General features: G+C 50.6%; 4 protein-coding genes across 17 annotated transcripts; 3 read left to right on the top strand and 1 right to left on the bottom strand.

The window, feature by feature from the left end:
* The first annotated feature begins 1,112 nt into the window (after positions 1-1,112).
* AGRN (agrin) lies at positions 1,113-106,744 on the top strand. Of its 5 annotated transcripts, XM_062620103.1 has the most exons (38): positions 1,113-1,650; positions 8,431-8,692; positions 41,176-41,196; positions 52,010-52,057; positions 66,049-66,264; positions 67,794-68,018; positions 70,544-70,768; positions 70,869-71,075; positions 76,803-77,024; positions 78,520-78,714; positions 80,607-80,807; positions 82,186-82,331; positions 82,496-82,601; positions 82,892-83,005; positions 85,085-85,249; positions 85,595-85,738; positions 86,063-86,187; positions 86,512-86,617; positions 86,749-87,132; positions 87,281-87,415; positions 88,649-88,776; positions 90,419-90,533; positions 90,680-90,799; positions 90,970-91,326; positions 92,630-92,822; positions 93,620-93,835; positions 94,199-94,428; positions 95,135-95,269; positions 95,411-95,507; positions 95,902-96,066; positions 96,363-96,474; positions 97,360-97,371; positions 98,373-98,489; positions 98,798-98,987; positions 99,350-99,437; positions 102,497-102,721; positions 103,309-103,412; positions 103,862-106,744. In XM_062620103.1, exons 1-38 carry the CDS (start codon positions 1,162-1,164, stop codon positions 104,017-104,019), a joined length of 6,498 nt encoding a protein of 2,165 aa, XP_062476087.1. In that variant the 5' UTR covers positions 1,113-1,161; the 3' UTR covers positions 104,020-106,744. The 5 variants fall into 5 exon arrangements, with proteins under 5 accessions (XP_062476087.1, XP_062476089.1, XP_062476088.1 ...); XM_062620105.1 differs by lacking the exon at positions 41,176-41,196 and having other exon boundaries at positions 1,114-1,650; XM_062620104.1 differs by lacking the exon at positions 97,360-97,371 and having other exon boundaries at positions 1,114-1,650.
* A 3,661-nt stretch (positions 106,745-110,405) lies between these two features.
* LOC134164404 (tyrosine-protein phosphatase non-receptor type 11-like) lies at positions 110,406-150,805 on the top strand. The gene is made up of 16 exons (XM_062620092.1): positions 110,406-110,550; positions 133,340-133,462; positions 139,743-139,937; positions 142,652-142,844; positions 142,934-143,053; positions 143,328-143,441; positions 143,670-143,766; positions 144,278-144,357; positions 144,790-144,945; positions 145,856-145,987; positions 146,172-146,326; positions 146,533-146,600; positions 147,442-147,593; positions 147,795-147,895; positions 148,947-149,065; positions 149,406-150,805. Exons 1-15 carry the CDS (start codon positions 110,537-110,539, stop codon positions 149,029-149,031), a joined length of 1,785 nt encoding a protein of 594 aa, XP_062476076.1. The 5' UTR covers positions 110,406-110,536; the 3' UTR covers positions 149,032-149,065; positions 149,406-150,805.
* Positions 150,806-152,090: 1,285 nt separating this feature from the next.
* Positions 152,091-174,149, bottom strand: RNF223 (ring finger protein 223). Of its 8 annotated transcripts, none has more exons than XM_062620101.1 (3): positions 156,378-156,943; positions 153,983-154,114; positions 152,091-153,482 (listed from the first exon to the last, which is right to left on the bottom strand). In XM_062620101.1, exons 2-3 carry the CDS (start codon positions 154,032-154,034, stop codon positions 152,791-152,793), a joined length of 744 nt encoding a protein of 247 aa, XP_062476085.1. In that variant the 5' UTR covers positions 154,035-154,114; positions 156,378-156,943; the 3' UTR covers positions 152,091-152,790. The 8 variants fall into 8 exon arrangements, with proteins under 8 accessions (XP_062476085.1, XP_062476077.1, XP_062476078.1 ...); XM_062620093.1 differs by having other exon boundaries at positions 152,091-153,638; positions 156,378-156,937; XM_062620094.1 differs by having other exon boundaries at positions 152,091-153,638; positions 156,613-156,937.
* A 2,990-nt stretch (positions 174,150-177,139) lies between these two features.
* On the top strand, positions 177,140-195,448 carry CUNH1orf159 (chromosome unknown C1orf159 homolog). 3 transcript variants are annotated; one of them, XM_062620091.1, is made up of 10 exons: positions 177,140-177,407; positions 178,902-179,018; positions 183,356-183,446; positions 184,838-184,913; positions 186,841-186,945; positions 187,798-187,863; positions 189,174-189,308; positions 191,388-191,413; positions 191,727-191,757; positions 192,759-195,448. In XM_062620091.1, the coding sequence occupies exons 3-10, from the start codon at positions 183,375-183,377 to the stop codon at positions 192,854-192,856; spliced, it is 609 nt and encodes a 202-aa protein (XP_062476075.1). In that variant the 5' UTR covers positions 177,140-177,407; positions 178,902-179,018; positions 183,356-183,374; the 3' UTR covers positions 192,857-195,448. The 3 variants fall into 3 exon arrangements, with proteins under 3 accessions (XP_062476075.1, XP_062476074.1, XP_062476072.1); XM_062620088.1 differs by lacking the exons at positions 177,140-177,407; positions 178,902-179,018 and adding an exon at positions 182,800-183,204; XM_062620090.1 differs by lacking the exons at positions 177,140-177,407; positions 178,902-179,018; positions 191,388-191,413 and adding an exon at positions 182,794-183,204.
* The last annotated feature ends 29,389 nt before the right edge of the window (positions 195,449-224,837 follow it).

Below are 224,837 nucleotides of genomic sequence, written 5' to 3'. Positions count from 1 at the left end.
GGGTCGCATATGATGGGGGTCACACATGACAGGATCACATATGATGGGGCCACACATGATGGGATCACATATGATGGGGTTGCATGTGATGGGGGTCACACATGACGGGATCACATATGCTGGGGTGACACATAATGGGGATCACACATGATGGGTCACATATGATGGGATCACATATGATGGGGGTCACACATGACGGGATCACATATGCTGTGGTGACACATAATGGGGATCACACATGATGGGTTGACACTTAATGGGGATCACATATGATGGGGTCACACATAATGGGGATCACACATGGTGGGATCACACATGATGGGGTCACACATGATAGGGTCACACATGATGGGGTCACACATGATGGGATCACACATGATGGGGTCACACATGATGGGATCACACATGATGGGATCACACATGATAGGGTCACACATGATGGGGTCACACATGATGGGATCACACATCACACATGATGGGATCACACATGAGGGGGTCACACATGATGGGGTCACACATGATGGGATCACATATGGTGGGGTCACACATGATGGGATCACACATGATGGGTGGGGTCACACATGATGGGGATCACATATGATGGGGTCACACATAATGGGGATCACACATGGTGGGGTCACACATGATGGGGTCACACATGATGGGGGTCACACGTGATGGGATCACACATAATGGGGTCACACATGATGGGGTCACACATGATGGGGGTCACACATGATGGGGTCACACATGATGGGGTCACACATGATGGGGGTCACACATGATGGGGTCACACATGGTGGGATCACACATGGTGGGGTCACACATTATGGGGTCACACATTATGGGGTCATCCCCCCCCCCTTCGCTGGGTGCGGTGCCCAAGGGGACCCCTTTGCAGAGCCGAGACGGGGTGAGATCCGCAGCGGGTGCAGGGGGTGGCGGAGCCAGCAGCCGCTCCTACACCTTTAAAAGTCTCCTCACGTTGCGGCGCTGATTATCCATTAACCTGATGCGAGCTCCCTTTCCTGGGGGTGGCGTCCGCGGCAGCGCCGCAAGAGGAGCCGGCAGCAGGGCCGGCTGCTTCCCTTTCTCCCTCCCTCCCTCCATTCCCCCCTCCGCCCTCTACCCCTCTCCTTCCTTATCAGCAATTCAGATTGCATGCAAATCTGCGCGCTTTCTTACAGGGGCAAAGCGGAGGACCCAGCGCTTGGCCGCGGCTTCAGGGGAGCGATATCTCCTCCTCCTCCTCCTCCTCCTCTTGGGATTTTCTTCCTTCTCCCCTCCCCTGCTCTCCCCTCCCCTCCTTCCCTCCCTCTCTTTCTTTCCTCCTTTTCACCTCCCCGAACAAAAGTAGCCCTTCTCTCCGCTCCAGCCCTGCTTGCGAGCGGCTTCGCTTTGTCTCCCCGCTCCGTCGGGGGGCCGGGGGCCGGGAGCGGGGCCCCGCGGGCCATGGCGGGGCGGGCAGCGGCGGCTTCCCGGCTGCTCCCGGTATTCCCGGTGCTCCTGGTGCTGCTGGGTGGCGGCGGATGGGCGACGTGCCCCGAACGGGAGCTGGAGCGGCGGGAGGAAGAAGCCAACGTGGTGTTGACGGGTACGGTGGAGGAGATCATGAACGTGGATCCCGTCCATCACACCTATTCCTGCAAGGTAACCATTTGGGAATGGGAATGCTGGGTGGATAGTGGGGGGCTGAAGGGAAACTTTCGGCCCCGGGCAGGCGCTTGCTCGGGCGGCCGCATGTGGTTCTTATTGTACGCTTTGGTGTGTAATTAGGTATTTTTAGCCGGCGGAGGCTCTTCCCCGCCGGGGCTCCCGCCGCTGTGCCCAGGGGAATCTCTCAAGGTTGCTTTTTATGGGCATTTTCCCCCTCCGTGCCCGGGATGAGGAGCGGGATCCCAACTTTTCTCCCCCGGCGGGGCGGTGGGAGCCGCTCCTGGCTCTGTCCCTGTTGACTTTAGCAGCATCTTGAGTTCCTCCAGCTCAAGCTATTGTTTAACTACGAATCTGGCCTCTGGCGATGGTTTTTTTCTCCCCTCTCCCCCCCCCCCCCCCCACCTCCTCCTCTAAGCCGAAAGACTCTTAAAGTACTGAGCAACCTGAAATACCATCCGCCTGGTTGTCAGAAAACGTGCTCTATGGCTTAACCCTTCCCGGGGCAGGAATCTCACTTGTGAGGACTTGCTGCTCCATTGCCTTTCGCTCTTCTTCTTCTCCCCCCCCTCCCAATCCCCTTTTCTGCTCATCCCTAAAAAGTGCTGCGGTTCCTGCCTGTGGTTAGTGCTAAGCAGGGCCTGGGGGTGATGCACAGCAGTGGTGCAGAGGTGGATTAACTTTATACCACGGCTTTACCCTCTTGCTCTGGAGCATCTCGCCTTAGTAAAGTAGCTGAACAGCTTCTGCCTGTCCAGCTGGTGCCCGCTGCTTCACGCTTTGCTCCCATTGCTCTTCCTGTCGTGATACAACACGGCACAATCTGTCCCCTTGTCAACGAGATCCCAGACCCTCCAGGCTAGAGCAGGGACCGTATGTTTGCAAAGTGTCTGGCACATCCTGGGTGCTATGTGGAAAACTAATAAGCTGCTGCGAGCAGCCGGTGTCCTGCAGCAGCTTGGGGCGCATATGGCCGCATGGATGCGGGCCACCTGATGCCAGGGCAGGGGTTGCCATGCAGGAGGTGGTCCAGCGAGGTTAGTGATGGGTTAGAAAGGCTTAGCTAAGAAATAGGGCTCTTTCCTCCCACTGCGGGCAAGCAGCGTGGTGCCTGGCTTCATCTTGCTGCATCAGAGCAAGGCTTTAGGTCAGGAAAAGCGGTTTCCTTGTGATGGAGAGCCTGCTTGCTCAGCAGCTCTGCGTTAGGAAGGGTGCAATCAAGTCTAAGAGCAATGGGGAGGAACCTGGCTTGATTTGAAACACAGTTTGTATCGCTCAGGTTGGGAGCAGAGTCTTTTGCCCACTGCTCCCTGAGCCATTCCCAAGGAATGCGGTGGAGAAGGTTTGTGCTACTGACTCCAAGGATCATGGAATGATTTGCGTTGGAAAGGACCTTAAGGTCATCCAGTCCTAACCCCCTGCCATGGGCAGGGACACAAAGAGACAAGATGCAACAGACACAGGACTCCAGAGTTAGTAACTGCTGCCATAACTACACTGGAAGGCCAGAACATGCTCCCAAGATACCTTTGTGGTCCTGTGAAGGGAGGAAAAGCTTCCACCTTGGATGGAAGTGCCTGTCCCTTCTCACTGTGGCAGTGCTGCTGGCTCTCCTGCTCGTGCTGTGACACTCAGTTTCTTAGCCCAGTGGCTTTTCAGTGCTTCGCCTCCACATCGAGTCCTTTCTGTGTGGTCCTTAATGGTATATTCCTAGGGTCTTCGCAGGGAAAAGGCTTTGAAATGGGGCTTGGGGGTGTTTTTAGGACCTGGGATCAGATAAATCTCTCCTCGCTGTGATTTAGAGTGTAAGTCACAGTGCCAATGGCTTGTTTCACCCCAAGATCTCACCTTTGAAGGTCCCCTTCTAGCCCCAGCTGTTCTATGATTGTATGATTCTACCTCGAAGTATTGCTACTGCTGTGATTCTGCTGGTGCAGGGATGGACCTGCCTGCATTTTGGGTTGGTTTGGGTGTGTTTTACCAAACACCTCCATCCCAAAAGGGCAGGTTGGCCATTAAACCTGACCCCTGGTGCTCTGTGGAGCTGGAATAAACCCGGGTGCAGAAAGGATGTTGCTGGTGGGAAGCTACACGTCCACTTCCTCACTGTCCTAACTGTTCTTAGCCCCTGGGGTTGCCTCCAAATACCACAGTTATCTCTTGTCAGCTCTTTATCTGAAGGGCAAAGGCAAGGGCCAAGTGTGTGGTGGGAGTTCCCTAGAGCCTACACCCAAAACAGTGTTATTGGGTGGTCTGGGAGGGAGCACTGCTGTCTTCTTGGCCCCAGTTAAGCCCTAAGCCCTCCCAGCTGTAGCCTTTGATAGGTGCAGATAAGCACATTGCAGCTGAGAAGCAATGTGAAGTTCATGTTAGATGAATGCCTGTAAAGAGCCACCAGCCATTCCTTTGCTGTTAGAGGAGATGGATAATAAGGAAGAAGAGGCTGATGGATCTCTTCACATGGCTTATGTCTCACTGAGGGATGTGACGTGGGGACCTGGGCTCTGTGCTGGCTCCTGCCTTGCTCTCCCCAAGCTTTTGGTTCTGCTGCTCATCCCATTTGCAGCCTATGTGCTAGCATTGCCCCTGCTTTGAGCCCTCTGAGGGGCCTTATTCTGCTCTGACCTGGTATTTATGAAGGGAGCTCCTATTTATAGGACAAATACAGGTTCTATAGGAAGTGTTGCCAAGGATGTGGATCCTGTTCCAAACAATAGAGCCCGTATTTTGGGGGGTAGCAGCGGCTGTCTCCAGCCAGGGTTGGATGTGGAAGTTGCTGGGGGAGGTGGGTTTGATTTCCCCTTGCTCCTAAGGGAAGGGCTGCTGGCTTCTGACAGGGAAAGGCACAGGAGAGGGACAAGCAAGGGGAGAGGGATGACAAAGGGAGGGTTTGACAGAGCTGAGTGTGAAGCTGTAAGTGATGCTGATACTAATGAACTGATGCTAATAGTAGCGATGACCCTACCTCTGCTCAGAGTGACAGCTCTCTTTCTATGAGACTATGCTCCAACTCCTCACCTTTCTTTACAAGCATCTTCCTGGCAGGAATCCTTTAGCCCTACACGTGCCTGTACAGGTGGTCCCATTCTCCCCTATGGAATGGGACCCACACCACATTGGAAAGCCCTTTGGCTCGCTGGTTTTGTGTAGCGCTTGAAATACACCCTTGCAAGGAAGGCTCTGCTTAAATAAAGTTCTCACTCTGCCTCCCTGTCGCTGCCAGGAGCCTTGTAAACCAGCCTTAATTCAGTGTTTTATGTGCTCGCTGGCAAGGAGTGAGTTAGTCTGCTCTAGGGAAGGCACCTCTTGGAACTAGGTTCCAGCCCAATTCTTTCTCTCTGCCTTTTCTTCCCCCATCCTCAATGTAGCCGGTGAGTCACCCCTGACAGCGTCTTAATTGCCTGTGATGATGAATGGGATGCCCTACAGGTAATTGCTCGGTCTTTGGTGCCTTCCCATCCATTCATTATAAGGCGAATAAGGGTGGGGAGAAAGCTGGTGGACTCTGCAGTTGCTGTGGCCTGGCTCTGAGGTGCATGCCTACAAGAGCCATGCCAATTAAATCGCATCACCATCTGCTCCAGAGCGAGGGGGAGGCATTCCCCTTCCTTAGCCCTACCTGTGAAATGCCCCGCTGCCGCTGCCTCCCATCGGGAGCCTCAGGCTGCGCTCTCTGTGTGTATCCCCCCCCCTCCACCCTTCTCCCTTTTGTCTCCTTTGTGTTGCTGGGTTCTTGCCCTGGTTGCTTTGTGCACCTCAGTGCTCGCAGCCAGCGCCTGCCCTGCGGCTGCGGCTCCTGCTGCTGCTGGAGGAAGAGGAGGTGGAGCTGGTGGGGCTGCAGGAAGGTGCCTGGACTTGACTGTGGGCAGAGCACGACCGCAGGGCGCTGCGCTGCCGATGGGGAAGCAGGAGGACGGTGCTAGCGCTGAAGCTGCGCTCCTTAAACACCGTCGGAGGTGCTGCGCTCGCTGGTGTGGCTCTCTGAAGGGGGCTGCCTCCCGTGGCATCGCCTGCATGTGGTGGAGCAGATGGCTGTGTGGATGCTGGGATTCCTTGGGTGATCAGAAGGGAGGGAAGCTGCCTGTCACAGCTACCCTGCCTTGCCATCTGAAGCTCCCTCTGCTTGCTGGTTGATTGCCATCGCTCTCAAGAAGAGAGCTCACTCTGACAGGGCTGGGTACCACCCAGCAGCTCCTCAAGAGGGCTTTTGGGGCTGAAAGCAGCTGTACAAAAAGCATTGCTTCAGCCCCTCTTTTCTCCCCTGCCCAGCAGCTTGGGAGGGCTGGTACCCTGCATGTGAGTTACTGCTTGCCCTCTGGTTGCTGGGGCATCGCTTAGCCCTGGCCCAAGGGGAGCTGAGTCCCTGCTGGAAGCCAGCTGAATGTGGAAGCACATGGGTACGGTGTCTCCAGCTAACCTGGGAGCAGCTACGGCATGCACAGCTGTCACAGGGGTCTTGATGCCTGGGATGGGTTTTGCTCTCTGGTATGCAGGAGAACAAGGCTCGCACCATTGGTACACACAGGGCCTGCTGGGCTGGGTGGGAACTGAGACCCATCAAGCCCAGATTCCTTTTTCAAGGTGGGCAAATATCACCCCTTAAGGAGAAGGTGGGAGAAGCAGGAGGATGGGAGGATAAAATACACTCTTAAGCTTTGTTCTCAACCTTCAGATGCACCCAAAGAGCACAAGCAGCACTCAATTTGTTCCCTTTTTATGCTTGACAGAAGGACCTTGTGCTGAGCAGGATGCTGTCACCCCAGCCTGCTGGCTCCTAGGGGAATAGCCCTGTTTGCTTACCCCAGCACCTATAGCTGCCTGCTCCTTGTTGTGTCAGGGACAATGCATTGGAGCTGGGCTCAAAAGCATTGTGGACCTTGAAGCAATGGATCTTGACCATTAATACTCAGCTTGCACCCCTGAAGTCCTGTATTTAGGGCTTCAAACGAGGGCAAGATCAGTTAAAGGCCATGAGAGCTGCATGGTTTTAGCCTCTTACTTGAACTTTGCACATCAGGTCACTGTGTGTGTCTTGTGTAGTCACTGAGTAATGGGATGGAGGTGTTAGGTACAGAGTAAGAGTCTGTCTGAACAGTCTCGGGCCCACACAATGCGCTTGAAGGGATGTGCAGGGCAGCTGACAGTGAATTGCACTTACACATAACTGAACATGGTTTGCTCTGCTCTGTGCTCTCCTCCTCACCTGTGTAACAAGTCCCCTCACCTAAACCCCAATACCAAGCATGGAAGTTGTCCTGTTGCTACCTGCCCCTGTCAAAAGCCCTTCTCCAGGCTTCTGGTCAGCCCCTTTAGACACTGGGAGCTGCTCTAAGGTCTCCCTGGAGCCTTTTCCGTGCTGAACGTGCCCAACTCTCAGCCTCAACACATGAGCATCCTTTCTCTACCCCTCTCATTCCCCTTGGAACTGCACTCCTCAAGTACGTGTGTGCCTGCTTCAGAGAGGGGATCAAGAGCCCCTTGTCTCTGAGCTGCCACCTCCTTGGCTGCCTTGGTGCTTGGCACAGAGTGCTCAAGTGCTCTTTGGGCTGTGTAGACAGCCAGAGAATGCAGGTGAATGGGCTCTCAGGCTTTTCTAGGAGGGGAGATGCAGGCAGGGAGTGTGATAAACAGGGCCAGGGATGCCTGTGGTCACAGTCATACCCATGCACTGCAGCAGCCACCCTTGCTCCAAGCTGAAACCTCGGGCTGCTCTCTGATGAGATGCTATTACGTGCAACTCACCGACTCAGCTTTGTGTTGTCCCTGCTATAGAGCTGCAACAGGAGGGTTTCTGACCTCTCTGGTGTGGATGGGGATGTGCCTTGGGTGCCCCACATGGACTAAAGATTCATTTTAGTTTGCCACAGGGAAGCTGCTTTGCTGTTGTGTCCAGATCTTGCTCTTTTGGGCAGGGGGATGAGCCAGTGATGCAGTCCAAGGAGACTGTTCTAGAGCTGCTGGCAGCTCCAGTGGCCAGGACTTATTTTAGTTCCTGAAGTTTGGATGAGTAAAGAGAACAGGCTCCTTCTGCCAAATCCTCTCTGTTTTAGCAGATCCAGCCTGCTAAGGCAAAGGTTTTCTTTCCTTGTTTGTAAGTTGAACAAGAAACTTGAGCATAAGTTGCTTTTGACATTTCTACATGGCATGTTATCTGCTCTGCCTTTTGTCTCCCTTGTCAGAGCCAGAAGACCCCTCCTTTCATTCATTCACCCGCCCCATCTGCCTCCTCCTGCCCCTGTTTTAAGGCTCAAAGCCTCCCCCCTGGTTGGGAGCTTCCAGCCATTGAATGCTCCTACCAAAGCTGTTTTCTTATGCAGGAGTGTGTTTTTCTCCCTCGATATATATCACCACTGAGATTTTGGTGTGAATCAGGGTGAACTGTACAGGCTGGAGACTGTCACCTCCAATGATGCTGCCGACACCAGCATCCTGCCCTTGGTAGGGCTTGAACCATGTCCCTGTGCTCTGTGAATGACGGATCACAGCATCCTTACATGGAAAGGGTCTGGTAGGCGAGTTGGATCTCACTTTTAATCCCAGAGTGGATCTCCTGCTATCCATTTGGATTCTTTATTAGCAATAGGCAGAGCGTTGGGCACAGCTTTGGCAGAAAAGCCTTAGCCTTTGTTGGCCATGTTTTGTGCTTTTAAAGGGATTTCCATGAAGCCCAAACCACCCCTATGCCCCCTGTGACAGCGTGGTAGGAATGAACCAGGGCCAGCGGGTGCTAACCGTGCGTGGAACGGTCTCACGTGCTCCTTCTCCCTCTCATTCCAGGTGAGAGTGTGGCGCTACCTGAAAGGCAAAGACATCGTCACCCACGAGATCCTCTTGGATGGAGGGAACAAGGTGGTTATCGGTGGCTTTGGGGACCCTTTGATCTGCGACAACCAGGTCTCCACTGGCGACACGAGGATATTCTTCGTCAACCCTGCCCCGCAGTACATGTGGCCGGCGCACCGCAACGAGCTGATGCTCAACTCCAGCCTCATGCGCATCACCCTGCGCAACCTGGAGGAGGTGGAGCACTGTGTGGAAGGTGAGGCTGGAAGGCGGCTGCAGTGGTCCCATGGGGAATCCTGTGCTCTTGGCTGGTAAATGCTGCGGCAGGGGGTTGGAATTGGGCGATCCTAAGGTCCTTTCCAACCCAAACCGGTCTGTGGTTGGCGAATGGTCTCGCTGTGGATGAGATGGAGAAGTTCTATGTGTGACCAGGGTCATGCTGCTCTATGTACTCTGCTGTCACAGGCATTGACCTTCTTGTTAGAGGCAGTGATTGCAACCAAGGCACAGCCAAACAAGGTTGCTTTATGTTGTTTTTACCCCAGATTTGGTGTAAGTTCTCTCTGCTGTGACCCCTATGTGGTTGGGAGCATCCCCGCTGCAAGTCCTAACACAAGTGTGTTGCAGGCACTTAGAAGGGGATTTAGGTTTCTCACACCTGAGTTAGATTTTCCTATAGGTTTAGAGATAAGAAGTCAATGGGTTCATCTTGTGGTGAAGGCTTGTCCTTCATGGTGGTTACTCCTTGCTTTCCAAGTCAGCCCTGTGGACTCCTGCCAGGGATCCAAGAAGCCAGCTAAGTTCTGCTTATGGGTAAAGTTGCTTATGGGTAAAGCAACTAAGTTCTGCTTATGGGTAAAGGTGTGCTTCTGTGTTGTGGTGAAGCCCTTTACCCCTTACACATTAATCTCTGGATCCTTTGCTCCCAAAAGCTCTCTGATGAGGCAGGTTGGAATGTTGTGTGCTGCTCATGGAGTACATGTGCATCATGTTGACGTGAGGGTGGCTGAGTTACTAGTGCTGCTGTGGGTGTAACAGCATAGCTGTTGGGAAGAGCTGAGGGGGAGACAGCCCATATGTGCTCTTTAATAGTGCCTTAGACATTCAGGTGTGGAGATGTGCCTCTATGGAGAGCAGATCTGGATGCCCAACCACCTTAACCATACTCCCATTCATAATAGTATATTACAATATAATATAATATACTCCCATTCATCCCATAACCCGTTCACCCGGCTTCTCTCTTCCCCCTTTATGTGTTCCAGCAAGAGCTCCAAGCACATGGGGGAATGTGGTGTCCCCAAAGCCCTTTGCTAGGGTCTGAGCATGTCCTGGGAGCAGATAAGTAAATAAGGGAAGGAATGCAGGAATTCTGCACAGACAACAAATAAACATGCAGATTGGCTCCCTCTTCCCCTTGGATGTGCAAAGGAGAGGCCATAACCCCTTTTTTCCAGCTGGGAATGCTGACAGAGGTAAATGACCGAACTCATGGCCTGGGAGGCTGGGAAAGGGCTGGTTCAGCAAAGTGGCTCTCAAGAGGCACTGTCTTGAGTGGTGGTTGCAAGTGAGAGGGATATGAGATAGATATATGTAGATATATTCCATGTATTGAAAGGTATCAGTTCTGCTCCATCCTTGCACCTACTAGAGGGATGGAAGGGAAAGAAGAGCGTGGATTTGTTAACCCTGAGCAAGCACTTGGAAGAATTCTGGCTTCACTGCTTTGCCGTGTCCTTTGTCATGCTTCTTTTGCACTCACTGGAGGTGAGCTGGAGTGGCTGAGCCAGTTGGGTCCTGTTTGTGGTGAAGGACGTTGTCCCTTAAGGCCCCTGGGATATAAGGAGGGATAGAGTTTCCCTCCTGATAGAATAGATTCCATGTAGAATGGGACCCATTCCTGCCACGGGCAGGGACATCCTCCACTGGGCAAGGTTGCTCCAAGTCCCTGTGTCCAACCTGGCCTTGAACACTGCCAGGGATGGGGCAGCCACAGCTTCTCTGGGCACCAGCCTGGCTGGTGGCTCAGCACCATGGGCTTTCTATGTGCTAACAGGTTTGCTATAGAGCATGGAACAAACTGACCACCAAAACCATGGTTTCCCTCAAGCCCTACTTAAGGGTCAGGCCTCTCCTGAGGTCTCTGCAGAAGTCCCTTTTGGCTCACCCATGCAAACCATGGAAACCCATGCAAAACTGGGCCTGAGAACCTGCTCCTGCCACCCTGGGAACCATTTCTGAGCTCTTGAGTGTGAGAATTTAGCTCCAGGACTTGTTTCCCATCAGCTCTTCAAAGCAAAGCTGCCCAGAGCCTTGCTCCGTGCTGCGTTTTGAGCTGGAAAACAAACTTTGGAGTGCTTCTGCAGAAAGAATGGGAAGAATGGTGGCAGCTGAGTGGAAAAACATGGATGTTTTGAGTGTCTTCACCTCCTGTCGCTTGGAAAAACCCCAGTCATCACAATCTTGCCTGAGAGGAGAGTTCAGATGAGGGCATCCCTGTGAAACAGCTCAGGTTAGAGTGGAACCGGTGCGTTTGGGTTACACTTAGTTGTGGTCATAATGTTTCGAGCAGCTGTAGTCCAAATGCTTCAGCTAAGCTCTGCAACTGCCTGTAGCACTGAGGGTGCCTGGAGGGAAGGTTTTGGTGCTGAGCAACACGGGGATGGGTGTGGGATGCTGGGACACGTGCTTGGACTGGGTCCATGGATGAAGGAGGATGTTCTGGTGGCTCCATGGGGGAAGGCACGGAAAGGGAGATGGCCCCAAGCAGCATGCAGTGATGTGTAGCATCAGGAGTGGATTTCCTCTTGTTTGGGATATCTGGATGAGGCTTCCAGGGAAAGAAACAGGGAAGGTCAGGTTGGATATAAGGAGGAAGCTCCTTACTGCGAGGGTGGTGAGGCACTGGCACAGGGTGCCCAGAGAAGCGGTAAATGCCCTATTAATGGCAGGGATCAAGGCCAGGTTGGACGGGGCTTGGAGCAACCTGCTCTAGTGTGATGTGTCCCTGTCCATAGCAAGGGGTTGGAACTGGATGAATTTAAGGTCCTTTCCAACCCAAACCATTCCATGATCCCATGATAAGTGCAGGGCTTGCTCTATTTGTGCCTTGAATGGTGACCCCTGCATGAAGAAGAGAGCTGGGCTCACCGTGCAGGTCTAAGAGCATCCCAAGGCGCAGCAGGAGCAGGCTCCATGGTAGGTGCAGGGCTCTCCTCGCCTTGCTCTGCCCTGACAGAGCCATCAAGCACGCTCCTGTGGAGCCCAACAGCTGACTAATCCCCTGGGTGTGTGGGGCTCACATTTCCCTTTGATCCCAGCTGCACTTGAGGAAAACGAGGGCTTTTTGTGTGCGGTGCGGGAGGGGAGACGTTGGCTTTGCACTGAGCTGGCTGGGTGGAAGGAAGTGCGCATTAAACCTGTGTTAGAGCCTTGGTTAATGAGAACCCCGGGCTCCTCTTTAATAGCACCTTGCTTGTGGCATGATTTGCGTTAACACCGGGGCGACTGCCCTGCTTGAGGCAGCTTGGCTGGCTTTGGAGGTGTGTTTGGTGCCTGGTGGTTGTGCTTCTATGGCATTCAATGGCTTCTCTGCTGCTGCCTCTTCCAGCTTTGGGGCTGCTCCCCTCTGCGTGGGCAGCAAAGTGGGGGCACGTTGGGTGCTGCATCACCCAGCCTAGGATATAGAGGGGGCAAAAGGGGTGTTGCTGTGAGGATAGAGCCTTTGGAACTCCTTCCCATATTGATGCCCATGATAAAGCGAGCTGCTGTGGCTGGTGTTCAGCATGCAGCGCGCTGCAGATGCTCCATATGTTTCAAATGTCACTTGGCTCCCATTGGAATTCTCATTCAGCCAGTCCAGAACTCTCCTCCGACTCTTTATCTCTGTGGCAACACTATTAATTACACCCAGGGAAGAGCTGCATCCGGTCCTACAGCCTCAGTTCTGCTTGTGACTACTTGAGAGCAGGGCTGCTTTGCAAGCATCTCCCTTTAAGTTACACCATCCATCCTGTTTTGTCTGTTCCCCGTTCGCTTCTATTCTGTCCTCTCTTTCTCTTTTAGGTCTGTGCCTCCACAGAACTGAGGCGTTTTGTTCTTGTAAACCAGCCCATGCAAAATCATCCTTTCAGGCTCCTTACACAGGCACTAAGGCACACACAGTAGGCTCCTCTCAGCAAGGAAATGGCTGGCATGGGGCTGTATTAGGTGATTCGGGCTGTGGTCACTTCCCATGCTCTGGTCTCTTTGTAGTCCTTCTCCACCCCTGCAACTATCCCTTTTGAATCGATCATTGTCCTTTGGAACAGGCGAGGGAGGGGGCTGGAAGAGGGTTAGTGTGTGGGTTTCTTCTTAAAGGAGGTTTTTTTCTTCCCTTCCCTCCTCTTCTTGGCTCTGTTTTGCACTGGAGATAATGAGAACAGCATCAACACGTCGGGAGGGTGGCTGAGTTAGCCAGCAGCTGCGAAATGTAGTGAGAGGAGAGAATCCAGCACTGAACACTCCTGGGGCCCTTCCTGCTTCCCCATCCGCAGCACGTAGCTTGGGATGCAGCGGTGGCTGGACCAGGGTTCCTCTGCCGCTGTATCCGAGTGGCACTGGGGAGAGCAGGGACTGCTTATGGATGGATGGAGCCAGATCCCATCCCTAACCCTAACCAGACCCCATCCCATTCTGATGCTGCAGAAGCCTGCCCCATGCACAGCCCTGGCCCTGTGCACCCAAGGGATGTTCTCGATGTTATCATGGGAGGCTCTGTGCATGCTCCAGGCTGAAGGGTCTGTTTCCTTCCCTCCGTTGCATGGTAGTAACACAAAACATCCCACGGGTTTATGGCAGTAGCTGAGAGTCGATTTGTTTAGCAAATTCCGATGGAATTTTAATCTGGTGTGGGAGGCTACTGGTCTGGGAAGGCTCCTTTGGCCTCGCTTTCCACTCTGGCACATCCTGCTGCATTTCTGTGTGGGATCAGCTTTGTGGTCTGCAGCACAGACGGCGTATCCCTTGGCTCTAGCAGCCCTGACCATGTGCTCTTGGGTCTGTTTTCCCTCTGTTTGCTCCCCTAATAACTTGGGGACACACACACTGTGTGCTACAGAGGCTCTGTGCATCCTTCTGTCATGTGTGTGATGCTATTGAACTGCCGGGTGCTGGCTGGGGCTGGTACCTCACATCCTGACGGTGGGAATGCGCAAGGAAGCAGCATCTTCCCTTTTCCATCCTTTTTGTAAAGACATGGGATAGAAGAGAAGGGAAGGGATGTGGAGTGGGGAAGGTTCTACGAGTTCTCATAGGTGACCTGTCTAGAACATTCCCACTTGCCACCCTTAATCCCCGCAGCCTCCTTTTGCTGCTTCCCACTGCAGGATGCTTGCACAGCATCAGCCTTGCTCAGGGGACTTGTCAAGAGACGGGGAGCTCTCCATGGGCATGTGAAGCCTTTGGTGACGGTGGTGGCTTTGTGTAGGAGAAGAAATCCCTCTGCGAGGGTGGCTGATCCCATGGGATGGCCGGGAGTGGGTGCGAGTGGAGGAACGCTTCCAACTGGCAGCATCACAAGGCTGGCTCCGAATCTCTCCCTCTGAGCATCCCCCATGCTGCCTGCCTGAGCGTTTGGGACTCTGGCATGGCCTTCATCCTCTTTGCACCCCCTGCTTTGCTGAACTTGGGCTCCTTGATAACCAGGGCAGGGCTCAGGTGCAGCTTTTCTTGTCTCATTGCCTCTCCTTGACACCTCCTTGTCCCTATCCTGCAGCCACCGTGTGAAACGGGGAGCTGCATCCCTCCCTTCTCCAGCTGGATGAGACCCACTCTGCTTTAACACATGTGCTAGGGGTCAGCCCTACTGATGCTTTGCAGACAGCCTGTGTGTGTGAGCATTTAACAGGCAGGTTTTTGGTCATGGTGTCAGAATGTGTCGCTTTAAAGGTGTTGCCACGCTATAACTGCTTCTATCCAAATCTCCTGCCTGCTCCCTAGCTCCTTTGCACAGGGTCAGACACACGTGGGAGCAGTCAGCCCTGTCACACCGCATCTACCACAGGTATAAATGAAGCGTGCAGGCGTGGCTGCTTGCAGAATGCACCAGGCACTCACATGCATGAATCTAAATGCTGCAACCCATTTGCAGCTACCAATAGCACCCTTCTGGCACGGGGAGAGCTCAGTTCTGTTTCTCTCTGGTGCCGATTGCTGGCTCCTGATGCTTGAGGTGGGCAAAGCTGTGCCTTTGGTGCTGCTTCCTTTGGACTCTCTCTGGCCAAGAGCTGGGGTACAGGATGCGCAGCTCATCCCAGGTATCCATAGAAGCTGTGCTTGCAGAAGGGATGCGAGGGAAATGGCTCATCTGGTTTCCAAATGAAGCCTGGGAGCTGGGTTCTGCTGATGGAGAGGACAGAGCTGACCTGTCTGAGTTTCAGGCAGTGGGCAGCTCCAGTCCAGCCTTTATCCATCAGGAGTTGCTCGGGCTTGCTCCATGCTAATCCTTACCCAGGAGTGGGACCTCGGTCTGTTTATCTTATGAAACACTCTGCAAAGAGCCTGCATTCCTTTGGGATGACTTCCAGGAGCAGGAAGAGAGTGCTTTGATGTGCTGTGTGGCCAAGGGGAGGACAGATCTCCTCCTCTGTGTTGGGCTGCGGGTTGGAGGAGGTGAATGATGCTCTGCAAGCTGCCCCCTCCTTACAAAAGCCATTCTAGCTGTGCCTTGTTCTTTCTTTCCTTGCAAAGCTGCTGCTCTTCCTGCCTTTCTCAGCTCCCTGGAATCCTTTGATTAGCAAAGGAAATGGGACTCTAGTGCTTTCAATAATTCATACCCAATTTGGCTAATTCCAGTCTGGCTGCAGCGCAGGCTACAAAGCGAATGAGAAAGTGTGAGCTTTCAAACCACTCTTGCTTGTTTGCTTCCCATGTTGACTCCCCCGGCCCTCCCTGTGTCCACGTTGATCCCTGTTCATCTTCCTGCCAAACCACGGCAAGCTGAGCAGTGTGAATTGCTGGTCTTGGCCACTTCCTTTTCTTGCCTGGTTGCTTTATGAACGATCTCCATCACTCTTACATCCGAGCCTCGAGCTGACCCGTATCCCTGGGTAAGTGCTTGAGGACTGGCACCTCTGACTGCTGCTTCTTATCCTATTTCTTTCCCTGCATAGTAGTGGCTGTTGGAAAAGAGCTGCAGGCTCCCAGAGGATGTTGTGTCATCTTGATGGGCTGTAAGTGCATCTTCTGTCTAATATTAGACCACTGTGCGCGCTCTGTCTTGCAGGGATGCTAAGTAGCTTAAGTGAGCTGGAGGACTGGCTGTGCCTTCAGATACACAGGAGTGCTTTGGGGTTGGAATTGGTCTCATCCAAACTGGGAAGAGAGGGAAGTGCAGAACCTTCAGAATCGGTTGGAGAACAGTGTGAAGCAGTTCTCATTCTTTAAAGGGCTTTAAAGCCATTTGCCTGCATTAACAAGCCATCTATTTCCCCTGGGTATGGTAAGTAAAGCAGCAGTATGGTCCCAGTTTGCAGAGCGAGTCTGTAATGAAGCAGGGAATGGGACCCAGGAGTCCTAACTGCAAGCTGCTCATGGCAATAGAAGGGAAAAGCTTGGGATAACTGTGATCTTGACTCTGAATGGATGGGGACCAGCATCACTTGATGCTGCAGACAGAGTACCATGGCAGGGGGTTGGAACTGGATGAGCCTTAAGGTCCCTTCCCACCCAACCCATTCCATGATTAGTGGATTCCTTGGGACTCCCCTGGATGCACTGGCAATGTCCATGTATTATGAGTTTCTTCCTGCCAGCTTTTCCTTAAGGCCTTATCAGCCTGTTCCTGACCCCATCTACAGCAACAAGGAGCACAGGGATGCTCAGGGTTTATGCGCATCCACTTGCCACTGTTGCGTGTTGAACTAAAGCCCTCCTCAGAGGCTACATTCATGTTGTCCCTACTAGTCTTTAACCTTCTCCCCAGCCTCTTGTGCTGTGTCAGTGCCTGTTGCAGGAGGAGGGTTTTAACCAAAGCCTTTAGTCTGGTTGGGTGCAGGTTAGCTCCTACCGAAACAGAAACTGCTGCGTGCTCAGCTTTGGTAACCAAAGGGTTGAGCAAGCTGTGGCACTTGCAGTGCTTCTGAACCCCCAAACTGCAGGAGAGAAGTCACTTGAGGGTGGTGGTGGTGGAATCAACCAATACCTCGCTTGCCAGCCCGAATTCAGCTGCCAAACTGTGATTGTCTTGGCTCTGAAGCTGTTCTCCTTGTCCAAGAAGCGCCCTATCTCTGATTCTGGGGGAAGAAAACAACGCTCCAGGGCTTTAGGTTGGTTCAGGCCTTCCAGTACTGTAAAATCAAGGAACACAAGGAAGTATCAGCCTCAAAGAAGTGATGGGGAGGGTGCTGAAGTGATCTGAATGAATCCTCTGATTGCGTAAGGAATGCTTCCCACCTCAGACAGAGCAACCACAGCTTTCCTGGTTTGCCTGGTATGGGAAGCAGATGGCAGCGATGGGCATGGACATGGAAAACCGAATTGGCCGGTTGGAGCTGTGTGTTCTGTGTTAATGTGGTGGGATGCCTGGTTCTTGTTCAAGGCAGAAATCAAGGGAACTTGGGAAGAAAGGCATGGAGAAGAGGTTAGAGCATCTTCTGGGTGCTGTGCGTGGTACCTGGAGCTCCCTTTATCAGCACTGTGGGTTCCTCTGGTGCCTTTTCAGCAGTGCCAAGACCCCCAGGGCTCTGCTTGGGGTCTGCAACAGCCTCCTGAGGACCAGGGCAGGATAGGGCTCACCTTGGGCAATGTGTCCCTTAGGCAATGTTTACCATCAGAAACTGAATGGGAAAGCACTTAGGAGTGAGCAAAGTGCCTGTGTATGGTGGGAGGTCTGCGTCTCGCACCCTGATGGTTTGGGGACCCCTTCCTTGGGTTTCTCTGTGCTGGAGGCCATTCCCTGTGTCTCCATGCAGGGATCCCTGCAGAAAGGAGCTTCCTTGTGCTGGGCTGGGCGATGCCTCAATACAACACAGGGCTCCCCCCCTCTGCCTTGCACCTCTCTGCTGATAAACCTTAATCCCCTCCTGTGCTAACGGGCAGCGGCCGGGCGGGCAGCCAAGGGCGGCATTCCAGTCATAGCTCAGCCAGGTAGGCTGGCAGGAGAGGCTCGGCTCCAGCGGGATCCATGGAGCGAGGTGTGGGAGGCACAGCCCAAGGGAAAGGGGTGCTGTGGGGTGCAGGGTGTGATGGCCCATAGCGGCGTGGCACTGAGCACGCAGGGTGGCATCATTCTCTGGCATCTTGCTGATGGCTGTATCCCCTCTGTGTCCTTGTGAGTGTATATGGACCAGTTGTGTTTCTCTTGGCTGTTACAGGGTCACGGAATGGTTTGGGTTGAAGGGACCTTAGGGATAATCCAGTTCCAACCCATTGCCATAAACAGGGACCCCTTCCACTAGAGCAGCTTGCTCCAACCTGGCCTTGAGCACTGCCAGGGATGGGGCAGCCACAGCTTCTCTGGGCACCCTGTGCCAGCGCCTCAGCACCCTCCCAGGGAAGAGCTTCTGCCTAAGAGCTCATCTCAGTCTCCCCTTTGTCAGTTTAAAGCATTCCCCCTCGTCCTGTCCCTACAGCCCCTTTTAACTGGGCTGCAGGAGCCATTTGTGTGCCTTGGGACTGGCGAGAGCTTGGCTTGGGCTAGGCTGCAGCTTCATTTGCCGTAGCTGTGCTCATGGGCAGCCAGCCGTTGAGTATACAGGTTCTTTGTCAGCTTTATTTGTCCATGTCCTGCTTGCAGCCAGTTTCTCTCCCAGCTTTCCTGGTTACAGTGGGCTGCCTGTTTATGTAGTGATCGAATCCCTGAGCAAATTGCTTTAACTGATGCTGTTTATCTAAGAGATAAACCGGGATCAGTGGAAACTCCTGGCAGAGCATGGGGAAACGCTGTCACGAGGAGCCATCTGAGCTCTGTTAGCTGAGATCTTCGACTTCTTTCAGGACAGTTGTTGCCTTTAACTTGTCCCGGATGAAGCACAGACACCAAAACTTGCTGAAATCCCCTATTTCTCGCTGCTTTTGTCTTGTGGTTGGGATATGAGCGCAGCAGAGGCGCGCTGATGGATGCTGATGGATGCGTGGGTCCATGCCTTGGCCTGGAGGTGCAGTGACTGCATCTCAAGTGGTCTGTACCCCTAGAGCTTCCCTTACCCTCTCCCTTACCCTGCTTCTCCGCAGGGAACAACCTGCTCTTCAGTTTTAATGCATCAGGAAAGCCTGGGGGCTGCTTTCCTTAGCAGGAAGCCATAAAGCTCAGGCAGTTCTTATAGACCCATCTCTGTAGAAAGCAGAGCATCAGCGTAGTCTTTGGGAGTCTACAACCAAGTGGATTGGATAAAAGGTGGGTTAAGGCATGGGGAGCTTCAGGCCCAGGCTGTGTGCAGATGTGGCTCCTGCATCCGTGCATGCTCTACATGACCCAGTGCTGTGACTGTGGGCTCCTGGAGCCGCTGTTGTGGGGTTCCCTCACATAAGGAGCCAGGTTGCTTGCGGCTCTGTTGAATGGAGGTGCTGAGGAGCGAGCCCTTGTGTGCAGGAAGCATTTCCCACCCCCGTGGTGTCTCCCTGCCCCCATGGCTGCTGCATTCCTGGGCAGTGAGGTTGCCTGCAAACAATGGTGCCGGGATGCAGTTCCCTGTGTGTGACTGGTGACTAACCCTGGGGAGGGATGGACCCTTCTCCATGGGCTGCCCTTTGTCCCTGCAGTTAAATCCCCATCTTCCTGCATCCCCACAAGCTTAGGAAATGGGGCTTGGAGCAAGCTGCTCTAGGGGAAGGTGCCCCTTGCCCATGGCAAGTGGTTGGAGCTGGATGAGCTTTAAGCTCCCTTCCAACCCCTTCCATGGCTCTGTGAAGCCAGCAGTGGGGTAGCGTGTCCCATCCGCAGGCACAGGGAAGGGGATGCAAAGGCCAGGCTCTCCCATGGGAGCTGCCAAGGCTTCAGTCCTGCCGTGGTCCCTCCTGGGTGCCCCAGCCTGTGCGGAGCAGCCTGTGTGTGCATGTTTGGGTGCTCTGTTTGCAGGGCGGGCGTGTGGCTTCCTTGGGCAGGTCCTTGTGCTGCAGAGACTTGCCTGAGACGCTGCCTCCGTCTCCAGTCCCCTCCTGGCCTGGTTTCCCTCTGGTTCTGCCTGTCCCCTCGTGTTACTGGTCCAGAAGGGTGTGGATTTGGGGGTGAATGATTGCCCCATGGGCAGCGCTCCATCCTCAGTGTACCTTCCCTTGGGAGGAAGGAAGGGGATGCAGCAACGGGATGCTGCTCTTAGGGCTTAGATCTAAGCTCTTAGAGCTGTTCCTCTCCCTCCATGGAACATGTGGGGTGGGGAGCTGGAGCTGCAGAGTGCCTGGGGGGCTCCAGCTAGGAAAGGCTGGGAAAAATCAGGGCAATCCCATTGGGGATGAGTTGGGCTCTGCTTTGCAAGGGCTAAGCAGCTCGTGCTCAAAGAGTAGGAGCGTGATGTCCTGTGTGCACATGCATTTGACCCTGTGTCCTAGCTTGCAATGTGGCAATGTTGGCAGGGCAGCCCTGCTCCATTGCTGCCCATGGGGGGAGTGGGGCAAGGCAATGAGATGGGGTTGGATCTCTTCTTTCTCCCTCTGTTGTGCACAGAAAGGGGAGATCTGTTTCATCCTGGCTTGCTGATGATGAGCTGGAATGGTCAATGTGCTCTGCTGGAAGGATTTGGCTTGAGGACCCTTAAATGTAGGGATGATACAGCTCCTTCTCCACTCTTTTCCCTCTTTCCCTGCCCACAACAGCTCTCCTTCAGCATGTGTGTGCTCTGTTTGCATAACCTGTTCTGGCATGTGCCCTGGTCAGGTGGATTATGTGTGGAGAAGCTCTGCCAGCCTGGAATGCCAGCTATGCATCCCCTGAGCGCCCCTGGATGCAGAGGCAGGCATCCCTTCTAACGCTTCCAATAGCTTTCCTGTAGGATCAGTGCCTCTTGGAGAGCAATGCCAGAGCTTGTCCAAGGATGCAATGGGAACGCTGGGGAATGTGCCCGCCTGGTGCAAAGCTGGGTCTGGTGATTGGAAAAGCAGTTGGATCCCTGCCTCGCTGGGGGCTTCTTGTGTGAACTTGCCCAGTGCTGGGAGCTATTCCAGCTCTTAGAGCTATTCCTCTGCCTCCATGGAGCATGTGGGATGGGGAGCTGGAGCTGCTGAGTGCCTGTGGAGCTCCAGCTAGGAAAGGCTGGGAAAAATCAGGGCAGTCCCATTGGGGAAGAGCTGGGCTCTGCCTTGCGAGGGCTTAGCAGCTCGTGCTTAAAGAGTAGGAGCGCGATGTCCCGTGTGCACGTGCATCCCACAGCATCCCCCTTCCCTCCCTCAGCACTTGTTGTTCATGTGGAAAAGGGGTTTAATCTCTTTATGGCAAGAACTGCTGGTTATTTTCCACCGCCACCCAGGCGGGACCGCGCCAGGCACAGCGCTGCTCTGTTCCCTGCAGGAAGCTGAGCCTGAAACTTCTAATCCCATAGGAAAAAAGGAGCAGTTTTCCATTTGAGGCAATGCAGAACTGGGCTGTAAATCCCATGTCCTGCCCCAGAGCTGCGGGTTCCTGGCTCCTGCGTGGTACCATGGGTGCTGTGAGCAGGAGGGAGCTCATTCCTGTGATGCTCTCCTAGGCAGTGCAGTTATTCTTAGAGGGCTGGGTAAATCCCATGTTGTTATCAGGGTTCCTGCATTGCCTGGATTTGTCAGGAAACCCGAGGGACTCAGGTATATATTTAGCTCTTGGAATAGTATCATAGAACCATGGAATGGGTTGGGTTGGAAGGGACCTTAAAGCTCATTTAGTTCCACACTGGAGCAGCTTGCTCCAAGCCCCTGTGTCCAACCTGGACTTGAACACTGCCAGGGATGGGGCAGCCACAGCTTCTCTGTCACCCTCATAGTGACAAATGAGTTCACAATGAGGCAGCATGGCTGGAGGTAGGTTCCTTGGAGGATGCCCAAGGATTATTCTGTGCCCCTTCTTATGGAAAGCTGAATTCTGCTCCGCTTGGTGATGCCTGCTCACTGGCTGGGGCTGAGCTCCACTGCTTGGACCAGTTCCTTTGGGTTAGGTGGTTCCAATGGAGGTCCTGCTCCTCCTTCTGCTAGCAGGGAGAGAACATAGGACCCCCTTCCTTGTGCTGAGCAGGCTCTGCGATGCTGAGACGTGGTGCACCTACCATGGTGCCATACCAGGGGACGTGGTGCTCCTTGGATCAGGGTTGTGTAACACTGACATCCAGGCTGTGTGCAGCCTTCTCTTTACAGGTGACCTAGAGCAGTGACCAGCACACACATGGGATGAAGGGATGGGCAAGCCCTGATGCTCATAGTGATGTGCTGTGGTGCCTCTCTTGTTTCAGCCCACCATGGCAAGGCCCACAGCTCCTCTGTGGAGCCTCCCCATATGCCAGCTCCTCATTCAGCTTGGTCAAAACCTCCTTTTCTGCCAGTTTTAGGTGTTTCTTGCATAGCTGTGGTGGCCAAGAGCTCTGCTTACAGCTTAGATAGTGGAGGTGGCTCTGCCAGGCTGCAAATGAGCCTTGTCACTCATGATTCCATTCTCCTGCTGCCCTGAGCTGGGCTTTGCAGCAGCAAAGCCCCATGTGCTGGGCTCATCTGTGTCACTATTGAGCTCTGGGGCTCTTTTCAGGGGGCAGAGGATGGGGAGAGGAAGCAGGAGGGGGTGGCTGTGGGCCTGATGGAGCTTGGGAAGAAAAAGCAGCTTTGTGAGGCTGCTCCATCAACCCAGAAAGAGCCTGGCTGGAGCATAGTGTTGATGCAGGCACCTTCCCCTTCGCTGTGCTGCTTGGGGGGGTGCCATGGACTGGGCTGCTGGAAGATGGAGCCAAACCTGTAAAGCTTTTTAATGGCTACAAAGAGCATTAAAGGTGGGGAAATGGCTTCAGGGGTATGATGGGGACTTGTGTTATGGGATGGTCTGAGTCAACGGTAGCATCAATGAATCAGTGCTCTTGTACAGAACATCTTAACCCTGATGCAGAGGCCAGTCTGCTTGCTTCGCTGCTTATGTACTCCAAGCAGTTGCTCAGCTCTCCCCTCAGATTCCATTCTCTAGGATGGGCAGCCACAGTCTCACTTGGTTTGTTCTATTCTGATTCCCAGGACCAAAATCCATAGCAATGGGTTGATTCTGTTACCCACATGGTGCTTCCATCCCGCTTGCTTGTGTCGGGTGGCCATGGGAATGAGAAGCTGGAATCCATCCAGTTGCAGGTACCTGGGAAAGGCTCTTGCTCCCTGTGCAGGCTGAGATAAGGCTGTGGGAAGCTGCTGCCTTGCCCAGAGCTACCTGCTGAGCGTGCGTGCAGGGAGTGGTTCTGTTGGGATAGCTTTTCCTATGCTCCAGCATAGGCTTGGAGCAATCTCTACCACCCAGCGCTCTGCCGGTGTGATGCTGTGATTCCATGATGCCTGTAGCAAGCAGCGGGTGCTGGGAGTGGAAAACACGGACCACGTGCTGCCTGCCTTCCATGGAGATGGAATTCTTTCCCACTTTATCTGCCGGATGTATCCTGGTGTGCAGTTTGTTTGGTGTGCTTTATCTCCCATAGTCCATCGTTGTTTTGGAGCCATGCTAGGGAACATCAAAGGCTGGGTTTTCCCACCCAGCTTCTTGGGGAAGTACACGGCTGGCTGAGCCCAGGGGCAGTGCTGCTTGGTGGTAGAACCATCGATAGGATCAATGGGGTTGGAAAAGCCCTTTAAGCTCATCAAGTCCACTATTTACCTTGGATTAACTGTCCTCTGGAGAAAGGCAAGGGCTGGGAACAGCCAAGAAGCAAGAATCATGGAATGGTTTGGGTTGGAAGGGACCTTAAAGCTCCTCCAGTTCCAACCCCTGCCACAGGCAGGGACCCCTTCCACTAGAGCAGCTTGCTCCAAGCCCCATCCAACCTGGCCTTAGGTGGCAGCTTGGTTTCCAGGGGCTGTCCTGCGTCAGAAGTGGGCAGCAAACCACAAGGCTTTCTGACTGATACTGCCCTGGTTATGAGCCTTCACCTCCAGTTAAAACCCAACCACTCCGCTACTCCTGGCTTGCTCACAGGATGCTCTATAGGAGCTGTCTGATGTGGTGCATGTATTACCCAGCCCTGGGTTTTCTTTCCAGATGAACTTTGCTTTTCTTTCTCTCCTCAAGTACGCCTGGTTCTCATCCCATGGGAAAGCACTTGCTTCCTCCTCCTTCCCTGCAGCATCCTGCCTCAAGTTCTGCTCTCACTGGCGCTTTCACAGCTCTCTGGTTTGCAGTGTGCTGCTCTCCTTTGGCAGGGCAATTCCAGCCTTTCTTTGCTAACAAACTACAAGAGGGATCTCTGAGCTGCCCCAGTGGGATGAAGGGAATCACTGCACGTCTTGAGCTAAGCTGTTGTTTTAAAGCTCCCATTCCCTTTGCCAGTCTCATCGCCACTCAAAGTGCGCTGCAGACAGGCCCAGGTACCTGCTCTGCCTCCCCAAGGTAACACCTTGTTTGCTAAGGGCAAAGAAACAGCAGCTTCTTTGGGGCTTGGTTCTGCTGCTATGCTCACTGTAGAACAGTGGATGTGCAGACCTCGAGCGCTCTTTGGAGTCAGGCACCAGGAGCCTGCCTGTTGCCAGCAGGGTTTCATAGCAGCATCAGCAAACTGGTTTGGACACAACATGACCCTTCCCTTTGCGGGTGAAAGTGAAGCTGGTGATGGTTAGAAATAGCTCCGGGGTGTGTTAGTGGGTGAAACTTTGGTTGCCTGGGAGAAATCTCTGCTTTGGATTCAAGCTTGGAGCAGGGGGGGGCTGTCCTAAACCCTGCCTTCATCCCAGGCTTCCTACTGACACCAGCTGATTCCCTTCATGCTCTTCTGGCTCATGAGAACCCTTGCCTGCTGAGCTCAGAGCCGCTGGCTGGGACCCAGTTCCCAGGCACTGAAGCAGGAGGGGAATCTAAAGAAACCCAGCCTGGAATTGTTTTCCTAGGCTGGTAATTTCTCCCAGACAGCTCAGTTCCACCCCTCCCCAGCTGGACTTGCACTCTCTTTGCCCAAGGGAGTCTTCCCTTGACTCCCTGTGGAAGTGCAGCCTTGCCTCCGTTAGGGCTGTGAGTGATGCTCTGCTTGTGGCATCTGCATTGAAATGCCATGGAGCCAGAAGGGAGCAGGGCAGGACTGGGGGAAGAAGCTGGCTGTGCATGGATGGTGATGGACAGACAGCCTTCCAAAAGCTGGAAGCATCCTCTGCTCAGGGATACGGGTCTGGGAACAGCCTTGCTAGTGGTACTGTAGGGTGTGCAGTGTTGCTTTCTGCATTAAGTGTAGCTCTGAACTCAACTTAGTGCCCATCCTTCTGCTACTGTCATGCACAGTCTAATGCAGGAGCTACAGGTCCATTGGATTTAGCCTGTGTTCTCCATATACTTGTTTTCCATGGGGCGTTGCTTCAGGCTGGGCTTTTACATACAACAGGAGAGCAACCAGAAGAGTGAAGGAAATGAAAGAGATGCTCTAAGATCGCAACTGGAGCACTGTCTATATCCCCATCCTGCCTGCCTGTTTATGGCTGTGCTGCTTATCCTCCCACCCAGAGGGGCAATGGCCATGGTGGGTGTCACCTTGATGTTCTCTCACTCCTCATCCTGCCTTCTGGGAGCATCACACTTGGCAAGGATGCATTGGGCTCCTGTGTACCCAAAGGCAGCTGCCTGCAGGCACTGTGCGTGCTGTGCTCTATCTCCTCTGCAGGAAGAGGAGTGTGATAAGTGCTTTCTCCTTCCCCAGAGGAGGATGCTGGACATCCCAGCCGAAGTGTGGGAACCCGTTGGTGAAGCCCTGCCCCGGATGTCAGCCCCTTGGAGCTGGTTGGTGTCTTTCTGCTGCAGGGAGAAGGGAAGCAGCAGTGTGGGTTGGAGCCCCTGGGAACCCAGCCAGTGAGCCCCTGGGGACCCTCTGGTCATTGCATCTCTCATGATAACAGCACACAGCGCTCCAGGGCTTGTGTTTCCTTAACTCCAGTGGCTGGCTGGCTCCTCCGCACATATTCCATGTCTTTTGCTCTGCTTTCCATCGGGGGCTCTTCCTCCCCAGCACAGAGGTCTGTGTCCTGACCCTGTGCACGCAGCTTTGTAAAGGCTTGGATACAGAGCTCTGCTTCCCATCACTTTTCCTAGGCTCCAGGGGTGCGGATCCGGCCACCTCTGCCTGGTGAGGCAGTGGCAGATGTCACAGGGATGGAGGGGTTTGGGAGCTTGCTGCTGGGAGAAGAGGAAGGATGCTGGAGCAGCAATAGAAGGGCACTGGGATGTACAGAGCATTAGTGGGACCTGTGTTGTTTCTGCCTGAACAGGAGGGGTGCATGAGGGCATCCTGCAAAAGGGCCTTGGATGCTACCCAGCATGGTCAGAACCCTGCATAGGGGATGTTGGTTTGTCAGGAGGGGTTTCTCTTCCCTGTGGCTTCTGTGCCACGTTATATGGGGCATAATGGGACTTCATGTTGGGATTGCTCAGCCTGGAGAAGAGAAGGCTCCTGAAGGGGAGACCTTAGAGCAGCTCCAGTTCCTAAAGGGGCTGCAGGAAACCTGGAGAGGGGTTTTGGATGAGGGATGTAGGGCCAGGCCAAGGGGAATGGCTTTAACCTGCCCGAGGGGAGACTGAGATGAGCTCTTAGCATATATACTTGTACCTTTCTGGCTCCAGCTTGATGCTTGGCAGCCCCACAGCAGTTAGTGGGGCTGGGAATCTGTGCTACTGTGTCCCATTGCTCCTGACGGATAGCCGCTCCTCCACCAGCGTGGCAGCGTGTATGTGAGGACAGGGCTGAAAGGAGCTGGCACTTGCTTGAAGCCTGCCTCAGATTAAAGGCTTTCCTTTCACAGCAAACCTTGCATGTCTTACATCTTAATGGGTTGTGTTCTTTGCCCTGGAGCAGGGCTGGAAACCGGCCACTGTAACACTGACCTGTTACAGGAACCACAACGTGGGAGATCCGGGTGTCCTGCTGGATGCTGCTCCCGATGGGCTGGGAACCCTTTGGCTTTGCTATGTGGGTGTCTTGGTCAGTGCAATGGGCAAAATCACAGCTCGGGCTGTGGGGTCTGAGCTTAATACCCATAGAGGACAGATAACTGGCTCTGCTGATCGATTTTAACTGCATCTTAAGTTGTTATGTGCGCACGGAGGGGTTGGTGGTTGTTTCCAACTAAGCCTAGTGGCATCTGCAGTTGAGCACCAGTTAACAGCCTCCCCGTTCAGACAGATGGTCTTGGCTGTGCTATGGGGGTGTCAAAATACAGGAATAATTGTTTACAGGCGGAAAACTGCCTACGTGGGAATCAACACCCAAAACGGGGTGGAATTTGTTCAGGAGGAGCGCATGGCCGCGGTCAATACAGGGTTTGTGCAGCTCAAGGGGGAGAGGGGCGAATCATAGAATCATGGGATGGGTTGGGTTGGAAGGGACCTTAAAGCTCATTTAGATCCACAGGCAGCTCCTCTGGGCACCCTGTGCCAGCGCCTCATAGGAAGAACTTCTCCCTTATATCCAACCTAAATCTCCCCATGTCAGTTTAAAGCCATTCCCCCTTGTCTATCACGCGGCTGGGAGGGGAGATGTGTCCCCTGGTGCTATGGGGCAAGCAGGGTGACCTGGCCCTGTCTCCGGCTCCCAACAGGACAAGATGCTCTATGGCTGCTCCTGCTGCATCTCCCTGCCCTAAGGCACGGCGTAGACCCTGCTCCTGCCTATGGTGGGGACGGTCCCACGCTGGGCAGAGCAGCCGCTCATGGTGTGCCTGGGGGAGCAGCGGGGCACATTCCTCTGCCCTGACTTCAAAGGTTGTTGCTGCATATACAGAGCCCAGCAGCCTTGGCAACCCTCGCTGCTAGAGCCTTGGCAGCAGCTGTTTGCTGCTGCTGCTCCGCGGTGCCCTTTTGGCATTCCTGCTTTGGGAGAGATGCCCGCTGCGGAGCCAGGGTATGTGCTGTGGGTATGCGGCTGCCTTCCCTTGGCCTGCTTGCTCCCAAACCCCTTCGTGTTGGTGGTGTTTCTACCTGCTTTCCCTACTGCCCACCATGCAGATCTGAAGGGGGTTTTGGAGCACCCCTAACTCGTGTTTCGTCTTGGAGGGTATCTCCTTGTTAGCTGAGGAGGGAAGCTGCGAGAGTGACACCATCACCTTAGAACCTTATGGTAACATAGATTGACCCACAGGCATGCTAGGATGGCATTCTGCTCCTCATCTAGAGCATCTTCATGCCACACCATGGCCCAGAGGGCCCGGCTGGGTGATGGGTGGCTGGGATGGTACCCAAGGGCTCATAAGGGAGCACCTACTTGTGTCTTGTGCTCAAGGCCAGGTTGGACACAGGGGCTTGGAGCAAGCTGCTCTAGTGGAAGGGGTCCCTGCCTGGGGCAGGGGGCTGGAAATGGATGAGCTTTAAGGTCCCTTCCAATCCAAACCATTCCATGATTCTTGCTTCTTGGCTTATTCCCAGTTCTTGCCCTTCTCCAGAGGACAGTTCATTCATGTTCTGCTCCTGGATGAGGGGAGGATGAGCTTCCTGGAAGCCGGCTAGCAAGGGGCCTTATCAAGGCTCATAACCGTGTTATCAGGGCTGGGGCAGGATCAGTGAGTGCAGGTCCTCCTCCATTGTCACTCCTCTGCACACAGGAGCTGTGTTTGTTCCTGTCCCTTTGTGTGCCAGCACTGGGTGGGGAGGGGGGAATTGTTTAATTGTAGTGACAAGATAAGGAGGAACAGCTTTAAACTGAGAGAGGCTGCATTGAGATTGGATATCGGGAAGTCCTTCCCTGTGAGGGTGCTGAGGCGCTGGCACACGGTGCCCAGAGAAGCTGTGGCTGCCCCATCCCTGGGGCCAGGTTGGACACAGGGGCTTGGAGCAAGCTGCTCTAGTGGAAGGGGTCCCTGCCCATGGCAGGGGGTTGGAGCTGGTTGAGCTTTAAGGTCCCTTCCATCCCAAACCATTCCATGGTCAACAGGCTGCTCTCTTCACTCAGGAGCAAACCTTTCTCATGCCTACCATTTACATCCTTAGATCCCCTCAGGTGAACCCCTTTTTTCCCATGGTTTCTCCATGGGGTTTAAGCAGAGCAATACCTCTCTATCTGCAGGGGAGGTTTGGGTTGTCCGCAGTGCTGGTGGAGGGGCTGGGGCTTTTCCAGCCCTGGCTTTTGGCCCAGCTTTGAGCCATTCAGGTGATCTCAGCTACATAAGGCAGTCCCTGTGCTGGGAGCATCACTGCAGCTCAATTAGCAGATTAAAACCTGCTGTTAGGAGATGATGCTGGTGCAGTGTGGGCCAGCAGTTGGTCCTTGCTTTCAGCTTCTCCAGCTGAATGTGGTTCACTGGCTCCCTCAATCCTCCTGATGTTTGTCCAGCTAATGCCAGGTTAAGGGAGGGGACTGCAGAACAGGAGATGTAATAGTTGTGTGTTCCCCCCATGGAGCATTCCAGGTATATCCTTTGTGCCAGAGGAGAAAAGGGGGCTGTGTTGTATAGAACAGACATTGTAGGGATGCTGTATTGGAAGAGGTCACAACGGAACTGCCAGCAACAGCCTTTTGGAGGTGCTGCTAGCCTTTGCTGTATGAGCTACGTGTCTGTGGTGGCACGAAATAGATGGACCTGGGTTTTAGTGGGCATCTTTCTCCTTGTCTGGGTGGCTCCAGCACTGCTTGGGCATCTCCCCTTTGTGGGGAAAGGCAAGCGCTCTTCTGCCGTGCAATGTGATGCTTTCCTCTGTATTGGGTTGGGTTTTGCTGTAGCACACAGAAGGGATGTGGGCTACCCCAGGACTGAGGATGCTGCCTGAGTCAGCAGGGTCAGACCCATTCCCTAAGCTACTTGTCAACAGAGTGACAGGAACCAGGGACTCCACTGTCCCCTGTGCCACTGATAAGGCTTATCTGCCTTCTGCTGGAGCCTCTTGCTTTGGTTGCTCCCTTGCTTTGATCCAGGCTGTTCTTCCCGGGGCTTTGATCCGCACTATTTCAAGGGCTTGGAGTCAGGATGGGTGCGGGATGATGCTCTGCATATCCATTGGGGTGACCAAGAGGGATGGGGACCCCCTTGTGTAGGGGGTGAGGAGCCAGATCCAGGGTGACCAAGCACAGTAAAGCATCCCTTGTCCCTGCCCCAGGAAGCTTTTCCCTATGGACAGCAGACCCAGCCTGTGCTGCTCATGGAGGAGTGGAGCAGAGCTGCATGGCAAGCATGACGTTACTGTGGTCTAACCAAGTGGTTTTGCTCTGTTTTCTTTGCATGTGCTGTCCTCTCTCCCCCGTGGCTTCTGGATTATTCATTACTAGGTAAGAACAGCATTTATCTGCTTTCTCGGCTGGAAAGTGGGACGGGGAGGCTGGGATGCGTTTGGAATTGACACACAAGGATACCTCGTGATGGGAACTTTGCAGCTTCCAGGGAGCAGAGCGTGTTGTGTATTGCCTGGATAGAACTCCCATGTTGCAGGAGTGGGATGGGCTGTGCCTGAGCATCAGTTGCTTCATCAGGGAGCATCGCATGCTTGATCGATGCATCAGTGGCTGGGGAGGGATCACGAGGATGGAGATAAGGATACCTGGAATGCTTTAAACTGGGGCTGTCTTTCTGCTGTGTCTGTACACCAGCCAGAGTGGATAGTGATGCTCTCCATCCCAGGAAAGGTGGCAGAGTTGGCTTCTCTTGATGCTCCCACTGCATGACCGGGACCCACACCAGCCATCCCTGTCGATGAATTGAATCTTCATTTGGTTTTAAATCTCCTGTTATAAGTGAAAATGTCAATCCTGGCTTTCCCAGCTTCCATTAATTCTGTGTTACCATAGAAAAGCCCCCAGTTTGTCTCCTTGGCCCTCCTGCAGGCAGGAATGCTGCAGAGCCTTTCCACTTCTTCAGAAGAGCATCTTAGGGGCAGGCAGGAGGAAAGGCCAAGAGATGCAGGACTCCGCAGCAGAAGGGAGCTGATGCATTTGGATAGTGTCAGGCTTTTGCTTTGTGCCACCAGCTATGTTGGCTGAGAGAAGTAGGGCAGGAGGCAGTTTTGAATGAGGTTTATTTCGGGTTTATCTTGGTTTACCCCTATGGCTCTGGAGCAGGCAGCAACAAGTCCTTTAGGGACCTCGCTGCCAGCTCTGCTGGCCCAAAACTGGTTTGCTTGGAGTGACTGGCTGCTGCCTCTCCAATCCTGCTTTACCTGGCTGTGAGCTTTAGTGCCATGCTGTATCCCAGCCTGTTTCCTTTTGAGCTAATGACCCTTTATAATTGCCCTGTTTGCTTGCAGTGTTTTGCTCTGCATCCTGGCATCTCTCTCTTGGAGTGTACTGTACCCTCAAGTACATGATGTACCTGGAGAGGGCTGTAAATCTCTCATGCCTTGCCACTGCTGGTCCAGAAGATGTTGTGGCAGTGAGAGATGTCCTGCTGGTGTTCTCCTCTCAGCTGCTTGCGTGCTGGCCCTGACCTGTATTGGTGGATCAGGGAGGGAATGCTGCATCCTATCATAGAGCCACAGCCTGGTTTGGGTTGAAGGGACCTTAAAGCTCATCCAGCTCCAACCCATTGCCATAAACAGGGACCCCTTCCACTAGAGCAGCTTGCTCCAAGCCCCTGTGTCCAACCTGGCCTTCAACACTGCCAGGGATGGGGCAGCCACAGCTTCTCTAGGCACCCTGTGCCTCATCACCCTCAGTGTCTTTGCCTTGTGTTCCGCCTCTTGCCTGGTCTCCTGATGCTGTAGTCCTTGGTTCTAACTTCTGGGCACAATGCTTGTAGTCTGTTCCTTGTTACCTCCCTTTGGAAGAGGGAATGTACCAGCCCTGGTGCTACGAGAGAGCGCTGGGAGCAAAGACAGCCCTGCCTCTTTGCAGCTGGAGAGGCACCAATGTTCCCTATAAGGGTTACCCAAGAAGAAGTGTGTGGAGAAATGAACCCTCTGTGCTCATATTGGTGCTGGGAGCTTAGTGGGGTGTGCATCTGCTCTGAAGTGCCAGCTTACTCCTTTAAGGGAAGGGTCAGTGCCTACTTACAAGCAAAGTATGAGGTTAATGGTCAGTGAAAGTGCAGCATTCCCGCTCCTTGAGAACTTCCCTTCTGGAAACAAAACCCGCATGGGTCTGACGTGGTTAAAGATCAATAGGATTTATAGAGGCTCTCCAGGGTCAGTTGGTCAAGTGGGGCAAATTGGGAGAGCTTTGCCAAAGGTTATAACGCTTAATTGGTAACAGTGCCTCGAGTCTGGTGCTGTGATTTAATGGGGAACCTGACCCTCTCTGTGTTATTAGAGCAGGGGCCTGGGAACTTCAGCTGCTGAGGGTGCTGGTAAACAGAATAAGCCCAATAGGGCTGGATACCTGGGCATCATTTGAAGAGTACTAACCCTAGCTCTATTTTGCCTGGTCTCTGCTGTTTTCCTTGTGGGCATCGGGTAATCTGATGGCCCAAGCATTGCAGATGCTCCAGGGAAGCCCATTTTGGCCTTTTAGGGACAACTGGGGAGTGCTGCCATTTAAAAACATGAATTTCTATAAAAATCAGTGCCACCTGTCTCAAGTTTCCTGGTCTAGGGCTGCCTTCTTCATGAGAAACTGAATTGGATTGTTAGGAAGGAGCTGGTGTTAGCAGCCGTACCCTGCTCTGGGAATGGGGTGCTTGTGGGTACAGAACCCCCTTTGTAATGCCCCACAAATCCTCTTCTCCCCTTACTGCTGCTCTGCATCTGACATTGCTCCTGTGCTCCCGTAGTGCCATGTATTCCCACCGGAGCCATGGCTTGGAGCACAGTGCATTCAAAAGGACCATGGATGGCCACCAGCATCCTGAAGCGACCATGGTGGGGATGCATGGAGCTTAAATGGGTTGAAGGAGGTAGGGTAGAAGCAGGAATCAGGTGGGAGTGGGATTAGGCTGGTGATGGGGAACAGTGAAGGGTGTTATTCCAGGGTCTCTATTAAACAATTAAAAGGGAATGTTCTTTAGGTAGAGAGAATGGAGTTGGATGCTGGGAAGGGAGGCAGCTGCTTGTGCTGGCTGCCCTACCCGGGATTCTGGCAATGACAGTTCTCCAAAGGGAAAGAGAATGAATTTTAATGAAATCTTGAAAGTCTTTAAATTTTCATGTTAACGTCAATTATTCAGGGCAGGCAAAAATCAGCTTTAAAGCCCTGTAAAAAGAAAGGGAAAGAAGGGACCAGTTTGATTTGGCTTGATTTCATTAGAGCAATTGATTTACATTTTGTTCCGCTGCAGGAGGGCTCAGATCTCAAACGAAGGGACAGGGATGCCCAGGGAAGCAGTGGCTGCCCCATCCCGGGCAGTGTTCAAGGCCAGGTGGGACACAGGGGCTTGGAGCAAGCTGCTCCAGTGGAAGGGGTCCTAGTGTGGAACTAAATGAGCTTTAAGGTCCCTTCTAACACAAGCCGTTCTATGACACGATGCTACGCTTGCTGCTTAACCCATATAAGTACCTTCCTCCATAGGGAGCCAAGGGTACCTCTTGTTATCCAGCCCATGTTGCAGGCATTCAGTGCTGTGATGTGGAGGAGCTGATGCCCTGGGACTATGTGCTCAGGCTAGGCAGCAGGTCATAGAATCATAGAATAGTTTGGGTTGGAAAGGACCTTAAGATCATCCAGTTCCAACCCCCTGCCATGGGCAGGGACACCTCACACTAAACCATGGCACCCAAGGCCTCGTCCAACCTGGCCTTGAACACTGCCAGGGATGGAGCATTCACAACCTCCCTGGGCAACCCATTCCAGTGCCTCACCACCCTAACAGGAAAGAATTTCCTCCTCATATCCAACCTAAACTTCCCCTGTTTCAGTTTGAACCCGTTCCCCCTTGTCCTGTCACTACAGTCCCTAATGAAGAGTCCCTCCCCAGCATCCCTATAGGCCCCCTTCAGATCCTGGAAGGCTGCTCTGAGGTCTGGCAAGACACAGGGCTCTGAGCCCGCTCCGCTGCAGTGGGGATCCCTGTGGTTCATGCTTAGACAGACACTGCTGACGTGCATCTTGCTCTTGGTGGGACTACGCTCCAATACATCACTGTAAGGGAGATGCTGAGGTGCTGGAGTGGGGCCAGAGAAGGGCAATGGAGCTGGTGCAGGGCCTGGAGCACAAGTGTGATGGGGAACGGCTGAAGGACCTGGGAGGGTTTAGCCTGGAGGCTCAGGGGGGACCTGATCGCTGCCTACAACTGCCTGAGAGGAGGATGGAGCCAGGAGGGGCTGGGCTCTGCTCCCAAGGGATGGGACAAGAGGAAACGGCCTCAAGCTGCCCCAGGGCAGGTTTAGATGGGGCTGAGGAACAATTCCTGCCCCAGAGGGTGCTCAGGCATTGGAACAGGCTGCCCAGGGCAGGGCTGCAGGCACCTGCCCTGCAAGTGTTCACACAGCCTCAGTGCCATGGGGCAGTGGTGGCCTTGGCAGTGCTGGGAATGGTTGGACTGGATGAGCTTAAAGGGCTTTTCCACCCTAATTGATTGTATGACTGTGACCGTGCCCCTGCCCCTGTTTCAAGTGATTCCAGTGCTCAGAGCATCCTCGGAGCATCCTCAGATCCCACCAGCCTGATGCGCTGCAGCCTTGGCTCACTTAGCTCTCTCAGATAGGGGATGCTGTATGTCTGCCTGTGCCCAAGAGCCTGGCTCGCTGCTGGTTGCCTCAATGAACAAGGCACTTGCTTCTTCTCAGTCCTGTGGCCTTTCTCACTCCCCTCTCACCAAGCCCGGGGCATCTGTCTGCATCTCTGTTCCGCATCCCCAGCAGGCTGATGCCTTGCCTCCCTTTGAGGGTGCCCCACTGGTGCAGAGGGGCTCCGTAGCACAAACACATCCTTTATTCCCTGCTGCTGAGAGCTGCCAGCCCTGGCTCTCTTCCCAGAAAGCAGTGCTAGTTTAGAACATAAGCAGCTATTGTCTTAGCCCTGGAGACTGTGATCTGAGCTCTGCTGGTATTGAGGAGGGGGGGAGAGAAGGGGATGCCGCATGCTAAAGGGACTTGAGAAAGGAGCCTAAGGAAGAGGGGAGATTTGCAGGCTCTCCATTGTGCTTGTCTCACCAAAAGCAATGCGGGTGCCCACTCCTCCTTTGACACTCGAATCGCTCTTCCACCCTGTCCCTGGGGTGGCTGTTACAGTAGTTTGTGTCTAGCAAAAGACTGGGGCTTTTGTCTTGTAGGGATGGAGAAGGAAATGGGGGAAGAGTGGTCCTGCAGTAAGGGCGTCTTATAGGACTGTATCCCAGTGGGATGCGCTACCCTGGTTGTAGTGGTACTGAGGACAGGCAAATTGCTTAAGGGATGGATGCCCATCTATAGCAAGGTGACAAAGTACCCGGTGAGCATCTTGTTGTGTGTGGCACAACACATTCTCCCATTCAGCTTTATCCTTACGGCTTGTTCCCACCACTTAGGGATGCAGGGTGGGGGCTTAGAGCACAGGGTGCTGCTTACCAGGGGTTTCTGCCTTGGATAATAAACCACAAGTGGGGTGCAGTCACAGCCTGTGGTGTGTGGCAGAACTATGATGATAACATGCTCTGCATTGGAGATTCTGCCTGTGCTTTTACTTGAAGAAGTTGAAATTCAGCACAAGAACAAAGGGATGAGGTAGTAAAATGAATGGGTGGGAAGCTGTTATCATATGTGGGGAACTTGCTCAGCATGAATATAGTGGCTCATAGGGGCAGAAAGGGTCTCATCCAGTCCCTGAGGTGGCTCGTGCCTCTCCTGCCTTGTTTTAGGTCTCCCTATTGAGGGCAACAAAAACAGCTCTGCAGTTCTTTGCTAGGACCTGCTTGACCTGTTCTTGTTTGCGCCTGGCTTTAATTTGGTCTGGGTTCAGCCCTGTCATCCAAAGGGAAATCACTCCACAGGTAAAGTGACAAGCAGGGATGGCTGGGTAAGGAAGCCCGGACTCCCTGCCAGCAACCCTAATCAGCCTGGAGTTGTGGGGAAGGAGCTCCTGGAGTGTCTTGTGCCTGTTTTCCCCCTTTGGGAAAGGAAGGGAGCTGCTCCTGAGGCCATTTCACGACTCATTTGGCCCTGATGAGCCGCGCTCAAGGCAGAGGGGTCGAGATGCTGAGTTTTCTCAGCTTAATCTGCTGCGGTGATGATCCTCTGCCACTCAGCAGGCTGATGCCTGCAGCCAGCCTGCTCTGAATCAACGCTCCCTGGCTTCAATCAAAGCCTTACTGTAGCGGAGGCTCTGCCTTGTGGGCTCCTTCCTCCCCTCCGCCAGCGCATCCTGGTACCCAACCCGCAGCAGCAGCTTAAAAGGGTGTTTGGTGGTGGCACAGAGGGGAAACCTCAAATCCTCGCAAGGCAATTACAGCTAATGAGACACTTCCGACACATCTGGTTTCAATCGGGGCTGTGTTTGGAGCCCTGCGCTGCAGAGCTGGGGAGGGGAGGAAGGTGAGAAAACCTCTTCAGCATCACCCTCCTCCCCAAGGTGGCTGCTCCCATCTCTTGCCAAGCCTAAACAATTAACACATGGAATCACACCTCCCCGGGGAGGTGGAATTGCAGCAGCAGCAATTATTGGATGCTGATGGCACGCCGATTGATATGGGGTTGAGAGGGAGTGTAATGTGTTTAATGAGTGTGTGATTTACAAGGCGAGGGATGTGTGGATGCCCCAGACTGAAGCAAATCTCTGAATCAGATGCCAACTGCAAGGGAAATTGAGAGATTTTCTTTATTTAGTGTGTGTTTGCTCGTTTTCTGTATGGATTCAGTATTAAATTGATGGAATCTGGCTATCCCAGACCTTCTCCTGCCCTTCTTCACTGCCACTTTGGGGACTGCATCCCACTGTGGATGGGAAGCGGGTGCCTGGATGCCTCCGGCTTTCAACAGCATCTTGGTACCCAGGCCCTGAGCTCTTCCAGACAACCCCACACTGCATTAGGTAAGCATTAGCCACAGGGCTCATCTCCAGTTTGGGACCATTGAGACGAGGTCTTTGTTTGAATGCGGATTTGTGTGGATCCCGGGCCCCTCTGGCTGCTGGTTTTGGCAGCAAGTGCTTTGTTATCTCAGTACGGAGGGTGGCCTTGGAGCAGGATGCAGGGAAGCAGTAGGGAGGGTCACGGAGAGAGGGATTTCAGGAAGTCTGTGTTGCCTTTGTGCCCTGAGCAGCGGGAAGGTGGCGTGGGAACCCTTGGCTTGTTTCCTTGGGAAGGAGGATGAACAACCTGGATCGCGCTGCCAGGCTTATCGGGGGCACTGGTGTGAGGGCAAAGAAAACACGGCGCTGTCGGGGTCCTGGGATCCATCAGGACCCGGCTTCGTCCCTTGGTGCATGAGCTCTGACTGGCAGGGTGCAGGTGAGCAGTCCCCACTCCTTGTCCCTTCACTGGCATGCATCCCTGCAAGCCAATCCTGATTAGGGGATCTGGCAGGGACGCCGTGCTTCCCTTATCCAGCCCCATCCCTGCTAGTAGTTATACCCATGGAGTGATTTTAACTTGCATTAAAGGGCTGATCCCAGGACAAAAGGCTTTGGAGGTAGACTTGCAGAGGAACCCCCCCCAGCCCTGCCTGGACCCCAAGGGTTGAGCCTGTGTTTGGTCCTTCCGCAAAGCCAACTTCCAGGGTCTCCTCTTCAGATTGGGATCTCCAAGCAGGGTTTTCCCAGAGGATAACTTGCCTTGGAGAGCTCTTCTGACCCCAGGAGCAGGGAAATGCTCTGGGAAAGAGGGGAGATTTAGGCTGGAGATAAGGAAGAGGTTCTTTACTGTGAGGATGCTGAGGTGCTGGCACAGGGTGCCCAGAGAAGCTGTGGCTGCCCCATCCCTGGCAGTGTTCAAGGCCAGGTTGGACACAGGGGCTTGGAGCAAGCTGCTCTAGTGGAAGGGGTCCCTGCCCGTGGAACTGGATGAGCTTTAAGGTCCCTTTAACCCAAACCATCCCATGCTCCATGTTGGTCGAGCATCTCACTTCTCCAAGCCTGACACAGGAAAGGAAGCCAAAGGCACATCCTGGGTGCTCCAATGGGTCTGTATGTTGTGTCCCAACCACGGCTCCATGCCTGGCCTGTGCTCCCCAGGCATCGCATGAGCTCCAGCTTCCTGCTCTGCTTTGCTTCTCTGCAGAGCTCGGGTGTATTCCCTTGCTCCGAGTAGGTTTCTATCCAGGGAAACGTTCCATAGTCAAGTGCCTGACCTTGGAACGGAGCCTCCCGCTCGCCTTTCTCTTCTGTTGTATTTAATTTAGAGTAAAATAAACTGCTTTTGCCGTCCTCGCTGTTAACAGCTGCTTCGGTTACGCCGCAGCACGAGGAAGGGAAAATCAAAGCCTGCTGGGGTTGAAAGGCAGGTCAGGCTCTGGGGTTACTCATCTCAATTGCACTTTTGTTCTCAAAATGAGAAGGAGAACACGTGCATCCCGCCAGGCTTTGGGCTTTGGGAAGAAGGAGCTGCGGGGTGGGAAGGTGCTGGACCAGGACCCCATCCAGCACTGATGCGGGGTGGTTGTTGCTAAGCAGAGGAGTGGTCCAGGCTGCTTTTGGCTCTGTGATGTCCATGAGTCACAAGTGACTTCTGGCTCCACAGAGTCAAGTGTTGAGTCTTGCTGCGGCTACACCAGCCTGAGTGGGTGTCTGGAGTCCTTTAACCCTTCTGGGATGCTCTTCTTCATCCATAAACTGAAGCCAGCAGCACTCACAGGGAACACAGACCCTGTTCTCCATCCAACCCTCATCCCTAGTGCTCTGCATCCCAGGTGGGATTTTGGAGCAACGCTCACATCTCATCCTGGTGCTGCAATTCCCACTCTTGGGGGCTGCAGCACTGATGACAGCAGCTTTGGGGGGGGGTCTTGGCAACTTCATCTTCTCTCTGTTGCCATCTCCCGGTGTTCTTTAGCTGTTACAGACCCAATGAACACCGGGTTTTGCTGTGCGCGCATGGAAGCTCTGCTTGATGTGAGCAGGCGGTGGGGGACACTTCGTTACTGTCTCCTTTGGACGCCCCATGTGGGGTTCCTTAAAGGTGCTGCTTTGGGAATGCCGTGCTGTGGCACATGGGGAATGAGCTCTTTATCCCTTTGCTGCGTGTGCTGGGTGCCTCTGCTGCTGTTTGTCACTCGGTGGCAACGGGCACGTCTCCATGCTGGCATTCGCATCCTTTCACTTGGCAAGGGATAGGGATCCAGGTGAAGCCCTGAAAGAACAGTGGCCAACAGGTTTGTAGAAACCCCAGCCAAGTATATTAGTCCCCAGGCCTGCACACTGGCTCTATGCTGTTCTATTGATGGAGTATTGATGTTGATCTTGATCTACTGATCTCAACTGTATCATAGCATCCCAGACTGGTTTGGGTTGGAATGGACCTTAAAGCTCATCCAGCTCCAACCCCCTGCCACGGGCAGGGACCCCTTCCATTCGAGCAGCTTGCTCCAAGCCCCTGTGTCCAGCGTGGCCTTGAGCACTGCCAGGGATGGGGCAGCCACAGCTTATATCTAATCTAAATCTCCCCTGTTTAAGTTTAAACCCATCAGCCCTTGTCATCAAGTTTATTCTGCTGCTTCAAATGTGTTGCTGCTGCTCTTGCGCCTTCCTTTCACCTTGGCAAGAGGCTCTTCAGAGGTGCTGCCTTGGCATGAAGGGGCTCCCCTGCTGCTCCGCAGCAGTAGCGGAGGAGGAGGAGTGGAGGAAGAGCCATCTCTTCTGACAGGTGACAAAAGGATGTGATGGAGATGGCACAATCCGCACCACCTGAATTTGGAGGCGTCAGAGCAAATGGAAGGAGGGCTGCAGTGCTGCAGCCAGACACTCATACATCATCTGCACCAAAGCTGGCCATGGGGTCTTGGCTTTCATTTCTGGTTTTCTGCCTCTTTTTATACGTGAAAATCCCCAAATAAGCACGCTGCTCTGGGATGTTTTCAAGCTGTTTTTATCCCATCTTCCTTTCTTCCCTCCATTTCCCAACAGGTTACAGCAGAGAGGGGCTCCCTGTTGCCAGCGGAGAAGGCTGCACGTCACTTCCTTGGCATGGGGCCGTCTCCAGTCCTCAATGCTCACTTTGTTTTGTATCCCTCACAGTCTCGGTGAGCTGTCAGGCCTCTTCACAGTGTCACATTAGCCATGTCCCATTGTGGGAGCTGCTGCTGCTGTGGCACACAGAGCACAGGGGAGGCCTCAGCATCCCTCAGCCTGGGTACCGATGAGCGCGCAGTGCTCTGTTCCAGCTGCATCCTCGCCTTCCTCCTCCTGCTTCCTCTTGCTCTTTGGCCCAGCATGATCCTTTTCCTTGGGAAGTCACCCACCTCCATCCCTTGCATCCCACCAGGCTTCCCCTGGGGCTCCATGTCCCGAGCCCAGCGTGAGGAAAGCACGTGAGCATCGCCACGTACTCCAAGCTCCATCCTGCTCTCAACTATGTAGCAGCAAATTGTGTGGCTCTGTGAGGAGGCAGAGCAGTCTGGGTGGAACAGAACAGGTTGAGTTGCATTTCACCCTGGGAGATACCCTTGTCCTGGTGGTGTGGGACAAGGACCTGAGCTCCTATTTCCATAGGCATCTATGATGAATGCTCTAATGGTTACAGGACTTCCATGCTGCCATAGATGACTTTGGAGGTAAATAAGCTGTGCTGAAGAACAGCTATTAAAATGCTCAGCTGTTTAACTGTGAACCTCCTCTTTCAGCATGGGTGTTGGGTTCTTTCATCCTCTGCTCTGGTTTCCTAGGCTTCGAAAGTAGCTCCGGCCCAGGTGATGCATTTGGGTAGGAGGTATCAAGCTGTGACGACAAAGGATGGGTCCCTTTGGGCTGAATGGGAAACGTATGATCCTTGGGAGCCTGTATTGGGAAGCTGGCGTGGCTATGGGTAGCTCCAGGCTGTTACAGGCAGTGAGTTTGCTTTCAAGAAGTCACCTATTGACAAGGCAAAGTTTAGCAGTTAATACACGTTCTCTTCTGAGCCTTTGGCTGCACTTCTTATGCTCTCCAGGACTTCCTTTAGCTCTCCTTGTAAGGAAAGAGGGCATGCTTCTCCATGGATCAAATCACTGCGGTATCTGCTCCAGCGTGCTTGTGTTGTGTGGCTGATAGCAGCCACTGCTGGGATGTTCTGGATGGGGTTTGTGCTGTTATTTGCACGTATTTCTGGTCCTGGGGCTCTCTGTCTATCCCTTGTGCTGTTGTTCAGGGTTTAGGCTGTTGCACTGCGTCAGGATCCTGCTGTTTTCTGCCTATCTGTAGATTCGGGGGCCTGTTGTGTCATGAAAACATGTTTAAATCAATGGGCATGGAGACAAACCCAAAGGGGACAAGTGATGCTCCTGAAATGAGGGTAGATGCTGGGGGTACCAATAGCATGTTGCTGTGTTGCAAGTGAAGGTGCCAGTTGTGCTGTCCCCTTTGTCCAGCCCTGGACCACATGTGGGTGTCCAGAGGCACAGCTTGGTGCTGCACATGAGCTGCTGTCCTCCTGCCTCCTCAGTGTGAGATGTAGGATTGCTGGACCAAGGATAAGGAATACTGACAACCCAACCATCACCTCCTGGGGTGATTTGGGAGCTGGTGCCCAATGGAAAGGGCTGGAAGAGATGGATGGAAGCTGCCCCATGTGGTGCTGATGGCAAAGCATTGGAGAGGGGGGCTTGGGAGGGTAGGAAAGCTTTGGGTTAGCTGCCTGTTTCCTTGTTTCTAACTGTTTTGTTCTCTCCTTTTTCTCCTCCCCTGCTTTCTAAAGAACATAGGAAGCTTCTTGCTGGTAAGTGGTGGTGTGTCATGCAAAGCAATACCATTTATTCCATCCACCATCAGGTTCGTTGGGTAGTCCCTGTCATTCTTCCATCTAGGATGTGCTGGAGCAATAGAAACCTTCTGGAGGTGGCTACGGGCACATCCATCCCCGTGGCTTCTTGGCTGCAGAGCGTGCCCTCACCTCAAAGGGAGCTATTGCTCTTAGATCACAGTTTGAAGAGCTGCTTTCCCCTCTGCCTCCACCTAGCCCAGCCTGACTTTGGTACCTGGGCTCCATTGGATTGCTCCTGACCTTGCACAAAACGAGTGCTGGTGCTGCAGCACCAAGGCTCTGGAGTGCTGTGGGCATGAAACTGTGATCTAAGGATGCCTCTCACCTAGTGTGTGTCTCATCTCCAACTCCATCCTTAGCCTTCACCTTCACTAGTTTCCTGGGGAGAGGGAGGGGGGGGGGAATAGCATCTTTCCAGCTTATAATGGAGCTAAAAGTGATGGGTTAAACCTGTCCTTGGGGGGTCTGTGGCATGTGTTGTACCTGATGTAGCTCATGAAAGAGGCAGAACTGGCTTGGAGCAAGCTGCTCTAGTGGAAGGTGTCCTTGCCCATGGCAGGGGGTTGGAACTGGGTGAGCTTTAAGGTCCCTTTCAACCCAAAGCAGTCTGGGATTGTATTAAACAGTGAATCCCAGTCATTAAAGCAAGCCATGTGTGTGCTGTGCCTGATGAGAGCAGCCCGTAGCAGGCGAGGGCAGCGTGTGTGATATCCATGGCTGCAGCCTGGCTGGGTGCCCACTTCCCCGTGATCCCCGGTGCTGGGAATCCCAGCATCCCTGGAGCCTCGTGGCCAGCTCCTTTGTTTGGTGGCTGCGGATGCAGGGTGTGTGTAGGGAAGGCGTTTGGCACGTGCTTGGGCTGGATGCTCATCTCACACCCTTCCCCTTGCGTGCACAAACCTTTGTGCTCATCCACTCGGGATGGAGAATGGGGCAGAGCAGAGCCACTGGAGCAGCTTGCTCCAAGCCCCTGTGTCCAACCTGCCCTTGAACACTGCCAGGGATGGGGCAGTCACAGTGCCAGTGCCTCAGCACCCTCACAGGGAAGAGCTTCTGCCTGAGAGCTCATCTCAGTCTCCCCTCGGGCAGGTTAAAGCCATTCCCCTTGTCCTGTCCCTACATCCCTTGTCCCAAGCCCCTCTCCAGGTTTCCTGCAGCCCCTTCAGGCACTGGAGCTGCTCTCAGGTCTCCCCTTCAGGAGCCTTCTCTTCTCCAGAGCTGCTCCAGCCCTCGCAGCATCTCCATGGCCTCCTCTGGCCTCGCTCCAACAGCTCCACATCCCTCTTGTGCCCCTTACGTACAAAGTGTTGCCTCTAGCACAAGGGCACACTATGTACATACACATACATAGAGATGGATAAGCAGCTGGTGTGACACAGGGTGGGATGGAGCTGTGGCAGCTCAGCTGGCCTTGGTCTGGGCATGTTCACCAGCACCGGGCCAGCTGTGGCTGCTGAGCTGTTTAGAGCTATTGCTGCTGTATTTCCTGCCTGGTCTGTGCCTTTATGTACAGTATAGAGACTGCTGTGCAGAACGGGAGGGGAAGGCTAAGGGTCTGCTTGGAAATGTGCCCTTGCTGGACAGAGGGACGTAGAGGTTTATGGACCTCTCCGAGCGCAGGAGGAGGATGGAGAGAAGCTGTCCAAGCCGACAGCATCCTCTGCTGGCTGAATATCCCTGTGCATCAGCCCTGAGATGCATAAACTGAGTCCCTTGCATTTCCAAGCAGGAGAGCATCCTGCTCTGCTCCTGGTGGGGGCTGTTCGCTGGCACAAAGTGCTTTACTCTGAGCTGTGTGTGGTTGGCAGCGTGGTGGCTGCTTTTTACCTCCTCCCTTTGGTATCCAACCTGCAAGCCCCGCTGCTGTGCCTATGAGGAAGCTCCAAGCAGGACCACAGTTGGTTACAGAGGCTCTCCCTGCCTTCCCAATCCAATTGGAGGGGCTGCATCCTCCCCTGCAGGCATATCCAAGCACATGGCTGCTGGCTGTGCTTCCTTTCTCCTTTCTAGTGATGGGCTTGAGCCCTCCTCACCTCCCTGAGGGGGGTTTGCTCTCCCTATGGATGCAGCCTGGGTTTGAGCACCATCGCTGTGGGGCTGGGTGACGGGCAATAGGCTGTGTGTGTCCTCCCCTACTGCTATAGGAGAGGGCAATGCTGCCTCCTCTCATCCTGCTGCTCAGCCTGGCTCTGTGCATTCCCAGGAGCCCAGTCTTGCACCACTCCATGGCCCCTGCGCTTTGTTTGCTTGGTGGGAAGCGGTTAACAAAGCTCTGCTGCACCAGAGAGCCTGGACCACAGCGTGGAGCTCGTGCTTTGTCTATGGTGGGTGCTGGACATTGCCACAACCAAGGAGCTGCTCCGAGGGAGCTTGGTGACAGGGGAGGGTGACTGATACAGAGCTGCATCACTCGAGGGTGCACATCCCTGCCCATGGCAGGGGGTCGGAACTGGATGATCTTAAGGCCATTTCCAACCCAAACCATTCTGTGACTCGATGATTATGGGCTCTCTTATGGCTGTCCTGAGTGGGGCAACCAGGGGCAAACCCGTTGCTCTCGTGCAGAGCCCTGCCTGGGATGAGATGGCAGAGGGCTATGGGGCTGCCCTGTGCATGGGGTTCAGGTTCTGCACCCCAGGGCAGCCCTGGCTCAAGGTGGCCGGTCCTTCCTGAATACTGCTGCCAGTATTCCCTCCGCCTGCAGCACTTTGTACAGCTCCCATGGCAGGTGATGCTTCTCCTGTTGGGATGCGGCACCTCCGCTCGGGATATGTGCTGGCCACTCCTGCATCCCCCACTGCTGCTACTGAGCTCCTTGAGGGCTGATGGATAGGAATTGTCATAGAATCGTGGAATGGTTTGGGCTGGAAGGGACCTTAAAGCTCCTCCAGTTCCAACCCATTGCCATGAACAGAGACCCCTTCCACTGTAGCAGCTTGCTCCAGGCCCCTGTGTCCAACCTGGCCTTGAGCACTGCCAGGGATGGGGCAGCCACAGTTCAGGGCAGACTGGCCTGTGAAGCATTTGACAGGTCTGTTGTCCCCCAGCAAGGAGCAGCTTCCCATCCTCATCACCCTCCTGTTGCTCCACCATCATCCCCGCCCCATGCATGGGGATGCTGGGGGCAGCCTGCTCTCGGCTGGAGCCTCCTGCGGCACGATCCGTGCTGTGCGGAGCAGCAGAGGGCAGTGTGAGCCTGCCAGAGAGGAGCCAGGGCTGCAGAGCCGCGGCTCCAGCCCGAGCAGCCGCAGGGTTGGGGCTGTGAAGTGCGTGCATCCCGCTCCGGATACCCTTGGAACACCGGGAGAAGGCAGCGGGACAGGTCCTTAGTGCCATGGGTCAGTGGTGGCCTTGGCAGTGCTGGGGAATGGTTGGATTTGATGAGGTTAAAGCTCTTTCCCGACCCAACTGTATTCCATGATCCCTGAACACAGGAGCGTGGTTCTCCTGGGAATCCTTGTGAAGGCAGAGGGTGACAGTGCTTGTCTGGAGCTGTGTGTCCTAGCGCTGGGCTGCATCATCCCCTTCCCTTGGGTTGCTTTCGCTTCGCTCTGTGCCTGCTTTTGATCTGTGCTGTATCTGGGGAGCTCTTTAGACGTGGACACCAAGTTCCATGTGCACACCTTGTTTTAACCTTTCCCTGTTTAAATCGGGGAGGCAGAGACATCACAAACCCACTCACTCTTGGGTGGTTGGGTGGAACTGCTATGGGCTTTGTGCTGCGAGTGTGAGGAACATCTGGGGCTGTCTGGCACTTCCAATGCAGCACAGGCTGTGATGTGCAGACAGTGATGCATGAGAGACGGTGACCTGTATCCCCTGTGGCACATGCGCGTGGACCACTCCATCCTACAGCACATCTGGAAAACAGCTGCACGGTCCCGAGCTGCATGGTAAGAAGGGTTTGCTTCAGGACAAAGTCACTAAGAGGGAAATTAAGAGGCACCCCTTGTCCAGCGCTGCCTGGCATAGCTCTTCATTGGGAATGGTGCGGATGGAACCCCTTTTCCGCTCCCCGCACGCCCGCATCCCTGTCTCCCGTCGATAGGGAATCAGAGCTCTTCCCTCCCAAGCGCTGCTCAGCAGGAGTCAAGCTGGGTCCTGCCAAGTGTTAAATGAAATAATTAAAGCCCCCACTTTCTCCCCCTCCTCTGCAATGTTGGTAATGAGCCTATGGAGCTACAGGAGGGGATGGGGATGTGCAAATGCCTTCTGCAGGCTCCCTCCTCCTCTTCACCCTCCCTGGAGGAAGCACAAAATGGCTCTCCAGGCATTGGGTGCTGACAGATAAATCCCAATTAGCTCCCTGCCAAACAGGATTAGGGAGAATGGAGCCAGGTGGGGAATCAGCTTGGAAACAGCAGGAGCTGGGGGCTCCTGTGAGGTCTGTAGCTCAGTGAGGTGGGAGAGACTGACAGCTACCAGCCACTTCCTAAAGCAGCACTGGGTTTTGATGTCGCAGGCTGGTGCCTGGAAGAGGCAGAAATGAAGGCGAAGGAAATGAACCTGGTGTTATCTCATTGTGGCCAGTAAATGGGCCACAATGCGTGTCTGTGCTCCCGCAGCAAGAGGATAACCCCAGCATCCTGCCACGCTGCTCGGACATCCTCCCTGTGAAAGGCCACAGATAACCCCATTAATGGCACCAGGCTTTTAGCTGGCTGGTGATCACATGGAGGCCTTAATGCAGGGAGCACTGGTTTAGAAACTGGCCTGGGCAATATGGGTGAGCTCAAGGTTTATGTTTTGTTGTAGGAGAAGAATAGCTGTGTCTGAAGGTGTTATAATGGGGGCTATCCCTGTCCCTCCCTCTTCTTCCCTGGTAGATACAGTGACTTTCTGCCTCTTGCCGTTTGCTGGGGCTGGTCCCCTTCTGAAAGCCTGCAGCTATAGCCAGGATGCTTCCAGTTCCAAGGAGGAGGAAAGGGAGGAATGCTGCATGGATGATGAGCAGTGGATGCTCTGGAGCCTGGCTGGTGGGACTGGGATTTCCCATTGCAATTGAGCCATATGTAAAGGTATCAGGGTGGTCCAACTTGTCCTGATGTCTCAGGTGCCTTTGGCTTGTGCACAGCCATTGCATGGCCCACTGGCCACCTCTTCCATCTTCCAGGCTGCTCACTTCTGAGCCAAAGGTGGCTTTTACGTGCTCCTTCACCTTGCTGGGGTCTTGCTGTGCTTTCTTACCTGGTCCTTCATGTCTTGGTGTAGTGTAAAGGGATGAGTGTGGTGGGCAAGGTTGGCAAAGGGATCGTATGGGAGACTGGCTGTCCCTGTGTGCTGTAGCTGGTGCAGAAGGATGCAGGCATGAGATGTAGCTGTGCAGCATCCAGCTCTGGGGAGGTGATAACAGCCATAACCCACATGGATGGACCAGGCAACGTCTCCCGTGCACGTGGCTCCTCTGATAACCAAGTCTCATCTGAGAGACTTGCATGAGGCAAATGTAAGTGTCTGACCTGCCCGTGCTGCATTTGAACCTGCCTCCTCCAGGACACACAGTTGTTCATACATGAGGCACTCCTGCCCCTAAAAGCGGCCCCTAAAGGGCTGGAGGGGACAGAGTCCTCACAGACCTGGGAAGAAAGGGAGGACTGTGCAGCGGTGATTTGCATGTGAAAACACGCAGGCAGGAGGATGCAAATGGCCTGGATTCCCTTTGGGATTTGTTCCTTTCTTTACTGGAAGCCTTTGGCCTTAGCCTGCGTGTGCTGGGATTGCTGGGGAAGCATGGCTCTGAGCATAGCTCAGGGAGAGGTGTGTGGAGTACAGGAGGGAAGAGGGATGCTGCTGGGTCAGCGTCAGCATGGGGAAGGCGTTGGGCAGTATCCCAGGGCAGAGCAGAAGGATGCAGGACCATGCGGTGACCGAGCAGAGGAGAGGACCAGGGCACTTTGCTCTATGGGAAGGTCTTGGCTTCTTGTGTGATGCTCCAGAAATTCCCAGGGGCTGCAATCACTGGGAAGGGTTCTATAAATGCAGCAGGGACTTGAGCTTAACCTTTGGCGGGGGGAAACACTGGGTTGGAGAGGTTGTGGGGGGCTCTGTGTGTGGTGAGATTTGGAGTCTCCATCCAGTTGCTGTGTGCTTCGACTTGCTCAGTGAGTGCTCCTTCCTCATCCCTGGTGATGGAGGGGTGTTGTGCCATGTCCTGTGGCCTCTGGAGAGGGATGAGGAGCACTTCCCCTTCTGGCAAAGGGCTTTGCTTGTGAGGGGGACCCTGAGATGGGTTTTTAGTAGGGATATGCTTGGGAGAGATGGATTCAGGAAGCAGTTGGGCTCTCAGGGGCTCTGTTTGGAGGAGAACAGCTCCTGGGGTGCACATCAATCTTCCTGCCTGCTTGGACGTGACATGGTTTTGTGGTGGGTAAAGGTTGGGCTTGATGATCTTAAAGGTCTTTTCCAACCCAGCTGATTCTGTGCTCAGGCACCCTGCTTGTGTGGGCTCCCCTGGTTAGGATGCAGCCCATGCCTTGCAGCAAGCTGGGATCATATTCTGTGAGTCCCCAGGGAGTGATGCAGGTTTAAAGGGGAGCAATACCTGGGACGTAATTGGAATTCTTTCCTCCTTTCCCTGTTTTCCTCCTTCCCTGCACTTGGCACGTTGTACCCACAGTGCTGGGACACCCAGGATGCTCCCAGCCCACATCTCCATCAGAGACGAGCAGCTCTGTGGTGTACCTTATGCCAATCCCATCCTGATGCCTGCAGTGCCCTGCTAAGGGACCACCCAACCTCCTCCACATCTCCCCACCGGAGGGGAGAGGAGAGGAGGTGGATTCAGCTCCAGTGTTTGTGTCCCTCAGGCTCCAGGCTAATTGCCAAGGTGAGGGAGGAGCGAGGCTGGGGTTGGGAGGGATGCATGCTGCCCGCAGGGTTGTTCTCCCACCTCAGGTTGGTGTTGTCTGTTGGAATGGGAATTTCCATGCAGTGAGCATCTCCCCAGGCTGTGCTTCCCGTCCTGGCTGCCTGCTGGGGGCCGAGCATGGGGCGATGGGAGGAACTTAGAGCAGCTTCTCTGCAATGAGCTTCCCAGTTTGCCCACAGCGGGGTTCCCCGCTGCCACATCCCCACAGTGCTCATCTTCCCCGAGGAGAATGGGAGGGGGGGTTGAGGATGTGGTACAGCAAGGGCAGCCCCTCCGCAGCGCTGCGGGACAGGGGACGTGCAGAAGCCCTCGTGTCCCATGGCTTGGGTGATGAACCAGCCCCTGGAAGCGCAGGGCTGTGTGTATTCAGGTGCCTCTGTAACCAGAGAGCCCTCCTCTTGCAGGGTTTTGTTGTGAGCCTCCAGCGCTGCTTTGTTCCTCCATGGTAGGAAAGAGCTCAGCCTGTTCCGAGACCTTCACTCGAGGAATCTTTTCTCTCCCCATACTCTCTGTTCCCCCATCCAGCTGGTGTGCTGGTGGTGCATGGACCCAAGAGCACCCACTCTGCGCCTGCTCCCTCCGGGTGTTCGTGTGGGGCTGCTGTGGGTTGGAAAAGAGCTTCCAGCTCATCCAGTCCAACCATTCCCAGCACTGCCAAGGCCACCACTGCCCCATGGCACTGAGGCCTCGTCTCCACAGCGGGTGGATGCTTCCATGGACGGTGCCTGCAGCCCTGCCCTGGGCAGCCTGTTCCGATGCCTGAGCACCCTTTGGGGCAGGAATCGTTCCTCAGCTCCATCTAAACCTGCCCTGGTGCAGCTTGAGGCCGGTTCCTCTTGTCCCATGGGGGAGCGATGAGGCCCCCCCTGAGCCTTCTCCTCTCCAGACTGAGCCCTCCCTTTAGCACCAACACCCAGACAATGGTCACGGCGGGGCCGCTCCTTGCGGGGCTCCGCTGCCCCCCGGGGGTCTCGTCCCTAACGCTGGGGAGGGTCCGATGCTGCTCCCGGCCGCTCCGCCCCAACGTGGGCGATCGGGCGGGCGGGGCGATGGGTCCCGGCCGGGCTGGCCCCGGGGGAACGGGGCAGCGCTCCCCGCTCTTTGTCTGCGCCGCGCCCGCTCCTTTGTTGTCTATTGGGGGGGGGGTCTCGCTCCCTGCGCTCACCGGGGCTCGACCCACGGCGGGCGGGGAAGGAAGGAGGGGAACGGGGATAGAAGGAAGGGGGGGACACGGCGGGCGCCGGGGGCAGCGGAGCGGGCGGGGAAACTTCAGGGCGTGGGGCGGGCGGGTGCTCCGTTGTCTGATGCTGCGCGGCCCTTCCACGCGTGAATCCCGGGATTAGGGAGCCGGGATTGGGGAGCGGGGCTCCGGCAGCGCCGCTCTGTCCCTCTATCCCGCCCGTGCCGCTTCCCCCCATGCCGGGCTCGGCGGGCAGCCGGGATCGCTCCGGGAAGGACTGGCATGTCCTTGCGTGAGGAAGCGCTGCCGCTCTGCCCCGCTTGCTCTCCGCCGCCGAGGTGTGCGGGGCGGCAGCGAGCCCGACGGGAGGACCGGGGCGGCGGAACCGGTTTGTTCACCGGAGGCTGAGGAAGCGGCGGGGGAAGCGACGTGAGGCTGCGGGGCGGAGGAGCGGTGGATGTGAGCGGAGCCGCGCTGCGCGGCTGCTGAAGCATCCTCCGGTGCGAGGATATTCCTGGAGGTTCGGAAGCTGGGAGCGTGGGATACCTGCTCCGGAGCATCCGCAGCTGAAGGAGACACAGGCAGCGGAGGAAGCTCGGTGTTCCTGGAGCGAGAGGCTGCTACACACCGCCGGGGTGGTGAGATTTCACCTCCCATCCCCACCAAGAGGATACTGAGGGAACACGGATGTTTCCGAGGCTGTAAGCCCAAGAAGGGTCCCATGCTGGTCCCCCTCGCATCACCTCTGTCCCAGCCCTGCTCTTGGGAGGCAGCGTGCATCGGGGCTGTGGCAGCCTCCATCATTCCCACACCAGTAGCAGCTTGTCCCCATCCCGGTGGTCTTGGCTGCAGAACTTGAGCTCTCAGCACTTTTGCCTGGGGTTGTTTAGTTTGCAAGGTGCGGATTGACACGGATTCTGTTGTTCCATGACACCTGCCGGGCTGGAAGAGGGATTGCTGAGCACAGGACTGTGTGTGTCCTTTCAGAGCGAGCTCGGACCTGCCCCTTAGGCAAACCCCTGCTTTGAGATGGCAGCTGTGGGGACAAACTCGTGCTCCTGGAGGTGCCACCTTGCCCTGCTGTGAGCAGAGAATGGGAACCTCTGGGAAAACTTAGGTCTTGCTGCTGCTGAACACAACCAGGGAGGGGGAAAAGAGGGATTCATGTGAGCTTTGTGGCTGCTCTGCCTTGGATGGGTCGTCGGTGGGTCGAGCTTTGGCCTGCAGCATGACAGCTTGCCAGTACCCCATGGCGCCGGGGGCTTTGGAGCGGGACCGGCTGTACCAGCACAAGGTCTCCTTGGTGGTGCGGTACTTCATGATCCCATGCAACATCTGCCTCATCCTCCTGGCCACCTCCACGCTGGGATTTGCCGTTCTGCTCTTCCTCAACAACTGTAGGTGTCTCTGGGCGTGTGGGAAGAGCAGGGGAGGGAAAAGCAGGGGTCAGGTCAGTGTGGGAGCAGCATCCCAGTGCTGCCATCGCTTGTCTGCTGCTGTCTGGGGAGGTGACAGCTCGCTATGTAGCTCTACCCTCCTTTTCCCTTACGTGATGCTGTGAATGTGGGTGTGTGTGAGCCAGCTCCAGCTCCCTACTGTGTGCTCATGCTTTTGGCTGCACCAGCACCCTCTGTGTCCCGTGTCCCCAAAATACTCCGTGTCCTGATCTGCTGCTGGAGGTCTGAGTGTGGGTGATGCTCCGGGGGGGATGCATTGGTCTGTTTGTGAGGTGGGGATCTCAGCAGGGCTCTGTGGGAGGTGAGGGGCAAGTGATGTGAGTCCTGCTCTGGCCAAGGGCTTTTGCTACTCCCTTGTGATAAGGAAACTCAACCTGTGACTATATGTGATGGATGTGAGATATCTTCTAGGCTGCTTCCTGCTCTCTATACATTCTCTTGCTCTGAAGAATCAGCAGGTCGGGGCAACAAGACAGAGTTCTCCTTGAGGTCAGGCGGCCCTGGTGTGACTGAGTAGATCACACAGTTGGTTCCAAGCGGATGTGGGTACATCCATGAACTGCCGGCTGCTGTAGGCACTGTGCTCTGTTCACACATCCTTGCATGGGTGCTCCCCACCCCAGAGCCTGTGAGGAAGACTCCATCATGAGAGGTGTCTTTTACCTCCTTGATGCTGGCAAGTGCCCAACGCCTGCTGTGAGGAAAGCCTTTAGAGGGCAGGCGAAGCCTTCAGCCTGGCTTTGGGCTCACCTCCTTGGCTCATCAGGGGATATCCAGATGTAAGGGCTGGCAGTGGCAGGGCAAGGTCCCACTTTGCCCTGGGATCTGTGGTCCTGTCTATGGGAGCTTTCACCTTCTGCTGCCCCAGGTTACCCCATTCTCCCACCTGTGGTTGGAGGTGCAGCATCCCTACTGCTGTCCTGCTCAACCCAGGTGACTTGGTGAGTTGGTACCCAGGTACACGTGTGAGAGGTGATGCACAGCGTGATTTACATCACAGCCCTGGTGAGATGCACCTGATCCTGCCAGGCTGCCAGATCCCAACCCAGAGATGCTCCCTTGATGCAAATGGGAGAGCTGGAGCTCCTGTTCCCTTCTTGCTCCCGTGCGTTCCCTGGGGATCAGTGCCTGCTTGTGTGCTGAAGGAAGGAAATGCTGGTCCAGCAGCTGCTGGGGAGCGGTGGGCAGGGGTATGGGGGCTGCAGAGGAGAACGTGTACCAAAGGGGAGTGCTGACAGCCCCTTGTTTTGTGTTTCTTTGCAGACAAGCCCAATAGTTACTTTACTCAGACGCCGCCAACGCCGCGCGATGGTAAGTACCCATTGCTCTGCTCCTATGCTCAGGATGCGCTTGAGCCTCTCGTGCTCCTCCTGACCCAGTGATCTATTTCCCTGTGCTGCATGTCCTCATCCCTGCCCTGGGGATGCAGGAGTTGGATGCTGGGCAGAGCAACTGCTCCTCCTGGCTCCCTTTCCCTGCAGAAGGTTTTCCTGGGTGGAAACGGGAAGGGGCTGGAAAGGGAGATGGGATCATCCCGTGGTTTGCAGAGCTTTACTGGTTCATGGGGCTGTGCAAAAAAAGTATAAGGGACCTTAGACTTAATTCCATGGCTATTCTGTGTTTATTCCCTGTGGGTCTTCCTGGATGTTGGCAAAAGGAAAGGGGAAGCAGAAGGGAGCAAAACCAAGGTTGAAGAAGCAAATGGCATCTATGGCCGCGGTATGTGATGGGAGGGAAAGGCTGTGAGAAGGTGATGGACTGTTGTTAGCATGATGAAATAGCCAGAAACAGTGTTCTGCCTCCCTTGGTTCCTCTGTGGTTTCGGTGTGGTGTCAGAGGGGAGCACAGGGAGTGATGTGGACACAGCATCTCCTGCTTTAGCAGGTCTTGGTCTCGCTGGCAAAGGACTGGAGTGGGTTGTGCTGGCCCACCGCAGGAGGAGGTTAAATGGGCATGAAGAAAGGAGGAATCTCTGCAGCCCAAGTGTGTGGGATGTGGAATAAGCAGGGGTTTTGAGGCTACCAGAGGTTGCTGAGATGCTGTTGCCCGTTCATTAAATCACTGCTTCTGCTGCACAGCCAAAGTTGAATCATCGCATCCCGGCCCATCCAGCCTTGGATCAGTCAGCTCCTAACACTGCCTAAACGCTACCACCAAATCTGTTGGGCTCCTGTTCCAGCTGGCAAAAGGTTTCAGCTCTACCAGCACCCAGAGCCAAATGGAAGCTGGTGTTCAGCTTAGGTTGCTTAGGTCCCACAGGCTTCTGCTTCTGGGCTCGCTTAGCAATTCCCTCTCCATCTCCCATCATCTGTGTGTCCTTCACAGGCAAGGACAGCGCCTTTGTTTCCAATGGACTTGCATTTTCCCTGGACCACTTATGGATTGTCTTTCACCTATGGGTTCCCTGGTGTCTGATGAGCACCTCGCACCTTTCCTCTGAGCTTCCTAAAGCCTTCTGGTCTCTCAGACCTGCAGGGACTTTGCTTTTTGAGGCCATGCTGTTACCAGTCAATGCTTTAAAAGCTGTTGGATGCAGGCAGGCACACGCTCAGATAATGTCATTGCAGGAGCTTTGTTTTCACTGAGCATCATTTGAGCACGCTGCTTTTTTGCTGGCAGGATCTCCAGTCCCCTTCCCCATGTCCCACACGCCCGGAGAAGGAGCCAGGAGAAAACAGCAGTCAATTAATAGCATGTTTGTTTCTTCCCTTCTTGCTTTCTCTTCTGGAGGTGGGAAAGGAGGCGGGGGAGAAACGGATGCTAGATAAAATGTGATTAGTCTATAATTGGAGCAGAGGAGACATCTAAGGCAAAAATAAAAGCAGACGTAGGTGTAGCTCCTTAGCTTAGGGCTCCAAAATATTAGCAGCCCAGCCCATCCAGATGACATACTCCAAAAGATCTCTGGTCCCCACAAGAGATGGAGAACTACTACCCATGGGGGTGGGTAGCCGAATGAGGCCCCTCCTTTGGCAGGCTTCATAGTTCCAACCTGCTCTAGTGGAAGGTGTCCCTGCCCATGGCAGGGGGTTGGAACTGGGTGAGCTTTCAGGTCCCTTCCAACCCAAAACAGGCTGGGGTTGTGTGATTTAGGCAGGGCTGTGCTTGTACTTGCAACTGCGGGGGCTGTGTCCCAGCACAACAGTGTGATAGTGGCAGCATTAAGCACAGCACGGGCCCTCAGTTGCTGCTTCTCCATTGAGCTCCTCGAGGTTCATCACCTCTTCATCTCCTGGGGCCGATCCTGCCCTTCTCCAAGCGCTATGGTGAGCAGTGTTGTGAGTGTTGTGCTGTGAGCCAATGGATCTCTGCCCATCGGTACCCGCTGAGGATGCGCACCTTGGGATTTCCATGTGGGGACCCTGCTGCTGGGAGGTTTATAGTGGTCCTTTCCCCTTCCAAACTGGTGCAGAACAGGGCAGGAATCATTGTCAGCCCAGGCAATGTCAGACCTCAGTTTTCCCTATGAAGGAAGTGGCTTCATGCACCTTGGGCATCATCTCTTCTGCAATGACCCTGTCTTGCACACATAAAAGGTGCTGCAGCCACGGCTGCTCCCTGGTGCTTGGTGATGCTGGAGGTGGAAGACACTGCAGGGAGGGGTCTGTAATTAACACTTGTGTGCTATTTATCTCTTCCTTTTCTTCCTCATACCCATTTCTACCCTAGAAAGCTCTCCAGCCACACACTGATTTATAGAGTGGTCCCCGTTGCATCCCGAATCAAGGCCGTTAATGCTGTTAACTCACTGCTTTCTCCCACGCCGCTGGCATTCCCGCAGCTGGGAAGGGGATTGTTAGGCTTTATAGAGTCTTAAGGCCTGGTTGCCTTAAATGCAGTGCTCTGTGAAGGCTGTTGCCTTCTCTTCAACTGAAGGACTGGCCTGGGGCATCCAAACGGGTTAATTCTCCTCCTCAATAGGGGAGCGTCTGCATAGGGAGCTGGGTTGAGGGTGGATGTTGGCTCAGGTGCATCCCCCTAGGGCAGGATTGCAGGTGTGGTGCAGGGGATAGGCAGGCTGGGCTGTGCCTTCCTGCATCCCCTGGGGTGCAATAAGTGGTGGGAGGGTACCTCCTCCCCTCTGCTTGTTCTTACAGCATCCGTGAGGAGAGGCTTGGTTCCTGTTTGTTTTCAGCATCCCTTGGTGGAGTTGCGTGCGGGAGGCAAAATTGCTTTTGCTGTTTGCTCTGTGGAGGGCAGGGAGAACAATGAACCCTCTCAGAGCCCTGAAGCCAGGTTGCTTAGGTGAATCAATAGGATAAAGCACTGGTTTCTCAGCGTTAGCTCCCCATCATCCCTCTTTCCCTTCCACCTGCCTCCCTTGGTGCTCTGCAGGGGTACCCTCGCAAGCCAGCATCCCTGATGGATGCCCTTTCGCTGGCATCCACCTTTGCAGATGTGTTAATGGCACCAACCAGTCTCTGCTGGGTTTGGAACCACCCGAGGAGGCCGAGGGGGCTGGACACCCATTTCCATTTGGCGAGCATGGATAGAGAGATGCTGGCCTGACCCGTCGCCCTGGGCCGAGGGAGCAGCACTAAGCACCTATTTATGGATGCATAAAAGCAGCAGTGGCATGTGGGATGAGGACATCTGAGAAATTAAACATTGGGAAAATGCTTTCTTGTGCCCGGCAGCCCCATAAATACAGGGTTTACAGCACTGGGGTTAGGCAGAGAAATAGCTGGTGCAGGTGGCTCTTGAAGTGTGCATAGGAAATCAGTGGATTAATCCTACAGCGCTCTCAGTCCTGGGGGTTGGGTTTCTCCTGGTTATTGGATGTTCTCTTTGGCACCCTGTTATGGCTTTGCCTTGCCAGATCCAGCTCCGTTTCTCCTCCAGTGGCTCCCAGTCCATCTGGTGTCCATGAAGAATGGGGCAGCCGCGTGCAGCAGTGTGAGCACTGGTTGCTCCTGTCCCTGCTTGTGGCCATCTTTGCCTTCATGGGGTTTAAATGGTGCTGTGTGTTATGGAGCATCAGCTCTGTGCCATGGGGCTGTTAGGGAATGCTCCCCACTTGTGTATGATGAGACTAGTGAGTGTGGTCCTCCTCCTTTCTGATAGTGCCAGCAAGCTGCTCTAGTGGAAGGTGTCCCTGCCCATGGCAGGGGGTTGGACCTGGATGAGCTTTAAGCTCCCTTCAACCCAAACCATTCCATGATGCTTCATCAGAAAAAGATGTTCCTTTCTTTTACGTGGTCTTTTTTAATCAACATCCCCTAGTTCTGATGAGCTTCCTTTGGTCAGTAACCCATTGCCTTGGGGTTAGAAGTCATGTGTGGTGCTTGCCTCCCCTTGCCTGCTCTGCATCGTGGCTCTCTGGGCAGCTCTGTGCTTGCCCAAGGGGGTATTTGGCTGCCCTGGAAAGAGAGCCATGAAAATGTGACTTAACCCACAAGCTCTTCAATGCCGTTGCCTCTGTGTGGTACAGGAACACCCTGCTGGCTTTGGCTGCTAATCCCAGCCTGCTCCTCTTTTGACAAAAGCCAATTTAAGACTTGGATGCTTCAAAATGAATTCATTCTGCAGGCTTCGTGAGGGTGCTTGTCTCAGGAAGGTGCTGCAGACCTGGGTGGTTTTGTCTGCCCATAGATGCGTGGGGGAGCCCCTGGTCTTTCCTGACCATCCCACTCTCTCCTTTCATACTGATTCATTTCCCAGTCCTTCCCTACGTGCGTGGTTTGAAATGGAGCTGAGTTGTATCAGCAGGAGTGGAGAAAGTGCATCTTTCTAGGAGCAATCCATCTCTTTACAGCCTTGGAGCCATGGTACCCACATGTGCCAGCTCCCTACCTGACAAACTCAGGCAGCAGGGATGATGTCAAGCCTTGAGGATGCTCTCTGCAGACCCACAGTCAGATGCTGTGACCTCTCCTCTGTGTGCCAAGAAGGGATGCTCCATGGCTTCCTCCCTGGGTCCCAGTGGCTCGAATGGAGATGCTCTCCTGCTCGCTTGTGCTGTCAGTATTCCCCTCACAAGGAGGAATGATTCCTTTCCTCTAGGGAGCAGGGAGAGCTTTGCACCCCCTGAATGCCTCATCCCTGCTGCATGGCACCGGGGTACCCTCTCCCCAGGCAGTGTGAGCAGCGCTGGTGTTTCTGCACTGTTCCAGCCCCCGAGGAGGGACTTGGAGCATGGGAGCGTGGTGGGAAGTCTTGTCACACACCATGGAACAGGAGAGAAATCTCTCTCTCTGCGCCAGGTGAATTCCTGTACCAGGCTGATGAGCTCAGTTTTAATTACACACTGCCTACTCCTCCTCGTCAGAGTTTGCTGCAGCGCGCACTGAAGCGCCGACCTCCTGCACTGTTGATGTGATGCTCACCCCCCACTGCCTCGGGTAGAGGGTGACCTGGGATGCCCTTCTGTTTACCCCAGCATCCTGGCCTTCAGGGTGAAGCCATCCACCTCCTAACTGGCCATGGCGGTCCCCAGATCACCCAGGCTGTATCAGTGTCTTCTCCATCCTTTTTTACTGCTATGGCAGTGAGGCAAAACCTCTCGGGTCTACCTGTGGATCCTCATCCCCCTACCCCATCCTGGCTTATCCTGCCTATTGCTGCAGTAGGAGTGACTGTTCCCCTGGCTGGGTTTTGCACCCTGAGCAGCAGCAAAGTGTGTTTCAGCTCAACCAGCTCAGGGCTGCTCTGGAGGGAGGAGAGATGCTAAACATAGCTCTTCAGAAGTCGCGCAGTAGATAAGGTAGTAGCAGTTATTAGGCACCACTTTTGATCTCTGGAGAGCATTTTCTTCTCCATTTACAGCGAGGTTTGAGCCTTCTCTTGGGGATCAATCTGTGCACTTTCATGATACGTGGCTTAAGCGTTAGAGGAGGAGTGGATGGGGGGAACTGCCAAGGGTGTTCCTGGTTTTCCCTGTATCCTTGCTAAGGCTGTGGCTTCCCAGGCTTGCCTCATTCCCTGACGTCTGGCTTTTAGTCTCAGAGTGTTGTGATAAAGAAGCAGCCCTTGTCTTGCCTTGTCTTCTTCCCTCTTCTTCCCTTGGCCGTGCCATGCTGAAGTCAGTGTGTGGTACCTAGAGCATCACTACCAGCTCTAGTATTAGCCCAGTGAAGATACTGCCTGGCACTGTGCTGTGGCAGAGGATGTCTTGCCAAGTGGACATTGGCTTTGTAGGAACATGCCCGAGGTCACAGGGACACAAGGTTCAGTGGTAGGTGTTTGCTGACAACAAGAGAGGCTGCAGTTACGTGGTTCAGTGGCTTAGGGATGCGGTTGCTGTTTAATGCTTCATGTGAAGTGCAGATGGAGAGGAAAGACCAGCAGGAGGTGTGAAGCTGGCTGGGACCTGCAGGGTATGAGCAAGCTCCTTGCAAAGAGCATGAGCAGCGTGAACACAAAGACCTGGTAGCGTGCCCAAGAGGCTGAGAAGGGTTGGCAAAGGGCAGTGTGCTGGCTTTGGCAGGAGCTGGCATCCAGGGGCTGCTCGGCCTCCTTCCCTTCCCTTGAACATCCCTGGTTTGAAAGCTGGTTTGCTTCCCTCTGTGGAAGCAGGTTAAAACAATCCCTTGTGTACAGGCTGCCATCCACCTGGGTGCACGCTGAGCTCCTTGCTCGCAGCCCTGGTGCATGCAGTTTCCAAACTCCATTTGATGGAGGCTGAGGAATTCTTCCCATCATGAGGAGCTGTGACAGAGCCGCTCTCACAGGGGGCTTGTGGCAGATTAATGAGAGTCATTTACGATGGTGTTTGATCTGCAAGAGGGATGCTTTGATGTTTGAGACCCAAGAACACGATGCTTCCAACTCCACCCTGCCCTACCTGCCTCTGGCATCGCCTTCATCTTGCTCGCTACCATCCCTCTGCCTCCAGCACTGGAGTTTGCTTTTAGACCTTCCAATGGTCCAGCTTTTTCCCTTGCTGCCCACCCCTCCTGACCCATAGTTATAGACTCTGTGGTCGTGTTCTCATCCTGCTCCTCTGCCTGCTGTGGCTCATGCTGCTGGCATCACCAGTGCCAGCTCTGTGAGGTGCTGGGCTGCCCTTTCCCAAGTGGGGGCAGGCTTTTAGTAGTGAAGTGGTGGTGGGTTTTAGTAGTGAAGAGATAAGTGACTTTATCACCATATGCCAGTATTTAAAGGGTGGCTATGAAAGAGATGGGTACTCCCTTTTCACAAGGAGCGATGTCTTTATGAGGGATGATGGGCACAAGTTACTCCTGGGGAGATACAACTCAGCACAAGAAGATGTATCACGATGGGAACAGCCATTGGAATCATCTCTGCAGGGAAGTGGTGACTCCCCAGTGCTGGGCACTGTTAGGACTGGGCTGAGGAGGGTGTTGGGACATCGAGTCCAGGTCATGCTTTGCTAGAACGGTTGGATCAGATGATCCTTGAGTTCCCTTCGGATGCGATATTCCATGAACTGACAGCTCTGTGCCGGTGTCGGCGTGGCCTGGGATGCGCTGGGCTGTGGGGCTGACACATCCTTGTCTCTCACCCAGTAAGCCCTGCCTGATGTAATTACTGTTGATGGTGGGAGGCAGGTCCCGGGGACAGGAGTAGATGTACACACAGGAGTAGACGTGCACAGAGGAGATGGGGCTGGAGCAGCCTCCCTGGTCTCCATGGCAACGGGTACCTCATGCAGAATTAATGCCGGCCTTGGCTGGCCTGACCCGGCTCCATCCCTGGGGCCTTGCCATTCCCTTTACCCTTTCGGGAGCAGGGAAGCCCCTGCAGCAGCTCAGCCCTGCTCTTTGCTCGTGTCCTTTGCCTTGTGGCACAGGGTGCCCAGAGAAGCTGTGGCTGCCCCATCCCTGGCAGTGTTCAAGGCCAGGTTGGACACAGGGGCTTGGAGCAAGCTGCTCCAGTGGAAGGGGTCCCTGTTTATGGCAGGGGTTGGAGCTGGATGAGCTTTAAGGTCCCTTCCAACACAAACAATTCCATGATTATATATATATATATATATGTGTACACACACCCTGTGTGGCCTATATCCTATATATATCCTAGTGTGGCCCATGAGTGATGTCCCCATCCTTAGGACATCCCTTGCTGCAGGGATTCAGGGCTATGGTTGCCTTGTGTTGTTAGCCTTTCCTTTCCTACCCCTTCCCCATCACTGCTCCATCCCACCCTCCCGTCTCACCCGTGAGCTGTAATCAAGTCTCATGCTGTGCTTCTCTGATTGCTTTTCTCAGCCCGTTCGGAGAAGGGATGCGCTCCCCTGAGATCTGGAGCAGGTCCAGGCCGGCAAACGCCAGCTCTGCCTTCAGCAGGCAGGTCTGGCTGGGAGCAGGGAGCTGCCAGGAATCGCCTGTGCATTTCCCACATTGAAAGCCCTCCTCCCTTGGCAAGATTCCTATGGAAGGGAAAGCTTTGGTCCAGATGGAAGGAAGCCACCAGAGCCCCTTTTAGCCAGGCTCTTGGGCCAGGCCATGCAGGCAGGATGCAATAAGCAGTCAGCAAGCTGCTCCTATCACACTTTCTTCTTTCCAGTGCAGTGGAAAAGAGCAATTTTGACATTACATTTGTGATTATTGTGATTAAGCCAGAGCAACATTTTAATGTGAATGCTCGGGGCTTATTAGACAGAGCTCTTCACCTCAAGATCTCAAAGCACTCGATGAAGGCAGCTTGTTATTAATCCCTACTAGTTCTATTGAGCTGCTTACCTGCTGACACTGGAGGGTTGGTGATTATTGTTATTTGCATGTTTTGTAAATGGGAGAGCCAAGGTGCAGAAATGGATGGGGAGAAGCTGGCAGCAGAAGCTGCTCTCCATCCATCCTCCCTGCCTGCATCCAGCTGCCATCTCCCTCCTGCTTGTCCTTGCTCTGGTCCAGGAGGCTCGGAAGAAACGGCCTCAAGCTGCACCAGGGCAGGTTTAGATGGAGCTGAGGAACAATTCCTGCCCCAAAGGGTGCTCAGGCATCGGAACAGGCTGCCCAGGGCAGGGCTGCAGGCACCGTCCCTGCAAGTGTTCACACAGCCTCAGTGCCATGGGTCAGTGGTGGCCTTGGCAGTGCTGGGAATGGTTGGATTTGATCATCTTAAAGCTCTTTTCCAACCTCATTGATTCCATGGTTCATTTTGCCCCAGCTCAGTCTTCCTTTCGCCATCCTCCATCATGCTTGCAGGGAGCAAGCATCCTTCTCCCTGCTGTCCTGCAGGCTCCATGTGTGGCTCGCAGCCATTCGAGCTGTTCTGCTCTCCTCTGTCCTTCCAGCCACTTTGGGCATCTGCAGGCACTGTTGGACATGAGGAGGTGGAGCTGGTGCCATCTGTGCCCGCACAGCCCGCTCGGGGAGATGCGGACTGAACCTTGGCAGGGGCATCCCATCCTGCTCCATCCCTGCTGCTCAGTAGGGGCTGCTCGAGGAAGTGTCATGGATGGGGTGGGATGCTCAGAGCTGAACCCGTGTTGTTGCCCTTGGTGCAGTGGGTAGGTTCTCTGTGTGCAGGAGCAGCTTGGCTCGGATCAATGCCAGCAGCTCTTGGCCTGGACCACAGTAAGAAGCACTCTGCTACCCTGACTCTCACTCTTCACACCCCAGTCTGAGCTGTCAGCATAGATAGGATCCCAAAGGCTCCTCTCTTCCTTACCCCTTTTCTTTGCTCATGGTTTTCAATGCAGGCATCCCACTCTGTGTCAGTCCAGGCTGGGAAAGGCATTTCTATAGGCGGCTTCCATCCCTTGGTTGCTGTCCCTGTCTGATGCCTCTGCCTTTTGGAGTATCCAGCCCCTCTCTCCCAGTGTTTCCCCACACTGCAGCCCCCCAGGGCCAGGCAGGGTCTACCCTGCAGATGGCTGTGTGGTAAATGGATACCATGGTCCATTCACCATCACCATAACCCCGAGCTCCCTCCCCGTCTGCTCATCCCTGGCTGGCCGCAGGCACACAGCTGTGGCTCCAGCTGTTGTGGGATGGATACTGCCCAGCATGTTCTCTTTGCCTGTTGGAGAATGGCCTGTGCTCCGCTCTGGACTGTTGGGAGGAGAGGTCGGAGCACTTCTGTGCACCACTCACCTTCCCCAATTAGCCAGAGGGCAAGAAACCCTCCTTAGCATCCCTCTGCCCTGACCAGGAGTCACTGCAGGCCACAAGGCAGAGCTCCAGAGCCCAGCTTATGTGAGCTGGAGCCAAGGCTCTGAACACAGCCAGCCCTTTCCCTAGCCTTGATCTCTTCTAAAAGCCTTCCTTGCTTTTGCAGGCTCAGCCTGGGGCTGCTGAGGGAGAGGAGGCTGCTGTGTCCCCCTGATGCTGACTCAGGTGTGAAGCGTCGATAGCAACCCCTTCTCCTCTCCCCTCCTCTCCAGGAAGAGCACTTCTTCACTGTTATTATTGCTGCTGTTAGAAATAATTGTTATTTATTAGCCTGTTTCTGCTCCAGTGCTGCTAAGAGACACAGCGCGGCTTGGCCGCTATTCAGCGTGCTTACAATAAGCCCAAGCCCTCCCTTTTGTTCCGTGCAGCTTGCTGAGTGTTGTATAAATACCTCACTTGAGCTGTTTCTCTCCCTCCTCTTCGGCAGCTCAGGAGGTTTGGGAAAGGTCAGCTCCTTGCTGTAGCTTTTTGCTGCTCCAGACAAGCGCTGCTCTCACCGCGTGCCAAATGCCTCGCTGAGCCTTATCCGTGCGGCTCTAGGATGGCTCAACCAGACCCAGCCTGCTCCCTGAGCTCACTGCACAGCATTGCCCTGTGCTTTGTAAGCAGTTTAGACCCAGTCTTGAGCGAGCACTGAGAGATCCCTTCTGCCCCCAGGACCAGGCACAGTAGGCTGCGACCTCCAGCATCCCAAGCAGGGGCTCTGTTGCAAGCTCGCTGCCTTCCAGAGTGTGCCCATCGTAGCTGCAGTGTTGCTGTGGGGAAGGCAGGCTTTGGGCTTGCTTTCAACCAGTGTATGTTTGTAGGGTAATGTAGGAGCCACCCTAGTAGGGAAATGTATGGCCGCTATCCTGGTGATGCTGTACACGTGTCCCTAGAGGGGCAGGAGGCAGAGCCCTGGTCCCTCTGTGCATCCCTGGTGCTTGTTCCAGTTGGGTAGGCAGGTAGATGGTTTCCTTGTGGGGTGTTTTGGGTAGCAGGGTCTTCACTAGCTCTGGTGGGAGTCAAATTTAAGAGGTCTTTGTGCTTCTAAACACTTTGCTGCCCGGGGTTTATTGGGGCTGCCCCATACAAGCATCAGTGCAAGAGCAATTTGTGCCTCACTTACTGCTGCTTCTGCCCGCACCTGTCTGGGGTGGCTCTGAACGGGAATGGGATGTGAAGGCTTGGTTGGTGCTGAGTACCCTGGAAGTGGGCTGAAGCTCTCCCCTTGGATATGTGAGGCTCCTTTCCCATGCTCTAGGAGGCAAAAGACAGGAGCACAAGGGCTCAAGAAAGGAGACATCCTTGTCTGACACCCTGGATATGCTTCCCACCCTGGTTTCCCTATCTCTGAACCTGGGCTGGTGTGTCCTGCAGACAAGTGCCTTCACACACGCACCTCTTCCCCCTTGCCTTCAAGCAGGCACCTGACTGAGCTCCCCTCCAAGCTGGGTCTGCATCCAGCATCCGCTGTGCTCACCAGTCCCCTTCCCATGGCTGGCTCTGATCTGACAGCTCCATCCTGCCTCCCCTACAACTGGCAGGGGATAAGGCACTGCACAGTTCCACTAACGCCCCACAGGCCTGTGCCTCAGGGCTGGGGGACAACGGGATGAATCCCTGCCTGTCCTGCCCAGTGCATCCCTCACTTGCAAACCTCCCCTCGAATATCAGAGCTCAACGTGTTCATCTGCATTAAGGGGGGGTGGAAAGAGAAGGAGCAGCAACGGGAAGAGCAGGAGAGACTATCCAAGCGCTTCATAAAGATGATGAATTGCCTTTAGATATTGGGTAGGAGAGGGAGAGAGTTCTTTCATTTGATGATATTAGTCTCTTAGTGGTGCCTTGTTGCTGTTCATATGAGCTCAAAATCTTCAGGCAGTCAAAGGCAAACGCCCGGGAATTGAAGTGTAAATGAGCCGCTGTCGAGCGGTTTATTCTGCCTGTTATGAGCTCTTGTTCTCTCCTTATGTGGGTCAGTCTGCAGGGGTGGAGGAGCTGCTGCTGCTGCCTGGGGGTGCAGCGGGTGCTGGGGCTGCGCTTGGTGTAGTGGGTGGGCAGGCAGGGTGGTGTGCAGGCAGGGTGATGCAGGGGGTGATGTGCCTATAGGGTGATGCACAGGCAGGGTGATGGAGGGTGATGTATAGGCAGTGATGTGGCTATAGGATGATGTGTAGGCAGGGTGATGCAGGGGGTGATATGCCTATAGGGTGATGTGCAGGCAGGGTGATGCAGGGTGATGTATAGGCAGAGTGATGTGGCTATAGGGTGATGTGCAGGCAGGTTGATGCAGGGTGGTGTATATTCAGGGTGATGTGCAGGCAGGGTGATGTGCAGGCAGGTTGATGCAGGGGGTGATGTGCTTATAGGGTGATGTGCAGGCAGGGTGATGCAGGGGGTGATGTGCATATAGGGTGATGCGCAGGCAGGGTGATGCAGGGTGATGTATGTGCCAGGTGATGTGCAGGCAGGGTGAGGCAGGGTGATCTATATGCAGGGTGATGTGCAGGCAGTGGGTGATGTGCATGCAGGGTGATGCAGGGAGTGATACACATGCAGAGTAATGCAGGGGGTGATGTGCAAGTAGGGTGATGCAGGGGGTGATGTGCCTATAGGGTGATGCGCAGGCAGGGTGATGCAGGGGGTGATGTGCCTATAGGGTGATGCGCAGGCAGGGTGATGCAGGGGGTGATGTGCCTATAGGGTGATGCGCAGGCAGGGTGATGCAGGGGGTGAAGTGCCTATAGGGTGATGCGCAGGCAGGGTGATGCAGGGGGTGATGTGCCTATAGGGTGATGCGCAGGCAGGGTGATGCGCAGGCAGGGTGATGCAGGGGGTGAAGTGCCTATAGGGTGATGCGCAGGCAGGGTGATGCAGGGGGTGATGTGCCTATAGGGTGATGCGCAGGCAGGGTGATGCAGGGGGTGATGTGCCTATAGGGTGATGCGCAGGCAGGGTGATGCAGGGGGTGATGTGCATGCAGGGTGGTACAGGGGGTGTGCAGTGCCTGCCTGCATATGCATGTGTGTGTTGGGAGCGCAGGGCTGTGGCCATGGCAGTAACCACCAGGTAGAAACCACTCTGGTATCTCTTGCCCTCACTGTGCCTGGAGACCCCTGTCCTCTCCCTTCCTCCTCCCAGCTGAAGAATGCTCTTTCCCCCCACATTAGCAATTCAGATGCTGAACTGGTCCACGCCGGCTGCTCTGATTAGTGCATGTGATAAGAAGATGTTGTGCATCTCCTTCAGAGAGACACCAGCCACGTGGTTTGGCTGCTTTGCATAAACAGTGATGCATAAAGCAGTGTGTGTGAGGGGCAAATCTGTCCCACACTGGGATAGGTGAGGAGGTTTTCTTCTCCGTTCCTTGCCTTTCCTTTCTCTTGCTGCCTGGGGAGCACTCACAAAGGCTTGAGCAGAGGGGTTGTAGGGAGAGCAAGTGCTTTCTGGAGCCCTAGAGATGCTCCTCCATGTCTGGAGAGGTTTGGAGGCATCTCCCTGCTCACAAGCTGGTTCTTGGCCTCCTTGCTGTGGTGCAGAGCTGGTGACAGACCTCCAGTTCACACTGGCAATGAGTACAGCAGGCAGTCTGGAGCGAGAAGGGACACTGAAGAGGCAAGACCATGGGTTTGGTAGCTCATTTTGGACCATGTACCCCAGCCTTTCCCCTTCTTATCCTTGAGTGGGGTGAAGGTGCTTAGCACATATCCTGCCTTACCCGGCCACTCTCAAAGGGCAGCAGGGCTCGGTCACTCAGGAGAAGCTGTGATGGAGCCAATGTGGTTGTGTGGTGCCTGAAGGCAAAGCGAGTGCTGCTTCCAGGACAACCTCCCTTCAGAGGCAGCTTTCTCTGTGTCACAGCCTTTACCAACCCCACTGTCCACTCTGCCCTTCCCCATGCTGTGTGCTCTGCGTGGTACCAGCACAATGGAGCAGGTTATCTCTGTACCCTGTGCTCCAGGTACAGGCAAGAGATGGAGCCTTAGGATACATCAGCCCTGGCAGGGCAGACCCTTGTCCTCAGGCATGGGATGAGCAGCTCAAATGCACCCTTGGTGTCCCTGAAGGACAAAGCTTAACCTTCATGTGGCTCCTGGATGTGTTGGGATGCCGACATCCCTGCCTTAAGCCAGGAAAGGACCTTGCTGTGCCTTGAGCATCCTCTTGCTGCCACGCATCCTTGAAGTCCTGGCTGCATCCTCGTGTTCAGAGGGCTCATCCATCTGTGTGTGTGTGTGCCCGCAGCGTGCCGAGGGATGCTGTGCGGGTTCGGGGCGGTGTGCGAGAGGAGCCCCACCGACCCCTCTCAAGCCTCCTGTGTGTGCAAGAAGACCGCTTGTCCCGTGGTGGTGGCTCCCGTCTGCGGCTCTGACTATTCCACCTACAGCAACGAGTGTGAGCTGGAGAAGGCCCAGTGCAACCAACAGAGGCGGATCAAAGTCATCAGCAAGGGACCGTGTGGTGAGTGCGAGCTCTCGGGAGGTGACCGTGATGTCCTGAGCTCATGGCACCACTGCGATGTACTGGTGGATGGGGATGCATCTGGTCTAGTGCGAGGCATCCCTGGCCGTGGATCATTGGAACTGGATCATCTGAAGGTCCTTTCCAACCCAAACCATTCTATGATGGGGACAGTGAGGGGATCACCAGCAGCTCCTTGTTGATCATAGGAGTGTAACAAGAGGCGCAATGATGGCCAAAGCCATTCAAGAGGTGTAGAGCAACCCGGTGACCACAATACCTCCCCAGTATGGGTCCCATTTACCACAGCCAGAAGCTGGAGAGACCATCCTATAAGCAGGCTGGGTGGGCTGATGAAAGGCAGCTGTGCTCCCAGCTGTGAGCAAGGAGCTGTGTAAATGAGACCCCAGTCTCCTCATCTCAGAGTAAATTAACTTGACCTTTCTCTCCTGCAGCGCTCTGTCGTGCAGTAAATCTGCACCCAGCGCTCCCGCTGAGCTCTTGGCAGAGGGGGGGGAGCGCCGAGTGATTTATTCCACATCAGAATCAGAAAGAAGTGACAAAAAAAGAGGGGGAAAAGGCCAAAAAATAGAACTGGCAAATACGGTTTGGCCCTTCCCTGCCAAGTGGGGGAATTGTTCCTTGAGCTCTGCCTCTAAGTGTGGTTTGCAGGAGGTGCTCTAAAGGCCCTTTTCTGCTCATCTGATGGAGAGCTCGTGCAGGGAAGGGAGCTTGCAGGGAGGCTGAAGGGGTTGGAAAGGAAGGGAGTGAGGAGTGAGCTCCTTTCCCCGTGTGCCATGGGTTTGGGGTTGATCCCACAGCCCCATGGTCCTGCCTGCCTCTGTGGACATCCTGGTTGCTCAGGACCACGTAGAACCATGGACTCAATGAGGTCGGAAAGGAGCATCAAGATGATCCAATCCAACCATTCCCAGCGTTGCCGAGGTCACTATTAACCCATGGCACTGAGGGCTTGGTCTATACGGTGTGTGAACGCTTCCATGGACGGTGCCTGCAGCCCTGCCCTGGGCAGCCTGTTCCAATGCCTGAGCACCCTTTGGGGCAGGAATTGCTCCTCAGCTCCATCTAAACCTGCCCTGGTGCAGCTTGAGGCCGGTTCCTCTTGTCCTAAGGTACATGGGTTCAGCATCCGCTGAAGCTGATGGAAGAACATCCCTTGTCATCATGTATGATTCTGGGTACTCAGAGGGACTGGGGATCATAGAATGGTTTGGGTTGGAAAGGACCTGAAGCTCCCCCAGTTCCAACCCCCTGCCATGGGCAGGGACACCTCCCACTCGACCATGTTGCCCAAAGCTCTGTCCAACCTGGCCTTGAACACCGCCAGGGATGGAGCATTCATCACTTCTTCGAGCACCCTGTGCCAGCACCTCAGCACCCTCACAGGGAAGAACTTCTTCCTTATACCCAACCTGCCCTTCCCCTGTTAGCTAGCATCGTGTGTCCGGCTCATTTACCCCATGGGAGCAGCTCACCCCTGTGCCACGCTCTCCTGTTCCCTCTTACAGGCTCCAAGGACCCCTGCGCAGAGGTGACCTGCAGCTTCGGCAGCACGTGCGTGCGCTCCACCGACGGCCAGGCAGCCAAGTGCGTGTGCCCGTCGTCCTGCAGCGGCGTGCCCGAGAGCCCCGTGTGCGGCAGCGACGGCCGGGACTACCGCAGCGAGTGCCAGCTCAACAAGCACGCCTGCGACAAGCAGGAGAACGTCTTCAAGAGGTTCGACGGCGCCTGCGGTGAGTCCTCTCCTTGCCTCAAGAGCCTTTCCCTTTGGATCGAGAGCAGCAGGGAAGGGCAAAGCCATGGAATGGGGTGGGTTGGAAGGGAGCTTAAAGCTCATCTGCTTCCAACCCCTTGCCACGGGCAGGGATACCTTCCACTAGAGCAGCTTGCTCCAAGCCCCATCCAACCTGCCAGGGATGGAGCGGTTACCGCTTCTTTGGGCAACGTGTTCCACTCCTCAGCACCCTCACAGTAAAGAGCTTCCTTATATCTAACCTGAACTTCCCCTGTTTAAGCTTAAACCCATCACCCCTTGTCCTATCACTACAGTCCCTAATGAAGAGTCCATCTCCAGCATCCTTGTAGCCCCCTTTAGGTACTGGGGTCTTCACGCAGCCGCTGTCTGTGTCTGTCTTCATCAGCTCAAACCCAAGCTGGGCAGAGGAAGGTCACTTTGTGGGTGATGGCTTCTGAAACTCAGACCAAAGCAGCGCTTCTCCTGCAGCGTTTGGCTGTGGTTGTTTCTCCTTGGGACCCACTGACCTACAAAGCAGTGGGAACATCTGTGCTCCCTCCTTTTCCTTCTGCTGTTTCCCTGGGCTGGGATGCCCTGGCTGCTGGCTTTGGCAAGGAGTCCTTTTGGAGGTGACATCCCAGGGCTCAGGGGCAAGCAGCTCCCTCTAGTTAAAGGAGCCCAATAGGGCTCAGATCCTCCATGGCTGTGGATCCTGGTAATTAAAAGGCACTGAGGTCATTAGGAAAACCATGAGATCAGGCAGGACACGTGCCCAGGGGAAGGCCTGTGGGAGTGTGTTTGGGAAGGCTGCAAACCCTGAGGAGCTTCAATGGGGTTTTCCCTGCTTGCTCCCAGGTAGGGTGAGATGGGAGGTGCAGAAGGGGTGCTGTCACCCCAGGTTTCTAGGGCAGAGAAGAGGCTTTTGAGCCTCGCCGCTCCTTTGAGGTCCTCCTGGTTTTAGCTGGGCATCAGCAGGAACTCGGCAGAGGGGTTATAGAACCTGAAAATAGCTGAAGGTCTTTGCACTCTGTTGGTGTCAGTGTAAGGCTTGAGGATGTGCTGCAAGGCAGAGGAGGAAGCAGGGATGAACAGTTACACATACAGTCACACATACAGTCACACATAGTCACACATACAGTCACACATACAGTCACACATACAGTCACACATAGTCACACATACAGTCACACATAGTCACACATACAGTCACACATACAGTCACACATACAGTCACACATACAGTCACACATACAGTCACACATACAGTCACACATACAGTCACACATACAGTCACACATACAGTCACACATACAGTCACACATACAGTCACACATAGTCACACATACAGTCACACATACAGTCACACATACAGTCACACATCACACACAGTACACAGTCACCTGAGATAAATCTCTGCACACATCCACACATAGCACTAATCACACATCCACACAACCACACTCTAAGGTCACACATACAGGTCACACATACAGGTCACACATACACACACATACTCATCTGTTCACACATACAGTCACACATCCACACATGCACCCACACACATGCAGCACACATACAGCCTCATCTACCCACAGCCCCTTGAGTCCACACAAGATGTTCTTGCTTTATTTGGGTTGCAGAAGCCTCCAAGGGGGTAACACATCCCCGGCTGTCTGCTGGTGGGGCAGTAGCAAGCACAGGCAGCTCTTGCCAGAGGGGGAATAAGAGATGGATTGGGCAGGTCCTGTGGGAGCTCCTCCGTCTGCTTCGTTTCCGTGATCACTGCATATGCTAAAGTGGTTAAAGCAAAAGACTTCAGCTGTGACCCTGTCCTAGGCCAGCCTTCTCCAAGGGATGTAGGGTAGATGGGAAGCCCCTTTCCAGCTTGTGAGAGGCTGGGGGAATGGGTTATTGCGTTGTTTTCCCCCCTTGTCGGCCTGGGACTGGTGGATGCAGGGATTTCAGACAAGTAGGATGAAAGGGGGGGAGAGATTCGATCGTGTTTCTGCAATTGCAGACAATGAATCAGCACTCTGCAGGTTCACTGCTTGGCAAGGAAGAGGAAAACCTGGAGTAGGGATTAGTGAGGCAGCCAACACCTGGTTTACCCTTGTCTTTGGTATGCTAATGTGAGCTCAGCTTAGAGCAGTGGGGCAAGGCAGCGTGTGGCCCTGGCTGCCTTTGGAAAGACAAGGGGGGGAGAGTGGGATGGGAGTACTGAGCATCTTGTAACGCATTTGGACCTGGGAGGTTCACCTGGATCAGGGTGTCCTTAGAGAGGGCTGAATGCAGCTCAGGATGGGAAAAGAGGCAGAGCTCATCCCATCCAGCCATCGCTTTGGAATGGGGGAGTGTGTGCAGAGTCCTCCTGTGTGCGGATATGGGGACGAGGAGGACTGAGTCCCACTGGGGAAGGATTGGAGCCTCTTGCTGCCGGCCAAAGGGAAGGAGGGCGGAGGAGCAAGCACTGCTGTGGTCAGGATGTGATGGTACCTGACTGCGTGCCCTGCCTCTGTGCAACAGACCCATGTAAAGGCGTCCTCAACGACATGAACCGCGTGTGCCGGGTGAACCCCCGCACCCGGCGGGTCGAGCTGCTCTCCCGCCCGGAGACCTGTCCCCCGAAGAAGGAGCTTGTGTGCGGTGACGACGGGGTGACTTACGACAACGAGTGCGTGATGGGGCGCTCGGGGGCCATCCGGGGCCTGGAGATCCAGAAGGTGCGTTCAGGGCAGTGCCAGCATCAGGGTAAGTACATCCCTGCGTCCTTGGGAGTGATGGGAGCGTTCGGGTTCCCGCTCCCTGTCCCCGCGGTGGGATTGAGCAGTGCTGTCCCTTCTCCCCACAGACAAATGCAAGGATGAGTGCAAGTTCAACGCCGTGTGCTTGAACCGCCGCGGCACCGCTCGCTGCTCCTGCGACCGCATCACCTGCGATGGTACCTACCGGCCCGTGTGCGCCCGCGACAGCCGCACCTATAGCAACGACTGCGAGCGCCGCAAGGCAGAGTGCCACCAGAAGGCTGCCATCCCAGTAAAGCACAGTGGACCCTGTGGTAAGCACTGGTGCCACCAGGCTGGTCACCCACAGGAGCACTGGTATCCCCCCCCATCACTTCCCAGCCCCAGCAGCCGCTTTAAGCCCAGCCTGTGTCAGTCCCTTCCGTGCGGGTGATGCTGGGAAGCTGCAGGTAAGTTGTGAGTGGGTGCTCATCCTAAGCAAGGCACAGGTTTTCTTCGGTGTTGCGGCCAACAAGCCCTGAATATCCATTGCTCCCTGTTGGTTTTCCTCTCACAGTCTGTGTGTGCGTGTTCCTCCTTGGTCTTGTCTCTGGTGTGCTCAATGGGAAGAGTCATTTGTGTTTGAACAGCACCAAGTGTCTGTGATGTCCAGCTGGATCCTCTCATTCACCACCATGCAGCTCCTGTGCAGCCCATGCCATTCATTTCTCCTCCCAGGGTAGTGCCAGTCCCAAGCTCCTTCCATGCTTTCCCCTCCATGCCTGCCATGCTGGCTTCTCTCAGCTCCAGGTATCTCCATAAGGAACTCTAAAGACTCTTTGGACGTCTCACCGTGTCTTTGTCTTGTCTCTGGGAGCAGCTTTTGACCTTTTCCAATGGATGCTTTATCAGGAGGATGCGATAGGATGGGCCTTGGTGTCCTTAGGATGTGGGGAATGTCCAATTTTAACATCATTGCACAGAGACTGAAGGAAGTGGAACACAGCCACTGGGTTGATTTGTATGAGTTGGACTGTTTCATTTCAGCTCAAATTGGGTTTTGCTACATCTGGAACTGTGTCCTATTACTCTAAGCTGCTGTTTCACAAGGTATCAGCTGTATCAAACCTTCTGAAACACTCAGGATGGAGGCCCCATGTTGTGGACCTGTTTTGTTGGCTTTGTGCTCCTGCGGTGGGTTTTGAATGCTGCCCAGCCCCAGCTGCTTGAAACCCCTTTTGTCAGGCTCCCAAAACCACGCTCAATACAACCACAAGCTGTGAGTTTTAATCATCCCTTTCACTGGGTTTCTGATGGGTGAATGATGAGGAATCGCTTCCCCACGTTCTCCCTATAGGGAGATCAACACAGGCACCTTCCAGTCCTCTCTGCTGCAGGGAGCTTGGTGCTGGATGGCAACCAGGAGCCTTGCCAAAGCCTGGAACTCATTTTCCTGCCCTGTTGTGCCACTGTGGAGGTGTGAATGGCCACTGGGGCTGGCATGGGGCTGCTCATGGCAAGGCAGGCTGCCTTGGTGCAGGGGATGAAGCAAGGTGCCTGTAGCTCCTGAGATGCACTGGGGCCAGGAGATGGTGTTTGCAGCTGGGTCTTTAGGTGCTGGTGCCTTGGGCTCTCTACAAACCCTTCCTTTATCTCCTTTAGCATCAGGACCTTGCTGAGGCTTCCCAAATTCCTAGGGTAAGCAGAGGGCTCACGGCACACACACATCATTCCCAGCCCGTTCAGTGCAGTGAGGCCCGTGGGCAGTGGAATCTGGCCCTATACATCTCTTTCATTTTAGCCTCTCTTCCTGCAGGCGAGGGCAGCAGATGTGCACATCTGCTTTCTGGAGCTGCGTCCTTATGGGGTGGGAGCAAACAGAGCCTGGAATCCAGGGGAGCAGATCAAAGCTGAGGCTTTCACCTCCAGACGACGGCTCCAGGCAGCCCTGTAGCGAACCACCATGAGGCGTGGGCAAGCCTTTGGTCTCCCCATCAGCTTAGGAAAGCATGTTCTGTCTGAGCCTGTTGGAAAGAGAGCACGTCCTCCTCCGTGGCACCAGTTCTCAATGTGAGATGGGAAATGGGTTTAGAAATGGAGATTTGGGGTGGTGATGCTGCCTTCCAGCTGGTGTGATAACACTGATCGCTGCTGGTGGTGCCAGCTTCTCTCCTGGATGGATGCTTCTGCTGGATGCAGGGTACAGTCCTCACGGGACACTCAGCAGTGGGTGAGAACAGGGGATGAGGGAGCCGCAGGCTCTGCTTGCATCCAGCACTCCTAGTGGGGAGCATGGGGACTTCATCCATGTGCCGTGAGGATGCAGGAGATTCATGGAGCTGGGGAAGGAAAGGGAGAAAGAAAGGAAAGGGAAAAGGAAAAAGATAAAGAAAAGCTAAAAGAAAGGAAAGGGAAAGGGAAAAGGAAAAAGAAAGGGAAAGGGAAAAGGAAAAAGAAAAGGAAAAATAATAGGGAAAGGAAAGGAAAGGAAAGGAAAGGAAAGGAAAGGAAAGGAAAGGAAAGGAAAGGAAAGGAAAGGAAAGGAAAGGAAAGGAAAGGAAAGGAAAGGAAAGGAAAGGAAAGGAAAGGAAAGGAAAGGAAAGGAAAGGAAAGGAAAGGAAAGGAAAGGAAAGGAAAGGAAAGGAAAGGAAAGGAAAGGAAAGGGAAAAGGAAAGGGAAAAGGAAAGATGGGCCATTAGTCTGGTCACAGCATTATAATCTCTCACATATACATGTCTAAGGAGCTCTAAGCTCTGCTGCTCTTTTCCTGCAGCAAGGCAAAGGATGCAAAGCCAAACAAAACAGTCCAGGCCTTGTTTTAATCCTTCTCTCCTCTGAGACCGTGATGGTGCAGCTGAGAACGAAGGGATGGGATGAGACCGATGCGGACAGGAGGTGGAGGGAAGGTGTCTGTAGTTGCATCTGTCTTCTCCTCCCTGCCTCTCTCTGCTCTTCCTTCCCTGTCTTTCTCCCTCTGCTTTCTCTCTCTTTCCTTTCTCGTCTGTGTCTTGTGTTTTACAGTGTTGCCTGTTTGGAGGAAGGAATTGTGTCCTCGCAGCACCCTCCTGCTCCCTACCCGGACATCTCTGCTAGGAGGTCGGCTCTCTCCCCTTCTCCATAGCCAGGGACAGTCCTGGCCTCTTCTCACTGCTCCCCACCTCTCTAGTTTCGCTTGAGAGCCCCAGGGATGGAGACATTGCCCTGGGTTTGCTCCCATCCCTCATCCCAAACCCTTCCTGCTGGAATGGAAATGCCTCGCAGTGCCGTGGGGTCTTGTCCGGTGCTTGCTGTGGCTTGACCCTCCGAGGCACATGAGAGTGGGAGCAGAGGTGGGTGCTGTGAGCTCCCTGCTCCTTAGCAAGCCCCTCTTTGGCTGGTCCATCAGTCTGGACTGCTCCTGGTTGATCTTACCTCTCCTTGTGCCCCCAACTAACCCTCCTTTCTTCCCCACCTCCTCCTTCCCAGAGACTTCTGCCTGCCTGGGTCCGTGCTGCTTGTCCCTCTGCTCTCCATAGTGTGTGTCACGCTTGGCTGTGCAAGTCCAGTGGGAAGGGGACCCACAGGGATTGCAGATCCCCCAGTTCCCAGCAGAGCACCACGTGCCTTTTGGAAGCACTGAGGAACTGGGCTGGAGATGTGGTTCTTCCCTTGGGATGCTCCCTGTGGAGCTGGTGATGGAGCCCGCTGGGTGTCACGGGCACAGATTGATGGGGTGTGATGGGTTACAAAGCAGCTTCAGAGCCTCTTCTCCATAGCCACCATCAAGCAGGGCTTGTAGGAGACCTCAGTGTCCCCAGGGCTTGCTTGGCCCTTGGCAAAGCTTGGTAGCAGGTGGGGATCGTGCCTTTGAACCCATTAGGGTGCAGGGTGAGCATTTTCCTTGCTCCGTGCCTCAGTTTCCCTGCCTACAGAAGGGCCAGGAATCAAAGGAGGTCTTGATTATAGCACAGCTTGAGGTCCTTGCTCAGTAGGCCCTCATTATACCCACTCACATCAAACCTGGTGCCAGAACCTCCGTTGACATCTGCTGGTACCCAAGGCTGAGTGTGGTAATTCACAGGCTGAGATTCAGGCTGTGAAGCAGCTTCACGTGCCCCATCTCTGCAGGTTTGCTTGCTCCATAAGAGCAAGGGATGTCAGGGCAGTGCTCTCCATCAGGCCTGGCACCTCCCTGCACTCTCACCCTTGCTCCCTTGCTCCCCAGTAGAGTGAATTTGGACTTCAAATGAGTTTGCTTTATGCTTAGCTCATTGCATCCTTACTGCCTGCGTCCAGCAGAGGAGCTTTCCCCATGTGTCTCTGTGTTTGAGGGGCATCGTTATGGTATGGATGTTGCTTCAGAAAGGGGAAACACAAGCAGGAGATGGGAGCAGCATCACAGGGCTCAGCACAGCAGGGAGCTGGTCCTTGGGAACTGCTCACAGGCAATTCCTCTGCAGGAGAGCTGGGGTGCAGTTGAAAGGGCTGGGATGAAGTAGTGCCCATGTGCCTGAGCTGTCCCCCTCTTCCCTGTTCCTATGCACACCTTTGGCTCTAAGTTTCGGCTTGGTAGGTCCTTCCCAAAGAGCCAGATCCCATTGGCTGTGCCCATGGGCCATTTCTGACTGGTTGAGAGCATGCAGCCAGGCTCCTGAGGGCTCGAGCCTTGCTCTTGGTCCTAGCATGGGAGGAAAACAGACCTGATGCCCTATGCCATCAGGCTCTGGAGGGCTTTGCCTTTCCCACCACGCTCTGTGCCCACCTCGCTCTTTGCTGTTGGTGGGGCTGTGTCTGCCCGTTGCATCCATCTCCTCTTGGCTGCATTGTCTGTTCCCCACATGTGTTTTGTCCTGTGTCCTTGTCGCTGTTCCACACAGATTAAATCTGTGTCCTTTCCTTGCCCCATGTCCTCAGGGCTCTTGTCTTGAGGCACAAGAAGGGGTTGTTGGCAGTGCTGGGGTTCCCCCCAGCAGCATGGTCAGTGCTTCTGGATGGTAGAGAGCATTCCTGATGGGAAATGCAAGCAGGCTGGGAAGTGGGGGGGAACCATAGGTAGAGGTCCATAGGGAGTTGGAGGCAGCCTTTTCTCTTTGCTATCACCATCAGTGGTGATGGGCATCCTGAAGGGAAGGTGCCATGAGCTTGGCTGACTTAGATAAAGCAGCTCCAGTGTGTGAGCACAGGGGACTGCTGCTGCCTCTCAGCCTGCAATACATGCTATGGGGCATCACCCATCCCTAGGGAGCTCGATGCCCAAGGACTGGGCTGAAGCAAGGACACCAGCTCTCTTCCTCCCGCTGCCCAGCAGCTCCATGGCCTTTCCAGCATCAGCTTCCAAGAGGAGGGCACGGGAGCTGACATGGGGAGAGGAGAAACAGGCCTTGTGGTGCATTCCAATGTCCTCTCCAGCCAGGTCTTCCTGGGAATTGCCACAGAGGGTATTAAATGAGCTGTTCAGGAGGATGCGGACCTCAGTGAAGGGGATGAGCCCTCTGTGAGCTTTGTGGCTCCCGGTGCCAGGAACAATGTGAGGATGTGCTGAGGGTCCTGGAGCACCAAGAACCACACTGAGAAGGGCTTTCTGCTGCCTCTTGCCCTGCCCTCTGCTATAGAGCTGGTCATTCAGGTCTGACTTTACAGGGTTGTGGCACCACTGCTGCTTCCAAAGCGCCCGCAATGAGGAGCATCAGTCGGTGTTGCCCTCCCTCAACACATGATGTGAGCTGCTGGGGACACCCAGACAATGGGGTTTGGTGCAGGAGCCCAAAGATGATCCCACTTTTAGCCAGCCCTTTAAGGCAGAGCGTAGCAGGGATGGGAATGGGATGGAGTCAGGAATCCCCATCACAGCGTGCAGGGAGAAGACCTTGTGCCTGCTTCCCATCCCTAACCTCTGCCACGCATGGGGACGATGCTGAGGGTGGCATGGAGGGTGCAGGGTGCCACGGCCAGGACCAATGTGCATTTGCCACGGCTTGGGGGAGGCAGGCGCGATGCTGGGGACGCTGGCATGCCTCGCTGCCGCGATGCTGTGGGGAGCCACGGCTTCAAACCAGGGCCTTTCTCTCTGTGCCCCTCTGCAGACCTGGGCACGCCGAGCCCGTGCCTGAGCGTGGAGTGCACCTTCGGGGCCACGTGCGTGGTGAAGAACCAGGAGGCTGTGTGCGAGTGCCAGCAAGTGTGCCAGGGCCGCTACGACCCGGTGTGCGGCACCGACAACCGCACCTACGGCAACCCCTGCGAGCTCGACTCCATGGCCTGTGTGCTCAAGAGGGAGATCAAAGTGAAGCACAAGGGGCCCTGCGGTAAGAGCTGAGCCCGTTGGAACCCATTGCCATGGACAGGGACCCCTTCCACTAGAGCAGGGTGCTCCAAGCCCCTGTGTCCAACCTGGCCTTGAGCACTGCCAGGGATGGGGCAGCCACAGCTTCTCTGGGCACCCTGTGCCAGCGCCTCAGCACCCTCATAGTAAAGGATTTCTCCCTAATATCACATCTAACTCTCCCCTTTGTCAGGTTAAAGCCGTTCCCCTTCTCCTGTCCCCACATCCCTTGTCCAAAGCCCCTCTCCAGGTTTCTTGTAGCCCTTTTAGGCACTGGAAGGCTGCTTTAGGCAGTGCCATTCCCAACCTGCACTGCTGCAGACTTTGTGCTGTAGATAGAAACCTCCTGTCCAACAGTCTGCACAGCCCAAGCAGGGGGCTGTAGCATCTTCCCTCCCCCGTGCAAAGGCAGCAGCTGCTGTGTGAAAGAGAAATAAGAAACCCCATCTTGGAGCCAAATTCCTTGTGCACTGAATGGCAGGGAGGGAAGAGGGTGTTTGAAGGGGAAAATGAAGCCGTGAATCAGTAAATACCCAGGAGCCAGGGGATGCGCTGGCTGGAGTCTGGTCCCTCCTGCGATGGGTGATGGCTCATTGAGTTATTAGGAAGATAAACGTCTTCCCTGACCCAGACTGCACATGATGTGTGTGTTTGCAGCAGGCATGTGAGAGTCCCTCTATGGGATGCATCAGTGATGTGGATGCTGCTGTGTTATCCATGTGCCCAGCACTGCTGTGCCCTGGTGAACTAATGGAAGACAGTACCCACCTTCCCAACTGATTGCATCCCACCCTAGTGTGTGAATCCCGCTGCCTCTCTCCCCTTGGACACAGGCTGCTGGGATGCTGCTCCCTCCTCCCAGGGCTGGGACTGATTTATCACTCCTCATATTCCCCCTCCACTCCATGCTCTCTCCCACCTTCTATTTAGCCGCACCAGCACCGGTGACACTTCATCACTGTTAGTCCTGGTCCTGATGGCTTTTATGAGTAGTTACTGCCTCGGAGCCTGACTCTTCCTCCTCCTGCAGCCCTCACCTCTGCTCCTTCCCTTGCACTGCTTCCAACAAGGCTGCCTCCAACGGCATCTGCAGCTTGAGGAGGAGGAGGTTGCAGTGGGGCTTTATTTCATAGAACAATGGAATGGTTTGGGTTGACGGGAGCTTGAAGCTCAGCCAGTTCCAACCCACAGGGACCCCTTCCACTGGAGCAGCTTGCTCCAAGCCCCTGTGTCCAACCTGGCCTTGAACACTGCCAGGGATGGGGCAGCCACAGCTTCTCTGGGCACCCTGTGCCAGCGCCTCAGCACCCTCATAGTAAAGGATTTCTTCCTAATATCACACCTAACTCTCCCCTTTGTCAGCTTAAAGCCGTTCCCCCTTGTCCTAGCACTACATGCCCATACCGACAGCTCCTCGCCATCCCACACCGATGCCGTGTGCTGCCCTAACCTGCTGCTCTTGTCCCTTGTGTGCACAGAGCGCTGCGGCAAGTGCCAGTTTGGAGCCATCTGCGAGGCGGAGACGGGGCGCTGCGTGTGCCCCACCGAGTGCGTGCCCTCCTCGCAGCCCGTCTGCGGCACCGACGGCAACACGTACGGCAGCGAGTGCGAGCTCCACGTGCGCGCCTGCACCCAGCAGACCAACATCCTGGTGGCGGCACAGGGAGACTGCAGTGAGTCCGGCACCGTCCCCTCCTTCCCTCCTCTCGTTCCAGTGGTGGGGCACAGAGGATGCTCTGCCCCGTTGGCCACCTGGGTCCTGCTGAGGTGCTTGGATGAGCCCATCCAAGGCTCCCCTTCTTCCCTCATCTCATTCCAATAGCATGTTAGAGAGGATGCTCTGCCCCGTTGGCCACCCAGGCCGTGCTGAGGTGCTTGGGTGAGCCCATCCAAGGCTCCCCTTCTTCCCTCCTCTCATTCCAATAGCATGTTAGAGAGGATGCTCTGCCCCGTTGGCCACCCAGGTTCTGCTGAGATGCTTGGATGATCCCATCCAAGGCTCCCCTTCTTCCCTCCTCTCATTCCCATGGCATATTAGAGTGGATGCTCTGCCCCGTTGGCCACCTGGGTCCTGCTGAGGTGCTTGGATGTGCCCATCCAAGGCTCCCCTTCTTCCCTCATCTCATTCCAATAGCATGTTAGAGAGCAGATGCTCAACCCCATTGGCCACCCAGCCCTGCTGAGATGCTTGAATGTGCCCATCCTGTAGCCCGTGGGTTTGCCTAACCCTAACCTTAACCCCAGGGTTGGGATGTGGAGGGGGTCTCCCTAGTGTTCCTCCTGATGCCTTTAATGGTTGCTTTGAGGACTTCCCAGCAGGATCAGCTCCAGGATAACAGGGAGTCATGGTTTAGACCCAGAAGCAGGGATACAGGGATGCCCAAGGGCCTGGCCCTGAGCTGGCCACTTGGACACCCTCCCTGAGGCTTTTCACCTTGTCTGGTGGGATTTTTCCCTTTTGGCTTCACAAGAATTAGGCATTTTGGGTCTTTCCAGCAGTTTCTCCTTTTTAACCCCAGCAGTTATGCTTTTCCCGTCATAGATGGTATCTGCCCTCTGAGCCAAGCAAAGAAACCGGGTTAATAGCCACTGAGCCAAACAAATCGGGTTAAAGCCATGTTAATAGCTACCATCAGGACTGAAAGCATCGGGGGTCTGTTTGATCACACAGTGTGTCTCAGTAGCTTTCCCTTCCCTCCATCCCCTGGGGTTAATTCCTCTTTGCTCATGTGCTTCCTCCCCACTCCCCAGCACAGGGAACTGTCTGTGCTAATTTCTTAATGAATTAAAAGCCCTGCCTAGGTTCTTCATTAGGGTAAATGCTCCTTTGGTTAAAGCAATGCCCTGAGCCTCATAAAACCTGTCCAGCTGGGGCTGGTGTTCCAGGGATGAACTGTGCATGGAGATGCTCTCTACATTTGGGAGAGAACAACTGAGTGTGATAGATCACTCTTGGTGCTGAGAACAGGAAGAGGCTGAAACCAGGATACACCATGAGAGTAAATGGGATCTATTACTGGTGCCCTAGAAACGGTGTTGGACACAACAGCTATGGGTGTTGATGGGAATCAGGAATGCTCAGGACTGACACAAGGAGGATGGAGAGAGGAAGGGGCTGCTCCCTTTTCCAAAGTGGCAAGGGATAGAAGAGGAAACAGCCTCAGGGCAGGTTTAGATGGAGCTGAGGAACAATTCCTTCCCCAAAGGGTGCTCAGGCATTGGAACAGGCTGCCAGGGCAGGGCTGCAGGCACCGTCCATGGAAGTATTCACACACCATATAGACCAAGCCCTCAGTGCCATGGGTTAATGGTGGCCTTGGCAGTGCTGGGGGACGGTTGGACTTGATCCTCTTAAAGCTCTTTTCCGATCCCATTGATTCCATGATTCCATAACTCCACTGCAGTCTCTTTGCATGCTTCAACCAACCGATACCAACCCGCCCTGGCCAAGGAGAACTTCTTGCTTTGGAGGGCGCGTTCTCCGTGGTCCCCACCTCTCTGACATGGGGTAGCTGACCACAAAGACCCTCTCAGTGCGTGACCATGGTTCCTCCCTCTGTCCCAGAGTCCTGCGGCAGCTCGGTGTGCTCCTTCGGCAGCCGCTGTGTGGGTGGGCAGTGCGTGTGCCCGCGCTGCGAGAGGCAGCCCCTCGCCCCCGTGTGCGGCACTGACGGCATCACCTACCCCAACCAGTGCGAGCTGCGCGTGGCCTCCTGCCAGCACAAGAAGAGCATCGAGGTCGCCCGCATGGGGCCGTGTGAGGACGGTAGGTGGGAATAATGGGGAGGGAAAGGGTGAGGATGGGCACAGTGCGCTGCCCTGTGACACCCTGACATCCCCATCGGGTCCCAGTGATGCTCTCCTTCCCTCCCGGCACCCTGCGCGCTGCATCCCTTTCCCCTTGTCTTCCTGTATCCAGCGGTAATGAGAGGTGACACCTCCTAATGAGCAGGGCAAGGAGCTGATGGCTGCTTGAATTTCACACTTCAGCAAGTCACAGGAAACAGAGGTGTTCCTGCAATAGGGAGCTTGGCTGCTGCTTGGCTTCCCTCTGCCCCAGAGCTGCTCCCGTGGCCAGGATTGACTCGGCACTGAGCACCGAGGTCCTGGGGTTGGCTGTACCATGCTTGGTCAGGCTAAGAGCTAAGAACCTGCTGTTTTCCACTGCAGGGGAATAGCTCTGGGTTAACAACGGCTGAGTCCAAGTTATAGGGTGCTGACCTGTTGAGCTGATATTCTCTGGCTCATTGCACATGTAGTCTTCGCTGGAAAGGACTTCAGTGCCATGGCAGAGCTTAGGCAGAGGAGAAGACATAACATGGTGTTTGATCACAACCCTCCTTGGGGGATTTCAGGCTGATGTCCCTCTGGGAAAAGATCTTAAATAATTCCCTGTGTAATGCCAGATCCCAGCCTTTGATCACTCAATAAAAAGGGCCAGGTTTTCCTTTCTCCGCCCCTCTTCCCCTTTAAGGAGCCTTTGAAATCAGGAACACCTCTCTCTTGCTGCTGGAGCTCTGAGCATCTAATGGGGAGGCAGCCAGGCTAGGGACAAGGTTTATATGTTGTTGTGAAGTTCAGTTATGCAGATATTCATATTAACCCCAACCCCATCCCCATCTGCTTCCTATGTCTGTATTATCGGCAGCAATCTCCCTGCTGCACTATGTATCTGGGAGGGCAGAATGGGAAGGAATCAGATCAAAGCATGGAGTTAAGCTGTCACTAAGTCAAGTGACATCCCTTCCTCCTGTGTGTGGCTATTAGATATCTGATCTCCAGGTAGGCTACAGGGTGCTGGTAGCTGCAGGATCCTTGTGTTAGGTGCTGCAGTGATGCTGTGGAGAGGGAGATCTCAGGCCAAGTGCTAAGGAATCAGTTTGCAGTTTTCATCACGTAGGTTTAGCACTGTTGTGACAGCAATGGGAGAATCTGTGTTCTCCAAGGGAGGACACAGATTGAGGTCCACAGAGGTCCAGCGTAAGCATCCTAATATATATGGGCCCAGGATCCAGAGGTTGCAGAGGTTTGATCTGCTGTGACTTGGATGGGTCTGTGGCCTGCAAGGGCACAGCCTCATGTCAGGGCTTTGGCCCCATCCCCTCTGCTCTCCCCTTTCTCACCATCATCCTCCTTCACTGCAGAGTGTGGCTCGGGGGGCTCGGGCTCCGGCGATGGGTCTGAGTGTGACCAGGACCGGTGCCGGCAGTATGGGGGCTGGTGGGATGAGGATGCAGAGGATGACCGCTGTGTGTGTGACTTCACCTGCCTGGCAGTGCCACGCAACCCGGTAAGCACGCTCAGCACCTCCGGGCTGCACGCTGCTCCCCTCCTCTCTTCTCCCTGGTGCCTTTCCCGCATGCTTCCTGCGCAGGAGAGAGCATCCCGTGGATAAGGAACCTGCCTTCCTGTGCCATGGGCTGCCCTCAGCGGCTTCCATCCATGTCCTGGCAGGTTTGTGGCTCTGATGGTGTGACCTACACCAACGAGTGTGAGCTGAAGAAGACACGGTGCGAGAAGCGCCAGGATCTCTATGTCACTAGCCAAGGAGCCTGTCGTGGTGAGTGCCCAAAGGCAGCCAGCCTGGTGTCCTACAGGGACCTGTCCCCTGTCCCTGGGGCTAAGCAAGGAAGTGCTCACTAAGGATACAGCAATGTCTGTGTTGGTTTAGCTGATCCCTGCTGCATCATTCCTGTTTCACGCCCTTTGCTTTCCCTTACCAAGGGTAGGACCTCATCTCATCGCTTGTTCCCAGCGTCTCTGCAAGGACCATGTGGTTTTGAGGGATGGTTCATTGGGAATGCTGCCCTGTGCCGAGGATAACCTCTGCCTCTCTGCCTTCCTCTGCAGCCACTGCCACAACCCCACCACCTCTCCTGGTTGTGCACTGCAGCCAGACCGTCTACGGATGCTGCCCAGACAACATGACCTTGGCGCTTGGAGTGGGTGCTGCTGGATGCCCCAGTGAGTGAATATTGTGTTCCTATCTTGGTGTGCATGAAGGACCTTCAGGGATGGCTGGAAGGCAGGAGAGATGGGTGGAGCAGGGATTTGGGGTCCCATCCCATGGGAAACATCCCATTCTTCTGCTAACTGGTGACTCTCGGGCTCCGTTTACCCCCATCTCCAGGCTCCCAGCGTGCACACATGGAGATGTGCACACGTGCTTCACCTTCTGTATCTACTAGTGATGCTCTTGCCCTTGCAACAGCCCCAAGTCAACTGCCAGGTCTAAATCCTTCTCCAATGCAGGAGGACAGGATGGTGGCATCCCTGGCAGTGCTCAAGGCCAGGTTGGATGGGGCTCTAGTGGAAGGTGTCCCTGTTCATGGCAATGGGTTGGAACTGGATGACCTTTAAGGTCCCTTCTGACCCAAGCCATCCTGTGATTCAGCTGCATCCATGCTGGATGCTCCAGAAGGTGCCTTAGGGCCAGAATGTGCCTTCAACCCATTGCTAGAGGCTGAAGGCTTTTCACTGGTCTGAGTGACACAAGTATTGCTCATATCCTTGCAGTGCAGGCTGAGGTGGAAGAGAGCTTTCATGTTCACCTTCTGCGGGCCACCCATGGCTGGTGACTGCAGTGTGCAGGAAGCTGAGCTGGCAAATGCTTCATTAATATTTATTAAATGATTATCAGAGCCTGCGCTTAAGCAGGAGCAGCACTTTGAAAGGCATTAGCAAGCTCTTACCAGCTGGGGCTGTGACCGCCCATTAGGGAAACCCATTACCCTGTGGAGACATGGTTCACACCATGCTTGGGCCTGGCTGATGCCCTCCTGATGAGACTGTAGTGCTCTTTAATGCACTGTATCATTTAACAAGCAGTGTTCAGAGAGGGTCCAGGGATGGCCTGGCAGGAGGTGCATGGAATGGGCTGGATGGATGCTGGAAGAGCAGGGAGCAGAGCCATGAGGAGATGGCCAGGGGGATGTAAGGGAGGACACAAGCATTCTGCTTCCAGCATCACCCTGCCAATGGTACCAGTATTCCTGTGTCTCTGATGGAACTCCTGTCCGCCACCCTCCAATCCATGGACACAGCTTCCCAACTGACTGGGATTCATTATCCCACCAGTTTCTGTCCCACCTATGTTGGCAGCAAGCATACGTCAGTGCGATGCCAGATGGCACAGGCTCCTCTCATGAGGTGAAGAGAAGACCCTTTATTGAGATACAGCTCAAGTTTTATAGCCCCGGCCCCACAGGGTGTTACACTGCAGTTTTCAGTTGCCTTATTTCTATATAGAGTATTAATCACAAGATTATGACATTATTGCTATTCCTTTGCACAGCCTTATCTATGTTCATCTTATGACCACACTATTGCTAACGCAGCATCTTATAATCACATCATTGCACACGCAGCGTCTACACGTTCCATTCTTGTGCAGAGCCAGTTCCTTGTTCTTTCTCCTAGTTCCTTTTCTCTTCTTTATTTTTATCTCTCCCAAGGCCTGCGTCCAACCATCTGTATGAAGTCCCAGCCGCTGCCCCCATCCTCCATGCATCAGGATGTAATTACCACTTAGCTTGTAGCCCCTTGCTGCCTGTTCTGGACATGCCATTTCCCTGCCTCTGGAAGGCTGGGGTTGTGCACATGCACCCACCTTGCTGCTCCTGCGTTCTCCCTTTCTCTCCATCTCTGCCCCACGTCCCCTTCCCACTGCTCCCTGGGGATTAAGGCAGTGTCTCTCTGTCTATCTTTGGATCGCTTCCCTCCATCAAGTTCCTAATTAATGAATTAATAATAAACTTCTAATAGCTTCCTTCCCCTTTGATGTTAATGAGAGAGGAGTTCTTGATGACAGCAAAGCAGGCAGGTTCATCCCTGGAGGTTTAGTTCCCCCCTTGTAGATGGAGCAGAGGAGAAGTGTTGAGAGCAGATGGTGAAACCTCCTTTTGCCCACCGTGGTCCAGCCCTGGCTGAGCATCTCAGTGGTCCCTCCACCACGATGCAGATGCCATGGCAGGGGGTTGGATCTAGATGATCCTAAGGTCCTTTCCAACCCAAACCATTCCATGATTCTCTGTTTGCTCACAGGTACCTGTCAATGCAACCCCTATGGCTCCTATGGAGGAGCCTGTGACCCCACCACGGGGCAGTGCTCCTGCAAGCCCGGCGTGGGGGGCCTCAAGTGCGACCGCTGCGAGCCCGGCTTCTGGAACTTCCGTGGCATCGTCACCGACAGCAAGAGCGGCTGCACCCGTGAGTGTGGCCACCACCCCATCCCATAGGGGTGCTCCAGAGCATCCCTCCTACGAGGAGAGGCTGCGGGAGCGTGTTCTGTCTAAAGAGAATGGGATCTCATTGAGGGGCTCTTCATCAGGGACTGTAGCGATAGGACAAGGGGTGATGGGTTCAAAGTGAAACGGGAAGTTCAGGTTGGATGTAAGGAAGTTCTTCCCTGTGAGGGTGCTGAGGCGCTGGCACAGGGTGCCCAGAGAAGCTGTGGCTGCCCCATCCCTGGCAGTGTTCAAGGATGATCTTAAGGTCTTTGGATCTGCTTGGATCACCAGCAAACGAGTGTCTTCTTTCCCCTTTCTTGCCCAGCCTGTAACTGCGACCCGGTGGGTTCAGTGCGTGATGACTGCGAGCAGATGACTGGCCTGTGCTCCTGCAAGACTGGTATCACTGGCATGAAGTGCAACCAGTGTCCCAATGGCAGCAAGCTGGGCATGACTGGCTGTGAGAAAGGTGAGGTGCCAGAGGGATTGTGTGGGGCACCAAGAGAGGGTGCTTGGATAATGCTGATCCTGGAAGAAAAGCATCCCTTCCACCCTGGATGCTTGTGCTTTGGGATGAAGGGGCCTCCATTCCTGGCTGGCTTCCTGTTATCTGTGCATAAGGGACTCTGTCTTTTTGGGGAAAGACTGTCTTGTCCATCAGTCTGAACTGGGAGAGCCAAGACCTACTGGGAGGAGAGAGGGATTTCATTATATAGCCTGTTTTTCTTCATGCTTGGTATGTGCTTTGTTGATCATCTCTTCCCATCTCTTCCCCCTTCTCTCCCTCCCCCAGACCCATCAGCCCCCAAATCCTGTGAGGAGATGAACTGTGAGTTTGGGGCCTCTTGTGTGGAAGTCAATGGCTTTGCCCATTGCGAGTGCCCGTCCCCGCTCTGCTTGGAGGCCAACATGACCAAGGTTTGTGGGCCTGAACAGCGTGCTGGGGATGGGTGGCCCATTGGGATAGTGTGGGCAGCATGACTGTGATGGCTCTTTTCCACCCCAAGAAGCAGGAGGGGACGTTTGGTCACTCTTTGAAGAGTTGTAGATGTCTCCCAGCAGAGGTGGATGCTCTGAGCATCATTGCATCATTGCTCCTGGGCTTCAGCAGTGGTCCCTCTGTGCTCACCTCTTTGCTTCTAAAGGACCCTGCAAAGCTTCCAGCACTTAGAGATGGGTTCATTTTGCCCAGTGCTTGGAGGAGGACAGAGGCACAGCTCACATTTCCCCTCTGTATCCCAGGTGTGTGGCTCTGATGGTGTCACCTATGGGGACCAGTGCCAGCTGAAGACCATCGCCTGCCGGCAGGGACAAGTCATCACAGTGAAACACATGGGGCAGTGCCATGGTGAGTGTCCACTGCTCTCAGTCCTGTGCCACACACTGGACGTGGGCTTGGCTGTGGTTCCTTGCTGTGCCATGACTCTTCATGGCAGGGAAGATGCATCCTTACCCGCCCTGTCCTCCTTCTCCTTTCAGAGTCCATCACTCACACCAGCCACATCCCACCACCAACACCACTGCCAACAGCGCCCTTGGACAAGTTGATGCTCCCTCCACCACTGCGGCTCACCACCCAGGCTCCGGAGCCCACCGAGCTGCCCACCAGCTCCCTGTTGTTGGAAGCCAAGCCTACTGAAAGAGGTCACCCTACAACGAGGCGCATCACCACTGCCAGACCCGCCACCACCCCATGGATGACCCATGGGGTGTATAAGACCACTGTCCGCCCTCTTTCCACTGCACCAGTGGTCCTGGCCACCACGCAGCCTGCCTATGTTGAATCAGGCAGTGCAGAAGGCAGTGGAGACCAGGAGATGGGTATCAGTGGAGACCAGGAATCGAGTGGGGCAGGCTCTGCCGGTGAGTGTGCCCTGCTTAGGCTTGGCTTGGCAGGTTGGTTGTGGGCTAAACCATACCCTGTGCCACTGACAACGTGAAGCTGCGAAGCTCTGACACGGAGGTGAGGTCTTACCTCCTGCTGGTGAATGCTCCTCTTGATGCCCTGCAGGGGAAGAGGAGGTGGAGGAAAGCCAAGTAACTTCCACCCCAGCCATCGAGAGGGCGACGTGCTACAACACCCCGCTGGGATGCTGCTCGGATGGCAAGACTGCGGCTGCGGATGCTGAAGGCAGCAACTGCCCGGGTGAGTTTGTCCCTAGGGATGGGCTCTGGGGTCCCATTCAGTGATCAGGGGTCAGACTGAGCTCTTGTAGGGTGCGGGAAGGGATTGATGCAAGAGGATGCTCAGGAGGAGATGCTGAGCCATGGATGTTGTGCCCATAGCAGCCAGCAGCCACCCTGCTGCTGAACTGAGAGCCAGGGAACTCTCTTTCTTCCCATAGGTGACCACTTTCTTCCTTAACAACTTGCCCAGTGCTCTACCCAGGCTTCTGCAGAGCTCCTGACTGGCACTAGGGACGATGAGGCAATTCCTTGGATTCCCATTATCTATGTTGATATCTATAAAGGCAGCTGGGCTGACCAGGACCAGTTTAGCCCCATGGGAGAGCAGCCGAGCCCCAGTGTCTCTGCTGGGCATCCTGGGGAGCTTCTTGACTCCTGATTCCCATGGCCTAGGTGGGATCTGTCTTGTCCTTTCACAGTGTTCACATTGAGGAAACACAGAGCTACCCATGCTGGGTCACAGTATAGGCTGTCCTGAATATACATCCTTGTTACCCTAAAGCTTGTTCCTCTGGGGCCATCTCTCAGATGCTTCCTCACTGTGGTCCTTCTCAGCTGTCCCTCTGCCAGCAGAACATCCCCTTTTCCTATGGACACCACATTTGAACCCACAAAAGCATGACTTCAGGGAACCTCCCGTGTGGCTACCCGCAGCGGGGATCTTCTCTAGGTGCCTCTGCACTCCCACAGCACCAGTGGGAAGGGAACCATCCTTTGGGTTCCTCTTGCACTTTGAGGCTGGTTTCCAAGGCTGACCACAGCCTGTTAGCTGGGCACTTCCCTCTCCCAGCACAGCTCTTCTGCTTGTCCAGAGCCCACTTTTCGCCCTCCTCTCTGCCCCTGTTTGCATGCACATGTGTGATCCTGCCGTGTTGACTATGTGCTGCTCTGGCTAATGTCTTTCTCTTGTTACTCAGCCGGTGCAGGGGGGCTGCTACCCGGGCCGGAGCTCAGAGGAACCCGTATGGTAAAAGCTGCCATCTCCAGCCTGGTCTTTGCCATCTGCTCCAGCACCCCTTGATACTAATCCTCCATGGTGCAGACCCATCCAGACTAACCCCAACACTGGCACTACCCGCACACTGCCATCACCCTTTCCCCCCAGGGACTCGAATGCTGTCAGCCAGACACCTGTCCCCTTGCCCACAAGCTGACTAAAGGCGTTTGTCTTGTCTGCCCTTCCATTCCATAGCTACCAAAGTCTTCCAAGGAGTCCTCATCTTGGAAGAGGTGGAAGGCCAGGAGCTGTTCTACACACCCGAGATGGCTGATCCCAAATCAGAGCTCTTTGGGGAGACAGCAAGGAGCATTGAGAGCGCGGTGAGTCCTTTGCACTTGATCATGGATGCATAGGGCTTTGGCATGGATAGGGCTTTGGCAGAAGAAGACAAGACCCTGCCCACCTCTATCTGCGCTATGGTGGTCAGACAACTGAACTGTGGGTCTCCTGCTTTGCCTCCCTCCTTGTTTGTGATGGCTTCTGGAGAGGTCTCTTGTTGCTGCCTGTCAATGGGAGCACAGCGACCTCGCTGCAAAATGTGTTGAGCATCTTGAAGGAGCATTGCTCCGTGTTGTTGGTTTTGGGGTTTATTTGAGATGGGCTTAACCTACAGAAGCTGGGGGGGACACAACTTATCACTAAGTGTTATGGGCACTTGGGAGTGTAAAGCGATGATGGGGCAGTTCTAAGAGATACCCTGTTTGAATTGTGTGATCTCTTTGTAGCGTGTTATTAGCCTCTACCACTTGGTGTGTCAGTTGGGTCCATCCTCTGCTATGTGATGGGTCAAAAACCAGCCTTTTTCAGCTTGATTTTGGTGGTAGGGATGTTCTAGGAGTAGTGGACTTTGCATGGCACTGTGTACATCCAGGTTTGGGAGCAACATTATAGTGTGGCATAGCAAACACAGAGCATCTTTGTGAGGAGATTCATGTATTTAGAGCTGGTTCCAAGCTGCATTTAGAAGTTGGCAAGCCCTCAGTACAGTCATATAAGCAGATTTGTGCCTGGCATATGGACCATATGGTTCGTGCAGTTCCGTATCACAAGAGCAGTGTTTCCCAATACAACAGCGGCTTCTATCTGAGGATGCAAACAGGCACACAAAAGCTTCATCCATGGATCATCCATTCTTCCCCCCAGGAAGGCTGTTTTCCCAGGCTGGAGGATAGGAAGGCATGGCACAGGACCCCTGTCAATGCTCCTGCCATGGCCCAATGCTGCAGAGCCTGTTGTCCCTGTGCAAGTCGCATTCAAACGCCCATGGATGTGATGTGCTCCTTCATCCCTCTGAGATCCCTATTCCCAAATATAACGCTATTCCATGGGACCATTAACCAGTTATTACTTTCTTCTGTGTTTTCCTTGAGGGAAGGACATGGTGGCCTCTGGCTGTGATGACTTCTGGGGCTCCATGAGGCTGGATAGGTAGCCTGCAGGGGTATTAAAGCCTGACTGTAAGCCTTGGACTGCCACTGTCTCCTTCCTCTGACTTCAGACAAATCCTGCAGTGTCTGAGAGCCAAGTATTAAAAGGCAATCAGGTACTTAAAGATGCAGAATGGCCTCTTATGGGATTTTCCCAAGGTTTACACAGCTTTAGAAGAGATCAGAAAGACTTAGATGCTACACAGTAGAAAATCCCTGTATGAACTGCAAGGTGTCTCTAGTCTGCCTCTGTTCTGCTCTTCTTCACCATGGGAATAGCTCACTTCCCTGCTCTATTTCTGGAGCCTGTTCTTACCTCTGACTGCAGGCCGTAAAGAGTAGGGACCAGATGAAGTTATCATCATAGGCAATGGGGCTTGTTCTCTGCTTGTGTCACTTGGATGCTCGCAAAGGTTTGGATGTGAAACCAAGGAGACTCGCTGGGATTCAAGCTCTCCTACTGAAAGGCCCCATCTCCTTGGCTCTCCCCATTAACCAGTTGGTTTCTCTTCTCCCCTTCACTTCTGACCAAAAGCTGGATGAGCTTTTCCGCAATTCCGATGTTAAGAAGGACTTCAAGAGCATCCGTGTCCGAGACCTGGGGCAGAGCAGCGCTGTCCGTGTCATTGTGGAGGCCCACTTTGACCCAGGTAAGTGCTGATTCATCGTGGAATGCAGGCAGAAGCATTCCCTGGGGATAGGAATGATTCAGATCCATTGTGAGAGGTCATGAGAGGGAAGCTACCAGGTAGACACGCATCTTCACTCTTCCCTTTCTCCTCCTGGTTATGGTCAGCCACTTCCTACACAGCAGCGGATGTCCAAGGGGCCTTGCTGAAGCAGATCAAAGCTTCCAAGAAGACAACCATCCTGGTGAAGAAACCCCAACAGGAACATATCAAATTCATGGACTTTGGTGAGCCCCGCTCTATCTGTGGCTACTTCATGCTAGGGTGGGAGGAATAGAAGGGCTCAGCGCAGGCAACTCAGTGCATGACCTTAAGGTCCCTTCCAACCCAAACCATTCTATGACTCTATGCAAAGGGTTCCAAAGCACCAGCATCAATCTGCATTATCCTGTTTCAGACTGGATCCCCCGGCTCTTCACCACCACGGTCACCACCACCACGGCCACCACCATGGCGCCCGCCACCACCCGCAGGTACACCACGGCCGCCCCTGCCACCACAGTCCATTTCCTGCGCCAGGACACCATGGGCAGACCCAGCACCAAGATGTCAGGAGCTCTGAGCACCAGGAGACCTGCATCCACCCTCCCGGCCACCACGCGTCGGAAGCCCACACGCCAGCCCCCTACCACGAAGAAGCCCTCACGTCCCTGTGACTCTCATCCCTGCTTGCATGGTGGCACATGTGAGGATGATGGGAAGGAGTTCACCTGTAGCTGCCCGGCTGGCAAAGGGGGAGCTGTGTGTGAGAAAGGTACGTGCTTCTGACCAGTGTTGGTCCATACATACAATGGACTTGACGGTGGTGATGGAGAGATGCTGGGAACAGACCCAGCCCCATAACATCACCAGGCAGGGGTCAATTCAACTGGCATTGTTAAATCAGCCAGAACACTGTGCGTGTTAAAAGGCAAGCACAGCAAGGCTGCAGGGGAAGAATGGGTTGCCCAAGGAAGTTGTGGATGCTCCATCCCTGGCAGTGTTCAAGGCCGGGTTGGATGGAGTCTTGGGTGACATGGTCTAGGATAAGGTGTCCCTGCCCATGGTATTGGCTTGGAACTGGGTGATCTTAAGGTCCTTTCCAACCCAAATCATTCTATGATGCTAAGAAGGTGCCTGGAGCAATTTCTTCCTGGCTTCACTTGTGCTACATCAGTGCCTCAAAGCATTGGAGATTGAGCTTGTCCTTTTAATCTCAGCTCATGGCATTGTTGCTCTCCTGAAGCTATTGACTGGTTGTGAACGTGCCAGAGGCAGGTAGTAACTGTCCTCTCCTGCACTAGATATGTGCTGATAGTAGCTGCTAAGCAAACAGCTCCATCCTGACAGCACGTTTAACCAGAGCTGCTGTTGGTGACTGTGAGCTCCCACAGTCACACTAGGGGCTTCTCAGTGCTTATTCCTGACCAGCTTTGTCCATAAAGCTCTAAGCTGGAGCATTCAGAGCTGCTGCTGGATGTGGGTATCCAGCAATAGGGTTTGGTTAATAAGGTTAATAGGGTTTGGTCTTCCAGATCCCTTGGAAAATCTCAGCTGCACTAAATAGAAGCCTGAAGTGATGAATGTAAATCATGTGGGATTCTGGGATATTTATCCCAGGGGTTTTATCTCCTGATAAAATCTATCTGAGGAGCAGGGGAGTTGAGTTACGAGGAACTAACTGTGTGTGCAGCAGGCGATGTGATAGCTGAGCATGGAGAGGACCAGCAGCATCGGTCCTTAACTGGGAGGAGGTGGTTGGGGCATCACTGAAGCTGAGTGCTGAGTGAGCAATACCACAGATCTCTAAAGCCTGGGAGTAATACTTAGGGTCATGCCATCATGAGAGGAGTTGGTTCATAGCCAATATGAGTGTCTGGGAGGGGGTAACTACATAGAAGCATGGGTCCAGAGGAGAGTGTGAGCTTCTTTGTGCTACTTCATAAGAGCTCTCTCTGTTGTGCAGGTAGGAAAGAGTTCACAGGCTCATGTAACGCATTTATTTCCTCTCCATCCTTCTGTGTCCCTTCCTCTGCTTCATCCCCCCTTCCTTTCCCTACCCACCCTGGCTCTTGCAGCTATCAGGTACTTCATCCCCAGCTTCGGTGGCAAGTCCTACCTGGCCTTCAAGATGATGAAGGCGTACCACACCGTGCGCATCGCCATGGAGTTCAGGACCGTGGAGCTCAGCGGGCTCCTGCTCTACAATGGCCAGAACCGTGGCAAAGACTTCATCTCCCTGGCGTTGGTCGGCGGCTTCGTGGAGCTCAGGTGGGTGCCCTCAGCCTTGTGTGGTGAGGAGGAAGCAGGGAAGCTGTGAATGGTCCTTGCAGAGCATCAGGAGGACGCTGGGCTTGAACGTGGAAGCTAGGAAACAGCAGCATCAATGGACAAGAAGAGTGGTTTTCCCAATGTAATAGGAATGCGAATGGGACTTAATTCCCTTATTTCAGTTTGAAGTTTGGAAAGCTGTGGGAGGTTGGGTTTTTTTGAGCAAGGGAAAGGTCTGGTTTTGGTGCTGTTTTTGTACTGGAAAAAGAAATGCAGGGGGAGAAAGAAAGGAAGAAAGGCCCCGTAAGTGTGAGCATGAAGTTACTTTTCCCATCCTAAAAGCCAAAGGTGCAGACTCCACCTTTTGGTGAAGAGAAGGCTTCTAAAGGGGAGTCCTTAGAGCAGCTCCAGTGCCTAAAGGGGCTACAGGAAACCTGGAGAGGAGCTTTAGACAAGGGCCAAGGGGAATGGCTTTAACCTGCCAGAGGGGAGACTGGGACGAGCTCTCAGGCAGAAGCTCTTCCCTGTGAGGGTGCTGAGGCGCTGGCACAGGGTGCCCAGAGAAGCTGTGGCTGCCCCATCCCTGGCAGTGTTCAAGGCCAGGTTGGACACAGGGGCTTGGAGCAACCTGCTCCAGTGGAAGGGGTCCCTGCCCGTGGGGAACTGGATGAGCTTTAAGGTCCCTTCCAACCCAACCCAGCCTGTGGAAGGGGGACACAGCAGCCCCCGTGCCATGGCACAGATGCCCCTTGTCTGCAGGGTGGCACAGCCCCAGGCCTCCTCCTCTTCTGCTCCAGGTTTAACACTGGCTCTGGCACGGGCATCATCACCAGCAAGGTCCGTGTGGAGCCCGGCAAGTGGCACCAGTTGGTGGTGAACCGGAACCGGCGCAGTGGGATGCTCTCAGTGGATGGGGAGCCCCACGTCAGTGGCGAGAGCCCCACAGGCACCGATGGGCTCAACCTCGACACGGACCTCTTCATCGGGGGAGCACCCGAGGACCAAATGGCTGTGTGAGTGAGGGTGCGGGTGCTGGATCACTGCCCTGGGCATCGGCCCATCCCTGGCAGTGTTCAAGGCCAGGTTGGACGGGGCTTGGAGCAACCTGGTCCACTGGAAGGTGTCCCTGTTCATGGCAATGGGTTGGAGCTGGATGAGCTTTAAGGTCCTTTCCAACCCAAACCATCCTCTGCTGCTGCGGGCAGAGCATCCCTAGGGGCTGAGCCCTCCGTATCCAGGCTCCGGGTGGTGGTTGGAGCGTGTTTGTGCAACGGAGCATCACTGGGTACCGCAGCCTGACCCCATTGCTTGGGATTCCCCTGCAGTTTTGTCCTTGGGGACAAACCCCCACTGACTGTGTCCTCTTGTGCCCTCAGGGTGGCAGATCGGACCACGGCCACCACCGGCCTGAAGGGCTGCATCCGCCTGCTGGATGTGAACAACCAGATGTACGACCTGCGGGAGAAAGGCAGTGATGTGCTGTATGGCAGCGGGGTGGGCGAGTGTGGCAACGACCCCTGCCACCCCAACCCCTGCCACCACAGCGGCATCTGCCACGTCAAGGAGGCTGAGATGTTCCACTGCGAGTGTCTCCACACCTACACTGGTACGTGCGGATTGTGCTGGGGGGTCCTCATCCCACTGCCGGGTCCTGAGGGATCCCAGAGGCGAGCTGATAAAGGAGATGGGTTTGGATGGGGGTCAGATGGGTTATAGCACTAAAAAGGTGGGGGTTTTAAGCCAAAAGCTGTGAGACCTTGTCCCTGGAGACGTTCAAGGCTGGATGTGGCTATGGGCAACCTGATCTAGTTGGAGATAACCCTGCTCATTGCAAGGGGTCGGACTGGATGAGCTTCAAGGTCCTTTCCAACCCAAACCATTCCATGGTGTTATGGGCTACAGCAGAAAGGGATGTGGTGTGGAGCATCAGCAGTGGGTTAGAGGGAGAAGAGTGGGATGAAATCACATCCATTGAAGTCAATAAATGTAGAATCCTGTTGATATTCACATAATACTCTCTGCCCGTGGCAGGAGGTTGGTCCTTTCCAAGCCTAACTATTCTAGGATAACACAAGGGCCTGGATCTGTTTGTTCTCATGCACAAAAAAAGTTTCCTCTTGCATTTTAGGCGTGTAATTTTGCACAGGTATCGTTTGCCATTTGTGGGGCTCGCTGTGGGGTGCTTCTGCATCATGGGAGCCCAATCTGAGAAGGGATTAAAAGGCCGGCAGTGCATCAGGAGACATCAGAGACGTGTCCATCCCCTGTCGGCTTGGGATGCTGGTGTGACAAAGCTTCCCCTTCTGCTGCAGGTCCAACCTGTGCCGACGAGAGGAACCCCTGTGACCCTACCCCCTGCCACGTCTCTGCCACCTGCCTGGTGCTGCCGGAGGGAGGTGCCCTGTGTGCCTGCCCCATGGGCCGGGAAGGAGACTTCTGCGAGCGAGGTGGGATGGGAGCGGGTTTGGGAACGGGGTGGAACTGAAGGTGCTCATTGGCCCAGCCTGGGGGGGTGACCAGAAGGCTGTGGGGCACCGTGCGGAGCTGCTTTGCCTCCTCTTCCTCACCCTTCCCCTGTCTGTGCCCAGTGACAGAGCAGGACCACAGCATGCCTTTCCTCCCGGAGTTCAATGGCTTCTCCTACCTGGAGCTGAATGGGCTGCAGAGCTTCGTTCCTGACCTGCAGTAAGTGCCTGGGAATGCGAGAGGGGCAGGCGAGTGCAGTGATGTGGAGACAGAGCTTGTGCCTGCTTCTCCCTAGAGGTCTTCCCTTTGCCTGCTGCAGGTTTAGTCCAGAGGGAATGGTTGGGTTTGGTCTTAAAGGTCTTTTCCAACCCCGTTGATTCTATGAATGGCATTGCCAGAATCCCTGCAGGCAGCCCCGTGCCCTGGGTGCTTGGTGTTGCAGCAGGCAGGGTAAATAGGCAGCACGGAGCAGCATCCTGAGCATGGCACATGCATCTTTTACCTAGCAAAGGTGCCTTACAGGGCTGGCATCTCTGCTGTACCAGGCAGGCAGAGGTATTCCAAGGGCTTGGGATGTTGGATGGGAGGGTATCCATCATACTTCTCTCCTCAGGGACAAAATGTCCATGGAAGTTGTGTTCCTGGCCAAGAACCCCAGTGGTATGATCTTCTACAACGGCCAGAAGACTGATGGCAAAGGGGACTTTGTGTCTCTGGCTCTACACAATGGTTACCTGGAGTACAGATACGACCTGGGCAAAGGGGCAGCTGTGCTCAGGTAGGGCTTGGGACCTGCTCCTCAGGGTGATGGTGATGGCAGGGGCACGAGGGACACGGTGGCTGTGGCATCCAGCACTGGCTTGGAGCTCCCCTCCATGCAAACCATAAGGAATGGGGGGAAGCAGGCTTCATGCTTGGCTGCTTGGTTGGATGTCCCTTTGTGGGACAAGGCAGAGCTGGTTCCACCCCTGCTTTGTCCCTCTTTCCCCACCTAAAGCTGGGCTCTGTGTGCCCCCGCAAGCTGGTCAAGGGAGCTTTACACCCATGTGTCTTCTCCTCCCTTCCCACCACCAGGAGCAAAGAGCCCGTTCCCCTCAACACTTGGATGAGCGTCTTGTTGGAGAGGAATGGGCGCAAAGGGGTCATGAGGATCAACAACGGCGAGAGGGTGATGGGGGAGTCCCCGGTAAGTGATGGGCCAGGGAGAGCTTCCAGCCTTGTTCCTCCCATGTGTGAGATGACCTGAGAAGTCCCAGGTGCTTTTACATGGCTTTAGGGGTGGAGGAAGAGTGGGGAAGACCTTGGGAGGCAAAGGATGCTGTGGGGCAGAGCTTACCTCCCTCACGGCTACTCTGCAGCCTGGCCCTGGTGCTGTAGGACCAGCTCTTCCAGCTCTTCCTTTCTCCTTGTCCCCATCACACAAAGCCTCACCTGGGGGCTTTGGTTGCAGGGCTGTGTTGGACTGAGCCCCCCTACCCACATGGACACCCCTGCCCTTTGTTGCAGGTCCTTGCTTGTTCCTTTGGACCCTTTTTGGTCCAGGCTGTGCCCGTGATGCTGGGCTCAGTAAAAGCCCATTGCAGTGTTGCTGCTCAATCCATTAGTGCCTTCTCTCCTCTGTTCCCAAGCTGGCAGCTTACCTCTGACTTTTCCCTATTCACTTTGTCTCTGCACAAAGAGCAGCTCCTGGGGTCCCATAGCAGGGCTATTTGCCTTTCTTTCATCTAGTTTTTCAATGGGGAAGCTGGTAATGCAAGGAAAACCCCAATTGCTGCTGAACTCATCCCTAATATCCACCTATAAGTGCAGCCCCAAGGGTAAGCAGCATTCCTACAGAAGAAGGGCTCTTTTCCTCCCCTAATTCATCTCTCCAAGCTTCAAGCTTACCCTGGTTGTCAGCCACCCCTCCTGTTGCCTTCTGCAGCATCCCCTGCCCTTCCCTATCTCCCCGGGGCACTGGTGCTCTTGCAGCCCTGCATGGTACGATGTTACCCACTGATGTCCCTTTTCTCTCTTTCTCTCCCTTTGATTTTCACTGTATTTTTCCCTTCCCCTGCTGTCTGGATCCCAGAAATCCCGTAAGGTAAAGATAAGTATGACCCACTGCAACCTCCATCCCATCTGCCATCGGCACGTGTTCCTTGTTTTCCATCCAGACCTCAGTGTTCCATCTGACCAAGCAGTTTTAGGATCTCTGTAGATTTAGAGACACTCCTTTCCTTTTCCATCATTAGTTTTCCAGCCAGTCCTTGCATTTTGTTTCGGAAGCATTTCAATCCATCCGGTCATGTTTCTCGTGTTAACTCCACAAGGCATTAGCTAGTCACTCATCCGACTGCATCCCTGCCTCGCTGCTCTGCCTCTGGGTCCATCCCAGGAGCTCAGGAAGGGATGTTGCTCCTGTTACGTGCCCAGTGATCCATGGGGCTGAAGACCCACCTAGTTTGGGCTGCAGGGTGACAGCAAGGAGTCTTTCTCCTCCAGACACACGTGAGATGCAAGAGAACCTCCTCTAGCTATTTACTATAGGGAACCCAAGCTGAATAGGAATGCTTTGGGATGTAGGGAACCCAAGCTGAATATGGAATGCTTTGGGATGTAGGGAACCCAAGCTGAATATGGAATGCTTTGGGATGTAGGGAACCCAAGCTGATTATGGAATGCTTTGGGATGTAGGGAACCCAAGCTGAATATGGAATGCTTTGGGATGTAGGGAACCCAAGCTGAATATGGAATGCTTTGGGATGTAGGGAACCCAAGCTGAATATGGAATGCTTTTGGGTTTAAACATTACCCCTGGGGAGGCTGAAGCAATATTTATGCACTTGGTTTTGGGTACCACACAAAGCCAGAGGCTTCTGCAGCTGAGAGCATCAGAACAGCATCTCTGCCAACTTAAACCCATGGGGAATCTTCTCCTTGTGTGCCTGCTGCAGGCAAGACTCTGGGGTTTCACTGGACTCCCATAAGGAAGGAAGGCAGGGAATGGGGATGAGCAGAGGACAACCGGTTGTGGTTGTGCCGCACTGCCCTGCTCCCAACCCCATAACATCTCCATCCCACCTTCTCCCATCTCCATCCCAGGTCCCTCACACCTTCCTGAACCTGAAGGAGCCGTTTTATGTGGGGGGAGCCCCTGATTTCAGCAAGCTCGCTCGAGCAGCTGCCATCTCCACCAGCTTCGATGGAGCAGTGCAGAAGGTAAGGCCATAACAGGCAGCACTGGGCAGGAGTCTTGTTGGGAGAGGTGCCATCAGCACTGGTATCACTGGAGGAGAGCAAGGATTAGCCTGGGAATGGGCTGTCCATGGGATATGGATCCACGTGCACTGGGGGGGACACAAGTGGTTGAAGAGTGGTGGCACTTGGGGTACGTCACAGGAGAACACAGGCTTGGGGCTGATGCCCCTCTTCCCCATGAGGATACTGGTCTCTGTGCCTCCACCAGCCCCATAGAGAGATGGGCTGGGGAAGGCTGACTTGTGCTTCCTCTTGCCTCTACCTGCCAGATCACCATCAAGGGGGTTCCCGTGCTGAAGGAGGAGAACATCCGCAGCGCCATTGAGATCTCCCCCTTCCGAGGCCACCCCTGCACCCAAAAACCCAATCCATGCCAGAACGGGGGCACCTGCAGCCCTCGGATGGAGACCTATGAGTGCTCCTGCCAGAGGGGCTTCTCTGGGGCTCACTGTGAGAGAGGTGAGATGGCAGGGTAGGGATGGGCATGGACCTTCGTTAGCCGCACACGGCAATGGAGCTGCTTCCATGGCTAGCTGGTGGCAGCAGGACAGTGAATGGCTTTTGCCAAGCCTGAGGTCTTCTCCTTGTGGCTGCTGGGGGGGGGGGGAATGACACCACAAGCACAAAGGCTCTAAATCCACTATAAAGCTTTCCAGGGGCTTGCTTAGGGTGACACCGTGCTGATGTGCCCCAAGGGATGGCATGTTTGTGCATGCCTTCATCCTGCTATGGATGCTCAGTGTAAAGGGGGTATTCCTTGTCTCCAAGGATGGACAGGCCACGCTCCATTGCCTGACAGCTCTTCTTTTTCCCACCTCCAGTGATCATTGAGAAGGCTGCTGGAGATGCAGAAGCCATTGCTTTTGATGGTAGGACATACATGGAGTACCACAATGCCGTGACAAAGAGGTAACTTGAATCAAAGTCAAAACAAGGGCTGTTGGCAAGAAGAAGAGGTTGGGTTGGAGAAGTCCAAGTCAAAGAAGGCCAAGCTAAATAGGAGCTGTGAGCAGTCACTTCCAGCCTTAGCCATTAAAGCTGCCTTGTTGGCTTTCCCCCCATGGCCAGGGATATGTGTTTGGAGCCTGTGGTCTCTGTAGCTTCTGTATTAAAGCAGAGCCCAGTCCACAGCTACTGAAGTCCTCTGGGCTGGGTATTTCTCCTACAGGAGACTCTCGGTCCATCATGGTCTGGCTCAGCATCCTTCCTCAGCACCATGCTCCTATAGGCCCTGTGATTAATTCCCAGCTCCACAGCACTGGGACAGGATACTGGATTAGGCTCCATCCATCTGCCTCTATATCCTCAGTGTGTCTGTGTTAAGCTGTTGTTTGTCGGTCTCTGTCTCTTCTCAATGTCCTTGTTTCTTTGTTTTCAAGCCACCTCACCAATGAGATCCCTGCGTAAGTACTGTCCTCCCTGCAGCCATCTGCCCTCCATGTATCCCATTGCCACCATGAGCACCCACAGGGGAGCACAGGGCACGTTGGGAGGAGGAGCACTGAGCTTAGTTTAAGCCTCACCACCCTCACAGGGAAGAACTTCTCCCTAAGGTCTCACTGCAAAAGCCCCTCTCCAGGTTTCTTGTAGCCCCTTTAGGCCCTGGGAGCTGCTCTAAGGTCTCCCTGGAGCCTCCTCCTCTCCTGCTGTTATTTGCTGTCTGCCTGTCTTGCTGACTGTCAGCGATAGAATAGCAGCACTGATTCACGCAGCTTCATTCCCCACACTCTGTGGGACAGTTTAAGTGATCCTTGCCTGTCCCATCCCCATTTCACATCATTCTCCACAATCTGGGGTCAGGCAGAGGCTTGGGAGGCTGAGTTGCTGCATGCATGCCAATACCAGGAGCCCATAGAGCCCGTCGCCTGCATGTTCACATCGGGAGATGCTCTGGTGGTTCGGAAAGGGTTTATTTAGGAGCCAAGCATCCTCCTAAGCCAGGCAGTGCCCTACAGCAGCGAGGGGCATGTAGTGACCTGCACGGCAGCCCTGCCACGTGGCAGTGCCCAGCTGTCCCCTTGCATAGACACGGACACATCCCTGCAATGAACCCGCTACCTTTGTGTCCTGCCTCTCCCAGTGCTCCCAAAGGGAAGGTCATCATTCCCAGCCTTCTCCCTGCCCCAGCCAGCCAATTTTGGCTGTGCGTGCCCCATCCTGCAAGGGAGCTTAGCACTTCTCCTCGCATCCCTTAGCTGCGGTTTGGCCGCAGCACCCGTGAGCCTCGCCAAGGCTGAAGGACCCATTGGGATGCCCATAAAAAGTAGTTTGGGCAGGATGGGCACTCCAGTTGCTCCTCTGGGATCTGCTGGCCATGACATGCCCATACTTCTGCTCTGAACATGCACTTTAATAGGTTTTTATAGGGACAGCTTCCACTGACCAGCTTGCTCCAAGCCCCTGTGTCCAAGCTGGCCTTGAACACTGCCAGGGATGGGGCAGCCACAGCTTCTCTGGACTTCTCTTTCTGTAGTCCTCGTTTTCCTCATCTCCATGTGTGTCCTGCTGCCCAAGTGTGCCCCAAGGCTGATTTAGAGTCCTTAGGTGACAATTCAGCTATTTGGCTCCATGGAATCCCATTCTGCATCCCAAAGGACCAGCCTGAGACCTGCCTGCCAGTCTGCCTAGGCAAGGGTCCTCCTGATGCAGGTCCAAGCTCCCTTCCCCAGCCGTGCTGCTCTCTGTCCTCTCTTGGGATACACATCCCAGCAGGACAGCAAAGGGAACTGATAGTTCCATGAGCAGGAACACTGGTTGTTCTGGCCCATGAGAGTCCCAGCATCACTGGGTATTCACTTGTTGGCATTCTTCTGCTCGCCCTGGCTAAGCAGCTACTCACAGGCTCGGCTTCCTGGATTGAGGAAACTCATCCCAAAGGACAGTGGCTTGTTCCGGATGGTTTTCTCAGCTTGGGCACTGTGTAGGGTGCAGAGCTGTTGCTGTGTCCCCTGTTGGAGCAGGGGTGGGAGGGAAGGGTCTCCTGCTGTCCTGCGCTTATGGCATGCTCCCCTTTCTTCCTGCGTCTAAGTCCCGAAGCACTGGACTACCCCATGGAGCCCAGGTGAGTCTGTGCCAGGCTTTCAGCTCTTGTGTCTCGTGCTCTGCTGTTGCTGCCTCAGCATGTCTCTGTCTGTGTCCTGTGTGTCTGTATCCTTGGCTTTTTATCTAGAAGGGATACAGCTCTGCTGGTGACGAGATTAAACACGAAGGAAGCCCTGTCCCTCCAGCATAGGAACAGCAGCTCCAGCTCTGGCCCTTTGCTCCTGGGGACCTACATAGCTAATAGTGTGAGGGGAGAGGTTGAGTTACCTTGCAGGGCAGCCGGCTTCATGCAGAGCCCTTGTCCCTTTGGATGCAGTGTCCCTTGGGAATAAAAAGCTGTCTGTGTTGTGCCCATGTTGTCTGGTCTATGTGTGAACATGCATCGGTGTGTCTCGGAGCATCCCAGGAGTGGATGGTGACTCCATATGGCATCTCGCCTTTTGCCAAGAGCCTTTCCCCTGTAACAAAAGGAACTGAGCAAAGATGGGGATGCCAATGTGGGGGAAATCCTGTCCTTCCTTCATTCCTCCCTTGGGAAAAGACAATGCATCTAGGGGAAAGAAGGTTTTGCTGCGTCGGTGGGCAGCCTCCATCACCTTCATGGTGCTCACTTCTTATAGCATTGGGTTCCCATTGGGAACCAAAGGCAGCTCTGAGAGGAAAACCCTTCTGCTGTTCACCACCCCACCTAATAGACCCCTTCCTTCAGTGCCTGCATATGAGGAGACAATACCAAGACTTGTTGCAGGGATGGATGTGTGTGAACTTGATGCCATGGGTCAGTTGAAGGTTATCCTTGGCTGGCGAGCTACTTGGCTGGGAACAGAGAAGGTTGCTCCGAGGAGCTGACTGCTCCCCGTTGCTTCTGTAGCCATGATGTTAACTCTTGTCTCTCTTCCCCCCCCTGCTCCCATCTCCCCGTGCAGCGAGAAGGCCTTGCAATCAAACCACTTTGAACTCAGCATCAGGACAGAGGCCACCCAGGGGCTGATCCTGTGGAGCGGGAAGGGGCTGGAGCGATCAGACTACATCGCCCTCGCCATAGTGGATGGCTTCGTACAAATGACCTACGACCTGGGCTCCAAACCAGTCATCCTACGATCCACAGTCCCGGTCAACACCAACCAGTGGATCCATATCAAGGCATCCAGGTGTGAAGGCAGCGGGATGGGGGATTGCTGTCTATGGGCAATAAGAACTGGAGGAGCCTGAGTCATGGCCGTGGCTTCATGCCCTATGGGTCACTCCTGTTCTTGGATGATAATAATAGAGGAGAGGCATGTGGGCAGTGCTGCGTCGGAGGGGCGCGTGTTGCGACACGCCTGGAAATGTCACAGGGGGGCAAGGAGGGACGGAAGGTTCTTCGTGCCTTTGGCGGAGCCGGCCGAGGGTTTGGCATTCTGCTCGTGTTGAGCTCAAGATGTCCCCTTTTATTTTTACCGGTGCCGGGGAGTGGTGAGCGGATCATGCGCCTGGAATGCCGGGGATTTCTGCTCCTGGGTATGGAGGGCACGGGGGGAAGCTGCGGGATGCCCACGGGACGCTGGAAGGAAGCGCTTGGTGCTGGCTTCCGACAGGGATGTCGCACCGAGGACCACTCTGGGCTGTATGGGTTGAGGGAGAGCTCCGCTCCTCTCCAGGTTGATAAGGGCTGATGGTGCCCGGTGTAAAGCAGCGAGCGGCTCCTTGTTTTATCTGTCATCAACTTCTCTTTCTTCTTCCTTCCCTCTGGGAGCAGGGTGCAGAGAGAAGGCTCCCTTCAAGTCGGCAACGAAGCCCCCATTGCTGGCTCTTCTCCACTTGGTGCAACACAGCTGGACACAGATGGGGCCCTATGGCTGGGTGAGTCTTCCGCCTAAGAGCTCACCTCAGTCTCCCCTCTGGCAGGTTAAAGCCATTCCCCCTTGTCCTGTCCCTGCAAAGCCTTGTATAAAGTCCTTCTCCAGGCTTCTTGTAGGCGAGAAGCTCCTCTGTGCCCCTTTTTGAGAAGCTCAGAGCTGGGACATTGATGCTCCCATTGTTCAATGCAACACTGGTGCCTCCCAGATGCCTTGACCTAAGAAGTCCCCTACTTGTTCTCTGCCTACTATGGCTGATGACAGCTGAGTGACAAAGGGTTGGCTTTACCAAATGCCAGCCCTTTCCATGTCCCCTGGCAAGAGCCATTCATTGGCCTATGGCTCTGGATGCCCTGATGCCGATGGCACGGAGCGCCCTCTCCCTCTTCAAGCTCAGTGCTTCACCTTCATCCCCCTTGTCCTCCTCACCAACCTTCTCACCGTCTCTTGCAGGGGGAATGGAGAAGCTGAGCCTGGCTCACAAGCTGCCCAAGGCCTACAGCACCGGCTTCATTGGCTGCATAAGGGACGTGCTTGTGGACCGCCAAGAACTGCATCTGGTGGAGGACGCTTTAAACAACCCCAGGATATTACACTGCTCAGCCAAATAGCCCCCCAGGGACCTTCCCTTCTCCTTCCCTCCCTCCTGCCTATTGCTGTAATTATTTTCTATTTTTGTAAACTTATTGCTTTTTATATTTTTTGGGGTGGGAGGGGGGAAAGGGAGGGGAGGAAACACCTTTTCTTTTGGGTTATCCATTCGGTTGCAGTCTACCCAGGTCAGTCAGACTCTCAATCACAACAGCAGCAACAAAGAACAAACCTTGAACCAAGTCTCCCAAGAAGTGACAGAAGAACTTCCCCGTCGCATTGGAAATCTTCTTCATACTTGAAGCTTCTTTTCGGGTGGTTTTTACCCCCCTCCCTCCCCTCCTCACTCGTGTTCTTGGGTTGGCGTTCACTCCTGTGGGGGAAAGGATGCTGGTGCTGGCGCGACGCGTGGCCTTCGTGGATTCACTGCCTTCCCACCTCAGTGCCGGCTGAGCGGGGATGCGCCCATCGGAGAAGCAGGACTTGCCACCCTGCTTTGGTGCCTGGCCCTATGTTCACCCTATCTCCCTCCTCCCTCCCTTCCTCTCACTATAATTTATGTGTGTAAGAATCTCAAGTGCTTTTCTCCTTTATGCTCTGTTAAAATCAGGGATGCCATGCACTGGAAGAGAGACCGAGGTCTGCTCTGAGCAGGCAGAAAAGCATTGCTCTTTGGTTGTCTTTATGACTGTTTGCTGGACTGAGAGGGGCTGTGGGGGAAACGTGGATTCCTCTTGTTGGCTCTCCTCCTCCTCCTCCTCTTGGACACGTGCAGAAGCAGCTGTGAAACCTCATTTCCACGCTTTGTGTTTATCCAGACGTGTCCTAACCACCCGCTTGCCCTGGCTGCTCTTCCCAAGGGCTTCTATGTACCGAGCACTGCCCTCCCGTGCACCACTGAGAACCTGCAGCATCTTCAAGAGCTGGAAGTGCTCTCCCTCTTCCAGCCATGCCAAACAGGCTGCGAGGGCTCCACGTCCCTTTTCACTTGTTGGATGTGTCCTTCCATCACCCATGCCCATTTTTCCAGCCTCCGGGCATGACTTTCCCTGTGTCTACCCTGAGGATGCTTCCAGCTGGCCAGCATGTGAATGTACAGAGCTGGTATTTAAGAGCCTCTCCCATGAAGAGCAACTGGAGTTCTACCTTTGACTTCAAGGCTTTGCAATGCAGGGTCTTCCATGCCATGATCAAAGCTCCTCGGGATGCTGCCAGCCCAGCAGCAATAGCCTCAATGGAAACGGGAATGGGGCACGAGTCGGCTGTTGCATTTGGGAGGAGGGTTTTAAAGGGATTTCTTCCTCTCTAAAGACCTTAAAAGCAAATACTGTGGTGCCAGTTACAAAGCCAGTATGTGTGTGTCTGAATGAACGTGCCTGTGAGTGTCTGTCAGCCAGCACATTGGAATCTCCTGGAAGCAGGAGAAGAACAAACGCATTGAAATGATCCCATTCCAGTCAGGTTCCTTCTCCATGGGAAGAATTTACTGATGCTGTGTAGCATCTATGGCCCTTTCCACCACGGGGTCGCAAAACTGGGTCCCTTTCCCACCCTGAGATGGCATTGCTTTGGGTGAAACCACCTTTCTGGAGCGTACGGAATTCAGCTGAAGGATCCCACCAGGTATCAAGGGTTTATTAACATCATTTTGCAGTTTCACCTTGAATACTAGCACACCTTTTTAGTGCACCTTTACAATAGTGCAGCCTTTAAAAGTGCTGTTTCTTAGCACTGGATTTTGAGCCATGAAAAGTCAACCTCCTTTCCTCAGGGTGAGCTCCGAACACAGATGTAACAAAGGGGAAGAACATAGTGAAAACCCACTTTTTCCTTCTATTTTATCACTAAAAGACATCTACCACCACCCCAATCCCTGCCTAATCCATTGGCGTGCCTCTCAACTTGCAGTGACTGAGTATTTCACGGGGGGCTGTGCCCTCTGTGGGATGGAGACCCCACTCTCTGTGTGCTTGTGTGCTTGTGTGCGTGGCAATACCACATTTTAAGTGGATTCTGTACATAACTTGTGGTTCCTGGTGGGAAGTATTGTGACTGTGTCGTGCAAGGGATGGGCTGCTTTACTTTGATCACGAGGGGTAGATAGATGGGGGCTAACTATGCAGGGTGGGACGGGAGGGGAGTGGGAGACCCTTTTGAGGACACAGGTTCTAGCTGGGCAATGCCTTGGCTGAGATTTGAGGGCTGGGTGCTCCAGCTCCAAAGGGAGAGGGGCATGCACAGGGGAAGCTGCTCATTTTCTGGAATGCCACTGACATGAAGCCAGGGTCACTGCAAAAAACAAATACCCCACAACCCCAACAACTGAACAAAATCTCTGTCTGCTTTTGCTGGGGCTTGGAAATGCCTTAAAACAGGACCTTGCGTCCTCGTTGTCAAGCATCTTGAACCAAGGTCCGATTCTGCAGTGCTCCCTAGGGGCTGTGCACTTAACTTCAGCTTTATTTTTAATAGCATTTATACCATGTATGTACAAAAAAACCAACCAAACAAAGGACATTGAGGTTTGGGTTTGGTTTCCTTGGGGTGTTTTGGGGTTTTTTTTGCCTTTTGTTTTATAAAGACAAGACGTCCACGTGGCTTCATTTCTAGGGTAACGTAATGACCGTTGTGAACTGCTGTATGAATTCTGAAGGGCAATGCACAGTAGAGGAGCAGCATGATATAACCATTACTAACTTGTGTCTTTCGTCAATCACCATGAAATAAAGTTTGAGAACTATTCAATACGTTTGGAAGGGGCCTGGTTCATTCCTTTTGTGTGCCCTGTTTGCTTCTAGAACCATCTCCTGGGCAGATATGGTGTGAAGTCAAACCAGCATCTCCCTCTATGGCAGATATGGTGTGAAGTCAAACCAGCATCTCCCTCTATGGCAGATGTGGTGTGAAGTCAAACCAGCATCTCCCTCTGTGGCAGATATGAAGTCAAACCAGCATCTCTCTCTATGGCAGATATGGTGTGAAGTCAAACCAGCATCTCTCTCTATGGCAGATATGGTGTGAAGTCAAACCAGCATCTCCCTCTATGGCAGATGTGGTGTGAAGTCAAACCAGCATCTCCCTCTATGGCAGATATGGTGTGAAGTCAAACCAGCATCTCTCTCTGTGGCAGATGTGGTGTGAAGTCAAACCAGCATCTCCCTCTATGGCAGATATGGTGTGAAGTCAAACCAGCATCTCCCTCTATTTCCCTTAGAAAGCAGGGTTCATGCAGGTATCTTGCTGGATCTTATAAAGGGAGCCTCTAGGAATGCAAGCCTCAATCCTACATGGTTTCACCTTCTTCGCCATACATACTTTCATCACCTCTTCTTAGGCAGCATATTCAAAAGAGGCTCTGTATCCCACTGACACCATGTCAGTGAGGCTGAAGTGATGCTTCCGTGGCCTCCTCCTCACTGATGGCAGCAGCTTCCCCCTGGGTTTTACCCTCTGTAAGCTGAGGAGCCATGAAAAGCCAGTCACAAGCATGCAAGCAGGATGTGGTTTGAGATGTACCAGCATCTAAGCTCCTGCTTTAAATAGCTCTTCCTAACGGGGCCTTTCCAGCTGGCCAGAGCCCCATCTCTGATCTCTGCAGCTTCATCTCGGCAAGAAAAGGTGGGAGGTGGAGAATTTCGTTCACTGTTCATCCAAGTGATGTGAAGCAAGAGACGAACGTGGGTTTGGGAGGCAGCTCATTCAGACAGAGTCATTCTGATACCCAGCGAGGATGCAGAGCCAACTGGTGTCTGCATCAGCTCAGCAGGAACCGGCTTTTCCATGGACAACGAGACGCCCGAGACTCACAATGGGAAACAATGAGGCCAGTGTCTGCGCAGCCACAGGGGCTGCACAGCTCACAACCAGGGCCATGTTTTGCTCCAGATCAGCCTCCTGGTGCAGCGTCTTCTTGACAATGACCTTATTATGCCACAACAGGCATGGACTTGCAAAGCCAGTGCCTCTTGCCAGCTTGCTGCAAAGCAGCAGGGAGAAAAAGCCATCGTTGTCTTGGCCAGGAGGAAAAAGCCCTGGCAGCTGCATGGGGATTTCACTGCAGGCTTGAAACAGCCATTGGGAAAGGAAAGAGGAAGGAAAGGAGCGCAGGAGCCACACGGAGGGCACGCTGGGGCAGGCAGCAAGTGTGACTCAGGGGAACAGCCTGGCCATGCTGTCAGCGGCCCCTCTTCTGCTCAGCGCCATCAGGAACACGCTGTGTGTGCACCGAGCGTGGTGGTCCCATCTGGGCTTGCTGGGAGCAAAGAGAGGAGGTGTCTTCAAGGAGAAGGCAGTTGGGGTTGGATGGTTGCGCCTCCTCAGCTTGCTCTCTATCCCTTGTCTTTGGGAGCAGCGAACCCCAGCTCCGTGCCAAGGAGCTTCAGTGTGGGGGTAAGCTCCATTCTGAAACCACTCTACTGAGCTGAGCCTTCAGCAGGATCATAGGATCATGGAATGGTTTGGGTTGGAAGGGACCTTAAAGCTCATCCAGCTCCAACCCATTACCATGAACAGGGACCCCTTCCACTAGAGCAGCTTGCTCCAAGCCCCTGTGTCCAACCTGGCCTTGAACACTGCCAGGGATGGGGCAGCCACAGCTTCTCTGGGCAGCCCCATCCCCTATGGAACTAAATGAGCTTTAAGGTCCCTTCCAACACAACCCATTCCATGACCATTTTCACCCATTGCACAGCCTCGAAACCAGTAACTTACAGGAAGTGGGGAGCTCTATTCCAGAGGTTTCCTTTTGACCTGTCTTTAACCATGAGGCTGAACAGCATCCACTGCCCTGAGAAAGGGTCTTGTTCCCCCCCAGCCAAATGAGACAAGCACATAGAGAAACCCCAGTCTGGGCTCTCACAATGGAGCCTCAGTGCAGAAAGACACTGGGAGCCTCAGTGGCAGGGGAAAGGAGGAAGGAGAGGACAGGGGTCATTGTTATCAGGGTTGCTATTTGGCCTCTGTGGTCCTCGTTGCCCTGTGAGCAATCCGGTGGCACGCAGGACAGCTATGCAGAGATCTGAGCTGGCTCCTGCTGCCAGCTCGCTGGGTATTCCCCGAATAGACATGGAATTTGCTGAGTCTTATTATAGTTATATACATGCTATTTTTGCCCCTATGGGTAGACTGGAGCAGGGGGGGGCTCTCTGGCTGCATCCTGGTTTTCTCTCTGGACAGCTGGCTTGGTTTTCTCACCCAGCATTCATGAAAGGTGCCAGATTCAGGGCATTTCTTTGGGTTAATTTCTGGCTTTTCTGGGAAGCAGCATGGATTTGACATGAGTTTGTTGGAGGCCCCTGAATTTACACCTCACGTGGGCAAATGTGCCCTAGGTGTATAAAGGGTATAGCACGCCTATAGCATACCTGATCCCTGTATTGCCATGGACACTGGGATGAGAGCAATGCCCTGGGGACACTGTTCCTTCCCGACTCCATCGGGTGCCCTGAGCTGAGGGTATCCAGGGATAAGAGCAAATGTGGCTTAGCCTCACCAGGCTCAGGAGCTCAGTGTCTGCTGGCTGCTCCATTCTCTTGGCAGCATGGCCCTCAAGGCCTTGTGAACCCAGCACTAAAAGCCAACACTGAGTTGGAAGGGACCTCAAGGATCGTTTGGTCCAACCTTGGGTTAGATGTCCCAGCACCCTGTCCAGCCCAGTTTAACAGTGCCCAACGCTGGGGAGTCACCACTTCCATCAGGAGGTGATTCCAATGGTTGCTTTCATTGGGAAATGTCTTCCTCTTGTGTCTGGAATCTCCCCAGCAGTAACTTGTGCCCATCAGGCCTTGCCTTTTCCATGTCCTTGTAAAAAGGGAGTCTCAATCTTCTTTATGGCCACGCTTTAAACACTGGAACATGGAGACAAGGTCTCCCCTGAGCCTTCTTTTCCCCAGGCTGAACAGACAACAGCTCCCTCAGCCTTTCACAGCATCATCAGAGCATCCCAGACTGGTTTGGGTTGAAGGGACCTTAAAGCTCATCCAATTCCTGCCACAAGCAGGGACCCCTTCCACTAGAGCAGCTTGCTCCAAGCCCCTGTGTCCAGCCTGGCCTTGAACACTGCCAGGGATGGGGCAACCGCAGCTTCTGTGGGCACCCTGTGCCAGCGCCTCAGCACCCTCACAGGGAAGAGCTTCTGCCTAAGAGCTCATCTCAGTCTCCCCTCGGGCAGGTTAAAGCCATTCCCCTTGGCCTGTCCCTACATCCCTTGTCCCAAGCCCCTCTCCACGTCTCCTGTCGCCCTCCCACAGTTCGATAGCGTTTGGGTACCGAGCGCCGCCTGAAGCCATCACCACCGGTATCACCCCGGGGCGCTGTGGGGCACGGGATGAGGGCGGGAGGGGGATGAAGAGGAAAGGACCCGGCCCCACGGAGGGCAGCGGGGCCGCGCCCGGGTCCCGACGGGGCGGAGCGGAGCGGAGCGGAGGGCGGGGATTCCCTCGCGTCACTGGGAGGGGTTTCCCCGGCGGCCGGGGCCCAGCGCCCCGCGGGGTGCGGTGCTGCGGGCAGTCGGTGCGGGGCCGGGAGCGGAGCGGAGCCATGACCTCCCGCAGGTAAGGGCTGAGAGCCGGGCCCGGCCCGCGGCCACCGCACACCGCGTCCTCCGGTACCGGCTGCGGCTCCGACCTGCCCCGGACCCAGCAGGTTCGGGGCTCCGTGACCCAGCGCCTTGGGATGCAGCTGAGCCCGTGCCCTGCCGGAGCCGGTCCCTGCTTGGTGCTGCCTTAAAGCGTCTGGTCTTAGGGTCACAGATGGGTTTGGGTTGGAAGGGTCCCTGCCCCGGGCAGGGACACCTCCTGCTAGAGCAGCTTGCTCCAAGCCTCTGTGTCCAACCTGGCCTCGAACACTGCCAGGGATGGGGCAGCCGCAGCTTCTCTGGGCTTCTCTTAGTAGTTAAAGGTGGTAAGAGGGGATGTGAGAACGGGACCGAGCTTTAAAACTTGCTTGAAATGCGTTTTGTGGGCTGCGAGCTGATAAAAGGACACTTCAGCACATGCGGTGTGTTGTTGGTTACAAAGCTTCAGCCTCGATAGCGGCAGGAGCATGTGTGACTTGGGGACATAGAGTGGTGAGGCTTGGAAAGGACATGGTCCTTCCTGGGTTCCTCTTTCTCTGTGATGGCTTCCAAAGGGGTAAATAGCTGGTGGATGGGTTCTTCCCATCCCTGTTTGCTCAGGATGCACAGCTCCCCGTGCCATGCTGCAGAAGGGCTTCCTAAGAGCTGCTTTGGGGGTTCTGTGGTTTGTGTTTTGGTGCCTTAAGGTGACCTGGAAAGGCTTTTGTTGCTGTTGGGTGTCAAGTGTGTTCTGAAGAGCCGCAGGAGGGTGGTGGCTGGGAGCAGCCATCCAGCTGCCAACCGCTTCAGCGGGGACACAGGATTGCTTACGGCACTGGGAGGGCTTGTTTGGTGTCGGTGCAGCACCCAACAGGGCAGGTTGTGAGCGCTGTTCCCACAGCCACCTCCTCAACACGCTCCGTGCTCTCCTCGTGCCTATTCCCTCAGGTGATGGTGGTTTGGGTCTCTCTTTGCCCTCTAGCACTGGCTGCGTGTCCCTGTGCGAGAGCTGAACTGTGTTTTGTGGCTGTCTGGCTCGAAGCATGCGGAAGAGGTTTAGGAAGAGGCAACGGTGATGCCTTGTGATTGCGAAACACTCACTGATGGGTGATGGAGTAGAAAGCAGAAGGCTGGGATGTGGGGCCCATGGCTTCCGTTCTCAGCTCTGGCACTGCTCTCTGTGCCTGCAGGCAAGTCAATATTTGTCCACGCTGCCCATACCTTGCTAACTGCTCCCTGTTGGGCCTGCTGGAGGCAGCCAAAGGGTTGCTGATTGCTCCCATCCTTTCCATCTGTGCACTGGATTTGCTGCTCCTGGTCCTTTAATGTGGCTCAGGTCTTTTTCCTCACGTTGGGGCAGGACTGGCTTGGCTCCAGCCTTTCTTCTCTTGCCTAGCTACGTGTAGGATGCTACCAGGTCTGTATGGCATCCTTCTCCTTTGCCTGCTCTCCCTCTGGCTCAAAGCATGTTCAGATGGATCTACTGAGACCATGACTTGTGCTGATGGAGAGTTGGGAGGTTCAAGGGATCCCTCACAAGGGATGGACCCTGCAAGGCCCAAAACCCTTGTTTCTTTTCCTAGACAGGAGCTGCACGGTGCCTGCAGCATTGACTTGTGCATTGCCCTTTGCAGGGCAGGTTTGTTCTTTGCAGTTTCCTGGGATGCTGTGATTGGGAGGAAGGGAAAGCGTGGAGGAAATGGGTAAATTCCAGCTTCCAGAGCCTGGTTGTGCCTCCGAATTCAGCAGGATTGAGTGCTGAGGGGTATGGTCACAGTGGTCCCCCATCAAAGTGGGCTGGAGAGATGCTGCCCTGCATCCCTCCTGTCCAGGAGAGTGAAACACAAGGTGGCCTCTTACAGCACTGAAAAGGTGAAACTGCCTAAGGAAGGGAGCACAGAGACCAAGTTTGCAGCTTTCAGGACAATGAATAAGCAGGATAATGGTGAAGATACTGTGGTGAGATGCTTGTGTAGCAGACCTGACAAAGAGCTGCTGAGTGATGCCCCACATACAGAGCTGAGCGGGTTGGTTTGACAACATTCCCCTTGCATTCAGCTCATCCCCTCTAACATCTCCTTCGCTGCTCAGCTGAGCCACTTTGTCAGCACTGAGTTTATGGCACATTGTGGGTGGTTCCCTCTGCAGCTGTGGGTCTGTTGTAATCACAAGCATAAGCAGGGCTGGAGCAGCCACCACTTCCCAGCCCTGTGGCTGCTCCAGCATCATTTCCAAGTTGGAGATGCCCAAAGTCCTGCATGTGCTTTCTTCACGATGCTTGTGCAGGCTGCATTGTGTGCATCCAAGGCATCGAATACACCCAGCTGTATCCTTGAACCTCTCTTGATGTCCCACCTTGCGCATCAGCTGCAGTGACACCTTTCCCACTCTTTCCCAGTGGGAAAACACACGCTTCCTGTGCTGAATCCCAGTGTAAATATTAACCTGGAGTGTTTGCAGTAGCTGCTTGCTTTGGCAGCTTGGGTGGCGGCGGGGAGGTGCTAATTTCTGGTCCAGGAAGCAAAACCAGGTCAGGGTTTTGGCATCTTGGATATTCCTCAGGGCCAGAGCTTCGGACTGGGACCAGGATGATCATGGACCAAGCCTGTGGCTGCTGTGTCTCTGAAGCACAGATCCCAAGGTATAAGCTCCCAGCAGCAGCTTGGATTCCCACCCTGGCCCTCTGCAGTGATTTGCTCATGGAATGAGAGCTTCCCAGCAAGGGAAGCTGGTGCCTTTTGCTTCCAACTTTTGCCATTGCTGCCCCTGAATCTCACCTCAGGTGCTCCCTGCTTTTTCTCTCTGGTACCTGTATGAAGATGCCTTTGGGCACAGGCTGTGTTAGTAGCAGGGTGGGGGATTCAGAGCTCAAATGCTTGCAAAAGGACAAGTGGGGGGCGAAGAGATGGGAAATGCAGTGGAATGAGCTCCTGGTGCTGCTTCGTTAGGCTTTACTACGATAAATGAGGATGAGGACATTAGCAGCTTAAATTACACTTCAATTCCAAGCCCCAGCCTACTGTTTATTCCCGGCTAGGGCTTGTTCCTTACTGCAGGTCATGGAATCCATGAATTCAGTGAGGGAATAAGAATGGTTAATGCCCTAGCTCAAAGAGGGAAATTGCCTTGCCTAAGGAGAGGCGTTCGGCTGAGGCCCTCAGTGATTTTCCAGCATCCTCTGGCTTCCCAAGGCAGTGTGAGCCGCTCCCATTATAGTGCCGAGGCAACTGAATCACTCTCAGCCCTGGAACCCATTTCTGGGATGCAGCTGTATCTCTTCTGCGGGCTGCCAAGGAGAATTCCTCCCTGTCTGGGTAAGGGAAGCACGCAGAAGGGAAGCCAGCCTCCCCGCTCCTCCGGAGCTATATCCAGGGTGAGTTTCCTTTGTGGCTGGGTGCTACCGGAGCTGCTTCCAGCAGGGTTCCAGTTCCCTGGGTTTCTAGGAGATGATGCTCCTCGGAGGCACCCGATGGATGAACTGGGGCTTTGTGCTGCAGTGAAGCAGCAGTATCCGGATGGATGCTCCCACTTATCCGGGTCTCGCTCGGCACGGAGCTGAGCAGCCTTCCACATGCTGGATCCCAGTGCATGAGCTGCATCCCCAGGGATGGCTCCCTGGCTATGGCATGTGGTGGGGTCCCAGCAGAAGTGTGCCTGGAGCCACGCTGCTCCTTGGAAAGGGGTACAGAATCACCATGGGAAACCTGGCTTCTGTGTCATCCGGGTGGAGATGCTTCTGGGTATGCAAAAAGGTGGGCACTGGAGCTTCCTCTGCTCTCATGGAGCTTTTCCCATGCTCCCAAGGCTTTTCCAGGCTTTTCACATTGACCTCTCTTTACTGGAGCTCTCATTGAGGCCACTCAAGGCAGTTAGAGGGAAAGTTTGTGTTCTGTAATAGGGGCTTTGGCTTATTCCTTGGCTTTCACGAGCCAAAGGGTTCCTTTATCCCTGGTGCCCATCACCTTCATCACTCCATGAGCAAACCAGGTCCCTCTTCAAAGGGTACTATGAGTGGAGAACCCAGAGCTGGGAGCTTTTCTTCCCCAACTGGATCGCTGTTTTAGCACCTACCATCTTTCATTACCTATCCCCATAGCATCCTTGTGGTGTCTGCCCTCCCACCATTGCACTGTAGTGAGCCATTTGGGAATCAGGGCATCTAAAAGCTTACTTCCCAAATGCTGGTGTTTGGGTTTCCATCCCAAAATGATGACTCAAGTTAACACCTATTTCCAAGCTAAACCCAGGCCCATACCCTCTGGGGTGCATGTTAGGGAGAAACACTCCAAAGGCTTCACTTCTTCAAGCATTAATCCTTCTCCTGCGGTAGGAATGGGTTTATTCTATGGCTTTTCCCTGCCTTGACCTAAAGCAGTGGCTTGGGCAGAGCTGCACTTGCTGCCTCATGACGTGAGTGGTGGGGAGGGATGGAAAGCAGCTCCCACAGCCCAATTGCATGGTCCAGGAAGCGTGCGTGGGATGGGGTCTAATCAGGTGCTGGGGCCGGTTTGTTTGCAGGCTTCCTGCATGGGTCTGAAGGGAAGGAGGAAATTCTTCACATTAAACCAAGCTGGAAATCCGGAACTGTGTGCTTCCTGTATATGCAGTGCTTGCTGCAAATAGCTCCTGCTGCTGCTTGTGTCAGTAATGGTCTCCAAAGAGCTCTGCCTGCTCGCAGGGATTGAGGGGGACGCTTGGGGATGTGCCCTTCAGCATCTCCTGAGCTGCTGCTCTCCTGTAGCAGATGCTGTCACGGGCAGGTCCATGTGGAAAGGGTGTTGCTGTGATCCAGCTGCAGTGAAAGCATCTCAGTTGTTCTGGGAGTCACAGAATCCCAGCCTGGTTTGGGTTGGAAGGGACCTTAAAGCTCATCCAGTTCCAGCCCCCTGCCTTGTTCTTTGAAGTGGCCTCATGGTTGTTAATGATGAGCGTTTCAAAGTGTCAGTGTCTCCATCCTGCAGCCGCAGCCCTTCTGCTCTGTCTGTCCCCTCAAGCTGTGCTCTGGGGCATCCATGGACCCTGTCTGTGAGACAAATGAGCTCTGCTCTGCCCCCATCACCAGGGGCAGCGAGCAGGTTCCCTAATAAGTGCCTTAAAGAGGAGGTCACCCAGTCCAGACGTGGCTGTGGGCGCACATCCCATGCCATGGGTGCTGCCGTGGGATATGCAGGGGAATCACAGCATTCCCTACAGTGCCCCTTGTGAGGGCTCAGGGCTGGGGAAGCCTCTCCCAACAAGGAGTGATGCAGTTTATCTTGCTCCTTGCAGGGCTTTGGTGTCAAAAGCAGCACTGGGGGAGCTGGGCTGCAGCCCTCCTGATTGTGTTATCAGGAGAGGAGCCTGCCTGTGAACAAGGTGTCCTGTGCTGGGGGTGGTTCCCAGCCTGTGCTCGCTGTGGCTGGTGTCCCTTGGCCTTCCCAAGGGAAACATGAGCATGGATGTGTGCTCGCTGACCTGGGGTAAAGGCACCTGCAGTCTCAGGGTCCCCCTCCATGTGGTCCCTTCTCGTGCATGGAGATGGATGGGGCTGCTGTGCGGGTTTATAGCATCTTCGGCAGCGTCCCCCACTGCCAGGCTGGGGCAGGCTGAGCTCTCAGTTCCCCCTTATGGTCCAGGCAATCTTCATGCCTTGGTGTCTCTGTGGAGAAGGCATCTGTGCTGCTGATGCACAAGGGTCTTTTGTGCAACCCCATCCCTCCCTTTTTCCTACCCATCAGAGCAAGAACCTTAGGGATAATAAGGTCTGGAAATCCCTCCTGTTCCCAGGATACAGTCATGAGATGTATCTGGATGGTACCATGATTTTTTGCTGTCTGCTCATCTCCTGTGGGTGCTACGAAAGAGATGATTTAATTTCTCACTTACATTTCAGGCTCCATCCAGGGTGGCACATCCTCCAGGCCCCCTTCCCATCCCACGTTGCAATTCCCATCTCCTCCTTCCTCACCTTCTGGGGTGCAGTTTGCTCCTGTCAGGGCACGAGATACCAAGGGTTGAGCAGCTTGGGCTCTCTGCCTTGACACGGAGGTGGGTTTGAGGAGCACTGTGGGCACCAAAAGGGTATTTAAAGGCAGTGGCTGAGCTCACAAAACAACCTGCCTTCAAAAGGGACACAAGCAGGAGGTGGCAATGTACAACTTCCCCCCCTTTTCCGGTGAGCTTTTGAAGTCGTTTTAGAGTGATTCCCATTGGAGAAACTATGGGAAAGACCTGGTTGCAATGACAGGGGTATGAGCAATTGGCACTATCACCAGCCCTTGTGCTGGGGCTCATTGCTAGATGCTACCCCCAGGGTAGCCATGAGGTTACTCATAGGCCAGGACTCAGCTCCTCACCCTGTCACACTGGGCACATGTGACACAGGGATCCAGATGCTTGGCCAGGCTCAGGGTTGGGGTAACCGTGAATACCTGCCATGGGCAGAGGAGAACCCATCCCTTGGGATGTGTTCTTTGGCCTTGGGGATGTGCAGAGGGTGGGAAGGCGACAAGGATTTCGTTTCAGACCAACTAAAACCCCCCCTTCACACCCATGAGCAGCATCCCTGCCATGAAAGGGAGCCCCCAGGGCTATGTTTGTCCTTGGGCTGGGTTTTGGGGGGTAGCTCAGTTGGTTGGTTCGTTGTTCCCTTTCTTCCTCCCACCCTCCTGAAGCATTTCCACCCGTCTCCTCTCGAAGAAGCGCGACGAGCCCTAACACTGATTAAACCCTAAATATAACCGTGGTATTTCTTCCCCTCTCCCATTCTTCGTGATGTATCTAGGTAAAAAATAGCCTTGGCGACTCTTCAAAGGGGACATGGGCCTGCTCTGGGCTATATTCTTGTCTTGTCACCCTGCCCAGGTCCGAAATAGCCCCCCTCGGTTTTATTTAGCTCCCCAGGTTAGATAATCCCGAAAGCTGAGAGTTTCTGGATGCACGTGATGCTGTGGGCTCGGGATGCTGCTGTGGCAGGGGCGATGCACAAGGAATCTCCTCTTCTCCTCCTGGCCCTAGTGCCAAGTGGGAGGGAAGCCGAGGTGCTGTCCACCAGGCTCTGCTCTTGCCTTGCTTCCTCATGGCCCGATCGATTTCAGTGTGGGACTTGGAGAGGAACCTGCGCAATGAGGAAGGACCCTGGGGGCTGGGTTTGGTTTTCCTCTGTGCCCACGAGAATGGGTCAGGGTTTGTCTGCCCTTGGCACATCCTCATGCCGAGTTGTTCTGCTCCGGGCTGAGTGGAGCACCTTTGTTTTGCCATAGACCAGCTCTGAATGCTCAAGCGTTATCCTTCCAGGGATGGAGAGGCTGTGGCTACCCCATCCCTGGCAGTGCTCAAGGCCAGGTTGGATGGGGCTTGGAGCAAGCTGCTCTAGTGGAAGGTGTCCCTGCCCATCAGTAGATGAGCATGGGAGCACCACATGCATCCTCCATGCAGCTTTCAAAGCTTTCTAACCAGCAGATGGAACAAAGGAGCTTACATCAACCCTTTGTGACACTGGGGTCAGGGGCTGCTGGGGGGCACTGAGGTGTCACCACTGCCCTATGGGCCATTGCTGCGCCTGCACATTGGCTGGCATTGAGCTGAGCTCCTCCTCTCCAGCCTTCCCTTGGCAAGACAGCAGATACACAACGTGCACTGCAAGCCTGTCCCTTGCCCTTTGGTCATAACCTGCCCTAGGGGCTGCAGCTCCCACTGCCAGGCGCATCCTTAGGGCTCATTCCAGCCTATGCAAGGGAAGGATGTGCTGCAGCAGCAATGCTCTGTGTTGAACCAACCCCACTGCCTGCTGCCATCTGCGCCTCGGACCAGTTTCAGTCCCGCTCTGGGGGTGTCTGCAGTTATTTCTGCTGTGGCTTTGAAGCAATGGAAACTTTCGGTGTTCTCATCTCTGTGGTCAAAGCACGAGGACCTGGTGTACTCCAACGCGCGCTGTTTAGTGAGGGGGCATGGTTCTGAAGGTTCATCTGGGTTGGAACTGCCTGGGTTGGTGTTACTCATGACCTGTTGAAGCAGAGGGATGCGGTGCATCTCCTCTCGGTGGTGGTTAGCAAAGCTGGACATAAGCCACAGGGTTCAGGGTCTTCAGACGAGCAGAAACAGGCTGGAATTCCCCCTAGTTGTGTTTTTCAGATGAAAGCAGCCAGCTGTGATGCTGGGACAAGCAGAAGCTCTTTGCATACGGTCCCTCGTATGTGATGAGCCTCCCACAAGCGGTCAGCGGGCACTGCGGCATCCAGCCCTTGTCACTTGTGCATGGGTGTTTGGGTGGTGACTCCAATGTAAAGGCACATAGGTATTTGTGCTCGCTCCTTGGTGCACTGAACACCTTCCTGCGTGAAGGGATGGATGAAGGTGCCCAGAGAAGCTGCCCCATCCCTGGCAGTGCTCAAGGCCAGGTTGGACACAGGGGCTTGGAGCAAGCTGCTCCAGTGGAAGGGGTCCCTGCCCGTGGCAGGGGTTGGAGCTGGATTATCCTTAAGGTCCCTTCAATCCAAACCATTCCATGAAGATGCAGGCTTTCAACACACAGGCTTTGCTATTGCATACCCCGTTCACAAAGGAAGGGAGTGAGAGCCTGGTCTGTGTCTATGGGACTGACACAGTTTAGACATGACTGAGAGTGCTTCTAGTGCAGATCTCCAAGGCCACGGTGACAGCAGAGCTCTGTGGGCCGTGTATCCGAAGGCATGAGGCCATACGTGTTGTGACAAGACATGGTGTAACCGACTTCTTTCCCTCCCCTTTCTGCTGTATCATCGCAGCTGTTATCTCTGGCATCTCCAGTGTCTGACCATTGGCGGGTAGTGCTGTCTGCCTGCATGAGCGGAGGGAAAATGAGTATCCAGAAGGAAACTGGTACTTTAAAGCCCAGGGAAGTGCTGGCAGTAAACAAAGGAAAGCCCTGGTTTGGTTGTGAAATCGCTGATGCTCTTGATTGCCAGTTCAGCTCTTCCTTGACGGATCACGGCTTGTTTTCCAGTGTTGCTTTCAGCCCTGGAATGATGACACACACACACACACACAGATAGGATGCGGTTATATTCCTTGGATATTTTGCTGAGTGTCTTCAGAAGAGTTTGCTTTGTGAGGGTGATCACAGTAGAAAACCCGTGCTGCACTCAGGGCAAGCTTGGCGCTGCTGGAGGGCTCCATTAGCAGGAATTACACCGCTGAGTTGCTCCCAGTCTCCCTTTGGAGCTGTGAGCTTTTCCTGCTTGGAGAAGTGAGCATCCTTCTTGAGAACAAGGGCATTTCTGCCTCCTTTAGCTCCTGGGAACAGCCCCTAAGAGCACACAGAGCTCTGTTCCCATTGGGTCCCAGTCCTTCCCGGCATTCCCGAGCTCCCTGCAGTGAGCCCAGGCTCTGCTCTGTGGCTGAGCCTGTTGCTGATCTCTAATCTCCTCTGTGGCTCAGCTGCTCTGTTGGCACATTAAAGGCTAGCCGCAAAGCAACCGTAATTGTCCTAAGTGTCTGTGGGATAATGGACTCAATACTCAGGATTGCAGAGGCAGCCGCATTCCCAGCTATTTAATACCTTGATTGATGGATGGCGAGCTGTTTGCCAGACCACAGGAGGACAGCCTTCCGAGCTCTTGTTTCCATCAAGCTGGTGAGGCAAGGATGTGAAAGAACGAGGCAGGAGTGAGCTATTTGGCCAGTCATGCGGTGGCTGGGATGTCGTGATCAGGGCTGGGTGCTGTGGTCTTAGAGTCAGGGAATGGTTTGGGTTGGAAGGGATCTTAAAGCTCATCCAGTCCCAACCCCCTGCCATGGGCACCTTCCACTCGAGCAGGTTTCTCCAACACTGCCAGGAGCATTCCTCCTGCCTTGCTTGCAAAGCCAAGATAGGGAGATCAATGGTGGGTTTGGGCTCTATTTGCAGTAGTGGAGTTGTCCTTTGTCACAGCAGCTTTTGGCTTCTTTCAGGCCTGGGAACCCAAGTTCTTCCTGCCCAGGGGTGGCCTGGTGCAAGGTCTGTGTGCCTGAAAGCTTGTCTGTGTTCTCCAGTTATATCATCCTGTGTGCCTGAAAGCTTGTCTGTGTTCTCCAGTTATATCATCCTGCGTAAGAAGAGGTTCTCTCTCCCTGTAACCTTGCTATCACTGTATGTTAAACCCCGAATCTGGACGTGCTGAGGTGCTTGGGCTGTTTAACTGCAGGCACCTGCAGTGGGTGACTGAGTGTCCCTGTCTAGCGAGGGGAGAGAGCTGGCTTCTGTTCTGCATCACCCTCAGGAAGTGACTGTTTCTCTCCCTGCCTGCAGAAGGGGACTGGACTCTGACTTGGGTGCCTTATAGCGATGTGGTTTATGCACTCCTGTCGACTGTCCAGAGGGAGGGATCAAAAGGGCTGTGTAGAAACGCTTCTCCTTGAGGTACAGTTGGCTGTGGGGCTCACCAGTACGTGCTGTTTCACATGCAGAGCAGAGTGTGCTTCCCCAAAGAGCTCATAGCACACAGAGATAAGGTGCACGTCTGAAGGAAGGGGTATGAACGCTGCCTTGGAGGGCAGAGGAAGCGAGTCGGAGCCAAAGGGGCTGCTTTTAAAGCTGAAATTGGGAACCCCCAAAAAGCAACAGGGATGCAGCGATGTTTTGGGGCCTGGCCCAAAGCATCCCATGATGGTGCTGTCGCCAAGAGGAGCAGAGCAGGGACCTACGAGCTGATGCTCTCCACAAGCTGCGCTGATGGCTGCTCCATTGCAGGCCTGGAGCACGAACCTCTCTTGCTGCTTGGCACGGAGGAGGAAGCTTGTGTAGGGAGCACTATTCAGAACCAGGAGCCCCATGGAATACCCCACTTTGCCCGTTAGCCCTTCGCTTTCCTTTCTCTTTAGCCTTGGGCTGCCAGATGGATGTCGTCACGTACCATGCGCGTGTGGTGGTGGTGGTGGTGGTGGTGGTGGTGGTTACCCTCCCCGGTCCCCTTCTCAACACTCAGTTCACAGCTGCTGGCTTCGCACTGATAACAGAACGAGAGGACTTCCTCTTCGTCTCTCCACCCCTGCTCCCTTCCACGTTAGAGCTGCTTTGGGGTAAATAACCCAAAGCTGTCACTTCTTCGCTTGAAACTTCCCAGGCTCCACCACCTTGGCCAATCCTCCTGACGGCTGCTGCAGGCTGGAATGTTGCTGTCGAGCAGCAAACTGCCTTCTACATCCTAGAGCAAGCTTTCCCCACCTCCCATATCCTACGAGCCTCGCTGCCTTTTGAGCTGCCCTGTGATTTCTGGGGACTAACGCATCTCTTCACCTACTCTACCGGGTCCGGAGCCTTGACCAGTTATGGTGAGGTAGGATGTGTGCTCTCTGTGTGTCTAGCTTCTATTTTTAACAAAGCTGATATTTCAGAGTGGGAACACGGCAAAGGGGAGAAGGCCTGGATGTCACCTTTGTCATTGAGGTGGCACAGCAAGCTTCCACTTGTGCGATAGGAGGATGGGAGCTCCTAAGGGTCGGAGAGCACCCGTGAAGGCGTGGGTGCTGTTAGGGTGGGAGTAGTGATTAATAGTGCTCATGAACCAGATCCTGTGCAGAAGAGCAAGATTCTCCAGTGGAAAACACCCTTCTGCAGCGCAGGGCTGATGGTAACCTTCTCCTTGTGCTGGCTTCAGCACTGCAGAATGGTGCGTTAGCAGTTTCGTTCGTGTGATTACTATGATTACTGTTAATGTGATTACTGGGGAGGCTTTCGGTGCTGACTGCAGCCTGGGAGAGGTTCTCCCTGCTGCGAGCAGTGTGTGATTTTTGTGCCGGCATTAGATTTTTATCTGGGGTTGCTGTTAACATTGCATTGCTAACGAGGGCACTCGCTTATCTCCTCGCTCGCCTTGCCGCGTCTCTAGCCGAGCATGCTTCCCTGCGCTGATAACTAGCTGTGCCTGTGTTGGAGGGCTGTAATTTGAAGGTGTTGGACTTGTGTAGCTCCTTACACACTGCCTGAAACGACAATATTGAGTCAGAAGTGTTTGTGAAGCAATGAGGGTTATATATAGGGTATGAACTGTACAGGGAGCTGTATGGGAAAGGGTCTATTAGAGTAGGGGAGGGATGCGTTCACCAGGCCAGGAGGCAAAACAGCAAAACAGCAAGTGCATGTGTGAAGAAAGCAATCCTGTCTGCTGGAAACACAGGGAATGGATCCAGGGCAGGAACTGGGCTGTCTGAGGCTGTGTTTGAGGTTGTTAAATGCGTTGGGATCGTTGTGCAAGTGGCTATGGCTCTTTGCCATGGAGCGTAATGTGGAGCATGCCTTGGGTTTTCCTTCCTTCCTTCCCTCCTTCCTTCCATGGGTGTGCAGAGGGTGTGGGCTGGTCTGCAGCTCTCTGCAGGGATTCGGATGGTGGAAGCTGCAGCAGCCTGTTGGTGGTTCACGTTCCCTTGTATCTCTAGAGCATCCCAAGGCTTTGGCGCAAGCCTCATCGCAAAGCTGTTCTCTCGTGTTGCCTTTTCCCTTTCTGGTCTCTTCTTTGGGTGTGTTCTGCTTCACTGGATCATAGCAAAGCAGCTAAACAGATCCTGTTCTGCTCCAGGAGGAAGCCTGTCCATCAGGCAGCAGCTGGGCTGGTCTCGGTGCTGGCTGGTGATAGGTATTTGTAACGCTCCAACTGTCTGGCTGGTGGGTTTGCAATTTAACTTGCTTTATTTGTGCCATTTAGGCCAGTGAACCGCCATAGGATCATAGAATAGTTAGGGTTGGAAAGGACCTTAACATCATCTATGAATGGAGGGAGTCCAGAAGAGATTTCTCCCACAATTAGACCTTTTGGAGCTACTTGGTAAGGCCTTCTTTTGGTGAGGCTAAAGTGTAACTCGGTGTTTGTAGGGGCACGAATGGTGCAATAGCCCTTAGACAGCAAAGAATGATTCAAATACAAGTTTGATTTGGAGAAATAAATCAGTAATATGAACACTGCAGCTGGAAATAACACCCTCACGCTCCTTTGTGGCTTCTGTGCTCAAAACAGCCCCAGGGACTTCGCTACACCTTGTTTTAATTGAGAGAACATGGGTGTAAATCCTTCCAGGCAACCTGGAAGAGCCCCAGCTCCCTGTTTCCTGCTGGTGCAGGTGAGTGGAGCTGGGTGTTGAAAGCACATTGGCCTGATAAAGCTAGCTCTGCCTCTCCCATTCCATGGAAACTGAGAGCTGCGAGGCAAAACCCGTGTCTTTTTATCCCTGGTTTTGGTCTTGTGCTGTGCTTCCCGTCCTCTCCCTTGGTGCAGCATGTGGAAAAGCCATGTGCTGAGGTAGCAGCTGGGTTTGCAGCAGTGTCTTTGGGATTTGACTGGACTTGGTCTGGAAATGGCCCATCTACTTCAGCCATGATGAAGCCCAGTTGATTCTATGATCGATAACTGCGATGCTCTAAAGAAGGAGCTCTCGCACCCAACCAAGAGCATGTAATGTCTTATTTTGGAAGCAAAGATGCAAGTTTGCATTTGTGGTGGGAGGCCAAGCTCTCGGGCAACTCCTCCTTCCTTCCTGCCTTCAGGTCTTAGTTTGCAGCATCCCATCCTGTGGCTAGAAAGGACCGCTTGAGTTTGACAGCGTCCTATAGCCTTTTGTGGCTACGGTAAGTCATGCTCCATGTGATAGCCACAAGGCAATGTAGGTGTGAGAATACCCAAGCATAAAGGCAAATAGACACTCCACTTTGCACTGATCTGTGGCAGAGTGTCATGGTCAGTTAGACTTCCTGATGGTGTATGGGAAATGCCCCCTGTACCAGCACTAATGCTCACTCTGCACCCTTTGGATACACTCTCCTGGCTGCACGAGCCAAAGACAAACCAGGTGGTTGGAATGGAAGCACGCTGGGTGTTAGGATGTTGTTTCAGGAAGTCTTTTTGGCAAGGGGAGAGCTCGAGCAATGAAAGTGCTTGAGTTTTCACAAGCTGATGCTCCAAGGACCAGAGCTCTAGGCCAAAATGATGGGCCGTGAGTGATGGTCGACCTTCATAATCCCTCTCATCTCTTGTACACGTGCACAAGCCCCTTGCAGTGGCAGGGTGAAGTGGTGGGTACTGCAGCACGGGCAGTGGATGCTCTATGAGATGAGGAGGGGACAGCAGGCAGCTGCCAGTCTCTTTCACATCCTTTATGTGCACCCATGTAACGCAGCTCATCTTCACGCTGTGGCTGAAGGTCACACACTCGTGCTCTGGTGCCTTGCTGTTTGCCCCAGTCCCATGGGGCATGCCCTCCTGTTTGCCTGCAGATGATGTCTGCCTGTGTCCTGGATCTTAATTTGGTCCATGGCTTCCTTTCCTTGTCACTACAGAGGCTTTATCTGTAGGGTGCAAGACATGATGGGGAAAGAGGTTTTCCATAGGGGCAGTGTGGAATGGGCTGTGAGGAAGTCAATGTGATAGGAAGAGCTTTCAGATGCTCTGGCTTAATGGGTGTGCAGGAGGAGATCAGGCTCTGCAGCCAGTTGGGTATAGCCTGCACTAACCTTGGCTGCTGGAAGCTGTGAAATCAGCATCTCCCATGAGCTGTCCACCCCTTCAGACCTGCTCATCGTCTTCTTCCCTGAAACTAGAGCTGAAATACCCCATCAGAAATGCCGTTGAAGCAGATGTGTCCCTAAGCAAGTGCCAGGAATGGGGCAGCTTGTGTGCCAAAGGCCCTTGCTGAGCAGGGTTTCCCGCAAGGAGCTGCATGTGGATGCAGGAGAGACGTGCTGACAGCCTGTTCTGCAGCAGCTGTGTCCTTGTCCGTGGCTGCTGTGTGTGGCTGGGACAAAGAGCATCCGCAGAGCATAGTCTATAGGTGGGTACTCAGCTGAGGTGCTTTGTGTCGCAGCCTCCTCCTTGGCAAGTGCTTGTTTGGGTCAAAAGGGAATATATGAATGAGTCTTTTAGCTCTTCTTATTCCTTTCTCCTTCTGTAGGAACGTGAGCTTTTGTCTGTAAAGTTCTTCCTTAACACAGAGTGAAAAGCATCCACAGTGCACCCATCCCATTCCTGGTCTCCCTTTGCCAAGCCATGCTCCTCCTGACCTCTCCCATGTTCTTCTCCCCACACTTCACATTGCGAGGTCCCATTGAGGGGCCACTCTTTGAGGGCTTTCTGCAGCCTCTGTCACAGTGGGGCTTTGCTCCTCATCGTGACCGTGCTATGAAGGGAGTTAAGGTGTAGAAACACGTTTGAATGAGGGGTCACTTGTCTCTGCAGGCTTTGAACCTGAAGGCAGCTCAGAGGAGGGCTTGGCTACACCTTCATCAGTGCAGACTGTGTCTTGGCTATATGGTAGTGAAGGAGAATGTTGCTCCTGCACGTAGCTGGAGCAGTGCTGCCTTGGATAGAGAAGCTGCTGCATCTCTGTGGTTAAGCGGCCAGTCGCTGGCTCCAGAGATGGAGGAGGATGTGCTGTAGCTGTGTGCTTTGCTTTGTATTAGCAAGAGATGAGAAAAGGCTGGGGTCTGTTTCCTGAAGTGGAAAGAGCATCAGTCAAAAAGCTGATTTTAGCAGTTTTACCTTAAAGCAGAGTGAACCCTTGCAAAGCAGAGACCCCGGGTCCTCTGGATGATGTGTTTGCCTGTGCATCCATCCCAGGCAGCAGCCTTACTATCTATGTGACAGCACTTCTTCATGGCGTTTGTCCTGTTTCTCTCTTTCTGTTCTGGTTTCTCTGTTCTGAGAAACAAGCTGCCTGATTTCATAGGCAAAATCATTGCGTTAGGCACCCGCCTGGAAACTCTTTGCTAAGAGGCTGTGACAGATCATGAATGCGGTACTGCTTTCAGCAGGGAGATGGGGAGAAGGTGAATGAGCGGGGCACACGTGAAGAGGGGAAGATGGGCCGACGGCAAGCATGGACTGGAGTAACTGGAATCGAGGGCCTGAATCCTAGGGAGTGAATGAGTGTGGAACCTGGCATCAGGGAGACAGGCCAGATGTGAGGTGATCTTCATTAACAGTTAATGCCAGCTGAGGCTCCAGAGCCGGTAAATGCTGCACCAGCTGCCTGCCAGCAGGGTGTTGTCTGCCTCTGTTATTGTAGGGCCTGCCTGAAGGAGCTCCTGGAGTGCTTTTACTGCTGTCCCTGGGGTTTCTATGTGTACTGTCAGCATCCCATTGCAGCAAAAGCCACCCTCTCCCCCAGGATGTGTGGGTCTGCGCAGCCTCCTTCCTCCAGGTCTCCAGGGATGGGAATGGAAGTGGGGTTAAACGACAGTGATAAAGCTGATCTCAGCCACCAAACCCACTGTCTTGCAAGTGCCACCTATGGACAAGCTCTTGCGAAGAGCTGCACGTGGAGCCGTTGTGACTGTATGTAGCATGAGTTTCGAGCCAGATGTGGGTGGTGAATTCACCCCTCTCTCTGAATGTGGTACAGGGGAGCGCTGGGTACGTGCTGCTCTGCAGATCAAAGCAGCCCTGCTTTGCTGTTCATGGAGGTCATCACCTAATAGGCAGAGGTGTGGGCTGAAGTTTCCATTGCAGCCAAGGCTGTTTCACACTGGTATTGCGGAAGCAGTAGTGGTACAGCCTGCAGAAGGGCGGTGGGACTGGCTAAATCATAGCTGTACGTTCTCTACTATGAGGGTATAAAATAGTCCCCATTTCTTATGCTGTCCCTTAAGCATTGGAGGAAACAGGCCATAATTGCTGCATAAACACCTTGTTTGCTTTGAGCTGGCTGCTTGTGCTGGTGCTGGGAACTTAGTTGGACTCTTCAAATGAGCACATTAGACACCTGGATTTGACCTTGGATGGTCTTAAGGTCCTTTCCAACCCTAACTGTTGCACGATTCTACTGGAATTCAGTGCAAATCAGATGTGTACTTTCTCAGAGACATTATTAACCATTCCCATTGGAGTGTGAGATCCATTAGGAAAATGCTCTGTAAAGCATAGAATGGAGAGAAGCTGGTTTCTGTCCATGTTGGACCCCAGAGGACTGGTGTACCTGCTATGGAAATGGGGCTGCTGAGTTAGGAATGGGTTTGTTTGTGTTCAGGTTGCTTGCAGGAGTCTTGGGGGATGTTAGATGATGTGCACTGGCACAGTTGGCTGTCATGATGCTAATTGCTTTAGGAAAAGGGAAACATTTACCTGTGTGTAGAACCACATGGATCTGCAGGGTGTATTGGTTTAATGCACTCCCTTGGGGCTATGCTTGATCTAATGAGCCTTCTGATGGGATTTGAATGGAACCAGACCAGAACCAGCAAAGGAGGTTGTTGCAGCTGTGTCAGGCTTGAGAAATGATTTCTATGCAGCCAGGCCTGTGTAGAACAGCTTTTAATGAAGATGTGAACTCTAATAGTTCAGTATGGAAGCATCGTGAAGCCAACCGCAGCCTTGCTCTATGGCACGTGCACAGTTTGCTGAGTGAGGTGTTGCAGGACAAGAAGGATTTCTCCTCAACCAACATGGAATTGCTTATTTCCATCTCTCTAGGAAAGCCTATCCTCTGGTTTACCTTCTTTTCCCCCCAGGAGGTGTGGGGAATGCCATGCCATGCTGCGCAAGCACCTTGCTGTGGGTTTGTGCTGCTATAACCCAGTGTTACAGCATCAGCCTCACTTCAGCTATGTAGGGAGAGCTTAGTGGGATTCATTTGCTGTATAGCACTGAAAGGAGTGTTTCTGAGTGCAAACACAACCAATTGATGCATCTTTATAAAGGGATAAGAAGGTCTGGGATACTTTAAGCAGCTCTGAAGGTTTCTTTCTATGTGCCGAATAGGAAACTCATCCTTGCCAAGCACTGCATTGCCCCAGGTTACTCCTGCTCGCACAAGTCACCCTCCTCCTTTCTGTGCTGGAAGAATCCTCAGTGCTTTACTGCTTGGCTGCATCCCACATCCTGCCCTTCATCACTGTGGTGGGACGCAGCGTGACTCTGATTGGGGAACCAGGGGTCCATCACCCCTGTACCAACAGCATCTTTAACACTGCCCCTTGCTCCTGGCTGGTGTTGTGGGGCTGTAGCATAGCAGAAAGGAGGCCTGGGGGTTGTTGGTCCCCTCCTCCTCCTTTTCCAGTTGGAAACCACCTCAGCTTGCTGGGCTGGAGCTGCGTGGCACCAGACCAAACCACACCACACACACAGCTGTAGGCGTTGTGTCTCTTGAGCCACGTTTGCTTTGATCCTCTCCAAGCCTAACAAAAGCAAGTTTTACCATTGCAAACACTCCATGTTTTCTTGCTGAGGTTGGGCTGAATTGGGCTTCAGACCCAGGGACCAGGGGATGCAGTGGGTGGGCACTTGGCAGGATGCTCATTGTGCCTTCCGTGAGCTGTGGGAGAAGGGGAAAAGAAAAGGTGATGTGGAATAACTTGCTTCCATCCCCATTGGGACCTCACTTAGGAGCTTTATCCTTTGCCTATAGATTGAAGGATCCTATTGCCCCAGCATCCGAATCATTTCTTAAGTATCATTTCAGGTACAGTGCCTTTTATCCATGGGATGTTTGCTGGAGCTGTTTGGAATACAGGGATTCCCAGCTAGGCTTTAAAACTGCTTTGGTTTATAGGTTGCTGAGGGTGTTGCTCAACTATTTGTTCTGTTTTATCCCAAGACAGGGTGCACGAGGATGCATTCCAACAGAAGAAAGCATTCCTGCTCTTGTTCGGGAGGAAATGAGTAATCCCCTATGGAAGCGATGACTCTTTAGTAATTAAAGAGAAATTATTGAATAGTGTGATACATAGGGAAAGGTTTCCTTTTCCAGAGCTCCTGCTGGAATGTTGCTCCCACCCAAGGGCCTGTTTTGAAGCTGGAGATCCCTATATGTGATTTACCTGGGTTTGGGGAGCTATGCCACCACCATTGCTTGATACCCACAGGGTTGCGAAGGGTCTGTGGCCATTGCATCAGTCAGATGCATGGACGGAGGATGGATGGCATCTGCCTTTGGTGTAAGTGGGTAGATCCTATATGGAGAAACCAATCTGCCTTTGCCTGACCTGTGCCCAGATCTGCTTGTGCTGGCCCCTGAGTGCTTGAATAGGGCTGTGCCTTGATGGGCAGGAGGCTTTGGTGCCAATGGGGAGCATAGGGATGTGAGAGCTGGTGATGAGCTGCTGCAGCGTGAGGAGTTCAGAGCTGGGGCTGGTGTTTTGAGGGGCTGTCTGCAAGGAAAGGGCTGTTGAGGGCTCACCAGGTTGGTGACTGCCACCCCTATGGCTCCTTTATGGGTTACAGGTGTCTTACAATGGGCTTTCTGGTGCTCTCATGCCTACCAGACCTTTCTGCTTCTGAGGTCCCTACCAGCACTATCCTCCTTTAGCTGAGCTGGGCACTTAGCACTGCAGCACCGGTCTCTCCATCCTCTCTCTGTTTAAACCAGTTCCTCTGTGTAGCCTTGGCTCCTGTAGGGCACTTGCAGGTGGCTCTTTACTCTCAGTTTGGTTTCAGGTGGCAGGGAAACGCGTTGCTCTGCGTTGCCTGAAGCACACGGAGTGGATTCACTTGGAGAGATGAGAAGTTGTTCAATCCCCACTCTTATTGAAAGCAGCTCTTTAGGTGTGAGTCAGTTCTGCAACGAGCACCAGCAGTTGAGTGGTTGCCTCAGAGACCAAGCACAACGATGCTTGGTGTGATATTAATGATGCACTTGTCTTTCCCCTGTGCTGGAGATACAGTTTCATAGACTCATGGAATAGTTTGGGTTGGAAGAGACCTTAAAAGCTCATCCAGTTCCAACCCCTACCACGGGCAGGGACACCTTCCACTAGAGCAGCTTGCTCCAAGCCCCATCCAACCTGGCCTTGAACTGTTCCTCTTCCTTGGAATACTGCAGATCTTCCTATATAACCCAGTGCTCCTGCAAGCAAGTGATGCTTGCTCCCCTGATGCAGCCCGTGGGGCTGTTGGGAGGTTTTAGCATCGCCATTTAGTGCGAGATGTGTGGGTTGGTGCTTTCTGCTTCCCTGCCCTGTTGTGGGTTGGTTTTGCTTCCCAACAAATGCACTCCAGTAAAGACCATAATGAAGAGCACCTCTAGGAGAGGCTTTCTGCAAGCACAGCAGGGCTGGGGTGATAAAAGCACTTTGGACTATGCAGTGGTCACAGCAGTTGTGCCTTCAACCCACAGGATGGAGTGGCAGAGAGCTTTAGAGCAGGCGGCTCATGGTGAATGCCGAGCAGGATGGGGTGACCATCACACATCAAAGATTAACCATTAAACATCAAACAGTTCCGGCTGGTTTTGCCGTTGGTCTTTTTGCCCCATTGGAATGGGGAGGGAGGTGGGAGCTGGGAATGCGGGAGAGGTGGGTTTGAGTCTACACAAGGGCTTGAGGATGTGCCCTGCAAAACCTCATGGGGTTTGTGAAACCCTTTGTAATCCAGGTACAGAAGCCTCTGGGAAGCAAGTTCCAGGACCAGAATTCCCACGTGGATGTGACCTTGCATTTGAAAACACCCTTTTTGTGCCACAGACCTGTAGCATCCTTGGCTCAAGAGGGCAGCCGCTGCGTGATAGTGCCAAGCAACACGTTCCCGTCCATATGCATCCATCCAAAGAGGAGCTTTCCTTTGCTCTGGAAACACATGGCAGAGGAGCCCACGCTTGCAGAGGGCCTTTTCCCTGCTTTCCTTGCTTCCTCTTTTTGCTGCTGCAGTCCGGTATTGCCTTTCCTCCCCCTTCTGTTTGTGAAGGTTTTCTCCTCGGCGCGTTGCTTGTGCTCCTTGCAAGCTGAAGACCGAGCTGTCTGTGTGTACGTGTGCAGTCTGGTTCCTGCCCGAGCACTGGCAGCACTGTCCTAAAGGAAAGGGCATTGAGCATTTGGGTTTTGGTGACACCAAAGGCAGCCTCAAAGTGAACAGAGCCCCAGATTGACCCCCGATAGGCTCCTTCCCTGTCTCTTGCTGCAGAGCTGTCCTGCTCTTGGGTGTTGTGGGGTTTAAGCCTGAAGGGGCTGCAGGAAACCTGGAGAGGGCGTTTGGGACAAGGGATGTAGGGACAGGCCAAGGGGAATGGCTTTAACCTGCCCAAGGGCAGACTGAGATGAGCTCTTAGGCAGAAGCTCTTCCCTGTGAGGGTGCTGAGGCGCTGGCACAGGGTGCCCAGAGAAGCTGTGGCTGCCCCATCCCTGGCAGTGTTCAAGGCCAGGTTGGACACAGGGGCTTGGAGCAAGCTGCTCTAGTGGAAGGGGTCCCTGTTCATGGCAATGGGTTGGAACTGGATGAGCTTTAAGGTCCCTTCCAACCCAGCCCAGTCTGGGATCCTCAGAACCCATGTGTGTTCACAGCTATGGGTACAGGCTGCAGAAGCTCCCATCCCACTGTTACACCAGAGATAACCTTAGGTTCCCTACTGCTGCTGGCTAGGATGATTGTGCTGCCTTTATTGCCATGATGCATTCAGTGGAAGCATTACAAGTGGCCTTTGGCAGCTTCGTGGTGTCCCTGAGCTCCATTAAGCTCCATTAGGAGCATCCATCCCGATGCTGGTAGCACAGAGAAGTGCTGGCCCTGCAGAGTGCGTTTATGAAAGGGTGTCACTCTGGTGATGTCAGGAATGCAAGGGTTGGAGACGCTGGGATTCCTGTTTACCATCTGTTTCCATGGCTCTTCCCTAATAGCCCTCTCCTCCTCCAGAATTCAAGGCTCTTCAGTCAAAGCTGTTTGGCTTGTGGTGGGAGGGAGGAAATCCCAAACTGTGGAGGGGATGGTGACATTTCTTGCCCTTTTCTATGTGTATCTCGGAGACAAACACCGTAGTGAGTGTGTGTGTGTGTGCCTGTGTTTGTGGGTTGTCTTTGGGTGCATTTCCTAATGCGAGGTGGTGCATTCCTCTGCAGCCATTGAACTTGCAACCCCTTTGGGGGGACTTTGGGTTTGCTCATTCGATCCACAGACAGCAGTGCCCCAGCTCCCTAAATGCATCCAGAGATGCTTCTTTGAGGGCCTGTTTGGCTTAGAAAGCTGCAGTGTTGAGTGCAGGGGCTCCTACACCATCGCCCTTTGCTCATAAGGGACATTTGAGCGTGCAGCCTGTTCTCTGTTCATTGTGGCTCATCTTCTCCTCTTTCCTCATGGAAAGTATTACAGCATCCCGTGCAGGAACGTCAACGGGAGCATGATCTAAGACTGAGCAATGCTTTCAGTGCTGAGTGACTCTCACTTTGGGTGACTGGAGATTACTCAAAAGAGCCTGGCCTTTAGAAAGGGGGTTTTCAGTGGCTTCTATAAAATGAAGCCATAAAGCTGGTGCCACATGGGAAATCATTGGTCTGGTATGCACTGAGTGTGCGGTAAAGCCTGGGGAAGCACCAGTTCTTGTGATTCCATCATAAAAGCTTGATCAAGACTGATAGCATCAGCAATGGCACTTAAAATACAAAGATTGCATTAAAGCAGCACACAGTGTGATAAAACACTTTTCCCCTTAGGGTGAGCTGTCTCTTTTTCCCTTCTCTGCTGTGTCCCGTTCGCCATCCAGCAGCATCCAAAGCAGCGTTTCCTTTGCTTCGGGGCCATTGCTGGTCCTGTGAGGAGAATCCTGGAATGGTTTGGGTTGGAAGGGACCTTAAAGCTCATCCAGCTCCACCCCCTGCCACAGGCAGGGCCACCTTCCACTAGAGCAGGTTGTTGTTACCAAATGGGAGAGACCAAAGACCTGAGCCTTGGGTTCTTGCTGGGGAGAACAGGAGGTTTTAGTGCCATCCAGACCCTTAAAGAAAGGCCTTAAGTGCCCCCAGGGATGCAGGTCTTGGACCCAGGTCATTTGCCAGTGGATATGAGCATGGGGGGTTGGCACTGGATGATCTTCATGTCCTTTCCAAGCCAACCCGTTCCATGATCCTATCTAAACCCCCTTTCACGTGTCCCATTTGCACTTTGCAGGTGGTTTCATCCCAACATCAGCGGAATTGAGGCCGAGAAGCTGCTCCTGACCAGGGGTGTCCATGGCAGCTTTCTGGCTCGACCTAGTAAGAGCAACCCAGGAGACTTCACTCTCTCTGTCAGGTAAGCACAGGGGAAGGGGCTGTCCCGAGTGCTCCAGCACAGCCTGCTCTGAGGGACGATGTGCAGTGGGAGTGGAGCTGCACAGAGATGTGGTACCACTCGATGTAAAAGGGTGTTGGAACAATCCCCCTTGCAGAGGATGTGCTAAAAGCCAAGCGCTGCTTCCTCCTGCTTCCTTCATCCCTGTGCTGCCAGGGTCAGTTCTGTGCTTATGGATGTGTTGCCAGAGGGAGGAAGATAGCAAACCCGCTTCTACTTTGTGGAGATGCGTTCAATCCCAGCAGGAATGAATCATCTCACTCCAATTTCAAAGGAACTTAATGCAGCTGCCTTGTTTGCTGTGTCTGTAAGGGAGCTCAGGAGCATCTCCATAAGAGGTTGAACTTGCCGACCAGCCTCAGGGTAGCTGTGTCAGCCAGCATCATGTGCATCGCCTTTAAAGTGCTCCTGTGTCCTTTGGGATCAAGGGTGGTTGTGGAAAGGAAAATTATCCATGGTTATTGTAGCCCCTTCTGATGCTATGGGGTAGAACCACTCAGAAGGTGAACTGGAGAGGCAAAAGGTTGCATTGACCCCATGTGGCTTCGACAGGAACCTTCCACGCAGGGAAAGAGCAAAGGTTTCTCCAGGTGCTGGTAGCACAGACCCTGGTTTTGGGGTGGCTTCTGCTGAATTTAAACAACCCTCATTTTGTTGAGGAAACTCCAGGGAGTTTGTAAACCCTTTGACCAAGGCCGTGCTTAGAGAAAGGATGTACAAAGGATGGAGTGGACCCAGCGTTTCCTCCTGGCAGGGCTTTGAATCTAACAGGACATAAGCAATTCCAGCGTGGTTTGAGCCTCAAGCCCTCCCCATGCACCTCTCACTGCTGGTCAGAGCAGTGTGGGGATGCCAACCGGCTCTGGTGAGGTTTTGCCCTCTTCTTGTTGCCTTAACCGTATAATGGCCAAACTATATAATGATATATATATATATAAACTGTATGATAATACAGTTGTGTTATAGCAAGAGGAAGGGTTTACAGCTCCCTTATCTCTCTCAATGCTTCTTTTTGTCTTGGGGAATACATCCTTTGCCTCTCTTTGGCTCTGACCGACCACAGCTTCTCACCCTATGGAGCAACACAACAGAAGGGAAAACTCCATCTTTTCCCATGCATTGGCTGGGTGGGAGCGTTTGGGGCTGACCTCACCAGCTCCCCAGTGATGTTGCCATCAGAAACAGCCGTGAGTTAATGAGAGAGGCAGGAAGTGCTTCTAATTGGGATGGAAAATAAGCTCACAGAGAGCTGCCTTGAGCAAGGCAATACGTGTAACATGGGGGTTATCTTCATGTGAGCTCAGTGTAGCTTTGTGAGTCAGGCTGTTGTCTGATGGTAAAGGGAAGCACTGACAGCACCAGCTTGTGCAAGCAGGTGCAGCAGTGCCCTGATGTGGAAAGACACCCAGCAAGCAGCACGGTGACCCTGCAATAGCAGGGTGAATGGCTTTGATGGAGAAGCCAGATCCCAGCCCTGCATTGCTGCAGTGATGCTTTGTGCTGTGTGGTCCATGTTCTTCCCTTCACTCTGTCCTTGTTCCTCAGCCAAAGGCGATGTGTGTTTCTGCTGTTGTCATCTTCCACCTTTCCTGGTCCATTCCCAACTGGGCATCCCACGGAACAGCTCCATTCTTTTGGCCATAAGCTCAAGCTAATTCATGCCCTGAATGCATCTGTGATGCCCTGCAGTGTTGAGCTGCCAGTTAAGAGCAGAGCCTTGCTATCATAGTACTGAACAACACCCACCACAACCCACTGGGCTGGTTGTAACCCAGTGGAAAGTCTGACCAAGTTGTGATTAACCCAAAGCTCTGACACATCCCATGCTTCCAGGAAAGCACATTAAACACGACCCAGAGCAGCGTGTTGAGCTTTGAGGCCTCCTGAGTTGAAGACAAGGAAAGAATTCTTCCATTCACTACTTTGACCTGCAAGTCCTTGCTCCTTCCTGGCGCATCCCATCTCTATCCCATGGTTTGGAAGGTTTGGCTATGGAAAACTTGCCTGGACATGGCCACTATCCAGCAGAGCAGTTTTGCTTATATCTCATCTAAGTGATATGCTCTTCTCCCACTGATGATGGCAAAAAGCATGTGCATAAATGCTGTTGGGAATTAGAGCTGCAACACTTAATGGAGTAGAGAATGAGTAGCTTTGTGCTGTGAAAGCTTGGGCTGCTGTCTTTCCCCTGTGTCCTTTCTCCTGCTACATTACACATATAGATGGAACAATGTGTTATTATCCTCACCTAGGATTATATCCTGAAAGAGCTTTATTTTACCTCTGAACTGGACAGGTCTCTGTATTTTTCCCCTTTCTGAGAAATAAAAGGTTTTCAAAGGAAACATCACGGATGTCTTTGAAAAAGTACCTAAAATAAAGGGGTCAGGAGGAGAAAGCACCTTGAGGAAAACAACCAAAACCTTTTCCTCCTCCTTTCAACCCCCTTTTAGCTTCTTCAAGGCTCTTTGAACAGCAGTGAGGGGAAATGCAGCTCCTTTTAATTACAGAGAGGATGTGGGCTGGGCAGAAAGCAGGCGATGGGGTTCGGGCTGACCAGACCACACAGCGAGTGGCCGTGTGCTGGTGTGAATCCAGATACGTGTCCCTAAAGAGAGGCAAGGAAATAACAGGGAAGTTATGATGTTGCCATGCAACTCTGAGCCTGTTTTCCCTTCATTCCTTTCTTTCCCTCTGTGCACTCCTCAGCCTTTACCATTACAGCAACAAGTCTTCATAGGGCTTTGTTTTCTCCCTCTTAAGAGGCAAACCCACGTGGAGGGGATAGGATATGGTTAATGAATGGATGATGCTTGTCCTGGTCTTCCAATCAACCTCAGCTCTGCATCCAAGCTGCTGTCATGAGCTAAACCTGGCTCCTTCCTCTTCTAAACTCCTCCTTGGGATGTCTTATTTCCGTGCTGAGTGGCTTGAATTCGTTTGGAAGCAGATAGTTCATTGAGAGATGTAATGCAAACGGATGGACGCCTTTGGCTTGCTTGTGCTCGTGTTTGGCAAAGCGGAGGAGTCTGAAAGCATCCTTTTGATGGCAGATGGTTGGCAAGTGGTCTGTGCTTTCCATCCCTTCCCGGGGCAAAAGGCTGGGTGTCTATGGAGCAGGGAGCACCTTTGGGAATGCAAGAAGCACAAGGAAGCAGTGCCAAAGTGTGAGGTCACTGTGTAGTTGGATGCCCTCGGTCCATAAGCACCTTGTGGAGCTTCTAACACTGTAAGTGAGCAGTAGGGCTGCAGAAGGCAGCTTCATCCTAGGGATTGGGAATGAGGAATTCAAACCCTATACCTAATCTCCAGAATTCCCATATCAGTGTCTCTGGAAGTGCAGGCAAATGTCTGCTCTGTTGTGCTGTATTGAACAGGGAGTTTTCTCTGAGCCCAGACTCCTGTGTAATTGAAAGCAAACAGCCACGTTTCTAAACCCTGCGGGAGAATCACCTTGGTTTATCCAGAGAGAGTCTTTGGGGTGGTTTTGGGTTGCTTTTTGCAGCTTGTCAATGAGCTCCCATCTGTGAGGCTCCAGGCACAGGCAGGGAACACACACACACACACGACCAAGAAAGGCTTCTGGGGGTGCATCAGGGCAAGGTAGTTCTGCCATTTAAAGGGGTTCTGTTGCTTTCAGTGACAAAAAAAGGGTCTGTTTGGGTGTTTTGTGAGTCCTCTTCTTACTGGCTGTGCTTGAGAAGAAGAGCAGACTGGTCTGTGCTGGTGGTCAATGCATAGGGACACAGATTCACAAGCTGGAACACTTGGGATCAAGAAACCCTCTTGGGTATCTGGAGGGTTTAACTAATATCTATATATTATAGATAGATCTATATATTATAGATTATCTATATTATATATGTAGATATTAGTTATCTATAGATATCTAATTAGTTATCTAATAGATATAGATATTAGTTATCTAATAATAATATCTATATAACTAATAACTAGTATCTATTAGTTGTACTAATAGCTCAAAGAAGCTTGACTTGGAATAGAGCAACCCTCACTTGTCTAACTGCTGACCCTGCCAAAACAGCCTGATTCTGCTATTAAATAGTGCTGCAGCCCTATGAGAGAGCCGTGTGTCTGATGGAAGTAGCCATGCCCTGCAGCTGAGTGCTTTGGGCATCTCCTTTGTGCTTTCTTTCACTAGCCAGCATGGGGGGGACACACTCCAATGGATGCTGCTGCTGTGCACGCCAGTTGTGCTGCCCAGATTGGAGCTGCAGAGCTGACGCAAGCTTTGAGAGGAGAAAATGGGAAGGGAATGGGGGTTCATCAATGCCCTTTGTGTTTAGCATGACCTGGAGGGCTCATGGGATAAATGACCCTGATTCTCCCTCTGCTTTTCATCCCTCAAAGGCCTTGGGCTGGGGGTGGGTCTGTGAACTGAGCCTTTGTAGGTCCCTAATGGGGTTGGGGTGTGGGAATGGAGCTGTGGAAAGAAGGGAGCTTTTGAGCCTTGGGCCAAGTGGCCAAACCACAGCTTCATCTGCTGCCTTCTGTGGTGTACAAAGGCCCTTCAGGTCCTGCTGCTGGCGTGGAAGGCAGAAGCCACGGGCCAGCTCCTTTGGGGTAAGAGGCATTGTCATTGAATGGGATGGGAATTGAGCAGCCAGTTCTCGTTTCCACCCAGTGAGATGTGCTCGAACCCTTGATGCAAACACTGCCAGGCTCTGAAGCCTCTAAATAGCATGGGGTGCTGCTCATCGGTTCCCTGTAATGCACATGGATGGTTCTACCTCCAAGACCTCGTTGTGAGGATGTAGCAGGACCCTGATGCAGTTATAGCCTGTTTGTTGGTCTTCTGTTGCCTTTGTTTTGCTGTTAGTGTGGGATGATGGCAGTGCTGTGGATGCTGCCTCTGTTGTTGTTGCCACTGATTCGACTCTAACTGGGAATCACCTCAGTGCCAGACAGAGCATAAACTGCATTGACAAATTCCTCCTTAGCAGCTGGGATGAAGGAGATGGGAATGTGGCCATCTATCAGGGCAGTGTTTTAGGGAGAACACATGCCATGAGGTCACTGTGGCTGGGAGCGTTGCTGTCTAATCATAAGCAGTGCTAATAAGGGTAGGTCTGGAGGAGGAGCACACAGTGCTCTGCTAGCCCAGTGCTGTTAATGTTTCTAGGGGCTCTTCAAGGCTTAAAACAGAGATCTCGTTGCCAGGTCATCTTGTTCATAGAACCAGCCCGTGTGCGCAAGCAGGTTCAGCTCTGGCTGGTCAATGGGCTGTGCTAGAGTACACAGCAGCAGCATTGGAACTCAATCTTTAAGGTCCCTTCTAACCCCAAGCATTCCATGATCCTATGGTCTTGTGGAGCTGGGGCTGGATACCCAATACCATCCTGATGCCTCATCTTTCACTGCTATGGGAGCTGCAGAAAGGCAGCAGGAATGGGGGATAATAACACTACAGAAACCCCCTGTGTGGTCCAGCTCTTCCTTCCATTTACCCCCATGCTCAGACCACTGTAGCATTTCCAATTCCCTGCTCCATGAAAGGGCTTTTCTTACCTGGAGCGCTGCTTACGGCACCTCAGGTCTCCTGCATCTCACTGTCACCGTTGCTTTGGCAACAAACCGAGAGATGCTGGCGTTAAAGCATGAGAGATGTGTCCAGGTTTCCAGATCTCTCTGATAAAGCTCATCCACCCAGCACAGGAACTGCTTCTGAGTGTGGTTAAGATGCAGTTAATCTGCCTGTCACAGGTCACTGTGGCCTTCTGAGGAAGCAGAAGGGGCTTTGGTTGAGGAGGCTCTTGGAGCAGGCTAATAAAGGCATCCAGATTCCCTTGAGCCCTGAGGGCACCACTGGAGAGGGGAAAGCATTGACCCTTCCAGAACAGTTCATAGGGTTTGTAAATAGGCAGTATATTGGTTTGGGTGATGGTTTTCCTCTTTTTAAGTGATTACATGATAGGGAGAACCCTTCTGCATAGAAAACTGCTCCCTGTAAAGCAGAGGGAGGTCAGAGCCTCATCCAACGGAGAGGGTAAGGAACATAGGAAGTGGAAGGGATGGCAAAGGTGGAGTTCTTCATCTCTTTTGCATGAGGTTATCTGGGAAGCAGAGCGAGCTGGGTGCTTGTGAGGATCAGAGTCAGTCCTTGGCCAAGCAGCATCCATCCCTTCCCTGCTGTGGAAGTGAAGGACAGGCGGCATCCGAGCACCAGCGCTGCGTTTCCATTCCCGCATCCTTTACAGTCTCTCCTCCTTTCCCTCCCCAGGAGGAACGATGAGGTGACACACATCAAGATCCAGAACACGGGGGATTACTACGACCTGTACGGAGGGGAGAAGTTCGCCACCCTCGCGGAGCTGGTGCAGTACTACACGGAGCAGCACGGGCTGCTGCGGGAGAAGAACAGCAACGTCATCGAGCTGAGGTACCCCCTCAACTGCCAGGACCCCACCTCGGAGAGGTACAGCACCTTCTAACAGCCTCTCCGTACCTGGCTTGGGCTTGGGCTTGGGCAGGAGCCTAAAGGGTGTCTTGGGGTGTGATGCTGCTTTTGCGACCCAAAAGATGCGCATCGCTGGGATGTGGGTCCTGAGCTGTGCTGATGGCAGGCACGACCAGAAGCTGGCTGGATAACAGCGAGGCCCAGGAGCTCATGTTAATATCAGCATGTGCCAATGAGCCTTCTCTAGCTCTTAACCAAATGGGAATGTAGAACCATAGAATCGTTAGACTGATCTTCAAAGCTCATCTAGTCCAACCTTCCCTATTAGGTGATCTTAAGGTTCTTTCCAACCCTAACTGTTCATAGCAGCCTTCCAGTATCTGAAGGGGGCCTATAGGGATGCTGGGGAGGGACTCTTCATTAGGGACTGTAGTGACAGGACAAGGGGGAACGGGTTCAAACTGAAACAGGGGAAGTTTAGATTGGATATAAGGAGGAAATTCTTTCCTGTGAGGGTGGTGAGGCACTGGAATGGGTTGCCCAGGGAGGTTGTGAATGCTCCATCCCTGGCAGTGTTCAAGGCCAGGTTGGATGAGGCTTTGGGTGAGATGGTTTAGTGTGAGGTGTTCCTGCCCATGGCAGGGGGTTTGGAACTGGGTGATCTTAAGGTCCTTTCCAACCCAAACCATTCTATGATTCTATGAGCAGGGACATCTTCAACTCAATCAGGTTGCTCAGAGCCCTGTGTGGAAGGGGTTTTACCGGTGTATCCTTCAGGATAGCTTTGGTTTTAAAAGAGAGACCTTGCGAGTGACTTGTCTGCCGCAGATCCCTAACCCTAACCCTAAGCCTTCCCCATCCCATCTCACTCTGTAGCCACTGTTCATCCCGTAGCACCACACTGTTGCTTTGCAGGGATGGGAATGGATGATGGGGGATGTTCCCACCAGCCTCCCCTTGCTCCGGGACACTCCAGTGACCCCTCTTTTCCTTCCCCCCCTCATTTCCCCCAGTGTCCCATGCACTGACACAGCGGTTGAAGAGGGGAATCCCTCGTGATGCTAAAGCAGGCTCCCAGCTGTTGGTGCAGGCTGGTCTCAGTGCTCCCCTCCACACCATCATGTGAGGCAATGGGAAGTCCCTCCAGCTCCCGTGCTCCCAAGGGAGGTTTCTTTGCTCATTCCCAGCCCCTGGTGCTGGGAGCACGTTACAGAACCTCTGGAAAAGTGGAAACCCCCTTTAGCTGGGTTTCCCCCTCTTCTCCTGCCAAGGGAAGTCTGCCTTGGCATGGAAGCTCCAGAAGGATTCCTGCTCCACACCACACATCTGGTGCCATCAAGAGGAAGGGAAGGGAAAGGGGCCAAGTCCTCTAAATATATGGAATGACAATGGTGTCGGAATATAGCAGGACACGTCAGGGTGGCCTCTTTCCAGCCCTGGGTGTGAATGGCAGCAGTGCTGTAAGCAGGCACTGATGTACTTCAGCGGAGGTGAAGTATAACTGCACAACTCATGCAGCACCATGATCCCAGTGCCTTCCCCAGCCTGCAAGAAGGAATCTTGCTCTTTAGAGGTGGTCCCAGCCAGCTTGGTACCGCCTGCCTATGCAGAGTGCTGAGTCGGGACTCGAAGGCATCAAAGCATCACTGGCTGCTGCTCCATAAGCTTCATCCCCTGGGACAAGGCTGCCCAGACGTGACGTGATCCCATCACATGGACCTGGGAAGCTTATTTTGAGCCTCTCTCAATTCCTGGCAGCTTGGCTGCTGGGCCAGGAGCCAGCCCCTTCAGAATGGGACCTGTGGCATCTGCCAGAGCCACTGCTGAGCGCTGGGGATTGAAGCTCTGCTTCGCTCCAAGCTGTTCTTTGTGTCTATGGTGGTCCCTGAGCCATGGATGGCTGCTGTGTAGGTGAGATGTGCTGCTGTGCACTGAAGGCAGCTCGCCTGCCACAGCCAGAGCATAGAGCTGGCACAACATCTATATCTATATGTATTATAGAATCATAGAATGGTTTGGGTTGGAAAGGAGCTTAAGATCATCCAGTTCCAACCCCCTGCCATGGGCAGGGACACCTCACACTAAACCATCTCACCCAAGGCTTCATCCAACCTGGCCTTGAACGCTGCCAGGGATGGAGCATTCACAACCTCCCTGGACAACCCATTCCAGTGCCTCAGCACCCTCACAGGAAAGAATTTCCTCCTTAGATCCAATCTAAACTTCCCCAGTTTAAGTTTTAACCCGTTCCCCCTTGTCCTGTCACTACAGTCCCTAATGAAGAGTCCCTCCCCAGCATCCCTACTCCCATCAGGAGTATGGCCAGCCGGTGGAAGGAGGGGTTCTCCTCCTCTGCTTCACTCTGGGGATACCTCCCCTCCAGTCCCGTGTCCAGCACCACAATAAGAACTTGGGTATAAGGCAGAAGCTCTTCCCTGTGAGGGTGCTGAGGCGCTGGCACAGGGTGCCCAGAGAAGCTGTGGCTGCCCCATCCCTGGCAGTGTTCAAGGCCAGGTTGGACACAGGGGCTTGGAGCAAGCTGCTCCAGTGGAAGGGGTCCCTGTTCATGGCAATGGGTTGGAACTGGATGAGCTCTAAGGTCCCTTCAACCCAACCCAGGCTGGGATTCATGGCAGTGGGTTGAGCAGTCAAACTGGGAGCCTAACGTGGGTTTGCCGTGGCAGTGATTTGTGCGCTTCCGAGCTGACCCTGCTCTCCATCACTCTCCATAGGTGGTACCATGGGCACCTCACTGGCAAGGAGGCAGAGAAGCTCCTGACGGAGAAGGGGAAACCAGGGAGCTTCCTGGTGCGGGAGAGCCAGAGCAAACCAGGAGACTTTGTCCTGTCAGTGCTGACAAATGAGGATAAGATGGAGACTGGGGACCGGAAACCACACGTGACCCACGTCATGATCCACTACCAGGTTGGGAATGTGCTCTCCCTGTCCCTGCCACAGACAGATGGGGTCTGAGTGCTCCCATCTCACTGTGGCTTTACCCCCCTCTCCTGCAGCCAGATGGGAAGTATGATGTAGGCGGAGGAGAGAGGTTCGACACGCTCACAGACCTGGTGGAGCACTACAAGAAGAACCCCATGGTGGAGAAATCAGGAGCTGTGGTTCATCTGAAGCAGGTAATAGCTGCTCCAGCACATGTCTGTGGGTTCTTGCTTGCCCATGCTCCTGGGGATCTGCACTCCCTGCTCCCAGAACATCCCATGGGCTGCTTGCTGTGCTTGTCCAGCCTCACATTGGCTAGAGACATCCTGGCCCTGCATCAAGAATGGACCCAATTCCTGCCTATGGGAATCCTTGGAGGCATTGGCAGGAATTGGGTCCATTCAAGGGGAAATTTACCTGTCTTTGTGTCACTGAAAGTGGTTTCTGTTCTGTCTCCATCTCTTTCAGCCGTTCAACGCCACGCGCATCAACGCAGCTAACATTGAGAACAGAGTGAAGGAGCTGAACAAGATGGCAGACCACAGTGAGAAGGCCAAGCAAGGGTTCTGGGAGGAGTTTGAGGTACCAGATGCTCCTGTGCTCTGTCCCTTTTGTGTCTGTGGGTGAAGAGCATCACAGTTGCATGGGAACGTCATGGTTTCCCAGCACTGGAGTCCTCTTCCTGCCACCACTTCCTCTGCTCATCTCTGCATTAGGAAGCCAAGCAGCTCATCCAAAGAGCCCTTTCTTTGCCTCTGACTCCCCTTGTCTGCCCAAAACCACCTTGTTCTGTTGTGTTCTGCCCCACAGATGCTGCAGCAGCAAGAGTGCAAGCTCCTCTACCCCAGGAAGGAGGGACAGCGCCTGGAGAACAAGGCTAAGAACCGCTACAAGAACATCCTTCCCTGTAAGGAGGCACTGAGTAGTGGTTTGGGGGTTTTACCACAGTTTCTAATGGCAAAACCTGGTCTTTTGGGGGTTAGTTAACCCTGCAGAGCTTGCTGATTGAGCTGGGAAGAGATGCACACTTTCCTAGTGGAGTGGTCCAGTTCACAGTGTTCTCCATCCCCTTTCTAACCCCGTCCTTTCCTTCTGCATGGGAAACTGGTGGGTTGCTCTCCTCTCTTTGTACTGTGAGCCCAAACATGCTTGAGAGCAGCCCAGAAGACACAGAGCCAGAGCTTCTAAAGGCAACAGTGGAAAACTTGGGCTCAGGTTGGTTGCAACACTGCAGATCATTGATGCCCACCCAAGTGACTGGATTGGCAGCAGCACTGGGAACCAGTGTTGAAGTGCCACTAAGTGTTATCAGAGAGCATCTTACCCCCTCTCCTGCAGTGGTTACCCATGTGGCTGCATGGGCAGCAGTGAGTGCCCTGTGTGTGTGACCCTCCTGTGTCCATTGGGCCTCTCTGCAGTTGATACCACACGGGTGGCGCTCCGAGACGTGGATGAGAGTGTGCCAGGGTCGGACTACATCAATGCCAACTACATCAAGGTACTTGGGAAAGGGAAGACAACATTTGGGGTTGTCCTGGTGGTTTAAGTCCTGAGGGGATGGCCCATCAGGACCAGTGGCTTTCACTGGGTCCAGACTGTGGTTTTTGACTGCATCCCAAGGGATCGCATCATTCTATCATGTCCTCTTTGCCCCTATCTATGAGTTTATCTCCTTTCCTACACGTCTTAAGGAGGTCCTGACCCAGACTTTCTGTTATTGAACATTATCTCTGAGGTCAAATTATAACTGTCATCTGCAAGCTAAGAGCTGCCTGAAGCTGTGTTTCCAGCAGCTCTGCTCTGGCACTTAACCACCAACCTTTGGGAAACCTTATTCCAGCCGCATCCGCCTGCGAGCGCATTAAAGCAGTTCTCATTCCTCACTCCAGCATCACTGGCTTCATTGTGCCTCCTCTCCTTTGCTCCTCAGAGCATCCCTGAAGACGGAAGGAACCCGGAGCACTGCAAGATCTATATAGCCACCCAGGGCTGCCTGCAGACAACAGTGAACGACTTCTGGACCATGGTGTATCAAGAGAACAGTCACGTCATTGTAATGACAACCAAGGAGGTGGAGCGGGGCAGGGTGAGCGCTGGTAGGGTGCTGTCACCAAGTTACCTGGCACTAACAGTGTTGAGTTGTCCCTGGTTAGCTTGCGTTTAATTTATCCTCTCTCTTGTGATGTTGCTTTAGCTCTTCTTCATGAAGGAAATGTACCACAGCCCCATAAGTACTAATGGGGTGTCCCTCGTGACTTGCTTCAAGTGGGTAGGGGTTTATTCCTATGTCTTCAGAGCAACTGCAGGTTGCAGAGAGAGAAGGCTTCATGCTTGTTACAGCAAGCTGGAGAGCAAGGAGCGGGGCTGTAAGCTGTGTGAAGCATGAAAGTGATTATACAAGCTGTGTACCACCTGTATGCATTTCACCAGGAGTGGGTTGATAGAGGCCAAGGAATACAGTGAAATTCCATGCAGAGCCATTTACAAGCACTGCCTTCTGTAGTTCGTTATGGTTGGCACTAGTGGCTTTGCTTTGGAGTGAGAGGGAGGCTGTGATTGCAGCAGCCCGGTGCCGAGATGAGAGATGGCTCCGCTCACAAACCACCTCTTGTCTTGGCAGAGTCGTGGCAAAGAGGGATGTGCTGGAGGACAGGAGGGGTATAGGCAGACCTGCAGCCCCTTGGGACGGAGGTTTGGCTCAGGAGTTAGGCAATGACCAGACCAACGGCTCAGAGCTGTGTGTTAAGTCTTTACCCTTGCCAAAGCAATACCTGAGGCTGGGGCTAACTAAGGAGGGAGATTCCCCTCGGGATCATGTTCTTCCTATAGGAATAGCCCTTTCTGGTGCATAGGAAATCAGTGTATGTGTGATCTCCCTTAAACCACTGCGCTGGGGCTCCCTGCCATTGGAATGCAGCAGCATCCCTGAGCAAGGTGCTTGGGGCTGCCTCCTCCATCTCCCCATCCACTAATGGTGTGACCTGGTGCTGGTGCAGAACAAGTGCTTCCGTTACTGGCCAGACAAGGGCTGCACCAAGGAGTACGGGTGCATCTGCGTGCGGAACGTGAGCGAGAGGGAGGCCCAGGGCTATTACCTGCGGGAGCTGGAGATCCTCAGGACCGACAGGGTGAGTCCTGCTGCTGCCTGCCCACCGGGCATCCATGGGGAGGGAGATGGGGCTCTGCTGTTTGCTTGCTGGGTGTTTGTAATGGTCCCATTGCCGGGCCACACTGCCCAGCTTTGGTAAAGGGAAAGGATGGAGAGACGTCATAAGAGGGTTTATGGACATGGTGGATGCCTGTTCCCTGCAGGATGAGCGCCCGAGGCTGGTGAAGCACTATCAGTACTTCAGCTGGCCAGACCATGGGGTGCCCAATGAGCCTGGAGGGGTGCTGAGCTTTCTGGACCAAGTGAATCGGGCACAGCGAAGCATTCCGGACACGGGGCCCATCATAGTGCACTGCAGGTATGGAGCAGGGGGCTGGCAGTGGGGCACTGCAGTGGGGATGGGTGATAAACACCTGCCTCCTCTTGTAAGGGTCAGCCTTTTGCTGGGCCTGTCATAGAATCATGGAATGGTTTGGGTTGGAAGGGACCTTAAACTCATGCAGTTCTACCCTTCTCCCAAAGGCAGGGATACCTTCCATTGATTTTATTCTTCTCCCTCTCCAGTGCTGGAATAGGACGCACAGGCACCATCATAGTGATAGATATTCTGGTGGATATTATTCACAGGCAAGGTATGTCTTCCTTATGGCTATCTCGTGGCTTTCACTGTTTGCCTTGCTCTGGCTGGTCATGGGTTAACCCTGTTCTTGTGGATACAGGATCTCCAAGCAGTGGGTTTGACTTGTCTGGGAGACAGTGGCCATAGGCTTAGCCTGAATGCAGGGTGAGAAGGGCTTTTGTGTGATGCCCAGCTCCCTGTTTCTCTATAGGAGAGGAAATGGAGCTCTATCTTAATGAAACAGCAACCCTCTCCAAATGGGTGTGCACATGGAGAGCTCTGTAGCGAGGGTAGCTTTCAGCAACACACACAGGAGAGTCTTCCCATTGGCATCAATGGGAATTTCAGGGTCTCTTGAACCACCCCCTTTGTTGAGGGCAGAGGGAAAGAGGTTCAGTGAGGCTGTAACTCCAGTAGCCCATTTAGAAATGAGGCCCCTGGACTCTTCTGTGTAGAAGGGCTGTCACCTTCTCCTGAAAGCCTAGAGATGTTATGGAGCTCTCTGTGGTAGCTCTGTACATGGTCCAGGAGCCTTGAGGCAGGTGGATGCTCTTCAGCAATGGTACCTTCAGCACTGGTTGTATCTAGTTCATAAACCAGGCGAGGGTGCCAAGTCTGCATCCGTAGGAAGCTGCTGTGGAACAGACCTAATTCCTTCCCTTCCCCTTGCTCCAAGCAAGTCTTCCCTGCCTTATGCCTCAGCCACCACAGTCCAAGGCTGAAAAGCATCTCCAAGGCCCTGAGATGCACCAAGTCCTTTTGACTGTTTGGAAAGCTTTTCCAAGTTACCCTAAGGAAACAGTTTTGCAGCCGAATTCCCACTCCCTCCATGTGCCCTTCTCGTTCCCGAGCAGGGCTGGACTGCGACATCGACATCCCCAAAACCATCCAGATGGTGCGGAGGCAGCGCTCGGGGATGGTGCAGACCGAGGCCCAGTACAAGTTTGTTTACATGGCTGTGCAGCAGTACATCGAGGCTGAGCAGAAGAGGTTGGAGGAAGAACAGGTAAGTCCCATTCAGCTGGATTGGGAAAGCCAGGGCAGACCTTGGCTTGCACCGAGCATCGCTTCTGCCTTCTCTCTGGAGCCCAAATCCTGCCCTAAAGACACGGGGATAAGCCCATAGCCCTGCTTCCTGCTGGCACATGGGATATTGTAAGGCTTTCTCCTAGGAATGGGATGCTATGGTCTTTGCTTTCTCTTTCAGAGGAATAAAAGGAAAGAGCGGGACTACTTGAATATTGGCTACTCTCCCATGGACAAGGGCAGAGCCAAGGGACAGCCCCCTTCCCCACGGACCCACACTGTGTAAGCTGAACGTCTCTCTGCCGAGGATAAGAACTTGATCAGTGGAAAGAACAGCTTGAGTGAAGTGTTTTATCCTTTGCCAGCCTGTCTCTCCCATACCTGACACTTAACCACTTGCTGGCATCCTATGGGAATGGTTTAAACCAACCAGATGATCCCAGCACAGTGGTGGTAGCATCTTCCTTGTGTGCTATGCTTTGGGAAGGGAGAGGAGGAAACGGGTCCAAGCCTTTAGTGAGCAGAGCCCCATATCCTTGGCTCTGGAGAATGAGCTGAAAGCTGTGCTACTGCCACTGAGCATCTCTTACAGCAGAATGTGAAGGAAGATGAGAGCAGAGGGAGGTGGTTCGCACCCATGTGCTAAGTAGCATCAGTTCCTTATATAAGCAGAGAGAAAATACCCCAGATTATGTGTTTTCCTCTTGCCCCAAGTGATGGGACAGCAGTAAGTGATGGAGAGGGGTCATAAGATGAAGGAGAGTGGGCAGGGACATGTGTCAGCTATATAAAATCAGAGCTCTTGGGCACTTTGAGTTGCAGGGTTGGTTTTGAAAGGAGCAGGGGTGGGTGTTAAAGTGGAGGCAGCAAAGCTGTTGCTGAGCTCATGCAGAATGAAAGATCCAACTGAGAAGACGACAAAAGAGATGTCACGTATTCTGTCCTATGTGTCCAGCTCTGGGCATCAAACCTCCTTTAGAGGCACTTGGATGTGGCCTTTAAAGCAGCCCTCTCCTTCCCTTAGATCCAGACAAGCTGGATATGTAGAGAAAGTAAGAGTAGGAAATACCAGGGTCTGTATCCACTGATCCAACAGAAACTGCATCCACAAAAGGCTGATGCAGAGGAAGGTGCAAAGCTCCATCCCCAGGCTGTATTTGAACCTAAGGGGGGAGGTCCTAGCTGGAGGGAGAGGAAAACAGGGATTGAAAACAGCAGGAGGCTTGATGTCATCCTACCCACAAGGTTGGGGAGGGCCAAAGGGAGCTTGGCTGGGCCATTACCTGCCTCGGAGCAGGGAGGCTCTTGATGTTAAGGCTTTGTTTCTTGACAGGGTTGATGATGAGTCAGCTTCCGTCTATGAGAACCTGAACATCAAAAGCCCGAAGGTTTCGGGGATGAGCAACACGGGGCGATAGAGGAGCCGGCCGGAGCTGCGTGGAGGCTGTACAGGTGGGAATGCTTGCCCTGCTTAACCGAGTGTCACCACTGCCTGTTCACATCGTGCAGCTCCCCCGTGGCTCTGCCTGCACGGAGCAAGGCGGCTGAGCTGGATGGAGCCTAAAGATGTGGCTGTGGCCAGGTGGGAGAACAGGGGGAATGGGGTAATGAGATCTCAGCAGGGAAGCACATTGACATCACCAGGGAGGGGGGAGAGCTGCTGCTGGGCTGTTATGTTAGGCCATGCAGAACAGGAGGGTGCTAGCAGGAGAGACCTGGCTCCGTCGCCTGTCCCTGCGCTCTTCTCCCACTTGCAGCCCATCCCAGCCTTCTCCCTTCCTTTGGAACGCAGGTTTTACAGCGGTTACGTCCACCCTTTCCAAGTCCTGCAACATCAGATGGTTTCTTTTGCCTTCCCGAGCACCTTGGGTTCAGCGAGGAAGCAAGAAGCCGAGTAAAGAAGCAAGCAGAGTCTGCACCTACAAACATGCCTTGACTTGACTCACTCATGAGAAGGACCTTGTCCCGTTCTCCCCTGGAGCGGGAGGCTGAGGTTTATATGGAAGTGCCTCTGGACATTCATTAGGCATCAAGGCTCAGTTTTAATTACTTGGGGTTTAATTTAAGATCCTTGGTTTTTACACACAGATTGTTCGAAGGAATGGAAAGGGCTGTTTGCTTCGGAGCCTCCCCAGGGTTGCCCACTTAGGGCATTAGTAAAACGTTAGTACACTGTAATGTTTTCATTAGGTCAATCATTTCTAAGCTTAGAAGTGTTCTTAGACTAAATCCTGGGGTAACTTTGCTGCCTGTGAGAAAGGGAGAGAAACAGAGAGCACTGCATAGACCTGAGTATTTGCACCTCTGTGGATTCTCCTTCTCACACTTCCTTTTGGCTGTACCACTTGTAGATGTCTATGCAACCCTGCCAAAGCACACCGGGCAGTCCCTGCTGCTGTCCTAGCACAGCAGTTGCACGTGTGTGTGTGCCTGAGAGCCCACAAACTGCTCTGCCCCTGGGTTTTATGGCAGAGCTGAGAGGCAGAGGTGAGCATCCCCATCCTTAGGGGGGTCTGAATGTGAAACCCCACCTGGCTGAAGGGTGCTGAAGCAGCTTTGGCTGCGGGCTGTGCTGTTAGCCACCCCTAGGGAGTAACAGCCTAGGGTGCTAATCTGAGCTGAACCTGTTGAGCTGGGCCCCTCTAAGCTTGATGCAGCTCTGCATTACCTTGCTGCATGACCTCTTCCCCCCCCTCCTTCAGCTATATGACAAGGCAAGCGTTGTGTCTGCTGAGTAGGGGTGTTGTAGGAGTGTTTGTGACTTGACCAGTGCCATGAAGATGAGTGTGTTACTGAGTGGAGTATTCCAGCTCTTGCTGATAAGCCTTGACTTGCGACTGCCAGTGCTTCCTGCTGTTCCAGCCCTAAAGGCCAGCAAATAGTCCTGCCAAAGAACCCCTTCCCGCAGGATTCATCGGTGTCCGACCCTGTGGGGAGCTTTGGGGCTGAGTGCTGGGGCCTGAACCTCCAGAGCTTGCATGGGGCTGGTGTTGATGTCCTCCTGATCTGGTTCTGGGTGGACTTGCTGCATGGTTGGGGTGTTTAGTGCCTGGAGTGCCGGCTCCAAGTGTTGAAGCAAAGCACAATGACATACCTTGGCTGTGTTTCCTGGCTGGTCTTTCTGCTCCCTTGTCACAGGGACAGGAGAACTGTTTCTTCTTATTGCACTTTGAATAAATGTTGAATATTCTCGAGGCTTTTTTCTCTCTGGGATTTGACTGATGGTTGGTGTGGGCAGCGGGGCATTCTGCTACTGTTGAGGGCCCTGGTTTCACTTCACAGCTGTTGACTCTTCCTTTGGACTATGCACGAGTGACAGATTCCAGCTGCCTGTGAGCTAAACCTTCAACCTTGGTTTCCAAGGACATGGGGAGAAGGGGAAGTGCAAGGGGGCATCCATAAGGATGCCGTGACAAAGTACTAGGAACACTGTACTGTGAGAACATCTCTCTGGCCCATTCACCATCACAGCAATAGATTTGAGGAGGCTGGAGGTGTTATTTCCCTCTCCCCTGCCTGGGAGTTGAATGGTACAAAGATGCAGTGACAAAGCATTTCAGCTTAGTGTCTGTTGGCTGGGCTTGGTATCAAATGCACCTGGGGAAACTGGAAGTGCCTTCTCTGCCTTAAGCCTTGAGCCAAGAACATGCATAAATTGGTGCTGGGAAGCATCCTTCCAGTGGCAATGGACAGCAGGATCAAAGTGAGAATCCCTGTCAAGGCTAATAATGCCTTTGGCAGACGCTGTGACGGTGCCTGGAGTGGTTCCTGCAGACACAGATCGAACCAGCCTGGAGCTGAACAAGAAAGGTGGTGCAGATCCAGCATCCCAGAGGGTTTGCATAGCAACAGACTTGAGCTGCTTCAGCCTTTTCTGCTCCAAATTAGGTTTCCAGGGAAGGGAGACTGGAAGCATCCTTCCCCCAGCTGGGAGGAAGCAGAACATGAGCAGTCTTTGAGCTTCTCCTCTTCCAGGTCGCATCAGGTAAGCCCAGAGGGATGTGGAACCTGGGATAACACCATGGGGATGGTAAGTGTGGATTTATAGGGTAAAGCTGGGTTGTACAACACTGGCACAGGCATGCTGTGTAGCTCCATGATCTGGGAATGCTGCTGGACTCACGACTACTACGTGCCCATCTCCAACTGCAAGTGAGAAGGGAAATGTGGAGTAATTGCCACAAATGGACACCTTGCATTGTATAAAACATAATTTAATACATACATGTATGGTACTTGCATACAATACTGTCTTACATCCATGTGCTGGAATAGAAAACACATAATTGGAAGTTGCCTTCATCATGAAGACTTTAATCACTGTCAGATCACTGCATTAAATACAAATAGAGTGTAAGCAACTGGCCTGTGTCTTAATACTGACACATTTGATGATTAGGAGGGTAAAGCTGCTGTCATTTTGGCAGCAGTTTGCCTGTGAGAAGCGTGAATGAAGTTTGCTGATGAATTAACTGCCATGTATAGTGCCTAAAAACTTCCCCCCTTATGTTCAGAGTTGCTTTCCAGGTAGGAATGAGGGATTTTTAAGCATCTTCTTAAGGGAAAAGCGAGTAGAATGGGCTCTCTGCTCCGTTCCCAAGCTCATCGGGGTGGTAACACAACCGAGGTGATGGGTACCGGTGGCACATCCATGTTTGGTCAGCAGGAGGCAGCATTTACACCTCCAACATGGAATAACACGAGGGAAATGTTCCAAGCGTGTGGCATGAAGGTGATTTTCATCTGTTTCTATGCCTTTGACATGTCTTTACCCTCCCAATCCCAGCTCCTCTTAGGAATAATCATGTAGATCCTTCAGTTTGCAGAAATAGCCCTTTATTCCCTGAGGGAGTTAGAGGAATTGCACCCACTGGCAGCTGGTACCCAGTCAGGATGGCACACAGGGCAAACGGTTCCAGAAGCCTTCGGAGCTCTGTTTTCCGTGGGGATTTTGGCAGCAGGATGCTGCAGCAGCTCCTTGGGGCATTCCTGGGCTGGAGACGGCTTGGCAGGGATGTACTTCAGTAGAGCTCCTGAAGGTGAATGCATGCGTTCAAGGTAGGAGCGTGGGGAGTGGGCCATGAGGTCTTCCAGGACCATGGAATGCTGCTGGAGCAGCGGCCCTGTTCCCACCTCCACGATGTGCTGCTAGATGGGAGCGAGGAGCTGCTTTGCTGCTACTGGAAAGGGAGTTGTGTCACTGGTGTGGCTGCCGTGGTGTGTTTAGGGGGAAGATACTCGGGTCTGCTCATGGCAACAGTCCTTGTGAAGCACCGGAGGTTCCCTGTCTTCAGGGCACACTGGACTGGCCACAGAATGATGCAGAAGAGGATGATGATCAAGGCAGAGAGGAGGACTATGCGCTTCCAGTCATCACACATGTCACAGCGGGACAGCCTCCCAGCTAGCCCTGTCGGGGGGGCCTCTGAGCTTTCTGGCTTGCTCATGGCAACATCGATGGAGATACAGGAGTCTGGATCCTCGGGGTCGTCGGATGACTGACGGCAGCACAGCTTGGTCCCTTCCATCCACAGCACCTTCTCCTGCTGGAGCTCGGGAGGCAGCGTGGCAAGGAGCTCCTTACTGGTTTCCAATGCTGGGGCACCTTCCAGAGGGATGCTGGTCAACTGCCTGCAGAAGGGGCAGGGGAGCTGGTCCTCTGGTTGGTTCGGGGGCAGCCCCGTGCTCAGACGGGCCACGCATTCCAGGCAGAAAACATGGGAGCATTGGAGCAGTTTGGGTGTCTTGAAGGTGTTGTCGTAGGTGTTGAAGCAAATGGAACACTCGACAGGAGAGGCTGGCTTTGGAGAGGCTGGGTTCGGAGAGCCAGGTTTGTCAGTTGGGGATCTCGCCTTCCTCTTGCCATCTCCTGGGGAGGTGACAACAATGGGGCTGATGGGGATGGGGATTTCAGTTGGAGAGGCAGGGACCGGGCTGGTGGGAGACTCCGCCGTGGTGGAATGCCATAGGTGTGTGAAGCAGGACATGATGGTGCCCGGGGAAATAAAGAGAGCCCTGGGAGACTCTAGGAGAGAAGAAAACCACAGCCTCCATTTTAACCAGTGTGAAGACACCCATCACCGCACCTGCGTTTAACCCCTTAAAAGAAACCAAGAGCAAGTTTGTGACTTCCAATGCATCCTGAGCCTGGAATAGATCCCTTCTAGAGGTGAGAACGACACAGGTAGCCTGGTCGAAGCTGATACCGAAGGTGAAGTTACACATCCTGCACAGAAGCAAGCAACCAGCAGAGCTCCACCATCCAGCCAAAGCCTCTCCACCAGAACCACCATGGCACAAGAGAGATGGGCGCAGTCTTTCCCCATCCATGCCTCCCTCTGGGCAGATAAAAACACAAGCAGCACCTACCCCGGCTGGTGCTCCCCGATACCTGCGCAGGGAGGAGAGCAGAAGACTCCATGAGGTCAAGTAGGGACCTCGTTATGGCAGCCTATTAGGCTGGGAGGCACTCAGATATTATGGTGGCAGCATGGGCAAAGCCTAAGAGACAGATAACACTATTCAGTTGTGGAGGTAGCGAGGCGGGGGGGGCGAACCTCTTCTCTCTGGTGTGCTCATAGAGGTTGTGCCTTGGAGCATGGTCCTAGGAGGTGAGGCACCACTGTGATGCTGCTTGGCTTTGTGGATCCAGAGTGGGATTGAGCTCCCTCATCTCACAGGAGAACCCAAGGGAAGGGAGGACACAGTTTAGTGCATCCTCGGCCACAAGCAGCTCAAAGAGCATCGATACTTCCCACCGTGACACAGCAAGAAAAGCAATGGCCCTGGTGCGGGAATAAGGGGAATTCTCCACTATTTCCTTGTTGCTCGGGTTTCCCTCAGGAAGCACAGCTCTCCCCTGCGCTCAGCCCCTGGGCAGTGCCAGCACAGCCCTTGAGAGCTGCCACGTGCACTCTGCGTCGTCATGGCACGCAAGCAGGAGGCCCTGGGTAGCTGATAACAGCAGTTCAAGTCATCCTAAGCTAGACATGCAGCTCTGCAGGCATTCTGGGGCTCGCATACGCCACTTCTCTGCTATTGAGCACTGCTGTCGGATCAGTGTTTGGCTGGAGGAAACTCCCAGCCCGATGCTGTGCGCCTGGGGAACATTCCTGTAGGCTGCATCACTGAACTGGCTGCGCTTGATTCTTCCTGTTGGGAGATTTAAGCCATGACAAGCCAAGAAGGTTCCGATGGCTGCTGTAATTATAGGGCTCCATTATCCGGCAGTGGCTCACCAGTATGGGCTGGAGACTCCACATCCCTGCATTAAAGGCTAATTTAAGGTATCAGAAAGACTGGGTATTCCTTATATTGCCCCAAAATAGTCTCCATTATTTAGGAATGAAGTATTCTCCCATCACAGCTCGCACTGCCAGAGCTGAAACCACCTCTAAGAACCTTCCTTCTTCTCTTATTCTAAATGCAGCCATTCTTAGGAAGCCTCCAGTTAAATTCCCACTCACAGATGCACCCTTTAGCTTGTGGTAATGTTTCTTTAATGCAGTTTCTCTCTGACTAAAGATCACTGTGCATGTTTTAGCACTATCTGGCAGATGCTGATGAATTCCAAATCCAGTTGGCACAGAAATAAGGGAAACCCCTGAGTTTTGTGGGTGGTTTTTTTCCCCCACTAAATCTTCCGGTTTGCAGAACTCCATCCCCTACACCCAGCCCTTTGCAGTGCCTCGGCTTGGAGTGCTTGTGCAAAATAAGCAGCACCACCAGTGGCAGAAGGTAACCTCAGACGGAGCCTTTGCTTATGAAACTGTCATTTCATAGCCTATCTGATAAAGCTGCTCTGTTGGGGGGTTTACTGGCTTGTAATCTGACAGCTGTAGCAACAGCCTTATCGTGACAGTAAAGCTTGAGGAAGTTTACTCGCAATATTTGCTTTGAAATGAAGATACCGGCTTTTGTTCACAGTTTCCTCCTGTTAAAGGTGATCGTGACACTGGAGATGCTTTTTAGGTCTAATCATTTTAGAGTCGACTTAATTTTGCCACTATCTTGGTGCTATGGGGCTCTTTGATCAGAGATGATGCAGGGAGACTTAAAATGGGAAGATATGAAGAGTATAGGGCCAAGGCTCGCTAAAACTGGAGGGTCCCAAGCACAGACAGGTTTGGGTAGGAAAAGGACCTTAAAGCTCCTCTACTTCCAACCCCTTTCCACTAGAGCAGGTTGCTCCAAGCCCCATCCAACCCGGCCTTGAACACTGCCAGGGATGGGAAATCCACATTATTATGTGTTTATTATTAGGAAATAAACCACTGAAGACATCCAGTGTGGAATCTCAATGGAATTAGTTAGGATTTGGGGGGTTGGTTGTTTTCCTGTTGGTTTGGGGTTTTTTGCACTACAAAATCATATTATTTATGTATTTTTTACATACAGAATAGTATCTTCAGTTGCTCAGACCTCCCTGCTCACACTGCACCTATTCCCCTCGCTTTCCCAGCTTTTCCCTGGGCTTTCCAAAACCCTTGGGAACATCAGTAAATAACTAAACCATCCAGGTGAGAGCCATAAACCCAGATTTAAAACTAAGTGTGATTCTTAAATGATTCTATGAACTTCTACGATTCCTTTTTACTTCCCCACAACTTCTAGGAAACTTCTTTCCACCCCATAAAGCCCGACAGAGGAGAACACGCAGTTACGGTAGTGGCCATGTAATATGATTCTCTAATGGTATCTTATAACTCAGAACCACCGACTACACAGCGAGTTAAGAGGTGTATAGATTAAAGTCTATAAATACCTGTTCAAAGTGCTGCTTAGGAGGAGAAAAGCATGTTCCAGGCTCTTGATTTCTACCCCTGAAGAGTCTTCTCTCCAGAGGATAGGCTTAGTGTCTTGTGTTATAAGTTGCTTTCCGGTTTCCCAGCTCCCTGGTTGCTTCCTGACTTGTTTCCAGCACGGTAGGTCTGTGTACAAGTGGCCCTGCCGCTGTAATTCAGGTATCTTTTATACCTTCCTGTCCAGAGGTGACTTACCTGCTCCACCTGCCTTTCCCCATCACCACTGAATCACTCCACCAGCTGCGAGCGTGCTCCCGCTCCGGCCGGTTCCTGTGACAAACAGGGCAGGCTGGAATGCTCCTGATAAGGGGCAGTGCTTGCGAGGAAGAGATGTGGGAAATGTTTACTTCTTCATCTTCTCCGGTTGGGGAAGGCCTTTTGCTTTCAAATCCTTGCAATTCCTCAACCAGCTTTGAGGTTGCTTAATCGCTCTTTGTAATCTGGTCTGGTTTGGGCAGGCGTTTTCACAGGGCTGCAAGTTTCAGGACCACCTAAAAGCAGCGATGGCTGTTCTCTTGTTTCTTCATTAGGGACAAACTGTCTGACAGTGCCTTAGATTAACAGGACTCTGACACTCAAATTCCTTGTCCTTGGTTGAGGAGGACGATATTGTTGCAGTAGAATCATAGGATCAGAATGGTTTGTGTTAGAAGGGACCTTAAGGCTCATCCAGTTCCAACCCCCTGCCACAGGCAGGGACACCTTCCACTAGAGCAGTATAAAATCCAGTATAAATCTGAAAGCCAGGAGGCTGAAACAGTCTACACTGCTTCAAGCTCCTATAGGGTATATGGAGGGGAAGGAATGTCATTCTTTCCAGCTTTTGGTAGTAACTGACATAGAGAAATATTATTTGAGCTGCAAATCTTTTGCGGTTCAAAGGACATCAGTCCATGAGCCAGGAAAAAGAACCAACAGATTCACACTCAAGTGCAGATAAGGAAACAAGAGTGTGTGTTTTGAGGGGGAAATAATGAACAATCAGAATTTAGCCTAGTTCATATATTTGCAAATATGACTTTGGACAAAGAAGTGTCTAAATCCCATGGACTTTAGTGGCAGTTGGATACAACTCACTTTGGCTCCCCCATTCCTCTGCTTCAGGTGCCACTGTTCAGTTCTAGTGAGCTGAAAGCCAGAAGGAGGTTTTTAAGGGCGTTGAAATCACCAGAGTTTTAAATCACTTTTAAGGTTAAAAGTGAAGTTCCATGACCCATCCACAGCTAGAAGGACCCGATCTAAAGCATTGCTGCTCCACACTCAGCTCCGTGGGTGACTCTAGAAGACAAACACCTCAATGGATAATTCCAGTTAAATCCAAACTTTCCCAGATCTGCATCCCAACGGTACAGTTCCCTCATCAGAGTGCACATACAGCATAGGAATAACAACCCACACACCAGACGGAGCACCCAGTGCCAGCACGGTGTACTCCCAATCTATTTATGTTGCTGTTGAAGGATGAGTGAGGCTGGGAAGCAAACACTGCCTAGAGCTGACAGAGCAGGATGTCTGATGAATGGATGTAAATCGGTTTTAGAAGGCTTGCTCACTTAGTCACCTGCATAAGCACTTGGGTAAACTGAGCTCAAAATTAGCAGCATTTCAGTAACATATCAGGGGGTTGGACTAAATGACCTTTGAAGGTCCTTTCCAGCCCAAGCTAATCTATGATCCATGGCAAGGGGAGGTTGGAACTGGATGATCTTAAGGTCTTTTCCAACCCTGACTATCCTATGATTCTATGTTACATTGGGTAACACAGTGAGGAACAAAAGCCCTTGTTTTGGGTCTAGCTGAGACCCTCTGCCCTGGTAGTGAAGAACAGTGATTCACTTTATGGTCATGCTCTAAAGACAGACATAGGCACATTTTAAGCCCTTTACCCACTGACAAGACCGGGGCTATCAGCAGACCACTGCTATTTCAGCATTTCAGAGGGGGGTTCCCATCAGCTTCACCATGGAATGGGTTGAGTCCAACCCCGAAGGTGAGAGCCTGGGGCAAACCGGGCCGCCCCATACATACCCGCACATTCCTCCCTTTGCAAGGACACAGTGGGTGTGCAAGGCACCGAGCGTGCCGAGACCAGCTCCTTACTGGGATGACGAGGAGGGTTTGGCTTCCAAAAGTGAGTGGGAGGCTTGCTGTTATTTTTATCTTCTGCTTGGAAGAATAGACTGAGCATGGCCGGAGCTGCAGCTGGTCCTGGGTGGATCCAGAGGATTGGGAGCCATCAGTTGTGGGAGCACATACCTTCCTGTTTGTACTTAAAGGGACAGTGGTACTAAGTAGAAACAGTTCATTAATTTCCTTGCATTACACATCTCAGGTGCTTCTCAAAGGTATTCTCTGGGTACAGGCACAGGGGTATGCAAACAGCAGGCTGAAAACGCTTGTTTAAATTCATTCTTGCTAAGCTATGCAGGAGCCAAGAGGATGTGACTGGAACACTGGGATGAGATGTAGGAGATGCAGATCTCTGGTATAAGCACCGTGACCTGGAGCAAAACCATTTCCCTGGGGTTTTGTGGCTTATTTCCCAAATAGAAAAAAGAATTTGATAAAGAAAATTAAAAAAAAATAATCATAAACCTTCCTTTTTGGACATAGTCTTTGTCTGGATGGTGTATTTAAATGGGAAACTGGAATATTTAGGGCTGGTTACAGTGGCTCCAGCCAGAGATCCAATGGAGGATCCCACCTGCAGTGAATAACTGTGATTGAAACCTTGACTTTTAACTGTCAAACCCTTCCCATCATCCTCTCTCCTTGTTTCACCACCCTCAGCAACCACTGCCATCTCATCCAGGACTGCTGCAGAAGTGATGTGGTCTCCTCAAGGGTATGTATTCTTTTCAGGGGGCATTTAGGAAGGTTTATAGTGAACAAGATCATTTCCTAACAGCAACTACCAACTTCAAGTGTAACAAGAAGCAACGTATATTGCAGGGTAATACAAACAGACTGCTGATTAAAGCTTCAGGCTGTTCCTTTGCTTGTGTTTACCTCCACCACTGCCCAAGTGCATAACCCTTTTCACTCTCTGTGTACTTCATCTCAGTAGATAAAGTCACCAAATAAAGGTGGGTGGAAAGAAAGAACACCAAGCAATGAGCATCAAGCTTCCCCTGATGCTTTCTCCATCCAAGGCTAGCTAGTTTCTCATTCCTATGTACTGTTTAGCACATCTGGGAGTGCTTACCTTTTTGACCATGTTTTGGGTGTTGTTTGCAGCTCTGATTTGTTGGGACACATCCTGAGGCCATGTATAAAGCTTGGAAGGGCTTTTGTGCTGGGAGAAACCCAAGGGAGCAGTTGCTATAGAAGCATGAAAGTGTCAAGGGTCACACTGCTTTGGACTCAGCCTTTGTAGGACAAAGCTCCAACCTATTTTAGTGTTATTCCTGCCTATAAAAGACACATCTACTTGGTCCTTGGAGCTGCATTTTCAAAAGAAAAAGATAAGGGTATTGCTTAGGACTGATGTGCTGGTTTTGACTGGGTGAGAACAAGCCTGTCTAAAGCAAACACCCTTGTGCAACACGGAACAGAAGTGTCTGTAGGGTTAAATGCTTACAGCAGGAGGATACTGCTCAGACTACGTTGTCTGTTAGCCCTCACATCCACGCTCCCAGCTGAAATACACACGCACCAAGAAATCCCCAGCTCCTGTGACTTCTGACATGGATGCAGCTCAGTAGCTGAGCTTGCCACCTTCCACTGTTATCATCTGTTAATCAGATGCGGGATTAGTGGTGAGATCCAAGCACTGCCTGAGTTTTCCTGCCAAAAAGTCCTCTGGCCTCAACCTTAGCATCGCTTTGGGATCCCACAGTGCTCCTGAGAGTCAGAAGGCCTGATGCTCTACACGATTAATGCTCTGGGGTGATAAACAGGGCCATTAAGTGATGTTTCCCATGCTAACTCATGGAGCTCTTTTGTTTGGCTGGGCTTCACGTGCAGCTAGCTGCCTAACCGGGTGCTGGATGTGAAGCCTTATTAGCCTTGCAGTAGTTTGCACCTACGGCTAGAGCTGGCTATTGAAATTCCAATGCATGTATTCTGCTCTGTCAGGAAAGAGCCTGGTGAGTCACCAGATAAGGCAGATGGGAGCTCACCGTGGCGTAATTTTGGTATAATTATGTTTTATCCTTCTCTAACTGTTTCTAGCAGACAAGCTCGAGACACTTCCCAGACACAGAGAGCTGCGCCTTCCAGTAACTATGTTGATTGAGGATGTTATCTCATTTTACAGCCAGGGAAGTTGTGTGGGGCATGGGAAGGCCAGATAGCATTGAGAAATGCTGCTGTGACCTCTGTGCAAGCAGCAGTGATGGGACAAGTTGTGCCCCTTCGCACAGCAGAGTGCCTTGCTGTAGCAGTGGAGTAAGTCTTTAAATAGGAGGTGGAGTGGGAAACACCATCAGGGTTGTGCACTGCTCATAAATGTCTACTAAGGTAGCTTGATATAGGTACAGATAAAACTATTCCTGTTAAATAGAGCCACAGATTGTGGCCCTCAGGTATCTCCCATCCTCTAAGGGATGCCCATCTTTACCAACCAGGCCAAACCCAACTTCTGGAACCATCTGCCTCTGTAGTTTAATCTTATTCAAACACTAGATCCACCTGGCACCTAACTTTGCACTGTTCTTTGTTTCCTGTAGTCACCAGGAAAGCACCATGATTAGATAATCATTACAAAGTACAGCAGCAACATAGCAATTTTCCTGATACTCCATCACTCATGTGACTATTACTCTTCAGTGGCTTGAGGCTGTGTGATTCAGGCACTCGCGGCTAGCTTCTCAAATAGCAGGAATAGCATCCATTCCCTCAACATAAGGTCAGGTTTCTTTTTCTAGCCCTTTATTTCTGATGGAATGACTCATACCAATGGCTGAGCTGTGGTCTAGAAATCGCTGGTGATCCATGAAACCATCTGTTGCCTTTCCAGATGTTTATGGTGCTTCTATAGTGGCTTGCAAGGAAAGTTTGAGACCAACACTCATAAACAGCAGTTCAAAGGAAGAGTAAATCCCACCAGAAATAAAGTCATTGGAAGCATTCTGTGAGTGTGGCAGTTCTTCAAGATGATGCCCACAATGGGGCCTGTAAAAGGGATGGGCTTGGTCGAAGGGGCATTAGAGCTGCAACACCAGCTCCTTTTGATGCTGTGGGTGGCTCAAGTGCAGCCGGAATTGAGATGTAGTTCCATGCAAAGTGCATGGGAACCAAAGTAATTGCTCTCCTGAAACACAAACGGGATGCTCTCCCCATGGATCACAGGTAGCTTGCTGCCAGCACTAGAAGACGTTTTCCAGAGGCAGCTGCAGTCATAGCACGTTGCTGATGGGGAAGACTATCAGCAGGGCTAGAGGAGATGGCAACAGCAGCAAGGCAAAGGGCAGTGTTAAGAAGCTCTCCCCAGCACATTGCTCATTGCTGTCATGACTGCCCCACGCAGGTCATGTTCCGGCAGTGTTACTCACTTCCCGGCCTGCCCTGGTGACATGATGAGCTGGGGAAACAGCCTGTGATGTCAGAGCTGAGGAGTGAACGGCTGCGGGGACATCTTGCATCTCCTCTGCCGAGACTCTTCCTTACGCAACAAGCCACCACCCGCCCTCTCCTGGCCAAGTTCTCCACCAGCTTGAGAAGGATCAGATGACTGACACACCTCAGTGATCCCGAAGGACAAGCGTGACCATGAGCTCTCTACTTCTCTGTCGCGTTCATCGCGTTCTCCCCATCCCCAAGGATGAACAGTCTTCCTTCTCTTACGCCCACAGATGGAATCCCATGGCCCCTATGAAATCTGGGCTGTGGGACTGGGAAACCAGTAAAGACACGTCTCCATAAAGCTCAGCAACGCAAGCGGAGTGGTGGACATGGGAACCTCTGTAAGTCCCAGCTGCAGGAAGGACACCAGCACACTTTGGGCTTAGTGGCACTGTGTTCCTCCTGCACTGAGCAAGCACAGGACTCCACCTACTGCCTCCTTCCCTTTCCCATTCTGGAAGCTTAATTATCCCTGAGCCATATCATAGTCCTAAAACTGTGCAGCGATCAAGTGTTTCTTACCCTTTTCCTTTCTTTTCTCTCTTTCTTTAAAGCCCCAGAGAGAAACTGTTCCTTCTTTACCCTCTACCTACTCAATATAGAAATAATGGATGTGCCGTCCATTAGGACATGCCATCATAGCTTGTCTTTTTAAAACCCTGATCACTTTCCATCCCTCTTTTATATATGGTGTCTATATTTGCTTTGCATTCCTCGAGTTTCTGAAGTATTGATAGAGCTGCTCTCCTCCACGCAGTGCTCGAATGCTTTCTCAAGTGTGACACTTCAGTTACAGCCATAATAGGTTCAGTTCTTGTAATTATAGCTGCAGTTGGACATTAGTTTGTGTTATTAGTATACACAGTTAATCATTCAGCTCCTTAAGGCATATAGGATAATATCCCAGATGTGAGCCTGGCTAGAAGTACAGTGAGAAAGATATCTTAGTGAGTGGTCTATACTGAAGAGAGCAATTTATACTTCAATCCTAAAGAATGTGGTGAGGCAAGAATGGAAAGCATATCCTCATATGAACGTGCAAATACATTAGTAGATGCAGAGATGGAAACTGAGTTCCAGTGAGATAAGGCAAAGTGAAAAGCAGCCAGTGTTGGCGCAAGGGTAAAACGTCCTTCTAGTGCCTCAGATAATTTATCACCATTACCCTTATATGGGGATATAAAAAGAACATAAGGATGTTCTTTGTGCCTTCATAAAAGCTTAATTTATAACTTCATCCGTGGGTCTGGTTCTGTCCCCAAACGCTGACATCTGGATCTGAGCTGGAGAGACACTCTCCTGCTCGGCGTTCCAGCAAGAGACATCATTCCAGTTAATGATTCAAAGGGAAAGAGCAATCATGAGTGATGTCCTTTTAATACATTTCTATTTCCCATATACATATTTATCATGCTATTTTAGCAAAGTAGGCCACTAGAGCCCTTTGCAGCTCTTGCCCCAGGCTCCAAGTCACTTCTGTTCACTCTGGGGACTGGTAGAGTCACAGAAGCTGGTATTTCCTAAGTGTGTGACTAGAGAGAACAAAACAAGGAGAAAACTCACCAGCTCCTCAGTGGATACAAGTGGGTTTTACACTGGGCTATTCTTGAGCTCCCCAATGGGGATTGCTGAGGATCCAGGGGTCAGAGGAGTAAGAAGACTTGAGCTACCTTGGTGTCTCCCGTGGCAAGTCCCTCGCCTTCTCTCTGCACATGCACACATGCATGCACACAGTTGCACAGATAAATGCTGCTCTCCTTCCAGTTACATCATCCTGACACGGTCTTTCCACACCGCATGCTCTCAGTTTTGTGCTCTGTAGCCTTTGCTCAGCGCTTTACACCACACAGAGCATTGGCACCTTTCAGTTCTAGAGTAACAATGATATTGCAGTGCAATTACTGGACAGACATGGGCTGTCTGTCCCAGCAGAGCAGAAGGAGGAACTTGGAAGTGGGCTGAGGAACATCACGGTATTTGTGTTCACATTTTCCACCTGTTAATCCGGATCCTGACTCCAGTTTACACACAAAATGCAAATGGTTGTGGTTTTTCCACACTCACTTCCTTCAAGCCTAATCCTGTGTTAAATAACAACTTACAGTGAGTTCAGTGCAGAACGAGGATGCTCAGCAGCGTCCAGGAACAGAGCTTTGGCTCTCACAAACCCAGCGCCATGCCCTGTCACTCACTCTGAGTAATAAACTCAGTCAATGAAATCTTAAAGCTGAAATGCAATTGCTGCATATTCTCCATAGAAATCCTCCCTCTAGTAAGCAGAATGAAAGAGTAAGACCTAGATGGTGGATCTGAGGTAGCAACCCCCCCAGGACTTGATTCTGAATTCAGTTTTCCAGGATGTCATAGGGATGTACATGCCTTGAGATACTACATGAACTAGAGATTCTTCCTACCACCACTCCATCTCTGTGTAATACATCAGTGATGATATTTAAGCTCTCCTGTTTAGCTGTGGACCTTGTGTGAAAGGGAAATATCAGAGCAGATAGGCTGATTGAAGTTAAGCCAGGGATAAGTTAAACCCACAATTAATGTTCCAAGCTTCCCATCCCACTGTCTGGACCTTCTCCCAGCATTACCCAGGTGACATCCCCTTGGAAGGTCAACACTTGGAATTGGTTAGTCCCCCAGTAAATAGTTCTCACTGATCAGAACATGAAACAAAAGGAGAGCTCCTCAGGAGGGACTCTGATGTATTTTTAATGTACCTAATGCACAGAGCCAGTGTTTTAGCAATGGGTGTGATAGAAACAGCTAAACTAATTGTGTCCCAATTTGCTTTGCCTAAGTGCAATCTTAAATGTTTGTACAATCAACATGGAATAAATAATTAAGTTGCTCTAATCCTTCTTGCCGTTCTTGCTCATGATCAATATTCATGATATGAAGTGATTCTGGTTGAAGAGCATCAAGCTGCCCTTGGTCTCCTGCGAGCCTTTCTTTTCCACCTCCTGTGCTTCCTGACCTGAAGTTAGTCTTTACGCAGTTGTCACTAGGGAAATAAATGATGCAGGTGGCAAGAGGGGACAGGGCTCTGTGTTATAAAAGGGTCTTTGATCAAAACTGACATCAGGAAGACAGAGATGAGGAAAAAGCCAAGGGAAGTGGCAGTGAGCTGTGACAATGGTGACAAAATGGAGAAGAAACCAAATACAGCAGATTTGTGAGGTGCACTGAAATCCACTGGATCTGGATTTCTTCAGACCTGTGGCATAAGAAACGTGTCTTTGTCCTGATGTAAAACAGCTCTTGAAAGTGTGGCTCCACTGCAAACATGGCTGGTTCATGGCTCCTCTACTGGTCCAGGAATGGACATACTGGCCAGGTTAACCACTGCTCTGTTAGCACTGCGCAGGCCATCATGCACCACACAGAAAAGGAGACACAAAAACTAACCCAGCTCTAGTACCACTTGCTGTTCTTTTTCTTCCCTGATCTGCAAATGACTGGGATAATATTCAATGGCATCTTTAACTGTAATTTAGCATAAACTGACCATTTCAAATTAATACCCAAATGCAAACTGATACATCAATGATTATCACTATCAACCTCACTGCACTCCCTTTCAAGAAGGAAAGATTAATACTGGCAGGTCTGGCATCTCCAAAGGGAAGTGAGAATGTTGGGGCTTCAGTTTCTCAACCATAAGGAAGATTTCTCTTCCCCTTTCTTGCTTTTTTTGCTCTTTCCTGTAACCAAGATTTCTACAGCAAAATATGTTGTAACATTTTTATACATATACTTTTTATTTCGTGCATCACTCAACTTTAAATGCTCCTGAGATAGTTTGGATGACATATGGCTGCCTTCCTCACCCAACAATACCTACCGCTTTCCTGTTCCAAACGTACTGCAATCACAACGTTGAGTTGATGGCAGAATTATAGTCCTGGAAACCACCTGCAATGTCATAAAAATAAGATCTTGTTGCCTGAGCAGGGGGATAGATGATGCTGCACCACTTAGAGTCACTGCAGAAAAGACAGGTGAAGCATTTAGAGAAGAGATAGGTCATCTCCATGGCTTTTCTTTAAACTAGGGAACATCCTACTTACTCTTATATTAGTAACCAAGAGACAGTGAGGTAGTCTTTATATTTGTGATGATGGCGAGCTATAAGACCCACAGGAAGCTGTTGAACTTGTGCTGAGGCAGTTTGAACTTCTACTGCCCTGAAGATACTGTTTGGAGCATGGTAGCCTCCAGCAAGCAGGAGATCACAAGTGCCATGTTCCACTATCGTGCAGTGTGGATTTTAAAGCCATGAGTGGGTGTCTGGAAAATTGCTGGTTCCTCTGCTCACGTCCTGTGTCTGCAGGGATGCACAATTACCTCCTGGCTTTCCAGACCTGGATGAACGTGAGCTGCCTCACCTCTCCTGTGCCCCCAGGTGATGGGGAAGGAATAACATGGTGGGAAAGGAGGAGCAGACTGGTTCAGGGATCCGTGAGGATCATGAGGGCTGCACTGGTGCACCAGGATGGGAAGAAGCAGCTTGCAGAACCTCCTCAATGTGCCAGAGCCCACCAGACCCTGTGCAGCCCCTGTGGAGCTGTGGCCTTGGGCAAAGAGGAGCTTGTGAGAGCCATGATTAGAACATGGTTTCTCCATTGCTCATCCCACCCCATTTCTTGAGACAAAAATGTTATAATTTACACTAGGGTGACCATTTGGTTTCATAGAATCATGGAATTCCAGAGTGGTTTGGGTTGAAGGGACCTTAAAGCTCATCCAGTTCCACCCCCCTGCCATGGGCAGGGACACCTTCCACTAGAGCAGCTTGTTCCAAGCCCCTGTGTCCAACCTGGCTTCCTTCATCCTCTGACGGGTTGAACACATGAGCTGGCAGATGAATTCCTGAACTTTTTACTGCATTATAGCGATTTGCCATATCCTTATGTCTGGTTTTCCCTGGAAAATCTAGTCCTAGTTATTTACATTTCCTTGTAGGATCTGTATCCACATAGATACCCATAGAACATATTTTTCTGTTTATTTTACTTATTTACTTGGATTTACTGTGAACAAAGTAGTATCTAAATACTGCTGCAAGTGGTGATGGCATGTTGATTCTGGAACCAGAAAAGTGGAGCTGTGGAATGAGAGATTTCAGAGCTGTTGAATAAAAGGGAGGAAAAGAGAGAAATCATTTTGTCTTTCACTCAATATAAGGCAAGCATAGAGTTAAAAGGGTTTCAGATCAGAGGTCTGATCAGCAAGCTGCAGGTGTGCCCATTGAGTAGGTGTTGATTTGGGAGGGCTGGAGTACAAATAGGAAAGCTCACGGGTAGGAAGGGTTTTGTCTTCTTTCCTTCGTGTTTCTGGGCTGAAGACAGGATGGTGCTAATGAGGTGCTGGAAGATGAGCTTGAAGAAAGTGAGTTGCAATTGCAATTTTGATGTCCAGTTTGATGTCCCTGCAGGGTGGAACTGGGGGTGAGTTGTAGTTTATGGAAGCTGTGTCACTGCAAAGCCTTATGGAAGATAACACAAGGTTGGCATGATTGGCTCTTCAAAGGGGATTTCCTTTCTAGTAAGTGTATTGAGTAGCGAAACCGAGTGAAGAGGTGATTTTCTATAAGCCTCTCTGGCCATAAGCTGAACTGATTAAAATCAAAATATAGGTTTTCAAGCTAGCGATGGATTTCTCCTATTATTCAAGCCAACAGCTTAAAGCTGTATTTGTGGCAGTCTGCGAATGTAAAAGGGAGGATTTGTAGGGCAAGGTAATAGCTTTTTCTAGCCAAACTGTTATGCTTTCAGCTGTGAGAACAGCTGAAAGAAAATTGCCCTGATTTTTAGTGGAGAACTCTGTAGATATAGATCTGAGGCCAGGCTTTGTGTGCTGCTGCTCTCAAAAACTAAGGGAATTACTTACTTTTCATAAAAGCAATCACAAAGGTGCCAAGACTCCTTCCTCCTTGTGCAGCTCCAGGCGTGCCTTTTGAAGTATGCTGTGAATTTCCTGGCGATGAGAAAGGTATTTACAAAGCATCAACAGCTTGCTCAGGAACGGAAAAGGTAACCCCCCTCCAGGGACAGCTTAATAAATGGCAGCAACCTCTTACTCTGTGCTCCCCTAAGGAGGAGAAGCATCAAATTGCCCGGTCTCAGTGGCTGTGACAGAAGCCTCCCGGCAGGAAATCCTGTTGCATAAATCTGTTTCCTCGTTGCTTCCCATGCTGTAAATTTGATCAGAAACAATCCATCTCTTGAATGCTGTGGACTGAGGAAAGGGAGGTTTTGCTATGGCTTGATTTATTCTGTGCTTGGCTGTTCTCTAAGGACCCTGAAGCCAAGCTTGTTCTCTCCGAGCTGCTCTGGTGCTCCTTGTGTTCGCTCTGGGAAACTTGTTGAGTGCTGTATTTCTGTGCCTCAGCAATTGAGGCTTCTGTGAGCAGAGCCGATGTGACAGAGGTGCTGATAAAGGAGGAATGCATTGAGTTGGGACAATGCAACAGGCGGGGAGTTCACATCAGCCCAGATAAAGAAGTTCTTCAGGGGAATAGAGCAGGTTTTCCTCAGCTTTTGAAGTGCTGCTCTCGGAATTGCTCACATGTGCCTGGGATGCCCGAAACTCCTTTCTTTGAGAGTGCAGAAGGAAAGATGAGTTGATTCTGTATATGTGACCATAGCCTTCACTGGAAAAGGGGAGATTGAGATGAGCTCTTAGGCAGAAGCTCTTCCCTGTGAGGGTGCTGAGGTGCTGGCACAGGGTGCCCAGAGAAGCCATGGCTGCCCCATCCCCGGTAGTGTTCAAGGCCAGGTAGGATGGGGCTTGGAGCAAGCTGCTCTAGTGGAAGGGGTCCCTGCACTGATCATATTTAACAATACTTTTGGATGCTTTAAATTTAAACACAAGTTACCATGTTGTGAATGCACAATGAATCCAGCCAGGCCTTTAGGAATGGCCGTGGAATGAGTCGTTTCCCTAGATTTCTACAGGGTCTGCTCCAAAAGCTCATCCATAATGTCTCACTGAGAATGGCTGGTGAATTGTAAATGCAGGTCTTCTGTCTGAAGACCACCACAGTTTATCTTTTAAAGCAGCACTATTTCATGGAGCAGTTCCCTAGTAAATCAGTCACCAAGGAAAAAACAAACCCCCCAAGCCCAGAAAGCCTCCAGGAGCTGCACAAATTACATTATTATACTTTTGAAATGCAGTAGAAGTATTCCTGATTGCTTGAGAACATTATGCCCGCACCTTAGGATAACCCACTGCTATCTGCCTTGCATCTGCTAGATACTGCTCAAGCCAGTTAATTTTACAGCACAGGATACATGCTGGCACGTATTCCATTCTGGGACACCTATGTAATATACTGATTTCTTCAGACTGCTAAAATCCACGTTCACCGCCATCAGTTTTGGTGCTTATCAAGCCAAATGAGAAATCCTCCCCATGCAGAACTCAATTTACTCCTTAATAAAACTTAAATGGAAGTCCATATATCACTGAAAATCTTTCTTCAATGGGACCATAAGCAAAGCTATATATTACTGGCATCATTAAAACTTTAATGCACTTTCACATGTGTTTATAAAGCTTATATATATAATCTTTGTGCTCACAGCAAGGGCCTCGAGAGAGATTTCCCATCCTCCCCTTCAGCCTGTGTGAAAGGTACAGCTAATGTTTGCAAAGGCATGGAAAGACTTAAACCTTAGTAGCTGTAATTCATATAATTATCATATTTGATAAATTTACCTGCGACTAAACATGCAGAACTAAATGTTCCATTAAGAATGATGAATATTTATGGTTTCCCACATCCTACGCTTGCGTGCTTTACAAATATTTGCATGTGAAGATGGTGTTTTGTTTCCTAACAAAGAATTAACACCTAAAGGGGGGGCGGGGGATAAACCCCAAATATACAGTAACAGTCGTGCAATTTGCAGAGTATAACTTCTAGTGTGAGGAAAGTAGGTAACAGACATCATAAGTTGCTGTCTTTTCCATGTCCAAATAGAAAGAGTTTATATGGAAACCTAGATTCTCCTCATGTTACACATCACCATATAGTTGGTGGAGGAAGGAAATCTGTTTAAATACAGTGAAACCTACAGACTTTTCAATCAGTATTAGATTAATCTATACAAATTGCTTGGTTCTATAGGCTAGTTCTGTACCTGGGTAATTCTTTTCGATACTTTCATCCATATACTATTTTGGATGGGACAATATGCTTGGGTGATGGTCATTTGCTTACTCATAGGTGTTTAGACTGATTAAACTAGGTAATATTTATGGTCTTAAGTTTCTAAGCAGAAATTACTGTTTCTTACCAAAGGAAATACAATAGTGGTTACCTGTTACGTTTTGACCTTCAACTATTAAGGGGGTTTTATGCTTTTAAAGCTGCATTTTACCCTTGTCACTTATAGAGTGTCAGAATGTCAAGATACGGTCAAAAAGCACATGGGATCATTGTATTACAATATGGGAGAAAGCTTTACATAAAATTCCTATGACTACATGCCAAGGGTCTATCACAAATCCAGATCAAAGCTAACAAATGACATTTGGTTGCAGGAATGAATGATCCAAATCATGAGGTAACAACATGCAGCCTGGCTCTTGTTGCCAAGGTCATATACACTGAGCAGTACATTACAGCATGATAGTTGTGCTCAGAATGAGGGACGAGGCATGGAATAGCAGTGAAAAATGTGAAACAGAAGCTCTTGGGTCTTATTAGCATGTGCAGCTATAGGGCAGAGGCAAGATCAAGGTGCTGAGCAATTCCTGGCATGCCTAACTTCCACATGAAGCCTAAAAGGTTTTTATTTGCATGCCACAACTCTGTTGTCAACCTGCAACCGTTGCCTAATGGCAAAATACCTGAGGCAAATGATGGTTGACTGAGAAATGCCAAGTTTAAATACGTATGTGCTGCAAAGCGGTAGGAAAGCTCTAGAATTGGGGAAGTTGCTCCTCCTTATATACATGCAAAACAGCAACTGATTAAATAGAGGGGGGAAATAAACCACACAAAAAAAGCAATCCATAATAATGACAGCCCCTTGCAGAATAAACTTGTGCCTGTGGTACCTAATCTGTGGCTTGCAGATACCTGAGAACGTGTAGATTACTTCTAAGGGATTTATGTATCAGTATTTAGCTAAGAAAAACAAAGGTATTTTCTCCTGTAGAGGAAGTCCTTCACAAAGGACTCTACACCTCCATTAGAGACTAGAAAATAAGAAAAGGTTTGAAAGCACTGCACAAAAGCAGAGGTTTCCAAGCTTCTATTCTTGTACAGTACAATAAGAGTAGTGTGATTACACAGGCAAAGCCATTTAGCTGCATGATAAGCAGTGCACTTGCAACTCCTCGCTTTACACTGGTGACAGTAAAACCACAGCAGAGCAATAGGTTACCACTGAGAGTGTGGCAATGCTTTTACACTAAACACAGAGCATTGGTTTCCATATTTTGAACAGAAAGAAGGTTTACCATCAACAGGGACAATATTTAAACTTGTTTTGGAGGTTTTTAAGATTTTGGGAGGGGTTAAGCAGGAACAAGATCAGATTTGATGCAATATTCTTATTAAAATGCGATTGTAATTTCTTGAACTGCTTTTTGTTCTCCTCTTTTATCTTTAGTTCTTTCTAGTTTAGTTCTTTCTCAGTATAAAACTTGCATTTCAGCTGGTACACCTTAAACACAGCCTCAGAAAATAGTTTCAATGGAAAGGTACTTCTAAGTTTGCCCTGTGAAATTAAGAGGTAGGAAAGTAATATAGCGTAATTCCAGCTTGGGGAAAAGGACTTTATTTCTTCTGTTGTCAATTAAAGCAACCTGGGGTATAAGAATAACTTCTGGTTGTTTTTTGAGTGCCTTTTGTTCATTATCAGACTCCACGTAGCCTGTGAATTGTTTATCTCGTATCCCACTGTAACCCAGACAGAGATTATGTGCATCTGTTCTTTGCTTTTTGAAGTGTGGAAATATCCCCTGTGTGCATCAAGTCTGTGCCTGCTCTTCATTTCTCTTCTGCTTTCAAACTTCCAGGGTTTACCATTAAAAAGCAGCTGTGATTTCATTTTCTTTGCCTTAAGGGGAAAAAAAGGGAAAACATAGCTGGTAAGTCAAGTGAGGTGCATATTCATCTTGGTAGTATTAAGAATCCCAGCTTAATGATAACAGTAGAGTAAGTTACTTTGGTGGCACTATATTAAGTTTCAAACTGTCCATGAAAATTGGGTTGGAGTTGCCTACTCCCTTAAGAAGTTAGCAAAGGAAAGATGTAAAGGGTGTACAGCGAGCAGAAGATCTCAAGCTAAAGGCTTCTGCTTGATAGGAACATCCTACACAGCAGTAGATAGACCCATGTGTTTTAGTTTAATTTGAAATATCCTTTGGCTTGACTGAAAGGTGTTCCTCAAGGTCTTGCATTCCCACATAATACAATGAGAAGTCAGAGAATCCTCTGCATACTTCTCAACAAACAGTTAAGCAATCTCAGAATGACAACTGTTAAACTGCCCCAGTCTGCCCAGTCACACTGGAAATGCAGTTCTCCTGAAGGGCTGCTCTGCATGTCAGGATTACATCAAGATGCTTCCCTGGTTAACAGAAACATTGCCACTGGATTAGCAGACCATAAAATCATGTCAGTACCAGCAGTTGCCTTCTCTTGACAAGGCAACCAATGTTTTTACTTGTGTTATGTAGGTCAGATCTGCTCAAGAGCAATAACTTTCTGCTTGACCGCCTCACTGTGTGTCACCCAGGTAGTCCTCCAGGAACACCATGGGATGAGCAAATGTATGTGAAGGACAGCATCGTCTGCCATCTGTATGCATTATTTGAGTCCTATCGCACGTTTTACAAATACCTTTTCTATTCTTCTTAAAAACAAAGATTTTGAGCTTTTCCTTAATATTAATGCAAATCTATTAATAGGTTTTTACTAGTTAAAGCTGATTTGAAAGAGGCTTAAGCTTTCCTGTTCCTGCTGTGATCCAAAGCAGGCCTTTGAAACTGTCAGGATGAAATCAGTGCTTGTGTAGTGAAGAGAAACCCTGGATATATTTGAGTTGATGCCATTTGAAGGCACTGTCAGGGCAAGCAGCCTAATAGACAGAATTCCAGAGTAAAGGATTAAAGAACATGGCTCACTTGGAGCAGTTTGAATGGGAATGAGGACATATAAGAACTAATGCTTTAATTTACTAGAAGCATAGTAGGTCAGATCTAGGAAAACTTGTCAGCATTGGTGCAGATGGTGTTATGCTCCACATGAGGCAATATTCCAAGGTTTTTCCTTAAGGAGATGGTATTCACTGAAAAATGTCACTGGTCAAAGAAATTCTTATTTCTTCGCTCAGAGGCATCCAGCTTTCTCCAAAAACCTGTATTCCCATTCCTCAAATCATAGAATCCCAGACTGGTTTGGACTGGAAGGGCCCTTAAAGCTCATCCAGTTCTCCACAGGTAGGGGCACCTTCCACCAGAGCAGCTTGTTCCAAGCCCCTGTGTCCAACCTGGCCTTCAACACTGCCAGGGATGGGGCAGCCACAGCTTCTCTGGGCACCCTGTGCCAGCACCTCAGCACCCTCACAGGGAAGAGCTTCTGCCTAAGAGCTCATCTCAGTCTCCCCTCTGTCAAAACTACCAGAGCATCCTTTCAGATGGCAGTATCAGAAAGCAGTTGGCTGTTGGCTGTGCTGTGGATGAAAGGAATCTGGTTACCTGCTAGGGTGCCTTTAGCAACTTCACAGAGCATCTCCCTGTAACAGCAGCTGTTGCACAGAACAAATCTCTCCAAAGAAAAGCATCACCTCTGTAACTGTGCCCTGTGCTTCCTGCTTCGTTTCAGAGCTGCTCTGTAACATGCAAAGTGAGAGTGCTTTTGCTTTGTCTCTAAGGGGAAATCCTGGTAACTGCCTCAACCAATTGCTAAAAGCCACAAGTCAGGAAGTTACAATGCCAGAACGCTTTAGTGGCCTCTGTGTGCAGAAAGAGGTGAGTCAGGAGCCTGAGTACAGAAACCTAATATAACCACAGCAAAAGCAAGGCTTGACTTACACTTGCAGGATGAAGAACCTCCTCAACACAGCAGAAGCAGTGTGTTTTCTTCCCAGCATTACCATCTCCATTTGCACAGACATACTGGAAATACCCTTCAGAGAAAACAGATAATGTGATCTAAGAGTATTTTTGCTCCTGTCTCACAGCTTGACAATAGAGTTGATAGATGAGATCTTTCTGTCAAGTAACCTACAATAAAAGCTGTTTATTTTGAGGCAATTTGTAATTCCCTGCCTCCTAAAGGAATGTTAATTTTGACACCTTTCCTGCCAAGCACTCCAAACAACGTGCAGCAGTTAAAACCACTGCAGAGTTACATCTGCCAGCTTCACTCTGAAGAGATGTCTGGACATGTTGTTGTGTGAGAAAAGCCTTAAACAGAGCTGGATGGAAAACTTCAGTGCAGTAAGAAGTATTTTGAAAGCACTATTGAGGTAGAGTAGACACATTTTGAAAAGGATTAATAAATCCCATAATATATAAATAAAACCTAATAGATTGATAAAACCTAACCTATATCGATTAATAAACCCTGTGATATACATATTATTAACCTATCTATATGGCTGTGGTTAATCATGATAGTAGCTTGCACTTTTGCTTCCAATGCAACTTTTCATATCCCGTTTTCCCCCACCCTCAGATTGGAAAGGTCACTGCAAAAAGTTGCTTGGACCATATGTCCTGTTGATTTATTCTTTTGTTCTGGTTTGAATATGTGCTTGTGAGCAGCAACCTAGTTTTGAGGGACTGCAGTTTTTGTGCTGCAGTGGCAATAGCTGTGGGACCAGAAAGACAGATATTTAGCATCATAATTTGTTTTGCCAGCATCTACAACTCTTTTCCAGCCATTTTATGCCATAGAAGTGCTGTCCTCTGAATTATGGGGTAAAACAACCAACAAAGCCCCTATCTATGCCTGTCCATGTGCAGAACTGTTTTCTGCCTTGTAAATTAAGACATTTGGCTCTAAATTCAAGCCTCACAGTTTCTACCTTTCCTTCCTGCATCTATACACTTGAAAGCAGCACATCTAGTCCTGCACAGGCATGCTGCAGAGAAAGATACGAGCTTTACAGCATGATTATGGAGAAATGTAATAACTTTGGGTGTCAACGACTAAACTATTCATAGGATTGAAATCACAGCCTCTTGCATGCATCGAATCTGGGAGGCAAGAAGATTCCCAGCCTGTCACACTCTGCATTGAGCCAAGTGTCCTATTTAGTGGAATGCTGGTAGCAGGAAGGGCTCACACAAACTTACCAAGCTGCAGAACAAGAACCCCAATACACAGCTATGAAAAGAAGGGGGGAGAAGTGTTCTTCCTGGCTATGAAGTAAGCTACCGAACAGAAGGCTCAGTCTTTGGTAAGGATGAATTTGATGTCAGGAAGTAGTGCTTTATAGTCAAAACACCTCGTTATAGTATAACTCCATGTGGTTTTACATGCAGTGAATACCCAGATCCAGAGGTATTTATGAACTGATTTAACTGTTCTGCTAATGTGCAGATGATGCATCTCTAAGTTCAGCGTAACCGCAAACGAAACCAATGATGACAATTCACTTGCAGTTTCAGCACTTTATAGTAACTCTATGTGTTCATCAGCAGCTGCACTCGGTGTATTTCTCTCGTGAGGCCTCACCTGGAGCATTGTGTGCAGTTCTGGTGTCCTCAGCATAGAAAGGACATGGAACTGTTGGAGCGAGGCCATGAGGTTGATCAGGGACTGGAGCACCTCCCGTATGAAGACAGGCTGAGAAAGTTGGGGCTGTTCAGCCTGGAGAAGAGAAGTCACATGGAGACCTCAGAGCAGCCTTCCAGTATCTGAAGGGGCCTATAGGGATGCTGGGGACTTCATTAGGGACTGTAGTGACAGGACAAGGCATGATGTGCTCAAACTGAAACAGGGGAAGTTTAGATTGGATCTAAGGAGGAAATTCTTTCCTGTGAGGGTGGGGAGGCACTGGAATGGGTTGCCCAGGGAAGTTCTGAATGCTCCATCCCTGGCAGTGCTCAAGGCCAGGTTGGACAAAGCCTTGGGGTGAGATGGTTTAGTGTGAGGTGTCCCTGCCCATGGCAGGGGGTTGGAACTGGATGAGCTTAAGGTGCTTTCCAACCCAAACCATTCTGTGAGTCTATCACTGGGTGCTGCACCCAGGGAGCAGAAAGCAGCACATTGAACCATCCACTTTCAGCTCTTCAGCAAAACGAACTGAATCATTCCACACTTCGGGAGCAGCTCTAGGACTGGTGCATTCCAACTCCTCCTGGTTTCTTCAGTCTTTCTTTGGGATCCTAGGTTCTGCTTGGAGCATTGCGCCTACTTTGAAAGGGTTAAATCGCACTTGCTCTGAGGTATCCAGATTAGGAATTCTTGGAAAGCTGCATTTAGTTTTTATCTGTAGAGTTATAAATATTCAGCAAAGCTGAATTTGGGGTTTCTTGGTCAATATTTTTATCCTTATTACACTCAGTTTTTCTTGGAGAAAATGTGCTCCAGGAGAGAGCAATTGTCAAAGAATTTATTCACTCCCACCTAAAAAGCATTTTATAGGATTGATATCTTCACCCAAATGATGCTGGGCATTGTCTATAATCTTGGTATTTTAATGGAACAAATCCCAGTTCTCCTTTTCAAGAGCTAGGAAACTTCTGTGGTGTGAAGGTGACTTGTTTTTACCCTGCCTCCTGTTTCAGTCTTGGCTTTGCCACAAGATCCTGCCCTTTACTGCGTTTCAGTTGTTCATTGGGGTGAGATGTGATGGAGGCTGCTGTCAGGCGGTACCGAGGGACTTGTGTAATGTGCAAAGGCTTGGAAGGAGTCCACACGTCCTGTAGCCCCGTGTCCCCTATCCTGACACTTCTTTAATGAAGTGTTTAATTCTTTAATGAAGTATTTAATCCTTTGATCGCAATATCGCCGCTTGTCGAGAGAGGGATGGACAGGCCCTCCCTGCGCGTCCGCGTTGCCAAGCAACGCCTAAAATGGCGGCCGCCGCGCTAGGCACGCTGGGAGTCGTAGTGCAGAATCCGCCAGTCCCAGCTCCCGCTGGGGGACGCGGGACTCCCCTTCCCAGCATCCCTCGCGCGCAGGCCGGCGGTGCTCGTCGGGGCAGGGCTGAGGGAGGGCACTCACCTGTCGGAGGGGGGCGCAGGTAGGGCGTGGCGCTGGGGCTGCTGGGACTTGTAGTTCCGAGCCGCCGGTCCATTCAGCGAACACGGGCTGTTGTCCGGCAGGAGCGAACTACAACTCCCAGGTCACCGCGGGAAGCAGCGGGCAGGGCACCGCCTGAGGGCGGGGGGTACGAACGGGAGCCTGCCGCCGGTGCTGCCGGAGGTTGTTTCCTCAGGTGAGGGAGCGGCGGGGCCGGGCGGACGGGGACTCTCTGGTGGCGGCAGCGGTCGCGGTTCGGCGGCGGGGAAGGAGGGCTGCGAGCCCCCGGGTGTTGTCCGGTCCCCGGGCGTTGCCCCATTGTTCGGGGGGCGGGGGCGGCGGTGCGGTGGAGGGTGTTGGGGCCGGCCCCCGAGCGGCGTCCCAAGGGGCGGGTGAAGGGTGTGGGCCCAGCGGAGCAGGCGGAGGGAGAGCCCCCGAGCCCCTCTCCGGGCTGGGCGGGCTGAGGGAGCGGCGGTGGGGGTTTGCTGTGAGGGGTGAGGCTGGCGAAGAGTCGCCCCTCGGTCCGCCGTCTTGCCCCGCTGTACGAAGGGCGCTTGTTCGTGATGGGATTCACCTTGAGGGGCGGCGTTCTCGCGGCGGCGAACCCTCTCCGTATCATAGAACCCCAGACTGGTTTGGGTTGGAAGGGACCCTAAAGCTCACCCAGTTCCAACCCCTGCCATGGGCAGGGACCCCTTCCACTAGAGCAGCTTGCTCCAAGCCCCTGTGTCCAACCTGGCCTTGAACACTGCCAGGGATGGGGCAGCCACAGCTTCTCTGGGCACCCTGTGCCAGTGCCTCAGCACCCTCACAGGGAAGAGCTTCTGCCTAAGAGCTCATCTCAGTCTCCCCTCGGGCAGGTTCAAGCCATTCCCCTTGGCCTGTCCCTATATCCTATGTCCAAAGCCCCTCTCCAGGTTTCCTGTAGCCCCTTTAGGCACTGGAGCTGCTCCGAGTTCTCCCCTTAAGGAGCCTTCTCGTCTCCAGGCTGAACCAGCCCAGCTCTCTCAGCCTGACTCCACAGGAGATAATAAAACTTTATAATAAATAATAAAACTTTTTAAATAAAACTTTTGGTCCAATAAAACATTAGATACTTTTTTCCTAATAAACTAACTCAGTTTGCCATTTTTTTGTCAATCGGAGTGTTTTTAGGGTTGTGGGGTTTTGGCTTTATTTTTCTGGATACACAAGCAAATATGTACTTCTATAACACAGAGTTTTATTGCACTATTCAGGCCATCCATCTCTTCAGCTTCCAAGGCATCTTTCCCTGTAGCGTATAGTTATGCTATTGGCAACCAGATTGCACTTGTATTCAGTTCTGCTCTCGGTTTTTAGAGGCTGCCACTACTGTTGTAACAGCAGAATGCGTTACTGCCAGATTTATTGTTGACAGAACAACAAGGAATTTGTTGTTGGTGTTAATTGGTGTTTGCTCTAAGCATATAACTGCTTTTGAAGCAAAGCCCCAGCTTAAAGTAGATATCCTCATTGTCTGAAACAGAAGGTGCGTGTGGTTTTAATTGCTGGTTGCTGGCCTGTTACCCAGTTGTTTTGATGTAAGGGGAGGGATAGTCTTTCTTTGCATGGGTGCATGCTAAGAAAGCTGGAAAAACAAGTCCTTCTTCAGCTCTAATTTATAAAAGATTGTTCTAAGCACAACCTTATCTGTTCTTCTTCCTTGCAGGTTTATTGTGAAACACTTGCAGCGTCAATGAGAAATTAGCAGCAAACCGCATACCGCAAGTGTTGGGTGTTATCCGGGGAAGATGCAGTGTTGTGGTGCATGCCTCTGAAGGAGCTGGTGAGTGAGAGTTCAGGCCTTTACAAGTCTGTTGCTTGTGAGGCTGCATTTTGACTTTCCTGGTGTTGCTGTTTCATCGTGACTAATTCAAGGTCACATCAGAATTAAGGAGCCTTTGGCAGTGGAATGAGTGTGATAGAGTTTCATTCTTTGGTTTGTTGAGTGAATTATAAAACCACCTGAAATTTAGGTAGTGTTTCCTTTTCCACCTACCTGAAAAAATTACTTTACTCAAGCAGTCCTCCAGCAGCACTTTAAGCAAGAAAGACACTGATGATACAACAGGAATAATAGACACACAGCTCTAGTATGGAAAATGTAGGTTGAAAGATGAATTAAAGATCACTTGCTTCCAGGAGTGGGAGGAAAATGCCTTCTAGCGCTTAGCGTTCATGAATTGAGTTCCTTTTAAAAGCAATGAGAGGAAGAATTCCCTTAGTGAATCTTGATCTGTTTAGCTTGTGTGTGGTGGCACTTGAGATCCAAGTTGACAGTGATTTGAAATTTGTTTCAAATGTGGAACTCTGGTGTGAAATACTCGTTTTAATTACAAAGTCAGTGTTCCCAAAACTGTGTTGGCATCTCGAGCATAAATACTTTCTAATCTGGGCTCCTGTTTGTGCATGCCTTTATCTTTTTTTTTTTTTTTTTCCAGAATCCAAAGAGAAAATGCTGCCAAACATGAAACATATTCTAGCGGTCATACATTGTTCTGCCGTGGGTGTGCAAAACAATTTGTGTGGGTTTTGCTGTGTCTGATCCTGATCACATTCACATAGTTAATGTAAAAACTAAAGCTTCAGATACCTCATTCAGAGGCATACTTAGTATTGGTGTATACTGAATGTCTTGGAGGCTTTAGGGCTTTTTCCTTTCTGAAGTTAAAATTACAGCCTAAAATATCATCGGTAGAACATCTATGATTGACTTGGGGCTGAAAAGCAGTAAAATGGGTTGTGTTAATTCCATGGGTTTAGGGAGGCTCATTAACAGTACAAATCCCTACTTAAGGTCGCTGTCTTGGAAGTTCTGCACTTGATTTAGGCTCTGACTTACAACTTACAAGCTCTTTTCAACCTTGCTGAGGTGTGGCACAACCAGACTTTAGGAACACTATGTATGTTTTCCAGATGGTTACATATAAAAACAATATGGATGCCTAAGTTTGTCTGATATCGTTCATGGGTATTAGCCTAAAAAAAGAGCTTGAATTTCTGTCTCATACAGGCCAATGCTATTTATATATTATTACATATTAATATTATATATTATGTTAATAGGCTTCTAATTTTTACTGGCAGAGAGCAAATCCAGCAGGATGTGAAGAAGTGGCTTTGGGACCTGGAGTAAAATGTAAATTGAGGAACTATGACATACATCTCCTATGCTTGGAAGCTTTAAAGCAGCTTGTTCATCTCTGCTTTCATTTTCCTGTGATTAAAATTGGTTCAAACAGAAAAGCAAGCAACCAACCACATACGCATATATATATGTGTGTGTTTATATACATAAGCTTATATATATAGAGAGAGAGATTTATACATATAAGCTTAGATACTGTCTCTCTCTCACTGAAATAAAAAATATTGGCTGATGAATCGAGGGCAGATAGATCTTGTGTCCTATTTCTACTTGGAACAGCTGCAGGGCACATGTTCTAGTTTGTTAGAATCACTAGTGGCTGTGAACAAGTATCTGCCCATAAATGCAGCAGTACTGTTGATTAGTATCTTGATTTATTTCAGGGATGGAAATAAAACCATTATTGAGCTTTTGCTATACAGCTATTTGCATTCACAAAGAGGAGGTTCAGGCACTTAGAAGGGGTTAGCTTTACAAATGTTTTCTTGTTTAGTATGAGTTGTTCCTGCAAATAAGTCTTTTGCTACATAACAAGAATATACTTGTTTAAACAAATCCCTTTTTCTTCTGCCTTTTCTGAGTATTTACAGCTATTATAATAATCAGGTATTGACAAAAATCCCTGCCTAGCATCCAAAACAATGAAGAATGTATCAGCAAATGTCTTTACCGACTCTGTTTTCACCAGAGGAACTCTTTCTCAGCCAAGCAGCAGTATCTCATTTCTGAAGATAGATTGTAGAAAACTGATAGGTAATAAGGCAAACTCTGTGTATTTGTTTAAAATACATCCATTTAACATTAGACTCCCCTGGACTGCCTTGAAGAATCTTACAGTCGTGCTATTCAACTTGTACTTCACAAGAAAAGCATGAAAAGAAAACCCCTGTTTTTAAGAGGTTAAATGTGTAAATTAATTTATACCCAATGTAATCTAAACCAGAATTATTCATAGCATTTATATAAGTACACTTAGACACAAGTGGAAAGCTCTCTGGCGAACTAGATAAGTGCAATGCCTGCTTCAGCAATCATTTACTGAGTTGTAAGTAGTTTCTGTTGTGTTCAAATGTGCTCAAGAAGAAATGGTTACCATCAAAGCTCTCAGCTGGGTGTCCTCTGCTTTTGGGTGTAGGAGCTGCATTCTAGAAAGGTCCTCTCCTTTTATCTTCTGAGATGATTTCACTCTTCTGTTAAAGGAGGTGTTTGCTTTTGAGGTATCTTGTCACCTCAGGTACTGTTGAAAAATAACATCAAAGCTTTTTAGTCAGCAATGTGTAAGCTTAGCTGTAGATTACAAATGTATCTTTCCATATGTATAAGGTTCCCAAAGCTAAACATTCCCTGCTGGTTTTGGCAGTGCCATCACTTTCCAGCAGTTGTATAAACTGCCATTACCCATCTTAATTTTCACCCAGGATGTGGTGGTAGTGCCATTCCTGAAGCTGTCTAGTTCTTAATATCTCACTCTGGTGAATCTGTGTGTACAAAGGCTCCTTGCTACTTACACTCCTTGGTTCCTATAATCTACCTTTCCAACAGCATGGCTGATCAGGTGCTGTCTGAACCTTCCTCAGGTAACACTGCACACAGTGCACTTACATTGATTGCCTGCTTTTCATTTTACTATAGGTGTCATTAGGGTATGTAAATGTGAACTGATGAAATCATGGTTGCTGACAGACTCAACATCCATTGTTATGTCTAGATCAGAAGGTGTCACGACAGTGCAAACCTTTCCTCCCCTGCTCCAATCCTCACTGTCAAAATTAGTTGTAGCACTAAGGCTGGAGTTTGGCTTCCAGGATCTCAGTCGGTATTAGAGCTTTCAGCTGATGGTGGACGATGATACGAAGTTTTCCCATCAAGCTTGTTTTGAAGGTGGGGCGACAGGCTATGATCTAAAAAAATGAAAGGAAATTAATCATAGGAAATGCTCAATGATTGTCTTCCTCAGAAAAGCAAGTTGCCAAGGGTCATGGTACGTCTTTTGCCGTCATTTAAAACCCCTCCACTGGATTCTTAGCTAACAAAAATAGTCACAAATCTCAGTTTGTGAAATGAGTCACTAAAGGAGTTTTCCCCTCCTTTCTTTCAGATGCTTTCTTCTTGTTAAGCTCTGGTTAGAGAGTCTTGTCTATCCCTATGTTTTATCTATCATATGAAAGACTGTTTCCCTAAAGCTACCAGGCTGCAGGTACAGTAGTTCTGAGAACTGGATGTGGCTTCCAGCATTACATTGACTAGAGAATAGGCAGATATTATAATAATGACATAGGGAGTGTCTGAACAATATTGCTTTTTAGTTTATCCAAACAATTTAATTAAAGACATGTGGACTTCCTTTAGGTGATGTGTGGAGTTACACGGCAAAAGTGGAAGGGGAAAAGAGCAAGGCTGGCTGTGATATTCTGTTCCACATTGAGGAGGGCTGTTCTTGGGCTCTTGAGAAATCCTCCTTATTAACAGACTTCATTAATGCTTCATGACTGTGCTGTCATGGACAAAAATGATTGCAGTACTGCCTTTCCAAAGTGGTGGGTGCTCTCTGTCCTGCTCCAAATCCATCACAGTTGACTGCTGCAGAGAGGAGCCTGTAGCTGTGGGGAGGCTTATCAGCAGCGGTGCCAGGCGGTAACCGTTCTGTTGCAATCACATTGATTTTTAGAGCCTGGGTGTGGAGTAGTCTCTGCATGGCCCAGTTTGGAGCAGACTGATAAGGCTCCTTGTTCCTTAGCAACCACAGTCTGCATAGCCAGAAACCTGCCCCTCTGCAGCTGGAGGGAAAACTCTGAATGCCTCAAATTTGTATCTTGAACCTAAGGTAAGTCATTCCCCCACGCCCCCTCCAGCAGATTTAGCTTAAAAGCCTCTGCATTCAAATAAATGTGTTAGCAAAAGTTCCTTAACAAAAGGCAAGCATAACTTCACTGTCATTAATAAAACATTCTGATTTCTTCCCTTTTCTTATTTAGATCTATATCTTTCCTGGGCATGGAGGTGCCATATGTGCTTCTCTTAACTAGACTTGTAGCCGAAGTTGCCAGCAAATCTACTGAAAGTTCGGTAGGTACTTCATGGTTTTTTGCTGTGCTATAAAACAGATTATTTTCCTCTGACATTGCAGCTTATAGAAGGCTTTCTAATTTAACAGAAATGATCTATACTGCTAGCAGTCATTAACTGCAACTTTGGCAATGGGTCAATTTGCTGTGATGGCTGAGTGCCTATTACAGCATTGAGTTTTTCCTCATCATGTGCTTGTGTAGGCAAGCAGGGATGCAACTGACAACACCTCACACTGTGTGGAAAAAAGCATGATCCAAAAAATCCCACTTTTCAAGCTGCTTGGCAGTTTAACTACAAACAGCCCCAAACCTGGATTACCCAAAAGTTAACTTTTTTAATGGCTGAAAAGCTCTGAAGCAAACACTGCTTCAAGTCACAGAGTATAAAGTTCTCCTTGCAGGAGAGTTTGAACAACAAAACCCCGTAAGAAACTGGTCTTAAGCACGTTATCTATAGATCTTTTGGCTCTTTACTGTAGCCTCCTAATTTCAGTTTTGACAGTCCCAGACATTTCCCCTGCTAGCTTTGATCTTTGTCACTCCTGGATTCGATGGCTTTTGCTGATAAGCAGGGTAGCACTGGCTGTTACCTGTTAGGTATATTTAAGTTACTTCTATGGGTAAATATAGATAAGGTCTTGTTACTTTCCACCAAGAATACTTCACCCTTTTAAAGACTGATTTGACTTGCTGTATTCTTTAGGGGAATGCACCTGCACAACTTTAAAAGGCTTTGGGGTTTTGTGTTTTATTTTGCTTGTAGAGATTCAGAGAGTGGCTGTGCCCAAGTCTACCCAGGATGGTTCTAATATCTATCATGGAGTTTCTTACAACTGTTTACCTCTAAGCTTATGTCACAGCTTGTTGTTAATTTGTAAATAGCTTTGAAACTGGCTTTTATAAAAATAAGCTACGTGCCTTCAGGATACATGAAGTTATTCTTTGCTATTAAATGTGGAAGGAAGAAGCTTTTATAGTTCTGCTGGATTGCTTTGCTGAATGTAGAGGTTATCGTCACTTGCAACATGGGAAATTTAGTGAAAACTAGGGTTTTCCACTGGTCTTGCAATAGTATTTCTGAGCAAATCTCTCAGGATATTTGTGTGGTGCTGAACTGTGTTTCACTGAAGATTTAGCAAGTAAAGCAGTTCTTGGAGGCTTTGTCCAATGTCAATGGCAGAGTGTGCATTTGTTCTCAACGTGTTTGTTTGGGTAGCAGCAGCCAGGTCAAAATCAGGTTGATGGTATACCTAGCTTGTTCTCTCTTAGTGCAGCAAGAGAGTTACAGCAAGTTTTACCTGCAGTTACAGCTTATTTCTCTGTAGACTGGTGTTGTTGAAGCATTTTAGTCAACTGAAGAACTGTGTGAAATGTAATTTCCTTCATTAGGTTTCAGAAACGGAATGCTGTGTGGATATGTTGGATTCCAACAGTTCCTGTCCAGTATCCAACCAGTGCAGTCCAGGTATGGTGTGGCATTGCTTAATAAAATTCCACATGGGTTTTAACAGTTAACACCAAAATGCAGCACCTGGTTAACGGGGGAGTGAAAACAAAAATCATTAGTGCATGTACCTATTGAAGTCTTGCTTCCTTTGTATACACAAGGTGAAGCCCTTTATGACTCACAAATGTTGTCCTTGCATGTAAGGAGACTAGACAACTATTAATAAGGTTATTCTCTATCTTTTTTTATTTAGTGTGCAGTTGGATTGTGGTAAGAGCTATTGCAAATGCTTAAAAGCCCTAAAAGCTCCTATAATGAGCATAAAAGCAGAAAATGCTGTAATGCCTATTGAAGGGAGCATTAAGAATTATTCCAGTATTGCTTTGTTAGCACAGAATGCCTCACTCCTCCTTGAGCCTTATATGTAGAGATGTTTTTGTTCTAAATGAAGTGGAAAACTTCTTTTGACACTCTCCAGCAGTAGCAAAAGGGTGGGCTCTTTTTTTAATGCCATTTTCTTTTAAATGACAGAGTAAAAGTGAGTGAAGAATTAGTGGCTTTAAAATTGAGGTCCACTTCTGGGTTCAGTCATTTCCTTGTGGTGGTTGTTAAAGCATTTTAAGCCTATGTTCACTGGTTTGTTAGCTTCTCTACCTGTTGCTTCATTTAAGGCATTCATTTCTGCTTCTAAATTATCTTAGATATGGTGTAGTCAACTGTCTCCAGGTTATGGGATTGTGTTCTCTTGAATCTTATTGTAGACTGATAATCTACCAATACCTTTGGTGTCAGCTAAGTGCTTTGATCCTTCCTTCCTATGACTATAGAAAGTCTTTCCTTTACATTGGATCTGTTCATGTTTAGATTAAATATTAGACATGATTTATTACTGTGAGCATCAAATGTGCTGCTTCTCTCTAAGGAAAACGTAGCAGCAGAGCTGTTTTCAAATCAGCACCTTACTAATGGTTTGCTTTATGGAATAATTGATACCAGTTTGGCTCAAGGCTCTATAGAACTGGATTTTAGCCAGCACAGGAAGTTTTTCTCCCTTTAAATGAAGACTGTAATATGGTCTAGTAGGAATATCCTTCTAATCTTCATGTCTCAAGTCTAAACCTCAAGTGAAACCACCACAGCTTTATTGTATTAGATGAAGTTGTTATTGAAGATGTGCCTAACTTTTTTACTTTGTCTTAACAAAGACAGAGCAATATGTGCATTTAAACATAAATTGAGAGATCTGAACATTGAAGACATAGGCCAAGATGAAAGTTTAATCAGTTTCCAGCTTGCATGAGAGGGTGACTGATAGAAACCACTCGCCATCTGTCACGGAATAGTTTGAAGGGGTTTGGCTTCTCCTTAAAGTGAAACAAATAGTATAATACTTGAGAGGACTGAGGCATGGGGAAAAGACTGCATTGTGGCAGTATTTGTGGTTATAGCTTCAAGTGATTGACAACAGGTCCCTCAGCATCTTTCTTCCTCCAACAACACTGATTCTTAGCGTCTTTGTCCCTGCCTACTTCTATTTTCGATACAATATATTAAAATGGCATTAAATTTTGTTTTGACAGTGGATGACCTCTGAAAATGTAAAATTCTGCTGCTTTTTTTTACTGTTGAGGGTAGTTACAGGTTGTGAGACACTTCTTCAAACTAAAACATGTGAGGCAGTGAATGGAGCTATGTTGAAATTGTCCTCTGGGAGTTGTTTGTAACTCTGTCTCCTTTTAGGCCCTTGAAAGATTCTACCTGTCATGGAATAAACACTTTGAAATGAAACCTTTTAACTTGTAGAACATGATAGGAAGCAGGAGATGTTTGTAACTGGTCGACAGACAGAAGGAGTTTGTTGCTTCTACCTCTTTCTGAAGACTAGGAAAGATCTCGAGGATGGCTTTTGTTGTTTCACACCCCTGTACATCTTATTCTTATGCAGGTTGTTACAGACAATGGAATGAGGATGGTAGTAGCAGCTGCATTAAATGCAAAAATGAAACCCTTCCTGTTTCATCTGTTTACAATCTGACTGAATGCAGAAATAGTGAGTCATTTACCATCCCTTTCTTTTGAAGGGGGGGGATTTTGGTACTGTGATCACTCCTTGCATGTGTGGTCCTGCAAAGAGTGTTCAAGAAGGCATCAAATGATTCAGATTAACTTTTTCCCTTCTCCCTTGTAACACTTCAACCTTTCCCAAAGTCCTGATTTATCTGTGAGCTTTTGAACACGTAACAAAACCTATGGAAACTTTGAAATTTGATTTGCAGGAACTGTGCAGAATGGAAACAGTCCAAGAGTTTAGAAGGGGAAAAACAAATCCAACTCTTGCTATGTATTAAAAGTACCTAATCTGTGAAGCCAAATGCAACATTAAAAAGTAAAAACATCAAAATGATTCAACTTGCAGGGTATGACCTGTGCCAGACATAAAGTGAACATGAATTTTGTGGCTGCTTTAATCTCTGCTGTAAGAAAAAGGCAGTTGCTGTTGGAGACTTTTCCAGAGCACAAACCAGCTCAGATTGTACTAGAGCTGTTTGAAAAATCTCTGTTAAGAAAGTTGGATTCATTTTGTATGTGTTCTTTGAGGTGAGAACCATTCACTTCCTTGTAAATGTTTCTGATGGAAGAGATAAGAAACTTCATCTAAGTTTCTAAGTGGGAAATGTGCAAGTGAATTCTTTTCTTTTTGGATATTTTATGATGTTTGTTTGCTTCTTTCTTTTGAAATTCTCAACAGTACTGTATTTTTTTTTCTTTTCATGGGAGAAATCAGGATTCTTACACAATATCAAATAATTACTCAGAAATATAATAGCCTTTTATTGAGATTTCCAACAAACCTGTAGCGTTTGTCAGATTTTACTGAAAGAAAACTTCTCTTTGATTCCAGTTGGGATCAGAGGAATGAATTTCCAAATGAATATAAGCACCGTGACTCCTTTCATCCAGAACATAGGTGAGTAAATGCAAACAGCTACTGAGAGCAGGCTTTGTGATTATTCACTGCATACCAGCCCCTTCATGACATTGCATTTGAAACAAGTTGTAAAACGTTTTTTTTTCTATAGCATAGGCTTCGTTCTAAATGTAAAAGCCATTTTTCCTGTTTCTGGCTTGTTCTGAACAGAATCTTTTGTAAGTCTTAGAGCTGAATTTTGAGGTAACTGTATATTACTGAATGGTTCTTTCATCTTGCCCCAGTGTTCTTGTGGGGTTTCATAAATCACTTTGAGTTTTGAACCTTATGCTGCAAGAGCTTTGGTTTGGGGGGTGAGGCAATATGTTACCCAAGTGTTACATCTTTGTTAGCCTTCCTATAGGCTGATTTTATCACTGCTGACCACTCACTTCTGTTAATTCATCTCTTAAAAATGCTTGTTTGACACTGGTAAGAATAATACAAACTGAGACTATTTAGGTAGCAGCATTGCAAGAGATAAGATGCCAAATGATATGATTTAGGTCAGTGTTCTTAAAAAGGAAAGCTAAATCACGATTGTTTTAACTTCAGACTTGGATGCTGCTGATGCCTTTCTAACATTCGTCCTGGCATGAGTCTATACTTGACTGGAAGTATCTAGTGCTCTTCAGAATGAAGACTTCTCAAGCAGAGCTTGTCAGATCTGTTGTCCCAGTTTGCCTGTGACAAGATCATAAACAACTTTTGTTTCTTAAAATACTTGCTCTTTGGGATCATAAATAAATAAAGAAGCAGAATAAATATACAGGGCATTTTTTGAAGCAGGGAAAGCAGAATAGAGGTGAAGGAGGGCACCTTTTGCCAGTGTTTGCCTCATGGGGATGGTTTCTGTATCAGTCACTTGTGGAAAACATAATATTGGGTGTACTGTACCAGTGGTATATTGACTGTTGACAGGTCCTGTCTTTAGGAGACTTCATTAAGAAGAACAGTATTAATGTTGAGTGCCTCCCAGCACTGGTTGCAAAAGTTATATCAAACAGAAGGATGGATTAACAATTTGTGGGTATTTTCAGAAAAGTAGGGACTGAGGCTTTCCTGACATTAGGCAGGTTGCACTAGGAAGTTGTTCATCGAATGAAATGAGTATTGAAAGGTCTTTGCAAGGGTTTCAGTGAGGTCTGTCTGTGTATTAAAAAACAACACACCACCAATTTTTCATTTCCCCTCCTGTGAATATCAGGAACTTGTTTTATATCTTTAACCCTTCTATTAGAAGAGATTTCTAGTGAATAATGGTCTGTTTTCTCTTTCTCTCTCTCTTTAAATATTTTGTCTCTGTACAGGGGGCCCAGAAGTGGCAGCCTCTCTCATCTTAGGGACATTTTTCATCAGTGTATTCCTGATTCTCTCTGTTGCTTCTTTCTTCTACCTCAAACGTGCCAATAAACTTCCTAATGTTTTCTACAGAAGAAATAAAGGTAAAATACCTCTAATTGTCTATTTAATCTCTCCAGTTTTGGCTTTTGCTTAGTTTCTGAATTGAAAACCTTTTCAGTTTCTTCCTGGCAGTGTTCTACTGTACCTACTGCTGTCTCTTGATCATCCAAAGCAATGCAAACTAATGACTTTTTTCCCCCTGCTATGTGTTTATGGTATCATGTTTTCACAGCAGTGTTTAGGATATCTCTTCTTGCTGTGCTTGGGTGCATATCACACAATATCTCTCACTAATCCAGCTATGGCTTTCAAAGGTTTGCTGGAGTACAGTACTTGACATTAGTTGTCACTGATACCTGATTTCAGCAAGGGAGGAAAGGAATCCATGAGTGCTTTTTGCACAGAGGGCATTCTTATGGAACTTAATACTATTTGTTTCTTTCAGTACACAAAATGCCAGATATCTATAAAGCTTTACAAAAAACAGTTGTTTTTCTTGGTTTGGAGAGAAGGGAATTGTAATGCTAAAGGGCAGTGTACTTACCATGGATGTGTTAGCAGAAGAAAGGGAATGGAATGAGAGGTTCCTCATTATTGCACTCCTCATTCACCTGTGTTTGCCCTCTAGATGCAGGAGCTACTGGGGCTTGGAAGAGTCAACTGCCTCATTATTTTTAAAGCAAACACCCCTTAGCTTTTCTTTTTATAATGAAATTTATTCTTGATTTCTGCCATCCCTCTTATGAGCAATGAAGCCATGTAACTAAAATGCAGTGAGCTGACTACATGCCAAAGTGACTGCAGAAAAGCTAGGGAAAGAACACCTGGGATGTGCTTAGCTATAGGGCACTAAGACTCTATGTAGACATCTGGCCTGTTCAGATGCTTCAGTTTGAAGTTGTTCTGTGCATCCACGTTTTGCTGGTCTGCAGTTTCTAGGAGATGGTGAGCAAACAGTGGGATGTGCTGTCTCCATTCTGCCCAGTGTTTTGTGTGAAACTGAGTTTGATCTATGACTCTGTCTCACCCTTTCTATACAGTTTTGTATTCCCTTTGAATGATTCCCATGACAACCTCTGGCACAGCATTTGCTGTGTTAGAGCTCCTTCTGTTGAAAGCAAGCTGTTTACTGGTTAGGTCTGCTAAATAAATACACCTTCTGTTATCTTCTTTCACAGCTTACAGGACCAAGTTGAAGCTAGACTGTCATAATAGAAATAAGCTTAAAAAGAGAAAAGGGTGTGGGTAGAGCAGTATCATTCAATTGTTTGGCTAAGAGTGTTGTATCCAGTCATAGTAACTTCATGGATCATCACATTCCCAGTCTCTGTGAGGAGTGTGATGTTTCATGTCAAAGTAGCTACCGAAGGTCTAAATTGATCAGTAGTGCCACAGGAACTGCTAGTATCCTAATCACAACTGCCATATTGACAACCCTAGGTTGCTTTGGCATGTGTCTTCAGGTAAATACGGTTAGTACAAGATTCTCCTGCAGTTTTTAAGCGGGCCAGGAGCTGTTGTACTATGACATTTTGAAGCTGGCAGGACACCAGATCTCTGAGGCTTCAGTGGTACTGGTCTGACAGCTGCACTTTGTACTGATAGTGCACTCTGGTCCAGCAGGCTAAAGCATTGATGTCCTCTGAAGGAAAAGCACTAGAAACATTTCTCTGCCTGTTATCATGTTAGCTTTCATGCTGTCTAGAGGATGATTGTCACATGGCAAATAAAGTGGGCAACCTCTTGTATAAAAGGATTGCATCTTTCACTGCTCAGTTGTTTTCTATTTGTACTGCCTGGCAGTTGGCTCCAAGTGCTGTTTTTCCTACCGAAGAAGCTTCATATTAAAAAGCTATTGCTGTGGCTACCTTCTTTGCAAGCACAATAAGTCATACATGGAGAACTTTGCAATCCTTTATCTCTAATCCAGAAAGGACTCCTACAGAAAGTCTATTCTACTAATGGGATTTCTGAATGTTCTGCTCTGGTTTGATAGTCTTTGTTGCAAAACTATTATTTTAACAATGGAACTGCTCTGTTGCATGCATGTATGTTTAGAACACTACCAGTTCTAGCCTTCTGGATTAATGATGGTTAGTCTCTCTCTTTCTCTCTTTTAGCATCTGTTCTCCAGCCTAGTGAAACAGTAAGTAAATTCTGCCCTTCCAATAGGAGCAAGCAAGCATAAAACATCAAGTACATCATAACTTCATGTTCTGACAGTTCATCAGGGAGCTACTTAATCAGAAATAAAAATAAAAGCTGTTTTGGGGTTCTTTGTCCAAACTGGGAAAAAAGTGAAAGATAAATACTGACCATACAGACTCTGTTGAGCTACTTTCTCCAGTGATTTACACAGTAAATAGTACTGGAACCCTAAAATGTTCCTGTATTTTGTAATGAAAGACTGTGAAGACAAAAGGTGCTTTGTCTGACATGCTCATTCTTCTGTTATGCAGGCATCCATGATACCTCCCCCATCTTCTTCAGGTGAGGAACTGTTCTCTAGAGCATGTTGTTGGCTTCCTTTTCACTCCTCTCATATTGAAAAGCAGGCAAAAAAATGATAGAAAATGGTACAGATTTAGAGTGACTAGGAAAGTGGATTTATTCAGCCAGGGCCATACAGTAAAATACCTTGTCTCTGTGCTTGAACTTTCCAGACAGTGACAGAACTTGTGGTGACTTAAAGGTGAGACTGACCCAGTCTTCTAAGATATTAAGTAATAATGACCTTCAGAGTTCAGCTACATTCCTGGTCTTGCTTCTCATGTGTGCATAGGCCTTTTTTAATCAAGGTGCTACAATTAAGAAGAAAGTACAGTTGTGGAGGTTTTTGTTAGGGCTGCAAATGGAAAGCTGCATGTACTGTAAACCCTGGAGAAGAGAAGCTGTGTGGTCATCTCAGAGCAGTTTCCAGTATCTGAAGGGGGCTACAAGGATGCTGGTGTAGTGATGTAGTGATAGGACAAGGGGTGATGGGTTCAAACTGAAACAGGGAAGTTCAGGTTAGATATAAGGAAGAAGTTCTTTACTCTGAAGGTGCTGAGGCCCTGGCACACGTTGCCCAAAGAAGCTGTAAATGCTCCATCCTTGGCAGTGTTTGAGGCCAGGCTGGACAGAGCCTTGGGCGACATGGTCTAGTGTGAGGTGTCCCTGCCCATGGCAGGGGGTTGGAACTAGGTGATTTTAAGGTCCTTTCCAACCCAAACCATTCTATGATTCTAAATAACAGAGATGCCAGTTTGAAATGAGCACCTGATTTATTAGTCCATTAGAAGCTTGCTTAACAAGTGTATTTGTGACCTTTTACCACATCAGCTCTATGTAGGGGTCTTGCGGTTTGGTTTTAGTATGTGGTGTTTGGGGTTTATAAGATCCAGAGTGACTTTGGTCACTCAGGAAGTGTTGGTTTCCTTGTGGTGGTATGAATGGATGATAAAAGCATGCTAATACAGGTGCTAATGATCTTTCTGTGCCCACCCTTTCAGTTCGGAAGCCGCGATATGTCAGACGGGAGCGGTCACTAGTGACATCTGCATCTGCTGCTATGATCTCTTCTTCCGAAACCAGGGTCAGCAATGTTTAGCCTTCCTTCTTGACTGAGGACTTGATAAGTGTACACAGTGTGAAAGAAGCTCTTTCTGAATCCACTGAAGTGCCAGGAAAACATCGCAAGCAGCTGACCTAAATGGAAGCCAAATTACTGTGTCAAAAGGGATTGTGCCAAATGTTAACAGAGAAATGAACTAATGCAAAGACACTGATGACAGGCTACATCCAGTTCAGTGCTTTGGTGATCTTGAAATGCACTATCCCAGCTCTGTGGTTCCATTTGTCTCCTACAGATGCTGTGTTTGAAACCTTTATAAAGAATCTGCCTTTCTTTGTTACACTTTCAGTTTTGGCAAGTTCTTCTTCCTGTGTTGTGGTGTGTTCTGTGTCCCCAGAGCTGAATGTCTCGATGCTGCTGGCCAACAGAAAATACTGGGATCACTCAAGGATGAGGACTTGTTTGAAGGACCCACTTGTACGTGCTGACACTAAGTGCCACTGCTATAATGTTCTAGGACACTATAACAACACTTCACGTTCAGTATCCTTTTGAAGCAAAAACTGATGCCTCCTGAAGCATTCTCTTCAGCCTTTGACATAGCTGACCCTAGTTTTTAACTGTGAATACAGACACACTGTCCAGATACTCTTGTTCTTGGTGCTTTTGAAGGCCGTGGTCAGTATGGGTCCAATCCCAAATGTGGGAATTTGTTGGGAAGCTTTTCCATCTGACTTCAGCTCACTCCTTGGATAAAAAGCCATTTGCTGTGGCTTTGTAACTGATAGGCTGGTATGTGTGTGCTGCCAAGACTGTCTCTGCTAGCTTCCTTCCCTTAACACAGCACTTGAAGGGAAACCCAAATTCCTGCAGAGAAGCTGTGCATCCTTTAGACATGTCAGTGAGTGTTGAGATGATCTGGAGAGGTCAGGTGAATTTCTCCCAATGCAATAAGGGGTTTCTTTGGTCAAGCCCTTCACTAACATGCCTGATGTGCAGGCCAGCACCTTAAGACAGAGTTCAACAAGTATTTCCTTGTTGGAAGTGCCAGCTAAATAGCTCCTACTTTCATGCTTGTCCTTGCCCATCTTATGCCAGTGGTGTGGCTGAGGAGTCACCTCAGCAGGAAATTAAAGTAGTATTTTTTGGTTAGACTATTTTTGACCAACTTTTCCTGATGTGGTTGACTCCGCTGCCACGTGGACACCTGTATCAGTGCAATGGGCACACTGGAATGGGTATAGGAGTGGGTGACAGGGGAAATGAGTGAAAAACCTGAGCTTGCTATATCAGTCCGAGTGTCACTGTCACCATATGTGAAATTCTAACTATGCAGCTTGTGCATTCCCACCTACCTGTGTTGCTGTTGCCCGTTTTGGTTTAGCTGGCACTCCCTTGTGGGGCTGTGCTCCTAAAATAAATCACTTGGAAGCTCTTCATCAGCACCCATTGGCATGAACATAAAGTGGAACAGTCAGTTCTTGTTTTCAGGAAAATGTGAACGGAACTGTCTTGAGCTGACATGACATCCATATGGAGAGTCCAAACCTTGTGATCCAGATTCCCTTTTCTCAGTGGCTAAAAGATAAGAACTGGAATGGGAGGAGATATATTTATCTTATTGAAGACACCTGGGTTTATGTAAGGTTCAGTGTGATTGTACTGACTTTTATCTCTCCCCTCACAAGGTAATGAGCTCTCTTGTAGCATCCGAACAAGCTAGGGCAAAGAGTTGCGATAAAGAACAAACCATGAAGAGGCCCCCGTGCCAAAAACAAAGCCTGAATTGCTGTATGAAGAAACTTAAGATTGTCTTTCACAATGATAAGTACATTTTTTATTCTACTTGACAAAACCAAGGCAGCAGACAATGCCATTTTGAGGCCCTTTCAGTCTGAAATGTGCTTTCTAGTTCCTATCTTCCAAGTTCAGGAAGTGGCAGTTTTGTTTCTGTCATTTTGATGTCTTTTTATCTCTGTGCTGCTGCCATTTTCCACAGGTAGAAATGATGTCTGGAGGTCATAGGTTTTTCCTGAACTTAGTTGCTGAGTATTTCCTTAACCACTAAGGAAAAAGGAGTAACTATGCAAATAATACCAAGAAACTACACCTTTGAAAGCAGGGACTTTCTGCTTGCCAGTGTGTCAATGATAGTGCATTCTTGTATTGCTTAGTTGCTAATGTATTCTTTCTACACATAAATTATTGAAGGATTATTCATGTCATTGTACTGTCTGAACTCTTATCCTCAAGTGCATATTGTAACTGAGTTTAATGCTCGAACTCCTGTGCAGCCAAGTTTCAATGATAACATCTCTCTTCCCCTTCCATGCTCTTTTCCCAGCCAACAAACTCTTTTAAATGGAACATTTCTACTATTTTCCTTGTGTTTCAGGAACTGTTCAGCTTTTGTTGTTGTCTGACACAGTAGACTCCTGCTCTAAACAGTTTCTCATCCGTTTGCACTGTCAGATATATAATGTGGTGGTTTGGTTTCCATCTCCCTCCTAAATAATAATCCCTACCTATATATTTTAAGAAATTGGCTTTAATGACCCCTGATATTTAATGTATTTGTATATTTTTAAATTGTGCCAAAATAAACATATTTGACCTTTTTTATTTTAAGGACTCTGGAGGTCTTTCATGTGTTTCCTTCTCAAGCGCACAGAATGACAGGAGCAAAATGAGCACCTGAAGTAGATCATTGTTTCAGCTCATGTGGTATGTTACCTTCTCCAGAACTAAAGGGAGAAAGACAAAGGTCTCATGTGTGATCTTGCCCAGTCCTGCTGTAGAGGAAGGGAGAGCCAGGCTGTTCTTCTGCAGGATCATTCTTTACACCTTATAACCGGATGGCAAAAGCCACCCGTAATGGCCTTAGTGTAGTGGCATGAAAGTAACTCATTAGCAGAGAATATAGCTTTAGTAAATGACAGTTTTTATAGTAGAGAGTGTTTACTTAAATCTCATTTGAAGAAGGCAGCAGGAGTAGCAGGAAAGCTTTCAAAGAGGAGGCTGTTAAACAGTGCCAAATATACCAGAAATTGAGATAATCAGGCCAATTTCTTATCAGTTGAAGTGAAGATTATGGTCTTGCGTTTAGGGGTTTGGCTATCTTCCCCCATCTGATCTCTGCTTAGTTTAAAGTGTGTTCTTTTTTCCCTTTCCCATCCCTCCCTGGGAATTTGGTTCTCTTGTTGGATTTCTCTTACAAACCTATCTTGTGTTCTTAACTCCAGTTGCCAAAACAATCCATAATAACAAGAGCTGAGCCAGAGGAAACTGGGATACTGAGCCATATGGTCTGCAATACTAGTAGTTAAATTTGGCAGTGCTCTTTTTCCCTCACAAACTAACTGAAGTAGCCTTATGTATGAGAGAGATGCTGCATTGGGTGAAGTATGCTGATGAGGAAAGATGAACCAAATACTTTAATGCCCCCTGTGCATGCACTGTGGCAAGTCTAATAAACTTTGTTGTCAAAGCCAAGGTGATGCTGTCACAGACAAAGAGAAACCAACCTGGAAAATTATCCCACTGGGACAGGAAGGCTTGAAAGTGGATTTGTGAGTTAAATGGACTCTGACCGCCATGTACACCAAAATGTAACAGCCTTTGGGAAGAGGGAGTACTGAGTGTCCTTGCTGTTAGTCACCCAACCCAATTCAGGAGGTGCAGTCAGCAGGGAGTGAGCTGGGAGAAGCTGGAAGTGGATGTACAACAGGGGATGATTTGACAATGTGTTTTGAACACCTGAGAGGAGCTGTCTCCCTTACCCATATGACACATCTGAAGGCTAGTGCATTGTAAATGGGAGACTGTGACAACCAGTATTTAAAATGCTAAGTCTAAAACCTTGTGTTTCACTATAATCTCTTACCCAGTGATACGCCCTCCAGAAGGCTGGTGTCATATGCATAAGGAATGAAACAGAAATGATACTGCACACAGACACTGAAGTATTTTGCTGCATGAAGCTTGCTAGATTAACTGATAGAGGTTTGTGCAAACATCATGACTTAGGTTCAACCCGCCTTCCCCTTGGAATTAATCAAAATTCACAGAAACTGCGCTCTGAAGTTGTCTCTTTGTACATTTTGTTTTTCCTCTTCCCTCCATCAAAAGCTTCTTGGGAGCACTGCTTGGAAATACACCTGGGATTCCAGGCACAAGTCTTAACATGCTGACAGTAAGGTTTGAAGGCTGAAAGCTGTTAAACTATAGAAGAAATTGGAGGGGAGTGGAAAGAGAAGCTGGGGTACAACTTAGGTGCTAACTGGGGAGAAGGGAACACTAAGGTTTTTCCTCTTGTCCTTCTACAGTTACACAGGATGCGATCTAAGTTGCATGGACAAGGAGAATGGAAGAGTAGGAAAGAATACGTAAGTGGCTACAAAAGCTTGAGGCTCTCATTTACTTGAGATCTGCAGATAACTGGGTGGAGAGGTTCAGTGGTGTGACTGCAGGAAGTGCTGTGTGCTGGAATAGCTGAGTTTAGCAGGGAGAGGTAGTGGTGCTGCGCCGAGCTGGTGCCTACGACGGTGAGATAGTAACTTTGATTGAGCACATAAACCAAGCAAAGTTGGACCTGCTTGCCCTCAGAATGAATTCAAGTTCATTTTAAGTTTGAAAGAGTGCACTGAAGGTGCAGTCAGGATCTAAAGCATGCTTGTGGGGCTCTTGCCACCAACGCTGTGAGGTTTGTTGAAGTGTCTGAAGGCTGCTTTGCATTTTTGTCATGTATTTTTAATGCTCTCTGGTGAGAAGGCAAAAAATGAACCAGGATAATGTTTATCATTTTAATAGCCTTGACACAGTTTCATTGCTAACGGATTGGAAGCAACAGTATTCACATAATTGCACTTCCTGTTTCGGAGCCTGATGATTTATGTCCCTCAGTAAAGTGGTAAAAGTGCTTTAGAATGATAGCTTCAATAAGAGGTGGTGCAGCTCTGAGGTATTTGCTCCGAATGATTCGGTCTTTACCATTACAGCTGCTATGTGCTGTAACGGGGCTAATAGGGAAGGGGTTAGGTTTTAGACGTGTCATAGTGGTATTGTAATGAGTGTTGTTTATAAACAAGTCATCTGTTTTGCTGCAGTTTTACCTCCATCAAATGGTAATGTTCTTTTCGGCTTCACAATCCCATCCCCATAGGAATGCAGTCATTTGGAGCAGAGCACTCCGCTTCCTAAAGCACTCAGGCTGTTCCCCAGTGCTGCAGAGCAGTCCAGCAGCTCATCTCATTGCTATAACTTCATGTCAGTGCCTCAAAAACTCCAGTGGTTTTCTGATGGCTGTTATTCCCCTTTAAATCATAGAATCCCATGTGGGAAGGGACCTCAAGGATCATCTGATCCAAGCTTTCTAGCAAAGTATGACCTAGACGAGATGCCCAGCATCCTGTCCAGGCCAGATTTAACCGTGTCCAACACTGGGAAGTTCACCACTTCCCTGGGGAGATTATTCCAATGGCTGTTTATTCTCCTTGTATATATATAAATCAATGTGTAACTGTTCTTTCCTAGAGCACAACATTTTCCTACAATCTTAAAACCTCATTCTTCTACTTTTTCTCTGTTATCTCCATTGTGTTCACAGTTCAGGCTCCCAAGATACAACATACAAAGGACAGGAGGTGGCACCACCATGTATGTGCTCCTTAGGATATGAAGAATTCCTAAACTTACATAATGAAATCTGAGCCTTTCAATGGGGGTAAGGAAAAGGGAGACCTGCAAGAAGAGTTCATTTTAAATATATATAGATGTATACACACAAAATGAAGCTAATTTTAAATGCTGCTCCAACTATTTTTGGCAGAGCTTAAATCAGCTACAGAAATGTTTGTAGCAATAATTGTGCCAAGGATAATGATTTAGGAATAAGTTAACTGTAGGGAGGCATCTTGTTTGCACTGCCACTTTATATACCACATAATGAACTGCTGGTTTGTAATGTGTGGATAAATGAGCTGTAAGTAGTTCAGGACCTTACTTGACTGAGGGCACTTGCAATCAGATATGTTCCAAACAGGGGAAAATGCTTTTCATCAGCATCTGCTGCCAATTCACATCAAGGCCAGATCATTACTGACTGCAGGTTTCTGCAGTCTGACTGCTGTGAAATGAGTTTGGCTGTTCTCCTCCTAACACATAACTGCCCATGTCCCAGGCCCTCAGAACTGGGACACTTGGTAATTCAGTTCATATTGCTGCTGCCTTCAAGCAGAACTGCATCATGTCTGCTGCATCCAAGAATAAGGGTGGGATTTGCATCCCCCATCAACCACGACCCCTTTCTGTGTCAAAAATGAGCATACACCATTATCTGGTGTATTAGAACAGCTCAGTCATATTTCAATGGTGTTGGCTGGACCATGACCTTTAAAATTAGCAGCAAACCACAAATCAGTCTTGGCAGTGCAGAAATGATGGATGAGACAGATGATTCTTCAAGTTTTGGGGACCCCACAGAATCATTTCTAGCATGATAAGGGCAAGTTTACCTAGTTAGGTGCAAGCAGTCCTTCAGTAGCTTTGCTGGTTATAAGTCAACAGGATTTGAACTAATGTGAGCTCTGTGTCTTCATAGAATCCCAGAGTGGTTTGTGTTGGAAGGGACCTTAAAGCTCATCCAGCTCCACCCCCCTCCCATGGGCAGGGACCCCTTCTACTAGAGCAGCTTGCTCCAAGCTGTGTCCAACCTGGCCTTGAACACTGCCAGGGATGGGGCAGCCACAGCTTCTTTGGGCACCCTGTGCCAGCGCCTCAGCACCCTCACAGGGAAGAGCTTCTGCCTAAGAGCTCATCTCAGTCTCCCCTCTGGCAGCTTTAATCCTCTGGCAGCTTTAATCCTGAGTCTCCATATCATAATACTGCACAGACCTATGAAATTAAACCATTGGGAACCCTTTTCACATTCAGTAGAAGTCAAAAAGGCCACAGGTATGATTAGTTTAATATTGTGCTTTGAATCCAAGCAGCTGAGAAGCACACTCTAGAGCACTCTTCTCTCTCACTGAGCCTTTAGCATCCACATGACTTAGCTTTCTCTGCTGCTTCTGCTAATAAATGAGCCAGAGGAAATCTCAGGAACAGCTTTCAGTTATGGAATACTTGATATAAATAATCAATTTCTGTATGTGTGCCATCAACTGGATAAGGTAAAACCTCATCTCGAAGGAATAGGTTGAACCTGCAATTCTAGTGGTCAAATACCTGACAAAATGCAACAAGCACCACTGAAGATTAAGTATTACTTGAACTGGATGCTCATTTGATGAGAATTTATGGTGTGTATCTTAACTAAAGAGCCAGTTAAAGCAGAGGAGGATGAGATTTTAATCAGGCCAGAGATTTACATTTCTATTGCAGGAGTGATACAGACAATTATCAACATGGAATATGGTGTTACACGCAGCAATTTGGTGTGAGCTTAAACCTCATATCCTGACTGTGCTCTTGCACACACTTCTTGGTGTGGTTTGTGTTGCTGAAATCCAGTGGCTGGGGTCACCAACCAAGCACTGATCTTTCTGTAGGTGGTTACAAGTATGATTTACATGACACTAACTTCACCAAACTTCTCAATCTTGTAGTTGAGGGTTTGGAGAGGGCATAAGGCACAGTTTTTTGGGGCTGGATTTTGGTTTGGTTGCTCATTCTCTTTTGGATCCCCAAGCAAGATGAACCAGAACAATAGCTCTGGCTCTTCTATCGAGTTTGCACAGGCTAATCTGAGACTTGAAGAGTTTGGAGTGTCCTGTGTGAAGGTTTCCACAATATGGGTAAAAACGTAGGTCCTGAGGATGTGAGGAACTTCAATCTGAAGGAGCTTGCTGCTTGCTTTGGTGCCTGCAGCCTGATTGCTGGAGGTTGGTGCTGTGAGTTTGATCCCAGCTGGGCCCATTAGTGGCTTTTAGAAGGGGGGAGATCCCTCAGGTGTAGCCAGTTACTGTGAGAGCTCCTCGGGCAGCACAACTTGGTTTGCAGAGCATGGAGGAGGTCAGGTAAAACTGTTCTGGGTTCTTGGTTCCTTGTTCTTGTGGGTCTGAGGGTGCTGAGTCACCTGCAGAGCTGGGGAGTAGTGGGAGATATCTTGGGAGGCTACAAAGAACACCAGCAAAGATTGTGGTGACTTGCCAGAGGCTATGGAAGCACCTATGTGCCTCTGTCTGTGACATTGGCTTAGGCATGTGGATCCAGCTGGTGCATTCCCTTGGGCTGAGCTGCCTGCAGCCTTCCTTTGGTTCTTCCCAGAACTGAGGGTGGCTGTGCAGCCTTAAGAGCCCCAGGCATGGTGGGCAGCAGTTTGTGGCATGCTTCACTTTCCCTGTAGGTGTTTTTACTGCTCATCCCACTGAAGTAAAGCACGGCTGCCCACTGGTTTTAGTTTGCTGTAATAAACCTGGTCCTAAATCCACCCAGGCAGAAATGGATTTAGGTTGGGTATTTGTGCTGTCCTTCTTCCCCACCCACATTGCTAAAAGAAACAGCAGCACAATTAACCCCCATTTTCCTTGCGTTTAACTCTGCAATTTCTTGTGGCCACAATTGCATTTTATAGGGTGAGGAAGTGTGGGGAGAGAGCAGAGGAAACACAATTGGTGAATGCGCCTAACGTGTTCCTGGTGGGTGGCATCAGGAGGTTACTGCTGGGTGATGTCACTCTTCAAATGCTCCCCTTCATTGGGACTTTCCTTTGGGTCTGAGCCTGTCTCCAGTTGGGTGGTGGCTTTGCGTGGGCCTGGCTTTATGGAGCACAGTTACTCCTGAGCAAACCAGCTCATGGCTCTTTCCCAATCCCAGGAAAGCACGTCTTGCTGACTGCAAACCCTTTTCTGTTGTATTTACTTTGGCAATCCTGACTCTTTCGGAGTTGCTGGTTTGCAGTTAGACTTCCTTTATGCTTTATATAAGAAGACAGGTTATATAAAAATCAAAGAAGCTGATGTTTTCTTAAGCAACTCCCTGGGAAGTTCAGTCAGCCCAATGCTGATGATGGCTTTTATGCTCCTGGTAGAAATCTGACTCACAGAATGTAATGGTGGAATTCTTTGCCTAGCTTTATCATTCTTAATCTTGAAGTGAAAACATGGTGTAAAAGAAGACTTAATGGAGAAGTCCTTCCTGTTGCAAGTATACGACTGGTGAAGCAGGAGAGTTTACTTTTGATTTTCACTGCCCAATCTCACTTTGGTGAAGCAGAAAATAGCTGAACTCTAGTACCAGGAGTTGTACTGTCAATCCTTTGGATAGCAATATTCTAGCTCTTCAAGTTAGGTGAAGGGGAGGTGGTTAGTTAAGGTAGTTAATGCTAATTACAAAAGAAGCAATAATGAAATCCCAGACACCTGATTTGTGTGTGCTGGATTTAGCCCATAGCCAGGCAGTGCTATCCTCCTGTGTCACTTGAAGGCTGTGTTATGTCCTCTTTTGTCTTGGGCACTTAGTTGACACTGTTGACATCTTTACCTTGCCTTACTCCTTCTCTGCAGTTAGTGATGAAGGTGCTGTTCACAGTCCTTGCCTTGCAAAGAGTTGTGAATATGGTGTAGAAAGGAGCAGTGAGTAAATCACTGATAGTACTGGGTGGTTTGGATTTCCAGCCCAAACCTGGGCCAGTGCAGTGTTAATGTTTGATGCCTCTGCAGATATCGAGTCTGAGGATCTCAGACAGGGTCCAGATTCGCACACTGGAAACAAGGACTATGAATAACTTGCTGGCTCCATTCTCAGTGGGCTCAGCCATGGGCAAAGATCAGGCAGGCTACCAAGGGGGATGGATTTTATTGCCTAGAAGGCACAAGTTTTTGTGCTACAAAGCAGGAGGCTCTGCTCATAAGTGCACAGAATCACTTCCATTCTTCACAGGCTGTCAGTCATTGTGGCAGCCTGGAGCAGCTCTGAGTGAGCATCCATTGTTAATTACTTTCTCATCAATTTCCAAGGAGAATGGCAAAGATCCTCACTAAGTTAATTGCATGATAGATGAGGGGTGCTCTGAACCACGGACTGTTTCCCTGCTGAAAAGCTTTGGGGTTGTTTTTTTCCCTCCTTTTTATTTAAAAATCAGTTTCAAAAAGCCAAATTAAAAGAAGTTTTAAAAAAAAATAGTTAAATCTCAAAGAAATTCCAATTGGAATTACTCCAGTGTCCTAAGTGTACTATTGTTGTTCTGCTTTCATAATGTGAGACGTTTTAATTGTTATCTCTCAAGGGGCATCAGCTTAAATCTGCTCTCAATACTTCTTATTTGGGGTAGGTTTATCATTTTAACAGCCCATTGGAGCATGGAGCATGGAGCAAGGGATTTAGGCTGGGCAGGAAACATGGAAATAGAGGACTACATCAGGCTTTCTGTACTTGGCATACACAGCATTGCTGCAGGTTTGCAGCAGCTTTCATGAACTGATGAATTTGGAGAGCATTTCCATGCCTGTTGATATGAATATTGTTTTGAAAGTATTATTTGTGTTGCAATTCCTGCCTTCAGGTGAGGGCTGGAAATTCATCCCTTCTGCAGTGTTTCAGTGTTATGCTCAGAACAATATCCAGACTGAATGAGAGCATATTGCTTTTCTGCACAGATTCAAGGTCAGCAGAGGGATAGCTCTGTGACTGCAATGCAAGAGTCTTTCCTTTTGGCTTTCCTCACTGACCTTGAACAAGTTGTGTGTCCCTGCCCACAGCAGGGGGGTTGGAACTAGATGATCTTAAGGTCCTTTCCAACCCTAACGATTCTATGATTCTAAGTTACTTGAGAACAGAAAGGCAGCATTATTTTCAGGCTTGGTGGAGAGCACATTGAAGGGCTGGGAAGTGCTCAGGCTCTGCAGAAGTGTGTGACATGCTATCCGGACTTTCTAGCTCTCTGTTGTTAGGGAATACAGCCCTTAAGCACCACTTGAAAACTGAGGAGTAAATGGGAAGAGTTTCTCATATGCCCAAGAGTGTCATCTCACAATAGCTCTGTCTGTGAGCCTGTGTCCATGCCCTCCTTGACATATCTGCGTCCTGTTTTAACTGCAAAGGAATGCTGAAGTACTGGTGAATCAAGCTTGCTAAATCCAGTGCTGGGCCAAGCACAGAAGTCAGGGGAGTGGGAGAGAAAGCAGTAGTTAAGATGGTGCTCCACAGGGAGCCAGGTCACAAGCTGTAGTAGCTTATTACTCTATGGAGGACTGCTGTAGAGATTTCTCTTGGGAGAATGGGTGTTTCTATGGTGAATCTGAAAAATGGGCAAGAGATCTGGAGAATGATAGGCAGAATGTATGACACACATCAGATTCCAAAGACCCAATGGTGAAATTGGATTCTGTTCATTGTCCAGCTACAACCTGGGACTCTCGCATGCATCTTCCTGAAGTATATGCATTGGAGGAAAGATCATTTCAGTGCTGATAATACTGATAGCAGGGTCTCTCTGAAAATGTGCAGTCTTAGGTGGGCTTTATCTGTGGGAGCCTAAAGCCCTGTTCTGCACCAGCACCTTGTTGTCTTTGCCTTCCTGCATGTCTTTGCCAGCTTTATGTATTACACAGAACCTCTGCTCTGTCACCACATTGTATGTTTGTGACCATACACACCCCAAAGACCAGGTATACCAAGAAGGATGCTGGCTTGTCAGCTTGGCTGCTGACAAGGGCCTCTTTAATCCTCTGTGCATTGCTGCCCTACCTCTTTCTTGTACAATGCAGTTCCCACTGCCTCAGGCACTATCTGTGAGGCCTGTCTGATTATTCCTGCTTTTACCAGTATCCCAGTAAATATTGTCTGAAGACAAGGTATGTATTACTGATGTGCTGGTTTACAGCACACCACACTGCTCTTTATTGAAGGGTCATGCAAAATCCAGGACCATGACCTTTGGAAAGCTCTCACTCTCCCCTAAGGAATTTCACAAGTAAATCACTGACTTTTCTTGCTGATTATTGCAGTTAAACAGTGAGGAACAAGTCTTCTGCCATTCCTTTCTATACAGTGTTCTATCTGCTGAAGTATCAGGTACCTGATGGTGACTGTCGCTTGAGCTGCATGTCCCAAAAGTTAGATTCTATTTAAAAACTTGATCCTGGAGGCTTCCTTTTCCTTCAAACCCGTCTTGGAGCAAATGTCAAGTTGTTTCAAGTTTGATTTATGAAAGTCATGATTCATGCCAGCTACAAGATCCCCCTTATGCCTTCCATTCCCTGTGATAGCTGTGCCTTGCTAAAAATACACCGTCTGAAGTCAAGGAGGTGAATAAGACTTTTACCTCTCCGAAACAAAACTTAGTTTCAAGAGTCCTCATGCAGGAGCAGATTGAAGAAGCTGAACTAAACGCTTGTGGCAGGGAAGTTTCTGTCCCTTCTGGAGGTAAGACTCTGGTGTCATAATCTCTAACTAGATATAGCTCAAAGCAAATGCTAGCCCTGCTCACAGATGCTCTCACTCATGACTTGTTTCTAAGAATGCTCCTCTTGTTAAAAGAGCTAAATCGGTCTGAAAACAAGTTTTACAGCTCAATCCCAGCGCAGAGATGGCTGGAGATACTTGCTCTTGTTTACCTGTTAAGCACTGTGTAACTACGTCAGTTCTTCAATGAGTTTTCTCTACCAACCAATGATGGCTTGAAGAGATAAGTGCTTTCTTTATAGCCCCTGACCTACGCAAGTAAACAAGAGGCTGGTTAGGACTGGCATGGAAACAGGACCTGGCCTGTTGCAGCACAGTCATGTTCCAGCCAGATCTGCAGTTCTTGGGCTGGAAGAATAATATGCCTAAAAGGGTGGGTGGGTGGACAGAGGGAGTGTGTGTTCACTTGTTCATGCCCACCCAAGGAGCAAGGTTCTGATAAGCTTCTAGTTCCAATGGTGTTTGCTGTAACTGAAGGATCTTTCATTATGTTCATGTTACACGAAAGCTATAAAGAGGGCTGTGATGCTGAGTGATGTGTGCAAGAAGCTGAGCATAGTGATTGTAGTTTACACCTCTTAGTATTTATGTATATAGATCTTTGGTGTCTCTTTCCTCTGAAGTAAAAGCTGTAGCTGATACCAATTGCCAGTTCTGTCTCTAATGTGTATTGTAGTACGAGCCTGTGTTTCTGTGGATGTGTCCAGGTGATGCTCCATGCAAGCAGCGTGTCAGGGATTGAGGGCTTCACGCATTGTGTTTGTTCCCTAGGCTCCTGGTACCCTTCAACAGAGCTAATTCCCACTTTTCCACAGCAGGACCCCCTTTATCCGCTCTGGCTTAGACCCCAGTGTCTATCCAGCAGGAGGGGGACTGTGTGCTGAAGCACCTTGCTGAGCACTCAGACCTCAGGGCTCACTCCTGCTCTCCTCTAGGGAGTTAGGAAGGCTCAGGAGTGTTACTTCCACTTGGGAGGCAGCGTTTCCTCCCATAGCCCATGCATCTTGCATCCGTGCAGCAGGAGGTGGGGCGTGTTGTAGAGGAGAGGTTGCTCTCTATTTGATGTTCGCATGGCTGTCGCTCCACCCCTTCCCCATTGTTCTGCCAGCATTTAACAGGGCTTCTTTCTGGTTCTGTGTTGGAGGCCTCTGCCTTTCCTGGGAGGTGCAGAGTCCTGTGGTCATATTTATACGCAGGAAGAAAGGCAAGCCTGTTCCTTGGACAAAGCTGGCATTGTGCTACATGCTCAAATAGAGGCTTGTCAAAGGCTCCGTGCTCTAAACATCCCTTGGGCAGTGCCTGCTCGCAAACCCCAGGCAGCTGAACAGAGTGAGTGCCACTTACGTGAGGCTTCTTTTGTCTGCAGGGGAAGAAGGCAGTCTCTAAGCAGAGTTTAATGCCCTCTGCTACCTGGTGGAGTTGGTGTCTAGTGTTCCTAAAGAGGGCTGGAAGAGCACTAAGGCAGAGAGGAGGATGCGAGAGGAAGCAATTGTGCAGAAGGAACAAAGGCAATAAAGGAATGCTGCCCCAGCTGATAGAGGCTCTGGACAAAACCAGGCGAGGGGCCTTAAGGGCTATTCATGCATGAAGTTGTAAGAGTTTTGCTCCATTCCCTGAGCTTCCTGCCTGTGTCATTGCCCAAAGTATCTCCTTGGTACGCTCCTGGGGGTGCAGAGCTGCCTTGTAATTGGCACAGGCCAGCTATCAGAGGTGTTTGACAGGCAGGCCCACCAGTTTTCATCCATTAGTGCAAGCTGTGCAGTATGAACATACCCTGCTACATACTTTGGGAGAACAAATCAAATCTTCTCAGCATAGACTACCTGGAAGGAAGCAATGCAGTATAGCCCTTCCCTTGAATGCTTATTTGTGTTTATTTACCTTGTAACAGTTGTTGTATATGCACAAGCTGTTTCTGAAAGCTCAGATTTCTGTGTTTCTACAGGTTGTTTTTATCCTTTTCAACCATTAGGAGCTGGTCAGTTAGACTGAAGTCTTCCAGTCTTGTTTTGAGAGGGTTTTGATGGGGGTTTGACAAAGCTCAGAGTACTCCTGATGGTTGTAAAGGTTTTTGTGCCAGACTTAGTTCAGAAAGCGCTGGAGTACCTTTCATCACCACTGAGTAAGACAGATCCTGTGCGTCATGTTCCGGACCTCCCTTCCTTGATGCACTGCTCCTTGTCAAAGCTTTGACATGCTCTGAGGAGACGTCTCATTCTGCAGCAGCTTCCTGGGGTAGTAAGTGGTGTGTGAATGACACCTTGTGGCACATGGCATAATCGCCACATCTGCAGGATGAAGGCCGAGCCATTCCATAGCTCTCTGTGCTAAGTGAGCACACCCCAGCCTGATGTATTCATCCCCAAATCCCACTGCCTCTTTGCTCCCTGAAGGCCAAAGCAGACGAAGCTGATGGAGTCTGGCCAGTGCAGGAGCCGTTAAGCAAAGCAAATCCCATCTTTGGCTCTGGAATGTGCTGGGTACCACTCCCGAGCTGATTCCTTACACCTTGTAGCACATCAGAGCAGTGACATGGCAAGACACAAAGTATTAACCACCAGAAGGAATCCAATCTCCAGATTACATTTTTAGAACAGCTCAAGGATCAGCTCAGCAGCATTACCTGACATTTTAATTGGCTTGGTTGTGAATAATTATGTATTCCATAGATGGAAAATAATGGGGGTTACTTTATTTTTCATTACAGATGATTTCCTCCTTCTACAAAGCAATTTCAGTAAGAAAATGTATTTCTGATTAAGAGAGAGTGCTGAATGGAATCTTATTATCTGTCCTGATGATAAGAGAAAGGCTTTCTGTTGAATGAGGGAAGGGAAAACTCTAACATTGCATTTAATTTTACTTTGCTACATATATATAAAGAAAATCTTCTACTTCATGAGACGTTCTCAGCTGGAAAAATATAACAAAGAGAACAAGTGGGGAGATAATATTTGGAAATCTAATTCAAAGCATATGCTGCCCTCAGATAACACAGCAAGAGCTAATCTGGCTCTACAGGTAAATATCCCTTCAGGAGACTTAGAGCTGAACAGTGATTAAGATGAACCGAGTGTGTAATTTCATGAATTATCCACATTCTCACTTCAGATTCAGCAGGGAGAGTGCTTTATCTAATGCCAAACTGTCTGAACTGCTCTCTGATGGCACCTTCATTATCTCCAGGGTTGATTTTTAAGGGAAATTTTAATTCTCAACAACACTGTTGGTTTGAAGGCTTCTAGATCTTGGTAGAGCTCTCAAAGTGGAGTTGGTAACAGTGATAACCAAGCATACCCTGGGTGAATGTGGGGTTTAGTTTATGAGTTGGTCTTCTGTGATGTTCAAACTGAAACAGGGCAAGTTCAGGTTGGATATAAGGAGGAAGTTCTTTACTGTAAGGGTGCTGAGGCACTGGAATGGGCTGCCCAAGGGAGTTGTGAATGCTCCATCCCTGGCAGTGTTCAAGGCCATGTTGGACAGAGCCTTGGGTGGCGTGGTTTAGTGGGAGGTGTCCCTGCCCATGGCAAGGGGGTTGGAACTGAATGATTTTAAGGTCCTTTCCAACCCAAACCATTCTATGATGTGAATATCAGCCCTACCAGGACTGATGGTTGTTTAAACACAGTAAATATAAGTTACTGAAGAGTTGAACTGCATTTTTAGTCAGCAGAGAACAGGGATGTAAGCAAATCAATAGATGTGATGTGAAAAGCATCAGATCTAAACTGGAAAAAAGTGCTTTTGGATGAAAGTATCTTTCCTGAATGTGCTTTTCTGTGGAAAACAGGATTTTTCTAAGCAAAAGGCGAGTAGATTTGGGTCTGAGCATCATGAAGCCTGTGTTGTCCTGACAGTGCTCTGCTGCAGAGGGATATGTGAGATGGGATGATGGAAATAGCACTTTGTTAATGGAGATGTGGTCATTGGAACAGTCTGGGCAATCTGAAGCATGAATGTTCCATCTGAAGGGATCCCATGCCCTCAAATACAGGATAGTGTCAGCATTGCCAGTCCCAAATGCCTACAACCACAGAGTTGCTCACTGCTTAGCTTTCACAGATGGCTGCTACCTGCTCCACACCAAAATGAAGCAGAATTCCTCCAATAAGGGTTTAGGATTCAGTTTGTGTGTGTGTAAATAGGAATTGAGCACTCCAGTTCTACATGCTGAGATCCCAGGACATCAAAAACTGTCACAGAAATGGAAGGAGTGCCCTGAAGTGATTGCTTCAGGCAGGGGAAGGCTTTGAGACTTTCAAAGCCAAGCACTAGCTATTCAGGAGTTGATTACTGTGAAGGAAAACACATAAACTCAGTCATCTGCATACTGTAGCTCTTCCTTGGTACTGCTGCCCTTAAAATTGATTCTCTGTATACAGGGGTTGTGGCAATTACACTTTTATAAGGGAGTAAATGTTTAATATCGCTGTTTAATAGTGCATGGTAAAACCCATTTTAAGAGCCTGAGTGTCCCTGCTGCTACTTCGCTTTTTAGCATTGATGAACACAGAGGGGATTGAGGGATTAAGTGAAGATGGAAGAGTAAGGACACCCCTTTACTGTATGTGCATTTATGCGGAGCAGGAAGCAGATATTCATTGGTCTGCCTTGCAGCAAGACAGACAGATCTGTTGTGGAGCTGCTCTTGTCCTGAATTTAGCAGCTAGTTCATCTTCCTTAGAGAGAGAATGCAGCTGCATCTTGAAAGGCAAAACACAGAACAGATAAGAAAGTCTTTGACCTACAGACCTGGTCCACAGTTGTCAGGATGGAGTCTTGGCAATGGGTTAGAAAGTGTGGTTATTTGCTACTTGGAGGATTCAGTAACACAGAACACGCTTCAGGTAGCAGCCTAAGGATAAAAGCTTGGGGAAGGCATCTTGTTGGGTCTGTGCCCAAGCAGCAGCTCTTGCAGCTATGGTTTTTCCCTGCCACAGCTGGGAAATCTCCTTTGAGGCATGAGAGGATGCTCAGGCCATGAGCAGACTGTGCCTGAGATGGTGACTGAGGAGATTCCAGTGGCTGCACTGGAACAGGGTTGGCACCTCCATGCCTTCAGACTTAAGGATAGTGAAACCAAATGTCTTTTCACAGTCAATGTGATATTTTAAATTGTTTTCTTCCCCCCACCCCACCCCATTTTCCTGCCTTTGGGAAGACCATCTCTAGGGCAGCAGATGCCATCTGTCTGATGCTCTTTCCATGGCAGTTCTGGGGCTGGTAGGTTACATTTATGATAGAATGCCAGCACTTCGGGCACAGGGAAGCCTTTGTTATCTTCTTATTAAACAGCAATGTTAGTCCTTTGAATTGTGTTTCCACTTTCAGGAAGTATCAGAACTGATTTTGGAAGGAATGGAGTTCTAGCCTTAAGTAGCTGGGGGACTTTCTCATAAAGTATTTTTCATTTTAGTGCAATGTAATGTATAAAACTGCTCAGAAAAGGGAAAAATACAGCACCATTCGTTTAGATGCTGCAAAACATGCTTCTGCAAATCCCATTTCACATCTGTTTCCTTAACCCCATGGACCCTGTTCTTTCACTCTGGAAGTAATCCTCGTGCTGAAGAGGATAGCAGTTAGAGTTGAATGATAATGAAAAGCTGATGTGGAAGGAGGGGATCCCTAAAAGTCAAGCTAATGATCAGGTGAGGGGATTAACACCTCTTCCCAAGTAACCTCCAGCAGTCTGTTGGGAGGCTGTTATAGCACAGGGCTTGTAGCTCGGAGAGTGGTTCACTTAGGCAGCATACAGTACAATTAACTGCCTGCAATTAGTGTGAGTGCTTTAATTACTGTGTTTACATTTTGCAGGCTCTCTGCTCTGAGCAGACAAAGCTTCCTCTGCATATAAAGCTGGGCATAAGCATTTTGCTTTTCACTCCTGTTTCCCTACCATATGCTAATTTGAAGAGCTGAGATTGAGTTTGGGCAAATGATTATCTAACTCAAATAACAGAATATAAAGCAGCAGAGTTTGGATGGTTGTTTTGGTGTGCCTTTTGCCTTTACACTTAATGGAAATGGATGTTTGCTAATCACTTCTCATTCATAACTATTCCTCCCAATTGCAAGCATGCACAAAATGGACTTGAAAACCTCTTCAAAACCTGTTTTGTCTGGAGTTGCTTTCTTTTCCCTAAACACTTCGGTTGAACAGGGGTCTTTGCTGTCGCAGGAGGGTGTTTTTTACCCCTATCCCAAGTGGCTGCTGTCTAAAGCTTGTTTGTGAGGTGCTTCAGAAGTTAACCCCACAATATCCTCAGCTCCTTTGTGGTGTCAGATCTGGCTTTTGAAAATCCACAACTCCCACACTGTGTAAGTCAGTGTGTAAGAAGAACGAAGCCTACTTCTCTTAGCTTTCTTATCTACTCAGCCCGCCTCACTTAAAAGGAAAGAAGAGTCTCTGCTCTTTTAGTTACATTATTTGTTTGCTGTCTTAATGTCTTTCACACAAACTGACTGCTTTTGGAAAGCAGCATTTGTTTAAACTCGCATGATTGAGTTCAGCTTTGTGTGGAGGGAGAATCCTCATTCGTTGCTTTTCTGGTTCCCTCTACTTCTGTATATTACATGATATAACATGCTCAAAAAAGGTTTTAGCGCTGTGTTGCCAGTATGAGAAGCAGGAAGTCAATGATGGCAAATCAATAAGTGTTATTGTCTGTGCTTTGCCTTAGAGAACAGATGTGCAAACAGATATGAAAACCAGAGGGGAGAAGTCAGACGTCAAGCCCGGCTCTCTTCCTTTTGGCTTGGTGTTAAGGACACTTGCAGGTGGGTGGGCAAGCTAAATACAGGCAGCATAACACCAGCACATCTTGTCAGAGATGGTCTTTTGTTTGTTCAGAGGTTCTGCTCCAAATCACTTAAAGCTCAAGGATATTTACGGCTAGGATCATTTGAAGGCCTGTTTCTGTGTTCATACTTTTTGCATGTATCTTATCTTACCAAGTTCCCACCAAAACCAGGACAAAACCCAGTTTCATTAAGACCTGTCATCTTACTCATTCAACATCTTCCTCCTGTCAGCAATTCTCGCTGCTGGAGAGTCTAAATCAGAGGAGAACATAATGGTCAGCTAGTCTGGTTCTTTTAAACAAGAAGCCCTAACCCTGAACTAGTGATACCCACTTAACCTTCTACTTGCATTAGCTCTTCCTGGAAGCCACCCAGCCTTGATTCCAAAGATTTCAAATGGGGGAATCCCCAGTGTTCTTTGGTAAACTGCTCCCATGCTTTAATTTCTCTTGTGGTGACTTCTGTAATGCTTTTAGACTTGCAGGCCACCTTCAAATTAAAGCAAGATGAAGAATGATCTGTTTAAGTGATGCCTTTTGTGTACCATCCCAGGGCCCTTGGCAATAGGAGCTACCACCAGGCAAATATTTACTTTACAAATTGGGTTGAACAAGATGGAGAGACTGAAGCATTTAGTGCTCTAATTGGAGTAAATGATCAGATTATGTGAGTAAATCTATGTGGGAGAGGTTACTTATCTGTTTGCCTTATCTTAATGCATGCTCCAAAATAGGAAGGCAATGATAAGGGTGGTTCATGAATAGAGGGAGAAGGCTGAAGGGGCAGAAGTCAGAGGACAGAGGGATGAAAGTGAAGCAGCTTATAAGTGAATATCCCAAGCCTCAAGATTTAACTCGGCATTCTGCTGGTGTAACAGGGGGCTCAGATGCTGAAGGTTTGCATGCTGCAGGGTAGGTGGAGTGGGATGCTTTAGGTCATTGTTTCCTCTGTGGTGTATGAGACTGCATGTCCCAAAACAGTTAATACTCTCTTTATATCAAGCCCTTTTTAGACTTGGCAAGTTGACTGACACGATCAAGTAAGTCTGAAAATACAGTTTAGGGTTTCCTCTGCTGTAATAGCATCATAGAGAGCAGAAAACACATTACCTTACTTACACTGTTCTCTTCTTGGGTGATGTTATCTATTTTAAAGGTATTTGTATGTCACTGGGTATTAATGAGCCTTGAGAGGGGATGCAAAAATAGAATGTGGTAGAAGGATGTGTGAATATGCAAGTTATTTCCGCAGGCTGTGTTTTATGACTTGATTAGCTGGTAGTTGATTAGTGAGCTCTGGGATAGTGTGCAGTCTTGCTGCTCTCCTGGTTTCCCTAAATACCCTAAGTAGTAGATGAGCCATTTATCCTTGGGCAGGAAGAGATTAAATATGTTTTTAAGCCATAGGTTCCCTCTTTGGCTATTCTTCACACTGGACAGGTATTTATATATGTATAGCTGTCAATAACTCTGTGGTTAAAGAGATGTCTACAGCAATACCCATTGATTCTGTGAGAAATAAAGCACCCCAGCTGAAAAGGAACGGACCTTGCAGGATTCAGAGCATGGGTTTGGTTTGTTCTGTTCTAATTGGGTCTCCCAAGGCAATTCATGGGAGCTGGGAGCTGTTCTTAGCCCTTCCTCACTTCTCCCTCCTCAGTCCTGGGAAACTTATAGCAGTTAATTGCTAATACTTTAATGCATGTGGAATAGCAGGCTGCTTCTGTGGTAAGCTGACCTAAAGCAACGGACTGCTGGAGCTGTATTTAACTTCACTGAATGTTCACAATGATTCATTATATAGCTCTAGGTAGAACCTGGCTGAACGTGGTGGTGTCACTTTGCGATGCTCTGATTGTAAAGCTACAGGCTTCACAACTACATGTTGTAACGTACAAACTACGCTTAGTTTATGTGTGTGTGTGGCATACCTCAATGGCAGCAGGATTTCTGATGTGTCTTTGAGGAGGTGAAGGAATCTAAGTTGTAATGCACATGAAATTATCAGCCTTGAAAGCAGTATATGCAGCTGAAGAGGGAAAAGACATAGCAATATATCAATTAAAATGGCTACAAAAGGAGGTCACCAATTTGCTGGAGTGGACAGACATGCATTGGATGTATCTTTCCAAAGAGTTAATTCTTCTTTGTTCTATAGTGTACAAATCTTGGGTTTCTCTTATCAAGACCTCTCCCATCATTCACAATTGCTATCGCCGCTCTACCTGAAACACTTGGGCTTCCTACTGTGAAAAGTCTATATCCTCCCTCCTTTCCTCCCCCCTTTAGTTTTCACTTGCAGTCACAGCACAATCTCTGCCCTCTCCAGTGCTTGGGGACTGGAAATCCATGGATCCAGATCCTGTTGGTGTGGCCACTTGGGGGTGTTAGAATGCAAGGCGTAGTGCCCTGCTCCTGCCCAGGGAGCACTTCCCTTTCCAGCAAAGCCTTTCTGCTTCTGAAAGCTTGGGTTTTTTCCAAAGAGGTCAGTTTTTGGCTTGCAGCATCAACTATTGTTGCAATAACAAACAAAGGACCCCACCTGAACTGCAGCCAAAGGAATCCCTTCCCTGCCACACCACTCTCAGCATTGTTCAGTCCCAATAGTGGTAGCTCCAAGTATTAGCCAGTTCTTCACCCAGCTTTTAGGTGGTGATTTGGTCTGACTGCTGCCTCTTCTGAAGATTACAGGAGACTAAACACGGGCAGTTAACTTTGCTGCTGTTTCTCTGCTCCCAAAACGTATAAGTACTACTTAAGGGCACTCCTGTAAGAGAAAACTGAAATGCTCTGTTGCAACTTTGAACTAGAAATAGATACGGATGGGAGGAGCATGGTGAGCTCTTCATCCTCACAGGAGCTTTTGACTATTTCAGGATCATAAAAGGAGTGGACACTTTGAACACAGGAGTTGTGTTGTAACCAAACTTTTCATACAGTCATCAGCAGCAGGTTAATCCTCCCCTCTCAACGCACACCTACTCCTGCAAGCTGTTCCTTTATACCGGTTGCCTCTTTGCTAATAAGCTTTGAAAAGCAAGTTCGTTAATGTGCTCCCTGCCAGACTGTGCTTTAATGAGCCTTTCTCAATGCTTCCTATCTTATCTGGAGCTTGATAAGTACAAAATGTTCCTGTGACATTGCTATAAATCACATTTTATTGATGCATCTCAATATGAAACGCCTGATGCAGTCTGATGGTGTCTGTTTGCTTTGGAAGGGATAATGTTGTACAAATACAGGGCTGAGGTTTTCTTGTGACGTGGGGATTGCTGGGAAAGGATTTTCTTTGAGGTAGATGGGAGGCTTTTGCATGCATTGGAAAAAGGGGGATGTTGCCTGTTGTCTTCCACGTCAATCCGTTACGGAATTGTGTCAGGTTAATGTTAATTTTGATCACTAATTTAATCTAAAATTAGGAAAATTGGGACTTTTTCTATTTCCCCTCTCAGGAATACATGAAAATTACTGGATTGCCTTTGCTGTATACAGGTAGGCTGCCTGTGCTTCAGTCTGCAGAAGACCTGAGCTGCTGATTACATTAGGTGCTTCTGTTCTGCTCTGTTGGCACATGAATGCATTTAAGATGAAGGGAGTAATTGAGAAGGTGGATGTAATAAAAAAGCCTGCCTGGTGCAAGCCATACAAACCTAGTGGTGATGTGAACTGTGCTCAACATGAGGAACCTACAGACAAAGGCAATCCGTGCTGGACCAATTGGTTTCACACATTAACCTTGAGCAGCTTTAAGTCTTAGTGCCAAACAAATTGGCTGAGAATCCTTGGAGGCCAAGCCCATCTGACTGTGCCTTGTACTCCACCACAGAGAGGTGGAAAAGGACTTTTGCAAGTGTTATTTAGCTGGGTTTTCCAGAGTGAAGATTTCCTATCTGCACAAAGCAGCCCTGCTGTGGGATGTATACGTTGGAAAAGTTAAATTCCTGTGATTAATCTTACAAGCATGAGTTTAAATACCTCCGTGCCTTCTGTATCCATAAAAGAAACACAAGGTGCTTGTCCTTCATCGGCTGTGTGGGTGGGGAAGCGAGCTGTGACTTTGAACTCGCTCTGATGGATGTTGCTTAGTGATGGTTTCCCATTGCTATGGGCAGCATCTGTTGGAGGAACGCCTGTCGTGCGTGTTCCTGGGTCCAGGCTTGGGTGTGATAGGGTTTACAGAGAGCAGCGTCAGTCGCGGATGTTTTGCAGGGGTTTTGTTTCAGTGCTTTCAGCTAGCGGACGTTGTTATTCATGCTGCTGTTTGTCTACCTGCAAAGCAGGCCGGATCCTTCAGCCCTTCCCCAGCAGGTCTTTCTTTTCCGTGGATGCCAATTTTAATGGGGATCAGGAATTTGAACGTGGGGAAGCTGATTGCGTTCGGGTTTAAACAGTGAAGCTCGGCTCTTTTCATTGAGCCTGGCTCTCAGCATTCGCCTGTACTTGCATGTGAGAGTGTCTTTGAAGTCACATTTCAATACTCATCCAAAATAACTTTTAAAATAGAATGGTTTGGGTTGAAAGGACCTTAAAGCTCATCCAGTGCCAACCCCCTGCCATGGGCAGGGACATCTTCCACTAGAGCACATTGTAAATCTCCCTTGGCCTGTCCCTACATCCCTTGTCCAAAGCCCCTCTCCAGGTTTCCTGCAGCCCCTTCAGGCACTGGAGCTGCTCTCAGGTCTCCCCTTCAGGAGCCTTCTCTTCTCCAGGCTGCCGCAGCCCAGCTCTCTCAGCCTGGCTCCAGAGCAGAGCTGCTCCAGCCCTCACAGCATCTCTGTGCCCTCCTCTGGACTCGCTTCAACAGCTCCACATCCCTCTTGTTGCCCCAGAGCTGGACATAATATCCACGTATTGCTAACCATTCCCTTTCCAGAGCCACTGCACCATCCACTTGGAAGTTCCCAGGTTCTTGCTGTTCTGCTTTTGGTGCAGTTAAACAATGAAACCCATCAGTCTGTGTGATAACTGCATGCATACCTGTTTAGACATCCACGCAGGTGTTTGCTTAACAGTGTTGTGTAATACATGCTGTGGGTGACAATAGGCGCACAGAAACGTGCCTTTGAGTTAAGAGCATTGACAGTTTAAGAGCATGTTTCCCTCTTCTCTAAAATGCATGCGGCTGTGTTATATTTCCAGCCCTCTAATGAGGACAGACACTTCACCTGACCAAATTAGACGTGTCCTGTGTGTTCTCTATAGCAAACGAGATGGGAAGAAAACAGGGCATTTTGTTTGCTTCCTCCTGACCAAGGCAGAGGCTTTACTCAACTGATTTTTCTGGTCTAACAACATGTAATCAACAGAGACAGCAATTTGAAGTGCCTGTTTTAATGAAGCTTTAATTGTGCAGGTGCTCAGCAACTCTATTACTGACTCCACAGCTTTCAGGGTGGAAAAGGACAGCTGCTGTGATGGAAGAAAAGCGATCAGACCTGGGTATAACAATGACATGCACAATAATAACACAGTGCTGTATGAAAGGAGAGTGATGTTTGCAGCGGGGCTCAGTTGGCATTGCCAGGTTTGTGGTTTCATGTGTCTGCATGCAGGAAAGGAAGCAGTTTCTGTACTGGGCTTTGCTGCGAGAATGGGCACTTCTTACCAGAAGGATGGTAAAATGAAGTGGAAAAATAGAGATGGTGAAACAGATTCTTCAAGCCTTGAATGAAGCATTCTGTGTGGGCACTCATTAAGTTGTGATTGTTTGCTAAGGACTTCATCACCCTGGAAGCAGGAAAACATCACTTGGAAACATCATGTAGTAGTGGAATGAGCATTTCCCTTGGATTCGGTGGCTCCCTGGTGCTGTCTGAATGATGCTATAACTCTCATGTTGCCAGGTGGAAGGGTCCCTGAATAATTCACATTACACAAAGTTAGTTGAACATCAGCCATTGAAAATCTGCTCTTTTAAATGTCTGGATACACTTCAGGAGATGGGGTCCATTCCCAGCTCTCCCACTCATTTGATATATAACTTGTGAGGTGGCTTCTTCCTTTGTTTCTTGTCCTAGAGTTTTGTGCATGTTAATTTGGTGACTTAAGGTAGTTTGTGTTGGTTGCGTGCTTTAGCACAGTGGGGCCTGGATGTCAGCTGGTCCTCCACAGAGGTAACACAATACAAATAACAGCATAGTTGATTAGAATTGCTGGCTGCTGTTGTTTTAGCAGTTCTGTGTGGATTAGGTTGCATTAACCCCAGTAAAATCATTTGTATTGAAGAAAAAGAAGCAGGGAATCACAGCTCCTGAAAGATGCAGTCTCTCAGCTATGTGCTTATCTCTTCATTTCCCCAAGAACGTTCATCATCTTCAACCTCTTCCCCTTGTGCCCTCCACCCCAGGGCAGCAGCTGGAAAGGGATCGTGCTTGTGTTCCCCCCCTTTCCCCACTTAGGAGGTCTCCTTCCATGAGATACATAGAGAAGCCCTAATCAAGCAGCAAGAGTGTCTGAGCCCGTTTTTCCTCCCCGAGCTGAAGTTAAAAATTATTCAATGTAGAATTCCTGGCCTGTGAAGCAGAGGCTCTGTACTGTACCAGGCAAAGATTTTCACCAGCATTCTCTTGCTTAGCCAAGGCTGAGATAACAGCCACTGTAAAGCACTTGGTGGAATAAATCTACGGTTCCGAGATTCCAGCGGGGTGTTCATCTTCCGCTTTGTTTTCCCTTTGCTGAATAAGGTATTGCGTGAATGTAAAGTTGATATTTGACCTTTTTTTAATGCAAACAAGGCCAAATGAAGCTCCTCGTTGTTGTTTTGCTGCTGGCTTTTTCTGCACGTTTAAGTGACAGGAGCGACTGGAGAGAACAAGTAAGTGGTTCGACTTTGCCTTCTCTAAGCGCAGAATGTTCTTGAGGGGCAGTTGTAATTGTGCTCTGCAGTGTTTGGATGCAGTTTTGAGAGTGGGTTAGGAACAAAAGGGTAAAAATGGCTCGATTTTGAGACACTCGAATCAGGCTGAATGATAACAGCTCTCTGATGTGAGGTTACTCCTAGAGGCAGTGAGCAGCAGCAAGTTGATTCTTGCGGCTGACCTGTACATTGAAAGAGTTACCTGTGAGTTACTTCTGGTATAGCCACTGATATACTTGTTTGAGGAGCAGGAGGGAAATCACCATTGGAAGAAAAAGACAATCCACTTTCTAATTATTCTTGTTTTAAGCACAGGGATCTGTTGTAATCTGTTTGTACCCATCTCTCAGCTGTGTACCTGGGGATGTGAACTCTCATTGTTGGCTTATTGCAATCATCCATCAGCCTGGAAAAGCCGTTTCCTATTCAGAGGGATCTGAGATTTGCTGTGCATGTGTTAGCAGCAAAGGCAGATTTACATCACCGTGTTGGGTTTGTAGAAGTAGATACACAGGGAATCATTTACCCAAGGAGGCCTGATACAAATCTGTGTGCTTTCTGAGTGGAGAGCTAAATAACAACTGTGGCTGGGTAGAAAGGTGCAGCTCTTCAGCAGATGTAAAATGCATGCAAAGGTTAAGCTGTAGGAGTATTTCCAGCTTGCTGCATGAAATTAAGTAGGCACTACTGAGTTCTGTTTGCTTGGTTTATAGGGTGCTTTATATGTCTATAAAAGCCTAGTATCCCTGGGAAGGGAAATTGTGTATTTTTTCTCTTAAAAGAAGGTACTGAAATGCCAGCAAAACTGGATATTGTAACTTGCAAATTCAGGTTAATACTAGAGCAGAATGCAGGAAACAAAGGTGGGTTTGGGCTGGAGATGCAATCATGGCAAAGAACCATTTGCAGCCCCCACCACTGTGGTGCCAAGCGTTCAGGGCAGCTTAAAACCAAATGAAGCCCTAAGGTTTTGGCCCTTGAGAGCACTGTGGGAATAGCTGCCACTTATTTCAGTGGGAAATCATCACAAATGTCTCTCCCCTCCTTTTGGGAATCTGTTCATCCCTGTAAAAAGGGTTCTGGGCTTTGTTAGACAGTGATAAGCACTGTTCTTATTGTGGTGCCTTTTCTTAGCAGGGGAAACTGTGCCCAATGTGTTCCTGTTGTTCCACAGCAGGAGCAGGGTATGGATGCTATGGAGGAAGATCAGTGTAAAAGGAGCCAGGACTTTTAAGGAAGTGTTTCCTTATTGCTGATAATCGCATGTATTCATTTTGACAATGAGACCACACACAAGTGCTGCACTGGAATGACAAGACTTCCTTAATTTCCCTTCTCTCTTCCCTATACGCTCCTCTGCTTCTGGGTGTCTCCACACTATTTCTAGCAGGCTGTGCCACAACCTGCCCTCGGGTGTCATGACCTTGCTTTTTAGTGCTGTGGCCTCCAGTTGAACCGGGGTGGTAATAAAACAGCATCAGTGATTCCCTCTGCACCGTGAGGCTGGGAGGCTTTGTTTCAATGTCTGGGGCTAGATCTGGTTGCAGGGATAAAACTTCACTATATATATGTATGCATATGTATGTGTGTATGAGATATATGATAATATATGACTTTATATAGATAAATATATTAGATAATCATCTACAATAATGTATATATATACTACATATAATCTTATATATAAAGACATATATAATATATAATCACACTCAGGAGCTTTCTGACCTGGCTGAGCAACTTGGTTTAGGGGCATGGGACACAGGGACGTGTCTTTTCCCATGTCTTGATGTCAAGGACAGGTTCTTCTGATCCTCAGCTGAAGTACAATCCACAGGTCAGAAATGACCTCTGGTACAACCACTACCAGCTATTGTTGGCCAGCCAAGATGCAACGAGAGAGATCTGATGTCCCATTAAACATATTATATAGTCTTTCTCATGCTGTGGTGGCAGGGTACAGAAACAGGCTGTCCTTCAGGGGTTAAAGGCACTATGTGAGGAAATTGCCTTAAAACCCTAACCTGCTGTCTGCCAAACCTTTCTCCACCCTGGTTGATAACTCACTGGTGTAGTTCACGTTTCCCATAGCCAGCCAATCCCTGGGACATGGATGGCTCCCCTGAGTCAGCAGCCCTGGTGTGAAACCAGGCATTAGCCTACATAGGGTGTGCAGGACCTCTCCTTCCTTATGGCAGACTTGCGTGTTTCTGTGAATGTTTCCAACCTATAAAGCTATATAAATATCAAATGTTATTAAAATTCAGCTGTAGAGCTTTTAATTTGTTGTTATGCCAAGGGTTGCCTCTTTGCACCTAAAGCAGGTTGAGTATTTGCAAATCAGTGTAGTGGCCAATGCAAATCAATGTAGTTACGTGGTGTGCACTCAGCTGAGTGGTTCTTTGGCCCAAGTCCTAGAGGTTTAGAAACCTGAGAACTCTCAATTCCAATGTAAATGTGTGTATTTGATAGATCTTCTGCTTTCAATTACTTCTTACAGCTACACATCAAAACCTTTCCCAGGAAAAACAGCTCTGTGCATTCCCTCTTATGCCTGGATCATATTTTAATCCCTTCTTTTGGGAAGCGTTTCCCAGCAGGAAGAAACAAGGCTTCAGAACACACGAATCACAGCTGGGAAGAGCATTTGTGGTGTTTTAAGCTGATGTGGGTCTCTTCCACAGAACACATGAGCGACAGATGCTCTATGAAAAGGGAGAAAGACAACATGTTGCGAGAGATAACAGTGGGAAACTTGCCATAAGATTAATCTAATCATAAAACAAAGTAACTAGAAATCAAAATGAAAGTGGCTTTGAGAGAAGCTGTGAAAGTTCCACTATGAAACGCTGTTTTATCAACTCAGAAATGCCTATTTCAGTAAGTATTGCAACAGCATTGAAAAATAACACTAATCTGCACCTATTAAAACCAAAATGGTCTTTGGTTTTACAAGCTCAAGTAATCTAAAGAAGAATGAGGTATAAGGACATTTTTGCTTCTTAGATGTAGTTAGATATAATAGGATGGAGTTTGTAATTACAAATAGAAGCCACATGCTTCCCTATCTGTGAGCACCTATCTGCCAGCGTGTTATTTTGGGGTATGTCATGGTATCAGAACTACTTGTGTGACTCTTTATATGTTACATACGTGTTAACTGTTTGTTCAGACTCTCAGCAGCCTCTTAGGAGATTCCAGGATGCTCCATTCTTCACAGATGAGGAGCATTGCAAACAACAGTGGTAAAAGGTGTCATATTAAGGCACAAATGCAGGGCTTTTGTGGAGGCTTCCCATCAGTCTAAGAGCTGGAACACAGCAGTATTCAAGTAACCTGTATACTGTGTGTTCTATTTCACAAACAGGGTGCTGTGAAGCTAAGTGTGCACAGGGGTTTCTGGAATTAACACCTTGCATGGGCCATTTGGGCACAACTTCATTTTTCCAGGAAGCCTTAATGGCATTAAAGGTTTAAAGTTCCCTGGTTTATGTCTATTGATCCAAGCAGCCTGAGTGTGGTGCTGTATTAACAGAATAGTTCATTACACTGAGCCACTGCAGTTCAGTAGATTGGGGGATGCTTTGGTTTCGTGTGAACCATGTAAATCTGGGCCTGCTTTAGGAGAAGGGGTTGACTGTGGTAACCACTGATCTGAATCTCTGGTGATTCATACCATTAACTCCCTTGGTTTCTTCTTCCTGCTTGTATAGATCCACACTTTTAGTCTGGGGTACAGGATTCAGGTTGCTCTTGCATTATCCTGGTGTGATTAGCCTTTTATATGGATTGCAATGACTCACATGAACCTTAGTATTTGCATTCAGGTAACTGGGCAAACAAACGTTCTAAGGGTATCTTTTCCCTACCTTAGTGCCTGTTTCTAGATTTGGACCTAGTAGGAGGAGCCAGACAAAGATTGCATCATATAACTAATCCTTTCACATCTTCTGCCTTTGGGATTGCTTTTAATGCAGCCTTTGCTAGAAGGACTGAAACCTCACCAATGAAAATACACCATAGGTTTGTTACAGGGGTGTTGAATAGCCCCCAAATAATTGCTTTGCCTGTGAGTCTGCTTTGAACCATGTTCTGCACGTTAGCAAGGAACAGAAAGTCAGGAAAACAAGTTGGTTGAAGCACTTGGCTGATTCCCTGCAGCCCTTGATGGAGGTGAGGGTTCTCTCTGACATGCCTGTTCTCATCAGCATGCAGAGCAGTCAGGCTCCAATCTCTGGGCAGGGGATGTAGATCTTTATTTTTAGGGCTGAAACAGGGAAAAACAAAATGAGGATTTTCCATTTCTTCTTATTCCCAGTTAATCCATCCATGGGGAGAAGTTCTACAGGCCTTGGGGAAAGACTGATTTGGAAGGTGGTATTCTTTTCTTTGATCAGCTTCTAAAGCTCTCTGCCAAGTGGTTAAAAAGGCTTGAGAAGTGTGAGAACTGGCTCCAGAGATCACGGGCATTTTCAAACATCTTGTTCTCTTGCTCCCCTTATTCCAACTTCAATTGCCTATACGTTTTAACCCCAAAGCAATTAATCCAAAGCAAAAGAGGCTTTGGCTGTTGAGAAACGGGCCCTTTAAGCTTCTGAAGGTGCTAAATGTTTGCTGAGCTTAGTAGCAGGATAAAGTATGTGCTGCAAAGCTCCCAGGAAAGCAACAAAGCTCAACAAGCTCACAGAAGCTTCCCCTATAGAGCTCTCCACTGGATTGCTCCCTGGAGAAGAGGATGGGGGAGAATGGAGCATCTGACAGAGGATGGGGTTTACTTTTGAGGCTGATTTCATGGTGCCTGTTTGCAGTGCTGATAGGAATTTCTACCCTGATTCTCACTTAAAGCAAGTGATGCTGAGGAGCCCTAAACCGTGTTAGCTCTTCAGTGGGGTGCTCATGTTGAATCGAGATGGTGCGTAACTGTTATGAAGGTGTGGGCAGGATGTACAAACAAGGACATGAGGGAAGTTTATGCAGGCTTTCAGGAATCCTTAGCTGAGAGACTTCCTGGAACGAGAACAGAAGACTCAGTCCCTCCCAGTTAAATGATATTTCAGTGGACTTAAACTTTATCCTCAGTTGTGCGCAGAAAGAAGGAAAATGAAGGAAGGTTTCACCCTATTCCTGATCTTTTTCCAGTCTTTACTGTCAGGGTACACACTTGAAATCTTTCTCATTTAGAGTTTCAGGCAATTGTGAGCTTTCTTTTCAAGATTAGCTCTGAAGACAGCATAGGTTTAACCACCTTGCCCTGATGAGGATGGCATGTTAATTAATACTTATTCACTACTTAATGTCAGGTGCTGTTGGATGTGCAGAAGAGCAACAGGAATGCAGTGCGGAATCATGGTAATGAGGTTGCTCAGATGGAACCTTTGATTTTACTCCTGTTACAATTCCCTGCATTTCTGTTCATACTCGAACTCATTAGGAACATATTTGATTTTTCCAGGCAATTGCTTTGCTTTGAATATATGTGCTAATGATCTTTCTTAGTGGGTTAAGCTTTTGGATGAGCTAATCAGATCGGACTTAGTCACTCACGGTCCACCTATTTCAGCTCTTTTTGTTTGTACAAAGGCTGCTTTATTCAGTCTCAAGTTGAATGTTTGCACCAATTAGCTAAGAAATTTAACTTCCAGTTTTCCATCTAGCTACAGGTTTGCCCAGTGCATCTCCATTGTGATTAGCATTACCTCTGCTGCCCTTAACCCTCACCTGCAGATACAGGTGTCTGCCTTGGTTCTTGCATTAAATATATCTGCTGCCTTCCTTTGTGGCTTAACTGAGCTCTGTGGAAGGACTGTGCTCCCAGTCTAAAGAAGTTGTTTCCTCCTGCTGAACTTCAGTGCATCTCTCAGTCCGAGGTATAGATCTTAGCACATGTTTATTATCTGATAGTCCTTGGTCTCTCCTTGGCTGACATAGCCCTCCTGGCAAAAGGCTGGCTGCCTCC

The sequence above is a fragment of the Pezoporus occidentalis genome, unplaced genomic scaffold (assembly GCF_034315485.1).
Source record: "Pezoporus occidentalis ecotype Australia unplaced genomic scaffold, CSIRO_AGI_Poc_V1 ctg219, whole genome shotgun sequence".
NCBI classification, from domain to species: domain Eukaryota; kingdom Metazoa; phylum Chordata; class Aves; order Psittaciformes; family Psittacidae; genus Pezoporus; species Pezoporus occidentalis.
Note: the sequence above shows the minus strand (reverse complement) of the source record. Positions and strands in the feature narration are given on the sequence as shown.

Excerpts from the sequence above, each read along its gene's own strand:
- RNF223 (XM_062620093.1), bottom strand. The coding sequence starts at position 154,034 with ATGGAGTCTTCTGCTCTCCTCCCTGCGCAGGTATCGGGGAGCACCAGC. Across the intron at positions 153,639-153,982 it reads ATCGGGGAGCACCAGCCGGG|AGTCTCCCAGGGCTCTCTTT; the intron begins GTAGGTGCTGCT and ends CTTCTCTCCTAG.
- AGRN (XM_062620103.1), top strand. The coding sequence starts at position 1,162 with ATGCAAATCTGCGCGCTTTCTTACAGGGGCAAAGCGGAGGACCCAGCG. Across the intron at positions 8,693-41,175 it reads GGTGGAGCACTGTGTGGAAG|AACATAGGAAGCTTCTTGCT; the intron begins GTGAGGCTGGAA and ends TGCTTTCTAAAG. Across the intron at positions 85,250-85,594 it reads CAGCAAGAGCGGCTGCACCC|CCTGTAACTGCGACCCGGTG; the intron begins GTGAGTGTGGCC and ends TTTCTTGCCCAG.
- LOC134164404 (XM_062620092.1), top strand. Across the intron at positions 143,442-143,669 it reads GGTTCTGGGAGGAGTTTGAG|ATGCTGCAGCAGCAAGAGTG; the intron begins GTACCAGATGCT and ends TCTGCCCCACAG. Across the intron at positions 146,601-147,441 it reads GGATATTATTCACAGGCAAG|GGCTGGACTGCGACATCGAC; the intron begins GTATGTCTTCCT and ends GTTCCCGAGCAG.
- CUNH1orf159 (XM_062620088.1), top strand. The coding sequence starts at position 183,176 with ATGCCTCAAATTTGTATCTTGAACCTAAG. Across the intron at positions 183,205-183,355 it reads ATTTGTATCTTGAACCTAAG|ATCTATATCTTTCCTGGGCA; the intron begins GTAAGTCATTCC and ends TTTCTTATTTAG. Across the intron at positions 186,946-187,797 it reads TCTGACTGAATGCAGAAATA|TTGGGATCAGAGGAATGAAT; the intron begins GTGAGTCATTTA and ends CTTTGATTCCAG.